Source organism: Plecotus auritus (genome assembly GCF_963455305.1).
Source record: "Plecotus auritus genome assembly, chromosome: 7".
Lineage (NCBI taxonomy): Eukaryota > Metazoa > Chordata > Mammalia > Chiroptera > Vespertilionidae > Plecotus > Plecotus auritus.
In genome coordinates, this window is record NC_137774.1 from 160,042,633 (window position 1) to 160,330,990 (window position 288,358).

The window sequence follows — 288,358 nt, forward strand, 5'->3', positions numbered from 1 at the left end:
TCTTTTACTTCCTTAGTTAAGTTTATTCCTAGGTATCTTAATTTTTTTGGTGCAATGGTAAATGGGATTGCTTTTTTAGTCTCTCTTTCTGTAAGTTCATTATTGGTATATAGAAATGCCAGAGATTTCTTGGCATTAATTTTGTATCCTGCTACATTGCTGAATTCACTTATTAAGTCTAGTAATTTTTTGATGGAGTCTTTAGGGTTTTCTATGTACAGTATCATGTCATCTGTGAATAAGGACAGTTTTACTTCTTCTTTTCCAATTTGGATGCCTTTTATTTCTTCTTCTTGTCTGATCACAATGGCTAATACTTCCAGCACTATATTGAACAGCAGTGGTGAGAGTGGGCACCCCTGTCTTATTCCTGTTCTTAGGGGAAATGGTTTTAGTTTTTGCCCATTGAGTATGATGTTGGCTGTGGGTTTGTCATATATGGCTTTTATCATGTTCAGGTATGATCCTTCTATTCCCACCTTGTTGAGAGTTTTTATCAAGAAAGGGTGTTGGATTTTGTCAAATGCTTTTTCTGCATCAATAGATATGACTATATGGTTTTTATCTCTCAATTTGTTTATGTGATGTATCACGTTTATTGATTTGTGAATATTGTACCATCCTTGCATCCCCGGGATAAATCCTACTTGGTCATGGTGTATGATCTTTCTGATGTACTGCTGGATTCGATTTGCTAGAATTTTTTTGAGGATTTTGGCATCTATATTCATGAGGGATATTGGCCTTTAATTCTCTTTCATTGTGTTATCTTTATCTGGTTTTGGTATTAGGGTGATGCTGGCTTCATAGAAGGAGCTTGGAAGTGTTCCTTCCTCTTGAATTTTCTGGAATAGTCTGAGGAGGATAGGTTTTAGTTCTTCCTTGAATGTTTGGTAAAACTCCCCTGTGAAGTCATCTTGCCCCGGGCTTTTGTTTGCTGGAAGGTTTTTGATGACTGCTTCAATTTCCTCCATAGTTATAGGCCAGATTCTTCCTGATTGAGTTTTGGAAGGTTATACTTTTCTAGGAATATGTCCATTTCCTCCAGGTTGTCCAGTTTGTTGGAATAGAGTTGTAGTTGTTCATACTATTTTTAAACAATCCTTTGTATTTCAGTGGGGTCTGTTGTTATTTCACCTCTTTCATTTCTGATTTTGTTTATTTGGGTCCTCTCTCTTTGCTTCTTGGTGAGCCTGGCTAGAGGTTCATCAATCTTGTTTATCCTTTCAAAGAACCAGCTCTCGGTTTTGTTGATCTTTTGTATTGTGTTTTTTTTTTTTTTTTTTTTTTTTTTTTGTCTCTATGTCATTCATTTCTGCTCTGATCTTTATTATGTCCTTCCTTCTGCTCATTGTGGGCTTTTCTTGTTGCTCTCTTTCTAATTCTTTGAGTTGTTGAGTTAGATGATTTATTAGCATTTTTTCTTGTTTTTTGAGGTAGGCCTGTAGAGCTATAAACTTCCCTCTAAGGACTGCTTTCATTGTGTCCCATAGCAATTGCATTGTTGTGTTTTTATTGTCATTAGTCTCCAGGATGTTTTTGATTTCTTCTTTGATCTAATTGATCGCCCAATCATTGTTTAATAGCATGCTATTCAACTTCCAAGTGTTTGAATTTTTTGGAATGTTTTTATTATAGTTTATTTCTAATATTATGCCATTGTGGTCTGAGAAAATGCTTGATATGATTTCAATCTTTTTGAATTTGGGGAGACTTTGCTTGTGACCCAGTATGTGGTCTATTTTTGAAAATGTCCCATGTGCACTTGAGAAGAACTTATATTCCGTGGCTTTGGGGTGAAATGCTCTGAAGATATCAATTAGGTCCATTTGATCTAGTGCATCATTTAGAATTGCTGTTTCTTTGCTGATTTTTTGTCTAGAGGATTTATCCAGTGATGTCAGTGGTGTATTAAAGTCTCCTACTATGATTGTATTGTTGTGGATCTCTCCCTTGATATCTTCCAGGAGTTTTTTTTTATGTATTTGGGTGCTCCTGCATTGGATGCATATATGTTTGCCAGAGTTATATCTTCTTGTTGAATTGCTCCCTTTAGTATTATGTAGTGGCCTTCCTTATCTCTTGTTATGGCCTTTACTTTGAGGTCTATTTTATCAGAGATAAGTATCGCAACCCCAGCTTTTTCTCATTTCCATTTGCCTGAAAAATGTTTTTCCACCCCTTCACTCTCAGTCTGTGTGAATCCTTTGCTCTGAGGTGGGTCTCTTGTAGACAGCAAATATATGGGTCATGTTTTCTTATCCATTCAGCTACCCTATGTCTTTTGATTGGTGCATTTAATCCATTTACATTTAATGTTATTATGGACAAGTACATGTTTGTTGTCATATTTTTCCTTAGTGTTTGTGTTTCTTTTTGCCTTTCTCTTTCTTCTTTTTACAGTAGTCCCTTTAGTATTTCTTGCATTGCTGGCTTGGTAGTAATAAACTCTCTTAGCCCTTTTTTTGTCTGTGAAGCTCCTGATTCCACCTTCAATTTTGAATGATAGCCTTGCTGGGTATAGTATTCTTGGATTCAGACCCTTGCTTTGCATCACTTTGTATATTTCATTCCACTCCCTTCTGGCCTGGTGTGTTTCTGTTGAGAAATCAGTTGATATTCTAATAGGAGATCCCTTGTAGGTAACTTTCTGTCTCTCTCTGGCAGCCTTTAAGATTCTTACTTTGTCGTTAGTGTTCACCAATTTAATTATGATGTGTCTTGGTGTCGGTCTTTTGGGGTTCAACTTGTTTGGGACTCTATGTACTTCTTGCACTTGCATATTTTTTTTCTTGCCAATATCAGGGAAGTTTTCTGTCATTATTTCTTCAAACAGGTTTTCTATTCCTTGCTTCTCTTCCTCTCCTTCTGGTATCCCTATTATTCTAATATTGTTTCGTTTTGTGTTGTCCCAAAGCTCCCTTAGGCTCTCCTCTTGCTTTTTAAGTCTTCTTTCCAGTTGCTGCTGTGTTTGTGTGTTTTTTTCCTACCTTGTCTTCTAATTCGCTGATGCGGTCCTCAGCCTCTTCTAGTCTACTGTTTAAGCCTTCCAATGTGTTCTTTATTGCAGCTATGTCATTCTTCATCTCTTCTTGGTTTCTTTTCATGTTGATGACATTCTCATTCAGCTCCTTATAGTTCTCATTGGGTTGTGTGTATTTGTCATCCATCCGTTTAAACATCCTTATAACCATTACTCTGAATTCTTTCTCTGTTAAGCTGCTAGCCTCAATTTCATTTAACTTCCTTTCTGGTGATTCCTCTTTTTCTTTCCTTTGGGAGTTGCTTTTTTGTCTCCCCATGTTTTCCTTTAATGTTTTCATTGTAGATCCAATTGCTTTGCTACCCAGGTTCTTTTGGTGATGGTGCTACTGGTGTAATCTCTCAGTTCTCCTGGGCTTGGTTATCTAGTGTAGCTCCCTACTTGAGCTATTTGGGTTCTCTTGATGTAGGCCTGCTAGCTTGAAAGGCACAACTGCAGTGTCTAGAAGTCAGCAGTTGTGGAGGGGAGCATCCCAATTTTTGCTGTCTTGCACCCTTAATAGAAATCACACGTGCCCAGTGGGGACTCACAGTGGCACCAAGGAACTGTCTGTCAGGGTGATGTGGCTCAGGGGGCCTGCACTCTGGACAGGTGTGACTGTGATGCCCAGAGTTCTGTAGTTATGGGGTGGGCAGACTCGGCTTTCGCTGCTGTACCTGTGGTAGATAGGCGCTTACTCCCAGTGGCGGCTCACAGGAGCACCCGCAGTAAGTTTGCCAGCGAGGTACACTGAAGCACTCTGAAGGGCCCTGGCAGTGTAGCTGTGTAACTGAGGCACCAAACTTCTAAAGATTTCTCTTTAGGGCAGATCTTATGGCCTCAGGGAGTATTCAGATTCCATGGTGTTATTCAGTGTGGGATCTGGGTGTGGCTATATTGGTTGCCTGGAGACTGGAGGGAGGGGCTATCTCTCAGGAGAAAGTGGCGACCGGGGCTTAGATATGATTCAGCACCAGACTGGCTTCCACCTCTCCTGGACCGTCTGCTGCCTACTCTCCCCAGATTCCACAACCCCACCCCTTCTTCTGCACCTCAGCCATAGGTAAGTGTCTGTATCCTAAAGGTCCTATGAACTAGGTTCAGTGGAGAAAGGTGCAGGCCCCAGCGAGAGGAGGGACCGCGTCTCTGCAAGTTCCTCTCTTGCCAGCACTGCGTGGTCCGGCAGCTCTTCAGGGCTGCCTTTGAGCTCAGATCCCAAATCCAGACTCAAGGTCTAAAATCCCCTACCTCCTGCAGTCCTGTGGACCCTTTTTTTTTTTTTTTCTTCAGTCAGACACTTTGCCTGTCCTCAGGGACGCGGCTGACATTCTGGGCACAGAGGTCCGGCAGATTCTACTGCCTAGATCTTTGATTTTACCTTTATCGGGGGGATCTCTGCCCTTCTCGGCTACAAACTGTCTCACCAGCTGTGCCTCTTTCACCAATTCAGGCTGGATTCCTCTCATTTCAGCTGCTCCCTCTATTTGTTCCAGGTCAAGGCTCAGGACACGTCCATCTATTCCGCCGCCATTTTGTCTCCTCTCTGATGTCTTCTTGCACGCTTGCAATACTCTTCAGTCTCAAAACTTTAAAGTTATGCATTGCATAATTAGAGAAAAACATGGAATGAGAAGTGTGCATAATAAAATTGAAACCATCTACTTAAAATATGTGTGTTCTATAACAATGACATCAAAGCTTACTCTATGCAATTTCTTTATAAAACTAAATTATTTTGCTTTTAGCAGAGTACTAAAAACTAACAACATCCTTTAAAATACAATGGAAGCAAGAAATCAATTTGTTAATTAAATAAACATCTATTCGGCATTTATTATTGCTTCCAATAAGAAGGCAGAAACCACACAGAATTCTGAGAGAGCTATTAACTGTAAGAGAGGATTGGCATAACAAGTGATTAGTAGTAAGAAGTAAAGAAAACTCTCACATTATAGGGACAGCGGATAGAAGAAGCACCGATTCTAGGCCTGAGGAAGAGGTGTCCTAGGCTTGCATCCAGACAGAGATGTGGTCGTGGTGCATGATGGCAGAACCTCCTGGAAATTTACCCTCCGTGGTACCAGAGAAGGCTATTTAAAGGTTGGTTTCACTCCACTTCAAAATCACCAGAGGGCATCAGGAGCAGCTGCTGTCCAGGTTGCAGCCACTGCAGCAAACCTCAAAGTCAAGAGCTAGAGAAGCTGTGTGTGCTGCAGAAACATGGCGAGAGCAGCACCACAAACAAGAAAGAGAGAAAAGGCAAGTCAGAAATTTAGAAGGGCCTGAGCTCTGAGTCATTTGAATATATTAGAAAAGAGCATTGGGAAGGGGAAGGGGAAGGGGAAGGGGAAGGGGAAGGGGAAGGGGAAGGGGAAGGGGAAGGGGAAGGGGAAGGGGAAGGGGAAGGGGAAGGGGAAGGGGGAGGAGCATGTTGGGGGTTGAGTAATAACAGTTACAAGAATTGTCTTTTAGGAGTATATTGGCCACGAGGTGAATAAGCACATTTGTCAGATATGGTTATAGCAGGGTGGATGACCAGGAGATTGGTGGCCAGAGAAGGAATGGGGTTTAGCCTTGTTAAGCTTAACAACTTCTTTGGTTTTCATTCTGTGTGAGATGAGGAGCAATTTGACGATTTAAGCAAATGAGTGTCATGTTATTTAAAGGTGTCACACTGGACATTCTTAGGACTGAGTGTCGGGGGAAATGAGGTAGAAATTTTGCAAACAACAAAATTAGAAAATTTTAGTGCCATAGCTTGACACTGATTTTGTGGCAGATATTTCTAGGGCTCACCAATATTTGTGTTCCCCCTTTTTTTCTGATCCCAGATATACTACATTTTCTGGCCTCCCTTTTTGTTAGCATAGCCATATTACTGATTTTGGAGGGGAAAGAATGTGAGATTTGAAGGATTTTTGTTTTGATACAGATATTCTTGAAATGATTCACTGCCTAAACTGAAACTAGATGAGCAACTTACAGATACACAACAATAAACTCAAAATGCATAAAAGAGTTACATGTAAGTTGTAAAACCATATCACTCCTAGAAGAAGACATAGGCAGTAAAATCTCAGACATCTCACCTGGCTGTGGTGGCTCAGTACCTATGAACCAGAGGTCATTGTTCGATTCCTGGTCAGGGCACATGCTTGGGTTGTAGGCTCGATCCCCAGTATGGACGTGCAAAAGGCACCCAATCAATGATTCTCTTTCATCATTGGTGTTTCTATCTCACTCTCACTCTCCCTTTCTCTCTAAAATCAATAAAAATAATTTTTTAAAAATCTCAGACATCTCCTGTAGCAATGTTTTTGCCAATATGTCTCCTTGGGCAAGGGAAATGAAAGAAAAAATAAACAAATGGAACTACATCAAATTAAAAAGCTTCTGCACAACAAAACAAACCACCAAGAAAATGAAAAGGAAACCCACTGCATGGGAGAACATAATTGTCAAATCTATAAATAATTTATACAACTCAACACCAGGAAGACAAATAATTCAATAAAGATCGACAAACAACCTAAATAGACATTTCTCCAAAGAGGTCATACAGAAGACCAAGAGACATATGAAAACATGCTCCAGATCACTAATCATCAGAGAGATGCAAGTTAAAGCTACAATGAGATATCACCTCACACATGTCACAATGGTTACCATCAATAAACAAATGACAAGTGCTGGCAATAATTTGGAGAAAAGAAAACCATCGTGCACTGTTGGTGGGAATGCAGACTGGTGCAGCCACTGTGGAAAATAGCATGGAGTTTCTTCAAAAAATGAGAAATGGAACTGCTGTTTAGCCCAGTGATTCCCACTTCTGGTAATGCATCCTAAGAATACTGAAACACTAATTAGAGATAATACATGTGCCTTATGTTCATTGCAGCATTATTTATAATAGCCGAGATATGGAAACTGTCCAAGTGCCCATCAGTAATGAATGGATAAAAAGCTGTGGTGCCTTGGCCAGGTGGCTCAGTTTACTGCAGCATTGTCCCATACACAAAAGGTTGTGGGTTCAGTTCCTGGTCAGGGTACATACCTAAATTGTGGGTTCGATCCCTGGGAGGCAATGTGTCGATGTTTCTCTCTCACATCTATGTCTCTCTCTCTCTCTCTCTCTCTCTCTCTCTCTCTCTCTCTCTCAGAAATCAGTAAAACCCTATATCCTCAGGTGAGGATTTAAAAAAAAAAGCTGTGGTACATTTACACAATGGAATACTACATGGCTACACAGCTATAAGAAAGAAGGAAGTCTTATCCTTTGCAACAGCATGGATTGACCTGGAGATTATGCTAACTGAAATAAGCCAATCTGAGAAAGACAAATGCCATATGATCTCACTAATATGTCGAATCTAATAAACAAAATAAACTGAAGAACAAAGTAGAACCAGAGGCATGGAGGCATGAAACAGACTGACAAATATCAGAGGGGAGAGGATGTGGGAGGGACTGGATAAAAGGAGGTGAAGAGGCTATCCAAAGAACATATATGTATAGCTTATGAACACAGGCAACAGTGTGGTGAAGGCCAGGGAGGGGGGTGCGCAGGCTGAGTGAGGCAGGCAAGGGGGAGGGGGAAGGGGGGGGCATGACATCTGTAATAATGTCAACAATTACATATATATATATGAATGTGATAATTTTTTAATGGCCAGATGGAAAATCTAAACATCTGTTATGAGGGGAGATCGCTTAGAAAACAGACCTAATGCATTTAAGCCTGTATCTCTGAGTGAAGTGACTGGAAAAAATCAGAATAATGTGTGTTGTCTTGCTTCAGCCAGCTAGTATGAAAAAGGAATGAGGGTGGGTAAGAACAAGCTGGTCTTCAAACAGTGATCAAATGAAATAGAGCCTCAATATTCAAAGGCCTGGCAACTGGAAAGGATGAGAGCTACTCGACCCCAATAACAAGCAATGAGACTAAAATGATTTTGAGCAACAAATGCTAGTAAAACTAAGTTGAATGAAGTATTTCATGTATGAGTCAAAATGAGATAAAGTGTTTCAAAATAGTTGCCATTTGAAAAAAAAAAGGCAAGGGAGTAATAGGAACTTTGTGAATCGGATCTAGGAAACACCTTTGAATATGGAAGCTCACCTGCAAAACTGTGTAGAAGCAGACACTGGAAGCTTAGGAACACATTTAGGAAATGGTATTGCCAATGAAATCTCCAACCTAGGACGAAAAATAACCTTAGGTCAGTGATTTTCAACCTTTTATATCTCATGGCTCACATAAACTAATTGCTAAAATTACGTTGCACACCAAAAAGCATTTTTGTCAATCTGTCAAAAAAAAAAAAAAGGTATAGCCTGGCTAGTGTGGCTCAGTGGTTGAGTGTCAACCGCTGGTTAGATTTCTGGTCAGGGCACATGCCTAGGTTGTCAGCTCGATCCCCAGTAGGGGGGCACACAGGATGCAGCCGATTGATGATTCTCATCCTTTGATTTCTCTCTCCCTCTCCTTTCCTCTCTGAAATCAATAAAACCATATTCTTTTTTTAAAAAAATGTATAATTTTTATTCATTTGCATCAGAAGGCTCTTGTGTTGACTGTGGTCATTTTTTTTTTATTTGACAATCTAAAAAAAAAGAGAGGTCAACATGTCCCTGACTAAATAGTCAGGTATTGCCTCTTATAAAAATTCTGGCAGCACACTGGTTGAAAATTTCTGCCTTAGACAATTCAAGCATGAAAAAAACACCTGGCCACGCCAAACTTGCATGTGTAGGAAGCAGGCTGAAAACTCTAGAACTGTAGAAAACTATAGCACACCAAGGAGGAAATGCTCCCAAATATCCACTTTCCATGTGGCTAAGGGAGATAAAGGAAACAGAAGAGTTTCCCACGGTCAAATTAGGGTTTAATCAGGGACTCTCTCTTAGAGAAAGGAACCTCACAAGGGGGAACAGCTACATTCAAGTAGAAAGCTATAAATTATATGAAATTGTTTTGATATTCTTCCTCCACTTTTAAAAATATTTTAATAAAATATGACATACAGGGCATTTTGTTGTATGCCATTGTTTTGTAGAGAGACAAAATAGCATAGCATAAATTTATCTATCTATCCCCTCATCATCATCTATTTATTTTGCAAAGAAAAGGATAAATGTTTTAAGGTAATTATACATAGAAATATCAGGGTTAATCGACACACAGAATTGTATGGTTTAAATGTTTTTATTTTATTTTAGTTCAATATAGAAATATTTGTCCATTCTAAAAATAAACTCCAGGCCTAGTATTTCTACTTTGGTATGTTTCTGTTTTATTATAAATAAAGGAGAGTTCATCTGTCCTTAGATAATAGCTCAGAAGCCATAGAAACTGCCTGTTTATATTATCTCTTCTCTCCTTCTTCTTCATAAACCTTTCCAACAGAGTGAAGGTACATTTTGGTTTTATTAGGCCATAAAACTTGGTGCAATACATCTCTCCCTTTTAAGAATTGTCTTGAGAACAATTTTAATTGCATTTCATTGTGCCTTGTTGTCAGATCTGCTCTTTTATGACCGACTCTTCAAACCTTTCTCATTACTCTTCTCAGTTCCTCTACTAATAAGCAGTATTGTATTTCTTAACATCTTTTGTCAGTTCCAAAGCTGTTAACTTCTCTGAAAAAAAGTATTTTTGCTTGTGTTTGCTCATGTTTAACCACAGACTTCAATAGCACTTCGGATTCTTTTCCTAATTCTTTTCTGCATCTCCATTTTTCACTGTGACAAATTTCTCTTGTTTATTTTCTCTTGCCTGAAAAACTCATCTACAGTCATTTTGAAAAGTTGTGCTCAATAAAATAATCTATATTAATTTGTGTTCAATTAAAGATTTACACAAATTAATTGTGCCAATTAAGATGTTACAATTCCTTGATGGTTAACATTGTGGAAATGTTGTTATTCCTGACAGAATGCAGCTGGTAGTTGTATACAATATGGAAGTAGTGCTATTAGGGATGGGGGTGCAGTTTGAAGGTGTTTGGGAAAGAACTGAGGACAAAGAGACCATAACTAAGCTCTGAAAGGCAATGGCAATCTTTGTTTATGCCAAGTAGGATAACTTAGAGACAATAAAAAACTAAAGCTATGTTGTTTTGTTATTGGTGTTATTTCTGTTTGCTCTCCTCTGCGTAAAGCTTATGGAGGTTCCAGAAGATATTTTTTTATTTTAAAAATGTATATTTTTATTGATTTAAAGAAGAAGGGAGAGGGAGATAGAAACATCAATGATGAGAGAGAATCGTTGATCAGCTGCCTCCTGCACGCCCCACACTGGTGATGGAGCTCACAACCCGGGCATGTGCCCTGACCTAGAATCGAACTGTGACCTCCTGATTTGATGCTTAACCACTGAGCCATGCCCGCTGGGAAGATTTTTTTTTTTTATCTACAAAACTGTTTCTGTGAGGTGAAATCTGAGACTTCAGGAAGGGCAGTCTGGAGCAGTGACTGAAGGAATCACTCCCTTAAACCTCCAGATGAAATGCACAGCTTTAGAGGCAGTGAATGAGGAGTCTGAACAGTGCAGAACACTCTCTGATCCTCCAGGATGGAGATATGTGCAATCAACATATTTTAGAATTACGTGCAAAGGGAAGCCAAAGGCTGGGTTATTTGGAAGATAATAATTATATAGGTACTAGAGGCTTGGAGCACAAAATTTGTCCATGGGTAGGATCCCTAGGCCTGGCCAGCGATCAAGGACAATTGGGGCCTTCTGGCTGCCAGCCGGAGCCTTCCTTTCAGCTGCCGGCCAGGGCCTCCCTTCCCCGGTTACTGGCCTCTGGCTGCTGGCTGGGGCTTCCCTTCATCCCACTCCGCCCCCTGGTGGTCAGTGCACATCATAGCAAGTGATCAGTCTCCTGGTCAAACTCCCCCAGGGACAATTTGCATATTAGGCTTTTATATATATAGATAGCCTATTGACTGTGATGTCCACAACTGAGGATTCAAAGAGCAGAGAAGCCAGGACTGCATAAGAGCAAAAAATGGAAGGCAGAGAATTTGGCTTATCTTTGCCTCCACTGGAAGTGAAGGATTAAAACAGATAAAACAAAAATTGAGATTTGGTTCACTGCTTCATTTATTGTCTATATCTGTCCTATATATATCTTTCAATGTCTACATTTCTATATTTATACTAGAGGCCCAGCATGCGAAATTGCACAAGACCCAGACCTGCCACACTGGTGGGACCCCAGACCTGCCGCACCAGCAGGACCCCAGACCCGCAGCACTGCGAGACCCAGACCCGCCATGCCGTGAGACCCATCAATGCACCTCTTGCTGACTGGTCATTTGGTCGTTATGGTGTTATGGCCATGACCTTTCATAATATAGATTACCTTTCTTAAATATAGATATGTAGGGCAAACTATTCAGGGCAATGAGAGAATGATAGAAAATGCACAATTAAATGTAACTGATTTTGGGGAGATATACTTGAAAGTTGCACAGGCAGAGTTAAGCTACTTGACTTAGCACTGTTTTATTTGAAGTACACTTAAAATTTGGTTAAGTGTTATATCTTTTCTCTTTTAGATCTTTTGGGATATAAAATGGTTTGATTTAATCATTGTTCTTTTATTTTTCTTTTGTACTTTTTATTAATGAGGTTTCTATTAAATGCAAAAGGCTGTACTAAAGAGATGATGCTATTTATATTAAAATTTATTTCAGTTTCATTAATAATTATACCAAAGTAACTTCTTTTTAGAGGAAAATAATAAAAATTGAGAACTCACTTTTAGTTTTCTAGCATTTCTTTCGTAATAGAACTGCCATTATGCTGTTACAGGGAAAAGAGAACCCTGGTACACTGCTGGTGGGAATTCAGACTGGTGCAGCCATTGTGGAAAACAATATGGAATTTCCTCAAAAAATTAAAAATGGAACTGCTATTTGATCCAGTGATCCCACTTCTAGGAAAATATCCCAAGAATCCTAAAACAACCATCAGAAAGAATATATGCATTCCTATGTTCATAGCAGCATTATTTATGATAGCTAAGATCTGGAAATAGCCCAAGTGCCCATCAGTAGATAAATGGATAAAAAAGCTGTGTTACATTTACACGATAGAATACTATGCAGCTATTAAAAAGTTGGAGTTCTTACCCTTTGAGATAGCATGGATGGACCTGGAGATTATTATCCTAAGTGAAATAAGCCAGTCAAAGAAATATCACAAGATCTTACTTATATGTGTAATCTAATGAACAAAATTAAACGAAGAACAAAATAGATCCAGAAAAATGAAAGCATGGAACAAAATGACAGATTTCAGAGGGGTGTAAGAGTGGGGGAGCAATTAACCCAAGAACTTGCATGCATATATGCATAGCCCATGGACACAGGCAATAGTGTTATGAAGGCAGGAGCTGGGTGGAGGAGAGTGAAGGATATAGAAGGGGGACATCTGTAATACTCTCAACAATATAAATGAATTTTAAAAACTCATTCCATAGTTACTAGGAATTATTTTTTTAATTAAAGCAAACTAGCATAAACACCATTTAAGCTTTTAAAAAATTTAGACCTATTTCATAATATCTTGGTGATTTAATGTATCCCTTGAAATAAGTATACCTATGGTACTGTAGCTTTGCTCTTAAAACAGAATAAAAGTTCATTACGTTGTATATAATGTTTGTGTTTAGTTACCTATATATAATTTTTATAATGTTCAATAAAATATCTATAGTTACCTTTAAATTAATTTGGTTGAATGATTTACACATGTAGAGAATATCTTTCTTTAACAATTATTTATTATGTACCTACCATGGACAAGACACTGACTTCAATGCTGTGGATAGTTCTGGAAGAAGAAATCTAATTCCCTACTCTCTTGGAACTCCCATTCTAAGGGAGAGGAAGGAGATGATAACTATATAACACACTAGAGGCCCAGTGCACGAAATTCGTGCACGGGGTGGGGGGTGTCCCTCAGCCCGGCCTGAACCCTTTCCAATCCAGGACCTCTGCAGGATCTGGCCTAAATCGGCAGTCGGACATCCCTCTCACAATCCGGGACTGCTGGCTCCTAACCACTTGCCTGCCTGCCTGCCTGATTGCCCCTAACCGCTTCTGCCTGCCAGCCTGATCGCCTCCTAACCACTCCCCTGCCAGCCTGATTGATGCCTAACTGCTCCCCTGTCAGCCTAATCAAACACAACTGCCATCCCCTGCCAGCCTGATCACCCCCAACTTCCCTCCCCTGCTGGCCTGATTGCCCACAACTGCCCTCCCCTGCTGGCCATCTTGTGGTGGCTGTCTTGTGGTAGCCATCTTGTGGTGGCCATCTTGTGACAACATGAGGGCAGCCATCTTGTGATGACGTGAGGGCATCACGCAAGGGCACCTAGGCTTTTATTAGTATAGATGTCTTATGTATATGTGTATGTGTATGTACAGTATACATAAACTTAATATTCAAAATGATAAAATCAGATTATATTACATGAGAACTCTTTAACCTAGAGTGAAATTAATAGTTTTATTTTTTCTTAGTGTAAGTTTAAATAACTTATGAGGTAAATAGACTATCACTATCTTCTCACTGGATATGCCATGGAGGTGGCAGGTGGGGGTGGGGAGGGAGATGCATTGAAAATCTAGGCACATATACAACAATATTGCTTAAACTTCTGTAAAATTATTTTGCCAATCAAGCAAAATTACCCAACAATTTATAGTCACTGATGGGTAGTTAAATCAAATCAGAACAGATGCATCATTCTGAAAACTAATCATACATTGCCTCTTATCCAAAGGATGTACATAGTAATTGATAGTACTAATTTGCATAATGAGAAGATCTTTAAGATGTACAAGAAGAAATGATTATTTTTGATAACGTTGGTACCTTCAATTAAATTATAAACTATTTAATTTAGTAATATGCATCCATAAGTTTCTCAGAACATAATGTTTAAAATGAAATGAACTACCAATGAGTTTAAATTTACTATAAAACATTTGATCTATTATTTAAAGGTAATTCAATTTAGCATAACCAAAAAAGATTTATTAGGTGATTTAGAACTATTATTTATCTTTTCTGGTATTTCATGTTAGTTTTTTAAAATAAAATTTTTGTTGAGGTGTAACTTCAATGCAGGCAGTGATGTTATTGTAACACTCAACTTTTCTAAGGAAAAGGAATGCAAGTTATAAACAAAGTCAGGAAGAGTAATGAAATTTGTGGTTTACTTATAAATAGTGGAATTGTTAAAATAAAATTGTTCTCTATATAAATATGCACTAAAGAACATAAAAATCTTTCAGAGTATGTTCATTTCCTTTGAACGGATTCCTAAAATTCCTAGTTTAAGAAATATATAATTTTAAAAAATTGTTATATATATTTCCAAACTGCCTTCTAGAAAATATTAAGACTTTACACCTCTACCAGCACATGTTAGTTTCAACTTATCCACAATTTTACCAACACAGATTGGTCAGCCAATTGACAGGTAACAATTGCCTAGTGTTTTAACTGGCACTGGTTTCATAAACTGGTCTCATTATGGGTGAAGCCAAATACTTATCTACTGGAACTAAATCTTTGCTGATTTGCCTTTGTATATTTTTAGGCCATTTCTTATTTGCCTGTCATTCTTCTCATTGATTTATAAGAACTTTTCATACATTAAGAATATTAATCATTTATATGGTAATCATGTTGCCTGATTTCATTTGTTCTTCAATTAAGGCTAGTGTATCTTTTCTTCTATATAGCTTAATTTTGCATAGTGGAAGTCATCTACACTAATAAAATAGAAAGATGCAAATTGACCGTACCTCCGTGATGCCCACCAGCTAATCAGGAGTGATTATGCAAATTAACCCAACAAAGATGGTGGGTTGATTTGCATACGCAGGCACAGAGCGAAGACTGAAGACTGAAGACGACTAAAGACTGAAGAGGCTTGTCTTCTCTGCTGCAGCCGGAGTGGAGAAGCCTCGAGGCTTATCTTCTCTGCTGCAGCCAGAGTGAAGGCCTGGGTCCTGGATGCCAGCACCCAGGGGAAGAAAGGCCTATTGCACAAATCTTCCTGCAACTGGCCTCTGGTGCTTTTATGTTTGTCCAGCAATCTCTTTCCTGAAGTTGATCCCTGTTATCAGCTCTTCCTTAATGAAAAAGAACCATAATCATATGGTATAGAACTAGAAGTCTTCAGCATAAATTCAATGTCATGTAGAACCCCAAATATGTACACAGTTCTTTCAAAGCCATAGGAGAGGTAAATTTATAGTACAATAGGAAACAGCAAGCCATGATCTTCAATGAGGAAACAGCAAGCCATGATCTTCAATGCCAATATTTTTGTCCATTTTCAATAAAGACAATGAAAGGCATGTTCTAGAACACCTAGCCCTTGAGAAAGAGATGGTGTTTTCCAGACATTTAACTTTCCTGAAGGTCTGTCTCTTATACCTGCATCTCATTTCAATGAAATATTCCTTTATCTATTCATTAATTCTAATTTCAAATTAATAAATTCTGAAAATGCCTATATTTTGTAGCTACCATCACAGTCATCACATGTGTTAATAAAGTCTGTGCTCTGTCCATGCCTGTCCAAGGAAATGAGGACCTAAACCTGTACTCTGTGTAACAGAGCTCTGCACCACCACTGGAAAAGGTTGATACATGAAGCAAAGTTACAAAAAGGTGTGTATAAACTAGCTAGTGATGGATTTTATTAGAGGTACCCTGGTTAAAACAGAAATAAAAATCAGTAATGAATCCTAATGGAGTGAGAATAGTGAAAAATTCTCCAAACTGGTTTGTAAATAATTTATCCTGTTTTGTGCTGAGAAAAGAGCTTAATAATAAATTGTTTCCGTCACTTTATACTTCATGCCCAATTAAAGTGATAGATTGGTGAGATTTGTAGCCAAAAATAGGAATCTGTGATTGTGTGTATCATTTATATTGCAACTTTGCTTCATGTATCAACCTTTCCCAAAAGAGAAGAAAACTGCCCCTGAATTCCTGGCTACAAAAAAAAGAATAATTATGAAAAATTATAAAATCCCATTCGTCCAAATCTAGGACTACTAGATTTTAAATATGAAAAGTAATTTTTGACTGGCAGTGGTCAAAAATTTGTGTTGCCCCAGTTTTTGTGTGACTTAAATGCACTGATTTTTCTTTAAGACCTGGAATCTGGCAATTGGAAATGGAAGGTTAGGAAGTTATTAGAAATTCTGGCATCTTACAGGGTATTTCCCTCTACATCAGTGACTTCCAAGCTTTTTCAACTCATGGCACAATATAACTAATTACTAACATTTTGTGGCACACAGAAAATACATTTTTGCAGATCTGACAAAAAAACCTGTATAATTTTTATTCATTCACACCGAATGACTATCGTTGTGTTGGCTGTTGTCATTTTTTTTTTTTTTTTTTTTTACAATCTAAGGGAAAAGAGGTCCATGCCCCTGACTATATAGTCAGGTATTGCATGTTGTAAAAATTCTTGCAGTATACCGGTTGAAAATCGCTGCTCTACACCTAACTTTCCACTTCTTAGCACTTTCTGACCTAGTGACGTTAGTTCTCATTCTAAAGCCAGGGAAAGTTGGAGGATGGGGGCCATATGTATATGTTTCCTGCAGCTTGTCTCTGTCATTAGTCTCTAAATAGGAGCCTGACATGAGGACCATTAAGTGCATAACAATGCAGGAAGGTGGAGCCCTAGGCCATCTTGTTCCTAAGCAACAGAAGCCCACAGGCCATTTCCCTTCTGGGCTACAGGCAGCTGTTTAGAACAAGCATTCTAACTGTGCTGAGGATGCAGCAAGCAAATGGAAAATTGTAGGATCATACCTGCTTTGGGTTTTAATATCGGTTCCAGGTATGAATGCAACAGAAATCTCACTGATGTTTCAGGGAGGTCATATTGTCTGGAGACCCCAGGGTCTATTAAACAGGGCTATCTCTGCCTATTCAGACATTCACAGTATGAAAGCTCCTTTCAGAAATCTGCCTACAAACTAAGAAAGTCAGTAGTGCTTTACCTAAAATGTTTTTTCACCCACCGGTTCCATGTGAGTAAAGCCCTGATTTGTTGAGATTTTTGAGGAGGAATATCCACAAAGCAGTCACTAATTGTCATGGTAGGAATTTCAGAATAAGGAAATTAGTTCATTAATTGGTTAATATGTAAAAACTGATGTTCTAGTATAATAGTTCTAGTTCAATGTATCTGACAACCCAGCAGCAATTGTCCTCAAAGGATATATTGCACCTATAAGTTGCTAGTTCAGAAGAAGTGGTATCTCTCTGTTCTAGGAATAAAATATGGTTGCACTCCGGAGAATTCTGTGAATTCCACTTTGATTCATTTCACTTTTATTTTTCTTCTTCGTACTATAGTTCCATTTTTCATTACTGTTACACATAGAGCATGTTGACATCATTTAATCAATGGATAACAAGATGAGAATTGTGTATGCCTGATTCTCAATATAAGTATGTTTCTCCTGAGTACTTTTGAAAGCTGCAAGAAAGATCCCATGGCATAAAATCTGTATGCAGTAGTGTTTCCCCTCCAATTCAAGGAAGTCTAACTGCTCTCTCCACCTCTCTCCCTCCCTTCCACTCTTTCTAAAAATCAAGGGGGAAAATATCCTCAGGTCAGGATAAACAAAAAAAATTTTGTATCATATATTCTTAGGTAAAACATACATTAAAAATTTCAGTAAGATGATTCAAAAAGACATCAATATCTCTTAATACACCAACTTCTTTAAAAGCTACTATCTTATTCTACCACAGGCATAGACACAGGGAAGTATTTTTAAAATATGTTTTTTTGAGATTTGAAATGATCACCTTGGCAAAATTTTAATTCAAGTATGCACAACTTCCAGAGACTAAATAAACGTAGTCCAACAATTGTTCTGGTTATAATGCACATGCACTTGGGCATACACAATCACACACACAGAGGATTTGCAATGAAGATTGAGTTTTAAACTTGGGTTATGTTAGTTTGACATTAATTTAAAGGTATCAAAAGATTTTAAAATGATAAATCAAAACTTATTCATATGCATATTATTTAATTTTAAATGAAGCTATATAATTACATGCTAGTGATTTGAAATACCCAGCAAATTAATGCTATCTATAATGTCTCTAATTAAATGATTAGGTAATTGCACATTCTAAATAAGTAGTGATGTGGAAAGGCTCTATAGCAAGTTGGATTATCATCTAAGAAGAGACATGGTAGAAAATGTTGATCTGTTTAGCATACCTTTTTGAACATTATAGCAGAGTTACATTGCAAAAAAAAATATTTATTACCTTTTGCCTATAAGTGAAATATTTAACTGATCTAACACAAAAAGAGGGGATTTATTGAAGCTCTCTTGGGTGAAGCATTCTTTCCCTTTCTCAATCTCACTCATATACAGAATGTTTCCTTCTCACAGGTTACTTCTGCACTTACTTTTTCCATTTCTCTTTTACTATTGATTAACTTGACCAGTCTTCTGTTCTATATATCTTTCCTACATTATAGTATCTCCTTATTCATGATGTGCTTCCTTATAAATGCATCTTACCATGGGCTTTCATGAAATTGACTCTAACAGTTGCCTTTTTACCCTGTTTTTTCTTTCATGTCCAGCTCCTATTGTTAAATGTATCATTTGATTCATGTTTTGCAGTTCAAATTCAACTTACCGAGCTTAACTTTTATGCTCAGTTATCTATATACATAACAGCCTAAGTGACCAAATGACCAAACGACTGGTCAACCAGTCACTATGACACGCATTGCCCACCAGGGACAGATGCCCAATGCACAGGATCGGGGTTCCTCTTGTTTGGATCAGGCCTGTGGGGATCGGGCTCCCTCCTGTCTAGATCTGGCCTGTGGGGATCTGGCCAAAACCGGCTATCTGACATCCTCCAAGGGGTCCCAGATTGCGAGAGGGCACAGGCCAGGCCAAGGGACCCCACCAGTGCACGAATCCATGCACCAGACCTCTAGTATCATATATTTTGTTAATCTACATAATTTGCTTTTGAATCACAATCCAACTCTGGTCATATCAGCTATATTCACCATCATCATGACATTGATTTTCTGAGGTAAGAAAAATCAATTATGATGTGTTAGAATAAAATTTTATCAGAGGTGATAGAGCAAAGTAGAGGGGATTCCTTTGGTAATGATATAATACTGGCAAGGCTTGCTGTTAGCTTGAAAGTTTATATCAAAGATGGGTCAATGATGACTCATAGTTTTCTTCCTTCCTTTCTTTATTTCTCTCTTTCTTTCTTCCTCCCCCTCTTTCTTTCATTCCTCTTATAACCTAGCACATGAAAGTGCCTTTTACTAGAAACTCAGGCACAGGAACAGATTTGATTTAGAAAGTTGAAATGGTTTTGCTAGTTTGTAAATTTGTGAACCTATTGAATATCCAAATTGACCTGCCTAGCAGATTAATATCCCAGTGAAGATTTCAGATATATATTTGAAGTCAAGCACATGAAGTATTTCCTGGGTAAGGATAAACCAGGAAAGTTAGAAATCTTTTTTATAAAATGCAACAGCCAGCCATAGGGGACCCCTAAATTTATAGAGAAGAAACATCCTGAACAGGAGACTAAGACTAAATGCCCACTGAATTCCCAAGGAAACCAAGAATTCAAGGAGAGAGGATAGCCATCTGTGATTAAAGCTTCTAGAATTCACAATGTAATGAGAATAAAATATTCTTCATTAAATTTGGTAACATAGAGGTCATCGATGACCACGTAACATGTAGACTTTTGAAGTAGTGAGGAGGTAACCAGATTACAGTGTTTTAAAAAAGTGAACCAAAAGTAGGGAATTAGAGATAACACAAGAGTTCAATAAATTTGAAAAGTTTTGTTGTGAAGAGGAGCATAAAAAATGAGTTTATATTTGATGCTTTGGCTGATAATAAGAGAAAAATTAACTAAAAGAAGCTTAAATATAAAGAAAATTAAAAGAGATTTAAGTATTAAGAGAAACATGATTATGAAACAAAAATCCCATAAGGTGGGTGGGTGTCTATAGAGTGGTAAATTAGTGCATCAAACATCAGAGACTTGAGTCCTTTTCATCTCTGTCCAGATAATTTCAACAGGTAAGCTACTCTCTCTACATCAGATGTTATAAAGTATCTCTTAGGAGGTGACATAAACAATATATTTACAAATCAAAATAATTTAAATTTTAAAAGTTCTATGGAGGAAAACAAATCATTGTAATGTGATAGCTAACTCTTAGGATTAAAGACAGAGGTTGCTTTAGAAATAGTTTAGAAAGATCTCATTAATGAGGTAACATTGGAAGTAATATTTGATCCAAAATCAAGGAACTAGTGAGAGAACATTCAAAGAGAAAGAGCAAACAATAAAATAAAAGTCCTAAGATGGGTTATAGAAATGTGGCTGCATAACCAAAACAAAGAAAGAAAATTATTGAGCTGGAATATATAGAATACAATGAAGCGTAATAGTGGCAGATTACATGAGAGAGGTAGACTGTGGTCAGGACCTGTAGGATCTTTTAGAAGATAGAGAGAATTTTAAAAGTTATTCTAATTAAAATGAGAAACCATTAGCAGGTTTTAAGCATGGGGATGTTATACTGCCACTTATTGTTTTAAGAGACCACTCTTCTGTTTTATTGACATTAAATTGAGTGGTGAAGTGCAGTTAGGAGGCTGTAGATGTTCTCCAAGAGAGAGATGGTGATGTCTTGAACTAGATAGGTAGCAACAAAAGAGTGAGATCTTGACTGTATTCATTCTTTACAATGAATTTGAATGATTTTATAAAATTTACTGAGATTGTATTTGGGGTGTTGGAAAATACTTATAGTTATATATGATCCCTAGATTTTGGTGTTGGGTAAACAAAAGAGTTGATAATTCTATACAAGACAAGTGAATGCTTGGAGAAGTTTGGAAAGGGTGGTTAGAAATTATCTGGTAGAATAAGAAGTTGATAATGTTGATGGACAGGAAGACTATGGAAGGAATCAAAGTCTTTATAAGATCAGGAAGAATGTTTTCTAGATAGTAAATTGAATGATACTTCCACACAATTACTTGAGAGGAGTAGAAAGTTTGGAGAGAGAGGAGAAAACTCAAATTTGTTATGCCAGAAAATCAACAGAACTTACTAGGCCATTCAATTAAAAACTGCTGAGATGAGATACAGTATTTGAAGTTTTTCAGTCCAACTTAAGCAGATCCAGTATTGAACATTCTATTTTTTTAGCTCTCTTTCCTAAAATGGTAGATACTTATGATCAACTGGCATTGAAGTGTTCCCAGTTATTTAGGATGAAGAAATAGAGACAGGGATTGTATATATTTTGAAGGGAGAAATTTAAAGATGGATCCTGGGGACTAAGCTAGAAAGATGAGTTTAAACTAGAGGTGAGTTTAGAAGGAGTGTGTGCGAAGTGGGATCAGTGTAGTAAACTGACTGAGGTTCTATAATTATATCAGTGAATGTACAAGAGCTAGGAGGCTAGAAAAATAGGAGATGAGTTTGATGAATAAAGTATTTTAAATAAGTGTTTCAGAAATAATTGTTGTTAATCAAAATGTACAAAGTGATGACAAACAGGATGACAAAAACCTGAAGAGTTGTTTTGATTTGTTTTCATTTAGCAAATCTATAAGAAATTTTCATTTTAATTATTTTAGACTATTATCTTCTACTAGAGGCCTGGTGCACAAAATTCATGCACTCATGTCTCTCAGCCCCACCTGCACCCCTCTTGCAGTCCAGGAGCAGTCAGACATCCTTAGTGCTGCCACAGATTGGGGAGAGGCTCCCGCCACCACCGCTGCACTCACCAGCCGTGAACCAGCTTCTGGCTGAGCGGTGCTCCCCCTTTGGGAGCGCACTGACCACCAGGGGGCAGCTCCTGCATTGAGCGACTGCCCCCTGGTGGTCAGTGCACATCATAGCGACTAGTCATTCTGCCGTTTGGTCAATTTGCATATTAGCTTTTTATTATATAGGATTTGTCGCAGTTCCCACAAGCTCTTGTGGACTTACATGCATTTTATCTATATTATATCTTACCTGACATATCCCTGAAGTCACCCAGAAGTAAAGCTGTAGCCTAAGGCATGGCCATGGGAATAAATGAACAAAGTAAGTTTGTAAAAGAAAAAAACCCTGAGGTTCCAAGGTGTTAAATGGATCACACAATGGATTCAAAATCTTTGAGAGTTTTTACAGAAATAAGAGTAAATAGGAGGACAAATTAATATTCAGATTATCCATGAGTGAAAATATAGGGAATTCTGTAGGTGATAATTTTGAATTAGGGAGAGGATTGTATAGTTGAATAATAAAAGCTGCAAAACAGCAGGGGATTTTGCCCTCAGTTGCAACTTCTGCTCTTAAGATATATGGAATATGAGACACAGGCTCCACTTGAGTTGGCAGCAATATGTATGGGCTCTTTTAGGTAATATCAAGATATAACTTGCCCTAACCAATTTGGCTCAGTGAATAGAGCGTCGGCCTGCGGACTCAAGGGTCCCAGGTTCGATTTCGGTCAAGGGCATGCACCTTGGTTGCGGGCACACACCCAGTAGGGGGTGTGCAGAAGGCCGCTGATCGATGTTTCTCTTTCATCAATGTTTCTAACTCTCTATCCCTCTCCCTTCCTCTCTGTAAAAAATCAATAAAATATATTTAAAAAAAAAAGATATAACTTAGAAAAAGTAGCTGGAGGTGATATATTTTAAAAAAGGTTTGGGATGAAGTTTTGGTAAACAGAATTTGAGGTGGACAGCACACTGTTGGTGAAGGGTAGGGCAGTCAAGGTGAAAAATAATGGAATATACAAAACCTATGAGGAAAAGAGCCTAAATCATAAAGGATATGTAAGAAGTCTTGATTTTAAGGAAGTGACTAACGTATGTAGGCATTATATAGTGAGTTGTGATCATTACCTAGAAAAAGCTGGGCTAAGTAGTTTTTTATGATCACACTCAGCGGTAATATACCTTCGGTTACTGACTGCTACCTGGCCTACGCAGTGGAGATGAGACAAAGGAGGAGCTTAACCAGTCAGAACATAAAAAGAATGGAATAAAGCTCGACATAAAATTTGTATTGAATCTGCGTGGCAAATGACAAACTCTTAAATCAGCTATACATTTTACAATAAAAATGCATCAACTCAAAGGTAAAGCAAAGTGGAAAAGACATGGAAAGGGCGGACAAATATGTGTCCAATAAATGCAAATAAATTTGTGAGGATGGCAAAACCAATATCCAATAAAGTGGAAGAGGCAGCTGCCTTTAAAGACAATCCCGTGAGTGTTTTTAGTAACCAAACTTCCATGCTCTGAGAAAGCTAGATCATCTATAAATCTTTTTTTTTTCATTACTTCCTATTCAAACTCAGGACCATAAGGTTTTTTATTTAAAAAAAGATACATTTGTATCTTCTTCCTCATTTTCAACTACACCAACATAATCACACATTTGCTTTATAAACATAGCAGTTTTAGAATAAACTATACCAGCACTATTACAAACAACAGGCTTACTGAAAACAATTTAAGCTTTTTTAAAAGTTTTTTTTTCCTTTTCAGAGTTATTCTACTAAGGGATGATATTCTATTAATATCACTGAGGTTTTTTTATTTTTATTTATTTATTTTTTATTGTTTGAAGTATTACAAATAGTAGTACATATGTCTCCTTTATTCCCCCCCATTGACCTCCCCCCAGTACATGCCTTTACCTGCTCTTCCGCCCCCAGTGTTTTGTATCCATTGGTTATGCTTATATGCATGCGTACAAGTCCTTCAGTTGATCTCTTACAGCCTCCCCCCCCAACCTCCCCTACCTTCCCGCTGTAGTTTGACAGTCTGTTCAATGATCAGCTATAAATCTTAATGAACCAAATATAATAGTAGTGAAACACATAAAGCTAAACTCTTAAACTACAAATATAAGGTTATAAAATTTCAACATAATGGGTGATTTTGATGTACAGTTTCCAGAGGTGATTGATGATGGGAATCTAATTGAAAAATCATTTAGAAGCTTTAAATAGCATGACCAATAAGTTCTACTAATAACACTGTCTAGAACATTGGACTTTATATAGAAGCACTATACTTCCAGTGTTTGACAGACTTTAAAAAAAGAGGAATTTTATTATTCTCTTGGAAAATATAAATTACCACAGTATGTTTAGAATATAATCTGACAAGGAACAAAGCCACCTTTATGCTCTTAATTACATTTGAAAACTCTTACAGAAATTAAAGTGATATTACATATTAATTAAAGTACTATTGTAAATGCAATAAGAAATGGAAAATAATGTAATGGAGAGATAAGTTTAAAGTGTTGTTGAATACTATGTAGCCATTTGGAAATTAAAGGAATTTGTTGGGTTTTCATTTGAGGAAGACTGACTTGGAAGAATTTCAAAATATTTTCAGGAAAAACGAAACACATTTTACACATTTTACACTAATGTGAGTACTATGTTTTAATGTTTAATTTAAAAACCCTCTATGCATGGATGCAACAAGGGTGTACTTAGAGAAGCATAACATTTTGTTAAATGCATACCAAACTTATAAGTGTTTACCCCAGGGGGGAATTGAGTAAAAGACTTCGTAACTTCAGAAGTTGTAGACAGAATGAAGATAGACAGTAAAGCCACAGTTACTGCCTGTCTATTGATTCAATTGTTGTCGGATGTAGACTGGGACCAAGGTGGGTCAGCCTACCAATTTGGAAATAGGTTCTTGCAAAGTTACAAGAAAAGAATTTCAGGACTCATGCGTAGGAGGATTTGAGGTATAGTGGCAAGATTTAATGGAAGGGCACACAGGGCCTAGATGTGCCTGAAGAGGTTGCTGCACTGCCTCATCCACAACTGGGTGGCTCAACCAGAAGAAGTCCAACCTCCAGGGCTGCAGCCCATGCTTGTCCCCACCAAACCCAGGAGGAAGGCCAGTATCCAGAGCTGCCCTTGCATTAGCTCCGCATCCAAGGCTTCAGTAGTCCAGCACAGTGTCTGTTCCTATCTGGCCCACCTGGCCACTACAGAGAGAGAATGCACCTTTATTAAACTTGGATTATATCATCTTGTGCTTGGGAAGGGGTAAGATTTCTTTCAATCTAACCAATTTGCTTCCTAAGTTTTGATGGGCTTGGGCTGGGCCCTCCCCCTTTCCAATCTGTTTCCTGCATCTTTCTGGGTTTTGTACCCTTATTGATAGAATTGAAACCCAGAAAATATTATTTTAAAAGATCTACAAAATAGGTAAACCATAATTTTCAAAATAAAAAAATATATATCTTCAGCCCAGTGTTCCTCCTTACCTTGATTTATTTTTATAGCATTTTCATATTCCAACAATTATATACATTAAACATTTTTATGTTTGTGTTTGTTTTCATATTTCACCACTGAAATGTTAACTCCATAGGAACAAGTTTGTGTGTATGTATGTGTGTGTGTGTGTGTGCATGTATTTATGTGTTAACATTTACTGATGTATTCCATTGTCAAGAACAGTGCCTAGATGCAATGAGCATTCAACAAATAGCTTAGAAATAAATATTATACTTAAAGTATGATAGAATGTAAGAAACAAATGTTAAGGAAGAGATATTCATGCTCCACATATTTTTAAATTTATGTATAAGAGGAAAAAATGTCTGGAATAACAGTCACCTAACACAGATTATATCTGATGAAAATACTGAATTCTGAATGAATTAAAAAGATCTTTAATGTTTGCTTATATTCTTTTGAAGACATTGGATTGTGATACTCTTCAAAGGTGTCAAGATCAAGACAGATAATGGAAGACTGAGGAATGATCCTAGAGTAAGACTGTAGTATACTAAGAAAACATTACACCTAAACAAATGTGGTACCCTTGGTTGCATACTAGAAACAAAACAAAAAAGGATATTTGGGGAAAGCACATATAATCTGAGCAAAGTTTGTAGTATAGTTAATGGTAGTGCACTAAAGTTAATGTTCTAGTTTTGAGAATTGCATCATTGTTACGTAAGATGTTCACTTTAGGAGAGGTTGAGTGAGGGTCTATAGAAGCTCTCTATACTATCTCTGCAGCTGTTTAATTAGCATGAACTTATTTCAAGATACAAAGTTAAGAGAAAATTCCAAACAATAATTAAAAAAAAAATACTTCTGGCCCAAAAAACTTTATTGGTGAATTTTAACAAATGTTTGATGAATAAAGAATACAAATGTGTTAGACAATTAGATTAAGAAATTCGAAGAGAAAGCAACACTTAAACTCACTTTGTAAGGGAAATGTTCCCATAGAACCAAGATCAAACAAGACATTGCCAACAGAGAACACTAATCAGTAGCCTTAATAAATAAAGACAGATAAGGATATGACATATTTACCAAAATATTAGTAAATAAAGTTCAGCAATATATATCCATGAACAAATTGGTTTGATCTAAAAAAATGTTGGTTTATCATTCAAAAAAATCAATTGATGTTAGTTCACCCAATAAACAGACAAAATGAAAAACCACATGAACCTCAACACAGATGCAGAAAAATTGATACATTTAACATCCACTTATAATAAAATAAATAACAAAATTGGAATATAAGGAAATGGCCTTCATCTGAGAAAGGGAATCTACAAATAACCTACAGCTAAAATTATAGTTATATTTTGAACTATTTGCAATGTCTGTTTTTGTCCCTTATGACAATATCTTTGTTTTCTATTTCCGCTGACTCCCCGTTTTTATTATCGATATTCTCTATCAAGTAATACAGGTTTTATGACATAAAATCATATTTTCTAGCAAGTCTTAATTGCACTACTTGATTGTGCCTTATACAATAAATATATAATCACTAGAGGCCTGGCCCATGAAATTCATGCACGGGTACGGTTCCTAGGCCTGGCATGCAATCAGGGCCATCTTACCCAGCTACCTGCAGGTGGCCCCACCCCATGCTGCCACCCACCCCCAGTTACCTGTTCACCATCAGGCGATCGGAGCCTGCCAGCCGGGGAAAGGAACCAAGAGGAGGTCAGTGCACCTCATAGTGACTGGTCAAGTGGTCGTTCTGGTCATTCCACCATTAGGGTCAATTTGCATATTACCCTTTTATTATATGGGATAATATTGCAAGACTAGTTCTTGTTTTTCAATTATGGCATTAGCCACTAGTCAAAGCATTTAAGGAAAGAATTTAAGTGCAATAATTCTTAATAATTTAAAATGTATAAACATAGGAAAAATATAATTCACAGAGATGCTGCAAAGACCAGTGGGGGGGGGGGAAGTAAAGGGAAAATTTCTTCATCTTCCATAAATGCAACAAATGAGACATTGTTTAAAATTGATGGGTTCGTAAAAACAACTCTGCATGTAACATTTAATGTCATTGAGATAACTAATAAAACAGTTGAAAATAATGTCACTTACTGTTGTTGGCAATGAAGCAGAATATTCTACTTGGGAAGTATATTTTGAGATAAATTTTGTTATTTTTCACAAAAGGTCACTAATAGATAATGCTTAAAGTTGATAGCTGAAGAAGCAGAGGTGTTCATTCATTGAATCACAGATGACAAAAATGGTCTGAAATATCAGTGAAGCAGACTTTGACTTTTCATTTTCTGCTTTAATATTGGTTGAAATAATTTATGCACACAGACATGCATGGTCACACACAGTGAGTAAAGAGAAAGAAGAGTATAACTTCTGATAAATTAAATATAATTTAACTTTCTTTTGTAGAGTTTCAATTGTCTTTTATTCCATTGAAAATCCTTTTTTTTTTTTTGTCCAAAAGCTATGTGCATGCTGTATGTGTTTGTGCATATGAATTCAATTCTCTCTAAATCATAAAATCTTTGACAAGGCAAAGATGATTAATTCATGGGTATAAACAAGATTAAAACATTTAAATTATGTCCTCTTTGCTGGCTAAAAAGCAACCATTGCCAGTTGTATCTGGAATGACGTTGATCATCAATACAATAGAGTAGAGGTTCTGTCTTTAAATAAGATGAGATGCTCCACATTTTCAGCTAAAAACTTTAATTAAAACCATGTATAACTGTTCCCTATATGATTTTCTTTTGCTATAAGGCCTTATATATTACAATAGTTATCCTTGGTTAATAGTCTAGATATTCTCTGATTGGAGCAAAATAAAGTTTATGTGAAACTGTGTGCCTGGAGATACTCATTATTTCCTCAAATAGGTTAGAAAAAGATTTCTGACAACTATATTTCAATCTTAATATTAGTTCTGTTCTTTGACTTAGTAATTCTTTCTCCTAGTCTTTATTATAACACAAAATTTCCAACAAATATATATGCATCATTTTAGCTATTATATTTTTACCAGCTTTTGATCTCTTAGATCAGGTTTTCTTTAATTAAATTAATTGGGATGACATTGGTTAATAAAATTATATACATTTTAAGTATATAGTTCTATTATACATCATCTGTAGATTGCATTGCGTGTTCACCACCAAAATCAAGTTTATAGCATAATAGTTATTGCATTTTCTAGTCTTTTGTATTAAAAGAATCACAAATAAGATTCTGTTTTCTTTCCTAAGTATAACAAAGTCTGTTTAAATTTATTTCATGAAATGTTGTTCTTAAAGATTACAAAACACTGTAGAAATATATGACATCCAGGGACCAGGGTGGCAGACACATAAACAAAATCACTCTCAGCTATAACAGTAGTGATAATCACACTTCAGTTTTGTAATAAGATATCCTGCAAAATCTAATAAACTGGGCAAACCCCATTTGTATTATACAATTGTATTTCAACATTAAGATATCTCAGGATGCCTTGGAAGAAACAGGCTCATACAAGGACATTTACAACACAGCTTCTCAAAGATCCTCAGCAATGGCAACGAGGGGGAGCAGAATAGCAGCTACCTGGTGGATTATATTTTACTGCACGACAGGGAAAAGGCACCAAATCAGAACATCATAATTATATTGTGTACCTAACTCAAACTTTCAAAACTAATCTTGCAAACTCAGGGAAAAAAGTGGTGTGGGGCGGAACAAAACTATAAGAGCACCCCTTGCATCCAAGAGGTTGGAGTGGAGGTACAGAGAGCAAGAGGAGAATTCAGGAAACAGTAGACATTAAAATTGAGAATAGGGAGCAGTATATTAAAATTACCTGACACCTTGAGAAAAATTTATCTCTGGGTGTGTACCTTCCACCTTTGAAAAGAAGGATTTTAGAGACTAATACCTTTTATGAGCTTCTATTGTGGGTACTTATTTTAATAATTTATTTGTGATTGTCTCTTAAATATATTCTCAAAATGTTCTTGTTTCATTTTGTACTACTTTTTCAAGTGTCTGTTATGTCTTGCCTTTTGTTTTTTGTTTCTTTATTCAAAATAATATATTTCATTACATGGGGATATTATTTGTGGAGTTGTCATGCTGCCCCTGTTCTCATTATACCTTCTTTACAAGGAATTTATGTTTAGTTTAGTTTTGTTTTGGAGGATCTGCTGTATTCTGATAAACTGGCTAAAGATCTAAGTTACAGTAAATGGTACATTGAACTTTGTTGTTTTCCTTCGAACCTTCCCACTAACACAATTATGCTCCCTGGGGCATGCCTTTCCCTCTCAAAGGCTCCACTTACCTTTAATAAAAAATTCCATAAATCCAAGGCAAATTTTGATGAAATATAGCTTCCAAATATAGGGACACTACCCAAATTGAGGAAGGGCTCACACCTCTATAGATCCTAGCTAAGGTGCAGAATGCCCCCTTCTACAATTCTCTAATTTTCATTAGGGTGTTACAGATTCAGATATAGGTACAGGTGGAGGAAAAACAATGTGTGCCAATGAGCTCTGTCAACTAAATAATAATAATAATAATAATAATAATAATAATAAGTCTTATAGAACTTTGGTAACAGACCATTAAACTCTGGCATGGTGAATTTTCTAAAATAGTGTTGCTAATGTTTCTTTTAAGTGAACTTTTTTAAAGAACAAAGAAACTTGCATAAATATATCTTGTACATTTCCAGTTTTTTTAAGTTATTTTATGTCTTAAAATGCTTAAATGGTACCAGTATCTGCCAAAAGTAAGAAAATTGCCTAGGTTATAGGAGTTGGATATGACATTGTCTTTGACACTATCCAGGAGTTTGTTGTCTTATTCCTCCTGAATACCGCCTTTACTCTTTTTTTAAATAATTTTAATGAACTGAAATTATAAATGCAGTGTGGAAACTGCCAGTTCAAGCATATAATTAATTTTATAATATAATATATTCAACCATGGATTAAGAAACTTATCTTCCCTGATCAGTAGGCTTATGACTGTTTAACAATGTGAAGTTAATCATATTCACTTTACCAACAACTTTTAATAAGTCAAATTCTAATTACTTTGAAAAAACAGTTTGCCCTGCACATCGCAGCAGTGTTCTCATTTTGCTTTGGAAATATTCAGGGGAGGCTACAGCCTTTTCCCCTTAATTGTAAATAAATTTTGATGACAACAAATTGTTTCACACTTTGTCACATAACTAAGGAAGAAATAAATGGAGACAAAGTACTAATATATTTTTGACACTGTGTTAGTCACTTTGGGTTGCTATAACAAATGCCATAGATTGTGTAGCTTAAACAACGGGAATTTATTTCTCATAGTTCTGGAAGCTGGGAAGTTCCAGATCAAGGTGTCATTGACTCTGTTCCTGGTTTGCAGAGGCATGGCTTCTTGCTGTCTTCTCATGAAGGTAAGAGGTTATCCCTATCATATCTCTTCTTAATAGGGCACTAATCTTACTCATGAGGGCTACATCCTCATGACCTAATAATTTCCTGAAGGCCCTACCTCTAAATACTGTCACATTGAGGTTAGGATTTCAATATATGGATTTTGGGGAGAAGCAAACATTGAGTTCATAGCACTTAGTAATCTCTATTGCAGCTTCAGAAAAGAATCAAAAAAGTATGAAATTCAAAATGTACTTTTTTAAATCAGGTAATACAGATTTTTTTCATGATTAAATATGTTTAACTATATAATATTCAATTAACACTTTAATGGTTCTAAGAGGAAGAAAATAAGATCTTATGTAATACAACTAGGGGCCTAGTGCATGAATTCGTGCAACTTGAAGGAACTGTGGGCCATGAGGCTGCGGTGGGCACAGGGGTGGGTCTCGGCCCATCTGCTGCACCCCTACCCAGCCCCTCCCACCGTGGTCCCAAGTCCCCTGTCTGCCAGCAGCCCTGCTCCCTAACCCTAACCCTAACCCTAACCCTAACCCTAACCCTAACCCTAACCCTGCCACTCCCATGCGCTGATGGTGCCAGCCCCTCTTGCACCCGCTGACAGTGTGGAGAGACTGGGGCCAGCGTCAGCAGCGGATGCAAGTGGGGCCATCGTTGTCAGTGAGTATGAGCAGTGGCTGTTGCCCCAATTGCCCCTCAGGAGCAAGGGGAGGTGGGCAACCCTGAGGGGCGATTGGGGCTCGGCAGCTGCCACTCGCACCCACTGACAGCGCCAAGTGATCGGGGCTGGGGCCGGGTGCCAGCAGTGGGTGCAAGTGGTGGCTCTGGGGCCAGCTGCGGGTGCGAGTGGGGCCGGTGCCAGCAACAGGTGTGAGCACTCAGCAGGTCCATGGTGTGCTGGAGCAAAGAATTTTCAGTAACCACCAGAGGCTCACCCTGATGACAGCGACGGGCACCCTACCTTGGTCTGATGCCCCGCTCACCTGCTTCACCATCCTGCCGCACTGATGCCTGCCATGTTCCCACACTCTGTCACCTGATGCCAACACCCACCATGTTCCGCACGTGGCCCTGGTGGTCAGCACACATCACAGCGACAGGTTGTTTGGTTGTTCAGTTGTTTCACCGTTCAGTCTATTTGCATATTAGGGTTTTATATAGAGAGATTTCTTGGACTCTTCTGTTTTTTTATAAGTAGAAGCACTTTAATTTTTTTAAAGAATTAAAAATAAATTCAGTATAAGTTCCCAAGAGGTCCTTTAAACTTTCTGTCTTTCAGATTCTTAAAGGCTTTTTAAAATAATTTCAATATCATATTTAAAGATAAAATATAGGCCAGTATTTCTTTACTTTGAAGAAAAAAAATTGGCAACTTCCTATTTAGAAATTAGTAGTATTACAGTGGGAGGGTAAGGGCATGGGCTGGGAGTGGGATCAACTAGATAGAGGTCAAAGGGGGAAAAAGGAGAGATATGTAATACTTTAAACAATAAATAACTTAAATTAAAAAAAGGAATTAGTAGTATTATTATAGCTTAAATCAGTTTAACTCCTTGGAAATTCAAATACATTTTATGAAAGGAAAATACTATTGAAGGTATTAATCTGAATGAAGAACAGACTTTTCTTACTGTGAATATGTCAATATTGGTTTGTTAATTATAACATAAGTGCCACAATAACGGAAAATGTTAATAACAGGCAAAACTGGGAAGGGGGTATGTGGGAACTCTTTGTACTGTCTTCATAATTTTTCAGTAAATCTAAACTACTGTCTATTTGGAGGTAATTGCACACTGAAGTCAACTAGTTAAAGACCTTTTTAAATATGCACTCCACATGTGGAGTTCAGCCATCGTGGTCTCTTGCCATCAAAGCCCCTCTCACACCACGGGAACACACTGTACTTGTCCCATGCTGAACTGGACAGTTCCTGGAAAACAGAGAGAACTTAAGTAGGTTTAGAGGTATGCGGACGCCTTCCAAGAATATTTGGGCTGGGGTTATGGGGAAGAAAACTAGAAGCCTCCCCCCAAAAAATGTAGCTAAGCCCTTTTAGGTGTCATTTTGTGAATTAACAACAGCTTGCCTTTTTAAAGGTTTAACTAAATCTTGGCATTTGACAATGACATCTAGATCCATGGAAAATATAATACACACAAAAAAAATTCGCTATACCTTTCAACCTGACAGTTTTGTTTACCCAAAACAATACTACAGCTTATCTTAACAATAAGTATCCTTAGGAAAGTTGTGGACAGAGTATCTTATTTAACCTACTTGTGAACATCAGCTAACAGGTGTTGCTATTAATATTTTTATGAATACTGTCATGAAGAGATTTTGAACATTTAATAGCTGCCTTTCACTAATCAACAAGCATCTTATGCCTGTTGGTCGTAACATTTGATTTTTTAAAAGTATATTAATTTATGAGTCCATTAAAAGGTGTAACAGAAAACTATATTATTCTAATTGATATCTGTGGGCATAAAATAATGTTCTTAATAAGACAAGTGCTTTTTGATCAAAATATACAGACTTCTTCAAGCATTCTACAAGTGGGAAATCTTTAAACAAAAAAATTAGTAGGAATTTGGTGCTTCCCCAAAAATGGGCTTCAAAGAACAGTTTCTGGCACAGAACCAGAGAGAAGAAGAACTTAGAGAAAGAGGGTTTGGTTAGAGAGAGAGGAACTAAGCAAGGTCATTATAGAAAATGAACATTATTCCAGCCCCCACGAGGGAGTGCCTATGTCAAGGAGCAGCAATGATATATCTAAGACAGAAATTCCAATTTCGAAGTGTCCTTTTCTGGGCTGTGCAGAACTGCCACAAACCTTCATAGAAACTGCTGTGTGTTAGGGATATGCTTTCTTAGGTGTCGGAGGTAAAGAGATAGTGGCTTTACCAGGGGAGTAGGACAGCAGCTGGAGCAGCAGAGAACAATTAGAATCCACAAGATAGTAGGCAAAGCTGTGGGATGGATTTTGATGGAAACAGATGTTAGCAAATTCTCTTCCAAGTGTTCCCAGATGGCTTGGAAAATTTACAAGCTGAAATACGAGTGCAAGAAATGTTGGAGATGGAAAAGGTGTTTGTTTGACTTCCCAGGTTTGTGAGTTGCTGGAACTTGTAATGTAGTTATTGACATAAAGGATGGCACAAGTAATTTGGAACTCATGGATATAATGTGAGAAATATAATATAGACAACTTCGAATTATATAGACCTTCATAGGACAAGTAATTTTGTATCATCCAGCATGCAATTTAATTCCTTAAGAAGTGTGTTTATATTCCACCACTATTTTGTTTTGAAATTTTAGTCTCAAAATATTTATTTTCTCACTCATGGTTCTTCGCAGTGTCTAGAAAGAGAAAGCAAGTACGTATAATGACTTAATATGAAGTTATAAGAACTAGGGGCACTGTTAGTCATTCTATATTTGTTATCTTTTTCAATTTTGGGCATAGACAGTCATTTATTGACTCTGAAATTCCCATATCCATATTTATCCTATGTCTTCAAATATAATCTTAGAAAAACTTAGAGTAAATTATAATTAAAGTAATATACATTCATAATGAAATATATAGGCAATTCATATGCAATAAGGCATTTATAGCTATTAAAAGAAACAGCTTTGAGACCAGATAATGTGATTTCATTGCATTTTGGGATGTGAATTTAAAATGCATGTAGCTTACATATTATAGAATTCTAAATTTAATTCATTTTCTGTTCTCAACTTCTATCCAGTTCATCTGAAGCATAGAAAATGGTTCTTAAAGCAACTCTGAAAATGAATAAATTGGAATTCTTCTCAGCATAAGCTCTGTGAACATATATTTAACAACATTCTCCTTTCAACATTGGCTTAATACATTTAACAACCTTATCAATCACTTCCAGAAATTTATATAAAATATAAATAACTCAACTTCCCACAGAAGGAGTTCTGTGTTTAAATATGTGCACTTTATCCATATAAGAAGGTCAAAAACCAATATGTAAAACAATTCATCAAAGTTATGAAAAAAAACAAACCTTTGTTTCCAAATGTGGAAATTGTATGAAAAAATGTATTATTGCACATTTGCTGGTGGCCCAGGATTAAAAAATTTTCTATTTGGGGGCTCACATTTTATTAAATAAGTATACTTTAGCCCATTTAACAACAAAATTTGTGACCTCCTTTGCAATAGGTAAAATCCAATTTCCTTTTCAGTCAACGAAGTATTATAACAAATGTTTTTCTTCCCACTCTGCTGCTCTCCTTTATGGCTTGGAGTTCATAAAGCTATTCCCCAGCCTGAGAAGAAAATAAACAAGCAAATGGCAGCACTTAAGGAGCCCTTGGCATAACACCTAGTCTGCAATATAACATTTATCAAGCAATAGTGAGTTACAAAACATTTGAGAAATTTGTTTCTGGAGGGAGTTGAAAGAACTCATTTGAATCCACTTTGTCTCATAAAGGAATCATTGTGTTCATAAAACCACAGGAACATTAGGAAAACAGCTGTTTTCTTTCAAAAATAGAGAAGCCACATTAGGTATAAATTTCACCAAAGGTATAGCTTAATCAAGTATACCATATTATGCAAAGTACAATCCAGTCTGTAATTTCCAGATAGAAAATATTACAACTTTACATTTTTCTTACCACAATAAAACATATACATTTCCACAAAGAAACATTTCCCACTTTTAAGTTACTAACTTTGAAAGTGAAGTCTCATTTTATCTAATTTAATAAAATTTACTTTTAGAAGCTCTTACTGAAATTCTTTTATTGTGTCATTGTTGTTGATGGTAGTACTAATAGGCAGCAAATGAAAAAAAAATCAATAAAAATAACTAACAATAGATATACTCTCTCAAAATGCTGCTATTCATTTATGTAAACTTTGAAATGAATAATAAGAAAAGTTGCTTATTTTACTATAGGTGTTCAATATAAAAAATTAAAAAACTAAGTCAATATATATTTTTAATTAAAAGCTTAAAGAAAATATAATGTTGAAATTGATTGCATGTACTATTTGCTATTATCATTTTGCAAATAAATAAGAAATAAATTATTTGGGAATGATTGTGATAAGGAACAGCAATTAACTTAATGTTGAACTAGGTTATTATTTGGAAAATCCACAGAACATTAGTATTGGTTCAATTGTTAATTTTTGAAGAAAGATGTTTGGTGAGATAAGTTACTCATATCTGAATATAGACAGAAATATCCTATATAATAAAAGCTCAGCAACCATAACGGCATAATGACCAGAACAACCACTTGACCAGCCGCTATGAGGTGCATTGACCACCTCTCAGTTCCTCCCCCTGGCCCGCAGGCTCCGATTGCCAGATGGCGAACAGGGAACCGGGGTGGGTGGCAGTGGGGTGAGAGTGGGGACTGGCGAGGGGGCAGAAGGCCAACCTCTTGGTCCCTCCCTCTGGCCCGCAGGCTCCGATCAATCTTCAGATGGCGAACAGGGAACTGGGGTGGGTGGCAGCGGCGGCGGGACCGGGGACCAATCGCAGGCTAGGCCTAGGGACCCTACCCATGTGCGATTTTGTGTGCTGGGCCTCTAGTAGTTGAATAAAATTGAAACCATTATTTGCATATATTTGTCTGGGTTAAATGAAAAATGAAAAGGCTGGTACAAGAAAGAGCAAAAGGAACATTTGTGTATGTATTATGCTGTTACTGGACATATCATTCGGAAACTGCAGCAAATCAACTGGTGGATTAATATGTTTTTAAAAGTCATTTAAAATATCTTTATAATTTAAGTTATTTTCAAAATTTGCTATTCTTACCTCAAAATCATATTCTAATGGGATAGAGTGATACCAATCTACATTTAATACAGGTTTGACATGTACCATATAAATGGAACATTCACTGGACAATTTGACAATTACACACTGTGATATTTAATATTAAATAATCAATTTACTATAAAGAAATGACATTATTTCACTTGGGTAATTTATTTTTTTATTTTAATTTATAAATTGTATAAATGATATTATTCACATGAATAATCTTTTTTTCCATAAATAATATATGTTGTTTGCATTTATAGTTTTATGATCTTGACTCTATCATAGGCTTTTAGATGTGTAATCATGCTTTCACTTTATTTGATGTGCTGTATTCTACAGAGAGAAATAAGAATGATTGCTCATCCTTCACTTACAACTCACTAAACAATATTTTTAGCAGTCAAAAATATTTATTTGGTATGCAATATGTGCTGTACCAAATATTAAGGGTAGATGGATATGAAGAATTATGCTGAGTCTAGGAGCTCACAATAATGTAGAACTCTAAGACTTTTTTCATCTCCAACATCATAAATCCTTTCAGTTCCTAAAAGCAAGCCAAGACTCTCCACCTACTTACTGAATGTGAATACATAGTATATATCAGGCATTTTGTTATGCGAGACAGAGAGAATGATAAAAAATCAGACACCTGATTTATCTACTTATATCAGTCAGAGAAACAGAACTGATAGGATATACCTGTCTTTCAAATAAATCTCTTTATAAATTTGGTCTGTGTTCTCGTAGGAGGAAAATGCTCAAATTCAATTAATGGGGATTTGGCCCAGGGAAGAGACATTTAAGTGGTCTTGTGGTGGAGCCAAAAGCATATTTAAAGAACGTTTGTTGTATATTTCCATAGCAAAAGGTGTAATTTACCCTGTGCCCTCCCCATCCATTAAGTGTAAGAAAGAATCCTCCCAGTTCAGAGCCAGCACCTGGAGTCCTGCAGAGAGCACACCCCTGCCTCCTCCAGACTGCTCCAGCAGAAATAACAGAGAATCTCCGGGGAGAAGGGGACAAGGAATCAGCTTTAAAGATGTCGTTGCTGCCATAATTCAGGGACGCTATTTCCCAGGAGAATATCGCCACCTGCCTGATGAAGCCCCAAGGACAAGGCTTAAAAAAGAAAAAAAAAAAAAAAAAAAAGGAGGCAGCTATTAACCTGCTTTATTGAGACTGAGCCCCTGACTCATTGGGCCCATTCAGCTGTGAGCTGACTCGGGTTCACCAACTAACAAGATAAGGGTCCAATCGTCCTCCGTGGGAAACACAGACAAGCTGGACCTAGCATCATCTCAGTTGTACATGAAAAAGGAACAGTTTCATTGGGGGGCGCGGTGGGGAGCTGTATCCCTCACTCTGCTTTCGAAAGCAAAACCACCAGCTCTCTGCAGCCCCTGATTCAGAGATTCTCCTAAATGCCCGGGCCTGGGTGACTGACGGCTTAGGTAAGATCAAAGCCGCTGATGTCCTGTGGGTGGCAGCAGCAATCCAGCCTCAATGAGAACTCTGCAAGGCCCATCACAGGAGCCACTCAGCACAAGGAGATGAATGAAGTCATTTCCCTTCCTTAAATAAGGCTCCTAAAGACCTGACAGGTTCTCTTACTAACACTAGGGCTGCAGTCAGATACCCCTCTTTGGGTCATGACTACAAGCGTAGGCCAAGCGGTCTGAGTCACACACTGATGTTCACATGTGGATGAGAGTGTGATCCATTAGAACCAACTTGCTGATCGAGCCTGGGCCGGCCATGGCTACCAATGTTCCCTGAATCTATCATCGCACTAGACATGGCAACGTGTCCCCTCACAGCCTGGAGGAAAGTAAAAGATCACTCTAACTCTCCCCTGTGGGTCATAATGAATACAGACTGGCTTCAGACTATCCTGATTGTCTAAAGAACTACCAGTACCACAGGAACTTACTACAGTGACCCAGACCCTGAGGGCTGGGGACTGGGTGTGTTTGAAATCCACATTGCTGTTTGCAATCCTGTTGACAGCAGCCCTAAATAACTTTGAAATGAGATGAATTGGTTCCAGCCATTGTGTGCTTCTCAAAACTGAGAAGTTAAGGCCTTATAATTACTCTTACTATGTTGCTAATATGTAAGCATGATTGTCTCTATAGATATTATTTTTACTTAGACACTTGCAGGGTTCTCTCTCTATTCCTAGATTTCAAAAATTCACAATATTTATTATATAGCTTCAGGATATATCAATGAATACTTTCATCTCCAAATTCAGGTATCTCTGGGTTTTTGTTGGGTGTGTGCTTTTTCTTTCGGTAAAATGTGTGATTATTTTTTAGTCCTGTCCGCTGGATCTCTTATTCCATTTCATGCACTTATAATTACGTATTATTTATTCCCTTTTCTGTCCTATTCTCCTTCTCCCTATAGGAGGAGAGCTCCAAGTTTGCATTCAATGCCACCGACTTATGTTGCGGCTGCAATATTATTTAGTCTCTTTAGTGCTTTTGGCACAGATTTAAATTTCAAGATTGCACTTTGACTCTCCTAACATATAACATACTCCATAGGGATTTTGAGATGGTTAACTAATTGATATATCTGAAAATGTGTTAATCTACACTAATAAAAGAGAAAATGCTAATTGACCGTACCTCCGCTATGCCCACAGCCAATCAGGAGTGATATGCAAATTAAGCCAACAAAGATGGAGGGTAAATTTGCATATGCAGGAGGGGCGGGCTGCACCTGACCCTGCCCCCGGGGTCCAGGCCGCCATCGGGGACCAGGCAGGCCAGGCAAATAGCACCTGACGCCACCTGCGGGGTCCAGTCAACCATGGGGGACCTAGCAGGCCGGGCAGGCAGTGCCTGACGCCACCTGCTGGGTCGAGGACGCAATAGGTAACCAGGCAGGGGGTCAGTGCCTGATGCCACCGCAGGGTCAAGGCAGCCATCGGGGTCGGGCAGGCCTGGCGGGGCCGCCATCGGGGACCTGGGTAGGCGGGGGTGGCCAGGGTCTCTGGGATCCCTGTCTGCCCCTGGGCCGCCTGTGCACACCGGTGGAGCAGTCCGGGGTTGAACATTTTAATGAAAATGGGATGCCTGTGCCCCGGCCCACCGCGCCCCGGCCCTGGCGAGGAGAGGGCAGTGGGCAGTTAGCAGGCACTGGGGCTTGGAAGGGACTGGGAGCAACCTGCAGGCATGCTACCAGGAAGAGGTGCTGAACCATGATGATGCAGAGGGCTGGCTGATGGAGGCTCGCAAAGGTGCAGATGAAGCGGCTCTCGCTGGCGCTGAGCTTGAAAAGCTCATCGACAGCCTGATGAACTAAACCGCCTTTCTGAAGAAGGTGCATGAAGAGGAGATCCCCGAGCTACAGGCGCAGATCCAGTACGCTCAGATCTCTGTGGAGATGGACATGTTGTCCAAGTCCGACCTCTCTGCCGCACTCAAGGACATCCGCACCCAGTACGAGAAGCTGGTTGCCAAGAAAATGCAGAATGCAGAAGAATGGTACAAGAGCTGCTTCACCATGCTGACCAAGAGCAATGCCAAGAACACCTATAGGGTGTGTGCCACCAAGGAGGAGGTGTCTGAAACCCGCCGCCTGCTCAAGGCCAAGACCCTGGAGATCAAAGCAAGCCGGGGCATGAACTAAGCTCTGGGAAAGCAGCTGCAAGAGCTGGAGGATAAGCAGAACTCTGATGTTAGTGCTATGCAGGACACAATCAACAAATTAGAAATGAGTTGAGAACTACAAAAAGTGAAATGGCATGATATTTAAAAGAATACCAGGACCTCCTCAATGTGGCTTTGAACATTGACATTGCAGCTTACAGGAAACTCTTGGAAGGTGAGGAGACCCAGCTCAGTTTCACCAGCGTGGGAAGCATCCAGAGTTCCCAGATCTTTGGTTGATCTGCCTAAGGTGGTTTACAGACCAGCTCCTACTTGATGTCCACTCGCTCCTTCCCTTCTTAATACACCAACCACGTCCAGGAGGAGCAGATCAAGGTGGAGGAGACCATTGAGGCTGCAAAAGCCGAGGAAGCTAAGGATGAACCCCCCTCTGAAGGAGAAGCTGAAGAGGAGGAGAAGGAGAAGGAAGTGGCTGACAAAGAGGAAGGAGAGGAAGAGGAAGAAGGTGCCAAGGAAGAATTTGAGGATGCAAAGGAGGAAGAAGAAGGAGGCAAAGGTGAAGGAGAAGATGTCCAAGAAGATGAGGATGAGAAGAAAGATGAAGGTGCTGGGGAGGAACAAGCAACCAAGAAAAGATTGAGGCCCCCTTTCCTTAACTATTTCAGGAATAATCCTCCTGAAACCAGGTCAACCCTGTCATCAACCAAGCAGTTCAGTTGCTGTTACTATATGAATTAAGAAGTCATTATATGTAACATTCTGAGGTGACTCAGGTTGGACATTAAATATTGTGCTATGACTTTTCTCCTTATGCAGAGTATCTGTTTGCTTGCAGAGTGGCTTCCTGGCTTGCTGCCAGCCTGTGCATAGTCCATGCTTATGAGTTCAGGATCTATGACAATGTGAATAATTCAGATGTTTACAATAAAAACACATGAATACATGAATTCACTGATGTTAATGTTAAACTTCATGGAAAAAATAGTCCTTTGAATCTTTGGTGGTTAGAAATTAAAGACCTCAACTCATGTGCAATAAACAGTAAGTAAAGTTACACTGAATGAAAAAAAAAAATACATTAGGGGCCAGGAAACATTCAAAGAACTGGGGAACCATTTCCAAATCAGGAAGGGAAGTCACAGGGTGTATATTATTACTATGAATACAGTATTTCCTACTACTTACAACATATACAATGTAATGTATTAGATGTTTTCCTATTACATGAAGTACGTATTCTCATAGAGTAATACTGGTACATATGTTATAGTTATGGATGTATATTATATCCCATCTATATTAATAAAAGGGTAATATGCTAATTAGACCATGAGACCTTCCAGAAGTCCTTCCAGACAAAGCCATGGTGGTGGGGCCGAGGCAGAGGCAGTTAGGGGTGATCAGGCCAGGAGGGAAAGGCAGTTGGGGGTGATAAAGCCAGGAGGGGAGGGCAGTTGGGGGTGATCAGGCTGGCATGGGGGGGGTGCAGTTGGGGGCAATCAGGCCAGCAGGCAGAGTGGTTAGGGGTGATCAAGCGGGCAGGCAGGTGAGCGGTTAGGAGCCAGCAGTCCCGGATTGCAAGGGTGTTATCCGACTGCCAGTTTAGGCCTGATCCCACAGGGGTCTCAGATTGGAGAGGATGCAGGCCGGGCTGAGAGACAACTCCCCCACCCCACCCAGTGCACGAATTTTGTGCACCGGGCCATTAGTCTATATATATAAAAGCTCAGCGACCTTTAAGGCAGAACAACCAGAATGACCGGTTGCTATGACACGCACTGACCACCAGGGGGCAGATGCTCAATGCAGGAGCTACCCCTTGGTGGTCAGTGCATTCCCATAGCAGGAGCACCGCTCAGCCAGAAGCCAGGCTCACAGCTGGCAAGCACAGTGGTGGTGGAGGGAGCCTCTCCTGACTCCGCAGCAGCGCTAAAGAGCAGCGAGCCAAGCAGTAAGGAGCGAGCAGGTGGGTGGTTAGGAGCGAGGGGTCCTGGATTGCGAGAGGGCGCAGCCCGGCTGAGGAACCCTCCCCCCAACATGCATTAATTTCATCATCAGGCCTCTAGTGTAGTTATAATTTTTATCATTAATAGCAACTTTTTATTTATACTTCACATAACAAATTCTCGTCATTTGTATATCTTTCATCTCAGCAAATGAATTCATATTTCTGATTTTCTTCTCTCTTATTTGTGCAATATACTTTTACTTGATTCTTATAAAAAGGTAAAAGCAAAGACTTCAAAATGTATCATCCTTTATAGTCTTTCTCTGCAATGAGAATCCTGACTTAATTTTAACTTACTCTTGTTATGCTGAATTTTTTTTTTTCAAGACTTGGAATCAATACATGTATCATTCGTTCTAGAAGGGGAAATAACCCAAGTATAGTACTTGTTCACGAACTACATTTATAGAGTCATGTTCGATAGTAGCAGAGTACAGATATTTATAATTTAGGTCTCAGATTTGACCCACTCTTTCTGGAAAAACCTCACTGACCCACTTAAATTGAGATATGTACCCTGAAAACATGCTTACTGTGCATTTGCACTATCACCACCTTCCTGACAGTTCATTGTAATTGTTTGATTACTATCACTCTATAAAATGAATTATGCTGCACGGATGGGAACTGTGTTTGTTTTGTTCCATATTCTATCCCCCATGCTTACTACATTGACTGGGCTATTGTCAGCTCTCCTTACACACAGTGAAAATGAAGGCAATGGCCTCGAATGCAGTGTGTTTGATGCGGTAGCTGAGGAAGTCTTAGGTAAGAGGAATCTGGGAAGAGATGTTCATCATCTTCTGTCAGGGGTCCTCAAACTTTTTAAACAGGGGGCCAGTTCACTGTCCCTCAGACCGTTGGAGGGCCGGACTATAGTTTAAAAAAAAAAAACTATGAACAAATTCCTATGCGCACTGCGGGCCCGGGACAAGTCGGCTGCTAAGCAGGACAGGCAGCGGCACCCGGCGGGCCAGATAAATGTCCTCGGCGGGCCGCATGTGGCCCACAGGCCGTAGTTTGAGGACGCCTGTATCTGTGTATTTGCTAAAGGTGCTTAAATGAGGACAGACTTCCTTCCGAAACTCTATTCAAACTGAGCCTTAGATAGGGAGAATGAAATAACTCTAAAATGTATTTTCCTACCTGCCTTTTTGATGTTCTCACTTTCAGACCCTTTTTTACTCCGGCAAATAATGGGTTACGGGGGTTGTGATGTGGCCTCTTCTATTGAGAACATTAGGGATATTGTTACTGTTATCTTATTTACCTCTTCCCCCTCCTCTTCCATCAAAGTAACCAACAGAATGGAAATCCTTTTATATCATGTACCTTTTCTCATTATTCATGTATATCCAATGGAACTAATTTCATGAATGCATAGATTTCTTGACATTTTCTATTTTATAAAAAATGTATAACAACTAGTTATATTATGTGTACATCTCCATATTTTGCTTTTTTAATTAAAAACACATTGCCTTTTTGGCTCTTACAAACTGGCTAATTCTTTTTTGGGCTCATTTTTCTTGATGAGGATTTGCCCCAATTACTTGCAGTTAATTCTGAATATAAAGGTATTGAAAACATTTTCAAGTAAGTGGCCTATCAGTTTTGTTATTAAGCATACTCCCTTTCATTGACTTTCCTGATGATTGTATTTTCAGGAATATTTCCTTTCTAGATTCAGGAGTTAAACACTATTTATGAAGATTTCCTTATATTGAACAAAGTAGTTCAAAATTGTATAACATATTTTTAAAATTTACATCCGAGTTTATTGAATTTATCACAATGGTGTAGCCTTTAAAATATATACTTTTAAAAAAACATTGAGACTTCCCTTAGAGCCAAGTATATGATTGATTTTGTAAATGTTCCTCAGATACCAATAAAAGACATATAAAATATATGTATTCAATATTCATAGAATGCAAAATCAGAGATTTATGTCTGAGTGAAGTTTATTACAGTATTCAGTTCCTATATGTTATCATTTATTTGTTCCTCCTAGACCTTTCTAATTCTGAAAAAGATATATTACATTCCTTACAATCTTATTTTTATCAAGTGTTCCCGGCACTTTAAAAAATATGTATTTTTATTTTTATTTTTTTTATTTTTTTTTAATATATTTTATTGATATTTTACAGAGAGGAAGGAAGAGGGATAGAGAGTTAGAAACATCGATGAGAGAGAAACATCGATCAGCTGCCTCTTGCACACCCCCTACTGGGGATGTGCCCGCAACCCAGGTACATGCCCTTGACCGGAATCGAACCTGGGACCTTTCAGTCCGCAGGCCGACGCTCTATCCACTGAGCCAAACCGGTTTTGGCTAAAAAATATGTATTTTTAATTGATTTCAGAGAGGAAGGAAGAGGGAGAGAGAGATAGAAACATCAATGATGAGAGAGAAACATTGATTGGTTGTCTCCTGCTCTTCCCACACTGAAAATCGAGCCCACAACCTGGGCATGTACCCTGACCGGAATCAAACCGTGACCTCCTGGTTCATAGGTCGACTTTCAACCACTGAACCATGCTGGCAGGCTGCTTCACCTACAGTTTTAAAAGCAAATCTATTAAAAAGAAAGTAATATGTTTTTATGTTAACATGAACCAATACAAATAAACTGATAAATATATTATTTTTTAAATCTCCATTTTATTTTCTAATACAGTAAACATAAATAGATATAAAGCACATAAACAAAGCTCTTTTGGATCATTAATGGTATTTAAGACTGTAAAAAGTTCCTGAAACCTTAACTACTAGTTTGCCAAACCTAGTATGTTTGAGAACTGCTTACTTAATCTTTACCAAAAATAACACAAACATTTTTCAGGGTATCTATATGTGTTCCATTTCTCATCAATAGTTAGAGAAGTTAGTGAGCCTGTCCAAAATTAAGACTGAAATCTATCAGGGACTTTCCCCCTCTCCCACCTGATTGATTATTGCCACTGTATATCATCTGTTCCATTTTCTCCTTGTGGAACTCATCTAACCCCTGGTTAATTCCATCTCTTTTGTTTTATTTTTTTTTATTTGACACATTTATTTTAACTGTATTGCACTGCAACACTTAATACCATGCTTTTCGTATATTTATTGATATATTTTAAAATTAGAAAACATGATTTGGGTTGCAGAGTGTCTATTCATGTTCTAAGGAAATCTCCTCGCATTCTCTTCTGGTTTGGTAGACTCCATTGAGTGTTCTAGGAATCAGCTCCCACTTCACTTGGCTCCTCCTGCTCTCCGCTGGTGCTTTGCCTTCCTCCCCTTGTTAGTAAATTTCTTAGATAAGATGGTACTTTGCCTACTCTCAGCTCAGTACGTCCCGGGAACTCAGTGCAACATCTTGGTATTCTATTACTAGGCAGCATTTCCTTGTGTTAAACGCTCAGCTCCTGGGACAGCATGTGCACAAACCTTGCCATTTGTCAATATTTGTTTAGGGCAACAAAATAATTCTTCTCCTCTCCCCGTGTTCTCATTTTTCACCGACTTTAGTTCTGCCCTCAGATGTTGTGAAAAATTCAGCCCATAGTATTTCCAGAGCTTAAAGACACACTGGGACTTCCTGAGACCATAATTCATATCAAGGGAAGGTGCTGCCCCCCCTTTTTTTTTTCCTCACAAGGGAGCCCAGCTCTCCCTGGGAACCGTGAAATCATGATCCTCACCTCAGGCCTCTCCACCTTGGCGGTCCTGGGATCAGGCAACTGTTGTGTCAGAAGAGATCAGATCCTTGGCTTATTCTTGCACCTCCCTGGGATTTCTGGAGAACCTAGGACTTTTCATTACAGGCTCTTCCTGTTTCCAAGTCTGAGCTACCACTTTTCTCGGGAGAAATCTATGTTCACATCTCTGATCTATAATGCTACACATCCCAGGAGTCTGAAAGTGAAAAGTCTTTAACAGCAAAACCTGACCTAATGAGCCCAGCCGGTGTGACTCTGGCTGAGCGTCAACCCATGAACCAGGAGATCACGGTTCCATCTCCAGTGAGGGCACATGCCTGGGCTGCAGCTCGATCCCCAGTCAGCCAATCGATGATTCTCTCTCAGTATTGATGTTTCTTTCTCTCTCCCTTTCCCTTCCTCTCTGAAGTCATTAAAAACATTAAAAGAAAGCCTGACCTAATGAGAATATGCCTAGGTCAGTGGTCGGCAAACTGCGGCTCGCGAGCCACATGCGGCTCTTTGGCCCCTTGAGTGTGGCTCTTCCACAAAACACCACGTGCGGGCGCGCACATACAGTGCGATGGAAACTTCGTGGCCCATGCGCAGAAGTGGGTTTTCGGCCTGGGCGAGTCTATTTCGAAGAAGTGGCATTAGAACACTCAAGGGGCCAAAGAGCCGCATGTTTGCCGACCACTGGCCTAGGTCTCAGTGTAGAACGATGTATGTGTCTGAGGATAGAGCAATGCTCCAAACTCCCACCCCATGGTTTTATGCAGTGGAAATTATATGCATTGTACTGCCTTTGTAAAATTTGAAATTTTCTAACAAACCGGACCCATTTGATATGTGTTTCTGTACTGAATGGTTCCAAATTTTGTTGGTCTTCATGGTGTTTGGCTCTGAGCTATAGCGACTTCTTCTTTTCAATTACCCTCCTCAACCGCAGGAGATGAAAGAGTATCTGCCACCCTTGCTGCAAGACTGACTTTTAATTGACCTTTGTTACTTAAAGCCTTCATTTGTAATTTTATGCTTACTGCTCAGAGTTTAGAAAGAGCTTTCAAATTATGAGGTCCCTCAATGCATGAACTTCTATTATGTTTAGTTCCTGCTCACAAACTAGTATGATTGCCTCCCGCCCCATAGCTACCTCCAAGTTCTGATAACGTTGCTTTTACCACCTTCCATTCAACCCCACGCCAGTGGCACATATTTGGGGTTTTTATTCATGGTTGCACTTTTCTTTCTGTACTAATTCTTACATCAGCACAGAGACACCTGCCTATTTCTCATTCCCATTCACACAATGTCTCCATCACAGGTTGACAGAGGAGCTGGGCTCATTGTTGACACTCAGGCTGAAGGAGCATCTACCATCGTGAAGATGGCTGGTGGCCATGCCAGGACAACAAGGGGACATTGTAAGGGCTCCCACCAGCGGGTGAATAAATTATCTAGGCAGTTCATAATGTATTAGCCTGGATTTGGAAGATAGCCCCACCAAAGCTCAAGGGAGGAAAGAAGTACAATGAAACATTTGCCCGGAAAGGGAGAAACCAGAAATATTAGATGAAAAGCATTAATGAGTACCTCAGAGTGCAAGCCAAATATATCCTACTGATTCTGAAAGACAGAAAACTGATAGGAAAGGAATATTACAAAATAAACTCACACTTTATTAGATAAGTGTTGTAAAATATGATAATAAAGATAATATGGTACAATATAATCCTTATTTTTAATTATTAGATAAAAGTTCTTGCAATAAAATCTGTGTAAGCACCAAGGTGAAATTCATGTAATTTCTGCTAATGGTGTGGCTGGATGCTGTGCAACATCTGTTGTTTACAAGTTTCAGCTACCCATTGGATCACTTGTAAATTCTCACACAGATTATAAACTTTATTAAGATTTAGGAGGATAAATAATTTAGCTGAATAAGTTAATAGTATTTTAATTAAAAATTTTATTATTCCAAGCAAAATAAGTCAGACAGAAAAAGTTAAGGACCATATGATTTCACTCATATGTGGAATATAAAACCGAAAGCAACCCATAAACAAACAAGAAAACAAACACTCACAGACACAGACAACAATATGGTGGGTACCAGAGGGAAGGGGGTGGGAGTAGTAAAGGGTAAAGCGGGTCAAATATATGTTGACGGAAGAAGATTTGACTTTGGGTGGTGGGCACACAATGCAATAAATAGTGTATCATAGAAATGTTCACTTGAAACCTACATAATCTTACTAATCAATGTTATCCCAATAAATTTAACTAAATTTTTTAAGAAGATTAATAGCTAGTAAAAAAAGGGAAAAATAGTCTTATTAAAATAAATTTGAAGTTATACTCATGACTGAATCTTAAGTCCAGACAATTATCACTTAAAAATGAAAAGTATCATAAATATTGAAATATGTGTAGAATGCATATATACATATATATGTATATATACATATATATACATATATTATACATATGTATACATATATATACTGGAGGCCCAGTGCATGAAATTTATGCACTGGGAGGAGGGGGTGTCCCTAAGCCCAGCCTGCACCCTCTCCAATCTGGGACCCCTCGGGGGATGTCTGACTGCCAGCAGTCACACCATCCCTCTCACAATCCAGGATTCTGGCTCCCAACTGCTGACCTGCCTGCCAGCCTGATTACCCCCAACTGCCTCCCCTGCTGGCCTGGTCACCCCCAACTGCTCCCCCTGCTGGCCTGATCCCCCCGCACAACTGCCCTCCTCTGCAGGCCTGGTTGCCCCCAACTGCCCTCTCCTGCCTGTCTGGTTGCCCCCAACTGCCCTTCCCTGCCAGCCCAGTCACCCCTAACTGCCCTCCCCTACTGGCCTGGTTACCCCTAACTGCCCTCCCCTGAAGGCCTGGTCCCCCCCAACTGCCCTCCCTCCCCTGCAGCTCCGGTCACTCCCAACTGCCCTCCTCTGCTGGCCTGATCGCCCACAACTACTCTCCCCTGCCGGCCATCTTGTGGCAGCCATCTTTGACCACATGGGGGCGGCCATCTTGTGTGAGGCATGAGGGTCAATTTGCATATTACCTCTTTATTATATAGGATATTATATACTTATATAATATATATATTATATATGTATATTAGAGGCCTGATGCAAGAATTTGTGCACTGGTGGGGTCCCTCAGCCTGGCCTGTGCCCTCTCACAATCTGGAACCCCAATCCGGGGATCAGGCCAAAACTGGCAGTCTGACATCCCCCAAGGGATGTAGCAGTGTGAAAAGCGGCAGGTGACCAGGGAGGAGCCTAGCCGGGGCTGGGTGCTGCTCCCGCTAATCCTGGCCCTGCTGTGCCTGTCACTGCTGCTGCTCAGTATCACTGCTGCTGAGGTGGGAGAGGCTTGCTTAGCGGCAGCTGCGCTTGCCAGCTGTTAGCCCCACTTCTGGCTGAGCGGTGGTCCTGCTATGGGAGCACACTGACCACCAGGGGGCAGCTCCTGCTGTGCATGTGGCCATCTTGTGACAGCCATCTTGTGACAGCCATCTTGTGACAACCTGTGGGCATGACACCACCTACCTATTATTAGTATAGATTTCCTCTGGAACCTATCCTTCTATTTATTCCATTATTTCAAATTCCTTTAGTGCCTTGTGTGTTTACTGTATGATGACTGGTGTGGAAAAAATATAACATTCTTTTAAAAATTATATTTTTCATTATTAAATTGTCTTAAATAAAGTCTTAAATAATTAACCTTCTCAGGAGAACTTGCATTGAAGCAAACTTTGAAGCTACTGCATTGTCTATCCAGTTAAATATTTAGACAAAAAAGTTTCAAACTTCAACCGGCAACACATTAAATGAATAAACTGAAGCATTTTTATTGTTCTTACCATGTAAATTTCCTCGTGAAAAGAAAAATCAAAAGTTTTTATTATTTTCTGAAAAATATTTCTATTGGTTCTTAGATTTTTTCCAGCTCTTCTCAGATCAGTTATAATTATCTTCCTCATGAATGCTTATGCATAATATAATCCACAATCCACCAATATCAACACTAGTTTCTAGAAATGGCATAATATATGAGAACAAATTCTCTCTATAGAATCAATAATGTTGTAAAGCATATTATTTTTCTTAATCAAAGATACATTTATAAAATACTTTTCTAAAAATCTGGGAGAGAAAGAATACAATCAACATTATAAACATATAATCATATTCCATTATTCTAGTTATGCAACAAGAACATTTCACTGATAACCATATTTAAAATTGATTGCATAGTAATTTAGAACTATTAATAGACATGCTACTTTTCTCTCAGTTGTTTTCCAAAGATTTATTTCCAAAAGTTAACACATTTATTTTCCAACAGAATGGCATACCCAATATGATGAACATGCCATACAACCTTCTGAAATCCTTCAATTACTTCCCAAGTCGTCTTCACCTGAGCTGCAAATCTTTACACAATTTGAGCCTTACTTCATTATCCAGGTTGCCTTGTACCTGTTATGTGCTCTCTTTCAGAGGCAATTTTACTAACTTTTATTCATTTCATACTCCTTTGCATGATTACCAAGTACAAGAGGGTTAGCATTTGCCCTTTTCTCTGCATAAAAGTGTCTCTGATCCTCTTTGCCTACTTACATTTCAGTAGACAATTTGCTGTTTTTGCATTTATTCATTACCAGTTCTTTGTGTGACATTATCTCAGAAGTCCACCAGGAATCAGCTGTCTAGCTATCTTCAGTCTATGTGGCTTCGAAGAGGCTGCACCCAACTCCACAGAAGAAGCATGTGTCCTCAAAGTGACTGGTCATGATTATTGCATCCCTAGCCCCACAAAAATTGTTACAGAGATGGAAGCATGACCCAACTTGGTCCATTTAGAATAATTTCCAGAAATTTTATCAATATGCCTAGGACTCATACAATGATAATTACACCCAAGATGCAGGGGGTCACCCTGGTCAGTTTGGCTCTACCAAAAGGTCCCAGGTTCGATTCCTATCAAGGGCACATACCTCAGTTGCAGGCTCCTCCCTGGTCCAGGACTTTGTCAGGGCTCATGCAAGAGGCAACCAATCAATGTGTTTCTCTCAGATCAATATTTCTCTTTGTCTTTGCCTCTCTATTCCATGCTCTCTCTAAAAAAAAAAAAAAAAAAAAAAAAAAAAAAACAATGGAAAAAATATTCTCCAATGAGAATTTAAAAAAGGAGAGAGAGATGCAAGGGGTCTGTGGGAGCAGAAGAGCTGCCTGGGAAGGAAGCCAACATGGAAAAAGGCAGATGGAAGCAATGGAAATTTTTAGACCCAATGGCCTTGATTAGGCCTCCAACCCATGCATTCTCACCCTGTCACATTGTTCTCATCACTTAACTCTAGTGCCACATGCTAGGGAATTAATATATTTGAGGTGATTTATCAAATGAGTATCAAAATTATTAAAATATTTATATATATACATATATACATATACACTGAGTGGCCAGATTATTACAATTTCTGAATACATAATAATCTGGCCACTCAGTAAATATCTTATCTAATAAAAGAGTAATATGCAAATTGACCATACCTCTGCTACACCCACAAGCCACGCCAACCAGCCAATCAGGAGCAGGTATGCAAATTAACCCAACCAAGATGGCTGTGGCCATGGAACGAGAAGGAGGCTTGGGTTTCCCCAGCAATGGAGGAAGCCAAGCTTTCCGCACACCCTGGCAGGCCCAGGCCTCCACTCAAGGCTACAAAGTTTCAATTATAGAAGATAAATAAATCTCAACAAAAATGGCTGTGGCCATGGAGCAAGCAGGAGGCTTGGCTCCACTCAAGGCTACAAAGTTTCAATTATAGAAGATAAATAAATCCCAGATACCAGGGCCTCCACTTGGGTCACCAGGGGGCGTGGCCAGCCTGCAAACCACCACAGACCTCTCGCGCAGGCTGTTCCATTCCCCAAGGGAACCCCCACCCTGATCCAGGACACCCTTCAGGGCAAACCAGCTGGCCCCAGCCATGTACCAGGCCTCTATCCTACCTAATAAAAGAGTAATATGCAAATTAACCATCACTCCAACACACAAGATGGCTGCACCCATGTGGTCAATGATGGCTGCCCCCATGTGGACACAAGATGACCAGCAGGGGAGGGCAGTTGGGAGGGACCAGGCCTGCAAGGGAGGGCAGTTGGGGGCAATCAAGCCTGCAGGGGAGGGCAGTTAGGGGTGACCAGGCCGGCAGAAGAGGGAATTTGGGGGCGACCAGGCCTGCAGGGTAGGTCAGTTGGGGGGGACCCAGGCCTGCAGGGGAGAGCAGTTGGGGGAGACCAGGCCTGCAGGGGAGGGAAGTTAGGGGCAAACAGGCTGGCAGGGGAGCAGTTAGGCATCAATCAGGCTGTCAGGGGAGTGGTTAGGGGGTGATCAGGCTGGCAGGCAGAAGCAGTTAGGAACAATGAAGAATGCAGGCATGCGAGCAGTTGGAAGCCAGCAGTCCTGGATTGTGAGAGGGATGTCCGACTGCCCGTTTAGGACCGATCCCTAAACGGGCAGTCGGACATCCCTCGAGGGGTCCCAGATTGGAGAGGGTGCAGGCTGGGCTGAGGGACACACTCCCCCATGCACAAATTTCATGCACCGGGCCTCTAATGTATATATGTATAAATATGTACATGTAAATATGTGTGTGTGTGTGTGTGTGTGTGTGTGTGTGTGTGTGTGTGTATATATATATATATAAATATGTAATAATGTATCCTATCTAATAAAGAAGGAATATGCTAATTAATCATCACTCCATCACAAAGATGGCTGCACTCACAGCTGAGGCCAAGTTCCCATAAGGAGCCTTAACAAGCAATCAGCAGGAACCTGAGGCTACGCCCTCCCGCGCCCCCATGGGGCTTGACAGGGGATCTCAGGCCTCGCCCCCCACCTGGCAGGGCTTGACAGGGGACCTCAAGGTGCACTTCCCGTCCTGGTGCTGGGCTAGGGGACCTCAGGCTGCTCCCCCTGCCCCAAGGTCAGGGAACCTCAGGACGCAACCCCCACCAGATGGGGCTTGACAGGGGCCCTCAGGTCGCACCCCCTGCCCCAGCACCGAGCCAGGGGACCTGAGGCTGTGCCCCCTGCCAATGGGGCTTAACAGGGGATCTGAGGCTGTTCCCCCCTCCCAGTGCCAGGCCGGGGGACCTGAGGTTGCACCCCCCTTCCCCCCCCCTGCCTGGCGGGGCTTGACAGGGGACCTCAGGTCATGCCCCCCACCCAGCTGGGCTTGACAGGGGATCTCAGGCCATGTTCCACACCTGGTGGGGCTTCACGGGGGACCTCAAGGCATGTGCCCCCCCTCCCCCGGTCTGGGCTGGGGGACCTCAGGCCACATCCCCCCATCCTAGTGTCAGGCCAGGGGACCTGAGGCTATGTTCCCTGCCTGGCGGGGCTTGATAAGGGTGGGACTAGCCAGGTCTGGATCTATCCCAATGAGGGGTGGGGGGGCCAGCCGGGTCTGGGTCTCATGCGATTTTGAGGCGCATGTGGGTGGGCAGGGACTTGACTCTGGGTCCCATGGTGTGCCGCAGACTCTGACAGGAGGAAGGTTTTCATATACATTTTACTAATTTTCTTTCATCTCTGACACTTCTATTATAGAGAAAGGGCAAATAGCAATATTAAATTATTTCCTCTAATTAATCCCCTTTTAATGTGCACAAATTTCGTGCACTGGGCCACTAGTATATGTATAAATACGTATATGTAAATATGTAAATATGTAAATATATACATATATATACATATATATATATATATATGTATATATATATATATATATATATGAATATTAGAGGCCCGGTGCATGAATTCGTGCATGGGTGGGGTCTGGCCAGCCTGGCCAGGGGGAGGGGACATGGGCGGTTGGCCAGCCTGCCTGCTAGTCGAACTCCTGGTCAAGGGGACAATTTGCATATTAGCCTTTTATTACATAGGATATACACTGAGTGGCCCGATTATTATGCGTTCAGAGATCATAATAATCTGGCCACTCAGTGTAATTGTACATACATATACACACACACACACACACACACACACACACACACACACACATATATATTCACCCCTCAGGAGCAGGGGGAGGTGGAGAAGCCCTGAGGGGCAATTGGGGCCAGCAGCTGCTGCTCGCACCCTCTGACAGTGCCGAGCAATTGGGCTGGTGCTGGGCACTGGCAGCGGGTGCGATCAGCAGCTCTGGCATTGGCAACGGGTTTGAGTAGGGTGGTGCCAGCAGCAGCTGCGAGCACCAGGCGGGATCACGGCACACGGGAGCAAAGAATTTTCGTAACCACCAGAGGCTTGCCCTTATGACAGCGACCAGTGCCCCGCCTTGGTCTGGCACACCCACTCACGTGCTTCACCATCCTGCTGTGGCCAACACCCGCCATGATCCGCGCACACCCCCTGGTGGTCAGTGCATGTCATAGCAACTGGTTGTTCGGTTGTTCAGTTGTTCCAGTTGTTCTGCCATTTGGTCTATTTGCATATTAGCCCTTTATTATATAGGATTATAACACTGAGTTTTTTATGGACAGTCACCACAGTCTGAATTATTTATCAGTTCACTCATTCATCAACAAAATTCACTAAGGGGCTACTGTGTGCTCAGCAATTAGCATGTCTTTGTGATGCAATGATGAGCCACACCAACACAATTTATTCTTCTCAAAATGGGCTTACAATGCAGTTAAAGACAGAAGGGCAAGCAATTGGAAGTGCTGTGAAGAAATACAGAATGAGTTGCCAGCGGGCCTCAGTGGTTGAGCATCGACCCATGAACCAAGAGGTCACTGGTTTGATTCCTGGTCAGAGCACATGTCGGGGTTGTGGGCTTGATTCCCAGTGGGAGGCATGTAGGAGGAGCTGATCAATTATGTTTCTTTCTTATGGACGTTTCTAACTCTCTCTTCCTTCCTCTTTCTCTAAAAATCAGCAAAAATTTGTAAAAAAGAAAGGAAGGAAGGAAGGAAGGAAGGAAGGAAGGAAGGAAGGAAGGAAGGAAGGAAGGAAGGAAAGAGAGAGAGAGAGAGAGAGAGAGAGAGAGAGAGAGAGAGAGAGAGAGAGAGAGAGAGAGAGAAAGAAAGAAAGAAAGAAAGAAAGAAAGAAAGAAAGAAAGAAAGAAAGGAAGGAAGGAAGAAAGGAAGAAAGGAAGAAAGAAAGACATGGAGGGAATATTGGTCTGGTCTGTGGACTAAAAAGACAGTGGAGGTAGGAAAATCTTCCCTGAAGAAGAGGCACTTCAAACTAAAATCTGAAGACGAAAGGATTGAGAAGGGGTAGGGTGGTCTTCCATGAGCTGCCTTAGTAAAGTCTGAGAGAAAAGATGGTTACAGAGGTAAAAAACAGAGACAGTGAAAGTGGCAGGTGTAAGATTTGCAGCAATTTTTCTGAACTTCAGCCTAAATGCAAAATATTTTTGTAAAGTAGTTCAAGTATGAAATTTTTAATGATGACTTTTGGGTGGAATGAACCAAGTGTACAATAGTGAGACATGTTATAAGAGTTCTGTCAGAAAATCATATTCAAGTTATTTGGATTGTACTGGTGGCCTATTGCAATGGTTTAGCACACAGATGACATTTCAGTAACGTTAAGATAATAAATGTTTCTGTGAAATTTATTTTACAAAGAGCATATTTAGTAATGGGATGTAAGACATATTTGGTATTTCATAAGCTATATGGAATTTAAAAAATAGAGAAATAAATATTCCCATATTTCAAAGCTGAACATCTAGTTTCCACTTATTACAAAAAGAGAGACTAACATAATTTGAGTGTAAGGAGTTATGAAGAGATGATAATTTGCCCTAGCTGGCTTGGCTCAGTGGATAGAGCATTGGCCTGTGGACTGAAAGGTCCCAGGTTCGATTCTGGTCAAGGGCATATGCCCAGGTTGCAGGCTTGATACCCAGTGTGGGGTGTGCAGGAGGCAGCCAATCAATGATTCTTTCTCATCATTGATGTTTCTATATCTCTCTCCTTCTCCCTTCCTCTCTGAAATCAATAAAAATATATTTTAAAAAAGAGATGATAATTTTACTATTATTCTTTAAAAATAAAAAATAAAAATAACTTCAGAAGTCATTTTAACTTTGGGAGCACCAGAAAAAAATGAATGGTTTAAGAGGTCCAAAAGCTTTGTTGAAGAGTTTATATTCATATTTTTGTAAATTTATAATTTTGATAATTTATCACTACCTTTAATTTTGTTGACAATGTACTAAATTGAAATTGTAAAATTTTATTCAATGCGTATTACTTAAACTCATTTAACTGATACAATGAACTATGTCACTTTGTTTGCAAACATTTGGTGTGCATTTCAAAGTCAGGTGGAAGGGCAAGCCAAACAAAATATGGTTAACGGAATAAATGATTATGGGATATCATAAGACAAATGCAAATTATAAAAGCAGATAAAATACTTTCATAAGATATGCCCCTGCCACAGTTCGTTTAGGAAATTCTCCATTTACCAAAAATGGAGATGTTCTTGAGGATAGCGTTTCTTTTCTCTCTTTTTTTTTTTTTTTTGAAGTATTACAAATAGTAGTACATATGTCTCTCTTTTTTTTCCCCATTGACCTCCCCGCCGGCCTCCCCTACCCCCCAGTACATGCCTTTACCTGCCCCCCCCCCCACCCCCAGTGTCTTGTATCCATTGGTTATGCTTATATGCATGCATACAAGTCCTTCGGTTGATCTCTTACAGCACCTCCCCCCCAACCTCCCCTGCCTTCCCGCTGTAGTTTGACAGTCTGTTCAATGCTTCTTTGCCTCTGTATCTATTTTTTCCCCATTTCTTTCCTTTAAAAAATCTTGCCTCTGCAGACTAGAAATAAACATATAATAACAAAACATGTTTGAGTCCCAATTTCCATGTCCAACAGTTCTGAGTCCCCATTTCAATGTCAAACAGTTCCTTATGTGTACATGTCAGCAATGATATCTGGATGGTGGGCACATGGTGGCAATGCAGGTCTGACCCTTTCTGGTTTGGTCCTAGGCAACCTGCTGTGATGCACAGCTGCTGACTGCTAACCCCATCTGAGGAAGGTCTCCTGCCCCCATGGCTGCTTTGCTTCCCATGCCCAGCTCATATTGGGACCCAGGTAACAGACAGAGACTTGGCCGACAGCAGCTGCCCTATATCTAAATTCAGCCTAGCACCAGGAATGCTCAGGGCCTACTAAAGAATGCAAATAATCCTTTCCACTAATATTTACAGGGTAAACTAAGATTGTTGGTAGAGTATTAAATTTGACAGTAAAATAATAATCAAGTTTTCAGATTAATTTAAATAGGCTAATTGAAATAAGTGAATATTCAAGAAAATTTAATTGTACTGGACAAAAAGCTGTTCCTAAAGTAGTAACTAAAATTTCTATTGGTAGTTCATCTCATGGTAAAATTCCTGAACATGCAATGAACCTAAAGCAGTCATATTTTTGTGCAAAAAATTAAAATTTAAAGTTATCAAGACTGCATTATAAAACTTACAAAAGCCTCCATTAAGGATAGCGTTTCTTTAAAAACGCACAGCATGCTAGTAACTCCGCAGAGATTCTGGTATGCTCACCTCCAACCACCTTTAAAGAACTGTGCTTATGAAACACTATTGCTAGAAATTATCTAAATGATATCTATAATAATAAAAGCATAATATGCTAATTAGACAAGATGTCCTGGACATCCTTCTGAACGACCTTCCTGATGAAGTCGGCAGCCAGAGGGAAGCCTGGGTCCTGGGTGCCAGAGGAAAGCCAGTGCCGGCAGCCAGGGGAAGGAAGGCCTACTCTTGCATGAATTTTGTGCATTGGGCCTCTAGTACTAAAATAAATAAGAATGCCAGAGAAGTGAGTATGAAGATATTTATTGCAGTATTCTAAAGAATTTAAAACAAAACTTAACAATAACCAGATTGTCAAAAATAGGAGTCTGATGAGTTGTTTGGGTCTGTAATGAAACATGCTTCCTTTAGAAGAAATCAACATGAATGGTAATTATATAGCTATTGTTTTACAGTTATTCTTAAAAATGTAAGTACACTTTTATACTTTTTTCTATATATACATGACATGTGTCACAAAATAAAATTTAATAAAATGCAAATCTTATGAATCAGGATAATATATTTTACCTGCATATCTGTGTGCTATTTTAAAACTGAGTCTATCTATGACTAAATTTTCTGCTCTCAAAATGTTAGTAGTGACATTTCTCTTGATTTTATTGTAAGTTAATTCATCACAAAATTTGCATCTGTGCTCCAAAAGATATAATTTCTATCATTGAAATACTGTTACATTTTATCCCTAAAATATGGCTCACTGTGAATATAATTATTAAAACATTTTTTAAAGGAAAGAAATGGGGAAAAAATAGATACAGAGGCAAAGAAGCATTGAACAGACTGTCAAACTACAGCAGGAGGCAGGGGAGGTTGGGGGGGGGGGAGGGTTCTGTAAGAGATCAACCGAAGGACTTGTACGCATGCATATAAGTATAACCAATGGATACAAGACACTGGGGGGGGGGGGAGCAGGTAAAGGCATGTACTGGGGGGTAGGGGAGGCCAGAGGAGGTCAATGGGGAAAAAAAAAGGAGACATATGTACTACTATTTGTAATACTTTAAACAATAAAAAAAATTGTAAAAAAAAGTTGATAAAACTCTTAAGATAAGCTTAAAATCTATGTACATATTTTACCTCTTCTATGTCATTCTCTCTGTACTTTGAGCCCTATTTACAAATATATAATTCATTAATATTTAAATTCCATTACTGGTTTAATGCTAAATATTTAGTTTACCTCTGGTTCTCACCACATTCAGAATTTTCAGGTTTTGTTCTGAACATTAGTCATTGCCTTCTCATTCAAGTTATCTGGGAACACTGTTATCAACTCCGCACTTTTAATTTCCTTCATCATCTGTTCCTGGCCTCAAGTTAAATTTTTCTGCATACCCTGGATTCTATTATAGCATTCAATCTTTTTTAAAAAATTGCTATTAAAGAAACTTTGAGCTGATTTGAGGAAAATGTTGTATTAAAATTACAAAGTATAAGTAAGAGAGAATATTTTGTGTTTGGAATCACATAAAAATATGGGTTCACTACATTATGACAAAGGTACTTACTAGCCCTATGTAGACATTATGTGTCCACCATGCTCTAGTCCCTTCCTGAACAGGAAGGAAAACTACATTGCCAAGCTTCCTTTACCATTTGATTTGAAGCCATGTTACTGAGGTCAATGGAGTGTGGCCCTTATAAAAAGAGGCAATCCTTTCTTTCCCAGGCCACGTAACCAAAGAAGCTCCATATTTATTATGGCAGGTAGGCACAGGTGCATATACAACAGAAGGAACTCAGATCTTGGAGTACTGCCTGGAGGAGAGGTGTGGGCAAGAACTGGCTTCCCTTCATCACACAATGAAGTGAGTGAAACATACAGCTTTATCCTATCTAATAAAAGAGTACTATGCAAATTAACCATCACTCTATTACCCCCACAAGCCACGCCTACCAGCCAATGAGGAGCGAGTATGAAAATTAACCCAACCAAGATGGCTGTGGCCACGGAGCAAGCAGGAGGCTTGGGTTTCCCCGGCAATGGAGGAAGCCAAGCTTTCTGCCTGCCCTGGTGGGCCCAGGCCTTCACTCAAGGCTACAAGGTTTCAATTATAGAAGATAAATAAATCCCAGATACCAGGGCCTCCACTTGGGTCACTGGGGGGCGTGGCCAGCCTGAAAACCACCACAGACCCCTCACCCAGGCCACCCCATGACCCAAGGGAAACCCCACCCTGATCCGGGACACCCTTCAGGGCAAACCAGCTGGCCCCCACCCATGCACCAGGCCTCTATCCTATCTAATAAAAGAGTAATATGCAGATTGACCATCACTCTAACACACAAGATGGCTGCCCCCATGTGCTCAAAGATCCTGCCCCCATGTGGACACAAGATGGCCACCACAAGATTGCCAGCAGGGGAGGGCATTTGGGAGGGACCAGGCCTGCAAGGGAGGGCAGTTGAGGGCAATCAGGCCAGCAGGGGAGGGCAGTTGGGAGGGACCAGGCCTGCAAGGGAGGGCAGTTGAGGGCAATCAAGCCTGCAGGGGAGGGCAGTTAGGGGTGACCAGGTCAGTAGAGGAGGGAAGTTGGGGGTGACTAGGTCTGCGGGGAAGGGCAGTTGGGGGTAAACAGGCTGGCAGGGGAGCAGTTAGGCATCAATCAGGCTGCCAGGGGAGTGGTTAGGGGGTGATCAGGCTGGCCGGCAGAAGCGGTTAGGGGCAATCAGGAAGGCAGGCAGGAGAGCAGTTGGGAGCCAGCATTCCTGGATTGTGAGGGGGATGTCCGACTGCCTGTTTAGGCCCCGATCCCTTGAGGGGTCCCAGATTGGAGAGGGTGCAGGCTTGGCTGAGGGACACACATCCCTGTGCACGAATTTCGTGCACTAGGCCTCTAGTTTTTTAATAAGCTACTACTCTTCCAGGTGTATCTTGTTACTTTCATAGAACAGACTTTCCTCTGTCCAGTACAGAAATAGGTATCTTGAAGAGAAATATTGTTATAAACAATATCTTGAAATGTAAGGACTAATTAGGAAGCTGATTTCAGATCCTTAAAACTTTGATGTGGTAGCAAATATTTGGTTAAAACTCTTTGTGCAGTAGCCTACACATACTGCAGAGCAAAGGAGCCAAAGAAATAATTGGCTGATTGGTAAGTGTCAATGAAAAGAAAGAAAATGTTCATAAATGTAAGGATTTGTAGGATAGAAAAAAAAAATAAAAGACTGATTTTGTGCCCTAAACAGTCAGAGATTGGATTTTTAAAAGACTTTGATAACAAAGGCCCAGTAAAAACAAAAAGAAGGTTAATAATGTGACAGGTTAAAGATCTCATTTACCCTGCCTCTTGTTTTTCAAATGCTTCCAGTTGTGTTCCGTTGAGATAAAGAAACATGAAAGTGAGTCCTACTCAGTTTGGTGCAGTGGATAGAGCTTCCACCTGAGGACTGAAGGGTCCTGAGTTCCATTTCGGTCAAGGGCACATGCCTGGGTTGTGGGCTCAAGCCTGTGTGGGGCGTGCAGGAGGCAGCCAATCAATGATTCTCTCTCATCATTGATGTTTCTATCTCTCTCCCTCTCTCTTCCTCTATGAAATCAATAAAAATATATTTAAAAAGAGAAGCATGAAAGTGAGACCCATTTCTTTCTTTAAGACTTGTACCTTTGTTTTCTTTCTCCTGAATTCCAAGGGCCTTGTTTTTGCCTCTGTAACTTGTTTCCTGAGCCCATGCAGCCCAGCTGGCTCACTTCTTCAACGGCTCACTTCTACCTCTGTAAGTTTGTTTGTATTTCCGGGGGCGGGGGTGGGGGGGGGTGGGGAACCACATTGTGAAGGACAGAAAACCTAGAAGCAAAATTAATAGAAAGTTCAAATACATGATGGGAAGTTCTAGAAGCAAAAAGAAAGGTCTCAGAAAATAGAGAGAAACATATATTTAGAAGAATCTTTGGAGACAGCAAAGTAGAGAGACTTAGAATCATGAAACTAGAAAATGTATCCTGGTCCATCCCCAATAACCTACATAAATAGGTAATTATGCAGAAAAGCCATCATGTTCAAACATGAGATTTGGGTAAGTTTCACACCCATAAATCAAAGAAGAAAAAAGAGATTAATTAGTTGAATGACATCCTAATAGATATGAAGACAATAGAAAGACATGGTCACACAACACAAAAACAAAAAATATATTATTTCAAAATAAGAAGACAATCAAATATGTGAAAGAGTAGTATAATCAGAATTAGAGAAACTTGGTTATGAATTATTAGGCAAAATATTAAAACACAAAGAAGAAACTGACAAAGGGAAAGAATTAGAATTTAGTAGAAAATATTTAGAAAGAGAAGAAAAAAATGGTTGTGGGGAAAATTTTAAACTGAGAGTAACACAAGAGATTAAAGAGATTTGAGAGAAAGCAAATGATATAGAAGATAACCACAGAAAAATTAAATGATGGGGGCAAAACAGAAGAAAGCTTAAGCAATTGAAAAAAGCAAATGCTAACATTTATAATTAAAATAACCTTTCTTAATTTAAAAATATAGTTGAACCTACATATTTAAAATGAATACTTACTATGTATTTAGGAAAATCATGCCATAATAGGAAGAATTTACCTATGTTCTTATAAAACTATGAAACTTAAAAAAAAATAAAATTAAAATACCATTGGTCATCCAGACAAAATTACTTGTGAGGGAAATACAATCATGTGGGTAATGAGGTGTTCCATGTGCAAGCACAGAAGGAGAAAGGTAAAGGTGGGTACATAAACCATGAAACACCTCCTACCATGTGCTTAAAGAGGATGCACTTAGAAATTACACTTATAGAGACATTCCTATCTTATTAATATATATTTTTCTGCAAGATTAATGCTATAATTTTAACCTAGATCAAAGTACACATACAATGATTTTTATTTTTTATGGATTAGAACTATACTAATTTTATATCTGAATCATTCAATATATCTCCCAGCTGTAATATTCTAGCAAAATAAAAACTTTTTTGTTTTAGATTATCTATCTCTAAAATACTCATAACATGTCATGATAGCATTGGGAGTTGTAATTATTATATCTTCAGTGCCCTGAAAGACACTCTAGAAATAATGGTGCTTAATTACAAGGCCTCATGATATTAATTTATGTGTAATTGATATGAAATTACCTTTTCTCTAAAGGATTTTAGGATGTGAAAAAAGAAATGGGGCTAAATGCCTTAATACTAATCTGTTTAATATTCTAAGGTTGTCAGTTCTGCATGAGGCAATAACAATGGCTGAAGTCCCCAAACATGTAGGGCCAGCCTCCTCCCATCTTTCACTTCCCATCAACTTTCAACAGTCAATATATCCATATTTCTTCTTTAAAACCAAAAGGTGAAAAACAGAAAGCTAATTATTTATTTATGAAAACATAAATAGCTAAGTTATTAGGAAAAAATTTTATTAGGGAAATTCTATAAATAAGATGGAATATTGCATTTTTATTCTGAAAAATGTCCATCCTAGGATGATGAGTTAGTCAATGAGACAAAATATTCCAAACGCATATAGTCAATGTTATTTTTTAAAGGTCAGGAAGAAATTAGTCTTCATTAAAATGGCTTTGGTGAGTACCATTATTATGAGGAATATCACAAGGCCAATAAAATGTGAGATAATTAACATGGGAGGCTTTTCAATAGAACTTCCACAATAAAAATAATGTTTGTTTCTATTCAATAAAAGAAGAACAAGCTTTTGTGGATGTCCAATATATATATATATATATATATATATATATATATATATATATATGGATTCAGCTTTAAGAAAACCCAACAGCAAATGAAATCATATATATGAAAATGATTTGTCATCTTCAGAATGTATACCCAATGTAGATATTTGAAGTAGCATAAAGATACTGGTTCTCCTTTCAAATGATACCTGTACCTCAAGCCTCCTCAGATAATAAAATATGTTAAATACTCTCCAACTTGATACCAATATAAACCTTACGTTTCTTGCTAAGTAGAAGAAAAAGAAAATGAAAAGAAAATAAACTAAATAAGAATATATAGATTTGTCAAAGTGGTTCAGGATCAGAATTTAATATATCTTATAGTTCTAAAATACAGGTTTGGCTGCTTTCCTGTCCATCATTAAGTGATACAAAACAAAGCACAAGAAATATTACAATAAAGTGAAAATAAAACATCAAGATAACTATCAAGCAGTCTCTACTATTACTTTGACCAAATGAAATATACTCGATATATATACACATAAACATATATATACTATATCATACATGTATACTGCATATATATCATATATATACATACATATATATCACAGTTGATATATATTTCATTCTTGAATCAACTTTGCCATTATTTTTATATAACATGAAGAACATTATATAAGTACATACACCTTACCAAGCAAGAGTGAAGCATAATTTATCAAAAAGCATAGTTTTCTAAATCATAGATCAACTTAAAGCTGAATGAAAGAACATTACAAAAATAATGTTTGTGGTACAGTTCATTCGAATAAATGCAGTATCTGAATCAAAAACATTTAAGAGCAAAAACATGCCACAATGCTTTATAAGTTTATAATAGAAATGTTCAGGAAAATTTTAAAAAATTTGAGTTCTGTCTAAATGCCTCTGATAAATTGCCTTTACAAGTTTGCCTTTCACTGCGTTCACTGGTTACATGCTATAATTTATATGGCAAGTAAAGGGTTATTCTCAGGGTTCCTCAATCCATGCTTAGAAATTTTCTTGAAATAAGAAAACCAGATAGGTGGAGAAATTAAAAGTGTTAATTTTCATTAACAGATGTGTAGCTTTTAGCCACTCTTTCCCACTTGTTAAATGTTAAATATTTAAAGGAAAAACATAAAAGGGAGCTCTATTTTTAGAGATTCTAAATGTAAGAGATAAGGATGGCAATGATAATGGGGTGGGAAGTCATTTTATAGAATTTGAGAAAAACAAAGACAAAAGGAGAGATAAAAATATATATTATATTTATTATATTGACCTTGCTAAAGGTAAAATTGTTTAATGGCTCCATACCCTAAACAAACAGACAAACAAACATGCTCTTGGCAATATCTTCATTTAGGGACTACCGTAAAAATACAGATTAGTTCATAGACTCTGTGATATATCAACTCAATTTAAAGGCTAGAGATGATTATGATATGATTCCATAGCATTACTATCTAATTATAACACTTTTGAGTGTTATAAACAACATGAAAGGCTATGTTTCAAAATACTGAAAATATAGTGAAGCAGGTTGAGAGAGGCCATATACCACAGTCCTTAACAACATTGTATATTTTATCTGCCTTCAATACTCTTTGTTTCCATTAAACTAATCTGATACCTGATTGTGGCCAAAATCCCAGCATATCCTATATAATAAAACCCTAATATGCAAATCAACTGAACAGTGGAACCACCGTCAGAACCACCAGTCGCTAGGATGTGGACTGACCACCAGGGGGCAGATGCTCAATGCAGGAGTTGCCTCTGACTGGTGCTGTGTCGAGCATCTGCTCCCGGAGAGGGAGGGCAGACACTCCTGCATTTAGCATCTGCCCCCCAAGAGGGAAGCGACTGTGGTGGCATTTGGGGGTGGAGAAGTGGGGGGTGGCATTTGGGGGTGGAGAGGTGTGTGTGGGTGTGTGTTGGTGAGAAAAAGGCTCTTGAGAGCTTGGTCTTCAAGAACAAAATCCGGAAGCTGTGATTGGATGTGGATAACCACTCTATGCTAAGACAGGGTTGTTCCAGCTCCTTTGAAGCTTTTGGAACTTGGAAACTTTGATCATGCAGGCAGCATCAAAGCCAGAGGAGCTGGAAGAGTGACTGCACAGCACTGGATACCAAAGCAGTGCCCTGCACAGGGCAATTTTATTCACGCTTTAATGGAAATCCTGGTTTGAGAATTATACTGGAGACATAATTTTTGTAAGTCACAATTTCAGAGAGGCAAATGTGAAGTCAAATCATTTAATTGGTTATTCACTCACATATATTAAAAAATCAAGCCACTTCCTAAGCAATGGGGATACCAGAAAGGAATGTTGTTGACCCCCTATCATCTGTAATAATATTATTTGAAATTTCAGTGGTTCTAAGGGAAATGAGTCTCTGTAGAATGAAGTCCCATTATCCCAGTGGTTGTGAGTGCCATCAGCCAAGAGCCCTTATTTATTTCTCCTCTTGGAGCTGCCTCCTTGGCAGTTGGTGTCCAGTGTCTGCCTAGCGATATGCTATATATAGTGGTCCCATGAAAGTATTAGTCTATTTTCCCAGATGACTAGTTTGCAGACCCTAGATCTGTCATAGGCCGTTAGAAAGGTCATTTAGGCTCATAGTGCCTGTGAGGTCAGCTGGGGTATGGTTGTCATTACTGGGCAGCCCAATCTCTCCCAGGATCCTCTCCGGTCCCCTTACTTTCTCAGACAATTCTCTGCCCACCTAATATCTATCTCAAGCACTGCTTCTCAGAGAACCCTACTCATCATAAACCCAGTTCATCCATAGCAGTAGATGCTCCTCATGACTAGCCTCCCTCCCTGTGTATTTGCCCTCACTACCTAGTTTGCTTCCTTTGATATACCTTTGTTAGACAAAGAGACTAGTGACAGTCCTGGTAGCTAACGCAAATGAGCATCATGACTCTCCCATGTATTCAGAACACAAACTCCAAGCAACTGCAAAGTCATGTGCAACCATGAGAAAGTGTGCAGATCCTAGATTCAAACTGTGTGGGTTGCAGTTTTCACAAAACCTGGACAGGGGTTATGAGAGTCTTCCATTAAATGTGAGGAAGCATGTTAAATACGTAGGACATGGGAAGTGCCAATTAGGGTGACCAGTTGTCCCAGCTTATAACATTTCCATTTTTAGCACTGGAAAGGTCCATGACTAGGAAACTTCTCAGTCACTGGAAAATTGGGACAATTGGTTATGCTATTGCCAACACACATTAGTCATCATTACTAAGTATATAAAATCCAGACCACTGACTGAAAATTCTGTTGCCTGTTGTAACTCCCACTAAAGGTAGCTTACAACATATTTTAAAAGCTCATGTGATAGTTCACATAAGACATTATTTTAAAAATATGAGTCTTCTCACAACCTCCTGTTTTCATTTATTATTCCTGAACTGGAGGCAAAACTTTTAAAATTGTGCACATTTTAAATGGTGATGATAAATTGTGCACATTTTAAATGGTGATGATGTGGGACAATACCCCAGACTCCCTGACTTTTGAGGCTCATCTCCACCACAGTCATCAACCCATTAGGAAAATTTTTCCACTACAGCTTTCTCCCATACTGGGCATATATCTCCTCAAAGACACCGAGGAAATGTGAAAACCCATATCCAGGGAGCAATTCATCTGTGTATGAAGTTTTATATATTTATAATACTGAATGCAAATGAAAAATCATCCCCCTCAGAGAAAATAAATCATAGTCTTCTCCCCAAAATTTCAGTATTTGAAGTGGTTTTATTTTACATACAAAGCCATTTTATAATTACTCTTAGGAATGTTTCTTACTTTATAGATTTATACCTTTGGCAAACTCATCATCTTTACTTCTATTCCCAACAGTTTACTCTAGCTTCTCTGAAGCATTTAAACCCACTGTCTCTCTCTTTTGAATTTTAAGTAATTCTAAAAATATTTGTGCTATCTTGTTGCATTTTTCTTGTTGTTGTCATTGTTGTAAGCTATGGCAGAACCTTTGTCTTGTGGGGATAAGATAAAATTAAGTTTTAGATGGCTCAAAAGATCTGCATTAATGATGAGGTTTTCCATTCTCTAAATAATAATGGGAAGTAGCAATTCTCAGGGCAGGTACCCAAAGTGTCACAGACTTAGATCTCAACTTTCTATTTTACCAGCTGTACGAAGTATTAATAACTATACTCATATGCCATAACCTATAATAATAAAAGCATAATATGCTAATTAGACAGGACAGCCAGATGTCCTTCTGGACAAAACCGCGTTGGCTGCAAAGGCTGAAGGCAGGGAACCACTGCGGCAGCGGCAGCAGCAGCAGGTTGATGGGGGCGGCACCTTCCCCTGATCGGCCCAGTTGCCTCCAGCACAGAGAGCGGGGAGTGGGCCTAAGCTGTCAGTAGGACATCCCCTGAGGATTCCCAGAATGTGAGAGGGGGCAGACGGGCTGAGGGACACCCCCATGCACAAATTTTTGTGCACTGGACCTCAAGTTTGTAATAAAATTAATGTTAAATAAGAATTTTATTAATGAAGTAAGCTACCTAAAGTGCAGTTAAACCAGCTTCTCAAGATTAACATCATCAAAGATATGGTGAGAATATGTACTGTTAATATGATGTGATAAAAATGTCACCCTCTGTGTCTTCTTCCCCAAAACTCATAACTTCATGAAAAGAAAAATCCTTAGAACTCAAGTGATGTGAAGTCCAAACTCGTTCACATAAAAAGACAGCATGGAGAAAACCAGGTGGAGAGGAACTGAGGTCCCCAGTTCATCGCTAGTCTCAACCACAATGCATGTGAATAAATGAGCTTCCAAATGAGTTCAGGTCCCTCCCTTTGTATCTTTTAACTGAGGCTACAGAGATCACAAACCAGAGGGAAGATATCTCCATCGTGCGCTTTAGAATTCCTGACATACAGAATTCACAGCATAATAATTGTTAAATATCAATGGAGTTTTGGGTTATTTCTTATTCACTTATAGTATGTGGGGATCTCAAAAATGTATTGAATGAAACTGTTATTGTGTTCTGTTGAGTCATCTCTGACTCCTGGAGACCCTATGAATGGGTGATGTCCACAATGTATTTTCCTCAACAGCCCTGCTCAGCTTCTGTAGACTCATGCCTATGGCTTATTTGATGTTGTCAATCCACATCATATTTGGTCTTCCTCTTTTTATGCTGCCTTCTTTTCTTACCCAGCATTATGGTCTTTTCCAAAGAATCCTTCCTTCTCATGAGGAAAATAAAACAGCTGTCTTCTCTTTAGAGTAAGTTCATTCCCTTTAATTTAATAACAAATTGGATCCACTTGTTTTCTTCTCCTTTCTGGCCATGGGGGCTTTTGACTTTTGCTTCCTTTAGCCCAGGCTTTCAATGTGCAGTGAGGAAACATCACAATGTGTATTATTTGGATACCAATACACATTCCTTGAACCCTAAGACACTAAAACACCAAGCCTTGTGTCTTTCATTAAAATTAGGAAGTGATTGTACTTCACTCTGCCAGCACTTAAAAAAAAAAAAAGTCCCTGGAACCAGGAAGTTTTAAGCTAAAAGGTGTCAAGATTTCAAGTTTCTAATTTTTTTTAAGGAGAGTCCTTAATGTCAGATTCTTCAAATTTTCATCTCATTTCACTATGGAATGGGAGGCATTAAAGTGTCATGAAAATAATATACCTGTGACATTTTTCTTATTAAAGCAATTTTCTCTTTGATTTCTCTGGGGCATAATATGCTTAATAAAATTAAGTATTCTAAAAAGGGTTTGTCCATTTGATTGTGCTTTTTCTTCAAAACTGTTCCCTGATTTAAAATAGTGAGAAGGGAAAAAAAGCTGTTAAGAATGGTCACTGTAAAATTATACCAGGGGCATTGCCTACTAGCAAACTGAGAAGGTCATCATGTTTGGGGGCAAATTGGTCTGATTCCATATGCCATGCCAGTGTATTTAAAGGTCCACTTGATGATGGCTTTTTAGTGAATACCTGATATGTTGTTGCATTCAACATTCATTCAATTGCATGTCCATGACATAATAAAGATTTCCAAAGGCCAGGAGAGAGGAGTGAGTAGGACAGGTCCCCTTCTCTTGATGGCCTCTGGTGAGTAGTTAAAACTTTAAGTCAATAGTTTTATTTTAAGCTATTAAGTATTTCACATTCTAACTTCTCACCTTTCAAGCTTTACTGTTGATACTGATGAAGTGTTTTACAGTGAACTTCACTACAATTTCTTCAAAGACAAGTCAAAAGCTACAATCCTTTGATAAACCTCAAAGCTAATGCTTTGAACTTAAAAGTCAGTGACTTAGAAATTAAGTTTCTTATATATACACTAGAGGCCCGGTGAATGAAATTCGGGCACGGGGAGTGGGGTGTCCCACAGCTCAGCCTGCACCCTCTCCAATCTGGGACCCCTCGAGGGATGTCCAACTGCCCGTTTAAGCCCGATCCTAAACAGGAAGTCGGACATCCCTCTCACAATCCAGGATTGCTGGCTCCTGACTGCTCGCCTGCCTGCCTTCCTGATTGCCCCTAACTGCTTCTGCCTGCCAGCCTGATCACTCCTAACCACTTCCCTGCCAGCCTGATTGATGCCTGACTGCTCCCCTGCCAGCCTGATTGCCCCTAACTGTCCTCCCCTTCAGGCCTGGTCACCACTAACTGCCCTCCCCTGCAGGCCTGGTCACCCCTAACTGCTCTTCCCTGCAGGCCTGGGTCCCCCCCAACTGCCCTTCCCTGCAGGCCTGGTCGCCCCCAAATTCCCTCCTCTGCTGGCCTGGTCACCCCTAACTGCCCTCCCCTGCAGGCTTGATCACCCCCAACTGCCCTCCCTTGCAGACCTGGTCTCTCCCAACTTCCCTCCCCTGCTGGCCATCTTGTGGCAGCCATCTTGTGTCCACATGGGGTCAGTCATCTTTGACCACATGGGGCAGCCATCTTGTGTGTTGGAGTGTTGGTCAATCTGCATATTACTCTTTTATTATATAGGATAGAGGCCTGGTGCATGGGTGGGGGCCAGCTGGTTTGCCCTGAAGGGTGTCCCAGATCAGGGTGGGGGTTCCCTTGGGGCGTGGGGTGGCCTGGGTGAGGGGCCTGTGGTGGTTTGCAGGCTGGCCACACCCCCTAGTGACCCAAGCTGAAGGCCCTGGTATCTGGGATTTATCTTCTATAATTGAAACTTTGTAGCCTTGAGCAAAGCCAAGCCTCCTGCTTGCTCCATGGCTGCAGCCATTTTTGTTGGGATTTCTTTATCTTCTATAATTGAAACTTTGTAGCCTAAAGTGGAGGCCAAGGCAGGCCAGGGCTGCAGAAACTTGGCTTTCTCCATCTCCAGGGGCAACTCAAGCCTCCTGCTCTCTCCAGCTCCGTGGCTGCTGCCATTTTTGTTGGGATTTATTTATCTTCTATAATTAAAACTTTGTAGCCTTAAGCAGAGGCCAAGGCAGGCCAGGGCAGACGGAAAGCTTGGCTTCCTCCATTGCCAGGGAAACCCAAGCCTCCTGCTCTCTCCGTGGCTGCAGCCATATTGATTGGGTTAATTTGCATACTTGCTCCTGATTGGCTGGTGGGCGTGGTTTGTGGGTGCAGTGGAGGTATGGTCAATTTGCATATTACTCTTTTATTAGATAGAATTTTAAATCCCCTAACTTTTTATTGCATATAGATTATTTTGAAATTTTATGTAACAAGATGCCAGGTGAAAAATAAATAAACCAAACTTTATTCTTCACCCCAGCCAAAAACGAAAATGTAGATGTCTCTTCCTGAGATTTCTATTTAAGTTTTAAAATTCCAATCAAACTTTAATATAAAAGCAAATAAATAAAATGAATGACTGTAGGCTGGAGAAAAATAGAAGTTTATGAAATCATGATAACTATAGTAAGTTACATTTTAAAACTCAAACTTTCATTCAAAAATAGCTCTACTCAAGCTATTAAGTGTTATATCTTCTTTGCCAATGTTTATCACAAATTCTAATTTTGCTTGTAGCGAAATTTGCATAACCATGGATACCAAGTTTAACAAATTCTGAGGGATAAAAATGTATATTTGGCCCTGGCCAGTGTGTCTCAGTTGGTTGGAGCCTCCTCCCATACACCAAAAGGGGGTGGGTTCGATTCCCTGGAGGCAGCCAGCTGATGTTTCTCCTCTCTCCCTCTCCCCCTTCCTTTCTCTAAAATCAGTAAAATAAACTTTTTAAAACTGTATATTTGGTGAGCAATTTTCTTTCATGTAAATATTGACTATTAGTATGTCAGAAAGTTCTATGCTCATAAGGACAGATTTAAAAAGCAGTTACATATAACTTGTTTATCTTTAAAATCTTACATCCATGTGAATATTTAGAGGGACATATTATCTTTATATTGAATTTTTACTATGACAATGGATGAAGAATACTTAGTGAAATTCAAGTACCACTGCCAAGAAAGAACAGTTACCATCAAATATAAATACACTAGCCACTCCTTAGAATACAGGAGTCTATACTTGTCTTGTGTAAGGACAAAGCTCAAAAGTGGCATGACAATCACATTATATCCCCTTATGGTTTTTGAACCTCATGCAGACACCTGGATGTTTTTTGAATAATTATATAAACACTAGAGGCCCGGTGCATGAAATTCATGCATGGGGGAAGGGGGCGGAGGGGGTTGGGGCAGTGTGTCCCTTAGTCCAGCCTGCACCCTCTCCAATCTGGGACCCCTAGAAGGATGTCTGACTGCCCATTTAGGCCTGATCCCAGTGAGTGGGATCGGGCTTAAATGGGCAGTCAGACATCCCTCTCACAATCCAGGACTACTGGCTCTCAACCACTCGCCTGTCTGCCTGCCTGATTACTCCTAATCGCTCCTGTCTGCCAGCCTGATCAACACCTAACTGCTCCCCTGCTGGCCTGGTTGCCCCTAATTGCCCTCCCCTGCTGGCCTGGTTGCCCCTAACTGCCCTCCCCTGCAGGCCTGGTCCCCCGCAACTGCTCTCCCCTGCTGGCCTGGGTCCCCCACAACTGCCCTCCTCTGCCAGCCTGATTGCCCACAACTGCCCTCCCCTGCTGGCCGTCTTGTGGTGGCCATCTTGTGTCCACATAGGGGTGGCCATCTTTGACCACATGGGGACGGCCATCTTGTGTGTTGGAGTGATGGTCAATTTTCATATTACCTCTTTATTATATAGAATGATTTCTGACAGGTTACAATTTAAAATCTTGTCATTCAATTAGTCACTCACTCACATAACAAAATTTCCAAGTTATTATAGGAGAACTCACATTTGTAGAAGAATAGTATTTTTCATTGCTCAGAAAGGTCATGAAAAGCAGGAGCTGCTTGACTATTCAGCTGTACCAAGTGTTCTTCCTGGGGCATGGGGCGGTGAGGGGGGAGTGTGTTAAGAGCTAAAATAAGGCAGTGTGGAGCACTATATACAGGTAGTAATTCTTCAAACTTTCCATTTTCTTTATGATTTCAAATGTTTACAGAATAAAAGCAGAAGAAAAATATTTTTACTCTATTTCCATTTAAATGGGACCTTTCAAGATTGAACTTCATTAAAGAAATTTTCAAGCAAAACTCCAGAATGAGGGACTCTAGGCTGTTTTTCTTCTTTGAAGTTTTAACTCATTTCAAACTGAACTTCATAGTTTCCTCAAATGCTGGAAAACTCATTTAACTATGTAGTATGTGAACCTGTCAACAGATTAGAGAAAAGCAATTTTAGATGACAGAATGAGAAAACACTAAGGGGAAAAAACAATATTTCAAAATGCAATCTCTGTGTTAAGATGCATTTATATTCCCTGTAATGTAACCCTTTGATGTACATATAATTTCTAAGGTAGTCAATTAAAAGATTAAGAGACCTTGCAGCCATGTTATGAATTATGATTATTTGAGCAATCTGGTGCTCAGGTAGATAAATATTTGTGTCTAAAAAATAGTTTGAAGATATTGATGCTTGTACAGAGGGAAGTCAAAGTATGTTCCTTATTGAACTCAGCATTGTGACCTACTTTCTAAAGCACTTTGTCTTTTGATGTCAGATCTTTGAGCCACAGGTGACTGACATTAATTAATTAATTTATTTATTTTTCAGAAAAATTCTGCAGATAAGTATATCTATTCTTATTCAAATTATACCATGAATAAGGACCCTACATTATAAAAACAGTCTGCCTATAAGTGCTTAACACACATTCCTTTAGAAAAGCACCAAAGCATTTTCTCCTGCTGTTAAAATCCACGATAACCTTGCCAATCCTACCCTTTTCAAATCTGATTGTATTTTCTGTATTTTCCTCCATTAGTAGGCACAGGGATCCAATTCAAAGTCAGTGGACACTCCTGTCTTTGAGTTTTACAAGCATCAGTTTAGTTATAAAAACTTTACCTGCAACAATAAAGATCTCATCCTTCTGGCAGATCCCAGCATTCCACCTAAGAACACTTCATTTGGAAGTTAAAAACATTTTCCCACTAAAACATGAAGCCATATAAATTTAAAAAATCGAGAAAGACAGAAAACTTAATATTCTCAATTACAGACTCAGTTCACAGCCTATACAAATTCAGTATGAGATGGTTAACAATAGCCTTCCTAGTAAAAACTACAATGATAGAAACAAACATTTCAATGAACAGTAAAAAAATTTACTGTGGAATAGTACAAAGCATCTGTAATTAAATTTTATTGAAATGCATGAAAATATTTTAGACTTAACATGTTTATAACACAAAATATAATGACCAGTTCTGTCTATTCATTTATTCAGTGTATTAAAACCTATTTCATAAAAATTAAATCATTCCTTGAAGTAGATACTAAGATAATTTTCAAATAATTCAAACCTGAAATATAGGACCCTGAAATTATTATTTAGCCTTATGTTGAATTAACTTTATAGTAATCAATAATTATTTTTGTAATGTTATATTTGAACCTAAAATTATGATTGTTATGATATATTAATTCAAATAATATTTATTGACTACTGATAAAAACTACCTATATGTGACATATATGTGAGATATGCTCTATATATTTAGATATATAAATTTTCCCACTATCTCACACAATATTTTGTAAACTTATTAAATAGACAGAATAATCTAGAGGTTCTTAAGCTTTAATGTTAATAAGAATTATATGGGACATGTTCTTTGAATTCTAATTTTAAGTCTCCATCCATGGAGTGTTAGATTGAACAGAATTGATTCTGAGAATAGAAATTTTCAATTTGAAAAATATTCCATGTGGTTTTCAGGAATAATTCAAGTTAGCACCACTTTAAGAAGCCACTGGATTAGGTGTCATCATTCGAATTTCACAGCCCTCAATCAAGATTAATCTATGAATAAAACCTACACCTCTCTGCTCAAAAGCCTTTAAGCCACTATATCACCCAATATTCAGCTGTTCTTTTTATGCTCTATCAAACTGACCTGTATAAACAATTTAAAATTTTTCAAATAGGCATTGTTGACCAATGTTTTAGGCTCCTCTTGGGAGAGGATACCAATGAAATAAGTTCTGGTATTTACAGTGTATATGTTTTACGGTGATGTATGATAGAGCCAGAATATTAATGTCTTTGGGTACTATAAAAACAGAAATAAAGGCCAGTTTCTCCTTTTGGAGGCCTCAGTTCGTTTGGTTACACCTGGTGACAGCAGGACCACTCTGCAAAAAAGCCTCCTTGGCAGAATATTCCTCCTCCTTGATCCCTGCCTCCCTGCCGAGGTTTCCTGTATTTCATAAGACAGTATTACTCTAGTCTCAGTGACTCCCTGGATTTCTGACATGTTTAGTGGCCTGAATGCTCTTCTGGAGATATGTACCAAAATCAGATAACTTGACCCGACATGCTTCTCAAATAACTAACATGATCAGTACCCTGGAGCGACAATTTAATTCACATTACATGAGAACAAGAAGCAAGAAAATGCCACAGAAAGTTCCCCTTTCCTTTTTATGCCTTCTGGGACTAATTCAAAGTGGATAAATGCAAGGATAGAGGACACATCCTGACCAAAAGTTTCATTCCCTGAGTCTACAGCTTCTGCTAACAATCTGAAAACTCAAAAGTAGCAGATGCTGTCACAACTAATCTATTACATATTAATTTCTATTGAATATTTTATCTTCAGATCTCTAAAATACTAATTAAATGGCTAAAAATAGTTACTCATTCAATTTAGTAATTATAATATATACTTGTATATGTATAGATATTAACAACAAACAGGCTGAAAAGGGATTATAATAGTTGGGTTATTTAATTGCATCTGTTTCACTCACTCACTTATTTATTTATTTATTTATTATTTAATAAATCTTTATTGTTCAGATTATTACAATTGTTCCTCTTCTTTCCCCCATAGCTCCCCTCTACCTGGTTCCCACCCCACCCTCTGCCCTTACCTCCCCCGCACTGTCCTCATCCATAGGTATACGATTTTTGTCCAGTCTCTTCCCACAACCCCCACACCCCTTCCCCCCAGAGAATTGTCAGTCCACTCCCTTTCTATGCCCCTGATTCTATTATATTCACCAGTTTATTCTGTTCATCAGATTTTTTATTCACTTGATTTTTAGATTCACTTGTTGATAGCTATGTATTTGTTGTTCATAATTTTTATCTTTACCTTTTTCTTCTTCTTCCTCTTCTTAAAGAATACCTTTCAGCATTTCATATAATACTGGTTTGGTGGTAATGAACTCCTTTAGCTTTTTCTTATCTGTGCTGAAGCTCTTTATCTGACCTTCAATTCTGAATGATAGCTGTGCTGGGTAGAGTAATCTTGGTTGTAGGTTCTTGCTATTCATCACTTTGAATATTTCTTGCCACTCCTGTCTGGCCTGCATAGTTTCTGCTGAGAAATCAGCTGACAGTCATATGGGGGCTCCCTTGTAGGTAACTAACTGTTTTTCTCTTGCTGCTTTTAATATTCTCTTTGTCTTTTGCTCTTGGCATTTTAATTATGATGTGTCTTGGTGTGATCCTCTTTGGATTCCTTTTGTTTGGGGTTCTCTGCACTTCCTGGAGTTGTAAGTCTATTTCTTTCACCAGGTGGGGGAAGTTTTCTGTCATTATTTCTTCAAATAGGTTTTCAATATCTTGCTCTCTCTCTTCTTCTGGCACCCCCATAATTTGGATGTTGGTACGCTTGAAGTTGTCCAGAGGCTCCTTACATTATCTTCATATTTTTGGGTTCTTTTTTCTCTTTGCTTTTCTGGTTGAGTGTTTTTTGCTTCTTTGTATTTCAAATCTTTGACTTGATTCTTGCGATCCTGTTGTCTGCTGTTAGATCTCTGTATATTATTTTTTATTTCAGTCAGTGTATGCTTACTTTCTAGTTGGTCCTTTTTCAATTCCTTGAGGGTCTCACTAAATTTATCAGCCTTTTCTAGAAAATTCTTGAAAAACCTTATAACCATGGTTTTGCACTCTATATCCAGTCATTTGCTTTCCTCCATTTCTTTCATTTGTGACTTGTTTCTTTGTCTCCGCATTTTGGTTGCTTCCCTGAGTTGATAGAGTGGCTTTGTGTGCTAGGTGTCCTATAGGACCCAGTGGCTCAGCCTCCCCAGATACCTGAGGTGGACACTCTTGGAGCACCCCTTTGTGTGCTGTGTGCACAGTCTTGTTGTAGGTAAGCCTTGATTGTTGTTGGTATCACTGGGAGGAATTGACCTCCAGGCCAATTGGCTGTGAGGATCAACTGTGTCTAAGCTGGGAGAACTTCTGTGTTGGAGACACCCTTATGAGACAAGACTTGCAAAAGCCTCTGAGCTCAGCTTGGATGGGGCAGAGTTTCAGGGCAGAGCAGACAGCATTGGCTTCCCGTCAGCCCTGCCCTAAGAGGCCCCTGGGTCTCAGTGTCCCATGGTATTCGCTGTAAGCACCTCTGAGAGAAAGCTGCCCTCAAGTTTTGCCTGCTGCCAGACAGTCTAGTTTTCCCCAAATGAGTCTGGGTCCCCAGAGTCTCGCCTGGCACTGGAGTTCAGAGCAGTTGGGAGCTTTTGTCTCCCTCCTACTTGAGAAAGCCAGCCACGTACTCAGTTGCCTGCCGTCTCCGTGTGCCTCGATACCTCTGCCTTCTGCAGCTCCTCTGAGTCTCAGTGTGCTTTCCTCTTTCCTTCTAGTTGTAGAATTTCCACTCATCCAGCCTTCCTGTGGTTCTGGATGATGTCTGTTTTGTCTTTTAGTTGTAGTTTTGAGTTGTGCGAGGCAGCAGTTTAGGTGTTTACCTATGCCACCATCTTGGTTTCTCCTACACTCATTTATTTTAATTACAACCCAGATTTTGGATGTGGTCCTTTCAAATATAAAAGAGATTTAGGTCTGCAAAGTCAAATGTTGTTACTAGCTTTGGGGATCTAAAACAATTTCTGCTGGGCAACACTATTATATTTTTGTTCTTTATAGATGTACTAGAGGCCTAGTGCAAGAATTCATGCACCAGTGGGGTCCCTCAGCCTGGCCTGTGGGATCGGGCTGAAACTGGTTCTCTGACATTCCCCGAGGGGTCCCGGATTGCGAGAGGGCAAAGGCCAGGCTAAGGGACCCCACCAGTGCACAGCCGGGGCCAGGGAGGGATGTGGATGGTTGGCCAGCTAGGGAGGGACCGTGGAAGGGCTCCAGGGCATGTCCAGCCTGTCTCACTCAGTCCCAATCAGCCGGACCCCAGCAGCAAGCTAACCTACCGGTCTGAGCATCTTCCCCCTGGTGGTCAGTACACGTCATAGCGAGCGGTTGAGTGGTCTGAGCATATCATTAGCATATTATGCTTTGATTGGTTGAACAGCCAACCAGATGACTGGACACTTAGTATATTAGGCTTTTATTATATAGGATTGCCTCTGGAAGAGGTAATTTCAGAAGTGACACTGGAGTGATACAACTTTTAAAGTTTATTCTTGTATTTTGTGTTAGAGGAAGGGATATAAGTAAAAACCAATGCTATCATCCAGTATCACCTTTGCCCTCTGGTAAGTAATTCATTGTGAATGGACATGCCTCCAGAAATGTAATCCTTTTCCTAAGTATGCCTAGCTCCTCACCATAGTTTTTCAATCTGTTCACAGCTTAGAAAGTAGCACCACTAAATCCCACTTAGCCTGAAAGAATAATACAGAGTCTATGGTGCCAAAGTTGCTGACCTGGGTTCAAATCCCACTTATGAGTTCTATAATCTTAGGAATCTGATATTTGGTCTTCTCATCATTTAACAGGCATAATTATGTTGCCCAACTCAGAAGGTGTTATAAAAAATAAATATGAAAATATACAAGGATGCACATCAATTTTAAATAATTCTTTTGCCATCAAATGTGTATCTGTATTATATATCTATTTACATCGGTTTCTGTGCAGATATGATGAAGGGATATGCCAAGAGTATTCTCTATATATGTTTGTGAATGAGGTCAAAATAGGTCATTTTCTTCACTCTGACTACACCTGCTTCAGAAGAATCAATATCTGCACCACAATCCCAAGCAAGTTCTCAAAAGAAATGAGCACTGTCTTAACAGCTGCATGGCAACCAATTCCAGAGAGCATGGTGACTGCAGATCCTTTGCCAGGACCAGGAGAGTATATTCGATATTTCTATTTGTCCTTAAATACAAAAGAACAAAAGGGAGTCCTGCACAAGAGAGAAAATCACATTTTTTTTTTTCCACTTTTCTTTTGTCTCCTGGAAAAAAATCTTGTAAAATTTTTGCTTTTTTTTTTTGGAGAGTATCCAGGTTAGAGCAGTTACAGAAAAGTGTCTTCTGTCCAACATCAGCAGCACAATATACACTTAAGCAAAAATCAGCTAAAAGCTTTACAGAGCAAACACTTCATTTTTTTCTCTTCATAGAGATAATAGTTTATAAACTGTTTTGTGTTTCTGAACTAGAGGAAAAACACTATGGCGCATAAAGTGCATTAAGCAATGCCCAAGTATGATTGCTGACTTTCTCTGAAAGTTAGTTAGAGTGTATATACTAACCAACCTAAGTTAGTTTGTTTCAAATAGGTGCATAGGACAGCATATTTTAAAATATATGTGGAGTAGAATAATTTTCATGAAGTTATATACAATATTATTTCCAGCATTTTTGGTTCTAGCTAGATAACATAGAGAAATTCAATATTACACAATTGACATAACATAACTATAAAATTAATAATTTATTTTAAATTATGCCAAGTGACATTTCATGTATATTGAGTTCTATTATAACAAACATTATCAATTTAACCTACTTTTTAATGTAGTATAATACTATAGTACCAAATAGTATTGTTATATATACCTGGCACTAATCTATAATAATAAAAGGGTAATATGCTAATTAGACTGGACATCATTCCGGATGACCTTCCAGACGAAGCTGTGGCAGCGGGGGCCAGGGCAGCTGCAGTGGCGGGCGGCAGAGGCTGAGCCCCTTGCATTAATTTTGTGCATCAGGCCTCTAGTAATATAATAAAAAGACAAAGGTATATAATCTCTAGAAGAGGCAACAATGAAATACTATTGGGCTCAGTATGCTCAATAGCTCGGTGTGCTACAGTAGGGCAAAATTATCTAATGCAAAGTCTATTTTAGATAAAGTGTTTAATATATCATGTAATGTTACTGTAAAGTTGAAAGACCATAAGTTGAACCACTGTCCATATATCTATATATATACGAGATAGATATAAGGAGATAGGTGTGTTTGTATGTGTATGTGTATATATATATATATATATATATATATATATATATATATATATATGGAGAGAGAGAGAGAGGTAAATAGGCAGATATTCATACTTGTGTGTATATATGTATTGTGCTATTGAGATTGTGCAAGTAACCTACCTAGATTAATACAGCATTTAAAGCAGTATGGAGAATACCTGGACTGTGGAAAGAGGCCAGCCCACAGTAAACATTCAATTAACAACTATTTTTATTATTAATGAACAATAACAATTTCTATTTGAACTCACATTATGGGAACTAGACAAAAGAGGGAGATATTAAAAAGGTAATAATAAGGGAAGAGCTCAGGAATTGAGAACATCTTGCCTGGGAGAGCATTCAAAGAACATTGTAAGGATCTTTCCAAAAGCGGATACGTGTTTCATATCATTGCAAATGAGAAGATTGGGATCACATAAGAGATATTTGTTGACTGAGAACTTTATGAAACCCAAGGTAGTGATGATTAAAGATACATAAAAGGATGTTTAATAGCAATATAAAAATTAAAGTCTAGAGGTAATTTTCTGAAGAAAAAGGACCATAGAGGGCACTTGCTGTTTCTATAAACTTCCTGTTTCTTAACAAAAAATTACAGTATAAAAAGCATGTTTCTTTCTCATGAGTTAAGAAATAGTAAATATATAAACAAGATTTTCTTTAATAACAAACCTTTTCAGAGATAATGACAGAACAAGCCACTAAGTTGTCTTTTCACCATTTATTAAGCTCTATTGACCAATGAGTTTATCTGATATTTTAATTGGAACCTGCATTATGTTAATAAGCATTTAGTGCCATAAAAATATACCACAATGAAAATGTATGAGTTGTATGTTTTTTCTTAAAATAATTATTTTTATCTAAGGGATATCTGTTTATTTACCTGTCAACTAAAGGCAAGACACTGAAATCTTTTGAAATTGGAGCAAGTGAAACTATCTCTATTTCAGCCTTGGTAGAATGAATATAAGAACATAAAGTGACATTACAACAGACTTAGACTGACATCTACTGAACAACCAAAACCTTCCTTTAGCAGTAAGTATAAAAGAACAAAGTATTTCTGTTGAAAAAACATAAGAAAACAAAATTTCTTCAGTTTCCAAAAATTTAAAATATGAGATTTAAAATCAGATAATCAGATATTTTTTTAAATTTAATGTGAGAATATAACTAGGTCAGCAAGAATTTTGACTCATAATGAAATGTTATTGCCAAAGCATGCTGATGGTTTTCTTTATTCATGATTTTCAATTCTACAAAAGTTTAATTTAAGGGAACACATTTTTAAGAATAAAAAAGGATTTCTTATGACTGGATCTGCTGGAAATGAGCAATGCTTATATTAAAAAACTCAAGAAATTTCAAGAAAAGAATGAGACATAGGAGTCATATTTATGGAGATTTTAGGACCTCTTATAAAAAAAAAGAACAGCCGAAACCGGTTTGGCTCAGTGGATAGAGCGAAAGGCCTGCGGACTGAAGGGTCCCGGGTTCGATTCCGGTCAAGGGCATGTACCTTGGTTGCGGGCACATCCTCAGTGGGAGGTGTGCAGGAGGCAGCTGATCGATGTTTCTCTCTCATCGATGTTTCTAGCTCTCTATCCCTCTCCCTTCCTCTCTGTGAAATATCAATAAAATATATTTAAAAAAAAAAAGAACAGTACAAGTTTTTAAAAGTTTATAAACCAATTTAAAAATTATTTTAAATATTCTACAGAAATTTTAAAATTATTCATAAAATATACATATTGGCTATTAATAAATTTCTACCAGATAAATATATGACATGGGTTAATGACTAGTTAGAAAAATATTACATATTTTAATGCTAGTGAAATATATTATTAATGAAAAGTGTTAAATAATATTGCATTAAATATTTTTTGACATATATTCTCATGTAATCAACCAAGTAATCCCAAGAGGTGGGTATATGTTAGTTTATCTGGAAAAGAAATCATGGTGACATGAGTATAAGGAGCCAGCCTCTTGACCCAAGGCAGGATGAGTTACTAGACTTGGACTTCAAAGGTCAATCCCAATGCCCTTCATACCACACAGCTCCCATTTAGGGAAAATATTACATTCTTTAAAGGCTGAATCCACTTAGAACATGTTTGGCATGTTTCAAAAATAGAGTTGTTAGAAGTCATCACTTAAAATAGTATGTCATAATGCTGGGGTAATTATCTATATTCTTAAATTGAAAAATAAAATTGCCAAGTTTTTTTTAATTTATTTATGTTTAATTGATTTTTCTTTATCTAATATTATATCCAATATTTAAAGCTATTTTAAAGTACTCTATTGGCACATATTGATTTTTGGCATGAGTTTATTATTGTAAATTATGGAAAGAATTATGTAAGGATCCAGCCAAATTCTGTTTATGATACTTTCATAACTCATCAATAAAGAACAGATGGTTTAAAGAAAAACTTTCTATCAATAATATCACAGTTTTAATGATACAGAATAGTTCCTTTTAAATTTGTGTGAAGGTAAATAGAAAAAGAATTGGACTTCACATAATGTTCTTAACCAATGTAAAACATCAGTGTAAACACTTGCTCTAATGCTCAGGATGCTGCTATAGCTGTGTGTTGATAAAATTTGAGCATGCTTTTTCAAATCCTGGCACCACTTAGTATTAATTTTAAACTTTGTTACTGCCTAGAAAAGCAACTACCATTATGATGTATTGATTAAAATTAAATTTGCCTTTTCTTTCCATCAGCAAACAAGTTTCCAAACAAGGTATCTGAATCAAATTTATATGTGAGGATTATTCTTCCTCTTGGCTTAGATTCCTTTTTCAAGTATCCTTATATATTTTCAAAAACATATTAAATGCAAGATAAATGTCTATGATGATGATATATGAAAACTGATGACTGCTATAAGAAATCATTGTACATACACTGAAAATAAAATGTAGAAAAGCAAGAAAGGGATATTTATAAAAAACCTCTTCCAAGTCATAAAAATATAACATTCTTCCAAGGTGTACACTGTGTGCTGTGTCATCTACCTTTGCTCTTTGTTATTCAACTTAGTTTTTTAAAAAAACAAACAGCCCTGGCCATTGTTTCCCAGTGGTTAGAGCTTTAGCCCGAGCACTGAAGGGTCATGGGTTGGATTCCTGGTCCAGGGTACGTACCTGAGTTGCAGGTTTGATCCCAGGCCCCAGTATTGGGGTGCATGCCAGAATGTGTCTCTCACATGGATGTTTCTCTATCCCTCTGTCCCTGTTGCCCCCTCACTCCCTTCCACTCTGTCTAAAAATCAGTGGAAAAAATATCCTGAGATGAGGATTAACAAAAAACAACACAAAACACAAAATCTTGTGGTTTTTAATACACTTTAAACTTTTTAATTTAAATAGTATAAATAATGTGAAGGTATTCGATCATCCCACTTGTACATGATATATCTTCATTTAGTGAGCCTAGTGTGTTTCATGAGAATATTGCACCTCCACTTACTCCAAGGAGATTTTGTTTAAAGTTTCTTCTTAAAATATATTTAATGCTAAATAATTTTCATTTCTAACATGCATTAATGAGTGAAATAAAAACTGACTAAATTAATCAATCAACTAGCAAATGTATATTTCTCAACACATTTTAAAATCAAAAGAAATAGAATGCAATATGATAAAAAAGAAATGATGTAATGTTGGTATGCTGAAGAGGCATAGGTACATTTCCTACATGCAGTAAACTTTCTGCTAACCTTGCTAGCAACTCAAGCTAGGAATACTGGAATACTCATTAATGTTGTATTTCTAAAACATTAGAATTTTATTTCTCCAGAAAACACAAAGAATAGTGATCTAAGTCCACTTTATGCCTTCAAGTAGTTGAGGTATTTTTTGCATAATTTATAAGGAGACAAGAGGAGGCCAGAAAATCTAAACAACAGACAAAATTGAGCAGCTGATAAAAGGAAAGTTTGGGACACAGGTAAACTAATAATGGAATAAGTATGAGTTTTCAAAACCACAAACTTATTTAAATGATGTGATTTATTTTTCTATAAGTCAATTTCATCTCTACAAAGAGAGACAATATTAGCCTAATTAACTTCAAAAACACAGTTTATTTGGGTCCATACCCATGGCCTCTTCCATTTCTCCTCCAGAGCAGTGTAGATTTCTGAGGGTATTTGCAATATCATAGCATGCATATGTGAGGGGACCTCTGGAGGTAACAGTGATCATCTATCCTAGATAGCCTGTCATGTTGAGTAAGTGTAATAATTAGTTATAATTTCTCAAGGCCCCACTCTATGCCATAGACTGTTCTAGGTGCTTCATTTATGTATTACTTTACTTAATCCTCCCTATATTTTATTTGTATTTTTCAACAATTTTTTAAATATATTTTTATTGATTTCAGAGAGGAAGGGAAAGGGAAAGAAAGATAGAAACATCAATGATGAGAGAGAATCATTGATTGGCTGCCTCCTGCATGGCCCCTACTGAGGATTGAGCCCACAATCTGGGTATAGCCATTGACAGGAATTGAACCCCTTTAGTCCACAGGACAATGCTCTATCCACTGAGCCAAACCGGCTAGGGGTCCTCTCTATATTTTATATCTAAGGGATCTGAAGTATAAACATTATTTGCCCACAGTTCCACAGGTGGAGTTGGGCATATGGCTTCCGGTACTGAATTCAGTCACTATACTGTATAGCCTCTGTGTGTTTCCAAGGTGCTAAGCTTTATCAAATCCTTGGGCATGGGTGTATATCTATGCATATTGGCATCACAGAGGTGTTTCTGCCCACCTCACCTCCATTCTATCTCTAACTCCATTATTTTTGAACTGCTGTCCATTAGGATGATCACAGGAGATTTTTAGCTCTCTCAATGCTGTATTGTGTGTGTGGGGGGGGGGGGCATGTGTGTATGCTCTATTGACACATGTAAGAATCTAGTAAGACACCCATGTGGCTCTATCCATGCTCCACTCCAATGCCATGTAAACGAAAAACTTTCTGTGGGAATTGCCTTCCAGCACAAGACAGGAAATAGGACATAGATCTCCTATAATCTCAGATTTTCGAACTAGATGGAGATCCCATTATCCCTATCCTTTGGAGCTAATGCCAGGAGTGAGCCCAAGTGCGGAGACCCTTTCCAAAGAACGATTTATCTTCCCACTCTTCTTAGAAAATTTTTCCCTCTGTGTGTGTGTGTGTGTGTCTGTGTGTGTGAGAGTATGTGTGTGAGTGTGTGTGTGTGAGAGTGTGTGTGTATGTATGTGTGTGTATGTCTGTGTGTGTGTGAGACAGAGAGAGAGAGAGAGAGAGAGAGAGAGAGAGAGAGAGAGAGAGAGGAGAGAGGAGAGAGGACTGGTGGCTGTGCTTCAACAGGCATTCTTCCTGGATCTGCTTTACAAATGTTCTTATCTTTATTAAAGCTTAACATCCAATAGTTTGTTTGTGTTCTCTAGTTGACATGACAAATTGCCATTGTGACCTGAGGTATTTACAGGCTTGGATTTTGGTTTGCTTATGTAGGCTGCCATGGAAGTAGAATCACCTCCTCTATGGCCTCCTTGTATAATTAACTTAACATGGCCATAATATCTAAATTCTGTGGTGGCAAAATAGCCCTGAGACACCCATACTTGCCTCATACCAAAATAATAATAATTCATACTTGGACACATACAGATTAATACATTTAATAGAATTTCAACTAATCTTTCAACTGCGACATCAGAAATAGCTAAAGAGAAAAATGTAAACTGAATGGCCTCAACCCACATCTGTGTTCTCTTTCCATGAACCCAGAGCAGACATATCAGGCCAGCAACACTTCCCTAACATCGGGGATGCTAGTAGTTGGGGATCGGGTGGAAGTGGGAAGAGGAGCACCAGTTACTTAGCACAATCCTAGTGGATCTTTTTCTCTCATAATGAGAAACAATTGCATGGTTTTTATAAACAAACTAGAGGCCCAATGCATGAAATTCGTGCAAGGGGCTTGGCCCCGGCCACTGCAGCGGCCGCCTCTGTCTAGGCCAGCCATGGGCAAACTACAGCCCAAGGGCCGGATCTGGCCTGTTCGGCTGTTCTATCTGGCCCGCGGAGCTGAAAGAGCGGAGGGTTCTCTTGCTCTCCCCTCCGCTCCTTTACTTTGAGTTTATATTAGTTCACACAAACACTCCATCCATGCTTTTGTTCCAGCCCTCCAATCCAGTTTAAGAACCCATTGGGGCCCTCGAGTCAAAAAGTTTGCCCACCCCTGGTCTAGGCCCTCGCAGCCCCAGCTTTGTCCGGAAGGTCCTCTGGTCTAATTAGCATATTACGCTGTTATTAATATAGATGGAACCAACTCATGTTTCACAGCACACGTGTAGTGTTAGTATAATTTTTCATATCAATTACATCAACATCTTTTTGCTTTAGGAAGTTCTGAGGGTAGAGACAGGCAGAATTTTCTTCTCCTGGACCTGAAGTTGTTTGGTTTCTGAATAGAAAACATTCTTGCTTGCCTATAGCAAGTCTTTCACGGACATTCGACAAATGCTCATTGCTTGTTACTGTGAGCAAGGATGTTTTGTTTGCCATAGTATTTCCTCAGGTTGTCAAAGCATGGTTCATTACGTTTTAAGCTTTAAGTAGCCTTGAACATTCATTTGAAACGATAAACAAGTCAGAAATGTAGGTGCGACTTTGCATTTTACAGACTGGAAATGCGAACTTCAGATGATCAAAGAGCAGAGCCCTGCAGAAGGTGGAAAGCAGCCAGGCTCTTGGATTTCAAGGCCAGCTCTTCTAGCCTTGAAAAGCCATCCAGTGTGAGGGTGAGACGTGTTTCTCATGGCTGGAGGCGGCAGGGAGCATGTTTTCCTCCTGTGGCCCAGGGTCAGGGTGGTTGCTGGTTTTCACAGGCTGAATTCAGATGAGGCCCTTGGTCTGCATTCCGCTTTGTTTCTAAGCGCTGAGCGATTTCATGCACTTACCCTTTCTTTTCCGCCTGCCTGGTTTCCATGGAAATGCAGGCCTCTTGGAAACGCAAAGGCTTGCACCTCATACACAGGCAGCGTGTGTTATTTTTGGAGTCAACTGAGCAGTGAATGCATCCCAAAATGTCAGCGCGAGCAGGTCCTGGTGCGGGCAGGCGGAGACGCAGACAGAAGGTTCAACATCCAATTGTCTTATTATGGAAAGAACTTCATGTCCAGCGCGGTCACAGGTCATCTCTCGCTCTATAAGAAATGCAAGATTTACCTTGGTAAACATTAATCTAGACAGAGAAAGGAAAAAATACATAAGCTAGGGAAAAATTCAGACAGGGTTTTGTGGTTTCACGACATGTTGATTTAATGTGGACTCAACAATTACAAAGATGAACTTTTTACTCAAGTCCGGGTCTAAATAAAATTATTTTAAACTTTATATTTATCAACATCTCCACTAGAATATGTAATTTCATGAAAATTTCCCCCCAGTACAGCTTAAAATCTGTTTCCCTACCACACACACCTCGTTTCAAAATAAAATAAAATTTAAATAATAATTTAAGGGAAAAATATTTTTTTTATAAAAAAAGAGATAATTTAAAAAAACTGTGGTATAAAACTGATTGTGGTATATAATGAAAAAATGTATTTTTCTAAATTATATGCTGATGAAGAAATTATTTTAGTACCTATTTTCAGTTTAATTCTTCACATGTTATAGCTCTATATTTCAACTGATTTTATTCCTATCATAACAGAATTTATTAAACCTCACATAAAATCATAGGCTTTTGAGAGCAGCTCAAATATAAAATGTTAATTATAAAAGGATTTGCTTATTGCATAGTTCAATTACTCCTCTCTCTGTGCAAGGTAAAATTCAAAGACTTGTCCAAGCCAGATTTTTTAGAAGTATTTTCTCTTTTCAATATGCACACCAGCAAATTAATTCACTACATCATAAGTGTTAGAAATAATAAACTATAAAAAGTACTGTGAGACAAACAAATCAGTGTACATTGGAGAAAAATATTTACTAAAGTCTGGCTTTTGTTCATGGAGGAGAGTGGGGAGCAAAATGATTTGTAAAAGAAAAACGTGTAATTTGGCCCAAACACAAAAGACAAAAATGTATATCCACACAAATCACTTTAAAACCTTTGCTTTGTATTTCCAGGGAAGGGAAGGCACATTTGCAAATGAAATAAGAGCCCCAGCAGGTTTGGCTCAGTGGATGGAGCGTCTGCCTGTGGACTGAAGGGTCCCAGGTTCGATTCAGTCAAGGGCATGTACCTTGGTTGTGGGCACATCCCCAGTAGGGGGTGTGCAGGAGGCAGCTGATGCATGTTTCTCTCTCATTGATGTTTCTGACTCACTCTTCCTCTCTGTAAAAAAAAAATCAATAAAATATATTTTTAAAAATGAAATAAGAAATGAATACATACCTTAGGCTCTGGGTGTAAATAAAATTATTTAATAAAATGAAATAAAATAATAAAAGAAAGCTTTTATTATAAACTGAGGCAAAACTTTTGATTTAACCATAGTGATGGAATGAGAAAATCAAATTGTGTCCACAAACCAATTTTAATACTTAATGTTTTAATAAACTTATAAAGGGATATGTAGCTGGTGAACAAATGGTGAACCAGAACCAGAATTCCATGCAATGAATCTGGGTTTATAAACTACATTAAACAGATCCCTCTTCCAACTTTATTGAGATATAATTGACCTATAATGTTGTATCCTATCTAATAAAAGAGTAATATGCAAACTGACCATCGCTCCAAGACACAAGATGGCTGCCCCCATGTGGTCAAAGATGGCCGCCCCCATGTGGTCAAAGATGGCTGCCCCCATGTGGACACAAGATGGCCGCCACAAGATGGCCAGCAGGGGAGGGCAGTTGTGGGCAGTTAGGGGTGACCAGGCCAGCAGAGGAGGGCAGTTGTGGGAGACCAGGTCAGCAGGGGAGGGCAGTTGGGGGGACCAGGACTGTAGGGGAGGGCAGTTGGGGGGGCAGGCCTGCAGTAGAGGACAGTTGGGGTGACCAGACTGGCAGGGGAGCAGTTAGGGACAAACAGGCCGGCAGGGGAGTGGTTAGGCATCGATCAGGCTGGCAGGGGAGTGGTTAGGGGGTGATCAGTCTGGCAGGCAGAAGCAGTTAGGGACAAACAGGCCGGCAGGGGAGTGGTTAGGCATCGATCAGGCTGGCAGGGGAGTGGTTAGGGGGTGATTAGGCTGGCAGGCAGAAGCGGTTAGGGGCAATCAGGCAGAGGCAGGCGAGCGGTTGGGAGCCAGCAGTCCTGGATTGTGAGAGGCGGTTGGACATCCCTCAAGGGGTCCCAGATTGGAGGGTGCAGGCTGGGCTGAGGGACACCCCCCCATCGTGCACGAATTTCGTGCACCAGGCCTCTAGTAAGTTATAACAAACATTTCTAATATAAGGTATAGATAGATAGTAATACATTTCAACTAAGAATAGCTCCTTGATATTAGTTTTAAATATTGTATCCTTCATAAGAAATTTGCATGCTTTTGATCTCATACATCACCAAAAGTGTGCTTGTTTCTTTAAAATAAAAAACTTTATCTCAAGTACCTAGGGATAGAAACAGAGACCTCTGGTGGGAATGTTGGTGGGGGTAGGGGAACTGAGCAAAAAGGAAAAAAAGAGAGAACTCATAGACAGGGCCAATAGTATGATGATTGTGGCAGGATAGAGTGGGTGAAGGGGGAAGAGACATAGATTGTATAACTGGTGATGGAAAAAATAAAATAAATTAATTAAAAAAAATCAGTGTTGCCCATTCCTAATCATGGCTCTTGCAATTCAGTATTACAGAGGTTATTTGGGACTGAGCCTGAATAACACATTATAAATGCAGCTGGTGATTCAAATTCCATCTCAGAAAAACTTACAGGTATATAAAATTTATAAAAACCAAACATTTAAATTATTTTTATGACTCACTGCCATTGTCTATTAAGTCCTCCAGTGGAATTTAATCATACATAAATAATAGGAAAATGCCCCATTGAATAACTATTGCTGTATTCAAATCTTAGAACTACTCCTGCAAGTTCCCATTTCCATTCTTATCTTAAACAGTACAAAATGTTTCTGCTTGTGCTTACATTATACCTTCACTGTTCACAATTTGTTTATCCCCTGTCTGTGTCTATACCTAAAAGAGAACTGACAACTGAGAGTGAGATATTTTGAAAATGCCCTGGCACAAATACATCTTTACCTTTTTCACCTTGTCTAACAGGATGTGAATTGAGTTTGGTAAGTCTTTATTTATTTATTTGCTTGAGAGAGATTGAGGAATAAAGAAACAGAGAGTGAGCAGAGAAATGTAGATTTTTGTTGTCTCACGTATTTATGCATTCATTCGTTGATTCTTGTTTGTGCCCTGACAGTGAACTGAACCTACAACCTTGGCATATAGGGAAGGCTCTCTAACCACTAAGCTACCCAACCAGGGCTTAGTGAATTTATGTTCGTTTCTCATGATCCCTGTTTCTCTTTGTAAGTGTTCCAATACTTCAAAATAATTTTTTTACTAATTGGCTTGGAGATTTTGCCCGAGAATGACATCATCATTTTCACAGCTAGCTAACATCTCTTCCAATCTGTACAAATCCAATATTACTGATCCCAGCTTAGTGATGGTAGCCAGGGTTCTTGGAAAGGGCACTCTGCTGTGTGATGTGCTCTAAATTTAGAGCAAGTTTGAAATGCAAGCCTGGAAAGTAAAAGCAAAAATATTATATCAATCAACTGACTATCTAATAACCAACAATATGCTGGAGTTAGGCCAAGGAATCACAGTCTGTTTTAAGACTTCTTAAAGGAGCCTGGCTTGTGCACAACAAGGGATTTGCAGAGACTCTAATATCTTGACATTGTCAAACAGACAAGCCAAGGGCACAACACATACTCTATTTACATTTTATACGTAACATTACCAGCATGTCTCCAAATTTGACATCCCCAACCATTGCCTCCTAGCTTCTTTTTGCACTAACAGCACTCTTAAAATTATTTTAAAAGGTGGAGCACAGGAGATTTTTAGGGTAGTGCAAGTACTGGTATGCCCTAATGGTGTAGCACAATTGAATAGCATATTAAGGAAAACAACTTGTGTTTTCAGCGTTTGTGGCTAGACTAGGTTCGGTCTTGTGAACTTCTGGGAGTGTCCATAAGACCCAAATAGCCCTATATTCTTTCTACTAGGGAAAAGCTCTTTCAGACGCAACTGGGACCTACTGAAAGAGAAAGCCAGTGATTGTGAGTAATCCCAGGACCAAAGCTATTCATCTCAGACCCCATTCGAACAAGATGAGGAAGTAGAGGGGCAGCCAGGGGCTTTAGTTTATTTCTCTTATTGTCATTCCTACCCTGTGTGCCTTTTGTGTGTGCCCCTTGATTCTTTCAGGATGTTTTCCTTTATCTTCTGATGGAACTCGTATTTAATGAGCAACTCACATGACTATTTCATAGGCAGGCCCTAATAGATCATACTTTGTGCTAAATTCTGGGCAGAGAGGAGAATAGATTCATTTTATCTTAATGTAAGGTACTGTCAAATTCTGTAAAGAATAGTTAGGAAAACAATGAACCAATATAGGCACACAGAGATGACTCTTTCAGTCATTTGTAATAGTCAGGACAGGCTACATTATAATAAGAATATACTCCCCAAATCTTAGTGGCTTAACCTAACAGGGGTTTATTATAGGTTGACTCAAAAAGTCCTCTTTAGCCCAGACAATGCATCCTGGCTTCAGATCTCCTAGTCTCAACACAATGATCCAAGGGATCAGAGCCCCCTACCTGTCGTAGCTACAACATCTGGATTAGGTGGCACAGCACGGCAGAGAAAACAAGTAGAGTCACCCCTCTTTCTGGAATGAAATGTTCAGACCACAGATGTGACAAGCCACCTATTTATTACCAATTGACCATTGCTAGTTATATGGTCTTGCTTAATCATAAGATAGTTTGGGAATAATAACCTTGCTTGTTGCTTGCCCAGAGCAAGAGAAAAACAAGATGTAAGTGAGCATCAGAAGTACCTGCCCATTCTTGTTTGAAATTAACAAGATTAAATATTCTCTATATTACAGCTTCCCTCCATTTAAACTTCAATAGCACAAATTGGAAAAATGCTGCAGGCCTTCACCACCCCATTGTCTGTGTCCATGGGTTATGCATATATGCATACAAGGTCTTTAGTTGATCTCTTCCCACCCACCAGCTTCTCCCGCCTTCCCTCTGAGATTCCGCAGTCTGTTCTTACACAGAAACATTTTTAAATATGTTCTTATTCCTCCTTGATTTTTAAGTGTACTCTTATCTATTTTTCAGGATAAAAATATATTTGCTTTTAATGAGTCCTAGTATGTGTGTAGGTAACCAGATCTCTATTTAGTAATTTATTTCTAATTTGTTTTAATGGCTCTCACAAAACTACAGGTAACTACAGCAATTCCTACCTAGTAAAGCAGAACCATCTACAACCATTGTGTTAACTATAATTAACAATGTTGTATGCTGTTTTTTCAAAATATATAGTTGTATTTAAGATGCATATTTGACTGCACTGAAAGCAGAAAGCTCTTTGCATGTTTTGAACAATATGATAAAACCATGCTCACTACTTCCAACAAATTCACTTATCTAGGCAGAGCCAGGAGTCCACCACAGCTGAACTGGCTTTGAGGCTGATTCTCCCACCCAGTGCTCCTTCATTGTAGGAGAAAGATGTGAAGTCCCAACCAATGATTGAATGGGGTGGGATGTGAATGAACAACCCTCCAGATTGAAAGCAGGTCAGCGTTGCCAGAATCTGAAGCGAGTCAGACAAAATCTTACTCTGTAGCAGCATCAGGCATGTGAGTCCAAGAGCCAACTCTGTGCTCCAAGTTCCTATCCACCCCGTGCCCTACTTCAGGGATGAAGGGCGAATGCTTTATACACATTAACAGTGGGCTTTAATGTGCAAGGTCTTGCCTTTACTATGAAAAAAAAAATAACAAAGGCCAAACTATGGTAACAGTAAAAAGATCAGTGGTTATTAGATTCTAGTCAAGAAAAGGATGAACAGGTGGAGTCCAGAGGATTTTTAGGGCAGTGAAAGTACTCTGTAAAGTACTCTGTAATGATGGATAAATGTCATTACATTGTCCAAATCCATGGAATGTGTAACACCAAGAGTGAACCTAATATAAATTACGGACTTCAGTTTATAATAAAGTGTCAGTATAGGTTCAGTGATTATAACAAATGTCCCACTCTAGTGAGGGGGTATTGATAATCAGGGAGGCTATGCTTGCATGGGGCAGGGGTTATATGGAAAATCACTGTCCCTTCCTCTCAATTTTGCTGTGAACCTAAAAGTTCTCTAAAAAAAATAAAGTTCTTTAAAAAATGAGAAAAGTTCAACCAGTATAAAAAAAAGCCTAATCTAATAAAAAGTAATAATTAAATTCTTTTCTAACTATTGGCTGTACAGACAGTTAAAAAATTTAACCAGATATTTCAATTACTCTGTAACCTGGAGCATTATTATGACAAATACCACATATCTTTAGCACTGGATACAATTTATTTTTTACCTTATATGTAAATTCTAAAAATGTGAAATGGCTTAACTTGTGAATATAAATAATTTCATAGAGACACATTATAGAATATACATCTTGAAATGTAATTGTATGAAGATAGTGTTTAAAAGTGTTTCCTTTTTTTTCCAGACAGATATTAATAAGTCAAAGTAAAAAAAATACATATCTGATAAATTAAAAATTTTAGATGTCACAAAGGCCTCTAATGGTTGTTTGTTGGTTTGTTTACTGATAAATAGTTAAGAAGGCAGAACTTACATTTGTAAATATTTTCCATGGTATTCAATATATTACAGAATGCTTTGGTGGTTATTCTGATATACAGGCCAGTGATATTAAAATACATACAGGGTGTTTAAAAATGTATATACACTTTAGCAACTAATAGCTCAATTTTGAAAATGAAATGTATTTTAATAAGCACTGCTTTTATAATTATTCAAAGTATGTGTATACTAGTACATTTTGGGGGGACACCATATATATAATGAAGTGGCCACAAGATGGCAGCATTACATAAAAGACAATGCAAATGAAAAAAATTTACTAGTAAATACTGTAAATGTATATGCCTTAATTTCATCTGATCAAAATTAAAAATTGCAAAAGAAATTACTTCTCTGTTAAATGCTTTATGAGAATAAGTCAGTAGATCATATATCATTGCACATTACACATTTTTAAGTGAAAAATAGCATATTACTTTACCATAATTTAGGAACATAGCTCCCAAAAGGAAATTTTGCAGAGGCCTAAGGAGTTTCCCTTCCTTAAATAAACGAGACACGTCAAAGTGAAAGCAAAGTGGATAGGTTACACATACTCAGACACATCATTCATATACACCCACAAATACAAAGTAATATACAGGGAACTACAAATGAAGTCTGGGAATTTCCGTATCTCCATACTCAAAGGATACCACTATTTATTGAAGCTCAAAACCACTTTGAAATTTAAATGTGGCTTTATTTGAACCAGTTTAAAAGTTATATAACAAAATATTAGAATAGTAGCAGTTCATTATGAATTCTGAATAATTTTGTGAATATAAAGCAAATTGCATTGAAATTTTAAATCCCAAAGTTGAGAAGAACATAATTTTACTATGAAGATATTCTAATATGTTTTATCCATAAAGTTGGAAATACTTGAAAATATTAGATGCCACTGATTCTCATGTAAGTATGAAATTGTGCATGCTTGTTCCTCTTTACATTTCGGCACTGTAAGTCCACAGATCAGCCCAGTTGAGCATTAGAGTTCATTCATTCTTATATAAGCTGAGGGTAGGTGTATAACAATAAGGAATTCTGACTCACTGGGAGGAAGGGAGGTCTGCCCTGAAGGATGGGGGCATCCTAGTGAGCTGGGGATAGAGGAAGGAAGGTCATATGTTCTCTCTTTATGCCTTTCTCTCCTGAATCCTCAGACTCTAGGACTGTGAAGTGCCTGCCTGAGTTGTAGATTGAAAGGGTCTTCTGCCTCAGATTGTAACCTATAGGTAGTCAGGAGGCTAGTAAGTAACAGAAAGGCAGAATCTGAGGGCTCTGCTGGGTCCCAAAGTTCTCTATTTTCCTGAGTCATTGACCAATTTGTATAAACAGAATAGCTGAACTCTCTGTTGCAGGGAATTGAAAAAAAGGGTAGAATAGGGATTGTTTCTACCTTGGACCTCAGCAGCCAAGGGGTGAATCAGACTTTGTCAGGCCACATTGGTAGTGGAAGAGGCAACTTGCGGGTGTTTCTAGGATGCCATTTCTCCAGAAAAAACTCATGGATGCTCCAGAGACAAGCACTGGTCTAGTCCAGGCAGCACCTTGAGTTGACTTAAGAAAATTGATGGGGGACTTAAAAATCTGGTAACATGTGCATATCTAGTTCATGACTGTTCTAAAATTGGTCCCAAGATCTTCTAATTCAATACATAATGAAATAAGTAAACAGCACATGAAACATTTTACCTTATAAGGAATAGATATGTAACTTGCAAAGTGATAAATAAAAGCACACCAACCATGCGCTATAGAAAAAATGATCTCCACACACTTTGAGGTGTCCTGTGGTCCCAGCCTGATTGCATCTGTTTTCTCCCCCTCTCCCTACCTCCAAGGAAAATAGTTTCAGTGGTCCATATCTGATCCCGGGAGAACATGAGAGTTCTCTTATTCTTTACTTTAACTATCAGTAATAATCAAAACATAGTTCATCTTATTTTTTTATTTTTTTTGTTACATATCAATGAGAATCCCCCTCTAAAACTTTGACATAAATCTAATTCAAGGGTAGAAAAAAAAAAAGATTAATATGGCCCATCCACAAAAGAGCACAGTCTTTTCTACTCTATCTTGTACTCACATGCCTTCAGAATTGTAAAAGTGAAATTTAATTTCAAATTTAAGTATGCTGATTAACTTTCCACAGTACTTATATTACTTGATTAAGGAAATCAGCACTAGTTCAATCCATAAGTAAATAAGTAAACAGTACATTTTTATTCTTCTTTTGCATTAGACCAGTGGTCAGCAAACTGCGGTTCATGAGCCACGGTTTGCCACTCTGTTGACTAATGAGTTTGCCAACCACTGGTAGGGGCTTAATCACAAGGAACAACAACAGCCTGTAATTATTGGAATTGAGAGTCTAGGACCATCAAGCTCCCAGTCCCTTTCAAAGGGTTCTCCATGAAATTTAGAAAATGGACTGAAATTGGCAGTTGAAGGACATGATTGTAGAGGAAGATGTCAGTGAGAGTAAGGAGTCAGCTAGCTGAATTTAAATAATCTCACCTCACGGTATTGATTTATTTATTCACCGAAGTTTAATAGATTTTTATCATGTGCCTGGAAATCCGTACATTGGTGGAAATTTGGGAAGCACAGTGCTGTCCCTTCACTAACTTCCCCCCAAAAAAGGGATGATGGAAAAGCTGTCTTATCTCAAAAACATGAAAGATGATTTAGAGTGATCTTTATTTATCCACCCCAAATCTAGAATTGAATAGTACTATGGGTTGAATTTTATCCCTCTAAAGTTCGTATCTTGAAATACCAACTTCCGGTGCCTTAGAATGTAACCATATTTGAAGATGGGGTCTTTAAAGAAGTGATTGTGTTAAAATGAGGTCCTTAGAGTGGGCTCTGACCCAATATGACTAGTGCCCTTATAAGAAGAGAAAGAGACACTAGGGATGTATGAACACAGAGAAAAGGTTAACCACAAGCTAAGTAGAGAGACTTCAATCTTGCTGACATCTTGATTTTAACTTTCTAGCCTCCAGAACTGTGGGATAATACATTTCTGCTGTGGAAGCCACCTAGTCTATGAAATTCTGCTGTGGCAACCCTACCAAACTGATTAAAAAAAAAATAACTAAAGTGACAGCTATTTCAGAAAATACTTTAAATAATTTGGATTATTGTTAGTGAATTAAAATGTGCTCTTATTACTCATTTTTCAAATGATTTTAACTACTGCCCATAGATTTAAAATGTTTTTTAATGTAGTTGTAATTGAGCTGTGTGCACAGCAGAGGGCAAACATGTTCTGAGCATCTGTTTCTCATTTGTAAAGGATGGACTGCTCTAAAACCAAATGGCCATAATGTGCTTACCCTCGTGTTCTATCAGACAAAGCAGAGAGGGGAAGCGGCTTAGATTGCTGACACAGTACTGTGGACGTGTACATCAAGAATGAGACTCTCGCTCACATGAATTTTCCCATTCAATGTCAGTCAAAACAGAATCCTTGGTCTCTTTGTTCTCTAAAGGATCCATTTACTCTATGCAAGTTGGCTTTTAAAAATAATTTGCAGCCACAACACTATCTAGTATTTGTCAATCTTGATATCTGAACACATCTTATGAAAAACAACCATAATGTATTTTTACAAATTAATATATAAAATTCATCATATTCATCCATATAATATTCAGTTAATATTTCAAGGGTTAGGTTTTTGTTTGTTTGTTTGTTTTGGTAATTGTTGTTGGAAATGGCAGCAGAACACCAAGAAATGTCCCCATCTTCTTGGTTTTGTCCCAGAATATTTCTTAAAAATTGTTCACACCCGGCTGGTGTGGCCCAGTGATTGAGCATCAACCTATGAACCAGGAGGTCATAGCTTGATTCCTGGTTGGGGCACATGCCCAGGTTTCAGGCTCAATCCCTAGTGGGGTTATGAAGGAGGCACCCGATTCACGATTCTCTCATCATTGATGTTTCTATATCTCACTCCCTCTCCTTTCCTCTCTGAAATCAATAAAAATATATATATTTTAAAAAGAAAGTGTACATTGGTGGAAACTTGGGAAGCACAGGTTTATATTTTATATTTTTTGTTAAATTTATTAGGGTGACATTGTTTAATAAAACCATATAGTTTTCAAGTATACAACTAAAAAAAAAAAAAAACCACACACACACACACACATCTGAATACTGCATTGTGCGCTCACCACCCAAAGTCTAGTCTCCTTTCCGTCCAAATATTGGCTTACTTTTATTTGGGTCACACTTCTATCCAATGTGTCATCCCTTTTGAAAAGTAATATATTGTAGGAACTCCTGGCTGCAGAGAAGTAGTATCAAATCTGTAGCAAATAAAAAACAGGGAGAGATTGACATCTCTGAGCATCAAGATTCATTTCAAGTTTCACCCTAGACATACCCTGTCTAGGGTGAAACTTTCCTTCCTTCAATACAAGCAATAAGAAGTATTTTATGATCTAGGAAACATACTTCTTAATAAAACCAACCAACCTGTTCAGATTAAGACTAGGTATAACCTGTCTATACCTGGGCAGACACAAGCATTTTCAGCTGGTGCTTAAGACACCAATTTGGGGATGCACATTCATAAGGACACAGACATTTTTATTTAAAAATCTAGAGTTGAAGTGAATAATCCATATTAAAGTTAGTAAATGCGTGCTCAGATGTAAACTCTTCCATTGGTGAGAAGATCTTGACAGTCAAAAGGATGATCTAATTCTCCATAGTTCAAAACAGAACCTTGAACAAAATAGATATTCATTATTTGAAAGTGTAATTCAACTCCTATTAGGTCATAAATAGAATATACTTCTTGGGAGGTAGCCTTGAATAGGCAGTTTTTGCAAAAATGTAGATCTTGTTAGAAGAGAAAACCAGATTCCAGAGGCTTAAGGGAGCTGCCATGATCTCTATGTAATCAAAAGCGGGAGCACTATTATAATACCAACATAATCTTAAACTTCAGTTTGGAAATTAGATACATATGTTTTCCGCATTCTTTTCAAGCATTTCAAGTCGCCACAGGCCATCAGGAATCACCTCACACCAAGCTGTTTGTAAATGCTACTCAAAAGTTTAGAACAGGCCACTAAAAGTAGACTTTGTTATATTATATCTGTATGATAATTCTACTCAAATCGAATACATAGTCATACAAACTGAAAATTGACCCATAATTGGAATAATGCTGGTCATTTATAATAGCAGCGCAGTTATCACTAGAGTGAATATACTGTGCTTTCCTGCCCACTAACTACCCAAAATGCCACACTGGAGTATTCACTCAAAGAGACAGCAGAATGGTGCCTCTGTGAGTTCCTCCAACTTCCCCAGGTGTTCTTTGAAGCCTCCTAAAATCTACTAATGACTGGACTGTAACGTGGAGCTTTCCGAATCTTCCATAGCTCTAGCCAATAGCGACAAAGCTCTGCATACCTTGTTATGGGGCTGCCTAAGAGAGTTGTTTGAAGCATACAAATTGCTGCCTACAAAAATAACTCATGTTACTTTCCTTTTGGCTGAATTTTTACAGTCTACATGATTAACTCCTACAGAAACAACTCTTTTTAGAGGCAAGAGAAAGAAAGGTAAGATTTTGGAGTCACGACACGAAGCAACAAGAAAAAGGAAGTCTTAGTATTACTTTGAAATCCAAGTAACGTTGCTTTCACTCAAGTGCATTGCCAGGAAGGAGGAGCAAGCTTCAGGCCTTGAGTGTTTGTATAGGTTCCTGCCAAGGCCCAGGGAGAGACCCTAGCAGTGTGTGATATGGCTATGAGCTTTTTGTGAGTTTATAAAGGCACAATATTTTATCCTGTCATTTAACTCTCCCACTTGCTTTCGTGCTTTTCCTCCTGTCCACCGCTGCTGGAATGACCACAGGTGTTACTGGAATCCAACAAAGGATTGGCTAGAATGGGGGTACACTTGGTCTGGGTTTAGTGGAGTATATTTACCTGGTTCACAGCTGTGTCTGGGAGAATTAATCCATTGCTCGCCTTCCCAGTGTGTCAGAGCTTCCACGCACGTGCGTGTACTCCTCAAGCCAACTCGCTTTGCACAGGGGCGTGCAGGTGCTGGCCCAGAGGACCCATGGTGAATCATGTCCCCCAGCCCCAGGCACCAGATGAGGGAGGGACCTCAGGGAGCAACAAAGCTTGGAACGGAGTCCAAAGGCAGCCTGTGGAGAATTCTTCCTGTCATCAGCAATGTAAACATGTAATGGTGAGTTAGTTTCTCAACAAAACCTAGTCAAAATGGAAGTATGCTTCTCTTAGAAATCTATTTTAAAAGGTTATTATGTTGTCCAGCCAGTGTTGCTCAGTGGTTGAGCATCGACCTATGAACCAGGAGGTCACGGTTTGATTCTAGGTCAGGGCACATGCTCAGGTTGCAGGTTTGATCCCCAGAGTGGGGTGTGCAGGGTACAGCCAATCAGTGATTCTCTCTCATCACTGATGTTTCTATCTCTCTTGCCCTCTCCCTTACTCTCTAAAATCAATAAAAATATATTTTTAAAATGGGATTATGCTAAGTGAAATAAGCCAGACAAATACCATATGATATCACTTAAATTTGGTATCTAAAGAACAAAATAAATGAACAAACAAAATAGAAACATATTTATAGATACAGAGATGTCACATGAAAGAAATAAGATAAGGCTACAACCAAAATTAATATAGGTCTTGTGTATGGATAGTCACATCATTTTACACTGGACTTATTGGTATCTTTTCAAACTTAATAAATGGTCTGAATAAGCGAATAAGAATAAAGAGAACTATCAGCTGGAAGATCCCAGCTGAGTAGTTTTCTAGAATGCTTTGCAAAAATGATAAAGAGTAGGGAGAGAAAAAGAACAGTTGAATTAGATCAATGATGCTCAGAAGTCCTAGCATGTGCCTTCCTGCAGAATTAAAGGAGAGGTAAGGAGGCAGGTATTTTAAAGGGAATCACAGGAGAGAATTCTGAAGCACTAACACCTGAGCACAAAGACTGAAAGGCTTCACTGAATCCCAGCCTGTGGATTGTCTTTTAATTCCCTTAACAATGCCTTTCAGATAGCAAAGATTTTAATGTTCATATTTACATCCACATTGCATCGCTTTAAAACAAAAGTGAGTAAAGTCTAGAGTTCTTGGTCTAAATTTCTTCCTAATAAACTTAAAAGAAAAAGACCACTTTTTTTTTTTTACTTTGACTAAAAGGAGCATTTTTGTTGAAAGGTTGATTGAAAGATACATATTAGATTAAAAATCTATAATCTGGGAAGATATAATTCATGCTTAAAGAGACATAAAAGAACATGTATATGGTGAGTAGTATTTACAAGTAGAAGTGACCTTTTATTTAACCATAGTAAATATGTTACCATAGTAAATATGTTGCTTTCTTTGTATCAAAAGGAGGTACAGGTTAAAAGATACATGGCTTCATGGGTAACTATTTTTTCATGATCACACAGCAAATCACACCTGAGATCATTTAAGGATATCCCTACTCAGTAACAGAATGACGGCTCTCTGTCATCTCATAGCATCTAGCTCCACAGCCACAAACAGAAAGCTGGGCTGTGGTCTGTGCTTCCAAATTTAAACAGCAAGGTGACATTTCTCAAAATTGCAGAGAATTGAAGGATGTCGCAGTACTCTGAATAGAAATCCAAATAGCCTACATTTCACAACTTTGGAGAAAATACTACATCTGGTATTTCAAAATGCATTTTTCTAATGAATCCAGTAGATGGCATAAATACCCCTATTTTCCAGGTGTTGAGTAGCATTAGTAATCATGAGCAGGATGCTGAAGCTCTCCAGACAGAAGGAGGAGGGATGGGGAGTGTCCTCAGACACTGCAGGAAAAGCTGGGCTAGGTCTTGATTTGGAACTAGGCCTGAGCTTTTGTAAACAGACATGACTGCCATGATCTGTTTGCTATTGGTGACTTCATGTTTTACAGAAATGGAATTAAGAGATATGGGTGTCCCTTATATATCTTAAACACAATTAATTATTTTTAAGCACACATATATTTTTGAAAACTAGAATTAAGAATATTACATAGTCTCACTAAACTCGTGGAAATTAATTGCTGAAGGCTTGTAAATAACCAGTAATTAAGTAATTTAGTTGACAAGGAAAAGAATCTCTATTTGGCCCAAATAGATTATTCAGGTTCATGGTAGTTTCTTGCATAAGAAATTCTAAATCAGATCACAAAATTTTAGCCAGCCTCATCTATTTAGGTTTTCCTTAGTCATGTAGCTCTAGTCACCTCTCATCATCTAAATATCTAAATCCCTTTTTAATATTTCTGTAATTCTAGCTTTCTCCCATATCATATTTTTATAGTCAGTAGGTAATAAGGTAATGGTCTGCATAAGGGACATGTTTTTCCATGTGTTCATAAAAATGTGCACACATACACAAACACACACACCATTGGAGCACTTCTGTATCCGTTTTAGACTACAAAGATTTGAATAAACAGAAATTTATTTTATAGCAAAAGTCCAAATTTTCTTCTTGGATTGATTCAGTGCCTGATTATGTCATCAAGACTGATGTTCTTTCTATCTGTGAGGTCTCGTAGAAGTAAGCCAAAACCTAGGAGCTGGAAAAAAGGGTTGAGATAGTCACCCTTAGCAGTGCAGAAGGGGACTATATGCAAGGCAACCACCTCCAGAAGGCATGTGGGAAGGCAGCGTGCAATGTGAAAAGTAATAGAAGTCTCATGAGAAAGGTATCAGAATTCAGCAGAGGAGATGAATCTGTAGGAGAAAAACATCCAAAGAGTTTATGAAGTGTCCATGTAGATAAAGGGAAAATCGGCAGATTAAATGGACTAAGACAAGATTTGTAAGATATATATGGAGTGTGACTGCAAGAAGGCAGCACATTTACTGAATACATGTAGGCAGGTAACTGCATTGTCTTGATTTGAAGTCCAAACACCACTGGGTAGTATCTAACGTGACCTTGGCAATGGGTCTCAATTTCTCTGCCTCTTGGGTCTTCATTGTACAAATCGGAGTCATCACTGTGTCTCTTATAGGGTCTTTGTGAGAATTTAATAAAGAGGTGTTCCTTTCAAAAGTCTTCCTTGAATGATTTGTCACATCCTTAAAAACGATTTTGTCCAGAAAATACCCACCATCAGTGGTTTTTGAAAAGCTGCCACTTTGGGATAATGGGTCTAGAGAGAGCAACTCTACCTCTTTTTGTCACCTCCCTGTCCCTATGCTTTTGAGAGGGGGGGTTAATGACACCTTCCAAGGATCACGGAGACAAGATTATTTTGACATGACCTGAGAAACCGGAAGGCTTTCTGCAGCACCCACAGGAGACATCAAAAGATTTTGAATTTTTTTGCATGAGTGAGGAAATATACCAATTTATATGTATGATTTTCCTGAATGAGTTGGGGATGGGCAGAGGGATAGTAGATATTCTTCAGAGTTATTATTATCATAAATCCTAAACGGGAAATATGGGGTTTCCATGTATTTTTTTTCTGATAAAAACTGGAAAGGAATGTAGGGACATGTGGCTAATGGTTTGTAGGTTTCACAGAACAAGATTTTGATATTCCAGACCATGGTATAAGACATCAGAGAGATAATCTCCTGACAAGGTACTGAGTGCTTCTTATAAAGATCAGGACAGAATGTTTAGAAGATTTGTTGATCTATCAAAAGTGCTGTCACAGGAGACTCGTCAGCTAAAAAGAAATGTACAATATTAGATTTGGAAAGCCAGGTACTATGACTGTGGAATAGAAGTTGCCAAGCCTCCTGAAGGCTTAAGCCAAAACTGGCCCATGTCTATGGGTTAAAGGAAGTCACAGGCCCAACTTAGACCCGATTCCCATTTGTAGGTGAAAAAAGTAAGGCTTTTGTTAAAGTTAATGTTGTCCTAAAGGTTATACTTATGGTAGGTGCTATGGCACAAATTTGGTTTTGAATCTGCTTTCATGTTAGCATTTCCTCTCTATGAGATTCATCAAAACATTCAATAAGGACATTTATTATATTATAGAAAATAAGATGAAAATGAAAGTTGGACAATTATAGTTAGATGTGGACAATTTAGAGGGATCATAACTCAGAAATTTAAAAACATTTTAATCCTGCTTTATTCAACCCTTTTATCAATTACCTTAATGTCATAATAATTACATCAAGTAATTAAAAGTCTTAATAAAATGAAGCTAAATTAGCAAATGTATTTTATGTCCAGCACATAAGGTATCTTTGAAATTGTTAGTTATGCTTTCAGACAAAGAGCTAAATAAAGGATTTAAATCAAGAACAAAATTAATAAAATTTTAATATATTTTTGTGAATATAGTATGCTCTAATGGAGCATACTTCAGAAGTTCCTTTTTTAGTGCTATATAATTTCTATTTTTCCCATTTCTGTAAATCTGAATTTTTTGAAACACAATCATTAGGGTTATATCATTTGTAATTGTTTATGTAGGATATTTTTTCCCCAGATATAATTGATGGGATTTTCCCCAGAGTTTATATTTTCCCAAAGTATATATCTTATAACTGTGGAGTTGAGAAATAGATCACACTGGCCTCTGGTTCATTGCCTTCAGTTTCTATCAGTAAACTTTATTGCATCATGATTAGATGTTGTTTTACAAATAGGATGCATCACACTTTGGCGTTTTTCTCTCCTTCCAAAAAAGCAACTGAGTAACTATGGTAGAGGAATAGGAGGGAATAAATACATGAGCACACTCAGAATGACAGAAGATAGCAGAGGGTGACAGAAAGTGGTTACGGTAGGAATGCAAGACAAACTACCTTTCGGGTGAGCACAGATGCAGGAAAAGATTGTGGAGGAAGAAGCTTTTCTCCAATGGTGAAGAGGCATCAAAGAATCTCCAGACAGGGAGAGAGCAGGAAGTGGGGAGCTAAAATACTGCTTCTAGATATATCCTCTATTCGTTCTCTTTCTCTCTCTATCAGGTGTGTGTTTTCTTTTGGGTTATTTTTTTTAAATATATTTTATTGATTTTTTACAGAGAGGAAGGAAGAGGGATAGATAGTCAGAAACATCGATGAGAGAGAAACATCGATCAGCCGCCTCTTGCACACCTCCTACTGGGGATGTGCCTGCAACCAAGTTACATGCCCTTGACCGGAATTGAACTTGGGACCTTTCAGTCCGCAGGCTGACGCTCTATCCACTGAGCCAAACCGGTTTTGGCTTGCGTTATTTTTTAATTCACTTTTTCTTTATTGACTTCTAGGCAAATTACTCAACTCTATTGTCATGATGATTAATCCTCCTACCATACCTATTCTAGTATTGAGCACTTCAATTTAGTAATTATAGTTATTGTTATTGTTAGTGTATAAATAATTTTTGATTTCTATAACTGTTTGTTATTTTAGCAACTTCTCATTTTAGAACCATGATATTGACTAGTTTCTTTTTTCTAGTATAAGGAATAGATTCTTAGAAGATTGTTTTCTTTTTCTTGCAGTAGCTCTTTTTATACTGCTACATGTTATTATTTCTTTTTTCAAATAGTTTTTTATTCTTTTTTAAAAATATTTTTCATTGATTTCAGAGAGGAAGGGTGAGAGAGATGGAAACATCAATGATGAGAGAGAAGCACTGATCAGCTGCCTCCTGCAAGCCTCACCCTGGGGATTGAGCCCACAACCTGTGCATGTGCCCTGACCAGGAATGGAACTGTGACCTCCTGGTTCGTAGGTCGACACTCAACCACTGGGCCACAGCGGCCGGGCTGATCCTTGATCTGTTAATACATATACGTGAAAATATAAGTCAGTTTGGCAACTGAGGTGGGTTTCTTCAGCTGCTGGGGTACTGAGTGTTACGTGGTGGTCCTGCTAGTTGGTGGCAGAGCCCTGGCTGCAGTGAGCGGCCCAGCCTGGAAGGCTGGTCAGGATCTGGGGCAGAGTTTGCAGGGATTTGGCTTTCAGTGAAGAGGTGCTCCTTGTTTATTGTGGCAGGAAATTGCCTGGGAAACTTTCTTTGTTTCTCTCTTTCTGACCTCAATTTCTCATGTTGGAAGTAGCAGGTGACCTACTTCATTTATAGACCTACTCTTACAGCTTTCCTTATGCAGCCATTAATGCATGGCCTCTGAGACTGGACTGGAAATTCAGATTTCCGCTCTGAAATCTCCTATCATAACCTTTCTCTTTGGCCTGTGGGACACTGTCCTAAGTCCTGCTACCTCTAATTTAAGGGTTTTCTGTATATGTACACATATCCCATACTGCTCTGCAGGTTATAGTCTCAGTAATTGAATTATTATCATATTTTTACCTTTTGGATATCTTTCTGTTTCAGATTTACTCCTGATATCTATATTGGTTTTGTAGTGATTATGGATTATTTCTTATTCTTATAGTGATTTCATTGTAATTGGGCAATAAAGAAAGATATACTCATTAGTTTTTCTTAACCTGAAGTCCAAATTCCATTTGCAAAATTTACACTACTCTAATGGAAATCAATCAAAGTAAAAAATGATAGGAAAAAAATTTCAAATCTATTATGAATATAAGAATAATAAAAAAACATTTTCTTGGTTTTTAACTAGAATACTGAACTATATGTTGAATGGAGATCATTGTGATGGGACAGCAGTAAACAGGAGGTGGATTGACAGGTGTTGAAAAAATAGTCATTTACTGGGATAAAAAAAATATTAGGCTACACTATTTTAGCTCAACACTACAGGGATTTAAGAGAAGTAAAAATAATAATATTGAATTACAACATCCCCCATCATCCAAAAAAGTCATATGAGGAGCCCTTTCCACTTTTTCTGTATAAATTAATTTACAAAGATTTAAAGCACCTTATTTTACAATTGATTATGGATTATAAAATTTCAAAAGAGAATAATAGGTTAATGCCTTATTTGTATCATTTCAAACTTAATTTATTTATAATATTCTTTTTTTAAGAATATGGTAACCTTAATGGTATCCTTTAATGATTTTATCTACTTTTTAATGCTGGTATCTTGGACTCTCTATTTCATTGCTTTTTGTTGTCAATGAAACTACTAGTATTTTACTTCAGAAAATTGATATGAATTGAAAATAGACTTTTAACTTATTTTTGATAAAGATATCTTTCATCAATCAAATTTATAAAAAACATTTTTCCAAATCTTTGTATCTTGTTTTAGAATGTCTTTGCTAGATTATTTTCACCTTGCACACTAACTCATTTTAAATGGAATTCTCAGAGTTGATACATTCTCAATATAATGCACATTATAACCACTCCTATTTCCAGCATTCAATATTTTATTCCTTCATTCTCCAACATAGTGAGAATTACAGTATATTTTTCAAATTTATAACCATATCCATGTTTTTGTTTGTATTCAATATTCTTAATGTTGCTATTTTATCTTCTCCACTGCTTCTTTCTCATGTGAATGAAAGAAACATCCAGAGGAAGAATAATGCTATTATCCAGTGCAAAAGATGCCATTCTACACCACAGGATTCTCACCCTTGAAACACTATGACTCTGCCCATTGAGCCAGATCTCTCAGGTTGTAAGTTCTTGGTGACCTTAATAGAAAAAAAATCTTTACACTTTCCTGCCTAATTCACTAGGGAGTCTTATGCTATATCACCACTTTGTTCCCAATTTAAACCAAAGCACAACATCTTTTCTTTACTAGCTCACAATAGACAGTGTGGTATTCCATAAAGCCTCATGCTATCTGACTCTGCACTCAAAGTAATTGCCTTTGCCAACAATTTCATTTTCTGCATTTTCCCTTGTGTAATGTCATAGCAATTGTGTGTGGCTGGCTGCTCTATCCAAATGGCTTTCAAGCTGAACACATGCCTCCAATACACTTAAGCATTCAGGCAGCCTGGGAATTATCTATTACTTAGGGTGCTCTCACAGACCTCATTTCTATTAGTGAGATAACTGCACCCTTCCCAATCAGAGAAAAAATATGGTGTAAGGTATGTGTATGAGTTCAGAACAAATAATACTTGAATTCTGCAAATATATCATTGTATCCTGAACTACATGTAAATCACTTAGTTTCTGCCAGTGTAGCAGGAGCTGTGAAGATTTAATTAAGTCTCTCTAATTTAGGTACACTTATTTCAATTTGATCATCATGCATCTCTCCTTTTCCCCTTCTTTGATTTACTTGTTTGTTGTTGGCAAGTGGTACATAATAAATAAAACATTATTTATTATTTTAAATAGATTTTAAAGTGTTCTATAATTACTATAATGTCCAAAATTGGGGATGGATTGCAAGTGATCAAGTAGAAAAGCTGTTGCATATGTAAAAATAGTCCCCAAAATTGACATGAAATATTCATATTTTACTACATCTGAGCCAAGGAATGAAAAAAAAAATAGGATGTTGAAAAAATGTTAAAATGTTTCCAACATTTTAATTAACATTAAAAATGTTCTGCCTAACAAATATTGGGGGAAAGTCAGAGGTATTCCTTTTAGAGAAGCATTTGTGTTCTTCAGCATAAAAACATTTTCATTCTCAAAAAAGAGAAGACTTAAAAATTATAGTTATTTAGAACCCCCTATCCAGATTTAACCTCCAATTACCCCCTCTCTCTCTTTCTCTCCAGAACTCTCATTGAGTTATTATTTTGCTGAATGCTTTATATGTTTCACTTATAAGAAAATGTGGAAATGCTGCTACATTTTCTTTATGTCTTGTCACGAAATATTTAGTGGTGCTCCCTGTTTTGAAAATTTTACCAGAGGAAAACAGAATCCTCATTCAGAGACCCCTCTCATCAGAAAGAAGCCTCTCATGTTTCTTAATTTCTGTGCCCTGTTACAGATTTGTCCGGAGAGGTCTGAAGAACAAAGACGCAACCCTGCCCCCTCTTGTTTTCCTGAAACTCTCTCTCCTCACTGACAGCACATTTAATACATGGCTGGGGGGAGCAGAATGAAGACGACAGATGTCAGGACTTTAGAATTACATACATTTCTAACCTTTTTTGAATCACATTTCATACAGTGTCTGTGACGTAGCATTTTAAAATATCACTCCCCACCCCCAACAGAAGTCCATTTGAGGGAGCAAAAACCGCCTTTTAATTTCTCAAGTTGTTAAACTGCCCCAAATTATTTCATCATGCCACATAGAAATAATTTGACTTGGCATATTTAAAAAGAAACAAAGAAAGGAGATAATTAACATGCAATGTTCCCACCATATCTCCAGCCACTGGATAAAGAAAAGTGGTTTTGCTTCATTTGTGTCCCCCCGCCCCATTTTCCTCTGTCTATCTCACCCCTCCCCCAACTATGGACCCCACCATCGAGTGTGTGCTCCCCTTTGGGGAAAGTCAGAGGAAATGCATATTCAGCAGATAGAGAGGAAGCATGAGTTAAAAAGGCTAGAGGGAGACAGAAAGAACTTGGTGAAAGAAGCTGCATTGATTTGCATAGTACAGATGATGGGAAGAAGGGGAAGGAAAAAGGAAAATGAAAAAGAGAATCTGCTTGAGCTGGGACTAGAGTAAGAGCATTTTGAGAGAAAAATTAGAAGCTACTAAGCATTGCAGATAGGACAACATTTGAGAGGCAATAAAAGAGGGTGTGAGAAGAGTTTCTTGGACAATTATTCATTCATCATTAAAATTTATTCTAAACGATGCTAGGTAAATATTATTATTATTAATGAGTGATTGAGGAGTATTTCTTCAAATGGAAATCAAAACAGAGACTGCAGCCTAGCCCTAGCCGGTGTGGCTCAGGAGTTGAGCACTGACACAGACACTAAGAGGCCTCTGGTTCATTCCCAGTCAGGGCACATGCCTGGCTTGTGGGCTTGATTCCCAGTAGGGGACGTGGAGGAGGCAGCCGGTGGATGATTCTTTTTCATCATTGATGTTTCTATCTCTCTCTCCCTTCCTCTCTCTCTGAAATCAATAAAATATGTTAAAAAACAACAACAGGGACTGGTAATTGTGAGTGTGGCATTTATTTGGTCTGCCTGGAGGAATTCCATTTGGGTCTAAGTATGAAGGTATGCATATCACACCTGTCAGAATGGCTATCATCAACAAATCAACAAAAGACAAGTGCTGGCGAGGATGTGGAAAAAAGGAACCCTCATGCACTGCTGGTGGGAATGCAGACTGGTGCAGCCACTGTGGAAGACAGCATGGAGTTTCCTCAAAAAATTAAAAATGGAACTCCCATTTGACCCAGTAATTCCACTTCTAAGACTATATCCCAAGAAACCAAAGATGCCAATCAGAAAGGACATATGCACCCCTATGTTGATAGCAGCACAATTTACCATAGCTAAGATTTGGAAACAGCCTAAGTGCCCATCAGCAGATGAGTGGATTAATAAACTGTGGTACATCTACACAATGGAATACTATGCTGCTGTAAAAAGGAAGGAACTCCTACCATTTGTCATAGCATGGACGGAGCTGGAGAGCATTATGCTAAGCAAAATAAGCCAGTTGGAGAAAGATAAATATCACATGATCTCACTCATATGTGGTATACAATGATCAACATAATTTGATGAACAGGAATAGATCCAGAGACAAATGGCAGGGGAGGGGGGGTTAGAGAGCAACCAAAGGACTTGTATGCATGCATATTAGCATAACCAATGGACACAGACACTGGGGCGGTGGGGGCTTGCCCGGGGTGGGAATGGCTGGTGGGGGGTGGGGGGGAGGTCAATAGGGGAAAAAGGAGACAGATGTAAAACTTTAGACAATAAATAAAATTTTTAAAAAAGTATGAAGGTATTCCTCTTAGCTCTGCTTTATCAGATCAAGATCACCATCTTAAATTTGACCTAGCTACCTTCAAAATATATCTAGCTTATTATAGCTTGTTACTATCTCTTCATTTTCCACCCTCACCCTTAATCAATTTTTCTCACCTGTTTCCTAGATTATTGCCATAGATTGACAATTGGTCTCCCTGTTCTACATCGCCTCTATCTTTGCTTTCCTAAGTTTCTTCTCCAAAGAACTAATAATCCTTTTTTAATACATAAACCAGGTCAAGTTATTACTCCGCACAAAGCTCTACAGTAGCTTCCCATGTCACTTTGAAAAAAAAATCCAATGATTCTTGCAATGACCTATAAGACCTTGCATGACTTACTCACTGACATTATGGCTTTTTCTCCTACACTCTGACCCTCACACACAACTCTCCTTCTATAGTGGGCTTTCTGCTGTTTTCCTGTTCCTCAAGAATGCATAGCCTCAGGGGCTTTGGGCTTGCTATTTCCTCTATCGGGAATTTTCATTGTGTACCCAGGGAGCTGTGGATCTTTTGCTCACATTTTTCAAGTCACTGTTCAAATATCAAACCATCAGGAAGATCTTTCATGACTAGACTATATAAAATAATAAGATCATTTTCTCTCTATACTCTTAATTCTGCATAACACTAAGTATACTTAGTGTTAATACTTAGTCTTATTCTTTTCTTCACAACACTTACCACTCTGACATGTTATATACTTACCTATTTTTGTTTGTTGTTTTTTTTTATCTCCCACAATTAGAATGTAAGCTTTATGAGTTTTGCTCTTTTATAAATATCCGTTGCCTTAAAAAAATGCCTGACACCCAATATATATTTGTTGAATGAGTAAATAAACAAATGCCACATTCAGAGAAAACAGTACAAAACAGCAACAGAGTGATTCAGTGTGAACCACTTAACTTTCAGAAGACGTTATAAAGTCTATGGATGAGTTCTGGGAAGGTGGTGGGTGGCAAAAGTAGCATAGTTTTGAAAATCCTTAATTCTCCAATAAAAAATAAGCAGAGCAGAGTGGATAGCAAGATCTACAAACCCAAAGATGACGTCTATAATAAAACTTGTGGCAACACATGGGTCAGTATGTGGCAAAGCAGGGCAGCTCTAAGAGCCACTTGTTGTGAGTACATGCCCATGAGCAGCAATCAGGGAAAAGCAGGGGTGTCTGATGGATGTGAGAAGAGAAGCCCTCTTGTAGTAAGCACTCAGACATTAGGCTAATCCAATTGGCAAATGGAATACAAGGTGATCATAGTAAGTTCTGAAAGCAGTCTGGGCTCCAGGCACTTTTGAAACCAACAATCTGAAGCTTTCTTCCAAAATAAAGACCAGCACTGAAGGAAAAATAATAAATAAAATATCCAGGAAAAAGAAAACAGATGATACAGATAACAGTGAGGGAGGAAGGAATCAGAGAAGGCACACTTCAGAAAGTAAGGGGTAGACATGGAAAAGTTGTCTTGCCTCTTCTCTCCTGTCTAAAGAAACAGAAATGCTTATTTTACTTAAAAGCTTTAAGGAAAGTAATTGCAACCCAATTCTATGTGCAAATATCAGGCATAGCTGAATCCTTTTAGATAATGAAAACAATTGAAGAAGACAAAGCCACAAAACAAAAATTGTGATCTAAATTTCAAAAAGAGTTAAAGGCATTGAAAATATAATGGCAACTATGAAAGAATAACATAGGTTAGATTTTTTTTTCTGCTCTGCGCCTGTTCATGAATAATGGCCAGAGCACTGTATTTTTTAAAATTTTATTCAATTTACTTAAACTAAAAAAAAGCTTAGATTTAAAAATAAACTCAAAATGTTGGTCTAAACAATGACTTGAAAAGAGGAGCTTGTCCCTTGATTGCAGGTTTGATCCCTGGCCCTGGTCATGATAGGAGGCAACTAATGGAACCAACCAATCGATGTGTCTGTCTCACACCAATGCTTCTCTCTGTCTCTCCTCCCTCCCTTCCATTTCTCTAAAAATCAATGGAAAAATATTCTTGGGTGAAGATTAACAACAACAAAATGGACAAAAGACATGAACAGATACTTTGTCAGAGATATACAGATGGAAAATAAGCATATTAAAAGATATTCAACATCATATGTTATTAGGAAATTTACAAAATAAAGCAGAATGAGATGTGCTATATACCTATTTGAATGGCTAGAATCCCAAGCACTGACATCACCCAATGCTTTGAAGATGTGGAGCAACAGGAACTGTTGTTCATTTCTGATGGGAATACAAAACAGTACAGACACGTTGGCAGACAACTTGGGGGTTTCTTACAAAACCAAACATAGTCTCATCATGTGATCCAGCAACCATGTTCTTTTTTTTTTCTCAAAGAATTTGAAAACTCATGCCAATACAATAACCTACACAGAAATGTTCATAGCAGCTTTACTCGTAATTAATAAACTGTAGTGCATTCAGACAATGGAATATTATTTAGCACTAACATGAACTGAGCCATCAAGCCATTAATAGACATGAATAAACCTTAAATGCATATTACCAAGTTAAAGAAGCCAGTCTGAAAAGGATACATGTATGACTCCTACTATATGACATTCTGGAGAAGGTGAAACTCTGTGGGCAATAAAAAGACCAGTGGTGATCAGAGATTGGAGTAGGGATGGGTCAGTAGCCAGAGCACAAATTTTTTTCAGCAGTGAAACTAGTCTGTATGACACTATGATGGTATTTACACTCATTAAAAATTTGTCAAAACCTATAGAATATACAGTATAACACCAAGAGTGAACCTTAATGTAAACTATGGACTCTGGGTAATCATGATGTGTCAGTGTAGGTTCATCAATGGCAATAAATGCACATAGTACTCTGGGGGATGATGCTGATAGTGAGGAAGGCATGCATATGGGGGGTCATGGGCTATACAGGAAAACTCTGTATCTTCTGCTCAGCTTTGCTGTAAACCTAAAGCTGTAATTAACATTTCCTGTTAGTGTGTTATAATTGTTATAATTGGTGAGTGAATATTGATTCAGCATTATTAAACTAAAGTCCATACCTTGCATTAGGCTTTACTCTTTGTGTTGTACATTATCTGAGTATTGATTGACAAATGTATAATGACATTGGCCCACCATCATAGCATGATACAGAATAGTTTTATTACCCTAACAATCCTCTTCACTCCATCTATCCATCCCTCCCTTCCTCTCCCACCACTAATCATTTTGCTGTCTCCATAGCTTTGTCTTTTCTTTGTCTTTTGTCCAATGGTATAGTTGGAGTCATATAGTAGGCAGCCTTTTCACATTGGCTTCCTTCACTTATCAATATGCATTTAAAGTTCCTCTATGTCTTTTCAAGCAAAAATAACTTGCAAGTAGAAAACACAACTGCCTCAGTGTTTTCCCACTAAGAAAATGGAGAAGAGCTGGTGACAAGGGATCTAATGTAGGTGAATAAGAAAATAAAGGTCATGGCCATTCATTTATCTTAGTTATTAATCTTTGAGCCTTGATGCATATAAAGTCCCATCCTAACTGAAGATTTATATACACAGTAATGAATGGTGGGGTATATATAAGAAAAGTAAGAAAAGTACTATCATTAAGTATTTCAATAAGCCAAGTCTTACCAGGGAATACCATATTTTAGTCCTTTCCCGCAAAACTACAGTTAACTAAAATCTGACTCCAGTTCTAGTAACTGAATGTAAGTTATATTTAATAGGCTAGCAACTGGGTTTCATGTTAATCACCATGGAAACAAGATGCATCCAATCACTGGGCAAAATTTATGGCACAGTTTTTGCTATATCTTTCAAATCCCATGCATAAAGACAAATTTAAGTTGAAATATGCCTTCAATGGGATACATGAATATGCTTTCAGAGGGGCTATATGAATATGTATATATGAAAAGAACACAAAGTAAAAAATTATTATAAGACTTAAAGTATGCTAGTTGCAGATATTTTTAACTATCTTTAATTAATGTTGCTTTTGTTTATGGCAATTAGAATTTACGTTAGTCAATCAATTATTCTGACATAGGGGCTTTGAAGCAGGAACACTAAAATATATTTTTCTTAGCCAGCCTGCTTTATGAAGTAATGTTCACAAGCTCCTCACAATAAATATCTTAAAATATTTCTGAAATAAAAATGAGACGTCTGAAATATTTGGCATTCAGTGGCCATCTATAGTGTAATAACTCAAATGGATGCAAATGTACAGTGGGAAACTTAAAAACAAAACAAGCAAAAAACTCACATAACTTTGCAGCAATACTTCATATTCCATCCAGAAATATGCCTAAGAAAAACACTGCAATAGAAGAAAGCAATGTGCAATGCTTGTGATTGAGGTAGAAGGACTTTTATCTTTGGACTTTGGATTTAGCAGTTAATTCAGTTCTGCAAATTGTTGGGCTTTTATGGCCACTTAATTCAGTGACTGGATACTTTTTCCAAACAGCATAGGATGTAAGGTCAAAGGTTGAAAAAGTCAATGAAAAGGCAATCATGAGTTCCAGTATTTTTGAGATTTGTTTGTTTTGTAGTAGAATCAAAACATAAATTTACAGGGTAATAAACAATTTTAAAGGGATGATTCTAATATGAACATGAATGTTTAAAGTCAGCATTTCCCCTTTTGTGCTTCTGAAAATTTAGGAAATATCAAAAGAAAAAAATGCAAATTTAAATGTTGCCAAGCCAGAAATAAATTCACTTATTTGCAGGACTGCAGGAGACACACAGGAGGAAGTAAAGAGAAGCTGAGGAAAAAGGCAATGCTAACAGATCTCTGAAGAATTAACAAAAATAGATTTACTGAAGGTGAAACAGCACAGCGTAAAAGCTATATGTTGTGGCAGCAAAGCTGGTGGAAGGTGGAGGATGGGAAGCACCCTTAGAGCCAGCATATTTTACAAACAGAATAGGTGGAGCCATGGAAGCCTGATTTTTCTAATACAGCCTATGTCTGTAAAGAAATTGGGAGGTAAAGATCCTTAACACCTCCTGCCCCTTACTCTGTCACAAGAACCTCCAACAAATCTCTAGCCTAGATACCTAGTCCATTCAATAATGAGTAATTAAAAGAAGTTAATAAAATCCTCTATAATAAAATCTAATATGCTAAGTGTCCAACCGTTCATTCGACCATTCGACCAGTCACTATGACATGCACTGACGACCAGGGGGCAGACACTCCAACTGGTAGGTTAGCTTGCTGCTGGGGTCCAGCCGATCACGACTGGGTGATACAAGCCAGACACGCCCTGGAGCCCTACGTGGTCCCTCTCAAGCCCTGATTGTGCACTGGTGGGGCCCCTCAGCCTGGCCTGCACCCTCTCACAATCTGGGACCCGTCAGGGGATGTCAGAGAGCTGGTTTGGGCCTGATCCCCACAGGCCAGGCCAAGGGACCCCACCGGTACATGAATCCGTGCACTGGGCCTCTAGTGTTTATAAAATAATATTTTAAAAATAAGGGAAAAGAAGAGCAGCGACTCAGTAACAGATAAAGAACTACACGCCAGATGCAGTTGACATATGGGAAAAAGACAATTAAAATACGTATTTTCCTCCCATGAAATACAAAGCAATCAATTTTAAAAAGTAGAAACACAAAGTGATCCATAGAAGACAGCAGAAGTGTATGAGGTTGAGCTGGCAGAACTCAGAAAAGTAGTATAAAGAGAGTAAAATTATCAGAGAAATATAGTGAGATCAAAGCAACCACTGATGAAAAACCATTATGAAAAAACCTTATAAGAAACATATAATCTAGAAAGGAGAAAAGTAAACAAAATGTGTTATAAATAAACATTTTTTAAATTCAAGAGGAAATTATAGATATAAAACATAAAGTTGATTCACTATATGTATAATTGAAATCCCTGAAATTAAATTCAATAATTATAAGCAACATATATTTACAATTCAGGAACATTTTCTAAAATAAAAGATACTTTGAAACTCCACAGAAGAGCATCCAGTATTTCAGGAAAACTTGACCCCCACCTGTGAATACGGGCTATGCATTATTTAAATTACTGAACTTCAAAATTAATTTTTAAACATTCTATGGGCAACCAGGCAAAATTATCAAGGCACATTTAAAAGGGGAAAACATCAGGCCCTGGAAACTCCATAGTAAAATTCAAGAGCAGATGACAAATGGGGTGAGAGTTATAAGAGTGTTAATAAAAAAAAAGTGTGAGCCAAGGACAAGTTTAATAATCCTCAAAAACAAATGCTATGGCCCTGACCACACAGTGGGAGGCAGCCAATCAATGTTCTGCTTTCACATCATTGAACATTCAAGCTTTTCTTTGGGAGAAACTACTTAAGAACAACTTTAGCCAATCTAAACATTTTTGGTGAAATTATAAGAAATTAGTGCCAACAGATCTGCACTATGGAAAATGTAAAAGGAAGTTCTTCATACAGTAGAAAAATAACACCAGATGGAATCTTGAAAATAAAATAGCTCCAGAAATAGCAAGTTTGTTTGAAAATTAAAATGAAACATTGAAAATTATGGGTTGTAGTACTTTGCAACAAAAGTTTAGCTTTAAATGTTTAAATTAGAAAAAGAAAAGTCTAAAGTAAATCATTTAAATTGCCATCGTAAAACACTAGAAATTAAATACCAATTTATAACTAATGTAAGTAGATGGGAGGAAAATAAAATATTAAAGTCAACAAAAAAGAAAATGAAAAAGAACAGAAAAGTCAATAAAGCCAAAAATGGTTCTTTGAAATGCATTGAAATATCAATAAACAGCTGCATAATGATCAAGATAAAAACAGAATACATACATTACTGATATCAGGAATAATAGAAGGAACACGGCTATAGACATTAAATTGATTATAAAGATCTACTATGGACAACTTTACACCAATAAATTAACCATGTTCATTGCTGCTCAACTTATAAGTAAATATGTGATGTGGCATTAGATGCTTAATTTCATAGCTCATACTTTTACTGATTTTAGAGAGACAGAGAGAGAAACATAGATTTATTGTTCCACTTATTCATGCCTTCATTGGTTACTGCATATGTCCTGACCAGGGGTTGAGCTCACAACCTTAATGTATTGAGACAATGCTCTAACCAACTGAGCCACCCAGTCAGGGCTCACAGCTCACACTTTTAAACATTATATTAATTGTTGCCAAGCTTATTGCTTCCTTTTTAACATTTTGGAATGATTTCTAATTCACAACTTAAGGAAACTTAGATATCTCCTTTCCAATTCCTAATTTTACTCATATATAAACACAGCTTTTATTTAATTATTAACATTACTTTTAAATAATAAAACAATTAAGAAATTATATAGGTCTACTAATATTTAATTATCATTCCCATGTTTATTGGTAGATCTTTCTGCTAAAGTAAAAAAGGCATGAATTCAGTGGGATGCAGAGACAAGCAAGCAGAGCCAAAGGGGCAAACGTGAGGATTGTCTAATATTAGAAATATTTTTTACCTGAGAAATTTATCATTAAATTAATGTTTACAACTTTCCAATTCGAAGAGGACACTGAAAATAGTCTGCATCCCACAACAATATCCAAAATGTAGTAACAAATTAATCTTCCTGCAGGCCTCATTTCAATGCACTGTTAAAATCATTGATTTTTAGGACCCATAAATGAAGAGCTTGTGCCCATTTAATCATGCCCTAAATTGACTAATTTATTGACTACCTCCCTCCTCTGGGCAGAAAAATTGTTTTCACTCTCCAATCTGTCTCTCAATAAGTTAACTAGAACCAGCAAGTACTTCTCACATCAGAAGATTTAATTAGTACAAGAATAGTAACTGAGAGAGGAGGTGCTAACACACAGAGAGAAGTCTAGGTGACTGAATCCTCTACCTTCCTTGCACAGCACAGTGCGTTAGTTCAAAATCCAATGGAGAATCTAGTAAGTGTTGTGATAGGTGCCATGATGTAAATACTGCATCAAATGAGCTTGTAGGCAAGATGTTTTACTAATTAACAGCCACACCATATGATTAGATACCAGGAGTGTTCTAAAATGCTGCATGTGTCGAAAGCAAGGTCACTTTTCAAGAGAGGAACCTGAATGTCTTCGTTTAGAGATTATTGTTTATATGGAGCCTCTAAAGAAGTCCATCCAACAAGGAGTCCTGGAGAAATGATGCACCAGATAACAAGCTGAAGTACTAATATTATATATAGTTATGTGTGTATAGTCAACAGTGTATATGCACATACATCTAAATTTAAGGAAGTGGACAACCCAATAGAAAAATAAGCCATTGTTATTGGTGGAAGTAGAATCCTTGGGATGCCCTGGCAAAAAGAATTTCCTGAGGCCCCCATGAGAGGATAGGATTTTGTGGAAAGCTTTGTTGATTATGTAAAGTTAAGGGGGTTCCCCTCTAAGATCCCATCTCTGTCCATTTCACAATGGATGAACTCCAATCTTGTCTTTAGCAGAGTCAGAATTAAGGCCACTGCCCAGAATTTCTGTTCCATGTTATAGTCCAGTCCAGTATCTGACCTGCTTAGCCTGTGCTCCCAGCTGCAGTCCATTGCATGTAGGGCCCACATGGCCATGGGCCATGCTGCTGCTTAAGGCCACATGTTAGGTGAGCACACGGGATAAGAGTGGGTCACAGAGCAAGAGAACAAGGCAAACGAGAGAGGGAACTCTTTACCTGGGGACTTTAACCTCCTAAGATTTTGCGTGCTTGCAGTGGCTCCACTCTTCTAACCAATAATCTTTTCCCAGGCTAGACCAACAGGCAAGCACTTCCTCTACATCACCCTAACTTTACTGTGCACATGCCCATCTTCCCTTTTGTTTGATCTTTTCCCCCAGTGATCTTCAGGGAATGGACCGGGGGTCCCTGTGGAGGGGGAAACTCTAGCTTCCTGTGAAGCTGCCCAGATGACCACGCTTACAACTCCCTTTGCTTCCTTTCTAGTATTAATATTAACAGCTAGCTAATTATGGCAATAATACCATGCCTTTAAATAGGCAATTACAGAAAAAGAAATACAATTGACATTTTAAAAAAAAATGCTCAACCTTACTAATAATGAATTGCAAAGGAAAAGGATATGTTATTATTTTTTAGTTTTTAATTGTTAAAACAAAATCCAATGTTGGTAAGGTCATGAGAAATCACACAATTTCACTGTGGAAAGGAGTTTAAAATAGCACTTTTTAGACCTATTTACAATTCGGTATTTATCAAAATTTTCTATCAGGTATATGATAAGATATGTGATAATCTGTTTAAATGAGCACTTTTTGAGAGTGAGATTAATGGCAAGCATCAGAGTATGAAATATTTTCACTTCCTGCACCATGTATATTTAACATTGAAAATATTAATAGTATGGTGCCTGAAATATGAAGATTTATAAGAAAATACATATTTGATCATTTAGATGACCAAAATATATTTATCATTCATTTGGTCTTTGTTCAAAATTCCCAGGAACAGCTCCCAAAACCCTTGTAATTTCCTAAATATTGAGAGTGACAAAGCTGTCTTTGTTGTTTATGAGGTGGCTTTTGGAAAGCACCTCAGGATGGGGGCTAGTTACTAGAGTAGCCAATCTTGTGATGGGGACTTTCATCCCCAGCCACTGACCTCCCTGGAGGGAGGAAAAGGCTGGGCATTGAGTTCAGTTAGCAATGGCCAATGATTTACTCAGTCATGTCTATGTATGAAGCCTCCAGAAAATGCCAAATGGATTAGGTTCACTGGTGAACACATGGAGATGTAGGGAGAGAGATGGGAGCTTGCCTTATGCATCTCTTCCACCTGGCTATTCCTGAGTTACATCCTTTTATAATAAATTGGTGACTTAGTAAATAAAATGTCTCTGAGTTGTGTGAACCACTCTAGCAAATTAAACAGACTCATCCTTGGAACTTCTAACAACCTCCACTTTTGACTGCATCTAAACTCAGAATCACCAGTTGGTCAGAAGCACAGGTGACAACCCAGGCTTTCAACTGATGTCCCAAGTAGGTCCAAGGGCAGTGTTGTAGGACTGAACCCTTAACCTGTGGAATCTGATGTCATTCTGGGTAGACAGTGTCAGAATTGAGTTGAACTGCAGGACATCCAACTGGTGTCAGCCAGAGCACTGCTTCTTGGAGGTATGGGGAACCCCACAGTTCTCTCTCTCTCTCTCTCTCTCTCTCTCTCTCTCTTTCACACACACACACACACACACACACACACACACACACACACATTGAAATTGAGTCCAAAAACCCAATTAGTGACCAAAAATAAAGACACATGTACTATGGGTGTGAATCTTTTCTAAGAATTATAATTTAAACAATCTTTCAAGATGAAAAAAAAATGTATTTTTTTCTATTTTGTAAATTTTAATAATCAAATACTGTGTTCTTACCAGTTACAGAACAGCACTCTCTAGAAAGTTGGCACCTTCTTAGAGACATGAACTAAGGCACTATATATTATGAAAGCATATTATAATATAACTAGAGGCCTGATAGACAAAAATTGTGCAAGAGTAGGCCTTCCTTCCCCCGGCTGCTAGCACCGGCTTCCCTCTGGCACCCGGGATCTGGGCTTTCCTCGTAGCCCCAGCTTCGTCCAGAAGGTCGTCGGGAAGGTTGTCTGGTCTAATTAGCATATTACACTTTTATTATTATAGATGTACTGTTTGCTATAACATAGTGTAACAATATATATTTAGCTATGTTTTTATTATAAATATATATTTATTATAATTTACATTCTATGTTTGAAAATGACTTAATATAATAATTTTCTGTTTGTATGCATTAGTACACAGGCTTCAAATTCCTTAAGGAGAGGATTAGAACCTTGGCCCTGTGCTTTACCAGCTGAGTCACTCTGGGTAATCCACTGGTAGGGGCTTTGCCCTTGCTATTTCCTCTATCTAAAGTGCTCTTAATCTAAGTCATGGCTCTCTATCTCTCATATGCGGGGGTGATAGCATATGAGAGTGGTCAACCCTAATCACCTGTTTCATACACAGCACCTTGTCTATTATTACCAAGCAAGCAATCCTTACTCTGCCTAAACTTTCCTCTTAATCTTTACCAAGATAAATATAGAAAATATATTTATTTTTATTGTCTATTTATCCTGCTAGATTGTGACTCATGACATTAGGGATTATGCATGTCCTTTTTCACTGAACAAGGTAGTCAACATAGCAGACCTCTAATAATTATTTGATGAATAAATGCATAAATGAGGGACAAGCAGTTCTAAATCTCATTTTTTTTTCATATATAAAATCAGGATAACAATAACTACTTCCTGTGGTTGTTTCTAAGATGTTTAACTACAATTAAATGTTCAGCACATTTTCTGGCATGTAGACATCACTCGACATGAATTTAAATTTTTATTTATTGTCTTAGTTTTCTACAATTTCACTGATTTTCCTTCTTGAAGAATCTAATGAATAAAAGTGATTTCAATTCTTTTCTTAAGGCTATTATGTTTTTCCTTTTTTCTCTAAATGTTTTGTGTCACTTTATTTATTTTGCATAGGCATTATTGCTTTAGTTAATCTACCAAATTTTAATGTGATCATGTAATTTGATGTTTATATGATTGTCAAGTTTTTAATTGCAGTAGGTCCTCCTCAGGAAATTACACTAAGAGGTGTTTGGGGGAATATAATAGTCTATAACAGAAAGCTCTCCTTGCCGTTGTTATAGGAATTAAAGATGGCTGTGACTAAAGGGTACTGACTGTTTCTATGAACAATACACACATTTCTTCAACAAAATCACTTCATATCAAATGACAGAAAATTATTCCAAAGTACATAGAACAGTGGGCTCACTTGTTCCAAAGTACATAAAAGAGTAGGTTTACAAAATTTAAAGTTTGGCAAAGATTGCTATGTCTGATCTTGATACTTTGCTGATATCTTCAATGTTCCTGATAATATTTTGTTGTTGTTGTTCGCTAAGTATTGCCATTATGGTTATAATTATCAACATACAAATACTTGTTGTTGCATTCCAGATGTTGGGAAGTATCCAAGGATAGCTATATCCTTCTGCAATTCATTTCAGTAAAAATCAGATAACAGTGAAGGAAATTTAAGAAGCATAATCTCATTCCTAGAGGATATTTGACTTTACATCACTCTGTGTTCCAGTAAATGGAACCTGAGAATTAGGTCACCCGAGAGAGACTTTATAACCTCAGACTGGCTCTAACTTTAAAAAGCCATTTCCTTTCAGTCTTAGTCTCCTCATCTATGAAATGCTGGCTGGTTAGATAAACATCACTTCTTATCTAGACCCGTGCATTTATAACTTGCTCTTAGGGCTCCATGAATGAAACACTCAGTTCTGCACAACTACCAGCAAACCCTAGCTAAAACTTTGGGAATTTCCTTGGGTGACTGATTAATGTATACAGTCAAGGAAAACAACTTATAAAAGCATTTTTTCTATTACTGAAAATTTTAAGTGGCATTTGAGAGAAATAATATTTTCCCTCTAAGGAACACTTGAAAATGTACTTCTTCTTTTATATTTGCACATTAGTCATAGCACATTAGTCAGAATGGCTCTCTCCTTCTGCTAATTCCTATAGTATTCAAATCAGCCTTATGGAGCAGTACAGACACAGCTCCTTTAATCTGTATGATTCCAATTATTACACCAATAAATCCTTGTTTATAAACAGATTTTACAAGAATATAAAATATCTGTGCAAAGTCACACTGGAAAGGCGATTTTTTGATGCTAATGTTGACACAATTTATAAATTAAATTTAATCACAATCTTAAATATAGATTTCTTAAAGCTTGGAATTAAAGGTTTATCTCATTGTTGAGAATCTAATACTCATTTTCAAAAACAGTGTGCTAAGAAGAAACATTTGCCTGAACATACTAATTATCCTATGAGCTCTTGGTAACTATATGGCAAAAAACAGAATCAGAAAATATTGTGAGTGAAATTCCTCCAGTTTCAATAATTTAAAAAATATTTTTAACCATGAGATTTTGGCACCCCAGAGCATATCTCATTACCACGAAGAGTGAATGACAACAAACTTTAACTCATTGGGACGGACCACTGCCTGCTAGATAAAAGGCTTTTTAGAAACACAACACAGATCTTGCTGTTTGGGGGAGAAATGGGTTTTCCACATTGGACAAGCACATTAACTGAGGTTTAGGTGAAGGTGCCCTTCTCTGGGGGCTTCCAGGTTAGGAAAAGCACAAAGTTCCCTAGAATGACATTGTTGGGCAGGGGATGATGAGAGAGTTCTCTTCTTAGCTCCCAGACATTTCCCACTACCTTTTCTACGTGGTTTGATTTTTTTTCTTTTTCCAGCAAGAAAAGGTCTCAAAGATGTGCTTTTGTAGTGGAGAGTGTTGACTTGTTTCTCCTAATTCCTGTGAAAGCTAAAGTTTTAGCATTCCAGGAGATTTTTATGGACTTCTTAGACTGATATGAAGCCATGAGCATTTGGTTTCTCTTCACATCTTAAGAATACTCTGGCTTTCTTTTTCATTAAAGGGAATTATCCATACCTTTTTTCAAATCTTGATTCTGACTAAAGGTACATGCATCAGCAAAAATAAGTAATTTGGAGGGGGGATTTAGTTGCTCTTCTAAGGTAATAGACAGAGAAGTATCAATGTGAACAGTCTCAAGTCAATTTCTGGCCTCTCTCCTATATTCTCAATGAATGGTTGTCTGACTACACAGAGTGAATTTTCCATGATCAGCTGGAATCAACCACACTTCTTCCCTTTGCCAGACATCACAGTGAAGATCATAAAATACTAGAATCCATAATTTTTACTGCTTGGCCTGTCTTGTGCTCCTTCCTACTTCCCACAATCACCAAGTGGGCAACCTTCTACCACATATCTCCTTTTTTCCTTGTTGTTTTGCATTAATGTGATATTGCATCTGGTTTGTAGTTCATGGGATATTGAGGGTGAGGTTTAATCATTACTATATATCAATCATAACAGAAAGGCTTCTTTTCTTTCTTTCTTTTTTATTTTTTTGTTCTACATATCCAGTTACTTGTATGATTGGAAGAAGAATTTTCCAAAATCTGTGACTTTTTAACAGCCATCAGAATCGTATCTTTCCAAAGCCTTAATGCACAAAGGCAAGAGCTCTAACTTTAAAGATTCTAACAGATGTTCTTATTTTTACATAATATGATATGCTTTTCTATTTTATTTTATATGTCTTAAATCAGTTTTCCAGCTGAGTGAGAGCATGATCAATATACTCAAGGGATGGGTTAAAGGGAACATTTTCAATTGTAACTCATTTTGTTTTTCTTTGATAATATTCCTGTTCCTTCTAATAAATCTTTTTCTTCTCACCTTTATAATAAACCCTATTTTTTACAGTCTCTTAGGTTTCTAGTTACTTATTGAGTATTTAAGAATATGTTTTAATTATTATAGGTATATTATCTCTTGATTAGTCATCGTAAGAGAAAATTTGTTGAACATATACACTGAGTGGCCAGATTATTATGATCTCTGAACACATTATAATCTGGCCACTCAGTATATATATATATATATATATATATATATATATATATATATATATATATATATATATTATAGGCCTGGTGCATGAATTCATGCATGGGTGGGGTCTGGGGTCTGGCTAGCCTGGCCAGGGGGAAAGCACATGGGCAGTTGGCTAGCCTGCCTGCTGGTCGAACTCCTGGTCAAGGGGACAATTTGCATATTAGCCTTTTATTATATAGGATATACACTGAGTGGCCAGATTATTATGCATTCAGAGATCATAATAATCTGGCCACTCAGTGTATATTTGGAAAGAAAATAAGGATTTATTTTTCTCTATTGAAGTGACATAAGATTTTGTTTTCTTATATAAAATTAACATAATGCAATACTTTTCAACTCTTGTTCATCTAGTCATAATGCCTTACATCCAGCAGCACAGTGATTTATTTGAAGAGATAGTTCCTGAATTTAATTTTTTTAAATTGATTTCAGGAGAGAAAGGGAGAAGGAGAGAGGTATAGAAAAAATCAATGATGAGAGAGAATCATTGATTGACTGCCTCCTGCATACCCCCACTAGGGATGCAGCCTGCAAACAAGGCATGTGCATGTTCCCTGACCTAGAACGGAACCTGTGACATCTGGTTAATGGGTGGATGCTCAACCACCGAGCCAAACCAGCTGGGGTTTTGGTTCCTGGACTTAAGCAGCTCACAGTATAATAAAAGGAAAAGTAAACCTATGATTCCAATTCAGATAAATAAATCTGATTCAGAACTATCCAATATGCTCTTTCAGCCCTAAACACACGACATAAAGGCTCTGCAGGCAAAAGCACATCCGCTGAAGAGGGTTAAACCCAAGATGCTGGGAGCCTGGCAAACTGTTCCTTAGGTCTCCCTGAGTCCTAGCATTATCGTGTCACCCCAATGTCCTATATATTCACTTCTATTTTGGATTTTATTGCTGAGCCATTTTTTCCTCACACATGAAAAATGGTTTTGCTCTTCCTTCTCCATTTTCATGTAATCAACACTGACAAAAATGTTTTATTCACTTGAAGTCAGGACTTACGGAATTTGCTGTCTATAAATCAAAATGGATTCATCGTGTATTTGTCTTGAAAGAATTTCATGAAATATTCCAATTAACTTGGCATTTAAATCCTTGGCGCCAGAAAACCAAACACTCTAATATTTTATCATTGGCAGTTCTTATCTTCTCTCTATGCCTTTTCTCCAGGGGAGAGGAGAGGAGAGGAAGAAGAGATTTGGTTTTGTCAGCCCCTGAAATACAAAGTGGCTACAGGTTCATATGACTCTAGTTGTCTCTTTGTGGTTTCCCACTTTCTTATCCACAGAGGCAGACAGAAAGAGGTTAAAATTTAGCTTGACAGATAAGGATGCTTAATATTAGCATTTTTAAATGACTTAAGTAAAATGCTTTTACACTTCTAGTCATCTCTGTTCACATATTTTCTCTTGGCCTTTATCAACTTAGTAGATATTGAGTAACTGTGAACTTCAAATCTACAAGCAATGCCAAGCTGTCATTACTGCATCAAAAACCAGCTAAAGATGGTACTTTGATGAAATTCTTTTTCTGCTTTTCTATCTGTTTGAGAAGAAAATTAAGAGAAGCCATTCGTTTCAAAGCTAACAGTGTTCTAAGTGCATTAATATTTTGCAAATAGTGCCAAATAACTCTTCAAAACACGTTTGCCCTAGCTGGTTTGGCTCAATGGGTAGAGCATTGGCCTGCAGACAGAAGGGTCCCAAGTTCAATTCTGGTCAAGGGCACTTTCCTCTTTTTGCAGGCTCCTCCCTGGCCCTGGCCCTGGTCGGGGGTGTGTACAGGAGGCAACCAATCAATGTGTTTCTCTCACATCAATAGATATTTCTCTCTGTCTTTCCCTCTCTCTTCTACTCTCTCTGAAAATCAATGGAAAATTATCCTCAGGTGAATATTACAAACAAAACAAAACACTTTTGTTTTTATTTTGTTTTGTTAGTTTTTGTGTGTTTTCCCTAAAGTGATGTCTGATAATTATAAAGGTTTAAGGACATAAGTATAAGTGTTTTTGAAAGTGCCTAAGAATCTCTCCTAACTAAAATTACCATTATCTGATTTCTAAGTGAGGTTAGTATTTGAAATGAATCTATACATATAAAAGCCTAAACAACCGAACTACTAAACGACCAAACGACCAGTCGACCAGTTGCTATGACACGCACTGACCACCAGGGGCAGATGCTCAATGCAGGAGCTGCCCCCTTGTGGTTAGAGCACTCCCGTAGCAGTGAGAGAGCTGCTCAGCTGACTGATGGGTGCGAAATGCAGGACTCATGGCTGGCAAGTGCTGCTGTGGCGGCACGAGCCTCTCCTGATGGGGACTAACTGGGCGAGAGGCCGCAGCAGGCACAGTGGGCTGGGATGAGTGGGAGTGACAGGCAGGAGCAGCAGGCTGTGTTGGACTGCTGGTTTCGGCCGATCCCCGCAGGCAACACCAAGGGACCCCACCAGTGAACGAATCCGTGCACCAGGCCTCTAGTAGTACAATAAAAGCTTTAGAGATATTTTTTTTCTCTTTACTGTAAATATTCATGCATAAATGCAGAAAAAGACATTTATGCATGAATATTTATAAACTCATGCTTAAATTATTTCAGTAGACAAATTAAAAACTCTTTTTATCCACAATACACAGTGCAATAAATACAAGGAAATTAATTTTACCTTTTTTAAGTGAACTAATGCAATAAGTCATAAAATTCTCCCACAGTTAATAAGTAGGTTCATTTTTAATGTATTTTAATTCATTTGGGGGGATACTAAAATTAAATAGTTTATTATGAGACTTGTTCATGATATATATACATGACTTTGAGTGACCCTAAACTAACGTGTTGTGATTATATAAGTAGAAATGGGTCTTTTCGGATGTAATTGAAATTTCTGTCCATGGCTATTATTTTCTTATACTTTTCTATGTGTTTTGAGCTCTCACTGTTTATTTTAAGCCTGTCTTCTGTAGCTGGTCTTGGTTTTCTGCCTAGACTCCCTCCCATCTATTGAGAAATTAGCTCTTCTGCTTTGAGAAGCTATTTTTTTTCCTCATTACTCATTTTGCTTATGGTCTCGTAAGGAATTGTTATCTTCATGCAAAAATCTGACCTTTTCTGGAAAGATTGATTGGTCTAAGAGTAAGCATCCAAAAGAAGTCAGTCTATCAGGATGGTTTCCTGGAATTTTTGACATGAAGAAACTTATTTTCCAGAAGATGAAGTTGGAAATAGGCAAATGCCAAGTTTCTGACAACTAGTGTTCTGACACTTTGGAGAAAACAGATTTGATATTGCAATAATCAGTGTAGGAAGGTTCCCTATAGAAAGGGGAAATTGATCATAAGTCCTCTGAGGACATTTCTCCAGACATATGAACATATTAATTTTTGTGTCTTTTCTATGCTTTATCTACAAGGACCTGCTAAAGGGGATGTGGCTGGTGAGTGACTTCTCAGACTTTCTGAGCTAACCAGGTCTCCTCAATGACTACCAACCAGTCAAGGGTCCTGAGATCTTACCCAAATCCCCTGGCCACTATTTCCTCAGGGAAAAGAGGGTCCAGAGTTTCTGTACAAAGCTTAATTTCTGTATCTTGTTCATAAAACTAGGTCAACCATTTGTCTACCTATTCAAATATGTCTGTGGAGCTGATCAATTTGCATCCAAAATCACAACTTTCTGTTACAGAGAATAAAGCCAATATCAAGGAGAGACAAACAGGAAGGATGAAAGGAGTCGTGACCAAGCTCATGTCACTGTTTACAGAGCCTACAGCTGCTAGAGTTGTTTTGTCCCTGTCTTCCCTATACTTGAGTGCCCTAGTTATCCCTTTAATGAATAGCACTAGCAACTTCCTAGTTAGTTTCCTTTTATGCTTGGTTTGAGTGGTGTATCTTTAAAAATCAAAAGAGACCTGATCAACAGAGAAACTATCAATAGAACTGGGACATCATAAGTGACAGACTCTGGAATGTGAAAATGGGACATAAAGTAAGGTTCTAAGGTATCAGATATTCAGGATTGGTAAAAGAGCATAAAAGAGCAACACTCTCATATATTTGTCAGCATTCTGTGCCACTGTTTTTCTAACCACCACCCCCTCCCAATATCTTATCTTGACTTAAGTTGAACATAAACTCAAAATATATACACATTAGCCGAAACCGGTTTGGCTCAGTGGATAGAGCGTCGGCCTGCGGACTGAAGGGTCCCGGGTTCGATTCTGGTCAAGGGCATGTACCGTGGTTGCGGGCACATCCCCAGTGGGAGGTGTGCAGGAGGCAGCTGATCGATGTTTCTCTCTCATCGATGTTTCTAGCTCTCTATCCCTCTCCCTTCCTCTCTGTGAAATATCAATAAAATATATTTAAAAAAAAATATATATATATATATATATATATATATATATATATATATATATACACATTAGTTGTGTTTTGTAACATAGCAGGTAATAAACACTAATTTTTTTCAAGTGTATAGCAATACCAACATGAACAAAACACATCTTCTAGAGTCTTGTTGGATGATTCCAAAGTCTGGAAAGATTTCCAGATGCATTTCAAGAAGGTTAGTTTCTCAATGCTGCTGCTAAAGATTCTTTTCCCCTGAATGAATGCCATTAACTACTGGCAATTTAATACTCAGTTTATGATAATAAACTACATACATAGAAAGTAATCATTCAAATCAGGAATTTTGGTTACCTTAATGCTAATAAATTGTTCTTCTATCAAAAGAGTTTCTAATCGCATACTATTTTCAGCTACTTCAAACATAAATTTCATCAACCTGAGATATCATGGAAAATAGAAAGAATTCCTGAAATATCATAAGACAGCATATTATTTTATAGATAAAAAATCAAGATGAGTTAACTGATCTATCCAACTTTAACAGTATAATTCATGAATGTATTTCAAATTCCCTAATTTAATTATGTACTGATGTTACATTTTAAAATATTATATGTACATATATATACTTTCAGAATGTATTTATGTGTATATATGTACATGTTTGTATAAGTACATATACATGTATATGTATATATGTACTTATTTGAAAATACAACATAAATCATAAAATGAGTATCTTTGAAATTGCCAGGTAGGCACCAGAATTAACAGGCTGGAGAATCCTATATAATAAAAGAGTAATATGCAAATTGACTGAATGGTGGAATGACCAGTTGGTGGGAGGTGGGGCTGGTGAGCAGGTGGCGCCAGTCCAGCCAAGGCATGTGCCAGTGGGCAGAGGGAGGGGACAGCAATGGGGGAGAGGGGAGGCGGCAGCCACCAGCTGCGGTGGAGGGGTGATGGGGGGGCGGGGCCTCGCTAGCTGGTGCCATTCCCTAATTGGCCACCCGGTAGCCTCCCACAGAGGGAGGCCAGCAGTGGCAGCAGTGGCAGAGCGATGGGGGCGGCACCTTCCCCTGATCACCCAGTCTCCTCCCACAGAAGGAGGCCAGACTGCGGCTTAGGCCTGCTCCCAGTGAGGAGCGGGCCTGAGCCATCAGTAGGACATCTCCTGAGGGCTCCTAGACTGTGAGAGGGCGTAGGCTGGGCTGAGGGACCCCCTCCCCAAGTTTACAAATTTTTGTGCACCGTGCCTCTAGTAAGAGTAATAAAAGGAAAAGAACCCAGGAAGGTTGTCTGACCATAAGCATAAGCTCTGCGCAGTCTTGATGGCAATGCATCATTGAGTGCCAGAGCTGGAAATGCAATGCTTTTATGATGGTAATGAGTTAACAACAAAATATTGCTCGTTTGTGTCACTTAGATTAGATTAAACCTCTCAGGTGGAATTATCCAATTGGTCAAGATCGGGTAAGTGATTATCTTATAATGTTCTGTTGCCCTTGTTCATAGAAAGCAGATGTCTAGCATCTTTAGATTCCTAATGGGAAATGAGGACTGATTGGCATGAAAATTCAAACAATGTTGTGGTCCCTAAATATAAAAAGTGGGTACAGTATCTGCTAAGATTAAATATACCTCAAGGATATGAGAATAGCCTTTGATTATTCCACTCACATATACCCACTTCTCACATTTCTGCTTCTCAAAAGAAATGTCCTGCCTATCATAATTCAACTAACCCTTATGTAACCAAAAACACAGTTTCACTTGGAGCAGACAATTCAAGTCTCATCAGTGACTAAATTCACTTCCAAAGCTTAAATCTCGTTTTATTGATATTTTTCTTGAACTCTTCATTCTCTCTCTGCATTCTGTCATCTCTGAGCTCGATTATAAAGTTAACTTTATGGATATAGTCTGTGCAACTGTAGCTGGGTTGAGGGCTGTAGACAGTATCTATGCTTTTGCTCCTGCATGACCCACTTGGTGAACCTTTTGCCTATTGTAAGAAACACAGCTACAGGACTTTTGCCATTTACTGTTGTTTTGTTACTTTGCTTGTGCCCCAGTTGCATTTCAGAAGATTCACTTACATGTAGTTCCTTTCAGCACATGTTTGCATAAACTCTATTTTGCATCAGCAATTCTACTTCCCTTTGATGGGCAGAACCGTCCACCAAATCTTCATAATAACACACTTTTTTTTCTTTGTTTAGATGAATTAGGGGCTTAAATTTGTCAGGTTGCAATGTTAACTCAATTTAACAAAACCACTATTGTGAAAGTAGATAGAAACATTTCCCCCCCCCACCATTTGGGGTTGAAATCTCCAATTAAGAAGTACCTAGGGTATTGAGAAGAAGAAAAAACATATTTTGAAGTGGATCAATAGATGGATTCATGAGAAATAGTGTTCACTGATTCCAAGGATACACTACACCCTATATGATGGCAACCCAATTTTATAAAGGTCATCCACCTGGCCTGGCCAGTGTTGTTCAGTGGTTGGTGGTCGACCTATGAACCAGAAAGTCACAGTTCGATTCCCAGTCAGGACACATGCCTGGGTTGTGGGCTCAATCACCAGTGTGGGGCATGCAGGAGGCAGCTGATCAATGATTCTCACTCATCATTGATGTTTCTATCTCTCTCTTTCTCTCTGAACTCAATAAAATTATATTAAACAAAAAAAAGATCATCCAGCCGGATCTGTACCTAAATCTTTTTGAGGCATCTCACTATTTTGGGTAAGGGGAATTACTTCCCTTTATAGGATCAATGGGTAATGCCATGAGTATGAGAATTTTTCTTATTATTTTGTTAGAAAGTGAGTTTCTTGGCTCATAGAAAGATTGTGTGGTAAGTTCTGAGGATATATATTTGACTGAGGTTGATGAAAAGAAAAAGATATTGTGCAGATATTGTGAGAAAGTTTTAAATATATATATGTATCAAGGAATTATTCAGATAGAAGGTAATGTATGAGTTTCAGAAAGGAATATTTAGAGTTGGATATAATGTTATTGGCTTACCATATGTGTTCACATGTAAATAAAAATGATGGAAACACAAAAGCCATCTCACTCAGACAGTTGGTGCTAGCCATGGTTCCTTACTCCCATAAATCTGTTGCCAGCAATTGAGTAGGTCCTCTTTGATCTAACCTGAAATGCAAACCACTAGCTTATATCAGAGGTCATGTTTTTTTTGCAAACAATAAAATATTCACAATTTTGAAATTAAAAATTGATATGAAAATGAATGAAATTTGTATTTATCTTAAGGCAATAGATTTAATGTATTTAACAACAAAGTTTCTCTTTATCTCACAAATATAGAAATATTATGAGAAGTGATGCTAGCTTTTATCCTATCTATATAATAAAGAGCTAATATGCTAATTAGACCGGATGGTAGAATGACCTTCCGGATGACCTTCTAGAACGACCAGTGGGTAGGGCCACGGCGCCATGAGGGCAGAGGCAGCCGGGCCTGCGAGGGCCAAGCCCCTTGCACGAATTTCGTGCATCAAGCCTCTAGTCATAAATAACAGTGGTTTCCTAAGTCTTCTAATGGTTACATTTAGAAATATACAAAGAAATTGGATAATATTAGAAGACTATAGGATAATGTTACTTCCATTTAGGAAAAGGGTGTGGGTGGGTAGTGTTTCAAATTATGGCTATTTCCTGGAAACAATATTTTTCTGCCAAGTACTTTTAGGAGATAAGAACATTTCATAATTAATTCCAAGTTGTTTCTTGTTGTTCTTCTAGTAACAGATTTCTGTACTCTAATGGGTTGGAGATAGTATTGCAAAATAAATGTCATCCACATTTTCTATTTGTCAAAGCTCTCTTTTCTTTGGAAACATAAAATGTTTTGAGTTTGAAATTGGAAGTTATGTAAATTACATTAAATAAATAATTATTATTTGGTAAGTTTTATGTCTTTTACTCTGTGCTAGTTTCTCTGGTCAGAAATTAACTCTTGTTTATATCAAGTAGCCCATGTAAAATTGGTTTGGTTATACTTCAAACCTTTCCACTCAGTTTGTGATCATTTGTTACAATAGCCCTTGAAAAGTAATATACTTGGCCTCCAGAAATTCACAGGTATGCTAGCTGATATTTTCTCCCACACCACAATGGTGAACATCTCTTTCCCTGTACTCTGCTATAGTATACTGTATCTCTTCCAAGGAGCTTGCCACAGGTGAAATTCTCATTACTTGGTTGACGAGTAATAGCAGCTTCTTTGACAGATTAAAGAAAAATTATGATGTTGTAGTTTTTCTGCAATTTTCTCTTTGTTTGAATGAAAATGTCCTTCTCTTTCTGCTCTCTAGATCCTAAAAGCCATTTTTTTAAATGAAATCCCCATGCACACTGAGTGACCAGATTATTATGATCTCTGAATGCATAATAATCTGGCTACTCAGTGTATATAATAAAAGGCTAATATGCAAATTGTTCCCTCGTCCAGGAGTTCAACCAGCAGGCAGGCCGGCCAACCACCCATGTCCCCTCCCCCTAGCTATGCTGGCCGGACCCCACCCATGCACGAATTCATGCACCGGGCCTCTAATATATATATATATATATATATATATATATATATATATATATATATATATATATTGAGTGTCCAGCTTATTATGCATTCAGAAATCATAATAATCTGGCCACTCAGTGTATATATATCTCTAATATATTTTTTAGTAAAAAAAAATACCCATGATAGATTGTAGGTTTGAATGAAAATTAATAAAATGCTAGAGTGTTTTCTTTTCCCTCCTACACTATAAATGCAAAAAAGTCCTAAAATACTAATCTTAGGGAGGGGGGTAAGTTAATACTGAATAGTGTTTATAAGCAAGTCTTTATCTTAAATATGGAAGTGCCTTCACTTGAGCATTGGAAACAATAGATTTATTACTTTATATTCTTTTTATCCTATGGCATGTTGCCTTTCATTAAATGGTGTTTTCTTATCTGTATATATAAAAGCCTAAGTGACCATCGCAACTGAACGGACGACCAAACAGGCTGTGTGGGGCGACCGGGCCCACAGTGGGGGAAGTTGGGGCAACCAGGCTGGCAGAGGGGGGCAGTGAGGGGGCAGTTGGAGGTGACCATGCCAGCAGGGGGGTCAGTTAGGGGTGATCAGGCAGGCAGGCAGGCAGGCAGGCAGGTGAGCATTTAGGAGCCAGTGGTCCCGGATTGTGAGAGGGATTTCTGACTGCCAGTTTATGCCCGATACCCAGGATCGGGCATAAACCGGCAGTCAGACATCCCCCAAGGGGTCCCGGATTGGAGAGGGTGCAGGCTGGGCTAAGGGGACGCCCCCCCCACCATGCATGAATTTTGTGCACCAGGCCTCTAGTAAAAGATAAAAATCTAGTATGCTCTAAAATCAAAACAGTTCAAGCATGCAGTAGGTAACATTTCCACCAAGTGCATTTAATTCCCAGTGTCCACACTGTAACTGAGAAAACTAAGAAAGCTTCGGGCTGTGTGAATGGCCTTCAGGGTGTGGAAGCTGGAGAGTCTGAGGGCTCAGGAGCCACACTGCTAACTACTTAAGAAGCTGAGATATATATATATATATATATATATATATATATATATATATATATATGTATAAAATTGATTTCAGAGAGAAAGGGAGAGGGAGATAGATATAGAAACATCAATGATGAGAGAGAATCATTGATCAGCTGCCACCTGCATGCCCCCCTACTGGGGATTGAGTCTACAATCTAGGCATGTGCCCTTTACCGGACTCGAACCTGGGACCCTTCAGTCCACAGGCTGATGCCCTATCTTCTGAGCTAAACCAGTTAGGGCCAGGAGCTTCTTGTAAAGTCAAAGTATCAGACTCAGAGAGCCTGTGGCAATGACTCGGAAAGCACCATGCTAAGAATGGATTTTACTTTCTCTTCACAAAAGTAGAAAAGAACTGAACTAATTTGACATTTCACACGGAGGCTTTAATATTATTTTAAAGTGTTAAGTGAACAGTGCTGAAATCAAGCAGATAAAGCCATATATTGTGACCTTCTGCTCCTTGTTCAGAATTATCTTTATCTGTGGCTAACAGAGTAATTTACATCTGTATGTGGACTTCTACTACATCGATACACTTGTATGAAAAATCAATAGATATATCACAAACTGCCTGCAGATGCATTCACTTTGTTTTAAAATAGGTTCATTTTGACTCTAATCAACTTAAGAAGTCAGATTTTTAGAAAGAGGAAGAAATATGAACTTAATGATTTAAAATTATTATGATGTACTGGTTGCATCCAAAAGAGGGTAACCAAGTTTAATACATTTGTGGTAAAAATAGGTATGTGTTTATAGTCACTTGGGAACAACAAATGGCAAATTCATTTCATTATTAAAAAATTTTAACTACTCCAATAAAAGGAACTCATTGTAGCAAAATTTGTATAAAAGCACAATCAATCCTATCTAATAAAGATGGAATATGCAAATTGACCATTACTCTGTCACAAAAATGGCAGCACCCATAGCCACAAGATGGCGGCACCCAGTCCTCTCAGCCCTGCCGGAGTCCCCCAGTCCTGCGGGGGGGCGGCTGCTGAGAGCAGGCAGCATGAGCGGCCTGGCAGAATGCTTGCTTCGTCGCCATGGCGATGAGGCAAGCATTCCACCCTGGCCGTGATGGGCCTCTGGCCAGGGAGGGCAGTTGGGGGCCATGAGGACAGCCAGGGAGGGCAATTGGGGGCCATGAGGCTGGCAGGGGAGGGCATTTGGGGGTGATCAGGCCAATGGGAGGTGCAGTTGGGGGCAAGCAGGCTGGCAGACAGAGTGGTTAGGGGCGATCGGGCAGTCAGGCAGGTAAGCGGTTAGGAGCCAGCAGTCCCGGATTGCGAGAGGGATGTCCGACTGCCGGTTTAGGCCCAATCCCACAGGGACATCCCCTATCAGTCAGACATCCCCTGTGGGGTCCCAGATTGGAGAGGGTGTAGGCGGGCTGAGAGACACTGCCCCCATGCACGAATTTTGTGCACTGGGCCACTAGTTTTATATAACCAGAGAATATGAAACACTTCTCTTTTGGTTTGGAAGTTAAATAAGCAAAGTACAAACAATTTCTGAGACAACCTAACACACATACAGAGCATTAAATACTGGGTTAATGAGCTTTTTTAGGAATATACAAACTATAACACAGTGTATTTATGTACATTGCATGCAACACTATATTACTTTCATCCTATATTTCCTTATAAGCTTTTTCTCACTTTCTTCCCTATTTTTTTTTAATTTCCCTTGAATAATACCCATAGGCAGTGCTTATATTATTATTCAAATTAAAGTTCATAGAATTCATAACCATGTTTTGTCCCATAGAAATTATAGGTGATGCCATAGCAACAAGAGCCACCCTCTTGTTCTTAACACTTTTGACTAGTGCTGGTCTAGGTTGAATCATGATGTTTATTTTCGTTAACCAAGACTATCCTTTTAATATGTGGTGCTTGTTTTTTTCCCCTGTCTCACTTGGGCTCCCTGATGTTAAACATCTCATATTTAAGTACTTTTTTTTTGCAGTTTTTATTAATATCTCGTTACTCTCAATAAAGCAGATTGAAAAAGGTACTCCATTCCTAAACTGTCTAAATAAATATTTGATTGCTAAGATTTCAGCATGAAATATTATTCTCATTTTAATATTGGAATACAAATTTAACTAATAAAATTGTAAGAGTTGAAGGTTTTGAAAATGAGAGCCATATAAATGTAATAGATTTAAGTTCTATGATATCACATAAATTTCTTCCTCTACTTAAGAAACCAATTTTGTTTCATCCTTTACAAAATATATTCTTACTCCACATATAATAAAATACCATCGGGCCCCAGATGCTCTTTTAGGAATTTGACATCAATGAAAATATGCCTTACTTGCTTATGTTTTAAGTCATATAATTCTGTTTTATAATAGAAAAATTCCAACTGAAAACATCTGTGTGAAGCTAAAGCTCCTTTCATATGACATTGAACACATAAACAATTTTAGAAAGATGCCAACAAACTCCCATCCATTCTTACTGTAAAACACAGTCACAGAGATTTTCTAGGTTTCTGGGATACAGTCATTTATCAAAAATAGAAATAGATTTGTTGACACTATAATTTTCTCCATAGTACACTTCAGAGAAATGGTTGATAACTAGGCACTCAGCTCTGCTAGAGTGACCTGAAGGACAAAGAGATGTCAGATTGAAGCTGTGGAACGCTGGCTGAGAAAGTGAGGTGTGGCTGTGTGTACTTTGAGAGTAAACTTTAAATAACAGAAAAGGTTGGCAAGCTGGTATATAGTGGCTCTGTTTCAGGGAAATGGAAGGACCATCTGCAAGGCTAAACTGAAGTGACAAGCTTTTGAGGCAGCGAGAGTAAATGTTCAATCCATTTGGCAGATAAATCAGGTCATGGATTGGTTTATTTAGCTCCAGTGTCACATAAACAATACACAAGCAGAAGCAGTGAACCATTGCTAAATCCAACAGGAAATTCCATTTGAGCTTAAATATATGCTCAAGCTTCAGATAGTCTCCATTCTCCCACTCCATCTCTTTGTCATGTTTCTCTCTGCCATGGCTGCCACAGTTCAGGGAGCAGAATCTGTTTGAATAACACATAAACTCTAGTCAGAGAATAATCTGAACCATCACCATTCCAAAACTGACCTAATTATAGTTACATAATAGAACCATATGTATAAAGATAAAAAGATAAAGAATGCTTTACATAGTTATGGAAAAGATAGTTGATTTATTTATCTAACCACGGGAGAAATGTACTTTCTTAGCATTTCATGGCCATGTGCCCATAGCAGTTTTAAGTAGACCTCAATGCCCTCAGCAACTAACCACCCACAGAGGCAGGTTAGCCATGCATGTCTTCTGCCTTTGATCCTAACTCGTAACTTTACTTTACATTGGTTAATGTAATAAAATACAAGGTTCCAGTTCTACTTGACATTTTGTATCTATTTTATATAATTTTGTGCTATTGTGGGGAGCAAAGGTATGTTTTCATTTTCAATTTTGATGAAAGAATCTGAACTGTATTTCACTTTCATTCTCTTTGTGAAGGTCAAAGTTCAAATGGGATAAAGCATTAAGATCCAAGATCTCTTTCCAGTCTCATATGATCTAAAGCAATAAATTCAACTTAACAACTTAATTAAAATTGTTCTCTTTGTCTTTATAATATCAGAATATTTTATATTAGTTGGATTGTAAGAAAGTAATATCTTAATAGAGGCAGAAAGTCTTTACAAAAATCTTAAATAAAATGTGTTGCTTAGTTTCCCTTTTATTTTGACACGAGATTTTAAGTTTGCTTCTCTTTTCCCATAATTATTTATTAATTTTTTTCCAATAAATTATTATCAGTCAATAATAAAGTTCTTAATTTATTTACTTGTTCGCCAATTTGAGTATCAAGTAAGAAAATTATCCACATATCTTTAAAAGATAAGTAGTTATTTTAAATAGGTTTGCTTTCAAATTATAATGCATAAGATCTCAACTTAACTAGCAAATTGTGTTACTTTTAAGGAAGATTTTTAATTTTAAAGTTTCATTAATATTACATGAGTTTATCTTATCACAGTCATACCCAAGCAATTAAAATGTAGGTCGATGAAAAAAAACTAATATTTAAGAACCCAGGATCTTAAATACTATAATGATTTATTTATGAGCCAGCTGGTTATATAAACATGATAGTATGGTCAAATATTCTTTAAATGCATGGGAAGACAGAATTATTTAGAAAGAAATAATTAGATTTTGTGAGTGAAATCCCAAGGCAAGCTATAAAATTAGGGAAAAAGAATTTTCTTACAAATAAAAAAATTGTATAAGTCTATATTATAATATATGCAATAGAAAGTTATGTATATATAATAGAATACTATCATATAAAATATGCATACAGGCTTATATACATATATACACACTTATTGTATGACCTTGCCATAGCAAGAGACTTAGAACTACAACGTTTTACCTATGGGATTATGAATACAAACAGCAACAGTGACTATGACTCATTCTGGGTTCTAAAGGGAACCCAGGGGAGTACTGCCTTCCATGTCTGTTATTACCACCATTCATCACATTTTACCTCCCCAGCTGTCACACGTCTTTAGTGAACGAACATGCACAAATGTATGTACAGAGTTATATGTGAGATGGGGTAGGGTCTATGTGAAATCATTTCAATTTTTGTTTCATGAATTCCTAATTTAATTACTGCTTATATGTTGGTAAAATAAATTTTTATGTGTTTCCATCTAGGAATCAATTTAAAACTGTAATAATATGTGCTATTACATTATCTGTTAAAATAACATGCACAGATATAAGTAACTTTAACTTTTTTTTCCTTTTGGATTCACTTTTCATTTATTTACTTCCCATTTCGTGTTCATGTAGATAAGAAGGTAATGATAAAATAGCCAAGGTACACATTTTCATTATGTATAACCAAGGCACTCTAATTTTCTTCTTAACTATGTGTCAAATTCTTGCCAACACTTCCAAAACAAGTAGAAGGGACATAAATTATAACAAGTCCAAAGTCTTTTTCATAATAAAAAATGACACTTTAGACTACAGTCAAAATGAAAAGTGTTCAATTAACTGTAATCAATGATGCAAGCCAAAGCAACTAAAATTAAAAGCAAATTTGGAACAACTTCAGGACATCCTGGACACAAATTAAATAATAAGTTGGAAATATACCATATGATAACAAACTGTTACACATTTTGAACACTGCACAATTATGCCAATATTTATTATGATTTCATGGTGCTCCTTACCACCATCAAGTTCTATAACATGGCAACCTTATTCAATGATATGTTATGGACATCTATTATATTTATAGCAATGAAAGCAAAAACTTACAAAGGCCCATGGAAGTTTCAGAGTCTTGAGCATTATATGACAATAAATGCAAATACTATTTATTTTTCATTTTATTAACCTATATTTTTGTTATGCACATGAATAATTTATTGACAATTGAGCAATATAAACTTGAATAATTTGTATAATTAAAAATATACAGAAAATATATATTGATTCTCACTTAAGCAAAAAAAAAAAAATGTTTTATATACCCAAGAATTTGGAGTAAGAGGAAGCACTTATCTATTTGCAACTATTTATTATTTTCTCCAAACAACCTTATAATTTAAATAATCCATATTAGTATGCATATATACACTTTATATCTAGCAATAAATCCTGGAAGGTACAGTGTAGAAGTGATCAATAAGACCATATTCTGTGTTTATTTCCTGTAGAGTATGACAAAACCATAATAGCCCTCATACACACACACACACACACACACACACACACACACACACACACACACACACTAGAGGGGCTTGGTGCACGAAATTCCTGCATGGGGCGGGGGGTGTATGTGTCCGTAAGACCAGCCTGCACCCTCTCCAATCTGGGACCCCTTGAGGGATGTCCAACTGCCCGTTTAGGCCCGATCCCGGTGGGACATCCCTCTCACAATCCAAGACTGCTGGCTCCCAACCGCTCACCTGCCTGTCTGCCTGATTGCCCCTAACTGCTTCTGCCTGCCAGCCTGATCACCCCCTAACCACTCCCTGCCAGCCTGATCAATGCCTAACTGCTCCCCAGCCAGCCCAATTGCCCCTGAATGCCCTCCCCTGCCAGCCTGGTCACCCTTAACTGCTCTCCCCTGCCAGCCTGGTCACCCCTAACTGCCCTCCCTTCCCAGCCTGGTATCCCCTAATTGCCCTCCCCTGCAGGCCTGGTACCCCCAACTTCCCTCCCCTGCAGGCCTTGTTGCCCCTAACTGCCCTCCTCTGCTGGCCCGGTCACCCCTAACTGCCCTCCCCTGCAGGCCTGGTCCCTCCCAACTGCCCTCTCCTGCAGGCCTGGTCCCTCCAATTGCCCTCCCCTGCAGGCCTGATCACCCACAGCTGCCCTCCCCTTCTGGCCATCTTGTGGCCGCCATCTTGTGTCCACATAGGGGTGGCCATCTTGTGTGTTGTAGTGATGGTCAATTTGCATATTACCCTTTTATTAGATAGGATATATATACCTCTAACCAATAACTTGGCTTTCTACTCTATGAAACTAGAAAAAGAAGAGCAACCTAAACTTAAAGTAATCAAAAGGAAAGAAATAATACAGATTGGACAGGAAATAAATAAAATAGAAAATTAAAACAATAGAGAATATAAATATATCCCAAAAGTTGACTCTGTAAAGCTCAACAATGAACTTTGCATTTTAAACTTCATTTTAATTGAAGAATAAACTCTTTAATTTCCTGTTCAAAATTACATGTGTGAGCTAGCAGGTGGGAAAATATGTTCTTGAATTTGGAGCTAACTGGTACTCTTGAAAGCATATGGCAAAGTAAATTTATGGCAGTGCAAATATAGAAAATGAAAAAACATTTTGGGTGAACTGGATTTATTGATATGTTTAGGACCAAAGTCACAAGAACAAATTTATTCTAAATATGTAAAACAATTCCTAAGGGAAGGAATTAGTTTTTGGTACAGTTCTATGTGTTCCTTCTTCTAGCTAGAGGCAGTAATGTGGTATGGGCTATGCAAATGGACATTGCTGGATTGCACAGAAGCTAAGAGGTAAAAAATATTAAAATTTCCAAAATTTACCATAGGTGCCTGGCTAACAAATCTGAACAAGAGTTATTTTTCCTGAAATATTGGTTATTTTTCCATTAAACAAGCATATTATTACAGCTATTCTTTTTTTTTTTAACTAGACCACCAACTTACACCATACACAAAAATAAACTCAAAATGGATAAGGGACTTAAACATAAAACAGGAAACCATAAAAATATTAGAGGAACCCATAAGAAGCAAAATCTCAGACATATGCCGAAGCAATATCTTCACCGATACAGCTCCAAGGACAATGGAAACTAAAGAGAAAATAAACAAATGGGACTACATCAAAATGAAAGCTTCTGTACAGCAAAAGAAACCATCAACAAAACAACAAGAAAGCCCACTGCATGGGAGAACATACTTGCTAATGTTATCACCAATAAGGGTTTAATCTCCAACATTTACAGGGAACTTACACAACTTAACAAAAGAAAGATAAACAATCGAATCAAAAAATGGGCAATGGACCTTAATAGATATTTTTTGAAAGAGGACATAAGGAAGGCCAGGAGACATATGAAAACATGTTCAAAGTCACTAATCATCCGAGAGATGCAAATCAAAACGACAATGAGGTACCATCTCACACCTGTCAGAATGGCAATCATCAACAAATCAACAAAAGACAAGTGCTGGCGAGGATGCACAGAAAAAAGAACCCTCGTGCACTGCTGGTGGGAATGCAGACTGGTGCAGCCACTGTGGAGAACACTAAAAATGGAACTCCCATTTGACCCAGTGATCCCACTTCTAGAAATATATCCCAAGAAACTAGAAACACCAATCAGAAAGGATATATGTACCCCTATGTTCATAGCAGCACAATTTACGATAGCTAAGATTTGGAAACAGCCTAAGTGCCCATCAGCAGATGAGTGGATTAAAAACCTGTGGTACATCTACACAATGGAATACTATGCTGTTATAAAAAAGGAATTCTTACCATTTGCAACAGCATGGACGGAACTGGAGAGCATTATGCTAAGCGAAATAAGCCAGTCAGAGAAAGATAAATATCACATGATCTCACTCATTTGTGGAATATAATGAACAACATACACTGATGAACAAAAACAGATCCAGAGACAGAGGAACATCGATCAGACCATCAAACCTCAAAAGGAAGGTAGAGGAGGGTGAGGGTAACAGGGAGAGAACCAAAGGACTTGTATGCATGCATATAAGCCTAACCAATGGACACAGACACCAGGGGGGTGAGGGCATGAGTGGGGTCAGGGGCAATGGGGGGATAAGGACACATTTGTAATACCTTAAACAATAAAGAAAAAAAAAAAACAGCTATTCTTTTACTACCATTTTCTATAAATGGGATTTTTATCAATTGAATGGTGGGGGAAAAATACATGTTTCCTGGGTCATATTATTCTATTCATAGTAAATTAGGACAATAGGCAGGCCTTTAATTGTCAAATATTTATCAACATTACTAACAATATGCTAAATGAATTAGTTCAATTACTAGTATATAAACAATATGGGCCAAAAATGTCTTGTTATGCTATATCATCAACACCTGGGAGAGTGCTTAGCATACAGTTTGTACTCAATGAATACTGGTTGAATAAACTGATGGATTTATCATGTCAGTTTAATAAATATATTTGGCACAGTGAGGATGTGACATTGAAATAAATTGTCTACTAAATTATGCAGATTATCGCCCAAAAGGCATAAAATACTTCAATGAGATGCAAATACACCAAAATTTATAAGGCATTGCTGGCCTGTAATTACAATTTTTTTCTGTTTTCATGAGGTGCATTTTATTCATTATATCTAGCTATATAACCTTATCACCACAAACTTAATGGCTTAAAGTGACACACATTTACTAGTATTCCTTATGTGTGTCCTCTGCCAGTGGGCTCAGGAGGCTGCAGTTATGGGGCCAACTGGGACTGGATTCTCTATCTGGAGGTTCCTCTGGGTTTGGGTATTCTTCCTTGCTCACATAGTTGTTGGAGGCATTTCATTTTTTGAATGTTGGACTAAGAGCTACTTTGCTGGATGTTGCACACACTCAGCTCCTAGAGTCCCTTGCCCTATGGGGTTCCACAACATGCTTATTTGCTTCTTTCCAGCTGCAAGAGAGAAACTACAGCAAGACCAGCACTACATCCTTATATTATACTAGAGGCCTGGTGCACAAAATTCGTGCATGGGGTGGGGTCCCCTCAGCCCAGCCTGCACCCTCTCCAATCTGGGACCCCTCAGGGGACATCCCTCTCACAATCCAGGTCATCCCTCTCACAATCCAGGACCACTAGCTCTTAACTGCTCACCTGCCTGCCTGCCTGATCACCCCTAACTGGCCTTTCTGCCAGCCTGATCACTCCTAACTGCCTCTGCCTGCCAACCTGATCACCCCTAACTGCCCCCCCCTGCCAGCCTGGTTGCCTCCAACTGCCCCCCCCTGCCAGCCTGGTTGCCCCATGCAGCCTGGTGTTCAGTCATTTGGTTATCCCTCACTAACCCCCCTGCCGGCCTTGTTGCCCCACTCAGCCTGTTCAGTCATCCGTTTGGTTGTTTCAAATGTGACAGCCCATGGGTCTTTATATATATAGATAATTACATACACATAATCCAAATATTCCATCATCTGTTCTATTCTATTAGAGGCCCGATGCACGAAATTTGTGCAAGGGGCTAGGCCCTCACAGCCCTGGCTTCGTCTGGAAGGTAGTCTGGAAGGACATCCAGAAGGTCGTTCAGCTGTCCAGTCCAATTAGCATATTACGCTTTTATTATTATAGATTGGTTAGAAGCAAGGTACAGTTCTTGCCTACCACCAAGGGAAATGGATTAAACAATAGTCTAGCAGTAGAAGGCAAACAACATAGCAGCCACCTTAAAAGTGTGTCCATCACATGTATCTAAAGGAAAACCTAGAGCTACAAACATATTTCTGTTATACTGAAATTTAAAATAAAAATAGTAAGAGAAACTGATCATATCCCTCTTGCAAGTTATAGCTTATCTTCAAGTATATATGAAAAAAAGTTTTAAAAGGAATATTATGTTTTGTAATGCCAGAATTATTAGCAAATTTGGAAAGAACTTTTAAAAGCCAAAAATATATATAATTAGCTCAGAAAATTAACAACTAATAGGTTAACTTGTTTACTTTTCTCAATCCCAATTAACCCATTAACTATGGTCATGAAGGGATTGCTTCCCTTGAAGATGCCCACTGAAAATACAGAAATTAGTAAAGAATAATGATGAGAAAAAGTACATTAAGTTGCAGAGTGAAGACTTAGCTAAGCCTTAAATTTTAAATTATAGGGAAAATATTCAAGAAACAGAGAGGGAACTTTGTCTGCATTAATAGAGAAAAAATACACTAAAAGCAAAACTAAAAACAAACAAAGGCAGATTAGAACCTTAGGTAAGGTAATCTCCCCAAATGTGGAAGACACAGAATATATAGTTAAGGGAACCTAATGACCTAATTAAAGAAATTAAGTCCCCTGTTGAGATGAGTCTTGATTGTATGAGGAATGATTTGGTCCATGGCTGCTATGCTTCTCTCTCCCAAGCTCATAAGGTTGCCAGCAGAATTCACTCACTTGAAGCACAGCTGTAGAACTCATGGTGGATTGCCTCTTCAAGGCCAGGAGGAAAAGGATGTTTCTGATCCTGGACCCAGAATAATCTCTCCTTTGATTAACTTTAAAATCTACTGATTAGGGACCTTAATTGCATCTTTTTAAAAATTTAGTTTTATTGTTGGGAATATTACAGATGTCCCCCATTTTTACCCCTTTATCCCCTCCACCATGCTCCTATCCCACCCCAAGCCTTCACTGCACTATTGTCTGTGTCCATGTATCCATATAAATTATTTGGTTAATCTCTTTCCATCACTCCCCTCTTCCCTCTGATATCTGTCAGTCTATTCCATGCTTCCGTATCTCTGGACCTATTTTGTTTGTCAGTTATTTTGTTCATTAGATTCCAAATGCAAGTGAAATCATGTGATACTTGTCTTTTTCTAACTGGCTTAAAGTCTTTACCTTTGCAATATTATGTTCCCCTTATAAAAGTGATTTCTATCATCTCCACAGTACCTGTCCACACTCAAATGGCAGGGAGAGAGTTAAACAGAGAGTTATATAGGACATATATCCCGGGGAAGGGAATCCTAGGAACCTTCTTAAAGTTCTGCCTGTCACATAAGACCTTCTTGTGAAAATTAACACATCACACGAGTAATATGAGTGAAAAATATTGACCCTATATATTCAGCAGTTTGCATAAGGGTTAAAAACTTGACGAATTGCTTTTATATGGTAATCTACTTCATCATGCTAAATGACCTAGAAAAACAAGAAAGTTTTCTTGGACTTCAATTTTTCCAAAATGATACATTTATTTACTGTAAACTTAAATGGAAAAAGTAAAAAAAAAAAAAAAAAAAAAGTTGATTGTTACTTGGTGTCTTCTGCATAACTGGTTTTTGGTGAGGGACATAAAAGCTTACATTTACTCAGAAAGCAGATTTTGCATCCTATCAGAGTTTTAAATGTTCCAGTTAATATATATAGTCCTTCTGTAATATAAGCCAAACAGTTTTTTAAAAAATATATTGGTAGGTCTTCTTTTAATAACCTTAGCTGAATTTCCTGGTAATGGCAAGAACTCATCTCTGACACTCCAGTAGCAGTTTGCATATGATTAGAAGCAATGTTTCTGCCTTTCATACTGAATACTCATTTTTAACTTGTTACATCCTGCTCTAACAGAGCGACCCTGCATACTATGTAGGATCAAGAGCAATGCTTGTCACAGCAAAGGAAATTGATTGGCCTGAATATAACCAAAGAATTATAAATCATGGGTCACAAAGGACTTTTCAATATATAGAATAAATAAGCATAAGAAAAAAAGTTAGAGAAGAGTTAGAAATGCCTAATTGATAGCATGCATGTAAAATAAAGTATTTAGAGGTAGCCTGATCCCTTCAAAAAAATAAAATAGACTTACTGCCAAATATAAGGTTTAGCAGACTTCATAATGAGAGCCATATCATTTTAGCTGTGTTAGACCATTTATTCACTTTCATTTTAAGTCATATTTCTTTACGTGATGCAGAATTTACACATGCCTCCTCATTCAAATGTGTCATTAAGATGCAGGCTATGTTACAGGGTTTGGAAACGATCTTCAGACATCTGTCTCTGAAACACTTAAGGAGCTAGCTACTCCAGAAAGACCCTGGGCACTTCCCATCAGAATATGTCCCTGGTGCTCAGCATTAGCATGCGGAAGAGCTTAAAAGCAGAATTGTGTCATTGTGTGGGCAAGGTCAACTCTGTCAAGTTTATGGGAGCAATGGAACACACATCCATCAATGCTAGGGAACAATTATCCTATTTTGCATTTTTGTAACTAACCAAGAAGCACACAGCACATTCTAGAAAAGAGGAAATTCCAATCTAAAAGCCTAAAGTGGCTAATACAGGAAGATTTCATTTGGGTTTATTTCATAGTAAGTATCCTTATTGGTCTGATCTAACTGGGTGTGGAAAGGGGAGCAATAGAGAACAGAAAGCAGGATTTAACATTTATGGTAGTCTTATTTCTAAAGTTATTTATAATATTAAATTTTTTAAATCACTTATGTATTATAGACACAAAGGAGTCTGTGAGTTTGTGTGCCTGAATTACTGATTATCAAAAATATGGAGAAAGCTGACACATTTACCTAAAGTAAATTCATGATTAATCACCCTGAACCTGATCTCTTGTATTAGTTTTCTATCACTACTATAGAAAATGATCACAAATTGAAGCTTAAAGCAACACAGATTTATCACAGCTCTGTAGGTCCGGAGTCTGGGTGGACCTGACTGGGTTCTTAGCTAAGGACCTCACAGTGCCAAATCACTCTCTTAGCTGGGTAGCTGGGCTGGGCTTGTTCCTGGAGGCTCTGAGGTGGGAGGTGAGGTGGAAGGACTCTGCTTCTAAGCTTGCAATATTGTTTTTATAATAGGAAATATATGTTTGGTCTTTGTCCCATTTCTGTCACAGAGCTCCCAAAACCATTGGCATTTCCTCAGTGAGGACAGTAATAAAGTTGTATTTTTAAGCTAATAAGGTGGTGAAGAAAGCCCCTTGGTAGCCTAAAGATAGGAGCTGATTGCCAGGGACCCAACCTTGTGATTAGAGGGTTGAAACTTTCATTTCTACCCCTGCACCTCTGGGAGGGGAATGGGGCTGGAAGGTGAAACATTCACCAATGGCCAATGCTTTCATTGATCACATCTGTACAATGAAGCCTCCATAAAAGCTCAACACAACGAGTTCTATTAAGAGAGCTTCCAGGTTGGTGAACACATGGAAATTTAGGGAGAGTGGCAAGCTGAGAGAGGGCATGGAAGGTCTAAGACCTTTCCCTACACCCTGCCCTAGGCACCTCTTACATCTGGCTATTCCTTAATAAAGACCAGTGATCTAGTGAGTAAAATGTTTCTCTGAGCTCTTGAGCCTCTCTTGCAAATTCATTGAACCCAAGGAGGAGGTTGTTGGAACCTACCATCTATTGTCAGTAGGTCAGAAGCACAGTGACAACCTGGATTTGCAATTGGCATATGGAGGTGGGAGTCTAGGGGGGAACAGTCTTGTGGGACTAAGTCCTTAATCAGTGGGATCTCACACTATCTCCAGGTAGATAGTTTCAGCATGGAGTTGAATTGTGGGACATCCAGTTGGTCCCAGAATAATAAAACCTATTTGGACCTTTGGCAGCATTCAGCTCCTTGCAGTTACAGAACAAAGGTTCTTATTTCCCTGCTGGCTGTCAGCCAGAGGCCTCTAAGCTCTGTAGACTGCTTACATTCTTTCCCATGTGGGCCCCTCCATATTCAATGCTGGTAATAGCACATCAAGTCCTTCTCAAACTTCAAATCCCCCTGACTCCTGCTATCAGCTGCTTTTAAGGGCTCATGTGATTAGATCAGGTCCATTCTGATAATCTCCCCATTTTACGGTCAACTGTGCCATATAACATAATGTAATTATGAAAGCAATATCTCTTTATATCCTTAGAGATATCTAGTGTTTACCATCAGGGATAGACTCCTCATTGCTGGTTGGATAGTGATTGTTTAAGCAATAAAATCCCATTTTATGGTCAGCTTCTTAGAACCATTGATGGTATCAACAGTCTTAGAAGGGCTTCAGTGGAAACAGATTGAGAAGGGGACTGAAGACAGATTTTGTTGGAGAGAGTTCTCAAGAGCTAAACCTATCAGGAACTAAGGAAGGTAGAACTAGGCAAAAGACAAGCTTCAATGCAGAAGCAAACAAGGTCACAAGTGAAGATAGAGGAAGTTCCAGGGCAGAGGTGGCCCTTCAAGGAATGATGCTTGGATCTTTGCATCCCCACATCATCCAGTCCTGAGAGGCAATTGCTCACAGAAGTGAGAGATTCCCAATGAGATGTCAGCTAGTAGCCAGCAGGGGCTGATAAGGCAGAACACTATAGTGTTTATACCTGGAGGCTCTGGAGGAAAAAAATCTACTTTACAAAACATTACAGTATTTACTAACACTACAGTATTTGCCAACACTACAGGATACTAACACTACTGTATCTACTAATACTATATTATCTACTAACACTGTAGTATTTATACCATTGAAAAGAAAAAGGTATCTTCATTGTTCACTAGAAGGTTTTTAATTCTATTCAAAATTAGACAAAATATTATTGATTTTAAAATGTTTACTTTATATAAAAAAAGAATCACAGTTGGTTACCATCAGAATAGTCAAAGTACAAATAACAATAGGTATCACAATTTTTAAAACTTTTATTCTTACCGATAAGAATCTTGGAATGTAAATATTCTTCTATTTAAGCATTTTTTAAATCACAAATATTTTGTTCCCTCTAATTCCACCTACTAAATTAAATAACTATCACTTTTTTTTTATTTAATAAATCTTTATTGTTCAGATTATTATAATTGTTCCTCTTTTTTCTCCCATAGCTCTCCTCCACCTGGTTCCCAGCCCACCCTCTGCCCTTACCCCCGCCACACACTGTCCTCATCCATAGGTGTATGATTTTTGTCCAGTCTCTTCCCGCACCCCCCACACCCCTTTCCCCCCAAGAATTGCTATCACTTTCTAACAGAGTCGGCAGTGCTAGAGATCCAAGCTGTAGCTCTTCCTATTCAGTGTGACCCTGAAGAGGTCATCTAACTTCATCCTTTCTTTCACATTTCTAAAATGAAAATACTGAGATAATCTTTAATGTTCTTTCTAAGCCAGAAAACAAGAAACTGGATAATTGATTTATTCTTCTTATAAAAAAAGTCCTCTCCCTTGAGCTTAAATTTCACAATCTGTTTTCCCCATTTGTCATCTCCACCACTTGAGCAGCCTTGACTCGAAATATAAGGCCACCCCCAGACAAGCTGTTCTGATCTGCCATGCGCCCACTCTCTACCCTACCACTGAGTGTGAGAGTGTGTGATTGTGCGTGTGGTATTTACATATCCTGGCAATAGAAATTCACCACATTCTTTCAATTGAAAGATTAAAAAGTCATGGAGGATTTAGGAGCTCCAAAAGGAGAAAGCTGTCAGTGAATACAAAGTTAATATAAATAATATATTTGTGTTTGAAGGACATTTTCACATTAAGTAAGGCAAAAAGGTGTTTTCTAAAGTTGTTCATTGAGGTCCTAAAAATTTAATGCACTCCTGACTGTGGCTAATTTGGGGGAATTAACTGGCCCCCTAGGGAAAGTCTTGCCCTGGTGCTGCTGCCAAAGTTGTAACATTAGGCCTGGTCAAACATGGCCTTACTTCCTTTCCACTTGCTGCCCTTTCAGTCATTTGTTGCTTTCTTTATGATTGGAGACATACACTTATAAAGAAGAAATAATATCATCACCTAGAAACAGGTACTGTTTCAGTGTGCTTTTAAAATTATGATGCATTATCATATGCTCAGTTTTTAGCTTTTGTGTCATCAAATATCTGACCTTTTTTGAAATTCTTTTAATTTCGAATTATTTCTATTGTTTCAAGAAAAAAATAGTTCTGTGATAAAATCACATTGATGAATGCAATACCCAAGATATGGCTAGAATGTGAATATATATACACTTGTATACCTGAGGGGACTTGATAGATTTAAGCCACACTATATTAATTTACTTCAGAGGCAGAATATCATAATTGTTAAGGCACAGACTTTGGAATCAAAGAATATTGGCTTCAAATTCTGGCTTTGCCAGTTAGAGTATTCTGACTTTTGGCAAATTGCTTAACTTTACTAATTTCCACATTGATGAGAAGAAAATGTATATTTCTTCTAATTTTTATCATAGTACTTATAAATTTTATATTATAAATCCCAAGACTAAAAATGTACTCAGTATATATTTTTATCAGAGCAATAAATCATAAGAAAACCAAATACTGACTTAGCACTTGCCAGTTGACAGTACTGTTCTAAGCACTTTACACACTGTATTACCTCTATTAATTCTCACATTTCTATGATGCAGGTACTCTTAGAAATAAGTCCCTTTTTTAAGTTAGGGAAGTGAAGAACAGAGATGTTAAGTAACTTGCCCAAGATCACACAGCTAATAAGTGATAAAGTCAGGATTTGGAAACAGTCTGTACCTTTAACCACTAGTCAAATTTTAAAAACTGCTTAATCAATTTTATTAGCTTAATATTTGAATAAAGCTTCATATATTAAGCACAACTAATTTAAGGTAAAAAATATTACCTGGTAAACATGGTTTATGTTCATCAGTTTGATGACTAAATAAGAGATACATAGATCTATTTGTGATTAGCTAATCAATTTTATCATCTGCTTTGAGAATGTTTAAGATAATGTAAATGTTTATGTGTTATATATCTTAATCTAAAAGTATTGTTATGAGATTAACATATACTTTTGTGAACAATAGGCCTATATTATCATCAATTCTGCATTATTAAAGCCCACATTAGTAAATGTTAAAAGAAAATTCTAACTTCAGAGTAATCAAGGCAGAAGGCCTGGCCAGCATGGCTCAGTGGTTGAGCATTGACCTATGAACCAAGAGTTTACAGTTCAATTCCTGGTCAGGGCACATGCTTGGGTTGCTAGCTCAGTCTCCAGTGTGGGGTGTGCAGGAGGCAGCCAATCACTGATTCCTTCTCATCATTGATGTTTCTATCTCTCTCTCCCTCTCCCTTCATCTCTGAAATCAATATATATATTTAAAGGCAGAGGACATCTATGAGTTTGGATAATGGTCCAAGATTTACCACTTCCTTCTGATAGCAGCATCTTGACTTTTCTTTAGGGAACAACTAGCCCTTCACTCTGAGCACATGTGATTTACAGTAGTTGAGGTTGAGCCTATCCTTCTACACATAGAAGTGGACCTGTGACCCACACAGGAGACAGGAGATCCCATCCTCTGCTCCTTATTGTCATAAACCTACTCCACTGACACATTAATAGACCAAGGAAGGGGTGGGCCCAGGACCTAAGCCAGGCAGTGAGTCGCAATGCCATACATGTTGAAATTGTTGAGATGCATTTTTTTTCTATCTGCTTTTGCCAAACTGAAAAGATGTGAGCTGTAGCTTTGGGAGACCACTATTAGGAGAAGAAATCAGAGGTAAAAAAAAAAAAATGAAAGAGGGACTGAATCCAGGCAATCTACCATGCACATAATAAATACTTTTTAAATGAATATATGAGAAAATAAATAAAAATAGAAAATCCTGAGCCCCCAGGTTCTATACTTAGAACTGGGTAGAGTAATTTCAGGCAGGACCAGAGGACTTGATATCAGATGCATTGGTACCTAATATAAAGAAATCCTGTTTTCATACTTGCAATGAAGCACACAGTCTTGTGAGCTTAATTTGTTGTATACCAGACACAAAATGGTATAATCCAATATCTCTCATAATTGTTATTTGGAGAGAAATTGTTTTATTTATTTGTTGTCATTGAGACACATACTGATAAACATATTCTTTAAGATTAGCTTACCTTTAAGAAAATACTATTTTAATACATTTTCTTATACTTTATAAATATAATTAATATTATAACCCAAATCATAGTGTTATGATGTTCCTACTGTGACAACAGGTTTATAATGAGGAGCAAAAGAAAGATAATTTTGCTCATTTCCCAATAAAATGAAAGACAATAAAAATGAAACTAAAATCATTACAAATCTTTTATTACTTTAGCCTATCTGACAATTTTAGAGAAAGAGAAAAGGAACATCTAAAATCAAATAACATTTTCATATAACTATGGATATGTAGGACTGCAACAACTTTTATATTAAAGTAATATTTCAAATGAAACCTTGCTGTGTATGCAGTTTGTGGGAAAATACCAGTACTAAATTAGAATGCACTTCTATTTCAAAGGAAAAAGAATCACTCTTTCATCAATGGCTTGCTTTACTTACTTACCCTATACACCCCTCACAGGTTAGTTGCTTAACCTACCAGCAGACTTTCACGTCTGTCGGGAGCTTTTGGTCATTCCTGCCTATGAACAGGAAGAATTAGAATGGTGATTTGTTGCTGCTGTGTCTCCAATGTCAGATACGGTATATCTTCTTATATACTAACTTCCTCTTTGAATCATCAACCACACCACTTCCAGTCACTTGGCTCTACCTTCCTGTCTGTTAACACTTCTCTGACCTAATAAGCTACTCAATAACCCAGTACCCTAAAGACCAGTTCCCTGCTTTTCTTTTGCTGACACATCCAGGATTGAAGACATAAACCATTACATGATCTGGGTCTTGCGCCCTACTGTTTAACTTCATTAATACTCATTGACACCCTGCTAATTTATTTCAGTGCTTTGTAGGAAGCAATTCCTGTGCCAAATAGTAGGGATGGAAATTAAAATAAAGGTAGATTATTTCTGATCTCAAGAAACTATCTAATGGGGAATAAAAACATGACAAAATGAGAGGTCAATGAGAAGCACTGACTAAGAAGTGGCTGATATGCATTGTCTTCTATGCTTAGGCCATAAGTAGATTCAATAAATCAGCCACAGAAGGCTCTAACTGTAGAACAGAGTATTGTGAAGCTTGAGAATGCAGAGATGATGCAGAAGACAGAGCTGGAAAAAGAGAAAAGTAGGTGACACGGAAATGCTTCATATAAAATAGGAGTAAGTCATGACATATAGTCTAAAGTTGATGAGTAAAGGAGATCAAGGATCAAATTCATTAAGCAGATCAATAAATTTAACTAAGAGAAGAACTAAAAGTAAAAATGTTAACTAGCAGAGAGACAAGAATGTGGCAGAAATCAGCTTAGGTTGAGTGGGAGTCCTCATATTTCATGGATGAAGGCAACAGATATTGTTGAAAGTTTATAAATCATGAAATAGAGACATAAGCATATTACTTATACTTAAGAAGAGAACCACTGGGACAAATACGACAGAAATGTTTAAAATGGAAACCCTTGGAAAACTGGTATTGGGACTTGGTTTTAGCAAAGGCAAGGAGATTTTTACTCTGCATTTAATATCCTCCTTTACTACTTTTTATTATCAAGTTATATATTACTTCAAAGTATAACTTATTAAATTGTTACATAATAATTATGAAATTAAATTATGAAAATAATTTATGAGTGCACCTCTCTCAATTTGAAGCAATCTGCCTTGAGAAGAAAGTATATACAAATCTCTAAAGGAGATATTATCAATGGTGGGATCAGGTTCTAGATGCTGCAGCCCTGACCACTCTTCCCAAAGGGAGCCAGATCTTCCAAGAGCTCAGAAGTTCTGCTGCTGGTGGGGGAGCCCCAGCTCCTGAGGCTCCACATCCCAGGCTCATCAATCAGGAGTCTGGCTCACACCATCTATCACACACATCCCTTGCTCATGGACACCGTGAGCCTTCAAATATTGAATCATCACGCTGTACACTTGAAACTAATAAGAGGCTATATGTCAATTATACCTCAATTAAAATGACTTTGGAAGTCAAATGAATGACATATGTCCATCACACGTAGATTCTGCACTCATCCTCATTTTTCAAATGAAAATCTGAGTCTTGAAGAAATTTACCCAGTTTCACACAGTTACTGAGATATAGAGCAAGTGGTTCTCTTCTGAAGTATAAATCCAAGTTTATACTTTTAACCAGCATTTTATTCTCCATGTGCTCTTTGCTTAATCACTTGGCAAGCAGTACTCAAACCCTTGAAGTTTCTCAAGACACATTTATGGGGTCTGTAAAGTCTAGCTATTTTTTTAAAATATATTTTTTATTGATTTCAGAGAGGAAGGGAAAGGGAGAGAGATAGAAACATCAATGATGAGAGAGAATCACCAATCAGCTGCCTCCTGCACGTCCCACACTGGGGATTAAGCCCACAACTGGAATGGAACCGTGATCTCCTCGTTCATAGGTCAATGCTCAACCACTGAGCAATGCCAGCTGGGCAGTCAACTTATTTTTATAGTAACATTAATGTGTCATTTCCTTGCGTCATTGCACTGACATTTGCACTGATGATGAAAAAGCAATGGCAGATAAAACTTATGGCACCTTAATCACAAATCAAAACAGAAGAAGCAATCTGAACTTAGTCATTGTATTCTCCACTGCTGCAAATTCATAAGAAAATAAAAACTTAAACTTCTGTATTCCCTCATTGAGGTAGTAAAGTTTAATTAAATCTCTACACCTTAGTACACATAATTCTAATATTCTGTGTGAAGAAATGGGAAGTATGCCTAAAGCTCTCTGCAGCGTGCTGATGATATACATGGTTGGCTCAAGGCAAAGCACTTGGACAACTGAGTTGTGAACTGAACTGGCTGCTTTTTTCATGACACATGATTTTCCTTCAAAGAACAAAAGTTAAATTATGGTTATTCGTACTTGGGAATTTTCAAAGCAGCTATTTTCTGAAAAATTAATGAAATGAGCTGTCGCTTCAAGGAAAACATTTTTTGTTGCCTTATTATAACATTCAAGTTTTCAAGTGAAAATTAGTTTCTAAAAACTTGTGTCCACCATATAAGCTTGAAGCTTCCAAATGCTTGCTTAAGGGTCCACTCTGATGAGATATTTTGGTATTGTATAATGAAATATGACATTTGGAATATTTATATATCTCAGTGAATCAATATTTTCAAAATGGTCATGATAGTACAAAATCACACATGGGTAGATTGATTCAAAGTACATGACAAAACAATCAATTTTAATTTAATAAGGGAAACAAAAAGTTATTTGATGTGACTTTAGATTTCATATTTCAAGCAAACTTCAAGAATTGACCATCATGAAGTTTTGATGTCTTATCAAAACAAGAATACCAACAATCACCTAAAAAGGATATGAAATACTCAACAATCACCTAAAAAGGCTATGAAATACTCATCTTTTTTATAACTACAAATTTATATAAAGTGAGGTTTTACTAAACAGCAACAACAATATGTTATAGTAAGTTGAATGGCAGGGCATATGCGAATCTGTCTTATATTAAGCCAGGTATTGAAGAGATTTGCAAAAGTAAAATAGTGCCAGACTTCTCCTTGTGTTTGTTTGAATAATCTAGTTATTTTAGTATATTACTTATGCCAACAGTATTGGGTTTGTTATTTTAAATTATTTAATAAATATAAAAGTTTCTGTTTTAATTTCTAATGTGGTAAATATAGATGTGCATAGACCATATAAGAAAAGATGTTTTGGGTTCTCAATAATCTTTAAGAGTGTAAGTTTCCTGAGAACAAGATGTTTAAGAACTACTACCCTGAGCCATTGCCTTCCGTATGAAGTATTCCCTTACTGTCTTCAATGACCTCTGCTCGATCTCTTCCTAGCTCTTTGAATGGTTTCCTTCAAAATCCCTATCTGCAGTTCAGATTGATATCTAATGAACGTCTCAAGGTGAACATTCTCAAATTTGGAGTACTTGCTTTATTCTCACTAAATGATCCCCTCCCCCCCACCCCCCCACCCCCAATGTTTCTTACCCTGCTTTAATGACGCCACCAATTATCCAGACAAGACAACTAAGTCATTTTCTATTCTATTTGTGTCCCCATATAATGTCACTAAATCCATTTTATTGGTATTAACTTTCTCTTCTTCTGTCTTTCTATGATGAAACTACCCCAATTCAGCTACTCATGATTTATTTTCTTAACACTTTTATCCTACAACAGGTTTTCATTCTTTTTTCTTTAATTCCCTTCAGGCTGTTCACAATATTACAACTAAATTTAATTAAACTGTGGTTTCATCACTTATAAGATCTATAACCTTAGGTAAGTAACTTAGCCTCTCTGTGCTTCATTTTTATCATATATTAAATGTGGATGACAAGACACCTACCTATCTCATAAGATTTGTAGAAAGATTTTATATATATTCACTTGGAACAATACTGGCACTTAGAAATGGCTATGTAAGGGTTTGCTAATTTTTTTTAAACTATCATTATTAATATTTACTTTTTAAATAAAGAGCACTTATTTACACAAATATGGCAAAGTATTAAAAAAATCAAGTTGGCATTTGCATATATTTTCACTATCTATATTTGACATAAGATTGGGATTGTGCCAATGAGTTATTTTGTGAAGTGGATTTTTATTCATCCATCCAATAAACATTTCTTAAGCCCCCAATTTGAGCTAGACATTCCCCTAGACATTGAGGAGACAAAGATTTATAAGAAAATTCCCACCACTAAGTTTTTCAATCTAGTAAAGGGGGCATAAGAAGAAATTGGACAAGTTCTAACAAAAAGAAATTGGAACAAGTATAAACATGGGTACATAAAATGCAAAGGTAACACATATATGAGGAGGTGAAGCAAAGGTTATATTTTTCTTTTCCCTTAATACCTAAATTTAAAACAAAGACCTTGATCCTCATATTGCTAATTTAGTTTTTATGATAAGGACCTAATCTTAAATGGAGTCAATATTTACCTAATATAGAAAAATAATTTTACAGTCAAGATTTGGCATTACAAGTAGGTATTATAGCTTTGTTAAATGAAATCCACAGATAATGCAAATGCTACTTTATCCATTAATTTCAATATTCTTCACAATCAGTGCTATTTACCCTAGCTCTCTACACTGCAAAAATTATAAAATTGAGTTTTATTATCCTGTCTGCTATTTACACTGAATTGGAGGTGTCAATACCCACAAGGCAGACAAAAGAGGGGAAGTTAAAAAATAAATGAAGTTGATAATTAAAACATTAAAAATTTAAAGATCTTAGAGATAATTTAGTACAAATCTTTAATGTTAGCAATGTAGGCACTGAGGTCCCAGGCGGGCTTGGATCAATGTCACTCAGCTAGTTGGTGACAGAGCAAAAACCATAACCCAGGTGTCTAAACAGCAATGCCCATTAATTTATCCTAAAGAAATTGACAGCTGTGTAACATTTCAGACACATAAGCTTTTCTCTCATTCTCTAATGCATTCCACAGTTCAAGGTCAGTAATTAAAGGAAAGCTTTTCCACCAATTCATTCACTCCTGGAGAAAAGAACATAAAAGACTGGTGGTGAGGGAAGAATGGTAAAAACCCAAGGGGTTAAGAATTGGTTGTATAATATGTGGAGGACTAATAAGCACAGATTTTAAATTAGGCTAAGTCAACAGAAATGGTATAATATTTTAAAGAAAGAACTATGGGATGGGATTGCTTCAAATAATGGATTTATCTTCAGAGCTGATATATGAACGAATTTTCATTAAAATAAATACAGAGCTTACTAGTGAAAAATGTTAGATGCCTAGAAAGATTATTGTATAACATTATGTAAATACTAGAATCTACAAGTTAGTAAATTTTTCTCTTATCTCCAAATGGACAAATATTAATTTTCAGGCAAGTAAAATAATTTGTCTCTGATGCTCACATTCAGAAAGTTACTCTTAAAACACACACACACACTACAAAACCTAATATATTCTGTTTAAACTCATAAAAATATATGTTATGCTAAGTGAAATAAGACAGGCAGAGAAAGATAAATATCACATGATCTCACTCATTTGTGGAATATAATGAACAACATAAACTGATGAACAAAAATAGATCCAGAGACATAGAAGCATCAAGCAGAGCGTCCAACCTCAGAGGAAATGTAGGGAAGGGTGGGAGGGGGGCAACCAAAAGACTTGTATGCATGCATACGAGCATAACCAATGGACGGGCGGGAAGAGGTCAATGGGGGGAAAAGAAGAGATATGTAATACTTTCAACAATAAAGGATTTAAAAATATATATATGAGTTGAATAAATAATTATTTTACCATTTTCTTGCCTCTTATTGGGTTACTTCACATTTACATTTTACAAACTTTAAAAATTAGTAGGAATTTATAAGATCCTATGCATTTGAAAGTCCTATGTAGTTGTAGGGATAATGAAATACCACCCAGCTTCTTTAGTTAAAGGCACTCCCCTAAATCTACCTTTATGATGGCTATATTCTTTTCTTTTTAATATATTTTTATTGACTTCAGATAGAAAGGGAGAGGAAGAGAGAGATAGGAACATCAATGATGAAAGAGAATCATTGACTGGCTGCCTCCTGCAAGCCCCTCCAACCTGGGCATGCAACCCGCGCATGTGCCCTGACCTCCTGGTTCATAGGTCGACACTCAACCATTGATCCACACCAGCCAGGCACAATGGCTACATTCTTCATAAAAATTTCACATGACTCCTTTTTATTTTATCACTAGTTAGTTGCTGGGTAGTTCTTTATTAAATTTGTTTTTTATGCTACAAGTAGAATTAAGCTCTTTTAAAAGTTACTAGCAACCAATAAAAGTGATCAAAAATAAAGACAAAGTTGGGCTTATCCAGGAATTTAAGGTAAGTTTTGCTTCCTAAACAATTCAAAACATTAACTATATTAAAGAGAAAAAAAAAACATGATTAGCTGATAAATGCACATGCCCTCCAATTATATTTAACAATAATTTATGTACCACTTTTACAAGTCATTTGCAATTTAGAAATATTTCATCAAACATATGGTAAACTATGTTTAATTTCTTAGTAAATCTAACAATAGATTACTTTGTTCTCAAGAAGATACTTGGTCTCTGTTCTTGTCAGCCTACATCACTTAAAAAGCATACTAAACTTTCAGAAGCAATGGTTACCAGTAAGGACTTATCAATGAATTACATTCCAGATTTTTACATACCCCAAAATTTCTACCATGATATTATTCTTCCATTTAACCAAGTGATTCAAAGTATATGCTATTGCTTTATTTTCTTTCCAGCTTGATTAATTCCTTTAAGCTGTCAAAATTCTATGTAAAATTCCTGGATTCTGTGGAAGAGAAGTGCCCTAATGTTTATTAAAAATTATGTAAATTTAAGAGGAAAGATGTGTTTTTGGCTTCTGTTGTTTTATCCTTTTGTTTTTAAGAAAAGAAAAAATGGGTTTGAGGTTGAATATAAAATAGAGAAGAACATCCAAAATTTTGATAATGAGCATTAATATTTTTACTTACACTAATCTAATTGCTCATTTGCTGCTTTCCATAAATCCATTTTTCAGATGAGGCAACTAGATCCCAAAGAAGTAATGTGTCCAAATGTTAGCTCATCAGTGTTAGAACCAGGACTTGAACCCAGACATTCTGTCTAGAAGTGATTATGTTCTCATTCAATTTATCATCCACAGATCAATATCTCAAGTAAGGCTTAGGAAGTCAGAGCTGATGAATGCATAAAAAAGAAGCATAATTGGCCCTAGCCAGTTTTGTTGGCCTGCAGACCAAAGGGTCCATGGTTCGATTCTGGTCAAGGACACTTACCTTGGTTGCAGGCTCCTCTCTGTCCCAGGACCTGATCAGGGTGCCTGAACGAGGTAACTAACTGATGTGTTTCTCTCACATTGATATTTCTCTCTGTTTTTCCCTGTCTCTTCCACTCTTTCTAAAAATCAATGGAAAAAAAATACCCTTATGTGAAGATTACACAAAAAGAAAAAAAAGGAAAATTGTGTAAAATAAGACAGGGAAATTGTTCTTAACAGTGGCTAATTTACAGCTGAAAATCAGACTCATGGATGCAAACACTGAGGATCCTTGACCAGTAGGTTTTGAGTAGAAACTGACATTGCTATTTAAAAGAAGACCCTCAAGTGATTCTGATCCACAGGCAGGGTGAGAATCAAAAATGTAGGAAGGGAAATGGAGAGGGGAGAAGTATAAACCTTGATAATCACTCACAGGCTTTAGAAACACTGTTTAAATTATGTCATTAATTCTGTACACCCTCCCTACACCCCAAGTTTACCAAAGAGTAATCGAGTTTGAGCTACATCTATTGACACACAACTTCTAAATGTTCAGACAGGATTCAAATGAAAATTTTACTTTAAAGTTTATATTTTTCCAACTAGACCAGTGTTTCACTAAGGTTGTGTTTTTAGAGCCCTTGAGGTCATCTTAACAGAGGGAAGCAGTGTAGATTAAAAAGATGCAGTCAAGGACTGCTTGGAGGATTCATCCACTAACTTCTTATATTTCAATCATGGCATCTCTGCCATTGTATGATAGGGCTTTTGATGTAAAAGGAAGTTCAATGACTAAAAAGAGTGTAAAAGGTACTGAACTAAACCAAACAACCCAAGTAGGAGTAATGATAGCAGGTAGAGGTGATCAGAAGATATTAGCACCATAACTATATGTGAAGACTCTATTTTACCAACCTAGGGAAGTCACAAAAAATTGAAAAAATTACAAATCCTATCAACTATGAGAGTAATTGAAACATTCGATAGATTATTTCTAATGAAGCAATGTTATTGGTACTATTTCTCTTTATCAAATAAATCATATTTCTCACATTAACTAAAATTTGTTTACTACATGTTTACATTTTAGAATGAGAATTTAACTAATCTGTCATTGTTCATCACACTTTTTGAGGAAACCTTAGTACCAGGGTTTCATGGCACCCAGATAAAAATGGATTTCTCTGCTATGTTGAATTTGCAGGGGACCTTGTGATCTATTACCTAAAAAAAGACACCTTGTGAGTGATGACAGGCATGAAACATGACTGTCACAGGCATGCAGGAACGTATAGTTATACGACTGATTTAGCCTTTATGAAGTTTATGAAGTTGAAAAACATCAACCTGAATACTTTCATTTGAATCAGGCCCCCTAGGTCACCAAAGTTCTTACCACTCCTAGTGTTCACCCCTTTGTTACCTATCTAATCCCTGTATTATACATGGAAAAATACAAATATAAAAAATTTTTTAAGTTGTATGTATATGTGTGTGTATAATTTTTATGCTATTCACACATAATGGAAAATCTTCCCTCTGCCTCTCATTACAAGGATTCCCACTTTTTCTCCCCATCACTCTGACTCAAAATATATTTTCAGTCCCCAAAGAAGCAGAATTATAACTGACCACACATCAATGCCGTTACATTATGATTCCCATTACTCCTTTTTACTGGGCATAATAAAAACCAATAATATACCTATAGCTAGTGAACAATAAGAATCATGTACCAGTAGATTTTGTAATACTTAGCCAAGTTTCTTCAATCTGACCTAAATTATACATTTTAAGTGCAGTCTCATTAAATGCTAGGTTTGGTGGATATATTCATCATAAAATGGGCTAATATTAAGCAAAATCTTTAGTTTAGAACACTAGTGCTACACAGAACTGTTGAGGTTGCTATATTACCGAAACCAATTTTGTTTTTTTTGTTTTTAATATTTTGGATTACTTCAACATAAACACAAAGTCTCAAACATGAGGATGAGAATGATTATGGATATCAGAACTAGTTGTGATTTCAGGGTTTTTATGGATTATTATTTTTAAACAGGAGAGAAGAACTTGTGTTTTGTTTTTGCAATGCTGAGATAAATTACCCAGGACCTTATGTAAACTGAAAGCTTGTATTGACCTGTTAAAATGGGAACGCTTGTAACCATGGCAACGGAAGACAAGTAAAATAGATTTTTGCTGCAGTTATAAATAAGGTGGAAAAACCAGTGGACTTTTTCTCCCTCAGTTCCTCAATTTTTGATCAACACAATGCAGCAGATAAAAACCGTCATTTTCCTGTTTATGTTTTTTTCCAGTCATAGCATTCATATGATGCTTTGGGTGAAAATCTCCACAGAGGCCAACTGTGATATCAGGTGGGGAGGAAGGGAAGTTAGGGTGTGGAGACTGGGGAAATGAGGAAGAGTGAGAATGATGGAGAAGAGTTTAGGGTGGTGCATTCTAGAATACCACTGAAGCCAAGGCAAGAGAGAGAAAAAATTATCAAACTGTTTCAAATTGCTATGCCATATCTCTCTTTGAGCTAGAATAGAATGGGTATTAAGTTCAGTGTATTTGTAATTCTATATATTTTTACTATGTTCTAAAATCTATCTTCAAAAAATGAAATTATACAGGCTTAATTACCATTGTAGTTAATTCTGTTAATTCTTTAAATCAGAATTTTAAGCAAATGTTTTTCAAAAATTGGAACCTCTTTCACCCAACACTTGGTGGCACTACTACTACAAAAGGCAAGTCCCTGCAAAAGATTCCCAAATTTTCTCCAAGGCTTTGAAAACACCTTGTCTGCTATTGTACAGTTTAAACCCTCCAGCTATGATGGCTTGAATAAGCAACCCAAGACACTGATAATGTTTCTCTGGTCCTCTCACAGCAGCACTGCTGTGGCAATTAAAAAGAATCCTATCTAATAAAAGAGTAATATGCAAATTAACCATCACTCCAACACACAAGATGGCTGCCCATGTGGTCAAAGATGGCTGCCCCCATGTGGACACAAGATGGCCACCACAAGATGGCCAGCAGGGGAGGGCAGTTGGGAGGGACCAGGCCTGCAAGGGAGGGCAGTTGGGGTGATCAAGCCTGTAGGAGTGGGCAGTTAGGGGTGACCAGGCCAGCAGAGGAGGGAAGTTGGGGGCGACTGGGCCTGCAGGGAAGGGCAGTTGGGGGGTGACCAGGCCTGCAGGGGAGGGCAGTTACGGGCAAACAGGCTGGCAGGGGAGCAGTTAGGCATCAATCAGGCTGTCAGGGGAGTGGTTAGGGGGTGATCAGGCTGGCAGGCAGAAGCAGTCAGGGGCAATCAGGAAGGCAGGCAGGCGAGCAGTTGGGAGCCAGCAGTCCTGGATTGTGAGAGGGATGTCTGACTGCCCGTTTAGGCCCTATCCTCTAGTCTATAATAATAAAAGCATAATATGCTAATTAGACCGGACAGCCAAATGACCTTTTGGAAGTCCTTCCAGAAGTCCTTCAAGATGACCTTCCAGATGAAGCCGCAGCTGTGAGGGCCAAGGCAAGCCACCATGGCTGTGAGGGCCAAGCCCCCGTGCATGAATTTCATGCATCAGGCCTTTAGTCTATAATAATAAAAGCATTATATATGCAAATTGACTGAACGGCTAAACAGCAGAATGTCCAGATGGGACAACCATGCTATGACACACACTGGCGCCAGACCAACCAAGGCGAGGGCAATTCGATTGGTCAGAGGGAGGGCCCCGCCATTGCCCCATGATTACCCCACAGAGGGAGGCCCAGGCCGCTGACTGGAGGGCTGCGGTGGGTGGTGGGGCCTCCCTCCGTGGGGCGATTGATCTGAGGCCCCACCATTGATCACCTCCCAGAGGGAGGCCCAGGCCACTGGCCAGCGACACTGAGGCGGGTGGGCAGGGCTGGCCAGCAATCACCCCACAGAGTGAGGCCCAGGCCAGCCAAGCAATTGCACCCCACACATGTTGCCCACAGAGGGAGGCGACCAGTGGTGGGGGGGGGAGGGGTGTGAAGGTGTGAGGAGGCAGAGCCACACAGATGGCAATCCGTAGCAGCAGCAGGGGTGGGGCCAGCTGTCAGCAGCCAGGGGAAGGAAAGCCCTGATATGCCCTGATCGCTGACCAGGCCTAGGGACCCTACCTGTGCACTGCAGAGTTCAACCAGCTGGATCCGGCCCATAGGCGCCCCCAACCTCCGGCAGCCCCTCCCCCTGGCTGGCCTCTCCCCCCAGTTGTCATTCTGCCCACTCCCAACCCTGAAAGGAGGGATGAGGGAGCCCGATTCCTCACATAATCAGCCATTGGTTAGCTTTCTGCCAGCGCCCTGACAGCCCCGAATCCTATTCACCTGCAACCCAGACCCTGACAGGAAGGAGAAGGGAGCCCGATTCCTCACGGTCCCTCCCCCCCAGCTGGCATAGGCAACAGAATATGTCTGAAAACCAACTATTTCTTCTAATTAATTATCTTTCAATGTGCATGAATCCATGCACTGGGCCACTAGTAATAATAATTTGTTACAAGCACTAATTTTAATCACCCTACATTCATAGGGATGAAAAGTGGAGGAAAGGAATTTGTGTAAAATAGCAATTGGGTTGATGCTTTAGAATCTACACTGTCTAATGGAATCATCTGAGATTATGAAAGTCTGTTGTCTAACATGTAGCCACCAGCCATACTTGACTGTTAGTTACTACAATAGAAAAACTGACATTTCAAAAAACTGTATTAAATTCAACCTAAATTTTTAATCATCATAACTGGCCAGAGGCTACCATATTGGACCACACATGGACCTTCCTATGCATGGAACTAAGCTGCTTGGCTCAAGAAAATTGACTCAAGAAAGAGGGCAGGAAGAGATGCAGAGTATGATTTAAAAAAAAAAAAAAAGTGATGATAGCACCCGCTCCTCAATCAGTGGGGAAAAATAAAACAAAATTAAACACATCAGTTTCTGGTATAATAAAATTAGCTCATTATCCTTTCCCTTCCCGTGAGTGATGTTTTTTCCTCACTGTTGTATATGAACTGATTAGATTTTCCTTCTAAAATTTCTCCTTTGCAGAGATTTTTTTTTACCAGTATAAATAGTTAAGGGAGAAGAAACATTTAGTGACAGTCACTTTGAACTATGCAGCTCTACAGATGGTCCCATGGAGCTCTGTATCACTCAGCCCATCCCCAGTGACCTGGACCGATGGGCAGAGTGAGGCTTTCCCAATTAGTTCCCTCTTATCCTGCTGAAAGCTAAATAATTGGAAGAGATAGACGGTTCACAATCAGTTGCAGCAGTGAGAGACATGATTCAAAGATGCACTTTGTCTCGGCATATTTGGGAAGAGAATAAGAATAATGATGCACAGTGCTGCCATTAGTGAGCCCTAGACTGAACATCCTTAGTTCTAGCACTATTTTTTTCCTTTACTTCCTTAGGGACTTGTTCATGTTTCATTAAATTGGATTCTGTCTTTCTTAATAGGAGTTGGACTATCAGAGGAAAAGGCTAGTCTTTCAGTTTTCACTGGTTTTGGAAACACGGGCCCCTAACCCTATCCCTCTATGGTGATTCTTTTCCTACTGGCAGAGAAAGTGAAGGGTTCGGGGAACTGAGATGTCACAAATGGGAATTCCTCTCCTATAAAAGCAATGTGCCAATAACAACCTCCTAATAGTGACAATGCAATTACTCTACTGACAGTTATGGAAGTACAGGAATTACTGCCAGAATCTAGCAGGAAATCGATTCAGGGTTCTAAATTTAAGCAACTGTATTGCTGTGATAAGAAATACTGTGGCATATCAAGATCGACTTTATAGGTGACTGGTTATTTTAAAAATTTTTATTCTGCAGCTCTATTACTTGCATTTATAACAAAATCTTTCTGAAAAGATGATTGTCACTCATCTGTTTCCTGTTGCCTTCAGCTGGTCAAAATCTGTACTCTATTCCTACAGACCATATGCCAAGGCTACTCCCCCGCTTTCATCACATAAAATTTTCTTTTTACTCTTCCACTTCCCTATAAATGTTTATTATTCTGTTTATTATAATCCATTTATGGTTCAAAATTGGTACAGAATGGACAATAATTACTTTACATCTTCACATTTATGTCTCACATTCTCATTGATAGGTTCATTGATCATTTTTCTCTTTCTTATGTCTCTAATCATATAGCTCCAAGAATCACCAATCTTTAGACCATACATAGATTTATATACACATTGGACAAACACTTCTTAACCTAGGATCATTTAACCTTATGAAAATTAAAGAAAAAATTGTGTTTGTGTGAGAGTATTTGTCAGAGCCTATTTCACTGAAACCATGCCAGCCACTCAAATGGAGAAAATTAATGTAAGGTACTGTTAGCTAAGTATAAAGAGTAAAAAGAAAATGCTGAGGTATCTATCATGGAGGTAGCCATTATAAGAGATAATCATCAAGCAGAGTGTGGGGAGTGTATTTGAAGCTAAGAGTCAATAGTTTAGTAATTGCCACACAGTGTGTGGCAATTTAAGTAAAGAGAATAAATAATTTTACTAGCTTCTTAAAGGAGTATGTGACTTTTAAATGATTAAGAATCATTTAGGAAATCAGAAATACCAATCAGAAAGGATATATGCACCCCTATGGTCACAGCAGCACAATTTACAATAGCTAAGATTTGGAAACAGCCTAAGTGCCCATCAGCAGATGAGTGGATTAAACAACTGTGGTACATCTACACAATGGAATACTACACTGCTATAAAAAAGAAGAAACATCTTGCAACAGCATGGATGGAGCTGGAGAGCATTATGCTAAACAAAATAAGCCAGTAGGAGAAAGATAAATATCACATGATCTCACTCATTTGTGGAATATAATGAACAATGTAAACTGATGAACAAAAATAGACCCAGAGACATAGAAGCATTGAACAGACCATCCGACCTCAGAGGGAAGGCAGGGGTGGGGGGTAAGCGATCAACCAAAGGACTTGTATATATGCATATGAGCATAACCAATGGACACAGACAGTAGGGGGTGTGAGGGCATGTGCTGGGGTGGGAATGGCTAGGGGGAGGTCAATGGGGGGAAAAGAAGACATATGTAATACTTTAAACAATAAGGAATTTTTTAAAAATAAATAAAAATAGGAGACAGGGTGTCAGGGAAGAGTCTTTTCTAGGTTACTGAAAACCAAAAGTGATAGAGGGGACTATATGGGTTATTAACACCAGGCAGGCCAAAGGTTCTCTGTTTACCTAACACTGCACTTGATGATCAGTAGTCTTACCTACCTACAACCTACATATGAGCAGCAAGATGCATGTCACCCACTGCCTAGGCCCTACCCCAAGAAGAATAATTAAGAGAGTAAACTTAAATATGGCTTCACATAGGCAGGTGAATGAATTAGAGGCTTTATTGCCTTTATTTCAATGCTTAAATCAAGGATTACAATGTCTATCTTCACTTCCAGTGTTCCAATCAACAGTTTGGAGACCTATCAATGTGCCTGGCATTTAGTGAATATTTAATAAATTGCTGAATAAATGAACAAAGCAGTTATGGGCCAAACACTGTGAAGTGCTATAGGATGTACAGAGGAATAGATTTAAGAACTAATCAGCAAACAAGGCAAGAGACATCAGTGAGTTAGTCAAAAGTGAGATCAGCATGAACTAGAGTAGATTTTAAAAAAAAATCATTGAGTGGTCTCCCAGCCAGTGTGGCTCAGTGGTTGAGTGTTGATTATAAACCAGGAGGTCATGGTTCCATTTCCAGTTAGGGCACATGCCTGGGATTGCAGGCTTGATCCCCAGTAGGGGCCATGCAGGGGGCAGCCAATTAATGATTCTCTCTCATCATTGATATTTATATCTCTTTCTCACTCAATATATTAAAAAAATAATAATCATTGAGTAGTCAATAAAACAAAAGGACCTCATGATAGCAGTGATAGCTGGTGCCATTTTTATTATTTTATACTGCTTTGTCTAGTCCTTGGGTAGTTATAATCTCACTAAGAAGAACCCATCTTCATGCAAATCTCAAGACATTATTAGTGCTCACAACACTTTAGTTTTAGAAGGTTATAAACAAACCAACAAACATTATTCACAACCTAATTGATTTCTATGTCCACAGAAGGTTTACAAATTTCCCAGAAGTCTAATCATTATTTTAATTAATAGCAAAGTCTACAACTTGTATTTTGTGTTTAAGCATTATTATTGCATTTGATAAACTACAAGTATATTAAACATGTGAGTCATTTAAAAACTTGATTTATTAGAATGAATTTTAAAACAGTAATTAACTAATACTCTGTTTTTTTCTACCTGATAGTGTCCAAAACAGTTCCTTTGGAATGTTTGTTGTTACTCATGTATACACAACTGCTTGGGTTTGTTGGAAACTCAGAAGCTGGTCATAGAAAAAAAAGAGAAAATAAAAAAAAGAGTCAAGGTTGGGGGCGTTCATCTGTTTGCATCATGAAGACCATACATCATATTGAAGTCCTAGGTAGTGTGGAACTCTTGAACTTGATAGCCACATGGGTCCAATAAATTGTGTGCAGGCAGGTTGTAGTTGACATTCAAATGAAACCAATATGATATTTTGAAGTGCTAAACAAATCTTTCTAGAAATAGGTATCGTATGGGTAAATTGGAAGTGTTGTTTTATTTTGGAGTGATCCCATAATTTGAGGAATAAGGAAGTTGTGGAGAGTCCTGTGAATAGGGTTTTTGTTAAGGAAGGAGCTGGCAAGAGTTAGAAAGTCTATTTAGACTCAAGAAAATGGATGCCTCATAATAACACGTCTCTAGTTCCAAGGTAGGAACTGTAGAAGGAAGTGAAAATGTTGTCACATGGATCAAAATAATTCAGGGCAGATTAAAATGAATGACTATGTCTTGGCTTACACTCAGATGTCCAGGGTACTGTATTGTCATAGCAAGGTTAACCTATTCACCATTGGTAAAGAAGGTTTACAATAAACCATTGGGCTTTGTTTATTAATTAGATTGAGCCTACAGGTGACATTGAACAGAACTAGAGAAGGAAGGGCCTCATGGTCATAACGTTGGGTCATTTGAAAAACAATAGCTAGAGTGATAGATAGATCTGAATGCAAAATGGAGCATCTCATTAACTGAATTGAGAAGTAAAACACCAATTACTTATCAGCTACTTATAAATTACAATTAGGATATTACTTAGGTTTGCTCCATTCAGTAAACTTCTTTGAGAACATTTCTCTAGGTCACAGGCAGAGTAATTCCCCAGGGACATCTTTTCATGTATTATGTTACAAGATTATGAAAAGCCCCCAAGGTAGGGCATATGTTTCCTTCACCTTGGAATCCTCGTTACCTGGCTCTAAGCCTGGCATGCAGCAGGCATCCATACAGTTGAGTGGGTTTGTTGAATTTCAATATGTTTTCAAAACAGATTCAATTGAATCAAGTGAAAGTGCCCACTTGGTCTCAGTGATTTATTGTCACTCTTAGACAATAGATCTAATCCATTAAATTCTGAATTTCAAGGCTGGAAAGAACATGAAAAGTCATCTATTTTACTAGCCTTTGAAATACTGAATCTTATTTCTTCATCTACCTGTATATGTACATACAGTTACAAATAAACACTAAATATATCTGTACACATATACATTATACATATATATGTATATATTATTTTAATTTGTATTTTGTTGAGTGTTTTTTTCTATGTTTCAATAATTTGTTTTCTTCATTGTTTAACACAGAAGGGTTGTGCTCAAGTTCATATTCAATAAATAATAAAAAGCCAAAAGAAGCATAAATACTTATTAGGTTTAAGTGTAAATATTACAAATACCTAACTGCTTTTAAAGAAAGGGCAATGGTTAATGCATAATATTTTATTACATTATCAACCTATTATACAATATATCTTTTAATACTTTATACTCATCTGTAAATACTGTTGACAACAGTATTACTGTGGATCCAATAAAGAAATGAGTTAATCTGACAGAAAAACATATTAATGAAAATGATACTTCGAAAGTAAAATGCCAAAACACTGAAAACAAAAATAAAAATTAGGTAAGTATAGTAATAAGTTTGGCATTTACTTTAATTTTTTAAAAAGAAAAATTGGAAATGTATACTGCAAATTGATTATTCTTTTTAAAAATGCTATCTCAAACAGTCTATATTATGAGCCATTACCTGGACAGCAAATATTCATTCATTCAAGAACTATTGATTGACCCATCTACTAAACTCTTTGACATTCAAATAGGACCAATATAATGCTGTGGAATGTTAAACAGACCTTTCTAGAAATAGAGATGTTCGGGTTAAGTTGGAAGTGCTGTTATTTTGGAACTAGAGGCCCGGTGCACGAAATTCGTGCACAGGGGTGTGTGTCCCTCAGCCCAGCCTGCACCCTCTCCAATCTGGGACCCTTAGAGGGATGTCCGACTGCCCGTTTAGGCCCGAGAATCGGGCCTAAACGGGCAGTCGGACATCCCTCTCACAATCCAGGATTGCTGGCTCCCAACCACTCGCCTGCCTGACTTCCTGATTGCCCCTAACTGCTTCTGCCTGCCAGCCTGATCACCCCCTAACCACTCCCCTGCCAGTCTGATTGATGCCTAATTGCTCCCCTGCCAGCCTGTTTGCCCCTAACTGCCCTCCCCTGCAGGCCTGGTCCCCCCTCAACTGCTCTCCCCTGCAGGCCTGGGTCCCTCCCCAACTGCTCTTCCCTGCAGGCCCCTTTGCCCCCAACTTCCCTCCTCTGCTGGCCTGGTCACCCCTAACTGCCCTCCCCTGCAGGCCTGATCACCCACAACTGCCCTCCCTTGCAGGCCTGGTCCCTCCCAACTGCCCTCCCCTGCTGGCCTGATCACCCACAACTGCCCTCCCTTGCAGGCCTGGTCCCTCCCAACTGCCCTCCCCTGCTGGCCTGATCACCCACAACTGCCCTCCCTTGCAGGCCTGGTCCTTCCCAACTGCCCTCCCCTGCTGGCCATCTTGTGGTGGCCATCTTGTGTCCACATGGGGGCAGCCATCTTTGACCACATGGGGCAGCCATCTTGTGTGTTGGAGTGATGGTCAATTTGCATATTACTCTTTTATTAGATAGGATGATCCAATAATTTAGGAATAAGGCAGATGCTGAGAGTTCTGGGAATAGGAAGAAAGAAAATAGCTGGCAGGAGTTAGAGAGTCTATTTGGACTCAAGAAAATGGATGCCTCATAATAGTATTTGTCCCTTCCTCTTCCAATACTATTCAGTATCATCTGCAGGCTCAATCTAATTCATGACCAAAGTCCACTGGTGTATTGGAAGCCCCTTTTTTGCCAGTGATGGGTGGGTTAATCTTGCTGTGCCACAATCCATATCAAGCTCTAAGGAAAAAGTGGTAAGGAAGACTAATGAGGTTCCTAAACTTATTTAACTTACAGTTTAGGTTCTGCTCCCATAATTATAACTCACATACTTTTATCACCAAAATATCTTTACGTGAAATATCCAATTTTTATACTCTTATCTTTGTACCTCACTTGTTCTTATATCTACACTAGAGGCCCGATGCACAAAAAAACATACAAGGGGCTCGGCCCCCGCCCTGCTGTGTTGTCTGGGGAAGGTCGTCCATCTAATTAGCACATTACACTTTTAAAGTTATAGATACCAATGATTTTTGTCTCATCAAGACACCCAATTCATCAATTTCTTACTATCAATAAACTCATCTTATTTTCATGTCTCTCCTTGCCAGAATTATACTTTATGATCAATTATTATAATTGCTACTTAATTCCCTTAGCTCCTTTTTTGTTTTATACCCCGGGGGGCAGGTGGAGGAGTACAACCCTAAATGAGACCAAATACCATTCTTTCCTTTATTGCAGGAGAATATTTCAAAGAAATGTTAAAGAATATTTCAAAGAAAATCATACAGCTAGCTGAGCAGTTTCAATTTAAATGCTTGATCAAACACATCAAAAGTGTTTCAACATTCCCTAGAAATGCTTTGTTGTTTCTTTAGTAGTGTCTCTTCCTTCTTCTCCTTAAAAATTCATCTTGTTCCTCTTTCCCTTATTCTAACATCTCATTTATTCTCATTTATCAGCAAGCTCTATTAATTCTTTCTATAAAATATATCTGGACTCTCTCCACTTTTTCATAGCTCCACTGCCATCTTGTACTCACAACTTTATCTTTCCTTGGTCCTGGAATAGCCTCCTTATTAGTGGCTATGGTTCCATTCTCACTCACTTTCTAACCCATTTTCCTCCCAATATCAAAGTGATGTTTTGAATGTATACTGGATATTCTAATATTTAAAAGATTCCTTTAGCTTATTTGTCCCCTAGGGTAAAATAAAAACTGTTTATAAGACATTGCTTAAACAGGGCCAGCTTACATTCCCACCTATCTGGTGATACTATCCACCCGCTCATTTCACTCCGGATGCACTGGCTTTTTATTAGCTTTATATCAATGATCAATTATTTTCTAATGTAGAACTTCCACTTAAACTCCTAATCCTCTCTCCTCCTTCAGGTCTCAGTTTAGATTTACTACTTTAGAGAAAACCAGGCTAATGAATTGGCATGTGTTGCTAGACATCTATGCAATGATCTATTTGGAGTGATTGGTTCCACAACATAAACAGGGAACAGATTGCTTAACCAAGATTCTTTCTTTCTTCAGCATATTTCTCAATTGTTTGCCTTAAGACTCAACTATGTTTCCTGGTAGAAACTATACATAACCTCTATAAGGCCATCTCTTGGTAATATAATTTGAAACCCCATTGTCAACATTAGCACTGGCAAGATTCAGATATAAGGCAGTTCTAGGTGTGATTATGTAATAGAAACCTGGATCATATAGATGACTGGTTTTTAATTCAATGCATGGAATTTGCAGACCTCTCAAAATATATGCCAATATTTTGCATTGTTAGCTACCTGGTATACCAGTGAAAGAATGGGAGAATAGCATGTAGCCAATAAGCTTTTGCCAGATCATGGTAGATAAGATCTCCCTCGACATTTGGATCTTACAAAATCAAGAATAATTAATGTTCTCTTATATACACTAACCCAAAAGCCATTATTTAGGAAATAAATAAAATGCTACATTCTTACACAGGATTTCAAATCTGAGGAGGTGTTTACAAGGTGAGAGAATACCCTTGCCAATATAAAGCATAATTTCAATATACCAGATTTTTTAAAAACAAGTGAGAACCATAGTGAGGAAAGATGTTTATTTGAGTGAGGTTTTGTTCTATCTTTTAATTTCTGGTGGTTAACCTCAAAAGCTAGTGTCAGATTATGAGAACAATGTATGCTGCAGAAGGAAAGCAGTGCTTGTCATTAAAGCATTTAATTCAGTAGTAAAGGAAGGGTTAGGATCTAGTGATTTGCTAATTTTGACAGACTATTCAAGGCATGTCAATAACAACTCATGGCATGAAAGGGATGGAGGTGGGAAGAGAAAGTGATGATGTCATAGAAACACCAGACAGGCTGTCTTTCCAATGTTCCTGGCAAGGGAGACAGTCCGTTTGATTATAATGTTTTAGAGAAACTGTCCAGAAAAACAGAAGGATATGAAACTTGACGGAGCTTTATAAGTTACTACCTAAATTGCATGGAATTGGTAAGAGGTTGAATAGGAAAAAAAATAATGTATCTATTTAAATGATTGCTAAGGTTCCAAAGAAGTTAATCTTTAACCTGCCATTATCAGATTCTACCCACTAACCTTGCTTCATCCTCTGGTTAGCTCCAGTAGCAGACTGTATTTTTATAATCTCATAAATGTGACATCAATTGATTTCTGAAGTGGTAACGTGACAAATAAAATGTCATTAAAAAAAAACAAATATTTCAGATAACAAACAGTGTGACAAAAAGGGCGAGTCAAGGGAACAGGTGGATGAGAGAAGTCACAGTTGAACAAAAATGGATGAATTCAGCAGGAGATTTTGTTTACATATTTTATATGAAATAGGGTCACATAGATAAGCTAGAAATCAGAATGAAGACATTCTGCTGCTACTTCATGATGAACCATGATAACCAGCTGCTGTTTACAACATATTTGATTCTATTAAAATCAATTTTTCATTACCTCTAACATTCATCTTAGACTTTGCCTGGGGAACCTGGCACAGGAAGACCCATCAAATCTAGTCTCATTTATTCTGTGATTTGGAATCATTAAGCATAGATGATAGTTACAGAATTGTGCAGTTCATTGTAAATGAATTTGGAAAGGGGAACTGTTTTATAACCATAGCTTCCTAAAATGGCATCTGTAATAAATAAAAAATTCTCCTGAATTGTAGCTAAGTACACAAGTATCCAGTATAGCAAGATGCTAAAATGTTCAAATGAAAAACATTAGCAAGACTTAGTTCTAGAATCCATTTGGTATTCGTTTTTTATGTTTTTATTGAATATTCCATTAAACAGTTATTTTTTAAAAGCAATTATGCCTAAAAGTATGAGCCTGCAGTATAGCTTCAGACTCCTTTTGGTTACCAAGGAAACTATTTCATAGACATTTACATAAATAAACTGTAGACAGTGGGAGGAAACACCATAAATATAGGAACAGGTTCACTTGATTTTTAATTTCTATGAAAAACACTTTCCCTATAGCAATACATGCACTAAAAAAGGGAAAAAAAATCCAGAAACATGAGAGTAATAACTTGTACCTGTCAGATGTTAAGTAGAATAATATTTCATTTACTCAGAACATGAGAATTAAGAGTGAGAAGTTTGCTAAAATTGCTAAGTTTTCAAAGTTTTAGAGATCAGCATCAGGAAAAATTATTTCCATTGGGATATTAATAAGACCTCACACATTCACAAAAATGGGTGCTTATATTTTACTTCTTTTCTACACCTATCTCTTGTGGGGGGGGGGCGGGGAAACAACAAGTTGAAATCATGTTTTTTCCTGCAAAAAAGCTTGGGAATATGGGGAAGTTATATCCTCAAATTTTTGTTTGTTGGCTATGAGTGAACTGAGGCTCTATTAGACCTTGAGTCCATATATTAAGTGAAATATTTACAAATTTTAAAAACTATTAGGCATCTAAATATAAACCAAGCTAAACAAAACAAAAATTTAAAAACCCTGCTTTTTAGACGTGACAATACCAATTCTAAGAATTGATATTTTATTCCCCTTTTCAATGATTTTTTTTGTGTTAGTTCTTAGCTTACCCTATTTAATCAACTGGTAGTGGACTCTTGTTTTATCTGACTGCCACACTTCCTCTGTTTTCCTTTGTAGCATTAGCAACTCCCTCATTCCAGGGCATTAGGCAGAGCTGATCAATCACATTTATCCAAGGTATATACCTGAGCCTCAACCCAATCCAGTCTAATTCTCTGTTAGAGTAACACAGAATTTAGTTGAAACCCAGTCCTGCTGAGAAATTTCTGATGTTGCCTTATTATTGTCTCAGCCATGGTTTCCATTAACCCTATAAGCACCTCATTATTCTTCTAATATATTCACCTTTTTTCTTAAGTTAGCTAGAATAGTCTTCATTTGAGTTGAGCCAAAGAACTCCAAAGAATAATCAGTGTTCTGCTTCTGATTATTGCAGAAAAAAAATTTTTGTTGTAATAACAATTACCCTGGCTTCCCCATAATAATCAATGTCGAAAATGTTCTATATTCATTAAGCTACCTTAAGATACTTCATTCTATGTATTATTTATATTAAGCATCTTATGCAGAACTAATTAAAAACCTTTAAGTTTTAAAGGATAAAACCTCATTGTAGAAGCCTGGCTTTGAAATAAAAAAGTATACACTCAGTATCTTTTTGTCCTTTATTATACTAAAAGCTAAAATTTACTCATCCTCAATAGTGAACAGCATATCTGGCACATTGCAGACTTCAGTTGAGCCCCAAATGGATGTCAATGAATGGAACATAATATCTATATTTAGAAAATATTTATAAATCTAGAGGAAAGTATAAATTTGTAAGGTAGTGTAGCTATATGATATATTTAGAGATAATTTAAAACAAGATAATGCTTATTTTCTTAAAGTCACATATAATTTTGACAAAAGTGTTGACATTTTATAAATATTACTTTATGATCTTAGTCATTCATTCATAAAGTATGTATTGGGCCAGATATTGCTTTAGTGCTGAAGATAGAGCAGTGAACAAAAGGGACCAATGTCTTTACCCTCATGAAGATTACATTCTGATTAGAAATTAGAAGGTAACACTTAATAATATTGTAAGGAAAGCAATAGTATGTTTGATCATGATAAGTCCTAAGGGATCAAAAACAAGAAAGGATATGCATGGCACAAAGAGGCCAAAGAAGACCTCAGTGAAAGGAACTTTTCTTTTTTCCCCCTTTAACTCTTTATTGTTTAAAGTATCACATATGTCTCCTTTTTCCGCCGTGGAACTTTTAATTTTTAAAGTTCTGAATTAAGGGGGGAGAGAGCCATCATATTTGGCAGAATGAAGACCATGCATTTATCCCTGCCTTTGTTAAATTCCTCAAAACGGCCATTTAAAAGATGATGTATAGTTGAATTGTACACTTGAAACCTATAGAATTATATGAACTAATGTCACCCCAATAAATTTAATTTAAAAAAGAGCACTTGAACAAAAGAGAAACTAGCAAGTTCAAAGGCCCTAAAGTCACAAAGAGTTTGATATATTTAGGGAAAATGGGGATCCAGAGGGGACCTTGTAAGGGTGGCATTTAGTGGAACAAAAGGAAGAGATGGTGAAATTAAATTGGGGGGAAAAGGGACCAAGGATCACATAGCAAAAGGCTTTGGAGGTCTTGCTGGACTATGGTATTGCATTCTAAATAAGAAGTCATGCAAAGATTTTAAAGCAGGGAAGTGATATAATCCCAGCTAAGATTTTCAAAAGATTACTCTTGATCTTTCAGAAAGTGGAAATAGGTAGATGAAGAAGCAACACAACCAGTGAGATACTGTTCTGTTTAAGCCAGATTTTCTCAAACTCATGTTGAATATGTAGCTTTAAGGAAAATTCAAGGACATAAACTTTTTTTTCTCTGAAAGAGGTGATCTTAGTCCAATCTGAATATACCGAGAGGCCTTCTTTAACCAGCACCAACCCATCATTGATCAAGATAGAGTACATACTTTTCTTAACATCATAGCATTTATCACCATTATACATCTTTTTTATTCATCATTTACCTCCCTTCACCATAATTCAAATTCCATGAGGGTGGGAACTGATCCATCATATTCACTGTTTTCTTATCAGATGTTTTTCTTTTAGAACAGTTTTAAGTTTACAGAAAAATTGGGCATAAAGTACAGAAAGTTTCCACATATCCCCCTGAACACACTCTACTAATGTAAGATATCTAGTGTCTGTTTGGTACATTTGTTGTAATGATGAGCCAATATTGAATCATTACACTGAGTGGCCAGGTTATTATGCTCTCTGAATGCATAATAATCTGGCCACTCAGTGTGTGTGTGTGTGTGTGTGTGCGCGCGCTATTATTAGAGGCCCGGTGCATGAATTTGTGCATGGGTGGGGTCCAGCCAGCCTGGCCAGGGGGAAGGGATATGGGTGGTTGGCCGGCCTGCCTGCTGGTCTAACTCCTGGTCAAGGGGACAATTTGATTATTAGCCTTTTATTATAAAGGATATACACTGAGTTGCCAGATTATTATGCATTCAGAGATCATAATAATCTGGCCTCTCAGTGTATTATTTTTTAATGGGTCTCACTGTTTTATTTTAAATATCCTTTGTCCTCAATTATACTTGTATTAGACTTTTTTTAATTTTTTATTGATTAAGGTATTACAAATGTGTGGTTATCCCCCCATTGCTTCCCCACCCCCCCAATCCTGCCCTCACCCTCACCCTCTGTTGTCTGTGTCCATTGGTTATGCTTATATGCATGCATACAAGTCTCTTGGTTGATCTCTCTCCTTACCCCCACCCTCCCTTACCTTCCCTCTGAGGTTTGAGCATCGGATTGATGTTTCTCTGTCTCTGGATCTGTTTTTGTTCATCGGTTTATGTTGTTCATTAAAATCCACAAATGAGTGAGATCGTGTGATATTTATCTTTCTTTGACTGATTTATTTCACTTAGCATAATGCTCTCCAGGTCCATCTATGCTGCTGCAAATGGTAGGAGTCCCTTCCTTTTTACAGCAGCATAGTATTCCATTGTGTAGATGTACCACAGTTTTTTAATCCACTCATCTGCTGATGGGCACTTAGGCTGTTTCCAAATCTTAGCTATGGTGAATTGTGCTGCTATGAACATAGGGGTGCATATAAGCTTTCTGATTGGTGTTTCTAGTTTCTTGGGATATATTCCTAGAAGTGGGATTGCTGGGTCAAATAGGGGTTCCATTTTTAGTTTTTTTAGGAAACTCCAGACTGTTCTCCACAGTGGCTGCACCAGTCTGCATTCCCACCAGCATGCAGGAGGGTTCCTTTTTCTCCGCATCCTTGCCAGCACTTTTCATTTGTTGATTTGTTGATGATAGTCATTCTGACAGGTGTGAGATGGTACCTCATTGTGGTTTTGATTTGCATTTCTTGGATAATTAGCGACTTTGAGCATGTTTTCATATGTCTCCTGGCCTTCCTTATGTCTTCTTTCAAAAAGTATCTATTTAGGTTCATTGCCCATTTTTTGGTTGGGTTGTTTATCTTCCTTTTGTTAAGTTGTATGAGTTCCCCCTAAATGTTGGAGATTAAACCCTTATCGGTGATAACATTGGCAAATATGTTCTCCCTGAATCATTATTATTAACCAAATTCTAAAGTTTACATTATGGTGACTCATGGTGCTGTACATTCAGGTTTTGACATATGTATGTATAATGGCATGCTTTCACCATTACAGTATCATACAGAATCATTATACTACACTATGTTCCATGTACTCATCTCTCCTTTCCTCCCCACAGCCCCCTGGAAACCATTGATTTCTTTTCAGTTTTCATAGCTTAGCCTTTTCCAGAATGTCATGTAGTTGAAATCATATAAGTATACAGCCTTTTTCAGATCAGTTTCTTTCACTTATCAATACGAATTTCAGATTCCCTCCTGTCTTTTGGTGAATTGATACCTCATCTATTTTATCATTGAAAAAATATTACATTGTATGGATGTACCACAGTTTTTTTAGCCCTTCATCTACTGAAGGACATTTTAGTTGTTTCCACATTTTGGTAATTGTGAATAAAACTGTGATAAACATCTGAATGCAGTTTTTGTGTGAACATAAGTTTTCAACTTACTTTTGTAAATACCAAGGAGTAAAATTGCTGGAAAATATGGTAAGAATACATTTAGTTTTGAAAAAAACTACCATCTTTCAGAGTTGTTTTGCATTTTCACAAGCAATGAATGAAAGTTCCTGTTGTTACACATCCTTGCCAGTTTTTGGTGTATTCACTTTTAAATTCTCAGTATCTAGAATAATACTGGTAAAGTAAAGAGAGAGAGAGAGAGAGAGATTTTTTTAAAAAAGGAATCAACCTAAAAAGTATTAGAACTAATGAGGAGAAGTTTCAGATATGTTGCACACAAATCAACAAATTTAGTATACACTGCAGAATTACCAGAAATTTGGATACAAAGTACATTAACTGTACTGAGAAGGATAAAATAATACTTGAGTATATGAATGAGCATATAGAGCTTTTAGATATGACATCTAAAAGTTTTAGGTAATTCTCAAAATAAATTTAAAAAATAAAGTTTATTTAAATAAAAATAAAAATGTTTTTTTACATTGACATAGAAACTAGAACCAACTGAAAGACTATATAAAGAAAAGAATGTGCTAATGATACTATAAACCAGTTGCTCCTTGTCAAGCAATATTGCCTTCCTTGAAGGAAAAATATCATAATCTCATCTCTCTAATTGCTTCTTCCTCTAAGATTCAATGATATTCTCATTTGCCTTTTCCACAGCATCTCACTACAATCTCAATTTCTACCCAATTTTGAAGCATCTTGTTGGCATTAAAATCATTTTCCCCCAAATATTTTTATCAAAGTTAAAATTATATACCTGCATTGTGTTATATTATAAATCAGTGAGTCGACATGAGACGCTTTAATAAGCCAAATTTTAGAGTCCTTTATTACACCAGCGTGCTTAGAGGAATATTGTATCCAAAGTCTAAGCAAAACATGGAGGAAGCTCTCTCTATTTATACTTTTTTTAGTCCTTTGTCTTCCAAATTTGGAATGAGACTTCTGAACTTTCTGAGAAAGAAGCCCTGTATGCTGGGAAGGGGCCATGAGACCATATCTCAAGGCCTGGCCTGCCGCCAGCACCGACAACTCCATCTGGGACATAGTTTATGGCCTCTCTGGAATGGGAGTAGTCTTATTTTCCCTATTATTTAAGCAAGCAAGTTTTTATAGAAGCCAAAATAGCAGGGTTAAAATTTCAAAAAGCAGTTTTTACACAAGATGGAGGTTACTATGCTTCAATTGGTTCTACTTTTAAATAGTTTTCTTTTATAAGTAACACTCCTAGTCCAAGAAATGTATCAAAGAACTTGCACTTATGAATGAGTCTCTTCCCTACAGCATGGGAAGAGAAACCCACTAGTAATAGAGATAAGATTCTGAACTTTCTTTGTGCCAGATACAAAGCTAAATCTCTTGCCTCCATTATCTGATTAAATCTTCAAGATAGTAACATTGAGCTTCTTCTCATATGTCTATTGGCCACCTGTATGTCCTCTTTGGAGAAGGGTTTATTCAGGTCCTTTGCCTGTTTTTCTAAATTGAATTGTTTGCATTTTTTTGGGTGAGTCTTACAAGTCCTTTATAAATTTTGGATGTTAATCCTTTATCAGAAAAAGGTTAAACAACTAAGAGAAAAAAACCCTCATAGACACAGACAACAGTTTGGTGATTATCAGAGGGGAAAGGGAGTGAGGGGAGGTAGAAGAGGGCAAAGGGGGAATAAATGGTGATGGAAGATTTGACTTAAGTGGTGAACACACAATGCAATATACAGACGATGTACACCTGAAACCTATATAATTTTAACCAATGTTAACTCAATAAATTCAATAAAGAAAGCTTGTTTAAAGAATATCTTCACAATGGTCCATTATCTCAATTAATCTCGTCAAGAATCCTAGTTGCATTTGGACATGAGCCTTATTTTCACAAACTTCCCAAATGCTGCCCCATGTACAGCCTGCTCTCTTAATCAAGGACAGAAAAGTCATTTGTAGAAATCATCTATAAAGACATTACATATTAGGATTATTTGCCTTCTATGAATCCTTTCATACAATTCCAACAAAAGGAAAATGTCACCCTGCCAAAGCCTTGACTGGGCCAGGCAAACTCAAGAGCAGCTGCTTCTACTTTCTTGTTCACATCTGTGTCTAATAACTCATGCTTGACTTTGATGTAGTCCTTGGCAAGTTAACATTTCTCAAAATCTGGGGTTTAACCCAAGACTAATGTTTCATGCTTTGTATTTCTAAGAACTTAACCCTTTCCCCCCACTTAAATCCACTTATTTCTCTTAATGGAATTACACATGGCTAAAATGACTAAGCATATCCCCAATGCCAATGTATATCATTTGTGCAGGTCATTCACATGCCCTCTGTCCTATATTGGCTCCATTTGATCTTGAACATTTCTAGACACTCATAAATTCCTACAACAGTTTACTCTGTTGGTGCTACCCTACTAGGTATTATATTATTACTAGGTTCTTTTATTCAAACTGTCTACTCTTCTCTAAACTTCATATCATTTTTAATTGGATATCATCACATTCATTTATTCACTCAGAAATGTATTAAAAGCCCCAAATTTTTTAAACACTGAAAGGCACTAGAGATAAAAAATGACTTCTGTCCATAAATACATATTGAGAAGAAAATGTTAAAGTTAATAATAATGATAACACCCCTAAGTAAATTAGTATAATAACTAATATTTATTGCATCTAACATATCTGAGATATGTAGTAGAGGATAGAATGTCAACCTTGATTCAAAGGTGGTTCCTCAGTTCCTCTAGGCTTTGCTTATCATTCTGTAAGCAGTGGGAAAGTGGGAGTTGGCTGTGTATAGCACACCTGGAAGGGGAAAGATGGAAGCCCTCATAGGAAGGTTCTGATATGTGCATACCTATTTTTAAACCATTTTTTCTAAGGGATTTCTTCACATTCATATTAATCTATTTTTATATTTATACTTTATGCCATTTCACTTTTATTTCCTTTTTCAATGTAAAATACATTAAAAATTGCTATAAAATATTGATTAAAACAGGTCTTTAAAATGTCACTAAAAATCTCTCTATGACTGCTATTCAGAAATTATTTTCTTTAATTGCAATTGTTGAATATCATCCCAACTATACGACATTTTAGTCTTTTATTTCTCTGCTTTCTATACAAGACATGTATAAAAAGCCTTGTCAAATACTTGCTTTCTACTTTGATATTCCCTTGGTCTGTTGGTTTAATAAAAGAAAATTTGACTTCTCAGTGATTACCGTCCTTTTATTTTACTTCCAAAAAATATTTCATCACTAATGCTTAGGATCCAAGCTCTACGGGGTATTTTGTGTTTGAATCAAAGCTGAAACACCATAATTAGAAGAGTGTCTAGCAAAAAAAGTAGGTGCTCACCCAATGTCGGTTGAAATCAATGAAGTAAATGATGCCTGCAGTAAATTTATTCCAGATCACAAAATACCAGCTGATCTAATGTTATGAAATCCACCTTTCTGCTCATTTTGAAAATCAGAGTTACTTGTTCTTGAAGGTTCTGATTCAGAAGAATACGAGAAGTGATCCAAGTTCTTGAATTGCAGATGATATAAATGCAGGGTGGGCAATACAAGCCCTGTTGAGGATGACTAAGGACTAGTAGACAAGCTAGGGAAATCCAGAACTTGCTATAATGCCAATCACAGCAGCGATTATTGACCTCTTTCCTCCCTAATTTATCCACAGGGGCATATAAAATTTGTACGACATTTAAAGCAAAACTCTTTTGTGGGGTGAAGTCAAAAAGCAACAGTGGGCCAAAACCGGTTTGGCTCAGTGGATAGAGCGTCAGCCTGAGGACTGAAAGGTCCCGGGTTCGATTCCGGTCAAGGGCATGTACCTTGGTTGCGGGCACATCCTCAGTGGGAGGTGTGCAGGAGGCAGCTGATCGATGTTTCTCTCTCATCAATGTTTCTAGCTCTCTGTCCCTCTCCCTTCCTCTCTGTGAAATATCAATAAAATATATTTAAAAAAAAAAAAAAAAAAAAAGCAACAGTGGAACCAAGAACCTCACCTCTAACTTTTCCCTGAGTTTTTGATGCAGGTTACTGGGTGGTCAGTCACATTGTTTGTGGCCGATGCAAGACAACAGATCATGGCTTCTCTTAGATCTTGCCTCCTTAGCTTTTTCAAGGAAAATCAGAGTGTCCAGTTTTGTTAAATCATTTCCATAAGGAATATGTGTATTTTAACCGCCCTGATCTATAACAAGGGCTCAACCTTTTATTACACCATCAGAAGTAGGGGTTTATTTCTAACTCACCCACTGCCCTAAAGGCTGATGAAAGAGAGGTGAATTCTCTCTCTGGCAACATCGAATACTAACACATTTTGCAGGTAATAATTATTGACAAAAATAAGGTTTTGTTTAGTTTTCTAAGAGAATATGTAAAGAAATTGTATTTTCCCTCTCTAGCTTATTTCTAAAGGAAAAATATAATCTTATAAAGGAAGCTCTTATATATCTGCATTTTCCAGTGTCCTTGTAATATAATCTTGAAGAGCACTGATACTGGTTGGAATTCATATTTTTGGGTCTCAGTAAAAAGGGTATGTTCATCTTGGTGAGCAGAACAGACCAGTTTCTCACACAATCTTCTCAAGGTTTGCAGACTTCTGAATCACAGTGACCAATATTAATCCTCCCCTTTTAAATATGAAAATATGTTTCCTTCAGAATGAAGATGTAAGATAGCAGGAACTGAAGAGGACTTCCTCACCCCTCCAGCATGTTATAGCATTAGTTGGGAATGTCCATTTTTTAATTCCTTAAAATGACTTTTTTTTCAGCAATCCTTAAAGCAATTTTTAAAACATCAACTCACTTTAAAATGTAGTGTACCTGATACACTTTTTGTAGACACAGACCACAATATTATCTTTTCTTAACTTGGAGTCCAACTTCTCCTGTTATAGATGGAAGCATCTAATGAACTGGTTTACCTCAGTCTCTATAAACTTTCTGGAGACTCTGCTGCCATCTTAGTGAACTCTTCATTCCTAATTGTCACCAGAAACTACAATGATACATTCTAATCCCTTCTAGGAAACAAATCCTGACAGTCTGCCTCAAGCTCTGAGATTGTAAACATCATTTGTAAATATTATGTTAGAAATGTTTTGTTATAGACCTAACCGGTGTTGCTCAGTGGAGAGAGCATTGGCCATGGGACTGGAGGGTCCCAGGTTTGATTCTGGTCAAGTGTATGTACCTTGGCTGCAGGCTTGATCCCCGGCCCTGGTTGGGGTGCGTGTGAGAGCAAACCAATCAATGTGTCTCTCTCACATTGATATTTCTCGGTCTTTCCCTCTTCTTTCCACTCTCTCTAAAAATCAATGGGGAAAAACATCCTTGGGTGAGTATTAACAAAAAGAAAACACAAAGAAATGTTTTGTTATACTCTGCCTTCACCAAGGGGGAAAACAATCAATTGAAAAAAATAATGAAGTCAGAAAAAAGTAATAATGATTAAATTATATAACCAGAGTAGCTGTTTGAAAAGAATCATTATATGAAACTTTACATTTCATTTATTTTAATAGATACACTTAGACTCTTTGCATTGTTACAAGTGTAGTTTTGTAAATGATGATAAGGGATTTTTTGGACTGGAACACATGGTGTTCCCCGGGGCAGGATGGCTTCCCCGGATTCTTTGTCCGTCAGAGCGGAAGAATGAATCCACAGATGGAAGATGGTATAGCAAAGGTGAACATTTATCGAAGACCTACAGACTCCCACGTGGGGAGGGGGAAAGAGTCCCACCGAATTCCTTTTCCCCCCGGTTTATAAAGGGTACAGTTTTTGTGCTTCGATATCCCCTCTGGCTGGCCAATATTACACTTTGATTTAGTCAGTATAGCAACTCCTGAGCTCAAAGGTCAAACTTCACGTGGGACATGTGAGGCCCTCCTTTATTTTGCAAATATAGACCTTTTGCTATTCCGAGTTCCCTTGTCTTATGGAAATGTAACTGCTGCCTCTCCCAACTTGCTTATCTTATGGAAATATAACTTTGGTAGCTCTGTAGCCCTGTGTTTTTTACATGGACCCCCTTAATTTTAAAAATTCCCTAAACCTGTCTTTTTCACCCCTAAAAATTCCTATTTCAATGATACTGCAAACCCAGTATCATTGAAAGAATTGAGAGCTTTCATGTGGTTTAAGGAAACATTTTCATATTAGAATTTATGATTTAACTACCAGTCTTACTCTTATTTATGTGTCTCCTAGCAAAAATAGAGGCTATATGTGGGAATTAATTCATTTGGTTTCTTTGAATCACATGTGGTTCTGTATCCAAGGTCACATTCAACTCTTCGTAATTAATTAAAATGTTTAGTTGAATTCTTATCAGTACCTGATCACATCTGCCCATGTAAGAAATTATCACTTCCAGTCTCTCCTTCAAGGTGACTGTCTTTCCTTAGATTGTGGATTAGTTGGCGCCTCTACATCCTCAATTCCCTGAGGGGTTCAAGAAAAGTTGTAAATCTGCTGATTGTGCATATTGGGCTGGCAGTTGTTGGCTGTTGTTTGAGCGGGAGCAATGTTTCCTCCAACTTTCTGTTTCCTGAACTAAAGCTAGAAGTCCCTGTGAACTGCAATTTTGCAATGTTTAAGCAAGTTCACTTTAAAACAAAACCAAATAAGCAAAGAAACAAAATAAACAGTGCTTTCTCAATTTCACATAATCCTTCAAGACACAGGTTCATATCTTTCCTCTCCTTTACAGCCAAATATCTTGACAGTTGACTATCCTCATTGTCTCTATTTCATGTCAAACACACACACACACACACACACACACACACACACACATCAATCCAATTCAGTCGGCTATCTGTTCAATTGTTTCACTACTAAATGAATTACATGCAATGGGCATTTTCATTCTCATCTTAATCTTTTAGCAACATATGATCCTTTTAATAACTTCCTTTATTACAAAATTCCCTTCCCTTAGCTCATGACCCTACTTTTCAAGTGTTCCACCTACTTTTCAAGTTTTGCACCCTGGTTGCAATTCTGAGCCCCTTTTGCAGGCTAATATTGTTCCTCCAAGACATTAAATACTAGAGTTCCTCAAAGCTGAAATGTTCTATTTCATTCTGTTTCATTTGCTTCTATGCTTTCAATTGCTTCCTTTATACCAAGGATTTTCAAGTTTATATACCCAATCCAGATTTCTACTTATAACTCACATTCTTTTTATCCAGTTTTATTGAGGTGAAATTGACAGAATTGTAAGATATTTAAAGTGAACACCATGATAATTCGATATACATACACATTGCAATTAACATATCCACCATGCATACTAACTTTTTTTCCCATTTGGTAAGAACACTTAATTTCTACTCTCAGAAAATTTCAATTATACAATAACAGTGTTATCAACTGTAGTCATCTTGTTATATATTAGATCCTCAGACTTATTCATCTTATAACTGGAAGTTATATTCTTTTATTATCCTCTCTCTTTTTCTCACCTCTCCGCCCTAGTCCCTGAAAACCACTTTCCTACTCTCTTTTTCCTTCATAGCTCTCATTCGAATAAACACTTTTATCTGGATGAATTTCAAGAATCTGAAATTTAAATGTTCTAAACTGAACTCATGGTTCCTTCATTCTTACTCACTAATGAGTTTCCACCGAGCTGTCTTCACAAGCTAGAATTCATGTAATTATTCTTTAATCATGGATGGATGGCCAGATGGAGTTCTGGCCCACCTGTTTGGTAGTTTACTCATTCCCTCTGGTCCTGCTCATGCTCAGTCCCAAATGTGCCACTTTCATTTATGATGATTTGTTGCTTGGGTTACACACCTTTAGAACTTAGTTGGTCTAACACAGTGGTCGGCAAACTCATTAGTCAACAGAGTGGCAAACTGCGGCTCGCGAGCTGCATGTGGCTCGCGAGCCGCAGTTTGCCGACCACTGGTCTAACAGAATCTATATTGGACCACAAAGTCATTTGATATCCCATAGTCAAATAAGCCAGATATCCGTATCAGCATGTGCTAGCATGCCAAGAGCTGATTCTCATACAGTGTACTCTTATAAGTTGCCAATTATATATGGCTCTGAGAATCCTAGGGGTTCTATGTTGTGATCTTCCTGTTGGGGTGGGGCCAACTGTAAAATTCACAGAAGCCTCTTTTTTCATCATGAATATCTCTAATACTAGAGAGCTGGCCTGATTTTATGGCTCAAACAGCAGTCATGACTGTCTCACAGCCTGGATTTGCTGCAGAATTCTTTCCCTATTGAGTCCAATTTGAAGTTGGCAGACCACATTGCCACTAAGTAAATGGGTGAAGAAATGCAGAATATGCTGCCTTCTGAACTGAAACATGCTTACCAAGCATCAAGTTTCTTTCTTGGTGGCAGAAGTGTCCAATGCAATAGTGTGTCCTTTATTAAGAGAGGATGTCCCAGCATACCTCAGCCACTGGATCCCAAAGTAGATATCTCTGAGCACCCATGCAATAATATATCAGAGATGTCCTAAAGTAGATGATGAATAGTGGGAAGATCAAATTTTAATATAGGAAAACTAATGATTTATTGTCATTCTAATTGCTATGCTATTCATATCATTTTATTATTATTATTTATTTCAGAGAGGAAGGAAGAGGGAGAGAGAAATAGAAACATCAATGATGAGAAAGAATCATTGATTGACTGCCTCCTGCATGCCCCCTACTGGGGATCAAGCCCGCAACTTGGGCATGTGCCCTTGACCAGAATCGAACCAGGGACCCTTAAGTCCACAGGCCAACGCTCTATCCACTGAGCCAAAGAGGCTAGGGCTGTATCATTTTTTACATGATTTGCATTTTTGAAAGTATTTTCTAGAAACTTAAAGTTTTGTACTTCAAACTTAAAATTAATTAAAGTTGCAGATGCATATTTAAATACCAGTCTGTGAGGAAAACAATAATAAAAAATTTCAATTTATGAAGTGCGCAATGGTAAACTAATCCTCACCCCAGGATATTTTTCCATTGATTTTTAGACAGAGTAGAAGGAGATGGAGAGACAGACACCAATGTGAGAGAGACACATCGACTGGTTGCCTCCCACATGCCCCCTACCAGGGCCGGGAGCCTGCAACTGAGGAACAGGCCCTTGACTATAATTGAACTAAAGACCATTCAGTCCATAGGCCGACGCTCTATCATACACTGAACCAAACCAGCCAAGGAATTATAAGTATATTTTTGACAGCATTAGTTAGTTAGAAAATTCCAAAGTTTATTGGAAAAAGTGTCAATATATTTGAGTACGAGATATGAGAATAAAACTATGAATCGTGGAGTTAGATTAAAATTAAATCATTTCAACTAATAAAATATTTATTTAAAGCTCACTTTAAAAAATAGGATATTTCATAATAAAAATAACTTGAAGGCTTCTTTATGAATGGAGTTAAACTAGTTTTAGCCAAATTTGCAGTGGAACATAGGAAATAAAAGATATCAGCAAAGACCAAATGTCCAAAAGCATGCATTGCTCTGGAGGGGGTCAGGATTTCAATATGGATTTCAGGAGACATGTTGTAGGAGGCTTACTGAATTAGAAAGATACAATTTTATTCCTCAAAATGAAACAGGGTAAATTGGACTAATAAATAGAACCTAACATAGGATATCTATCCTCTAAAAATGTTTCATCTTCAGCTGTGTACACAGTTGACTATTTATTAAACAATTTCATTACTAAATTAGAATTGCAAATGTGAAATATAGCCATGAAAGTAACAGGAACTCTCATTTATTGCTGGTGGGAATGAAAAATGGTGCAGCCATTTAGGAAGACATTTGGGCAGTTTCTTACAAAGCTAAATATATTCTTATCATACAATCCAGCAAACACATTTTCAGGTATTTATCCAAATTTAAACAAGTTCACACAATGAGTTGAAAACTTATGTTCACACAAAACCTTCACATGAATGCTTGCAACAGCTTTATTCATAATTGCCCCAAACTGAAAGCAACCAAGATATCCTTCAATAGGTGAACAAACTGTAGTAAATCCCAACCATGGAACATTCTTCAACTATAAAAAGAAATGAGCTGTTAACTCATGAAAAGATATGGAAAAACCTTAAATACATTCTATTAAATGAAAGAAGTTAGTCTCTAAGGCTACATACCGAATGATTCTCACTATATGAAATTCTAAAAAAGGCAAAACTATGAAGACAGTAAATTATCAGTGGTTACTAGGAATTTAGGGGATGGGAGAAAGATGAACTGGTGGAACACAGGAAATTTTTAGGGCAATGAATCATTTCTGTATAATATTATAATAATAAATACATGTCATCACACAGTTGTCAAAGCCCATAGAATGTACAACATAGAGTAAACCCTAACGTATACTATGCACTTCAGTTAATAATTATATATCAGTATAATTCATCAATTGTACCAAATGTGCCACTCTAATAGAACATGTTAGTAACAGAGAACATGTGTGTAACAGCAAGCAGGTATATTAAAAGTCTTCGTACTATCTACCCCATTTTTCTGTAAACCTAAAACTGCTCTGAAATATAAAGCCTAGAAAACATTCCATGACAGTTTGCTATTTTCCCTGTTAAAAAAAAAAACAAAACAACAAAGATAACCTTTCACATCTTCAGAAGATATTATCTTGTTCACATAGGATTCCTGTTTCTTAAATTCAAGTTGTAATAATTTCTTGCTTTCACATTTATAATAAATAAAACAAATATAGTAGGGCATCCAATTAGAAATGAATCTACTTTGCATCTCCACCAATAGCTGTTGGCTTCACTCTATAAAGATAAAGAAGGTCTCTTTTGTTGTTCTTGAATAGCTCCTCCATTATGCAGCTAAAGGTGTACAGTGTTCAGTCTGGGGAAGTGCAGCACAGCCAAGGTGTGAAGTACTTCCGGGAGGAAATGAACTATTTACATAAGGGGGACAGTTGGTGCAATAGGCATCAAGGTTCCAAATACTTTTTCTTAGAGGTTCACAGCTACAGAAACCTACTGAATTGGAATGTCGAGGCCCATGAAAAGGAGAGCAAGGAGACCTGTGACAAGACATCCACATGATGGCTCTAACCATGGCACTCGGAGATGGATCCTGGGATTGAGAAGGAGGTGGGAAAGGCAGACAGTGATCTAAGTTCATGATGTGCTTGATGCTGGAACTGGTCCTTTTTTTTTTTAACCTTGGAATTGGTTCTGTGTGATACTTGAAAAAGCTAACTAATGAGGCTATCACATTTGGTGCTCAAGCTGACAAGGGTATTCATTCCCCTAAACTAAAAATTACATGGGGGTTGCCTCACTTGATGGACTGCTGCAACTGGAAGAGATAACAGTCACACAGTGGTCTTTCTTGGCTAGAGCCAGAATCCCATTAGGAGACAGATGTCCAACACATGCGACCTTGATCTTGTACTACATATCTGTGGGTGGCTGAAATATAAGCATTGACCTTGATGGTATTCACCAATTTAGCAGAAAGCTCATTCTTCAGTGGAACATCAAATTGAAAATGTAATACCCATGCAAAAGTACTGTAAGCATTGCAATATTTTTCCTAGAATCCATGGTAGTATCTGGAAAATGGAATTCAACTAAAGCTTCAAGTCAAGATCCATTGAGAACCACTACTCGGCAATTAATATCCATCAGCAGTCAGTGAATGGAAGTCAGAACAAACTGGATTGGACTCTCCTCCTCTCCAGATGCTAAGAAGCCAGAGTCTGGGCATTTAAAGAGGAAGGACGGGGGACATGAAAGTGTCTTAAATGGACTTTCAAGTCCTACAGCTGCTGAAAACTCAAGGATTGCATATGAATTGGACCATCACTTATACTCCACATTAATAAAAGGCAACCCTTGATGCACAAGAATGGGAATATATTCAGAGTGTAATTGGCACAGATTATAAACAAACCCATATTTTGAACAGAGTTTCTACTTATAGTCACTAATTATGCAAAATACTAAATCAGGAACATGGTTTTTCAGGATTTTAGTTTAAAGGTTTCTATTGTCTCTCATTGACTTTTCTGCCCAATCCATATAAAAGACAAATATATCCTGATAGATCAAATAAGTTAAATGTCTAACATTTTTGATTCAGGTTTAAAAGTAAATATGCAAGTAAAAACAATAGAGATAAAATAAGTTTTGTGTGAACTAAAGTCTCAAAGGTAGGAAATAAGATTTGGAGAAATATGCCTGTGAATGAAGCCAGGGCAGACACCTGGGCTGAGAAGCGCTGGAACATGAAGTGAAAGAAAATTTTCAGTATTTCACTTTCATTCTAAATAAATTCACTCTAGCCCTAACTGGTTTGGCTCAGTGGATAGAGCATCGGCCTGCGGACTCAAGGGTCCCAGGTTCGATTCTTGTCAAGGGCATGTACCTTGGTTGCAGGCACATCCCCAGTAGGGGGTGTGCAGGAGGCAGCTGATCGATGTTTCTCTCTCATCGATGTTTCTAACTCTCTATCCTTCTCCCTTCCTCTCTGTAAAAATCAATAAAATATATTAAAATAAATAAATAAATTCACTCTAATTCATGGGATACAGAAACATATTTTTGAAATTCTCAACCTATTAGGTTCTTGTTTGTATGCTATTTAGAATAATCTAAGCAGATACAGGTTGGTATTCTACAGGGTGAAAGTTAAACATTTGTAAAAACCCGATTCCTCACTCATAGCCATACATTGTTCCCCTCTGAATAATACCTGCAGCTGCCAGTATGTCACATGCTGTGCTAATGCTGCAGATCTTCTTATGCTTCAAACAAGGACACTGACAGATATGGAGTGCTGGGGAAAACATGTGAACTGCCGAAAGGTATACTTTGGGGTCCTGCGGATGCAATAAAGCAGAGCTATGTCTGCCTCACTGGGAAGCCTTAAGCATGATATTAATTCTATTTGGGTTTCAGGTTCCTTATCTACTGCATGAAAGGACTGGATAATGATTTATAAGATCATTTCCAGTTTCAGTGTTCTATATATTTTGGGTATAATCCAAGCCTTTGAATCTGCTAAGAGGCATTTTTTATTTCAACTTTGAAATGAACCCAGATATGCCTTTCCTCTCTTTCCCACTACGTCCCAAAGTACTTTGCTTTGCTTTGCTTTGCTGGCCGAACTACTGAGGAGACACAGCAGATCATTATTAAACTTTTTTGGATATCATTATTCAACTTTTCCCAGAGAAATATCATATTTTAAAATTTCAAAAGCAAATTTCTGATGCCAATGGAAAGCTGGTAGACTAACTATGGATACAGAACTTAATAGATTGCAAAGGAAAAATTATTTAACCTATCTATAAAAAACTATTTTATATACTTAGATTCAAAGATGTAATATACCATCCCAAAATGTGAATCAATTATTCATAATTATTTAATGAACATAAGTAAAAACACAATTATTTTGAAGTTCAATGGTGGCTTTAATATATATGAACAAAAAGATAAATAACACCAGAAAAAAAGAGGAATGTTCATATTGTAATATTATTAACTATATATGTAACATCTTGGGTATAGTTTAGTCCCAAAAATATGCATACTTAATTTTTAGCAATTTATTTTTAAAGAATTAGAATGGGGTGTTCCTTCTGATACATTCAGTGATTAAGAAAACTAAACTCCTCTGATCTAGAGTCATGCCATGCAAAACATAATTTTGATTCTAATCGTCAATAAAAAAATCATATCACTTTTAACCTAGTTTCCATAAAGATTATGATACAATTTCCATTAAACTCCTTCCTCAAACTACCCAAACCATCTTTACTTTCTCTGGATTATATCTGACTTTGGTTTGGACAGATGTCAACTCATGGGTTAGGGTCTGTGACTTTTAATTTAGTGGTGAATTGTCAATTAAATCTTCATAATAATGTTTATAAAATATAATTATACCCCATAAACACATTAGACTATATACTACCTCTGTACTGGATTGAATAGTGTTCCCCAAAATTCATGTCACCAGAACCTTTGACTGTAACCCTCTTTGGAAATACTAGGTTCTTTGCAGATGTACTAAAGATGAGGTCATACTGGATTAGAAGGGACCCTACCTGCTTTATGACTGCTGTACTTATAAGAAGATGAAAATTTGGACCCGGAAATGTAGACACAGAGGGAAGACAGCCCTCTGGATTCAGGAAGAGACAGAAGTGATGCGGCCGCTAGCCAAGGAATGCTAAGACTGCCAAAGCTAGAAAGAGACAAGGAAAGATTCTCTCTCCCCCAGAACCTTCAGAAAGAGCATTTATACATAAGAATTGATCCTAAAAACTAGCTCACTGTTACAGTAAATTAAAATCAAATGTACTTTTCAAAAAGGCCCATCTTTGGTATTTATCTTAAAATGGTAACATATGGAGGGCATGTGACATAATTAAAGAATGCACAAGAAGTTTATAAATCTATTAATGTTGTAACATTAATTACTTGTACTTATTATATTATATGTCACTGCCTTAATAATTAAAGGCAAAGTGCAGGCTTCACAAAGGAAGTTAATCTGTCAAACATGCTTTGGGTTCCTTCGTTTCTCTAAAGACACTTCAAGGACAGCCGTGGGCAGGGCAAATGAGCCTGCCCAAAGGCGTTCAAATCTCACTCTAACAAGAACATTCTGTGTTTTTCATTTTATTCAATTGGGATTTTTCATTCAAATTTACTTGAAAGAATAATTGTCACAAATAAATATTTGAAAACCACTCGTCTTTAAAAAGAGATCAGATTCTCAAATATGCTGATGAAACAGCACTTGGGCTGAGATCTGAGCACTGAACTTCCTAAAATATATCCAGTGAGAGTTATCTCAGTTCATTCCACAGAAATCCAAACCACATAACATGAGACCATGTATCATGGATTCAGCAACTATTACGGGGCTTTGAATAACCCACTGGGCACTGCTGATGCAAGAGTGAGAAAAAGGAGGCATGGAGTCTTGGCTGACAAAGCTGACTTCCCAGTGGATGAGATAGAAAAACATGTAATATGTAATAATAAAAAATATGGAATAATGATAATAGTCCTGATGCAATAATCATTAATATTATTCAAACCGAGTTCACAAAATGTCCCAGGAAATGAGATAAAACTTCTAAACTATAAATACAATTTTTAATGTATCTGGATGTACTGAAAACTGAGCAGCCGTTTCCTACTTGAATAACAAGTACATACAATGTACTCAGGTAGTGATGCTTAAATTTGCAACTGAATCTGAAGTTAATATTCGTGACTGGTGATGGAAGTGGTTCTTCCCCTCTGCTTTCCTCCTTTAACTTCAAGTTCACACACCTTTTAAAATTTTACTTCGTTAACTTTTCTACTCTTAGCTTTTGTATGTTTATCTTTTTCTCTGATTAATGCCTTAAAGGCAAAAAAATAGTAATAACAACAGACAAGATAGTAAGTGTGAGGGTAGGGGGCACGCAGCTTATTAAAATAAAGCACTCTTTCTTTTCATTTTTCCATTTGCAAAGCATCAGAACAGCCTTTGTGAAATGTAACACTTCTGTCTCTTTTGATTGATTAGGTCTTGCCTCTGGACAGCAACAAAAGTAGACGACATTGGAGAAACCCTAAAAGACCTTTCCCCTGCCAAGTCAATGAAATCATGTGTGAGCTGGGAATAGCATGTCAGGGCAAGCTGGCGGTGCATCTGCTGCTGTATTGATTGTCAGGGTTTGTTCAAAAGCTCTGGCCAGCTGAATGGGTGTCTCCTTTCGCCTCACCTATCTACACGTGTTCCCCTAAGGCTACATTCCTACTGAGGACATGAGGGATCTGAAATAAAAGTACCGCCATTCTTCATTGCCAGGACATTACCAGCAACTTTCCTGCTATCCTAACACTAGCATGACCAGACCAAGGTCAGTTTAGGGAGGGTAGAAGGAACTAGGACATGAGGAAAAATATCAAATAATGAAATGCTATGCACTGAAGGAGCAGCCTGCTCCTTTTCAATTGATTTAAATTTGAGGGAGAGTTTGGGGTTTTCATTTCAATTTTTGATGAATAAATGAGTAGAAATGAATTATTTTACATTTTGATCCCTCTCATTCATTTTCTTGAACCATTCACCAATGGATGAACACCAATATTTGAATGACTTATGAGCAAAGACATTTCCTATGTATTATCATAAACCAAAAAAAAAAGACAAGAAAATAAGACACTTTTCAAGGAGGCAGGGTATGCCATTAAAGCAATCATACAAACTACTAAAATTCATTATACGTGCCATAAAGATATAAAACAATGTGTAAATGTCAAAATAACACACACACACACACACACACACACACACACACACACAGTTGTTTAGAATTGGCCAGAGATTCCTGGAGATCAGTAAGAAGCCTGGGAACAAGGAAGACAAAGGCAGCATTGGAGAAAAGAGTTACTGTGTGAAGGTCTTAAATCGGAAACTAAGGTGTTGTACATCTTTTTAAAAGGTATTATAGAGTTTTGGGCTACTAGAATTTAAACTGCATAATTTTTAACCAAAAGCTGGTGTGTTTAAAGGGATTTTTAATTTTTTTTTCTTATTGTGTGCTAAGTCCCATCAGAGCAATTTATAAAGCAGTTCACTGATTTTGTGAAGACACAAATTGAAATAGACACTATCCTCTCCTAAGGCCCCAAAATGTATTGAAACCAGGGAAATGAAAGGGCAAAGAGTTATCTTTTCACTCAACTAATTCCAATTAAGAGCTCAATTTCTATTGGTTAAGCCACACAAAACTGTCAATTTTTTTCGTTTTTTGACATATCAAACCAAATCTCATATGGTTCAACTTAATAAATAAAATTCCATTTATAAATTATAGCTCTGTTTTCCAAAATACTGCATTTAGAATATATTGTAAGTTTTATATGCAGTTAACTTTGTAAATCATCCAAGTCAATGACAGAGTAATAACAACTTCAAAGCAAAGTCTCATGATTCAAATATGTTGAGGTTAAAGTCATCTGGAAGATAATGTGCTATACATCTAATGCAGAATAACACTGACTCGAGTATTTGCTGTATTTTGAAGGACAGAATATGCTACTATAGAGAAAAATGTGAGAAAAACTAAACTTTGGATAATTCATAGACAGGTCCAAAATTTTTATAGAAATAACTTTCAATCTCTGCCATCCTTTGTCATATTTTTATCCAGCTTATGTAATAACTGACCACAACTCAATAAAAATAACAAACATGGCAGCCAAAGTGCATTAGTGTTTTGATGTTATAATACCAGTCTCTTTCCTGGGTGCACATTAGACTTTTAGGATCATGCAGCTGGCAAAGAATGAGGTGCTATGAAACAGCTATTTAAATGTGAATTGCTCTCCAAGCTGCCACTGGTAATAGTGGACTTAAAAGAAATTTTCTTCGTTTCAGAAAATTAATCTCTGGAGAGAAACATTTTCCGAGAGTCACTTAAGATGTAAGGCACTCCCCTTTAGTCCATAAAACTACCACACCTCCCAGAGCACACCAAGCTTAAGATGTACCCTTTTAAAAAGCTGTGGTACATTTATGCAGTTGTAAAAAAAGAAAGAACTCTTACCATTCGCAACAGCATGGATGGACCTGGAGAGCATTATGCTAAGCGAAATAAGCCAGACAGAAAAAGATAAGTATCACATAATCTCAGTCTTATGTGGAATCTAACGAACAAAATAAGCTGATGAACAAAATAGATCCAGACACATGGAAGCATGGAACTGACTGAGGAATCTCAGAGGGAAGGCAGGGGTAGGGAGGTGGAAGGAAGTGATTAACTGGAGAACTCATATGCATATATGCATGGCCCATGGACACAGGCAATAGTGTGGTGAAGGCCTGGGAGGGGCGTGCAGGATGGAGAGGGTTAGTGGGATGGGGGGGAGGGGGGCGGCAGGGACAAAGGGGACATCTGTAATACTTTCAACAATAAAGATAATTTTTTTAAAAAGATGTATCCTTGACCCTTTAGATCCTCATAAACTTTATAAAACTCGCTGACTTCAAAATCTATTCAAACTTTCAACCTTAAAAAAAAGAAAGTGATTTGTTTTTTCTTTTCCTTTCTTTACCTACTTAATCCCAGATATAGAAATATTACTAGATATAATAACTCTGAAAGTTGTTGTCAATTTTACCCTCTCCCTTTCACAGCCTACAGAATAGTTCATTGTTCAAGCAGGTCAAATTCAATTACATGTTTTCAAACCCGAAGATGTGACTTAAAATAACACAATATTCTTTGAATGTCTCTGATTAAATTACCATAGAAAGAGATAAACGTATGTATAGAGAGAATGCCCTAAATAATAACTCATTTATATTAATTTTTAAATTACTTATAGTAGGTGTATTATCGTTTCACTTTACTCATCTTTAATTGGAAGTTATGTGGTTCTCTGTAACCATGAAAATTGCTATCTTATTTAAAAGGAGAAAACTATTATGATTAATAATGTGTCTTATTTGAATCATTTTCATGTTAAAACTGGGCAGCATTTTTTAAAATTTTATAACCCTTTAGTGGTCACTTTGGAAGACTGTTCAATATATGTATGTTAAAGAAATCCCCTCCCTTTATTAGTCTGGGCAATAGATAGAAAATGCCTCTCCTATAAATATTGAAAATTCTAGATACTTGGTTTCCAGTTTTCTCTGGACTTAATATGTGGGCATGTGACTTAAACTTCTTGAAGATAAAATCTAATTCAGAATGAAATCATTTATTTAAAAAAGTCATCCCATCAGGTAGGAGAGGTCAGGGTGGAAAAGGTGAAGTTTGAGCTGAGTTGTGAATAATAGAAAGTTTTTCAGTAGTAGTGAGAAACTGAGATAATATTTCAGGTATTATAACAAAAATCAAAATGGTTCAGATTATGATATATAATTTTGGGTCTATAAGTTTAGTACCTATGCTTTCTTCTATGTAACTTATTGTTTCAGGTCTTATATTAAAGTTGTTGATCCTTTTTGAATTAATTTTTGTACATGGGGACAAACTGTAGTCTAGTTTCATTCTTTTGTATGTGTCTTTCCCATTTTCCCAGCACCATGTATTGAAGAGGCTGTATTTTCTCCATTGTATGTTTTTGGCTACCTTGTCAAAAATTATTTGTCCATATACATGTAGTTTTATTTCTAGGCTGTCAATTCTATTTTATTGGTCTGTGTGCCTTTTGCAACAACCTAGGGGGACCTTGAGAATGTTATGCTAAGCAAAGTAAGTCACAAAAAGCTAAGAACCATATGATTTCACTCCCATGTGGAATATAAAACTGAAACTCATAGGCCCAGACAACAGTATGATGGTTACCAGAGGGAAAGGAGGTGGGAGTAGTAAAGGGTAAAAGGCGTGAAATATATGGTGAGGGAAGATGATTGGACTTTGGGTGGTGGACATACAATGCAATGTACACATCATGTATCATGGAAATGTATACTTAGAACCTATATAATCTTATTAACCAATGTCACTCTAATAAATTTAATTAAATTGTTTAAAATAACATTTTTAAAAGTCTGAATCTCTTTTATTTAAAGTCCTACCTGGGCCAGTGCTGGTGTGGTGTTCTCCTCTATAATATCCTTAGGAAGTCTTGCTCCTTCCAGCTCACCATGCCACCATCCACAAGTTTGGTCCATCTCCTGATGCTTTAATTTGGCATCTACAACAGTCCAAGCAGCCAAAGAAGAATGAAGAATGATAAAGAAAGGGAGCAAAAAGTTGCCTAGTCAGCCATATGGCATTTCCTCTGAAATCCCACTAGCCATTCAGTCACATGGAAACCTCTAGATGCCAGGAAGATTGAGAAATGTAATTTTAGTTCCTGTTGTCTGTCTGCTTAGAAAATTTGTATTAGGGGAAATTATCACCCTGTTTCATTGACCCATTTCTACTTTTAAGACTTAAATGCTAGTCAACTGACTTATTTAGCCTGTATTATGTCACCATGTCTCATTTATTTCAATTTGATGTGGTCTGATATTATTGCCTGTGTACTAGAACCTTCTAGGTGTATTATTATTATTATTATTATTATTATTATTATTCATCTTCTTAAATCCCATCCCAAATCTGTTGAATCGGGATTTCTTGGGATGGGCTTCATTTTGCATTGTTTGTGGTAATCAAAATGATTCTTAGGGGACCTGCCTGGCACTTGTGTATATAATAAATAAAAAATCACCATCAATATGTCATAATAGTAAAGAAAATAAAAACTCACATTACTTTACATCTCTAAATCATACCTACATTGGGCCAAAACATACCTCCTACTTCCCTTGTTTCATTTCCTCTATCTCTATGAACTTCTCATTATTCTACTTTGAACTAAATCAAAACTTAAACCCAAGATATGTTCTTGTGTCTATAAGAATTACTTCTCTAAGGATTTTAGCTTTCTAGGCTTCTCTCTACTTAGCCCACTTGGCCTCTCTGTGAGGGCCAGAACATGTAGAAGCACTGACATGTGAGCCATCCTGAGGCCCCTAGAGTCTATCAGAAACGCTGCCTCCAGTCATGTTGATATGGAAGATATTTAAAGACTTTTTTTTCAAAGCCCACTATCTCAGCTCCCAACATAAAGAAATATCATTAGGTGAAAGTCAATTATTTATTATAAAGCAAGACTGAGTCCTACAGAGTAGACCTAAATCATCCCCTTGCAAATTTCTGATAAAATTATTCACCATGAATAATTTAACCTGAGAATAAATAAATGTACATGAAAAGCACATATCCTCTGCTATCGTGCCACTAAAGAACTAATTTAGTGTGTTCTTTATGTGGTCTTTTATGTTGAACTGGATCCACCTTGCTCTTCTCAAGTCCAATTGAGAAACGGCTCTAGTTTAAACAAAACTGGTACTAAATTTTACCAAACTTCTGCTCCCACCGAGTTCTACCAGCTTATTGATTGATGAAGCAGTAGGAATAAAGAAAGGGTTGAAAATACATGTTTTAAATAGGTCAAGGAAGATATTTTCTTCATGTTATTCAAACCCCATACTGCGGTTCATTCAAAACCCTCTGTAGTCCTCTTGCTATTTTATGATTTTTAGACTAAAACAGCATGATTCATTTAAGACTATTTCTGTTTATTTGACTTTTAAAATGATTTTCTCCAGTGAATTGCTTCAGGGCCCCAATATTTAACTACACAACAAACTATAAATAAATAATTTTTAAATAATAATGCTTAATAACAGTTATAAGAGCTCACTTTGATTTATAGTGCCACCCAAACTCATTATTGATATTCTAGCCTCCACCCAACACAATGTTTCTTTTTTTATATCTAATTATCCCATGTCCTACCTTCCTGTTTTCTTTGTTCCATACCATGCTTCCCTCTCATTTTGAAGAAAACAACCAAAACCCCCAAACTATCAAAAACAAACAAAGAAGGCTTAATAATATAGCTCTAATATTGTTATAATTAGCTAGTTATTAAAAACTAGAGGCTCGGTGCACGAAAATTCATGCACTCGGGGGGATCCCTCAGCCTGGCCTGCACCCTCTCACAGTCCGGGAGCCCTTAGGGTATGTCCACCGATGGCTTAGGCCCACTCCCCATGGAGTCTGGCCTCCCTCTGAGGGAGGCAACCGGTGGGCTGATCGAGGGACAGCACCAGCTGGTGAGCCGCTGGCCTTGCCCTCTGATCGCCCCTCTGCCACCGCTGGTCACCACCGCCCCCCAATCACCATCCCCTCCCTCTGCCTGCTGGCATCCACCTTGGCCGGCCTGGTGCTGCCCGCTCGCTGGCCTCACCCCCTGCCAACCGGTTGTTCTGCCATTTGGTCAATTTGCATACTAGGCTTTTATTATATAGGATAAGAAAGGACCAAAGGGAAGGCCAGATATTATAGACATGTCATTTGGGCAACTTTATCAGGAAGTTGAAATTTCACACTTCCCAGGGAACCACATAAGGAAGATAGATGGATGCCCAGTAAATTTGGGGTGACATAGGGAAGGTACTTGCCTGTCAATCACACCTAGGGGAAGAGATGGTTAGCTAGAATGGGTGTGGCCACTGCAAGTGCATGAACATTTGGGAGTACATAATCCCCTAAACAAAGGAGTTTGCTCTTTTGGAACCCTTCTTGCTGTATGCCCCTGGCTTGCTCTTGGCTTCCTGGTGTTTGACCATATGGCCTAAGGCCATGTGGACCCCACACACAATGGACTAATGGACTGCAGCTAGCCTGATGCTATATTATACAATGAAAATATGGAACAGAAACTCAGGACACTGGCTCTGATTTTAACTCTGCTGAAACCCCAGATATACTTCTTCTATGACCGGACTAAGGGAAATGAGACTTTGGAAACCCAGGAATGCAATTCCACAGAAATAAAGCTTCCTACTATATCTCATCCTCCCATGGGGGGCTCTGGAAATGCTAATTCCAGAGGAACCCCAAGAAACCCACCCCCAGCAGCAACCAGGGGAGACAAGCCTCTTTCCTGCCCTGTAACAGCTGAAGGTTGTAGGTAAGGCAATAAAAATTGAATACTTACAAAATGGATTATGCAACAGAAAAGGACTCTGAGATTCTTTGGAAAAACTATATAAAGTCTGAGATCCAATAAATTTAGAAAGCATAATACACTATAGTTTATTATTGGAGACACCAGTTGGCATTGGCTGAGGAAAAGTGATACATTATCCGGTAGTTCAGAATTAAGACTTCCACTTTGGTCTGCTTTGGCTCATACAACTTCTTTAGCAGTTAATCCCAGTAAACTCAGGAAAATTGTATAATCTTGCTAGGTCTAAATTTTTTAGCCCTAAAATGGGGTTACTAATAATAATACCCACCTCATAAGATGATCCTATGCATAGTGGCCTGGCCGAGCAAGCACTCAATAATGTGAGCTGCTATTTATTATATTAAAAGCACGGAGAAATCTCACAATTTAAGAAAAAAGTCTTTGCTTAACCTAATATTTTCCAATTTTACATTCTCTTTTTATTTCTCACGGTTCATCTAATAGCAACTTTAGAATAAAATGGATTTATTCCCCTGCACATTTTGGAATGTCATTTAATATAATTGTCAAAATATATTTTCCCAAAAGAAAATAATTTCTATCCTTCACTCTTACCAGTTCTAGAAGGTTTGTATATATTCTCCTCTAAATATCATGTATTAGAAGTATGTTGTTGTCAGGAGAAAAAATCCCATTTATAACTTCTAATCTATATTTGGCACTTGCACATCCACACTATCTAGACAGCAGCATATGCAAACTTGATTGAATCCCAGATATTTTTTCTCTTTCCTTTTTTAAATCAAATGTCACATAGTTGAGTTATAAATTTTTACTAACGCAGCATGCATCTTCAGAAATACATACAGTAGGTCCTCAGGTTATGTCAGAGATCCGTTCCCACCGCGCTCTGCCACGTGACTAACGGGATTGTTGCCGGAAGTGGGAACCCACCTCCATAGCACCTGTCACTCACATGGACACATGCACAGCCATGGTGAAGTGACACAGTAAAAAAAATTAAAAGATAACAATTCCTGACCTTTACTTGTGGTAAATATAGTAAATAATAAAAAACATAAAGCACATATGTACATACGTCGAAATGACGGAACTTTTCTTTTTTTAATAAATAAATGGGAGATGGCGACTGTCAAGTCCGATGTAACCGGAGGACTGCCAGTATTTCCTTATCTGAAAAAAAATTTAGTCCTTAATTAGCGCTGGTATACTTCCAAAAAGTTACCTTACAACATGTAAAGGTTATTTCTCTTTGCCACAAAACTGATACATGCAAATTATTTCTTTTGTTTGGCTGTTTGTTTGTTTTAAAACCTCCGACCTTTAGTCATCCCTGTTCTATTCGGAGAAGACTTTTTTTTTTTTTAATATATTTTATTGATTTTTTACAGAGAGGAAGGAAGAGGGATAGAGAGTTAGAAACATCGATCAGCTGCCTCCTGCACACCTCCCACTGGGGATGTGCCCAAAACCAAGTTACGTGCCCTTGACCGGAATCGAACCCAGGACCCTTCAGTCCGCAGGCCGACGCTCTATCCACTGAGCCAAACCGGTTCTGGCTCGGAGAAGACTTTTTGAAAGTCTTTAAAATGCCTCCCGTTTTTCATTAAGGCCATCCCGAGAACATTTCCTTGGTTTTCATAGTGCCCTTGTAGGTTCGATTTAATTCTTTCTCCTCAGCCCACATTAAAACCCAGAACACAGGTGGAGTGCAGTTTGGGACTCTCCCACTGAGGACAGGGTGAGCTCTGCCGTTTCCGAGCTGCAGCAAACGGGCTGGACGGCCGGACCTGTGTTCCCTCCAGTCGGAGCGAAGGCACAGGTAGGATTGTGCGAACCACAGGCTTTCCAAAGCAAAGAGCAGCACTTCCTTGGAGTGTCCTCAAGCCACAGGCTTTGAGCACAAGCCAGAGGACGGGGACCAGCAGCCTCATGGATCACGTGGAGACTGGAACTGAGAGCTGCTTGGAACTCAAGGCAGTTCCAGGGGTCTCAGCAGCAAACCCCTGGGACCTGCTCTCTAGAGTTCTGCCGTCAGCTTGATTCTCTGGACCCTTTGCTCCTCCTCTGCCCCTGGATGCTTGTACACCCTTCACTGCATGCATCCTAGCAGTTCAGTCCTGACTCTCCAGGCCCCTTGAGACGTTTCTGCTCCCACTTCTAACTGCCTCATTCTCCTGACATTTCCCCCATTGAAGTTACACACACACAAACAGAAAGAGAGAGGCTCTGACTATATTTGACCCTCCCCCACTGATCTTTTCCCATCCAACCATCCAGCCAAGTCACAAGTTGTCCTTGAGTTCCAGATTCTGTCCTGGGCTAGGAGGGGGCCCAGCATGATGGGTTAGGGAGCAAGCTCCAAATGTTAGTAGAAATCCAGGCCTCAGTTTCTACATTTGTAAAACAGGGATAATAATAGTACTTACCCAATAGGGTGGTTGTGAGAATGAAATAGGCCATCACATACAAAGTCTCAAGAACAGTATCAGGCAATAGCTAGTAGTACTGTTATTAATATTCACAGGGAACAGTTGCAACAGCAGTTGTTGAAAACAGCAGAATTAGAAATTTCTTTAGCTACAGCAACCAAGTGGGTGAGCATACCCCATGTGTTCTAATATACATGAATTCACCTTATTTTACTTAACTTATTCACAGAACATAAATCATGTTTTCACAGAAATTTTGAAGAAGCAAGAAAATATCTATATATCCATAAATGCTCAATTGGCAGAAGGATAGAAAATTACTTTAAATATTTTGTTCCATTAAACAAACAGCATTTAATTTTTTATATACTTTTCAGTCCTTATTATGCAAAGGTGTATGTAGGAAGATTATGTGTATTAAGATTATACACACATATTTGTGTGAGTGTAACAGTGGGGAATTGTAACCCACCCCACCATTATGTAGCTTGTAGATAAAGACCGTGTTTGCGTTAGAATCCTAGGAACTCATTTCAGAAGATGCAGACTCTGACCTTCAGTCATCCCAGTTCTGGGAGATTTGCTGACCTTCAGCTATAGAAGCAGGATGATGCAAAACCAGGATGATGCTCGCCAGACCATTACTTGACCAGTTTAACAATCCTTGTCAGAATAGACTGTGCTGGGCTGCACATAGAGAACTTTTCATCCTCTCCCCTTGATTTCTTTGTTCTGCTTTTCCTCTTCCTCCTTATAAAAACCTTTTTATTACTGTAGCTTAGTCTCTACCCTGAATAGTACAAAACAACACATAAAATTGAAAATGACAAGAAGTTTGGCAAGCAGAATATGGGCTAACTGGTACCATACAAGACTTAAAATATAACTATTTCCTTGTAATCAGGTAATCTATATATATAAAATTATATATATATGTATATATATAAGCCTATGCGATTATTATGACCAAATAACCAGAACAACTGGTTGACCAGTCACTATGATGCACACTGACCACCAGGGGGCAGACGCTCAATGCAGGAGCTGCCCCATAGTGGTCAGTGCACTCCCACAGCCAACCTCCCACGGTCCCTCCCCCTGGCCAGCCAACTTCCTGCGGTCCCTCCCCTCCACCCCCGGCCGACCGGCCCCCCAATAGGCCTCGATCGCTGGGCAAGCCAAGGGACCCCACTCATGCACCAGTCCTCTAGTAGATCATAAATGTCTAGACCATGTTTCTTAAAAACCAATCATATGTTACAAGTCTTATCAATGTTAAGAATTATTCACATGTAAAAATACTCAGATTGAATATATTCAAACTTAGCAGGAATATATTGAGAAAACTTAGCAAAATGAAACTTTTATTCTCATGTAATGGGTTTCACTGCTGCAAAATTCAATGCAGATCCATCTGTGAGTGCCATTAAATGCTGCATAATAGCTATGTGACTAAGTGAAATTCATTATTTTCTCCCTGGGCTACAGTCACATGAGATAGGGGGAGAAAAGGTCAACCTCTCATAGTGAGTATAGTCATAGCAAACTTTTTCAATAAAATTTTGAATAATTTGCAAGTCCCTAAACTAGTTTTATGTTAATACTAGAGGCCTGGTACATAATATTCGTGCATGGCGGGGGGGGGGGGGGGGTCCCTCAGCCCGGCCTGCACCCTCTTGCAATCCAGGACCCTTTGGGGAATGTCCAACTGCTTGTATAATTGGGCCTAAACTGGCAGTCGGATATCCTTCTCGCAATCTGAGACCATTGGCTCCTAACTGCTCACCTGCCTGCCTGCCTGCCTGATCACCCCTAACCACTTGCCTGCCTGCCTGATCGCCCCTAACTGCCTCTGCCTGCCTGCCTGTTTGCCCTTAACTGCCTCTGCCTGCCTGCCTGATCACTCCTAACCACTCGCTTGCCTGCCTGATTGCCCCTAACCACGCGCCTGCCTGCCTGATCACCCCTAATTGCTCACCTGCCTCCCTGATCGCTCATAACCACCTCTGCCTTGGCTGCCACCCATTGCTGCGGCCACCTCTGCCTCAACCCCTGCCACCGCGGCTTTGTCTGGAAGGTCATCCGGAAGGACGTCTGGAATGACGTCCAGAAGGTCGTTCAGTTGTCCTGTCTAATTAGCATATTATACTTTTATTATTATAGATGACTGGCAAAAAGGTACACCATAGAAAGTGTAAGAATCTTTTCTTAGTCTTTTTTCTTAGTTTTACCATATATGTGGGAAAACTAGACATACTCACATTGCCTATATGTTGAGATGTACTCTGTTTTAAAGCCACTCATTTGCAGGAAATGTATTATGATAAAATTAGAAAGACATTTAAACAATTCAACATGAGCTCCCAGAAGTCTAACATTCTAACTAATGCATTCAGTTAAACAATTAGTTTCATTTTGTAAAATACATAGAGACTAATCAATGTTTGCCAATGTATTATTTTGGATGTATCATCAAATATATATAACTGACAACTCCATGGAATGTTTTAAATCATACAATTTACATAAGTGATAAACAGAATGTGTGTGGAGAGCGGATATAATAAATGTCAGCTCTTAAGGAGTGAGGTTACCTAAAGTATAGAAAATAAGAAATGGTTGGTTTCATATCCTGGTTTCAACTTTCTCACTGGGGCTTTTAATTATATTGTAAGCCCATTAAAAAAATAAATTAAGGATGTTAAGGAATGCATCTGCATAAAATTAAAAGCTAGTAAGGTATGAAAATGTGTGCTTCTGTTTATTAGTGGGACAACGGATATATGTGTGTAGCTCACATAAAATTGGGCATAAATTGCTTAAATAGTAATACTGTTGAGCTATTGCAGCCCAGAGTGTCATTCCAAGTGTCATCTTGCCAATGTTTCTGCTCACTTTGACAGGGGTTGTTGTCTGTCCTAGCTACCAAAGAATTAACAAAACAAAACTGTCCCATTGCACAGCTTGGTAGGTATCTAAAATGTGCCTAAGCTGTCATTCCAAAAAACAGGACGGGTATAATCTATTTCTGGGTTTTAAGTCTCTGGAGTAGGTTATTAAGTAACACTTTGGAGAATTTCCTTGAGAATTTTTTTTTAAACTCGGTATTTATAAAAATGCTGTTTAAAAAAATAAAAAAGACAACAGCTCCAAATTGAGTCACTGATGCTAAACCTAAGGTCACCAAACCAAGACTTAATTACAGTTTCTCTTCCAGAAATAGAATCTTAAACTAGTCTATGAGGAATCCATAGGCCCATTCATTCCCTAAAGGAGAAAATGGGAGAACATATTTGCCATGTTGTATACCCAATAAGGGTCTAATCTCCAAAATTTATAAGGAACTCATACATCTTAAAAAAGGAAGATAAACAATCCAATCAAAAATAGGCAAAGGACCTAAATACTAGTAGACACTTTTGAAAGAGGACATATAGAAGGCCAAGAGACATATGAAAACATGCTCAAAGTCACTAATCATCCGAGAGATGCAAATTAAAATGACAATGAGGTACCATCTCACCCCTGTCAAAATGGCTATCATCAACAAATCAACAATCGACAAGTGCTGGCCAGGATGTGGAGAAAAAGGAACCCTCTTGCACTATTGGTGGGAATGCAGACTGGTGCAGCCACTGTGGAAAACAGAACCGAGTTTCCACAAAAATTAAAAAGGGAACTCCCATTTGACCCAGAAATCCCACTTCTAGGAATATATCCCAAGAAATCAGAAACACCCATCAGAAAGGATGTATGCACCCCTATATTCATAGCAGCACAATTTACAATAGCTAAGATTTGGAAACAACCTAAGTGCCCATCAGCAGATGAGTGGATTAAAAACCTGTGGTACATCTACACAATGGAATACTACACTGCTGTAAAAAAGAAAGAACTCTTACTATTTGCAACAGCATGGATGATCCTGGAGAGCATTATGCTAAGCAAAATAAGCCAGTCGGAGAAAGATAAATATCACATGATCTCACTCACTTATGGAATATAATGAACAACATAAACTGATGACCAAAAATAGAACAGGGACAGAGAAGCATTGAACAGACTGTCAAACTTCAGAGGGAAGGCAGGAGGGGGGTGGGGGCGAGGTAAGAGACCAACCAAAGGACTTGTATGCATGCATATAAGCATAACCAATGGACACAGACACTGGAGGCGGGGTGGGGGTAGCCAGGGAGAGGTCAATGGGGGAAAAGGAGACATATGTAATACTTTTAAAAAATAAAGAATTTTTTTAAAAAAAGAAAAAGAAAAAGTTACCTTGCAAAAACCAGGCTGCTTTGTTGCCTAGTATAACTTCCTTGTTCCTATTCCCTTTGGACTATAAAAGTCATTTTGCACAGTTCCTCAGTGCTCCTTTCTATCTTCTAGATTTTGGATGCTGCCAGTCTAGAAGATAGAATAAAATCTAACTGATTTTAGCTCAATTCAATTCTTAAATTTTGCATAAACTAAAGTTAAGCTGTTAATGGCTCATATTGAACAACGGCAAAAAAATATCTAAAAATTGGTGTAAGAGCCTTAGTAAGAGGCGTGTATTCTTCTCTCAAGCATGTTAGATTTGGGGCTGGGGGGGTGGGGGCATGGGATATCAAAAAAAACCCTTTTATCTAGACTGGGAGCCAGAGTTAATTGCATTTATAGTTTGTGCACTCTGTGAAAGATAACCAAAAGCACAAAAGACATATCATTCAAATGAAAGTAGACCAGAAAGTAAAAACCATTTCTAGAGGATGGGACAAAAATTACTGAGCTCTTAGTTTAAGGAGAATTGAGAGAAGAAAAGGCTTAAAGGTGTCCCCAGAGGTCCACTGCATGAAGAGGGCACTTTCTTCTTTGCTCTTAACAAAAGGAAGACAAACAATCCAATCAAAAAGTGGGCAAAGGACCTAAATACTAGGTCATTCAAATTCTGTCCCTGGATTTGAGATTCACAATCCAGAGGTTGGATTCTCCAACCACACTCTGGAGGTCATCCCTTGTTCTCTTCCACCATCTGTTTGCAGGACTCCAACTCTTCATCTAACGAAGGTTAAATCATGAACTGACATGTGCACCATTGGTATTTGTTCACTAAAAATGAAGCATGCCTTACTCTTGTACAGTAAAATGTAAACCTGGCCTCTCAGATATCTGCCTCTATTCTGAGGGTTAGGGATGCAGTAAAGACTATAGATTCTGGAACCAGAGAATCTTTGGTCAATTAGATCTACCAATTACTGCCTGTGTGATCTTGCCTTCTTAACTTCTCTGTGACTCAGCTTCCTCATCTGTAAAATGGGTTATAGAATTGTACCCATCTCATAATAGTTAGTAAGAATTAAATTTATTAATTCAAGGGCAATACTTAGAGGAGTGCCTGACACATTGCCAGTGTTAGTTATTATTATTGCATTAACTCTCTTTAACAGGCTCCCCTTATTCCAAAAGGCATACTCCTGCTGGACCTCACATTCTTAGCTCATTCTTATTTTTCAATCAATTATTTTCATCCAATTGTTGAAGATTTTCCTCATTCCTCAATTTCTCTGTGAATCTGTCTTTCCATTTCTATATACTTCCAGAAAAAAATAGTCACAATTTCAAAGGACCGAGAACACACAGAAGAAATGAGAACTTTAATTTCCACCTCAAGAAGATCAGTGTCATTCCCTAATAGCTATCTTGTAACAGAACTCATATAATCATTTTTTTTTTTGCCTTACCTCCATTCTCACTTTCTGTCCAAACCAGTATTGCTAGAAAAGGAAGGCAAACAATTAGTAGATAATCATTTATCTCACCTTGTCACTTCCTTCTAACCCCTACAGGCTCACATTGCTCCCTGGACCCCGCTGTCTCTATGCTCTAATGGCAAAAGATTGCAACAGAGCTTGAAAGTGAACATTAAAGTAGGCAGAATTAATAAACACACTGGAAGAGTACATGAGGACAAGGATTGTCCAGGACACACCAAGGTATGTAATCATTCAAGGTACAGTGGGATAGCCCTAGCTGGTTTGGCTCAGTGGATAGTCAGCCTGCGGACTGAAGGGTCCCAAGTTTGATTCCAGTCAAGGGCACATATCCGTGTTGTGGGCTAGATCCCCAATAGGGGGCGTGCAGGAGGCAGGCAATCAATGATTCTCTCTCATCATTGATGTTTCTATCTCTCTCTCCCTCTCCCTTCCTCTCTGAAATCAATAAAAATAAAAATTTTAAAAAGGTACAGTGAAATATATGGAGATGGTTTGCAGTGACTTCTTTGTATGCCTAATTGCTAGTCATCCAAAGGGAGTGTGACTTCTAGTAATACTCCTGCTGTTCACTGTGCCAACTCGCCAGAATCATGACCTGAAAGTGCAGGGCTGGAATTCATAATGCATTGTGACAGAGCTAATTCAGTGCTTTTAATTTTGTGGTCTCTTTCCTTCGTAGGTGGCCTCAAAGTTCTCTCAGCTTCAGGTTTTACCAAACCTGGAGCTGCCCTTAAGTGTGGCCTACTTATTTTGAGTTCAGTCTTAATTCCAAATCCAACTCTGTAGTGTATTTCCTGCAAAAGCCTGAGCAAGGTAATTTATCTAAGTTTCAATTTTCTCATCTTTAAAATGAGAGTTGAATTATCTCATTTTGAATTATCTCAAGATGGAGTTTTTATGTGGCTTAAAGATTTTTTAAATGCCCAGATAATGCCTTGAAATATCAGGCAACTTAAAAATTGGAGTTTAACTATGGATTGCTAAGCAAAGACAATACTTGTACATGTGGTGACTGATTCCAAGCTTGTGTTTTTTCACTAGTTTGTCTGCCTGCAGCTGAGAAGGTCATATCAGGAATGAGAAGACATCAGATACTTACAGACTAGTTAAATCATCAACTATTATATTGCATCCTTGATACTTTTTAGGATTTCCCACTACGCCATGATTTCGACAAAAGTCTAAAAAGAATCATCCATTTTCCTGTGCACTAAGTTTAATCATTTCTGCTCAGAGCTAGACTACGTGAGTGATATTATCAGAAAAATACTTTAGAGTCCCTCCTAATGCAGAGCCAGGAAAAACCTATTATCCTGGAAATGTAAAAAGTGTCATCTGTTCCAACTAATATCCTAAAAATATTGTTCTACTCTAGTTAGTCTAAAAGGAAATGCGTTTTATTAATAAAATTGGCTATAGAAATAGATTTGCTCATTCATTTTTCCTGGCTGAGGTGAGGTCAAAGGTGAAAAGATTTTGAAAAATATTTCTTATACTTTTGTGCCATTTATTGTCTCTTCAGTGTTTGTGTTTTTACATAACAAACAAGCAAACAAAAAAAAAACCCTACCATTTGTAGACATCTGTTAATCTATTAAAGGCTTTGAAATTCCAACTATAAAATAAATCATTTGTTGGTTACATGTACAATGTTTGTTTACTACCCCTTTTAACAGGACCAATTTGAATTTTAGCAATTATGTAAGAATATACATGCTGGAACCTGGAAGAGAGCTAGTTGAAAACATTTGTTGAATGAATGAATAATTTAATGACTAGCTGGATAAATAAATGGAGTAAATTATTTCAGATATAGTTTCCATAAAATTGAATAAAATGAAAATGTAATTTAAACTGCTCCATGAAATATTTGATTCAGATGTGCTTTTCTGCATCCATTTTACATAATATTTTAGACCTATTTTTACTAAAAGGAAATTATGCAAATCACACTTAATCACTCTAGAAAACAGTTCTGAATGAAGCATTTTCAGTTATTCACAATTAGTTTGTTAGCTACAGTTATTAAACCAGTTTTCATGCTCATTTCATCTTGCTAATTTATTCATTCATTTGCAATTTTTAAGGCTTTTATAGTAATTATAGGGGAGAAAAATATTTATAATATTTTTAAATACTCATAGATAAAATACTTCCTTACTGCTGCCCATATTTCTCTCAAAACCAGACATACAGATAAAACCTCTCTGGATAATTTAAACTTGAATCATTTCAGGCATGCACAAATATCTAATTCAAAGAGGTTTTGGCAAAAAAAAAATATTCTAATAATTATTCTAAAATTATTCTAATAATTATTTTGTTAACCTTATTAATCTTTAGCACCTGGATTCCTCTATTATGATTGTCCTATACTTTATGCAAGTTGAGATTTCCCATAATATTTATAGAGAAAATAAAAATAAATAATTTTTACTGTTGGCAAGTAATGTTCCTAAGTAGTCTAATGCAAATTTACTCTTTCTTTCCCATCACCATCCTCCCACATCAGCACACACACACAAACACACACGCTCACTTAGGCTAAGAAACTCCCTGTCCATGTAACAGTCCTTTGCTTTTATTTAGTGTTTTCAGTGTCATATTTAAGAAATACTATTGTACTTAACTTTTATCTCAAGGTCATTTTGAACATTCAGATTTATTAATTCAGCTAGGATCATCTTTAATGTATAGTATGAGACTTTAATGTATAGAAGTCAAAGTTCATTTTTATCCATATGGTTATCCAACTGGCAAATCATTTATTTAAAAAATTATCCTTTGAGGTACCACCACTTAAATAAATGAAGTATTAAAATGTTCAAGGGTTGTAAAGAAATCAATTCTGTAAAAATTCCATCTTATTGATTAGAGCAATCTGAATAAATATTCCAGCAGGTTGTTTGTAGAAACTGGCAATCTAAACCTAAAATTTGTATGAACTGAAAAGAGCCAAGATAGTCTGGGCAATCTTAAAAACAAAGAGACAATTTAAAAAACTGACACTTCGGCATAGAAAGACCCATAAAATATTTATATAATAAATGCAGGATGGTATTGCTGAAATGACAAATAGTCCATTAGGACCAAATAGAGAGTACGGAAACAAACCCATACATACATGGTTATTCGATTTATGACAAAGATGACACTACAATGCAATGGAGAACCTCCTGAATTTTTTACCAAACCACTTACCCTGCCCTAAATCAATTCCAGATGAATTGTAGATCTAAGTGTGAAAGGTTAAAACAATATATCTTTTAGAAAAAAAACAGGGTGGTTTTCTTAAGTAATGTTAAAGATTTCTTAAATAGAAAAATTTTACAGTGATAACCATAAATAAAAAGACAACATTATGAAAGTAAAAAGGCAGAATTTCTAGTGGAAAGAAACATTAATAAAACATATATCAGAAAGAAAATGAGATGATAAAAATAATACCTACAAAACAGTAAGACAAAGGCAATTGAGTCAATAGAAAAATATTTCACACACTTCAAAACAAAACCTGACTGGCCAACACACAAATGAAAAATTCCTTTATTTTATTAGTGATCAGGAAAGTTAAAATTAAAGCTACAATAAGATACACTGCATATCCATTCAAATGGCTAATATTAAAGTACAGTCAAAATCACATTTTGACAAGATGTGAAGCAATTGCATTCTTGTACACCACTGATGAGAGTGCAAATTTGTCCAATCTCTTTGGAAAACAATTCAGCAATATCTGTTAAAGCCAATCCATTAGGTATGTACCAACAAATATGTAAATATGTTCACCAGAAGACATGTACTAGAATGTCTATTGCATTCCAAAACTGGAAATAGCAACAGCCATCTACAGAAGAATGATTAAATAAATTGGGATATACTCACATCTGTACAGCAATAAAAATGAACAAATTACAACTAATCGCAAAAACATAGATAAATCTCACCAACGTAGCACTGAGTGGAAAAAAAAACTAAACACAATAGATATGCACTGTATGGCTCCATTTATACAAAGCTCAAAATTTGGCAAATCTATGTTGCTAGAAGATAGCGCTCAAAATTTGGCAAATCTATGTTGCTAGAAGATAGCACATTGGCTAAGTTTGGGGTTAATAGTGATAGGAATGTGTCTCTAGGATAGCTTATGGAGTAACAGAAATATTTTATGTTGTTCATGGTACTGGTCACACAGGTTGTTCATTTTATAAAATTAACTGAACTGTACACTTACGATTTGTATACTTTTCTGTAAACATTTTACACTATTAAAATCTCACTATAAAAAAATGAGTACAACCTACTTAGATTCCTATGTTGGCTTCCATGATTTGTGGTAAAAGAAAAACTTGACAACAACAACAAGAAAACAAAAACAAAAAAATGCATGTAGTACTTCCCAAGTGCTAATTTCAGTGGGGGATATTATGAAGGCATTGATTACACAGTGAACAGCATAATTTTTATGTGGCCAAAGCATAAAGTACCTATCTCCTTTAAGAAAGGTTCTGTGTTCGGTCAGATGGAGCCAGCACTCTCCAGATGGGTTTTGGCGAGGCAGCATGTTAGCAGCATGGAACCAGCCTCACCGTGCTGTGAACATATTCCTAGCAGCCTCATGCAAGTCCCAGGACTGCTGGGCTAACAGCTGCTCACTATCAATGACACTCCTGTTATTATGGAGCACTCTCTTCCTGGTCTCCACACAATCCTTTTATAGAATGGGGCTCTATTGCCACAAGGACTCATTGCCAGTAAGGGATTGATTGAACCCACAACTACTGAACGTAAATAACACTAGTTAATGAGACACATCATATATGCAAAAATATTAATCTTGGATATCAATTTAGTAGCAGTAGCTCCATTACATACAAGTTAAATCATGGTCACTATGCCTGAACAATGTGAATTGACCAGAAAAACTCATTTTTAAACCTGTAAAAAAATAAATATATGTGTTAAGATGCTTATGAACACAAAATCTTAATTTTTAAAGCACACTTCATCGCACACTTTCTGTAACTGAAGATCATTTAAATTGTATCCCTAAATATTTGATGATACCTTCCTCAGTAAGTCATGAGAAAATAGGAGGTTTTGTACATTTAGTTGGAGATTAAATATAATTCTAGAAATGGAAAGATCATAGTTCTGGAAATCAGGAGACCTTGATTCCTAGGTGTGTCTATGATTACCTGGGTGACTTTAGGCAAGTAACTTCCATGTAAAATTGAGATAATAGTTGTTTTGTTACCTCAGAGTGTTGAAAGAACCCTGAAATATGTTCTTTTATAGCTCTTTTAAAGAGCTATAAAAAGGTAATGTTTTAATACATGAGTGTAACTAAGGTGATCACCTTTGAATATCTATATATTTCTGGAACAAATTATATATACATAAGACTAAGTCAACATTTTCAAAATTGTGTTCAATTTTAGAAACTTTGATTAATATAGCCTGCTTTTAGCTTTTATATTGTAAAATCCTCATATGTTGGCTACCTCATATGACTATATTTTTATTTTTGTAATGTCTATACTTCAGAACCCTGAGCGATAGCAATCTCTTATTTTTCTCAAAAGATTCCTTTTAAAAATCTGCACAATTAATGTCTTTTTGTCTCAGCATCATACTTAACATTCTTGATTCATGACCTACAAATAAATTCAAACATATATTCTTATAATCTTGTATACATTTACCAAGATTTTTTAGGTGGAATTGACATTTTTGTAATGAACTTCTATGAAAGGGATCATTACAACTCTCTTTCTCTCTTATACACACACACACACACACACACACACACACAGCAGTAAGCAGTAAGAAGGTGGTCCTTTTCTCTTTCCCAAATACATGTCCAGTCAGCCCTGCAGGTAGCAATGCTCTCTCTCTCTTAAGCTTATTGCACAAAAAGGACTATCCAGAAAATGTAATTTAATTTTTTAATTAAACCTTCATTTCTATTTAATTGCACACTGCACCTTCTTCAGTACTGAAACATAATAAGAAGGAAGCAATTTCAAATGTGCTTAAAAGTCTTGCACTGCTCCAAAGTAGAACTAGTTTCCATAGCAACTGGCATACCACCCTCTATTTATTCCAAATACTAAATGACAAATCAAAAGTGCAGCTGTATTATCGAGGGATTCTATTTCTCCTAACACAATACAAAGCTACATATACCTCTACTAGCATGGCTATTGCTTATGATAGCCTAATAAATGAAAAAAAGCAGGCTTTCAAAATGTAGTCTATGGCTGCAATTTTCTGTAGTGTGACGACTGTCACAATAACCTTGACTTCTATTCTATAAAATGCCCTTGGGTGAGAAAGCAAAACAGAAGGCATTATTTTCATGATGTTAGATATTTTACACTGCAAATGAGATTTGTCTTAATCTAAGAAGCAAATCAAATTCCCAATTACATCATCTAATAGCTACTGCTGGGAGATGCCGTCAACAGGATTATTGATTTGGAAAACCAACATCTGCAAAATGTGAACTTGTCTATTAGGCTAAACAAAGGCTTTAAGGCTCAGCTGGTCCCTTTTTGCTGTCTTCATCATGCTTTAGGTTAAATGAGCTCAGGAGATGCAAATAGAGGCTGGTGGGAGTCCATCAAGGTAGGTAGTGGCCAGATGGGTGAACATCAATCCTACCTAGTACAAAATCTACACATCCTCACATTCACATGAAATCCTTTTCTTCCCTGTCCAAACAGACACACACACACACACACACACACACACACACACACACACACACACGTATATGCATGGACACACACTCCTTCCTTGGTGAATAAGAGAGGTATAGTGCCTGAGAAACAAATATCTGTACCTTTCACATTTCTACTTGTTTGTAAGTACTCTCATGAAATGTGAATATTATAGAAAATTAAATGGACTGTCACATAGAGATGGAGAATAGAATCCTATACCATTTTATCTTAAAAGCTGATGTTTATAGTTAGAAATACTAGCATCTTTATTCATCATTTTATTTACAATATGCTTAAAGGTTTAGGTGTAAGACACCAGCATAACTCTAATGAGATTGTGATAGGTAATTAACATAATAAAAATATTGTTTATTTATCAACTGGAAAGTTAAAATTACTAATTAAAATACACACACACACACACAGGCATTTTGTTGTATTTCTTATCCTCTACAGTAAAGACTGGGGCCCTGAGACCCCTTCCTGGAAAGCCACAAGCCACGGTCTATTATCTTCTGCCTGCTCATACGCTGTGAGCACAAGGCGGTGCTGTGTCCGCTCTACAGAACCACAATCATTTCACCCACTGTGTGTCTGCAAGGCTGCTCCTTATGTGTATGAACAGACTAATGAATAGAACTATTTCACCAGTGAGCTGTTAACCCCTTTATGACTTCAACGTCACCATTCTTCTTTGACACTTCTACCTGCTTTTGTCACAGCAATAAACATAGACAGAAATGCATTTTGAGATTCTTAAAAACAGCTCACCCAAAGTCCTATATATACCAAAGTAAACATATTCCTTAATAAACACTAGTTTGAACAAAACCTTTCTTCTTAGAAATGGATATACTACACCAAAGCCAGCACTAGATCTATTTAAACTCATAATTAGCAAGGCCTGACACAAAGATTTAGCACAATATCAATTACATGCTAATCAGTCTATTAACTATTAATTTATTGCTAAAATCACGTGCTAAGATTTAATCAAATAACAACAGATAAATCAGGTTGTCTTATAATTAGCTAAAAATTACATAAGAATTGGATACTTTGTAATTTTTTAAAAAATTAACCACCTACTCTCATTCAATAAAATACTGTTGTACTATTTAAATATATCAAATTTAATGAAAATAGATATAAAATTCTGGCCTTGAACATTTTACAAGAACAAAATTGAAATTTACCTTTGAGTTGTTTATTTTTAAATGAATAAATGTAAACGAAATTGTATGGTAATGTAAACAAGATTGGCATACTTAATTAGCACAATGAAGGAGGTTTTCAATTAATAAGTGAATCCAATTTGGGATGCAAAGGATCATTGCTAAGCAGGGCTCCCTTTTAGAGCCGTTAAGCTGAGGGATTTTGAGTCAGAGAAAACTGATTCTAATTCTTGCTCTGGCCCAGAGGCTTGGTTTGCTTGAGCAAGTGATTGAACTCATCATTGGTCCCCTCCTCTGTGATACAGGGTAAACAATATCTGTTTTGCAGTGTTACTGTGAGGAGTAAGTGAAGAAATATAAATACAGGCAGTCCTCAGGTTATGTCAGACTCGACATATGTCGTTTCGTGATTACATTGCCATCTCCCATTTATTTATAAAAAAAATTCCGTCATTTCAATGTATGTACATATGTGCTTTATGTTTTTTATTATTTATTTACCACAAGTAAAAGTCAGGAATTGTTATCTTTCTTTTAAAATTTTTTTACTGTTTCACTTCATTACTGCTGTGTATGTGCTCTATGTGAGTGACGTAGGTGCTTATGTAGGTGGGTTCCTACTCATGGCGAAAATTGTGCACAGTAGGAACAGATCTCTGAAGTAACCCAAGGACCTACTATAACTAATCTCTGTAGTGCCAATGAGAAAAGTCTAAAATCAATTATCTAGGATTCCACTATTAGAAATTAAAAAGGGTAGATCATATAAACCCTAAGTAAGCAGAGAAAAAAAAAAACCTAATAGAGATAAGAGCAAAAGATCAGTGAATTAGAAAGTGATCAAATGAAAAAAATTAATGAAATTTAAAGCTGCCTCTTTGAAAAGATCAATAAAATATGAAAATCTCTAGTTATCTGTTAATAAAAAAAGATGCTAATTACTAATATGAGAAATAAAAGAGGGGACATCATTATGGACAATCACTATGTAAGGCAATTGACATTTTCTAATAATGAAATGAGAAACCACTTCAAATCTCATTTTCATTTGTATCAATCAGCATTTTGTGCCATGGTGCTAAAGAAAGTTGAAGCAATAACTAAATTGTAAGTGTGGTTTTAATATAAATTTAAACCTATTCATTATTCAAGATAAAATCTATACTAATAATAGAGGAATATGCAAATTGTTCGGGACACCATCACAGTAACAGTAACGACTGAATAGCAGGCTACGTGGGGCGCCCAGGCTGGCAGGGGGGTTAGTAAGGGACAACCAAACGACTGAACAGTGGGCTGCGTGGGGTGACCAGGCCAGCAGGCAGAGGTGGTTAGGGGTGATCAGACAGGCAGGCCAGTGAGCAGTTAGGAGCCAGTGGTCCCAAATTGTGAGAGGAATGTCCCAGATTGGAGAGGGTTCAGGCTGGGCTGAGGGGAACCCCCATGCATGAATTTCATGCATCGGGCCTCTAGTATAATAATAATAATGATAATAATAATGATAATAATAATAATAATAATAGCAAATATTGTATAGTGATACCATCTACCAGACAATGTTCTGGGAGCTTCAAACATATTATCCCATCTACCTTTCACAATAATCTTAGGAACTAGGCTCCATAATCATTCCCTTTAGCAGATGAAGACATGAGCATTTAAGTGGCTTGCGAAGACCACACAGTTAGCAAGTGTTACCACAGTAGCTTTGAAACCAGGATTCAAACTTAGCTGGTCTTGCTCTACAAGCTTCCTCAAACCACCACACTTAGTTTCAACACCCATATGCTTTGAAAATTGACATCTAATTTATAAATCAATTTGGTCATTAGAATGCAATATACTTGGATTAATGTTGTAATAGCTGTTATCACTTGTACTGACAAGCATTTTCAGCTTCAGTAATCAACTTTGATTTTGAAGAATTTCACTATATATTTACATTGATTTTTAAATATACCTCCTGTTAGGAAAAATGAAATGGTATTATTCTTTATGTTTTGCATTATAGCATAGCCATACAATAATCTGGATAGCCATACTGTGATCTTTTATTGTATGTAATAATTTATACATTTGAAACTAAGATAATGGCTATATAGGTTCATTTATAGCTTTTAGTCTTCATGAGATTAATGTATTTTTTATTTGTTCTCTAAGAGCCAAATTATTTAATTTCCTTTATATAGTTTGGATAATGGCCATATCCTTGAATTGATAATATATATATTTTTAGGATAATATAGCTGTCTTATAGCTGCAAGTCCCATTATATGCAACTAGAGGTCCAGTGCACAAAATTCGTGAGGGGGCGGGGGGTCCCTCAGGCCGGCCTGCACCTTCTCACAATCCAGGATCCCTCTCACAATCCGGGACCACTGGCTCTTAACCGCTGGCCTGCCTTCCTGCCTGATTGTCCCTAAGCATTCTGCCTGCCTGCCTGATCGCCCCTAACCACTCGCCTGCCTGCCTGATCACCCCTAACAACCTCTGCCTGTCCACCTGATCACTTCTAACCATTCGCCTGTCTGCCTGATAGCTCCTAACCACTTGCCTACCTTCCTGATCACCCCTAACTGCCTCTGCCTCAGCCCCCGCCACCACGACTTCGTCCAGAAGGACACCCAGAATGACATCCAGAAGGTCATTTGGCTGTCCGTTCTAATTAGCGTATTACACTTTTATTATTATAGATGAGCACAACTTTGGGTAATAGCTGACTTTCTAGGGCTGAGTATACTCTTACAGTAGAAGCTGAAAAATTCTTTCTCCTTGTCAAAATTGTTTCATATGTTAAATATCTAGTTATATGATGGTAATATAGTATGTAACTAAGAATTATTTTCTGGTTCCTAAATGAATATGCTGCAAGTTTCAATAAAAAACTTCAAGGAGTTTTGCTTTAAATTTTTATTATCTGAAATATGAGACAATATTTTGAGGATTTCCTTGTGTCTGAAACATCATAAAGAGCAATTCTTTATGACTAGTACAACACCAGTATTTTAAAGAGCTTGAATGTAGAGATCATTTGGAATTAGTCCTCAAATTCCATTTCAGTTCATTGAGTTCATTAATTGAAGGTACATTTATGTAATTTATTCAAAAAGTAAGAAAATTACAAAATGTTTAAAAATACTCATACAATCTAAAATCTTCAAAATTGTGGTGCTCTAATTTATAAAACTATATAAATTAAAAAAATGAGAAGAGACTTTTTAGATTTTTCTCAAATAGACCAGAGTCTGGAAATGAATGCTATATTTGGGTGTATAATTCTAACAAGATAGTGTCCCATTTTCAAATGGAAACAACATACTGCACACATATATACATTTTGTGTATTTTTTAAAGAACCACTGGCCTACCTGGTTCAATACTTTTGTTGTATAGATAAGAGCACTGGTCCAGAGAAGTTAAATAAATCTGATGAACGAAAAAGAACTATAATCAAATTTGTGGGTGCGTTTTTTTGTGTGTTTTTTTTTCAAATTCCCAGTTCCTTATGTATAATTTTAACTACAGGTTTACATAATTTCTCATTGGTATATTTTTAATATCTAAATATATTACTTGGACTTATACTTTCTGCCAAATTCAGCATTTTGTTATGCTTCACCCCACAAGTAATCTTTTTTTTTTAATATATTTTTATTGACTTCTTACAGAGAGGAAAGGAGATGATGGATAGAGAGCCAGAAACATGGATCAGAGAGAAACATTGATCAGCTGCCTACTGCACACTCCCACTGGGTATGTGCCCGCAACCAAGGTACATGCCCTTGACCGGAATGGAACCTGGGACCCTTGAGTCCGCAGGCCGATGCTCTATCCACTGAGCCAAACTGGTCAGGGCCCCACAAGTAATCTTAATCATCATCTTGTATAGTGAATGTGTGACTTCTTTAAATATTTTTACTGTGGAGAAAATATTATAACTATATTAATTTCATGAAGCATATTCATTTAGTTTTCCCTGGATGTGATACTTTGAGAAGTGACAGGAGGAAATTTTATTTAGCACAGAATAAAATTGCCAATTGGAAGGAAAAAAAAAAACACATTGAAATTCTTTGACTTCTAACAAGTTTGAGTCAATGCTGAAAATCAAAATTGTTTCCCACAGTCTCAGCCAATACCAAGAAGCTTCCTCGATAGTGTGATAAAGTAACTGTGTAATCTGGTCTCATCTGCTTACATCTCACTATTGCTATAAACTTTAGCTGCAGAAAATGCTCTTGTTCTTTTAAATTTTATTCCATATCACAGTATATGAAAACTTTAAGCAGATTTCTATATATTTTTAAAATATATTTTTATTGATTTCAGATAGAAAGGAAGAGGGAGAGAAAAATAGAAACATCAATGATGAAAGAGAATCATTGATAGGCTGCCTCCTGGAGGCCCCATGTGCCCTAACCGGGAATTGAACTGTGACCTCCTGGTTCACAGGTCAACGCTTAACCACCGAGCCATGCCATCCAGGCTGATGTATTTTTTAAAGTAAGCCTAGTTAAGAATTAAATCCAGTGGAGAATCCGTCACATAAGAATACTGTTCTCAAAGTAATAAGGGAGAAATTGCTTTACAAATTAGTAAGGGAGAATTTGTAATCATGGTAAGATGTGTAGGGGAGTGTTTGGAAAACATATCCAACTCTAAATGATGGCACATGTAGCACATCAGTAACTTGAAACTGACCCCTCTCTCTTCTCAACTTCTGCACCTCCAACTTTCTCCCTTTTCCAGTCTATATTTCAGTCTCTAATTGTTTGCCAAAGTACCCATAGTTTCTGGCATTTCTTACTATTGGCATCCTATTGCATCTACCACACTGCGTGTTAGCCTTTTATTTGTTTGTCATTCTTCTCGTTAGATCTAAATCATCTTAAATTCAGATATCAAAATTGTATTTTCTTCCCCCTGCAGGCACCTTGGGTTGCAAGAAAATGGCAACCATAGTGTAGGTGCCTATTATTTAAAAGCAAAAAAAGTGTCATAAGTCTACAGATAAAAAAATTTACCAGAATTTACAGTATGAAAAGATAACTTGGGTGAGGGGGTGGAAGAGAACAAGAGTTGGAAAATAAGAAAAAGCTTTGATATAGGAAGTGACATTTGAGTTATGCTTCAACTTATAGGAAATCAATGAGATTAAACAACAGGAAATGCACTTAAGAGAAAAGATTGGACCAAGATAAGCAATCAGGAAAATAACAAAGAATTACTCCTGTCTGACTACACTAGCAGAAAGAAAGCAAGAGGAAAAAAAGGTTAATATCAAACTCAGAATACTCTGGAGTTTTAAGGATTAGGATTTATTCTGAACAATAAATGAATTAATGAATTGTATTTCAGGGAAATTAGTGTTTCAGAATTTTTTAAAATGTGGCATAAGAAAGAAAGTTAGAACTGTTAACAACTCCAAGCTGGAATTCCATCTCCGTCCTAAGGAAGCCAATAGCTGAATGGATTGCACATTGTCAGTGATCACGAGTCATTCTGAAAAGAAGATAGAATTAAATTTGGAAGTCTTGTTTTTATTAACTTTTTGAACTTCAGTGGTAATTATACCTCTCTAAGTTTTAGTCTTTTTAAGTTAACAAATATTTTGTCTACACTATGTATTGTTGAGGGAATCACATGAAAAAAAAAATGAAATATTATAAAAATTACAATTTGAAATAGTACTATTTGGTTTTGCAATTCTGACTTATTGAATCACAAAGGCCATTTGAACATATGGAGTCCAGATTATAATATTCTAAAACAAGGACTAGTTCTTATGCAAATGTATAACATTATGTAAAAATATATAGTTAATAAACCAAGCTTTATATCACACACATGGAAACAAATGATAGGGAACTCTATAGCTAACACATTTTTTTTTAAATATTTTAGGTCTTATGAAGTTATCAGTTCAAACAATGATTAACTATTACTTTAACATTGAGCCTGATTTAATTTTATTATAAAAATGCATGTTGATCTCCCCAAATGAACTAAATACTTTGAAGCAATCTGGTAAATGCATCAGAAAATAACCTGGAATGCATAAGTTTAATTTGTTCTTCAATGAACTAATTTCCAATGAAAATAATGTGAATGAGACATGACCTGGAAGTGAGAGTGTCATAAATTAAAAGCAAATATTTAAGAAAGCCAAATCTATTCTCCAACCAGACATTCTGTGACTGTAGAAATCCAAACCCAGAGCCTGGAAAGTGTAGCAGAGTCTATAGCACTGCTAATCTCCTGTAACCAGAAATCATGACCATTTATTACTCCAGAGTGAGTTGTAAAACTTTCAATGCACTAGCAGCCAAATTAAGTACAAAAATAAGAAATACCTCAAAGTAACTTTTGGAGTTCATGACCTTAAAATTAATTTTAAAGTCCCTCTTAAAATTAATTTTAAAGTATAATTTCTTTGTCAGTGTAATTTGTATCTCAAATTGAAAAATTATTTTACCATTAATAAAATAATCTCTAATAAATGATAAATATTATACATAGTTAATTACAAATAGCTCCATAGTAATTTAAATATAATTTCTATTTACCATAGCAATTTTGTTACTTTTCTGATGTAATATTTACCTATTTGTCCACTCCATAACGTGTGGTATACACTTGGTGTCAACTGTTGTGCTGGGTGATAGTAATACATGCCATTGCCCTGGGAAATTTATGTTCAAATGGAGAAGACTATATACTACAAGTGCAATGTTATAACAAGATATTTAATTTTGGCATTCTCAAATGCTATAACATATTTTCCCGTCCTTGGAACAGTATTCTTCAAAAGCCCTTGTTTGTCTCCTATTTTGCATGCTCAAAATTGTTTTGTAGTTTTTATCTTCTATCATCATCACTGCCACATGACATTAATAAAAAATAGGGAGTGAAATGGTTAAAAGGCTAATTCCAGACATGACTAAGGATGTATTTTAAGATTTTCCAAAGGAATTGTCATGCACCCAGAACATTTAACAAACAAAATAATAAGCAAGCTTATGATTATAAACTATCTATATATATAAAAAGAGGTAATATGTAAATTAGCTGGGACACCATAACAGTCATGACCGGCTCAAAAGGAGACTATGTGCACAGATGGGCGAGAAGGGACTGTGTGTGTGGTGAGGCAAGCCACAGATGGCGCAGGCCCGGAGCAGACACACACACAAGGAGGGGCCTGCCCCAACCGCCGTGGCACGGCTGGAGCAGGCCGAAGCAGACACACACACAGGGGGGCCTGTCCCGGCTGCTGCGCAGCTGGAGCAGGCCCAGAGCGGACACACCGTAGCACACCAGCAGTCCCGCCTCTGTGCATGAGATGCAGAGGAAACACCTTTTCTGACAGCTCATTGGCTAAGCTCCCGGTACACCACTAGCAGTGTTCTTGGTAACTTGCATAATAAGAATCCAAGAAGGTGGTCTAGGGTTTTTCCACCTCACTCCTGGAGGAAAAAACAAAGGTCTGCTGCTGGAGGGGCTAAGAAATGTCATATCCTGCCTTAGCCGATTTGGCTCAGTGGATAGAGCAGCCGTGGGCAAACTACAGCCTGTGGGCCAGATCTGGCCCATTCGGCTGTTATATCCGGCCCGCAGAGCCGAAAGAGCGGAGGGTTCTCTTGCTCTCCCCTCCGCTCCTTTACTTTGAATTTATATTAGTTCACACAAACACTCCATCCATGCTTTTGTTCCGGCCCTCCGGTCCAGTTTAAGAACCCATTGTGGCCCTCGAGTCAAAAAGTTTGCCAACCCCTGGGATAGAGCCTCAGCCTACCAACCACAGGTTCCAGGTTCAATTCTGGTCAAGGGCATGTACCTAGGTTACAGCTCCTCCCTGGCCAGGGCCCAGTTGAGGGCTCATGCAAGAGGCAACCAATCGAAGTGTCCCTCTCACACTGATGTTTCTCTCTGTCTTTCCCTCTCTCTTCCATGCTCTCTAAAAATCAATGGAAAAATATCCTCAGGTGAAGATAAAAAAAAGAAAGAAATGTCATATCCTATGAAAGAGACATCTTGAAAATGCTTAAAGAAAATTGTCATTGTTTTTGTGGTGAAGGGACTGGAATCTGTGTTGATGAAAAAACCTTGGCAGCTGCAGTGGCCGGTAGTGGCAGCAGCAGCAGGGTGATGGGGACGGCGACTTCCGCTGATCAGCGCCGTAGCCTCCTGCAAAGGGAGGCCAGACTGCTGGGATCAGGCCTAAGCTGTCAGCAGGACATCCCCTGAGGGATCCCAGATTAGAAAGGGTGCAGGTTGGGCTGAGGGGACCACTCCCCTGCTGCACAAATGTTGTGCAATGGGCCTCTAGTTTTTCTATATTAATTTTTTTCATATTTGAAAAAAACATATTCACTCTAAACACAGCTACATAGCTGTGGAGAAAGAAAATTTATCCAAATCCATGTAATATTTATTTCATAAAAAAAGAAATAATCCATCCTGGACGGCATGGCTCAGTGGTAGAATGTTGTCCCATGCACCAAAGGGTCATGGATTTGATTCCTGATCAAGGTCCCTTCCTTGGTTACAGGTTTGCTTCCGGACCCCTGTCAGGAGCACATGCAGAAGGCAACCAATGGATGTGTCTCTCTCATATAGATGTTTGTCCTCTCTCTCTCTCCCCTTCCCTGCCTCCCTTTCACTGTCTCTGGAAATCAGTGGGAAAAAATTTGCTGGGGTAAGGATTAAAACAAAACAAACAAACAAAAAAGAAATATTCCATATAACGTCCAGGTACTATAAATTCTCAAGATAAAGCTATATACAGGGTGGGGCAAAAGCAGGTTTACAGTTGTTTGTATGGAAAATAATACAATAATTAACAAATAAAAAAATAAGAATAAGCTCACTGTTTTGTGTATTCACAACTATAAATCTACTTTTGCCCCACCCTGTAAAAGTATAAATTCCATTCTGTATGCTAAATATCCATAAAAGATTTTCTCCCCAAATATTGTATATAATTGCCAAATTAAATGGTATTGTGATATTCCATAGTAATTAAAGAGAAATGAGTAATTCCAGAATTCACTTGAACTCTTCAATTAGCATAACAATGTAAAATAATCTTAAACCACAATAGTTTAAGGAACTAAAATCACAAGGATTAGAACCAAATTGTCTTCTATTTTGAAAGTTTGGAAACTTTATATGTTGTTTTCCCATGACCTTCCGGTGTCTTAGGTTTCTTTAAACACTGGAACTCTCTTTCTAACCAATTCTACATCCAAATAATTATGTAGAATTTGTTATGCATTAAGAGGCAGATGAGAATGGAGTGTCAAGATGAAGATTGTGTTTGTGATGTGGCCAAATGAAGGGGGGAAAAAGAAGAAACAAAAACTGCATTCCATTATTAATATGGAATATAATTATAATAAAGATCAGTTCTCTGTGAATACCTTTAGGAAACCTAATTCTTTCTGTTTCCTCGGTACCAGAGGAATCTCAGCACATTTTATCAGGACAGAGGTACACAGCACAACTGTAATACCATGATTCAGCAATCAAACTGCTGGAGTTTGAATCCTGTCTAAGAACTTACCAGTTGTGTGACCATGGACAGGTTACTTAACCTAGTAGTGCCCGAACTTCCTCATAGATGAGAATTATTACATGATTGAGATACTAAGGATGGCATCAAAAATTAGTCTGAGAAATTCTGATTTCATCCTGATTGAAAGAAGGAGTCAACTGACAGTTTTAAGCAGTTGAGCCCAATGGCAAATAGTGCATTTAAGTATGATTGAACTGCTGGAGGTGCGCAGGGTGTAAGAAATCCAGGCAGGAGGTTACACCCAGGGGTGAGGAAGTGTGAGTTTAGATGATGATGGCTGCAATAGAAAAGGGGATTTAAAATGACAGAGACAGAGATTGGTTCAAACCAATAAATCAAAGAACAATGTGGACAGTGATAGACATAGGAAGAAGAAAAATTAAATTTAATGTGTAATAGGCTAAATTTCAGATAAAACTAGGCTACCTAAAATCTATCTTGAGAAATTGTACTAGGCTTTAACTCAGAGATTATAATGTCCAGATTAGATATTTGCTACTCAAAAAATAAAAATTTGTCTTATTCCTGAATAAAGTATATCATATATGTATATACATAGCATATGACATATTATATTGTGTATATTTATTATAGAAATAGTATACATATGTATAATATATATCATGTGTGTATATATTACTTATATTTTGTTATACTTGACTAAAGCATTTTAAAAACATCAGGCATCCATTTCAATTTTACTTGGTAAAATAAATAACCACTTTAACTGTATAGATTGGAGACTATTGTACAATCATGTATGTTCTTTAAAAATTGGCAATGTTATTTAAAAATTCAAGTGCTTTTTTAGCTAATTCAGAATTACTTTATGCTCAATGCCTTTAAAATTTTTCTTTCTGAAATACTAAAACAAATATTTTCTCCCCATCATTGTAAATAACTTCAATGTCTTAAAATCAGGTCTTTCATAGAGTGGTGACCAGCCTCAAACCACTATGGAAGAAAAAAAAAAAAAAAAAACAAATAAAACAAAACAAAAAAAAATACTGGGAATGGACTGCTTATACAAAAGGAGTAACTTTGTAAAAAAGATTAATGGAAAATCCTATTTTTACAAATTTATAATATGTTGTTTCAAAGAAATTAATCATTGCATTGTGAATTTTGCTTTTTCATTTCATTTCTCATAAAATGGTGCTGCTTATTCTTTTCTCACTACATATTTTCCATCTCTTATGGGTACAAGATGCCAAATATCTTTTTTTAAGAAAAACATGAATGGCAAAAACTTTCTAAACATTTTTCATTCTGTTTTAATTTTTAAAGCTATTTTTAAAACATGGAAATGAATGTGAGACTTTATATAGCCAAGAAATGTGATAGCCACTTAAGAATATAAAACAATTTATTTTCTTTGAAATCATCAAAATCATAGTTATTAACTACATTAACTACTGGATGTTTTATCAGGTTTACAGAAATGGTACTACTTAGTAAAGATATCCTAGGTAATGATATAATATATAAGGTAATTTTATATGTTCCTTAAAAATACTACTAGTACAAATTCCTAAGGTCTAGATTTCTCAGTAACAATCTGTAAGAAATATGTCCATATTAATAACCAAGCCATTTGGGACTAAAACCATTGGCCAGAATATTGGTGCCATATACATCCCAATGCTTCTTAGATAGAATTCAGAATTTTGAAAGAATATAGTAACAAGTAGCCACTTATTCCTCAGATATCAGAGAAATAGGCTATAGAAACTTTTTTTATGCTGGTAAATGGAAAGTCATGTATTGAGAAAAAGTAAGAAGAATCAAAATGTCCAGGTGTCTTTATGGACTTTGAGTCCAACATTTCAAATAAAGTCTTGCTAGGATAGTGCTTACTTTTACTCCTAATACTAATGTGTAACTTACTCTATTCCTCAAACCACTGATGCCCTCTATACACGAGTGCAGCAAACAAGGGATGCACATCAAGCTTGTCAGAGAGACATTCAGAATTTCAACTGGTATGGAATAGGGAGAGCATGTTTCTTATTACAACTGAACATGGTGTCACAGTAGCAGAATGAAAACTGTAGATATGAGCAAGGAGCTTGGGTCAGCATGCCAGAGGAAGGAATCTGGATGGTTTGCAAGTGAAGGAAATTCCAAATCAAAACCTGAGAGAAATAAGCTAAACCTGGGGAATTAGAGTCAAAGGGGCAAAAAACAGTGCCTGGTGAGTTAGACTAGTAATGATTGACAAAAAAACAGATTTTATTTGCCCACACAGCCACCATTTAGTAACTACTTTTTATCTCTCAATCAAGGAAAATAGTGGAGCCCCATGTATGGTTCTAGACCCAGCACCAAGATGGAACATCATCCATTCTTAAAATAAGCCACTACCAAAAAGCAGAAGCATTGGGCCAGAGTTGGTCTGGAGAAGTATTTTGGAAATACGCTGACCTCTTAGGAATGTATTAGGCTTTTAACAAGTCATAGTCTACCATTCCAGAAACAGAGTGTCTTTATTTTAAGGAGCAAGGGGATCATAGAGGAGAGAAAGGTTAATGACATTAATAAATTTAGACATTAACCAACAGTTAATTGCAATTTGTTAAAGTGGATTAACATTAAATTTTGGAGTTGTTTGTTTTAATAATCTATCTTCAATATTGTGAATAGATTAGTTAGACCCAAGTCTACAAATAGAGAATCTGGTTTAGAGCCTATTGTAGTAAGGATAGAAGAAAAATAAACATATGTGAGGATTTGAAAGTTGAATCAATATATGTGGGACTGAGTGGAGATGAGAAGTAAAAGTGGGAAAATAACATAGAATTTTATGCAGATTTCTAGCTCTTGGACTACATAGTAGGGACAGCTAGTGTCCCAGCATTCATTCTATGACTCTGGAGCCATATGTTCAGCTGGCTCATGGCTAACTAGAAAACTGGCTACATTAACCAGTTTTCTTTGAAACTTATTATGGGCATGTGACCAAGTTCTGGCCAGCGGGCTGTAGACAGAAATGGTGTGTGCAACACACTGGAAGCATCTTAAAGGAGCGGGTGTAGTCTTCTTTATTTTCCTTCTGTCTGGAGCCTGGTATCACAATGTGTTGTCAGGAACTTCACTGACTATCTGTCACAATGCTAACCGGAAAAATAACAAAAGAGTGGCAGAGAAATGAAATGAAAGAGAATTATTTCTAAAAATGTATGAACCTGTCACACAAGCCCAGAACTGCTGACTGGGCTTTGTATATGACAAAATTGAATCTAGGATGGGTAAACCAGCATCAGTTTAGGTTTTCTGCCATATTCATCATCTAAACTAATGCAGCCTTCTTTATTTTACGCTGACAACGTTCATTGTTGAGAAATACCAAAAGCAGTTTCTCAGGGAAAGAAAAGAAGTTCAGTTTTAATTGTGTGAGATTTAAGCCCAGCTAGTGTGGCTCAATGGTTGAGCGTCTACCTATGAACCAAGACTTCATGGTTCAATTCCAGGTCAAGGCACATGCTGAGTTGGGGGCTCAATCCCCATTGTGGGACATGCAAGGGGGCAGCCAATCAGTGATTATCTCTCATCATTAATGTTTCTATCTCTTCCTCTCCCTTCCTCTCTGAAATCAATAAAAACACAAAATATATTATTTTCCTCTTATTCATTTGTCCAACCTCATGCAGTCTTAAAAACTCAATCCAAGAAATCTCACTGGCCCTAATATCACAGGTTAGGTTCCTTGCTAAGATACCTCAGAACACCCTGGTTTTACTTTTATTACTATACCTACCACAATCTTCACCTTCAGTTGACTCTTTCTTTTCACAGCTGTAAGCTCTGAGGCGAGGGTCTATGTCTTCTTTTTCTATTGTGTTTAATTTTCCTGAATCCCAAGTGAGCATGAACTGTGCCATATATTCACACATAAGCAGTTTTTGTTCATTTGACTTGGGTTTACTCTACTGTGTAACACAATGGAAACTGTTAGGGATTTCATTTACACCTTGGTGCCTTGCAAATACATCATCTTTGGCTCTGTCTATATTGGTCATCTCATTTTTTCCCATCCGTTTATCTGCTCATCAGGAGAGAGAAAAGTAATGGAAATAACATATGCTATTCAGAGACTGGTTAATAACTGCTTCGGCTCAACAATGCAGTAGCAGCTTTCCAATTGGAACCAAGCTGCTTATTCATTGATTGATGACCCAAATGGAAATTGTTTCCTTTCCTCCCCTAGAAAGGTTTGCCACAGTTCTAAAAAAGATGTTTCAAGACCTCTGCCTGAACACTTTACATAAAGTTAATCAAGGACAATGGATGAAATGTGATTTCATGTCACTACTGAATGTCCTAAACAACTCATTTCCATTTTTGTTCAATTGAGTTTATGCTCAGTGGTGGGAAATTATAACAGTATCAAATGAGCTTGATACCAGAAGACATCATGCACTATGCTATTTTAAGGCTGGCAGGAAAACACACTATTTAGTTTTTTATTTAAAACTAAGGGCCCAGAAAATTTGACAAATTAGCTTTTTTTTTAAAATCTTCACCCAAGGATATTTTTCCATTGATTTTTTTAGGGAGAGTGGGAGAGGGAAAGTCAGAAAGAAATATCGATGTGAGAGAAACACATTGATTGGTTGCCACCTACACGAGCCCCAACCAAGGCCAGGGCAGGGAAGGAGCCTGCAACCAAGGTATGTGCCTTTGACCGGAATCGAACCTGGGACCCTTTGGTCTACAGGCCTGTGCTCTCTCCACATAGTCAAACTGACTAGGGCAAATTAGTATTTTTTAACAAAAACCTTGCAAAGTTAGAACAAATCTGGCCTCATATAATTAACACGATTAATGAATCTTACTGTTCTCATAAAAACATATAACATATACAAGGATTTTTGTCCGAGAGTTATCAGAACTTCATGAAATAATTTAACCATATTCCTAAAACAAATGTATTCTAAGTTGTTGTAGGTTTATCTAGTCCAACATTTTATGACTCTGCTTCATTGCTTACTTAATATGCTAGGAAAGGAAACACTGGGTACATAATGACAGAATCTTTATATCCAGACTAGCAATGTTGTCTCCTCTGTTCTACTTCTTCAAAACCAGAGAAATTTCTTTCAAGACAGATTTAGAGAATGCTTTACTTAGATAGCCATAGAGAGGAACTTATTAAAGGAGTCTTCACTCCACCTACCCATTATTTTCCTTTTTCCCTCTCCCTCCCTTGCACAATAATGACATCAGAGTCCAGGGATGCATGAACAAAGAGTAGATAGATTTTTAATACTCAGATAAATTTAGTCATTTTTTTCCAGAAGATGTGTTAACCCAATATGTTGTTTTAGCCATTGGTCTTAACCACAGACAAAATGTTACCTGGAATGCTTTAGACCAGCCTTGGGCAAACTACGGCCCGCGGGTCGGATCGGCTGTTCTATCCGGTTCTCTTGCTCTCCCCTCCACTCCTTTACTTTGAATTTATATTAGTTCACACAAACACTCCATCCATGCTTTTGTTCCGGCCCTCCGGTCCAGTTTAAGAACCCATTGTGGCCCTCGAGTCAAAAAGTTTGCCCACCCCTGCTTTAGACTGTTTAATAGACTATTTTTATTATGAATTTATTCTTTAGTAATTTGCTTGTTTATTCACATTGTACTTCTCCCAATATAATGTCCATTACACAATGACAGGTATTTTTTGTAGGATTGTGGGAACTGGTACTATATTCTGAAACTATGTTCTGAACCCATTTCTTCAAAAGATTAACACTGATATGTACATCAGCATGGGGTTCTATAGATATCATTTGCTCTACTCCACCTGACACACATAAATACAAACATCTGTAACCTGAGTGTCATGGCTAGGTAAGCAAAGCTGGGCCCAGAAAGGATCCTTACTCCCTTTGACAAGGGGGAAAGAAAGAGGGAGAGGTCTTACTACTAGTTTGGTTGCTTTGGCCGCTAATTATTTTTTTTTTTTATCTCTCCTGAAAAAGATTCGATTTGGCTGCTAATTATTTTTTTTTATCTCTCCTGGAAAAGATTTGATTATTTTAGAAATTTCTATTTTAAGATATAGACTTTAAAATCACTTCCTAGAGATCTTCTTGTTTAAGTGTTCTCAGAACTGTCACTTAGAAAATTGAAAATTGCCAGCTTTTATTCAGTCTCCCTTTTCTTGTGAAAAATCACCCTCTATCTTTTCAGGACACTCAAAACATTACATAGAACAACTTCAAAATTCTTCTCATTATGTAATCATGGAAATTCCAAGTTAGCCATGAATTCTGAGTCTCCCTCATCACTGACAACACTTCTCCCACAAAGTCATAGACATGATTTAAGATCCCTCTGCTTTCATTCTACTCTATTGTTGTTTATGAACTATAATAATTTGCAAACATAAAATGTATCCTTCCACAATACACATGTTTATGTTTTGTAGCACATTCTCAAGGTTGTTCAATCATCATGGATATCTAATTTTAGAATATTTCATCACCCCCAAAAAGAAATATAGTAGCCATCCTATATAATAAAAGAGTAATATGCAAATTAACCGTCACTCCCCTACACCCACAGGCCACGCCCACGAGCCACACCCACCAGCCAATCAGGAGAGAATATGCAAATAAACCCAACCAAGATGGCTACGGCCACAGAGAGCAGGAGGGAAGCTTGGGTTTCCCGGCGATGGAGGAAGCCAAGCTTTCTGCCTGCCCGTGCCGGCCTAGGCCTCCACTCAAGGCTACAAAGTTTCAATGATAGAAGATACATAAATCCAAACAGAAATGGCGGCAGCCACGGAGCTGGAAAGAGCAGGAGGCTAGGGTTGCCTGTGGCGATGGAGGAAGCCAAGCTTTCCGCACACCCTGGCTGGCCCAGGCCTCACTTAAAGCTACAAAGTTTCAATTATGGAAGATACATAAATCTCCCCAAAAATGGCTGCCGCCACGGAGCAAGCAGAAGGCTTGGCTCCACTCCAGGATACAAAGTTTCAATTGTAGAAGATAAATAAACCCCAGATACCAGGGTCTCCACTTGGGTCGCCAGGGGGCGTGGCTGGCCTGCAAACACCACAGGCCCCTCGCCCAGGCCACCCCACACCCCAAGGGAACCCCCACCCTGATCCGGGACACCCTTCAGGGCAAACCAGCTGGCCCCCACCCATGCACCAGGCCTCTATCCTATCTAATAAAAGAGTAATATGCAGATTGACCATCACTCCAACACACAAGATGGCTGCCCCCATGTGGTCAAAGATCCTGCCCCCATGTGGACACAAGATGGCTGCCACAAGATGGCCAGCAGGGGAGGGCAGTTGGGAGGGACCCAGGCCTGCAAGGGAGGGCAGTTGTGGGCAATCAGACCAGCAGGGGAGGGCAGTTAGGGGTGACCAAGCTGGCAAAGGAGGGAAGTTGGGGGCAACCAGGCCTGCAGGGGAGAGCAGTTGGGGGAGACCAGGCCTGCAGGGGAGGGAAGTTAGGGGCAAACAGGCTGGCAGGGGAGCAGTTAGGCATCCATCAGGCTGGCAGGGGAGTGGTTAGGGGGTGATCAGGCTGGCAGGCAGAAGCAGTTAGGGGCAATCAGGAAGGAAGGCAGGTGAGCATTTGGGAGCCAGCAGTCCTGGATTGTGAGAGGGATGTCCGACTGCCTGTTTAAGCCCGATCCCTCCTAAACGGGCAGTTGGACATCCCTTGGGGGGTCCCAGATTGGAGAGGGTACAGGCTAGGCTGAGGGACACTCCCCACCCCCTTGCACGAATTTCGTGCACGGGCCTCTAGTTAGTAATAAGTCTACATTCCTCCCTGTTCTTTGCCTTGGGAAATCACTAATCTATTTTCTGTTCTACAGATTTGCTTGTACTATTCATATTAATGGGATCATATGTGGTGTTTTGTGACCAGCTTCTTACTTGTAGCATAATGTTTTTTGATGTTCATCCATGTTGTAATATATATATCAGGACATCATTCCTTCTTATTGCTGAATAATATTTCATTGTATACCACATTTTGTTCATTTATTCATCAGTTAATGGATATTTTAGTTGCCCCCACCTTTTGGTCATTATGAGTAATACCACTAGGATCATTAATGCCCAAGTTTTTATGAACACATATTTTCATTGTTCTTGGGAATGTACCTAGGAGTAGAATTGCTGGGTCATATGGTGACTCCATGCTAAATTTAAACATTTTAGAGAACTGTTAAAATGCTTTCTAAAGTGGTGCATCATTTTAAAATTTCATCAGCATTTATGAGGATTCCAACTTTTTCACATTCTTGCTAACATTTGTTATTTTTCTGTCTTTTTCATTTAAGTCACCCCAGTGGATGTCAAATGGCATCACATTGTGGTTTTAATTCACATTTCCCTTGTGACTAATGATGTTGAGCATCTTCTGTGGAGAAAGGTCATTCACACCCTTTGCCCATTTTTTAATTGGGTTGTTTGTCTTTTTCTTGTTGAGTTATAACCAAAGACAGAATTTCTGTAGTGATTTAAAAGGACAGTTTATCTTTAGCCCATCAGATAGCATGGAAATATCAGAACACCTAAATGAACCCCACATATTACTTGGATTACCATAGTAAGGCCCAGTGTTTTATTAGAAAATTTTCAATGTGGATAAAGCAATTTGAGAAGAGTAACTGTACTATTTCATTTCATAATGTATTTCCCAAAAATAAAAATTCAAGCATTTTAACTGAAGAGGATGATTTTGTCTTTTTGCAGAAGACACTGCAAAATGGAAATTATTGATGAAATGGAAATAAATAAATGTTGTCTTAAAATAGATATCAACAACAATGCTGGCTTAATGAAAGTTGTCCTCTCATTTATGAGGCAATGGCCACATCTGAATGGAATTTGAAAGAATACAGTTTGAAAAGTTTTGTGTTCAACCCTAATTTTTTTTTATAAATAATGATAGATAGCACTAGAATTTGTTTCACCATTTGCTTCTAATACATGCTGGTAACATAAAATTTTCATCACTTTTACACATATAACAAAAGCCAGAAATCACTTTGAAATACAAGTGTTGGCATGCATGTAGCTATTAAAAGTTTCTCTTTGCTTAAACATCCTTGAAGAAAAGCTACAGGAGAAGAATTACTATGTACATTTAACATTGTTGTGAAACTAAAATGAAGTCAATTTTATAATTTTAGACTGCATCTTAATGTAAATGACTACGTATACTTTTAAAATGAGAGCAATAGACCAAATTTTCAGAGGTAGAAACTAAAGGCATGATGACGACATAATCTCTCAAGGTGATGGCATGAATTATTGGCAGAGGAAGAAACAAATTCCAGATGTTTCTGACTGGCTCCAAGTGCAGTACTGCTTCCATCATAAAATAATGGTTATTCAAACATCTGTGATAAATGAAGAATGGTATCCACAGTATGAATTAAATAGCAATAAAAGTACTAACATGCTCATGGAATTTCTTTATTGGATGAAAGTTCTGGTAATACAAATAAATTATTTTTCCCTAAAAAGTAGTCAGACCCAGGTCTGCAACTGGCCCCTCAAAGAAACTACGGCAATCAAAGTGTAATTGTTTTCTACTTTCAAATTTACCCCCAAACCAACAGATTTCCCAAATAATGATGATTCTAACCAGGCATGCTCCTACATTACGGAAGGTATAATGATAATTTAATACGTAGAAAAACTCAAGAAAATAGCCTAATTTTTGAAAATATGGAATATTATAGGCCCGTAAGTTATCTTCTAAAAACAGTTACATTTTCGCCGAAACCGGTTTGGCTCAGTGGATAGAGCGTTGGCCTGCGGACTGAAAGGTCCCAGGTTCGATTCTGGTCAAGGGCATGTGCCTTGGTTGCGGGCACATCCCCGGTGGGGAGTGTGCAGGAGGCAGCTGATCGATGTTTCTCTCTCATCGATGTTTCTAACTCTCTATCCCTCTCCTTTCCTCTCTGTAAAAAATCAATAAAAATATATTAAAAAAAAAAAACAGTTACATTTTCATAGCACCAAATAACTGTGTTGATTATAAAGTATCATAAATGCTTAATGTTATTGCTTCTAGCATTCATACTTTATCCTTATATAGACCTGGGTATTGTAAAGTATTGCCAATGCTTTAATTCTGTCTTGTTTTCATGAGAAATTTGGACACAAAATGTGCTTAACATAAGAACATGCCATGATTTCTCTATATCACCACCCCCCACGCAGGTACAGTTAATGTCCTGAGAGGTATGTTGGAAGGAAGGCCACCACTCACCGTTGGTCATACTTGCCGTCAGAGTAATTTGAGAAGCAGCACGTTATGGCTATTGTCCAAAGAACAGAAGACTGTCCAAATAGGTAATCAATCTGTTGGCCCCGGCAGAGAGAAAGCTTCCAAGTAATGATGCCAGTGGCAGAGGAATCCGGGAGACCAGACTGGAGAGAGTATTCAAAGCAGATGGTGAGAGTTGTAGCCACCTGGAATAAATCTCTGAGTCAATTAACCAGGACCAATGCTGGATTTTCAGATAATTCTTCAGGCTATGGAAGGGAAAAATACCCACCTTCAAAACACAGTTTGGATTTAAATGTGAGGGAGAGAGATTTTAAATTTATTCTTCCTTTTTATCTCTTCTACCATTTCCCTTCTGCCATCACCTCATTCCTCATGCAGCTTAGACCCCATTGATGATTACCTTGATTTCTTCCTACAAGGAATCTCATCAAACTTGCAGGTGTTTTAATTTTTGTTTGTTTGTGTTATAACCATTAGCAGGCAATACTGACTCTACTTCTGAATTTACGCTACCAAGTACTCTACAGAAAAAGAGAAAAGCAAAGATGTTAGGATAGATTTTAACACATTGTGGATGGATCACGAGAATGCTCGCTTCATATTATACAATGTTTTACAAAGTACTATACTTAAAAAAAATATATTAGCTTGTAAGAACGTGTAATAAATAACTTCAAAATGCAATGTGTATTTAATTTTAAAGAGTGCCTTTAACATTTATGTAAAACATTTTTTGTATTCGTTCAATAGAAACTTATCTGGCCACTAGGTAAAGCTAGCAATAAAACTACTGGTCCACAATGTGTTAATATTTCTAATCTAACCCTTTACTGTAATTTATTAATTGTTTTCTTGTCTTTAACCAATTCCCTCTACTAAGTAATAATTTTTAAAACTTTGCCACTCTATGAATTCTACTACTACCCATCATCTATGCAAATGACCACAGGACTTGTGGGGAAGAGAAGGAAAAAGTTTCTTGAATATTTTTGTTATGTTATAGGGTCCTTCCAAATTGTTTTCTTCCTCCTTCTCTGAACACACTGAGGCTTCATCTGATACTGTGAGAGGACTAAATAATCTAAATCATGCTTACTCAAGCCAATCTCTATTCAAGAGTGTTGAAATTCTTGTATTAAAACATCTGATGAGCCCTGCCTTCATGGCTCAGTAGTTGAGAATCAACACATGAACCAGGAGGTCACAGTTCAATTCCCGGTCAGGGTACATGCCTGCATTGCAGGCTTGATCCCCAGTGGGAAGTGTGCAGGAGGCAGCCAATCAATGTTTCTCATCATTGATGTTTCTATCTCTCTCTCCCTCTCCCTTCCTCCCTGAAATAAATAAAAAATATATATTTAAAACATCTGATGAAAGAGCATCATGAGTTGACCATCAGTATCACTTCTAGATAGCCTACCATCAATTAGCCAATTTGAAAGAACTCAGCAGATAATACAAATCTCAGAGATACGTTTATAATGTCAGTCCCACCTTCTCTTATGAAAATCACATTCACTTAGCCTTTGATGGCAAATGTGCTCCTACACATCTCTGCCTCAGTGTGACTGTCCCATCCTCATTGACTACAGGGTGCCTGTGTCAGAGTCCACAGATTCTTCTCAATTTCAGCTGTCTCTAGGGATGTTGACCACAACCACCTCCAGCAGGCCACAACAGAAGTGACCCAGTCAGTATGAGCTCTGACTAACTTCATGTAAGTATAACCTAACAGTGCATTACCTCATACCAACATCCCACTTCCTGCCCAAGGTCTTCCCTGTGGTTTGCAGATGTAAAAGCATCCATAGAGTCTTGACTTCAAATGCAAAATGAAAAACTGCAAGGGAGACAGTAGTTACTGAATAAATTCTTCCCCCTTGACCTCTAGGTGGACTGACCTGAGAAGTGGTTCCTGAGATACTTCCACAGGATCCAGTTGTCAGGGATTTTTTCAGTTGTTGTTTTTCATCCTCACCTGATGATATTTTTCCCATTGATTTTTAGAGAGAGTGGAAGAGAGAAGGAAAGACAGAGAGAAATATAGATGTGAGAGAAACACATCCATTGGTTGCCTCCTGCACAAGCCCCAATCAGGGCCCAGGCTAGGGAGAAGCCTACAACCAAGATACATGCCCTTGACCAGAATCAAACCCGGGACCCTTCAGTCCACAGGCCAACGCTCTATCCACTGAGCCAAACTAGATAGTGCATCCAGTTGTCAGTTTTACTTAATACCAAACAATGGCCAGTTTGTTGTCAGACCCTGATATTTGTTCTTCCCCCTTGTCTGCCTTCCCCTTGCTTTCTTGGTTTTGCATTCCCTAATTTCAGCATTTGCCATAGGCTCTTCTCTCTTGGATGAGATACATGTGATAGATTTAATCCAGACTTTGAATAATTCTTTCTATATTTGTCAAGGTCTTTCTGAATTCTCAGTGTCTGTAGTATAGATCAAACTTTCTATTGTAAATGACTGCCACTCAGTTCTTATGAACTCTAAATGAAATATCGTTCCTCACTCTGTTCTTCCAGGAGCTTCCCATTGTCTTTAAGACAAAAATCAAAGTAATTTTTAGCTTATACCCAGGATTCTCCTCATCTAGCATCTGTGCATCTCTCTAGCTTTAACTTCTGCCACTCACAACCCTGTACTTTACCAATTATTTACAGTTTTCCATACACATCTGCTAATGTAATTTTGTTCATGTGTTCCTTATTTTAGGAACTTCAGCTGTACATTTGTTCTACTTGTAAAGTTTTCATTCATAAATTCTGAGCATAACCTCACTTCCCTCTAGGAAACATTTTCTGACTCCCTCCCCCAATCATTGTCACCCTAAGAAATTATGTCATTATGGTAAGATTACTTGTTGCCTTGATGTCTCTTCTATCGGGTAAACTTCTTTAAGATCAAGAACCAAGTTTTATTTGTGTGTGTATTCCTAGGACTCTGAAGAATGTTGATTATTCAGAAGGTGTCAAATAAATATTTGCAAAATGGTTGTTAAAATGCCCAACAGGGGAGATTGAATAGAAGTCCATTAGATGAAAGCAAAATTGACCAAGGATAGACTTCAAGAAAAAGTGTTTATATTTAGCTTCAAGAAAAAAGACACAAGGAGTGGTCTGAACGGCAGGCAATAGAGAACTCAAAGAAACCAAAGAAGATGACAGTCACCAAAGTTCTCCTTAATTGTTGGCACTTTCCTAGCAAACTCTGTCTCCCTCAACATTTCTCTATGACCAACTCCTCAGCTTCATTATATACACTGACTCCCAAAGTGATCCCACTTCAATTCACCCTCTAGCCTATCACATAGACTGAAAACATCTTTATTTATTGCCCCATGAATTCTCCAATGTGATTAGGATTCTGTTATTGGAAAACATTTTGTTTTGTAAAACTTTGGACACTTTAACTTTATTTATTTATTTTTAATATATTTTATTGATTTTGTAGAGAGAGGAAGGGAGAGGGATAGAGAGCTAGAAACATCAATGAGAGAGAAACATCGATCAGCTGCCTCCTGCACACCTCCCACTGGGGATGTGCCTGCAACCAATGTACATGCCCTTGACCGGAATCGAACCCGGGACCCTTCAGTCCGCAGGCCGACGCTCTATCCACTGAGCCAAACCGGTTTCGGCTGGACACTTTAACTTTAAAACTGTGTTTAAAAGCATGTTACAAACAACAAATACCTCAAAGATGAAAACAAATGATTATGCTAATTATCAGGGTTGCTGCCATGTATTTAGCGCCTAGCTGCTAGTCCCTAGCACATAGGAAAGGTTCAGCGTAAGATACTCTATCTTTAATTCTCATACATAAAATATAAGGTGTGGTTTTTTCCACTTTACATCTAAGGGAAAAATATCTCAGGAAATTAAAGTATTTGATCTGAGCTCAGGTCTGTTTGAGGTGAAACTTGTGCTATTAAGAGAACAAATAAACATATTACAATGGAACTAAATTTAATATCAATGGAGAGCTTCATAATTATAAAATTTTTTAAATGAAAATAAAAATTAAACTTTCAACATTCAGTCTCATGACACAGGATTTCTGAAGAACCCACTGAATTGTGTTTCTTCTTGCAATTTACTGCTGGCACTCACTGCCGTTTCATTTGCTTTAAGTCTTATATTTCATTTCAAATGATTTCCACTGTTACTAAAAATGAATTTAGAGCATAAAGAAGAAAAAAATATTGACAAGTTATTTCCAGTTTCTTAGCTGAGATTTCCAGGGCTTCTGTTATTTTAAAACAGAATCTTTTCCTTTTCTACCCTTAGAAAATTGTATCACTAATGATTAAAGTGATCATGGCTTTCCTTATATCCCAGGAAATTGCCCCTCATGATCTTCTATCCCTGTCACCACCACCACCCCATCTCTCAAAATCTTCTTAATGGAATCCAAGAGATAAAAATAGCTAAGAGTTACATCTTTAATTTATGCTTAAAAATTAGACTTAGAAATGGAAAATTCGGTTTTTGCAAAGAGCTGAGGGTTTTGTTATGGCTCCTGAATGAAGGCCAAGATTTAATAACATATCATTCAAAATGAGAACTCCTTCTGATAGATTGAGATTTCCCCATCCACGATGGCAGAAAGGGACATCAAAGTTCCCCCAAAGGGAACTTTGGCGTGAGGGAGGAGAGGTCAGGGCTGGTGACTCAAGTCCCATGCCAAGGCTGTCTGGGAACAGGAGCAGCTGTGGTTGGGAGCGCAGGCTGCATGGGCCATCCTGGCTAAGAAACCATGCTGTGAGAAAATGTCTGAACATGTGAGTATTAACCAATAAATAGCCCTGAGAATCCCAAGCATGAGCCTCTCCACCTTCCAGGCAGGCAGGGTCTGTGCCAGCCTGAGCATGTTGTCCCAATCCTGGATGGCATGGGGACAGCCTGCAGAAGAGACAGGTCATGGCAGCAATAAAAGCACAGACAGGCAAACACCTGGTCTCCCTTGTGCACTGAGGGAACTCTCCAGTTTGACTTTAAATGGAATTGAGAAGCTGGAATGGTACCGAATAAGTCTCTGTGGTACCCTAACAATCCAGCCAGTGAGAGAATTTATCTAGAAAGATGCCAGGCTGCCTCCTAATCTGAAAAATGACCTCTTTTAATTTTGAAAACACAGAGGTATGTTCATACTTGCACTGTGATGTGGTAATGTATGTCATACCAATTGCATACATATTTCTGATAATCAAGTACGTTGAATACAGCATTTCTATTGGATTATATGTAAGCAATTTAAATTCATCCTGCTCCTGTATTGCTTTAGAATGGGTAGAACCTCACTAACCATTGAAATCAAGATTACAGTGTCCAGAATGAGGAAAAAATCAAGCACAAGTCCCCTTACAGAATGCGGTTTTATCAAAACTTATTTTAGTCTGATTGTGTTACCCATTACAAAACCATGATTTGCATGCCACTGAGAAGTTCTTATTTTAAGCTGCCCACATGTTGATGATCCTAAACAACATATTCTTTCCCTGGTTAACTGTGATGAAATCCTAACATCAGTACTGCCATATTATTATAAACCACATGATTCTGACATATCATATTCCCGATTTATAATGTAATTGTTTATAAGAACATGGCTTCAAGACCTTGTGCTTTGGTAACTGTCATACTCTTTTGTAATGCCCAACTGTAGAGATTTTTCAGGAATGCATAGCAGTGTAACTGTATTTCAAATGTAAAAATTCTAACTAGGGATTTAATTTTAGTATCTAAATTTTATGGAGGATTGTACTGACTCCTTAATTGCACTTAATATTTATATGCCTCATTACATATTTGCAAGCCACACCTCTCATTCATAAACTCATTAAATATTATCATTGGTTACCTTCAAAAAAGGTGAGCTTTCTACCTAAGTGTAGGGATGACAAAACAGAGAACAGTTTCCCCAGAGTCATCTAGATATAGGAGTCCATATCTCTATGCCTTTGGAAGCTGCTGCTGAGCTAGGAAGACTAGCCTTTATGATTGTTCTGGCTTGGCATTTACCCTTACATAAAGCTCCAGAAATTCAGACTGAGATATTCATCACAATAACCAATTCATCATCCAACATGCCACCAAAGTTCTCCTGGAATCAGTCCTTTGGCAAAAATGCATACCAACTTCATTGCTATTAGAAAAGAAGCATCAGATGGGTTAGCATGCATCAGCCCTTCTCTTGATAGAACCAGAATACTGTATTGCTTAGCAGAACTGCAAACTTGTCCTCAAAGAAGCCAAAAATCTAGCTTTGTTCCTAAACAACAGGTTTCAAACATTGAGAAAGACCAAAACCCTTTGCTCAACAGCCCACATTTTAAACAAAGAACACATCTTGACCTTTTGTTCCTAAAGTATTAATTCTGAGTTTTCATATAGCTATCTATCAGTAAATGAAGTTAGGCATTTGTAAAAATTCTCAAGAATCTTTAAGGCAAAAAGTACCAATATGAGCAGGTTTTCTGTCAGATGTGTTGGGGAACTCTACAATCAATAGCACTTTCCTAAACTTTGCCAATAGACATGTGACTGCTATCTGCTAGACACATGAGTTTCTAACTTCCATATCAGTGTTGAAGATACAGAGCATGGCTGTCACGTCATCTCAAGCCTTCTGGACAGAGGAAGAATATTTCATCAAAGAAGCACACCCAACAGTGGCTTGACTTAACCTGAGATTGATTTCAGGAGATACAGTGGTAAAAAAAAGTATGATTTTGTACCCAGTAGTGCAGTGTTTGTTAATTTTGAGGAATTCCATTCCTCTGAAGAACACCTCTCCAAATATCTATGTCCCGATTTATGTCTAAGTCCACCAGTTTGTTTCTGTAGAAGATGTCTTATAAGGCCAAGGACTTTAACTGCAACAGAGGCTCGTTTACCCAGTAAATGGTCTACAAACTATCTCCTAACTCTTCGCAGCTGTGTGTACAGTCACATGCAAGAAGAGTAAGTAAAGAGGAGAAGAGAAAACATACCCAAGATATTACCATTTTTTCACAAACAATTCAAAACGCATACCTCATTCTACCTGTAATACTAAGAAAGAACACTGTTCAAAAGAAAATCCACTAGACTAGCATTAATGAATTAGTATTAGTGTATAAGTTTTGATTTCTGTAAAATTCAAATATCCCTAGGAGAAATGAAACTGGTTATAATTATCAACACTGACAATGAGCCCTAACCGGTTTGGCTCAGGAGATAGAGCATTGGCCTGTGGACTGAAGGATCCCGGGTTCAATTCTGGTCAAGGGCACATGCCTGGGTTGTAAGCTTGATCCCCAGTAGGGGACATGCAGGAGGCAGCCAATCAATGATTCTATCTCATCTTTGATGTTTCTATCTCTCTCCCCTTCTCCCTTCCTATCTGTAATAAATAAAAATATATTTTTTAAAAACTGATGATAATAAGTTAATTTCAGATTATTACTTAAGATTATTTGGGAGGGAAAGGATCAAGGGAAAATAATATTACAATAGGTACTGAAATTGTTGACCAACTATAATTTCAAATGGATGAAGTGAAACACAAGTTCATTATTCAGCAGCATTGCTTTAAAGAGAGGTATATCTGACAGAAGCTGTGCCAAAGAGGTTATTTTCTTATAACCTCTGAAGACTTTTAAAGAGCCAAAGCTTTCAAATTAATGAAATACTGGTGTTTGCTTCCTGGACAAAGACCCTCCCCTTTTCCGGTCTACATTTTATTTGTTCATCTCAATATCCACCTTTGATTTTCATGTTTTCACATGCTTGGCTAATCATACCCACTCCTTAGGGTAATGGCAAACCAGACTCCCCAGAACAGTTACTCACACTGAGCAAACAACTCAAATATGGAACAGATGTAAGCAAGTTTTCTACAAAGAAAGTGAATGCTGTGAATTAGAAAAAAATACAAAATAGATATATGTATTTATTTACTGATATGCTGTTAAGACATTTCTTTGCCTCTATTTAGTATTTATTATTGTTTAGAATCAATTTTGCCTAATAGTTTTATTGAGAGAACCAACATTTCATCATGAGGTCAATGACTATGCATTATCAATTTAGCCATCATGAGGAGTTGACAAATTTTTATAAATCTAAATGCTAATTATGTAATGACTAGCCATGAAAATATTTTTGCTGCATATATTTTTTCAGTGTGATCTGTCTAACATTCTAAATTTCATATGTAAAAAGGAAAGCTTATTAAAAATTCCTCATATTTTAATGTAAACTTAATACATTTTTATAAGTGTATGCATCAGATAAAAATCATGATTGTTAATCATACTTCTTGTTTAGTATTGATAAGGAACATTTTTAAAATAAAAGAATTTCGTTTACCTTCTTCTCAAAGGGAAATAAAGAACCATTTCAGGACATAGTAAGTTTTAGAACATTGAGAAATTGCTGGTATAAAATTGAGAGATAAATATCTGAAGGCTATAAATGAAATTTAAACTATTACAAACCAAATCCCAGTATGAAGATATCAAAATTCCAAAGTGTTCATTTAATACTAGAGAGAGTATATTTTATTTATACTTTTGCAAAGTTGAATAACTTCAAATGGTTAAAATCTTATGTTACACTTATATTAAATATTCATCTAATGACATGATTGTTCCATTCCTGCCCTTCTCAATTCTAACCTATTCTCTCTTGTTTTACATGAATAACTTGCTTCTGATATATTAAAAATTAAACATCTTTTTTTATTGTTAACCAATAGCTCCTATAATAAGCATTGTAGCTAAAGAAAAATCCCCTGCTCCAGTAGCTAACTTGTGCTGAGTGGCAGTTTCTCCTGGCATATCTAAATAATTCTTCAACTGCCCAGAGTGGGCTGACCAGTTTCTCATTGAAAAAGAATGGAAAGGACTCCTTGTAATCTAGCCAGGCTCCAGAGGATAAGCTCTTTTGAGTATCCCACATGCAGGAAGGTATGGAGGACAACTTCTGGGAGCCATCTCTAAGAGAAGAAAGAACCAGTCCATAGCAGAGACCGGACATGGAGGAGCGCAACGAGGCAACTGGACTGAGCTCCCAGTGTTATCACAACTGTGACTACCTGCTGTTTCAATTCTCACATAAGACAGTTTCCCAGGCGCAAATCATTCCCAGCAGGACTTGATCAGAAACACTCCTTCCTTCTCTCTCCTTATATTCTTACCTAATCTAACACACTGGATGCCTCTTTCTCTTAAACATACTGATAATTTTACGTCAGGGCCTCCATTCACTTCCTTGCCTCCATGCCTTGCTTGGATCCACCTAAATCCATTTCAAAAATATTTTCAAAAGTATAAATCTTGGGAATAGCTGTTTAGAGACTATTGGTTTTGTCCTCTCTATAAATGGTAGGCACTTGGGCAAAGTGACACGATCTGCTATGGGCTTAGGAGAAGCCAGGTAGATGAATAGATGGTTCCAAAGGGTCCCAGTACATTCTTTCCTACCTAAAGGGGTGGGCAAAAGCAGGTTTACAGTTGTGAGTGCATGAAACACAGAGTTTATTCTCATATTATTTATTTACTAATTATTGTAGTTTTTCCATTAATTTGATATAATTTTTCCCTTAAAAGCCATTAATTTGATATAATTTGGTACCGTGAGTTTTATGGCATATGATTATACTGTATAATCAACAGATTCAGTATAAAAAATATAGAAAAGTTCAATTTTATTTACCATTTCTGAGGCTTTTCCATGAAACCTGGCGCCATAATTCTGAATTTTCAACTTAAAGTGGTCAAGGTTAACTGGAAGACGATCAGAGAGCAATCTGGTTTCATTTGGTTTGCATGTTTTCTTTGTTTTGATGATCAACATCAGTAATGCTCATTTCATTGGTACTATTAGTCTCTGGCCCTAAAATGATACAAATAAAAGATGGACTGTTTGGTGTTATAAAGAAGACATTTCACTTTATTTGTTACTTTTCCCTGGTAGTTTTATATGTTAAGCCCATAAAATGTGTAACCTGATTATCTAAGTAATTGTGCATCTTTCTAATATTCATCTTTTTAAAATTAGAGGATAACATTTTTGAACATAATGGTTTATTTTTCTATACTAACTCTTAAAATAATAGAAAATACTTAGTAATACTTAAGAGTGTAAATGTGTTGTCTTTTAAAGATTTTTCATCTTTCAGCACCTCCTATTAATACTTAACCCATTACTTAGAAGTAGAGAAAATTTAACTTCTTGGTTAGTTTTATGTGTACTTAAGATATATATTATTATGCAAGGTTTTATGAGGTTCAAAAAAAACTTTGAGTGGTTAAGTTTGTTTTAAATTATTCTTAGAGGATTAGATATTATTTTAATTTTCATAAACTGATATCCCTAAATAATTGTTCTGTAAACTCAAAAATTTTAGTTAACTTACACTGATCAAAATTAGCTTCCAAAGCATTATGATTTGATTCAATGATTTCATGAGATCTGATGTGTGTGTATGTGTATGTGTATGTGTTAGTGAGTGTGTATGTGTGTACTTATTAAAACTACTTTCTCATTCTTTTTCTAAATGTATAAAATTTAATTTATTTGCATTCCCCATATTTGAAATAACATAGTAATGGAAAATTAAAATATATTATTATAGACATTGCTTAAATGTGTTTTTACCAAATGATGTCATAATAACACAGATGTGGTGGGGTGATGAGGGAAGAATTGCACTTATTTAACACAGAAATCTGGAAAATATATGTGAACTACACTCATGAATAAAATATTGTTTCAAAAAACTATAACATGTATTTAGAAAAAAAATTTTATAATCAAATTTATTTTATCTATTTAATGTTAGTGGCACCAAACATTGACAGCTATTGGGTTGTAGGGTGGAGAAATTGAGCAAAGAGGAAAAAAGAGAGAGAAAACTCATGGACAAGGACAACATTGTGGTGATTGCCTGGGGACAGGGTGTGGAGGGAAGTGGAGGAGGATATAGGGGGCGTAAATGATGATGGAAGGAGACTTGACTTGGGGTGGTGAACATAATACAGGGTACAAATTATGTGTTGTGGGTTTGTGCACCTGAAACCTGTATAATTTTTTTAACCAGTGTCACCCCCATAAATTCAATTTAAAAAAAGGGGGGAAAAATGAGATATATTCCTCGGAACTCTGACTTGCCTGACTCCTTATGCTAATTCAGATGTTTCAATTTATATAAATTAATCTATGACCCAAACTCTATTACATCATTATTTAAATATATCTATATAAGATTAAAATAGCTAACAAAGAGTATCCTTAAAATAAACTCAACAATAAGACAATTACTCAAAATGAATACTTTGAAATTTGAGACAAATGGAACAGATCCCTCACATGTTAAATGACAATGTATATTCATCATACAGATTAGTTGAATGAGAGGGTTGAAATATTGTTTTATGTGAAAGAATTATTTATAAATATAGAATAATGGGTAATCACACAACTAGAATTTTTTATTATCATACAGTTCTATTCCATATTTATCCCTTTAGCTCTATTTTTTTAATCTTCTACTCTTACTGTTGAAATCAGAACTTCTTAAATTAAACATTAAAATACAGCAATTCATCTAGATACCACGCATTTCCCATATGGTGCTGTCATCACATTCCACACACTACTATCTCAGACTTTTGCACATATTCTGTTGCTATGGCTAAAAATGAATAAATTTAGCCTATGTGAAAGTAAAGGACCTCTATCATCACATGTATCCATCCCACTCAACTAAGAGTCTTCCTTCCTTTCTGCATCTCAAGGACCATATTATGAACAAGACCCCCTCTCAACCAGAAAACAAAAACACAATTTGGTGTCACAAAGTTTAGAAACCATCCTCCCATGGGAACACATAAAATCCCAAGAACTGACTGACCACCCCAGTCATGAGTTCGCCATGTTCACTGGGACATGTACTTTCACATCTTTCACAGCTGCATTCTGTGGGACTTGCAACCAGGGGGGCATCAGGCAGTGGCAGTTTGTCCAAGCTCACCCCCTGATCATGTGTCCAGTAATCTGTGTCCTGGCATCTTTTTCTCTACTTAAATAAAACTTGATTTCACTCTCACTCTTGAATTCTTCTCTGCACCTAGTCAAGAACCTGGCACTCCCAGAGCACAGTGAGAAACCCAGCCTGTTCCACCTCCAAGGATACTCTGAAATTTGCAACCAGAAAATTTTATGGATAAATGATATATAAAATTCTGCCAATCATTATAGTAGTAAATCTTTTTTAAAGAATGGAATTTTTATTCAAATAATCACTTTTTATTGATTTTAGAGAGAAGGAAGGGAAGAGAGAGAGAGAAACATCAATGTTAGAGAGGCACATCCATTGATTGCCTCCCTCATAGGCCCTGACTGGGAATTGAACCCACGACCTTCTGGTACATGGGAGGATGCTCAACCAACTGAGACATACTGGCCAAGGCTCAATTAATCACTTTTTATTGTGTGTCTATTATATGTCATGCACTGTGGTAAGCACAAGGAATATGATTGTGAATAAAACAGATATAACTTCTGTTCTCAAAATAATTTTGTATATGCAGAATAAGTATTAAATAATCACAGGGGTGAATTTATAATCATCCTATATAATAAAAGAGAAACATGTAAATTAACCATACCTCTGCTACACTCACCAGCCAATCAGGAGTGGGTATGCAATTTAACCCAACAAATATGGTGAGTTAATTTGCATACACAGGTGCCAGGTGGAGAGCAGAGAGGGAGAGCTGGTGGTCTGGAGGACTTGGCAGAGAGGAAGACTGTGGGACAGAGACAGAGCAGGAAGGGAAAACCCAGAGTGCGGGGAGCACCAGGAATTCTGAGAGTAGTAGTTCTGGTGGCAGCCCCAGGACCGGAAGAGGAAGCCCAGAGCGAAGAGCACCAGGAATGCTGGGAATTGTAGTTCTGGTGGCAGACGGATTTCCTAGACCAGTGGTTGGCAAACTGTGGCTCGCGAGCCACATGTGGCTCACGAGCCGCGATTTGCCGCTCTGTTGACTAATGAGTTTGCCGACCACTGACCTAGACTCTCGATTCCAATAATTACAGGCTGTTGTTGTTAAGCCCCTATCCCAGTGGTCGGCAAACTCATTAGTCAACAGAGCAGCAAACCACGGCTCGCGAGCCGCATGTGGCTCGCGAGCCACAGTTTGCCGATCACTGTCCTAGACACTAGAGCAAAGTGAGCCTGGAGCAAGTTACTGTTGCGGTGGGGGATGGAGGAAAAGCAAAGGTGAGAGGCATAAGTAAAATCACAGTGTCTAGGAAAAATTAAAGGGAAGATATCCTAAAACTTCCAGGAAATCTCCACCAATGAAGCAAAGAAAAAAAAATGCCTCTATTATTCTGTGAGCAACAAACCAAACTGGGTTGGGGTCTCAGACAATTCGCTCATATGATTGCAAAGACAGACAGAAACTCCTGGATTAGAGAGGGCTCCCCTGCGGGGTCTCAGATTGGAGAGGGTGCAGGTGAGACTGAGGAAACCCCCCACCCCATGCACGAACCTTCGTGCACTGGGCCCCTAGTATCATTTATAATGATATATTAATTTGCTCACTGCCATTTTAAAAACACTACAAATTAGATGGCTTAAAAATAGAAATGTATTGTCTCACAGTTCTAGAGGCTAGAAGTCTGAAATCAAGGTATTGGCAGGATTGCTTTCTGCTTTTAAATGTAAGAAAAAGATCTGTTCCGTGATTCCTAGATTCTTGTGGGTTTCTAGGAATCTTATTTTTTGGCTTATAGCCATATCATCCTCATTCCTAACTTTATGTTCATCTAGTGACACATGTGCGTGTGTGTCTGTCTGTCTATGTGTATGTCTATGTGTGCACATGTGAAAATTTCTCCTTTTTATAAGGACACCACTCAATTTGGTTTAGGGTCTCACCCAATTCAGTATGATCTCGTGTTAACAAATCACATTTGCAATGACCCTATTTCCATGTCACAATATGAATGAGGTACTGCGAGTTAGAACTCTAACATAGGAATGGGGCAGGGGCAAGAATACAATGTAACCCATAACAAAGGATTAGTGCTTTTAAATATAGGAGCACATTCCATAAGAGTATAGCAACTTGGGCAAAAGATTCTACCACTCTAATTAGTGCCAATACACAAACCCTGGACATTTTAGAATGAAGGGATCACAATAAAAGTAAAAACTGAGAGCTGTTGCCTTAAAATAAGAATAATATTTGGTTATTAAAAGTGTAATACAAAAATAGGGCCAGGAGAGAGAAATGTAGAAAAGTTTGAGTCTCCAAAGAAAATACCCAGACTGAGTGTGGATGAAAACAGTTAACACATTGTCAGTAAAACCCTAAGAAAAGCAATGTGATAGCCATCCTTCAAAAACTAATACTTTATTGGATTTTGAGAACAACTGATTCCAGATGGCAAAGCTGACATCCAAAATTCTACTCTTTTTATTGTCACCAGTGACCTTGAAATTACCAAATATAGTTGACAATTTAAGTCTTTAACTGACTTGACATGTCATCAGTATTTGACATCAATGTCTAGTTCCTTCTTCTTGATGCATCCCATCTCCAGTCTTTCACAGTGCCATTTTTGTTGTTGTTCTATTTCTGCCTGCCTATCACTTCTCCTATGCACCTCACTGATACATTTTTATGCCAATGTTTCCTAGAAATCCACTATCAACTTTCTTCTCTTCTCACTTTACATAGTCCTGTGGTTCTCAACTGGGCAAATTTATTTTACTCCCAAGGGGCATTTGACAATATCTGAAGACATTTTTTTGCTGTAACAACTTGGGCTTTGCTACTGATTCCTAGTTGTTTGATGCCAGGGATGTAGCTAATCATCCTACAATGTATAGGTCAACCTCTCACCCCAACCCACAAAGAACTACCCAGCCCAAATGTCATCTTTCGCCTACCATTGACAACTTTAAAATGTGTGTCTGCTGGCCAGAATTGAGCTGGAAATCTCCCCTTTTCCATTGCATTTTTCAGTTTTGATTCCTACAAGCTTCTCATGGAACATGTTTAAGACAAAATGTACCATCTCTTTCCAAAATCTCCTTTGCCCCATGCAGTCTCTAATTTTGCCACTGACAGCAAAAATAACCCTGACATTTATCTTAGTCTGCTCCATTTCTCTTAGCCTTCATATCTAATCAGCCCCTAAGTCATATAGTTTCTGCTTTTCTCAAAGGAACATTCTTGTCCTAAGTGCTAATATTTATCATATCATATTAAGAATCTCTTAACTGATTACCCCTTTTCTAGCTAGCCCTATTAAAGCCAGACTCTTAAACTGCATTCACAGATGCCTTTCTAAGTTGAAAATCTGAGTGTTTTCTTCCTTTATGATGATCTTTAATGATTTACAACCTTTTAAAATGTAGTCACCTTTATATGGATACAAACAGTTTATAATGCCCAACCTCACGTTGACCCTCAACTCCATGCTAAAACTCCGGCTTTTCTGAAAAAAATAAATAAATAAATAAATAAATAAATAAATAAATAAATAATAAATTATATATATATATATATATATATATATATATATATATATAACATTTCCTGAGAACAGTATTTTCTCTGTGCTTCCATACATTTGCCCATGATTTCATCTAACCCATTCCCCACCCCCCTGCCCTCCAGCTGCATGGCTAACATTTATTCATCTATGATGACATAATAGAAATACCACCTGTTTTTTAATAGAATGGCAATCTTTATTTTAAAATAAAAATAATATCCAGTTGGTAAAAGTATGATTAAAAAATATTTTATATACTATTGTTAGATTTGTAAATTTGAACAACCATTTGAAGAATAGTTTGACATTTAAAATGTAAATATTCTTACTTTTGGCAATTTTAAACATTCATTTTATAGACAAGGTTTGCATACAAGAATATATTTGAAAAGATGACCTTTGCAGCATTATTTGTTAAGATAAAAAGATGGAGTTAACTCAATAAAATAACTTTAAAATATGTAAGTCAGCATTATGAAATGACTTGTAGGCATTTTTAAAATGAAGTAGATTCATGTGTATTGATCTGAAAGTCTACCCAATATTGTTGGAGGGAAGGAGGGTAATATGTTAGTATGATCATACTATCAGCAAAAGAAAAGAGGGGTTTTTCACTTTTTTAAAAATAAATGTTTTGGTTTGGAATAATTTTAAATTTTTAGAAAATTTATAAATGTAATACAGAGAGTTTCTGGACACCCCTCACCCATTTCCCCCATTGTTAACATCTTAAATTTTTCTAATACGTTTCTCAGAACTAAAATAACCAACATTGTTATATAACTATTAACTAAACTCCAAAGTTTATATAAATTTCATCTTTTTTTGTTAATAGTCCTTTCTTCTCTAAGATCCAATCCAGGGAACCACATCACATTTAATTCTTTCCTTTCTGACTTTATATGACTCTGCATTATTAGTATTTCTTTTTCAAAGTCCATCAATAACTTCAGCAGTGTTAACAAAGGCTCAAATGGTACTATCTAGAAATCTCTTAGTCCTTAGCCCTCTTCAGTTCCCCAGCAATCTTGAGTGCCCCAACAAGGTCACAAACATTACATCCTGTTGTAATCACTAATTTCCTTTTCTGTATTCAAAATTGGTTTTAATTAGGCAACTCTGAAATAAGATAGTTCTCAGAATTACTAGCTTATTTTGTTTCTTCACATCATATCCCTGGAGCCAATATGCAAGCACATTAATAAAAAATACAATCGACTAAATAAATAATAAATATTGGCCATTGCAATAATAGAACCAAGGGATACAGCTACATAAAATATTTATACCTACATCTTTATACATGGTAATGAAATCACTGAGTGCTGAGAGAAAAGGTACAAACCTCACCAGCGGAGTTTCAGAATCAACTAACAAAATTTCCCCTTAAAATTAATTGTGTAATGAACTGATTTCATAACCATATTTCACTGTCATTTAAGGTACTGATGAAACCTGATTATAGGATGTGATAGGTAACATGTGCATAGCAGAGTAAACATGCTTATCATTTTCAATGAGTGACAAATATTAACATATATTATAAAGAGGTCTTAGTTGAGAATTCTAAAATGTTCATTCAAAGAATGACCCAGGAACCATTTTATTGATTAGGGATTTTAGAAAATCTTTCCAGAACATTATGCACCTGATCACTCAAGGAATTTTAAATATTTCAAAGAATACTATGACCTCTGTTTTTAGAATCCTGATGAGTTTTGTAAAATTCATTTCAATTAGACCTTTTGTTTTAGCACAAAATGTTACTAATCTATTGCAAACAGTGCTTGTAATAATTAGATGAGTAGTGAAAAGGAGGTAAGAGAGTTGGATAAAAAGTTGGTGGACTATGATGGGAGCAAAGAATTTAAATAATAACAACAAAAGTATTAAAATTTTAAAGTGGCTAGTATTTCATTTAAAATTAAAGTAAATATTTTATATCAAGGGAGTATGTATAAAAAGCTACTCTTCCTTAAACAATAGATTATGAATTCAACCAATACTTTTCAAAGTGTGGTGTGTGTCATGAGTCATGTAATTAAAGAAAATTACTGAGAGTCAAACTCTTGGAAGAAGGAAGTTGATAGAATATAATGGGGTCAGAAGAATTAAGCATAGACTCCACCTTGTAAGTAAATCATTTTTGGAACTTAAATAATGAAACCCAGTCCAAATAATTCCACTTCATTGTAAATAGTATAATTGCTCCAAAGTCTATGGAGACTCACTGACCAATCCAAAACAGGATGGATAGAATAAAGATTGTATGGAAGAAATCAATTATTGAAGGTCAATTAAGCCAAACTTGAAAGGACAAATAAACAAAATACACTACATAACTTTACAGGAGACTATATCAAATGCACCGCTGATTACTATATAAAGATAAATTGGTGACAAAGCTATATTTGCCTCTCCATTTAAAAAGAGGGCTAATAATAGAATATGGGCAAGGAGTTTATTAAACAAAAGCCCACATCTCTTTCCATTAGGAATTTTCATGTTTAGCATTCTCTCTATGCTTGGGAGTTGTCCCACCCTAGGAAAACCTTCTGAACCTATACAAATACTCTCTGTTTTTTATTTGCCTAGATCTTCTTTAGACCAAATTTTCTTGGCCATTTAAAAAACAGGAAGTAGAAAAATAAGTGATTGGGTATTGGATTACAAAGACACTGACTAAGGAGACTTTGTCATAGGCTCCTTAAACTTTTTTTTCCCTGATATAATGCCACATTCTGTGGTCCTGTTTATTCCATCAAAAGTCTGTCAAGAACTGTGAAGGGCCTGAGATTTACTCTACCTGCATTACAACAAGTTAGCAGCTACAGTGTCATGGAAGCTGACCAAAGGCAGGAAGGAAACGGCTGGGACCAAAATCAAGGACTTTATTACTCACTAGTGGCCTGGTGCACGAAATTCATGCACATTAAAAGGGGATTAATTGGAGTAAATATTTTAATATTGCTATTTGCCCTTTCTCTGTAATAGAAGTGTCAGAGATGAAAGAAAATTAGTAAAATGTATATGAAAATCTTCCTCCTGTCAGAGTCTGGGGCACACCATGAGACCCAGAGTCAAGTCCCCACCCATCCATGTATGCCTCAAAATCACACGAGACCCAGACCCGACTGCCCCCCCCCCCCCGCCCCATTGGGCTAGATCCAGACCTGGTCAGTCCCACACTTGTCAAGCCCCACTGGTCGCAGTCTCAGGTACCCTGGCCCGGCGCCAGGGTGGGGGGCATGGCTTGAGGTCCCCCAGCCTGGGCCGGAGCAGGGAGCACACCTTGAGGTCCCCTATCAAGCCCTGCCGGATGGGGGACATGGCCTGAGATCCTCTGTCAAGCCCCACCGGGCGGGGAGCACAGCCTCAGGTCCCTCATCAAGCCCCATTGGGAGGGGGGCACAGCCTCAGGTTCCCCATCAAGCCCTGTTGGGCAGGGGGCACAGCCTGAGGTCCCCCAGCCCAGCACTGGGGCAGGGGGGGGGGGGCGCACCTTGAGGTCCCCAGTCAAGCCCTGCCGGGTGGGGGGCACAGCCTGAGATGCCCTGTCAAGACCCACGGCGGTGGGGGGGCGCAGCCTCAGGTCCCTGCTGATTGCTCATTAAGGCTTGTTACGAGAACTTGGCCTCCACTGTGGGCACAGCCATCTTGTGTTACGGAAACCGTTCCCCTTCGCTCTGGGCACCACTATCTTTGTGGTGGAGTGATGGTCAATTTGCATATTCCCTCTTTATTATATAGGATAGCATGTAGGAAGCATGAGGCTCATGGCTCTCTTGGTCTCTCTTGTTCTCCAAGTTCCATTTACCTCTGACAGCATGTTCTTTCTTGGCCATTCTAACAGTTTTTAGCCCCATAATATCTTAATTCTCTGTGTAAATAGAAAAGCCACTCAGAACTTAGCCATTACCTACAGGACTCTGTACTTAAACATTTACTGGTTATTCTTCAAAAGTCTATGTGTGAAATAAGAAAGTAGATACCTCCCTTGTACCTATTAAACTGTAAAAAAAAAGGAAGACCATGAAATGTTACCTTGTAAATGATTAAAGTTTAATAAAAACTTAGACTGGAATATTTAAAGCTGAATAAATTATTTATAGCTCAAATATTCTGTATTTAAGAAATTCAAGATATAAAAGTTTTCCCATGAACAAAACACACATTGTATGTGTGTGTGTGAGTTTGTGAAAGTACCTAAAGTCAATGAAAGTAAAATCATGGTATTAAGTAAAGTCTAATGATTATTTTATTTTCTACAGGATTCCTAAATAATAAAAACATCACCTTACCTCAGAGTCTCCTATATACAAATTAATACACTAGAAAGAATTTGGTTAGCCATTAGAAAAAAAAAAACACAAGAAAATGCTTATTTGGTTTTAGTATCTTCAAGCAAGCATGTTGCTATATTTCAATCACTCCAAAAATACTTTGTGGAGCTTCAAACTGCTAAAAAGAAGAACAAGACATGCCTCTAGTATGGATTATATGAGTTCCTTGATTTGGCAAAGTCTAGGTATTTGGGTGATTGACAGGTGGGAGAATTCGTGTGATTGGTAGGAGACAGAAATGCCCTCCAGGTGGATAGTTTACATGCTGGCACTGAAAATGATGCCAGCCTCTCTTTCCTACTTCTTTTCCAAATAATTTTTTGAAATATATTTTTATTGATTTCAGAGATGAAGAGAGAGAGAGAGAAACGTCAATGATGAGAGAATCATTGATCGGCTACCTCCTGCACACCCCCCACTGGGGATAGAGCCCGAAACCTAGGCATATGCCCTGACTGCGAATCTAACCATAACCTCCTAGTTCATAAGTTAATGCTCAACCAGTCCAACACAGGCTGGACTTTTTTCCAAATTCTTATTAGTAAACTTCTCCTGCTGTTGTACCTGAGCCATTAAACACATTATAGGCTTGCTTTCCCAGAAAGGAGAAAATAATGTATTAGCTGAAGTATAGGTTTCAACAGTGGCACCTCAAACACTGAACCATAGTGACATGTCAGAAAGGCAGGTCAAATTCTGCAGGTGAAGAAAATTTAAAGATTTTCACTTATTCCTTATTTCTGAAAAGGTGCAAAATAATCTAAATCTCCCCCATAATTATTATCTTCTTTCTTCAGGCTTCCCTGATATGAGATGGGTCTTGGTCATGGTTGGTGATCAAGAGAAGAAAGATTGTAAAACATCCTTCTAATCCCAATTCTTTTTCAAAATAAGAATTAAAAAAAATTGAATATGAGCCATGTTAGCTCCTGTTCTTTGGAGAACATTTTGTTTGCAACCTTGGTACAAAGTGAGCCCTATTACCAAAAACATTTAAAGACAAATGGAAGAAGTAATAATGATGTGTTAGTCTGTTTGATAAAGTCTGCATTTTAAGATTTATCGGGTCATTGTATTCAATATGAAATGGAAGAGCTGGTGCCTAAGGACTGGAAAAGCAATTGAAAGCCAAATGCATTGTTCCAAGATGAATAGTATGAAAACCTAGGCTAGGGCAATGAGAGGACGGGGAAAAGAAAGAACTCAAATTAATTCAATGACCACAGAGGCAGCAATAATTACACAGATAACTTGTTAGGAATACATAAAAAGGCTAACAGGTATCTGATTTTTCTAGGCTGAGACACTGACAAAAACACTTTTTAATATGAATGTAGAAAACTCCTGTAATAACCTATTAACACCTCAATGAGAGCCAGGAATTGATGGCTGGGTTCTATCACCTCCTGGGGAAAACTAGTTTATTCATAGTCAAAAAAAAAGGGGGGGGGGAGAAGGGATTCATAAACAGACTCAAAATCTTTCATTTGAGAATAATTATGTATAAGTTTGAACCATGAAAGAAATTTTACTTTCTCAGGTTTTTCCAAGTATAATTTTCATTTACTAAAGTTCACTTTTTTAGATATGCAGCTCAAAGGGTTTTGAACAACATAGTCACATAACCACTGACAAAATTAAAATAGAGGTCATTTCCATGTCTCCAAAAATTTCTTTTTTTTTAAAATATATTTTATTGATTTTTTACAGAGAGGAAGAGAGAGGGATAGAGAGTTAGAAACATCGATGAGAGAGAGACATCGATCAGCTGCCTCCTGCACGCCCCCTACTGGGGATGTGCCTGCAACCCAGGTACATGCCCTTGACCGGAATCGAACCCGGGACCCTTCAGTCCGCAGGCCTACGCTCTATCCACTGAGCCAAACCGGTTAGGGCCAAAAATTTCTTTTATACCACTTTGTAATCAAACCCTTTCCCCCTTCCTTAGGCCTTGGTTTCTGATGATATAATTATGGTCCCTATAGTTTTTGCATTTTCTACAATGTCATGTAAATAGAATGATAAACCAGGTAGCTTCTGTGCCCCTTTCCCTTAACATAGTGCTTTTGACCTACCTCCTGTCATTGCAGGCATTAGTAGTTTTCCCTTTTATTGCCTTATATAAGTACGCCATAATTCATCTCTTCATCAATTGATGGGTATTGGGACTGTTTCCAATTTTTGGCAATTATGAAAAAAGCTGCTATAAACATTCATGCATTGGGCTTTTTACAGACACGTGTTTTCATTTCTTTTGAGTAAATGCCTAGGAGTGAAACTGCTTGATCACATGGTAAAGATATGTTTGACTTATCAGAAACTGCAAGATTGTTTTCTGAAGTGATTGAAATATTTTATAAACCTAATTCTAAAATTATAAAACATCTAAAAGAGAACATGGAAGAAAAGCCACATAACTTTAGGTTAAGCAATGGTTTTTTTATATCTGAAAAGCAAAGCACCAATCATTAAAAATATATATATAAATTGGAGTCACTCAAAACTTGCTCTTTGAATGATACTACTAAGAAATGAAAAGACAAGGCAAAAACTGGGGGGAAATATTTGTAAAACAAATATCTGATTATATAAAGAATTTAGGCCAAAGATTTGAATAAACACCAGAGAAAAAAATAGAGATGGCAAATAACATGAAAAAAATATTCAACTAATTAGTCATTAACGTTTTCTTATTTGGTCATTACAAAAATGCAAATTAAAACCATAATTAAATACTAGTATTCACCTTTTAGAATGTACTTTTTTTAAAAAAAGTGCAGGTGATTGTAAAGAGCAACAGGAACCTTTATAAGGTTTCTTGACTTCTTTATATTTTGTTTCTCATGGCAACTGATACTTGTGATAGAATAGTCTTCATTTCAGAGACAGGATCTTTTTCTCCATAATATTGCTCAAGAACCATCTTTGAGAAATCAGTATTTGAGTCTTTTGGGTAGAAAACATTTATTCGAAAACATTTATTTGCAAAGATATATGCACCCCTATGTTCATTGCACCATTATTCATGGTGGCCATGGAGACAACCGAAGCGTCCTTTGGTAGAGGATCATATAAAGAAGATGTGGTACATCTACACAATGGAATACTACTCCCATAAAAAAGGATGAAGTACTGCCATTTCTGACAACATGGGTAGACCTTGGGAATATTATGCTAAGTGAACTAAGTCAGAAAAAAAAAACTGAAAAGCATATGATTTCACTCACAGATGGGATACAAAACTCAAACTCAGACACAGACAATAGTAGGGTGTAGGGTGGTTACCAAGGGAAGGGGGTGGGGGTAGTGGGGAAAAAAGAAATTAGTAGACAAAATCCTCCCATTTTGGCAACCCTGTTTTACATAAGACGCTTCTCTGAAGACATTCATCATAGGTAGCCATTGTAAATCAAGTTCCTCCTAACAACTGTCTACAATAAATATGCTCAGCTTAAAAGAGAAACAGAGACAGAGAAACAGAAAGAGAGGAAAGGAAGGAGGAAGAGAGGAAAGGATGGAGAAAAGTAGAAAGAGAGGCAGAGAGAGAGAAAAAACAAATCTTACTCTAACCCAGAGGCTTGAATAACATGGAGCTAAATGTGTCCACTGGAATTTTGAATCTGTGTCCCAGAACCATCTAAATAAAACAGGGAAATTTTAAAATTTTGAAACTACATCACTGTTGTAGATTGCCTTATGTCCAGAATGATACTAATTGAAACTTACTCTTTTTCAGCTCTTTCATGGATATTTTGGTTTCAGATTATATTTTAATTGTCTCTACTCAGTGCATTAGTCAATAATCTCATGCTCCAAATGGCAGGGGAGGGGGTGGGGGTTAGAGAGCAACCAAAGGACTTGTATGCATGCATATTAGCATAACCACTGGACACAGACACTGGGGCAGTGGGGGCTTGTCCAGGTGGGAATGGCTGGGGGGAGGGGAGGAAGGAGACATGTAAAATTTTAGACAGAAAAAGAAAGAAAGAGAAAGAAAGGAAGAAAGAAAGAAAGAAAGAAAGAAAGAAAGAAAGAAAGAAAGAAAGAAAGAAAGAAAGAAAGAAAATTGAGATAACAATAAAAAATAATAATAATTGCATGCTCAAAAAGGCAAAACTAGGACCCCTTTATTGCATGGCATATCAAACCTTGAAAGTATTAAAGTAAGAGCTCTGATCAAAAGATTCATTTTTATGTACCTCACCCAAAACAAAATGAATATTTCTGCCTGAACTGAATTTGACCAGAATTGTTTGGGTAGTTATGTAACCCTCCATTTGCTTTGCCTAAATATGTCCCCACTGACACCTATCGCCAGGTTAAGCGGAATTTAGACCAGGAATTTGCAGAGTCAGTACTAAAAAGCAGAAAGTAAGCAGCAGCCTCAGTTTCTGGTAAAGACCCAGTTCACTGGGTGAGGCAGGAGCAGCCAGAGGTCAAGGAAATCCAGAGCCAAGGAGGGCAGATGCCAAATGCCATCGGCAAGAACAGGAGCCAAGGAGCCATCAGGAGCCCAGGAAGCATCCATAAGGACACAGACAAGAAATAATTCCTAGAGATTGAATTCTGCAGGATGCTCCAAGACATCTTTGTAGGTTATCATGCCTGAGCCAACTTCTATTCTATAACATAGGAAAGATAATACCTTAACTGTAAAACCTTGGTCTTGCTGTGGATATTTCTGTTGTTGTTTTGGTTGTTTATAATAATTATTATCTCTATCAATGAATTCAATGATATAGATAATTTATATCTTCATTGCTTCTTTTTTCAACCCTATAATCGTATACATTTCAGGTGCATGACATGTTTACTTTTGCAAGTCTCTCTGGTCCAATTGGTGTATTGCAAGATTAGATAGTCATTAAAATTTTGGTTAAAATTGTTTCATTCATACTTAAACAGGTAATTATATGTGGAAGAAGCATGACTATATCAGAGAAAGACTCTTTGGATTCTAGTATTTTCTCACTATGTATCTTAAGAATTCCTTAAATATTATGAGCCTCAATTTCCACATTCTGCAAACTACAGCTAAGTAAAACTTCAGCTACCCAAACATAGACGATAAGACCAAGATATCAACTGATAATCAAAAAGATGGAACAGACTTTTTGAAACAATAAAAGAGAAATACATTAGTTTTTGGATAAATTGGAATCTTCCAGTATGGAGCTGTGTAACTGTAGAAAATATAGAATACATTTACATATAATTCCATTTACAGAGACTAAACAACAACAACAAGGCCTCAGAACAATAGGACCACTAATCCCACCCATTTCGGTGAGATGCCTAACAAATCATTGCTCTCTGTCACTGTGAACCCACAGATTTTAGACATACTTTACCTTAACTCTATACTTACATGAAAATTGGCAAACTGCATTGATGATCTTTGAGAGCTTAGAATGTCCTGGAAAGAAGTTGTTGGAATAAGGAGCACATAAAAAAAAAAAAATCAACTTATTTGCTAAAGGAACACAATTTTACAATTCAGTTTCTTTCTTGATGACATGTGGTATAGATACTTTTTTCTTTTATAATTTTAGATTTCCACAAATGATTACATGGAATAAAAAAGGACATTGTACAGAGACAGATACTAACAATGGACAAGAAATTAAAGAATTACTTGATGATATCAAGTGGATATTACTCATTACTGCACTCAAGTGGAACAAAATTATCCTAAAGATTGAGTGTAATATGTCTTTCAACAAAATAACCCAAAATCAAGGGCTGGCAAAGGAGGTGACAGGGATGCCATGTGGAAGACTACAGAGTTAAGTTCAAGAACTGTCTCAATTCTAGACATCCTGACTATAGCATTCACACCATGTCTGAATTTTGGTTGGGCTGATCACTAAAGAAATGTGGGAATTTTGCCAAAGCAGACTTTAATTATTGGTATTAGGAGAGAGAGAAAAAAAATAAATAGCTCTCCAGCTAACCTCCAGCCACACTACACATGCAGGATAAAATGACTCAACACAGCTGTAAAATCTCCAGAAACTTTAATTTATGCAGTAAATCCTTCCCTACAACTCTTACCACTGACAACTAAAACTTAGGCCAGAAACAGACAGATCTCCTCACCCTCAGAAGATGGATGTTTGGTTGGTGTAGAAAGAAGACACTGGGGAGCGAGCTGAAGAACTTTGACAATGCTCTCACAGCCAGGAAGAGAATGGCTTCTCAATGTATTATGTCTGGTTTTCCCATAGTGAAGAAAACCAAAACGAATGGCAATCACAAAGTATTGGTAGAGCTAAAAGATATGCTTGTAGCAATGCAAGTTGTATTTGTAATAGAGAGAAAATACACATATTTACCTGTTGACACAGCTACACATACTTTTAGATCAGTGCTGTATAGAAGAAGTCCACACCAGCTGCAACATATGGATTTATGTCAGGGATTTCAAAAATTGGTAAGATTGTCAGATATAAGACAACACTCAATATCCTGAAAAGAAGCTCAAACAAAGACAATAAATTATTCTAATGAAATAGGGTTAATGCAGGAAAGTAGAGAGATGTTAGTATTCTCAGAGGAAGTTGAGAACAAATTGTATCCATAAATCAAGAGCAAGATATTCTGACAAAGGGATCAAAAAAGTTCAAAGAATTTAAAAATGTAAATGCTGAAGTATTAAAACATTCCATTTAAGCAGCAAAATACATAATAAATGCATATACTTCTTTCTTTCTTCTTCAACATATTATTAGTCTCTTATTGAATTAAAAAAAAATATTCAAGCACATGTAGTCAGTCTTCTCCCAAAGAAAGTTGAATGGCAGCAATAATAAAAGTAAAATATAAATTAATATCCTATATAATAAAAGCCTAATATGTTAAGTGTCCAGTCATCCAGTAGTCCATTCAACCAATCAAAGCATAATATGCTAATGATATGCTAAGGTTGCTCAACCACTCGCTATGACATGCACTGACCACCAGGGGGTAGATGCTCCAACCGGTAGGTTAGCTTGCTGCTGATGTCTGGCCGATGGGGACTGAGAAAGATGGTCTGGACACTCCCTGGAGCCCTCCCGCAGTCACTCCCCAGCTGGCCAACCTCCCGCATCCCTCCCCGCCCCCAATCAGGCACCGGTGGGGTCCCTTAGCCTGGCCTGCACCCTCTTGCAATCTGGGCTTAGGGACAAACCCCCCTTCCCCACCCCCCCCCAAGTTCAAGAATTTCGTGAACCAGGCCTCTAGTTTTATATAAGTATTCAAAGATGAAAACAAATGGATGTTTAGGTGTCACCATTATTTTTATTCTAAAATGGTAATAGTATTTATAAAACCTTTATTATTTTTATTTTTTAAGTATTTTAACCCTCACCCAAAAGTATTTTAATTGATTTTGTGGAGAGAGAGGAAGGGAGAAAGAGAGAAACATTGATGTGAGAAACATCAATTGTTATCTCCCTTAGGCACCCTGACCATGGATGAAACCTGACCTAGTTATATGCCCTACCTGGAATTGAATCTGCAGCCTTTTGGTGTATAAGATGATGCTCCAACCAAGCCACCTGGCCAGGGCTTCCTTTTTTTTTAATGCAATTTATTGGAGTGACATTGGTTAATAAAACCATACAGGTTTCAAGTGTACAACACAATAAAACATCATCTGCATACTGTAGATTGTGCTCATCACCAAAGTCAGTCCTCTTTCTGTTCCCATTTACCCACTTCCAACTCCCTCACCCCCTTTCCCTATGGCTATCACCATACTGTGGTTAGTATCTATGTGTTACATCTATTTTTCTTTTCTTAATCCCTTCACTTTATTCACCAGCTTCTCAATTCCCATCTCCTCTGAGAGCTTTCAGTCTGTTCTATGTATCTATGCTTCTGTTTCTATTTTTGTGTTAAATTATTTGTTGATTAGCTCACATATAAGTGAGCTCATATGGTATTTGTCTTTCTCTGACTGGATTATTTCACTTAGCATAATACTTTCCAGGTCCATCTATGTGTCACAAAGTGTAAGAGATCCTTCTTTTTTATAGCTGCATAGTATTCCCTTGTGTAAATGTACCATAGCTTTTGTATCCACTCATTTACTGATGGGTACTTGGACTGTTTACAGATCTTGGCCATTATAAATAATGCTTCAATGAACATAGGGGTACATGTATTCTTTTGAATCAGTGTTTCAGGTTTCTTTGGGTATAATTCCCAGAGGTGAGATTGCTGGGTCAAAAGGTAGTCCCAGGGAGGAACCAAGATGGCGGCATAAATAAACACCTGAACTTGCTGCCTCGCACAACCACATCAAAATTACAACTAAAAGACAAAACAGATATCATCCAGAACCACGGGAAGGCTGGCTGAGTAGAAGTTATACAACTAAAAGGAAAGACAAAAGCGCACTGAGACTGGGAGGAGGTGCGGAAGTGTGGAGATACAGAGGTGTACACAGAAACGGACTGGCAACTGGGTACGCTGTTGTCTTTTTCAATCGGGAGGGAGATACAAGCTCCCTACTGCTCTGAACTCCAGCTCCAGGCAAGACTCTGGGGACCCAGACTCATACGGGGAGAAACTGGACTGTCTGACATTGGGCCAGAACACAAGGGTGGCTTTCTCTCAGAGGTGCTTGCAGCGACATTGTTCCTGCATGGTGCTGTGGGACACAGAGACCCAGGAACCTCTTCAGGGCAGGGCTGATGGGCAGCCATTGCTGTTTGCTACATCCTGGTGATTCCCTGAGACCCCACCCCACCCAATTTACAACTCCACCCAAGCTGTGCACAAATGCTTTTGCATATGAATGGCCTGGTCTTTTGCAATCTAAAACCTAACAAACTGCAGCTGGGTCAAAGAGCCCCAGAGCTTCCAAAAGAAGGCCCAAGGCTTGCATTGCTTCACAGCTGGGCCTCATCTGGGCACCTCCAAACCCCAAACAAAGAAGAGGAATCTGCAGATCTCTCTGTAGCTCCTGCTGAGTGACCTCAGGCAGTGGCTGACTTTGCACCTCCTTGGAGATCCAAGAGCCAGTGTACCCAGTGGTCAGAGTGAGACCATCCAGATTACAACTCTTCACATCCATAAGAGACACACTCAGGAGGCAGACTCAGTGAGCACCAAAGCCCCACTGAAGCAAGTCCTGTTTCATAGTGGTGTCTCCTGCACAGAAGTTTTCCCATTGTAGACACAACTGGTCCTCACAGCCAATTGGCCTGGAGGTCAATTAGCCCCAGTGTTACCAACAGCAATCAAGGATTAACTACAACAAGACTGTGCACACAGCCCAAAAAGGGGTGCACCAAGAGTGTCCACCTTGGGTAATTAGGGAGGCTGAGCCACTGGGCCTTAGAGGACACCTAGCACACAAAGCCACTCTATCAACACAGGGAAGCAGCCCAAAATGTGGAGACAAAGAAACAGGTCTCAAATGAAAGAAATGGAGGACAGCAAACTACTGGATATAGAGTTCAAAACAACGGTTATAAGGTTACTCAAGAATCTTCTAGAAACCTCTGAGAAATTTAGTGAGACCGTCAAGGATTATGAAAAAGGACCAATTAAAAATTAAGCATACACTGACTGAAATAAAGAATAATATACAGAGATCCAATAGCAGACTAGAGGATCCTAAGAATCAAGTCAAAGATTTGAAATATGAAGAAGCAAAAAACACCCAACTGGAAAAGAAAAAAGAATCCAAAAATATGAAGATAGTGTAAGGAACCTCTGGGACAACTTCAAGGGTACCAGTATCTGAATTATGGGGGTGCCAGAAGAAGAGAGAGAGCAAGATATTGAAAACCTATTTGAAGAAATAATGACAGAAAACTACCCCAAACAAAAGGAACCCAAAGAGGACCACACCAAGACACATCATAATTAAAATGCCAAGGGCAAAAGACAAGAGAGAATATTAAAAGCAGCAATAGAAAAACACTTAGTTACCTACAAGGGAGTACCCATAGAACTGTCAGCTGATTTCTCAACAGAAACTATGCAGGCCAGAAGGGAGTGGCAAGAAATATTCAAAGTGATGAATAGCAAGAACCTACAATCAAGATGACTCTACCCAGCAAAGCTATCATTTAGAATTGAAGGTCAGATAAAGAGCTTCACAGATCAGAAAAAGCTAAAGGAGTTCATTACCACCAATCCAGTATTATATGAAATGCTGAACGGTATTCTTTAAGAAGAGGAAGAAGAAAAAAAGGGTAAAGATAAAAATTATGAACAACAAAGTGACAACAAATACATATCTATCAACAAGTGAATCTAAAAATCAAGGAAATAAAAAATTTGACAAACAGAATAAACTGGTGAGAGGAAAACCAAGATGGCGGCATAGGTAAACACCTAAACTGCTGCCTCGCACAACAATTTCAAAACTACAACTAAAAGACAGAACGGACACCATCCAGAACAGCAGGAAAGCTGACTGAGTGAAAATTCTACAATTAGAAGGATAGAGAAAAGCTCACAGAGAATTGGAGGTACGGCAAAGGGGCTTTGTGCACGCAGAGAGGAAGGGCGGCTGAGAGCCTGGCTGACTTTCTCTGGTGGAAGGGGGAAGGGAGCCCCCGACCGAACTGAACCCCGGTTCTGACTGCACTGAAACCCTGTTCCGGGCGAGCCCCTGGGGACCCACGCTCTTGTGGGGGGAGTCTGGACTCTCAGGCGGAGACTCAGGAGCCGGGGAAGGCGGAGGACTGAAAGTCTGCTCGCGCCAGTGCGCACAAAGGCTGCGGAGGCTGCCACAGGCATTCACTAGCGGAAGGGAGTGAGAGGCTCCTGACGGCACTGAACCTCAGTTCTGACTGAAGTGAGCCCCAGTTCTGACTGCAGTGAACCCCAGTTCCAGGCGAGCCCCTGGGGACCCACACTCTTGTGGGGGGAGTCTGGACTCTCAGGCGGAGACTCAGGAGCCGGGGAAGGCGGAGGACTGAAAGTCCGCGCGCGCGCCAGTGCGCACAAAGGCTGCGGAGGCTGCCACAGGCTTTCCCTAGCGGAAGGGAGTGAGAGGCTCCTGACGGCACTGAACCTCAGTTCTGACTGTAGTGAGCCCCAGTTCTGACTGCAGTGAACCCCAGTTCCAGGCGAGCCCCTGGGGACCCACGCTCTTGTGGGGGGAGTCTGGACTCTCGGGCGGAGAATCGGGAGCCGGGAAGGCAGAGGACTGAAGGCACACACGTGCGCGCAAGGGCAAGGCTGACGGGAAGCCAAGACTGAGACTCCACCCCATCCAAGCTGAGCACAGAGGCTATTGCAATTTGGCAAGTCTAATCCTATAAGGCTGTCTCCAGCACCGGACTTCTCCCAGCATAGACACAGCTGATCCTTACAGCCAACTGGCCTGGAGGTCAATTCTTCCCAGTTACACCAACAACAATCAAGACTTAATTACAACAAGGCTGTACACACAGTCCACAAAGGGGTGCACCAAGAGTGTCCACCTCAGGTTAACTGGGGAGGCAGACCCACTAGGCCAAATTGGAAACCTAGCACACAAATCTACCAACCCAGGGAAGCAGTGAAAATGCGGCGTCTAAGAATCAGATCACAAACAAAAGAAATGGAGGAAAACAAACGACTGGACATAGAATTCAAAACCACAGTTATAAGGCTTTTTAAGAATATCCTAGAAAAGGCCGATAAATATAAAGAGACCCTCGAAGAGATGAAAAAGGACCAACTAGAAATTAAACATACACTGACTGAAATAAAAAATATTATACAGAGACCCAAAAACAGACAAGAGGAACACAAAAATCAAGTCAAAGAATTGAAATACAAAGAAGCAAAAAACACTCAACCGAAAAAGCAAAAAGCAAAAAAAAAAATCCAAAAAGTTGAAGATAATCTAAGAAGACTCTGGGACAACTTCAAGCGTACCAACATCAGAATTATGGGGGTGCCAGAAGAAGAGAGAGAGCAAGATACTGAAAACCTATTTGAAGAAATAATGACTGAAAACTTCCCCCACCTGGTGAAAGAAATAGACTTACAAGTCCAGGAAGCCCACAGAACCCCAAACAAAAGGAATCCAAAGAGGACTACACCAAGACACATCATAATTAAAATGCCAAGAGCAAAAGACAAAGAGAGAATATTAAAAGCAGCAAGAGAAAAACAGTTAATTACCTACAAGGGAGCACCCATAGGACTGTCAGCTGACTTTTCAACAGAAACTATGCAGGCCAGACGGGAGTGGCAAGAAATTTTCAATGTGATGAATAGCAAGAACCTACAACCAAGATTACTCTACCCAGCAAAGCTATCATTCAGAATTGAAGGGCAGATAAAGAGTTTCACAGACAAGAAAAAGCTAAAGGAGTTCATCACCACCAAACCAGTATTATATGAAATGCTGAAAGGTATTCTTAAAGAAGAGGAAGAAGAAAAAAGGAAAGATAAAAATTATGAACAACAAATACATATCTATCAACAAGTGAACCTAAAAATCAAGTAAATTAAAAACCTGAGGAACAGAATAATCTGGTGAATATAATAGAATCAGGGGCATAGAAAGGGAGTGGACTGATAATTCTCAGGGGGAAAGGGGTATGGGGGGGTTCATAAAGAGACTGGACAAAAATCATACACCTATGGATGAGGACAGTGGGGGGTAGGTAAGGGCAGAAGGTGGGGTGGGAAATGGGTGGAGGGGAGCTATGGGGGAAAAAAGGAGAAATAATTGTAATAATCTGAATAAAGATTTATTTAATAAAAAAAAATAAAAAAATAATTTAAAAAAAAAAAAAAAAAAAAAAACAGAATAAACTGGTGAATATAATAGAATCAGGGGCATAGATACCAAGAACCAATTCCAGGATGTTATAATTACAAGAGCTCCATCAAAAGGTTGATGGGACTTGGTGGGCTCAACAAGGGTGAGCCACACATGTAGTTTACCTGTTGGAAATGGCTAAACGGCACTTCCCCCAAACCTGAATAGGATAATTGTTAGCTGCCAGACACCTCAGGGCATTTTATTGCCTCCTGTTGGCCAAACACCTGAACAGCTGTAGGCTATTCCCCAAACTGATAATGTTTCTGTACCCTTTGATACCTTACCCTTTGAAGTGTATATTTCCACCTTGCCTTGGGACAAATTGTACTAATAAAAGCAGGGTCCTTGGTCAAGGGAGAGTCTTCAGTTCCCTTTATTTTTTTTTTAATTTCTTTATTGATTAAGGTATCACATATTTGTCCTCATCTCCCCATTCCCATCCCAAACCCCTCCCCACGCATGCCCCAACCCCTTTTTGTCTGTGACCACTGGTTAGGCTTATATGCAACTTGTGTCCTTTGGTTGATCTCTCCCCCTTACCTCCACCCTCCCCTACCTTCCCTCTGAGGTTTGACAGTCTGATCAATGCTTCCCTGTCTCCGGGTCTGTTTTTGTTCATCAGTTTATGTTGTTCATTATTTCCCCTAGATGAGTGAGATCATGTGGTACTAGAAATACACTTATAAGAACCGAAAATGAGACAAGCAATATTGGTTATGCTGAGAGGCAAATGAATCAGTCTATAGTGAGTTTCTTTCTGGGCCAACAGTTCTTTTGAGATCCAATTTCAATGTCAAACAGTTCTTTATGTGTACGTGTCAGCAATGATATTTCAGTTCTGGATGGTGGACAAATGGTGGTAATGTAGGTCCAACCCTCTCTGGTTTGGTCCTGGGCAACCTGTAGTGACGTACAGCTTCTGACTGCTACTATGGCAAGGCGTCGTCAGTGTCTTCCATCTCTGGACTGTTTCTCTTCTGTCTTCATGGCTGGAACAGTCCTGTCAATTCCTCTCTGTTGCAGGAATCCACGTGGTCTTGGAGTTGTTTTCTGAAATATACAAACATATTCTCGACCAAAAGTTAATAAGGAATCTTTTCTATAAATTTGACTTGGGATCCTTTTTCATTTTTTTTGCCCAAATGATTTTCCTTTGGCTTGTTTTGACACCATGTGTGTTTTTCATGGATGTCTTGCTGTTAGCATTACAAATGAGTTAATTTTCTAAAGTGAAAATTTTCTAGATGTAATTTACTTACAAGATATTTTTCCTTACATGATATTCTTCTACTTTCCCCCCTTTTTTTATTTAAATATTAGGAGGCTTTTGGAAATTTTATAATGTAGTCTTGATAGCTTTTAAATTTTAATTTTTTGCACTAAAATATGACTGTTTTAGGTTCATTACATGTTATGCAATTTTACCATGAGATGAACTACCAATAAAAATTTTAGTTAACACTTTAGGAACAGCTTTTTGTCCGGTACCATTAATTTTTCTAGAATATTCGCTTATTTCAATTAGCCAATTTAAATTAGTCTGAGAACTTGACTACTATTTTTCTGTCAAATTTAATACTCTAACAACAATCTTATTTTACCCTGTAAATATTAGTGGAAAGGATTATTTGCCTTCTTGAGTAGGCCCTGAGCATTCCTGGTGCTAGGTTGGATTTAGATATCAAAAACCCACTTCCCCACAGCATGGGTACAAGACAACTCAAACGAGTCTTGTTGCAGTGAGAGGGCAGCTGCTGTCAGCCAAGTCTCTGTCTGTTACCAGGGTCTCGATTTGAGCTGGGCATGGGAAGCGAAGCTGCCATGGGGGCAGGAGACCTCCCTCAGAAGGGGTGAGGGTTCAGGCCCCTGCAAAGTTGGGGGGGGTGAGTGTCTGTGCCCCACTTCTGTTGACCCCCAAGTTCTCTCCTGATGGCCCTTTGTGACTGTGCCTGTCTTAGGTTGTTCCTTCCGTGAGGAATCTTACCCGTCTCTGGCTAACCAGCCATCCTCCAGGGCCAAGCAGGGTGACGTGAGGTTCAGTTCTGTCTCCTTGGTAGCCTATGCCCCCGTGGCCTCCACGCCCAGCACCTGCCTTGGGATCCCCTAGCCTGCTGGCGGGGCCCCTGCACTGATTGCATATCTTGGGGAACGCAGGTTTCTTCTCTGGGGAGGGCCCAGCTCACCCCACTGGGCAAGGGACAGATCCATGGTTCCAGCCACCATGAGGCTTCAACCTCAGCATGAACAGAAAGCTCAGACAACAGCTGTGGGCAATTGGATTGTGAGAAGAAGGTCCCTCTTGGCCAAAAGGGCAAGAGGGGCCAATATAGAATGCTCAAGTGCCTTCCCAGGGGGCCCTCTACACAGTGGAAGGGATTAAATCCTTTCATGTCCCTTTAGCTGAAGCTCCTCTGACCCCCAATGCCTTTCAAAACTATCTTTCGTCTTTGGACTCCTTAATCATCTACATGCAGCCTCTTTCTCCAGAAAGCTGAACCCTTTGTAAGGCTGGGAAAAGAACCCCGGCATTATGGTGCCCTAATGAGGGACACCAACAATTACGACGCCCGAATGAGGGACACCAACACAAAGAAAGGGAGTGGACTGACAATTCTTGGGGGGAAGGGGGTGTGGGAGGTGTGGGAAGAGACTGGACAAAAATTGTACACCTATGGATGAGGACTGTGGTGGGGTGCTGGTAAGGGCAGGGGGTGGGGTGGGAACCGAGTAGAGGGGAGCAATGGGGGGGGGGGAGGAACAACTGTAATAATCTGAACAATAAAGATTTATTTTTAAAAAAAGGTAGTCCCATTTTTAATTTTTTGAGGACACTCTATATTGTTTTCCACAGTGGCTGTATCGGTCTGCATTCCCACCAACAGTGCACATCCTTGTCAATATTTGTTGTTTGTTGATTGATTAATAATAGCCGTTTTGACAGGCATGAGGTGATATCTCATTGTGGTTTTAATTTGCATTTCTCTGATTAGTGACATTGAGCATCTTTTCATATGTCTATTGGCCATCTGAATGTCCTCTTTGGAGAAATGTCTATTCAGATCCTTTGCACCTTTTTCATTTGGGTTGTTTGTCTTCTTGGTATTCAGTTGTATAAGTTCTTCATTAATTTTGGATATTAACCCCTTACCAAATACAAACAAATTTTTAAAAATACTAATAAAATAAAGACTTTCTTGCAAACTTTCTCAAGAATAAAGAAATGAAATTGGTGAATAATAAATTATTAAATTCAAGAACATAAGAACGGTCTAGGACTTCTGAAAATAACAAAGGAGAATGATCACCAAAGTTCCTTTAAGACACTCTACAGACAACACTTCCACCAAAATGCTTTACAACTTTACATCTATTATTCAGGAAACTAAGGAACCTACAGAAAGTCCCCAAACTAAAGTTGGCTCCTAGACAAATCTCCCTAAAGTCAGGAATGGCTTTGTTCAGTGGTTGGGAGCAGCCTGGCAGAAGGATGATCTCTCATTGGTGCCCCAGTGGATATGAAGGTTCAGTGACTCGCATCTATCAACCAGGTAGGCTCTCCCAGCAGGTCTTTGGAAGGCACACCTCCATGGCCCCTACACTTAGGGAGGCATAATAGCTACCTTTAGTCTTACTAAAGAGCTATAATATAAACAGTGGTGTAGATTTCTCCTACATGACTTCAAAGTACAGAAGTAGAACAAAGAGATTGGATATTGCCCTCAGACAATGAAAATATGAAGAATGTATACTAATTGGAATTCAAAATGGAATGAACAGTTTCATAAATAATGAGAAGTATCGTCACAAATTAATCCAGAAGACCTGTGAACCCCTTCTCAATCTTGAAGTCTGACACTTAGAAATAAAGGCAGAAAGGAGCTCTGGCCCATGTGGCTTGGTTGGTTGAGTGTCATCCCATACACCAAAAGGTCCCCAGTTCGATTCCCTGTCAAGGCACATGCCTAGGTTGTGGGCTTCTCATCCACAATAGGGGGCCTACATGAGGCAACCAACTGATGTTTCTCTATCTCTTCCTCTCCTTCTCCCTTCCTCTCTAAAATCAATAAAAACATTTTTTTAAATGGCAGAAAGGATAGGAGGAATTCAAACTATTAAGAAATATGTTTTGTTCAAATGATTATAAGGAAACTGGGTTTGGAAGCTTTTATTTTTTTTCCTTTTGTAATAATGGTACATTTTGCATTTCAGTAGAAAACAGTAAAGAATACAGTATCTAAAAAGCTATTGCCTCTTATTAGTGTGAACTGATTTTTCCCCTGCATTGGATTAGAATCAAGGACTATAAACTAAACTAAAAGCATAGCCATTCTGAAGCCTAATGTTCTGAAAAACATCAATAATGTTTGTCTCCCTTTTAATTATTTTTTTTAAAAAATCAATCATATTTATTTGCCTTGTGGACACAGCATATGTCCCAGAGAAAGAATAATTTTAGATTTTAGCCATGTGATAGTTTTTGCTTCCTTTGGGGGATAAAAAAAAGAAAAAGCTTTTACACTCTATCTTTTTTCAGGCCATGGAAAGGGTTAAGTACGTTACAGAAGAGTCCTGAATTTGAGCATTGAAAATCTGGCAACCAGCCCAGAGTCCGTTTCCAAAAAGAAGCAGCTATCCTGGGCCTGTACAAAGGAGGTGGTTGCCCTAGCAACAGTATCTGATAAAAGAAAGCATGGCCGACAGGTACACACACAGATTGTTCCAGAGAGAGGAAAGCCATTCGGCTGCTGCTGCTCTGGGTTGAGGAGTCATTTAGCAAATCTCAAGTTTTAAAGCTGAATCCTCTAATTTCCAATTGCAGAGATTTTCTTTGTGATATTTATTCAGGTCAGGATCAATGTATTTCACAATTTGGCATTTTTGTAGTGATAGCTGAGAATGGGTATGCCTTTTAACTTAAACACAACCACCACAGATGATTGTTGAGATACATCAGCTAACTCAAAGTAGAAAGAGTTGCTCAAATTATGCACTGATTTTTCCCAAGGTTTTGAATTCAATTCTTTAATATGTCCCAGTTCCCATTTTTATCCTTATGCGGAGCTATGACTTTCATATGAAACATTCAAACTGCTCAGAGCCTTCATTATTTTCTTTTACATGATTATTTGACATTTGTGCTGTCATCTTTTTAATAAGAGACTACACATTTTTTTCAGTGTCCTGTGTGTTCTGATTTTAAGTGAATATTTTCTTGATGAAATATTTTGTGAAAATAACTTTCGAGATTTTTATAAGAAGCTCTAAAGTATGTATAGTCGCTAATGCTGCTTGCATGATTATAAAGAACAGATACTTTCTTTAAATATATTTTTATTGATTTCAGAGAGGAAGGGAGAGAGAAAAAGAGACATCAATGATGAGAAAGAATCATTGATTGGCCACCTCCGGCACAAGCCCACAACGGGCATGTGCCCTCGACTGCAATTGAACCCAGGACCCTTCAGTCCGCAGGCCTATGCTCCATCCACTGAGCCAAACCAGCCAGGGCAAGAATGGATGCAATTTTTTCTGAAAAGCTTGCTTACTAAAGTATCAGTTTCCCTAAAAGTGCACTTCAGATGGATTTATTTATAGTTTTTAGCACAATTTATTCATGTTGTGTTGAGTTCTTCCGTCATACTGTCATCAGCACCTGAGCTTAGTAAACCAGTTTGTAAAAACATACACTTTTATTCCCTACTCCCATCCCTGACTAGCCAATTCCACTTTCAAAAACCTATATAACACAAGGGAAAACATTTAATAATCTTGTAGGACATCCAGGTCCTAATCCTCATGTGTCTTGGGCAATATCCTTAGCCTCTTGAGGTCCTAGAGACAGAATGCACTTTATGTCAGTGAACTCCAAGGTTCTTACCTATGCTGTTCCATGAAAATGCACCATAGCCTACTGTGAGCACAAAGCACGGCTCTGTGTGAGCCTACCCATTCGATTTGGATTAGAGCTTCTTCAGTAAGTGCAAGTTTTCTCTGCACAAACACTCCTGATTTTCCCCAGCAAATTAAAAACTATCAGCTTTAAAATTGTCGGTAAACAGTTCATTAGGAACAAAAGACTCCAATAGATATTACTCAGGGATATTTTAATGCCTTCTGATCTGCCAGGTCCTTGGATTGGAGTACAAAATCCATGGAACAAACCTAAAAGCGTGCAGAAAGAGTGTATTGATTACTTCTTTAAAATGTGGAATAGCAAAGCAGAGGGTAGGTCAGAAATCAACATATCTAGTTTTCTTTGACATAGGAGCAGGCTAGGACAATTTCAGGGTTGTCCATGATTCATTTGAAGGACTCTCTAATCCAGTGTTTCTAAAATTTGAGCAGAACCTTTTCAAAGGAAAAATATATTCACCCCTATATCCACTGTTGATTCACATTGTTTTGACTATGCTTGTAAATTTTTATAAATATAAAACTAGGTATAAACATCTTATGCTCAGGGGACTTAGTCACTTCAGAGACAAATTTACAAATTTAATATGAACTAAACTCCAAAGCCAATAAAATTAAAATTAAATTTATGTTATTAATTTAATGTGGTGAGTCACCTTGATATGCTGAAACTTAGGCTGTTTGAAATGTGAACATTGTACTGACTGTAGTTTCAAAAGCATTTGGCATTCCTATGCTACTGGGTGCCACCTGTTTCCTCGATTTACTCACTGCTTTTCTCTGCCCACACTCATGTGAAACTTTGTGTCGTGTTTTATGACATCAGTTGGTCTTCACAACTGGGAAAGCATGGTGCACGTCCTTAATAACATCCTATTCTTTTCTTGGTAGATGCTGACTATCAGAGATGTACCATTCATGCCATTATGATCTAAACACAAAAAGAATATTAGGGGCAGTTCTAGTGAAGTCATCTATGTCATCCAACATATGATCGTATGATCATATGATGCAGCATTGATTTATTTTCTCTCTGTAGATTATAAAAATAACAACAGAAAAATCAAGAAATCACTGTTAGAAAATTTACAAAACCCTAATTGGAGAAACAAAACGAATTATGCTTTTCTTCATTTCTAAGGTAAGTTTTCTCAAAACCCAATTTCTTTGTGCATTTTCACTGTTGATTGAATAACCAAGGAGCATTCTCCTTTCTTTCTCCCTTTCTGGCCTGTTCATAGGATCTGAGAAAAGCCAAATTTTGACTTTTACAGATTCCCTTCCAGGTAGGGGTGGCAAGATGATTTTATTTTGGCCAATGAGACAGACATGGAGGATGGCTTTGATTTCTGGAACAGTTATTTGCTTTCCTGATAAAAGTGACAGGTACCAAATGTTAAATGGTTTGTACTTCTGTTGACGGAGGAATACACTAGTGGAATTACTCCATTGTTTGTGAGAGTGTGGTTCTTGAGGCATTGCTGAAATAAGAATTTTCAGAAGCTACAAATGGGGGGATGTGAGGTGGTAGAAGGTTTTATTGGCATGGAGTTACATTCCTCAGTTTCCAATGACCCATTTCCCCCAAGCTAGTCCTAAAAGAGTGGCAGCTGGGAGTTCAACAGAACCAGAAGTAAGGCCCGTGTCTAGAGCTTCCGTTCAATGTTGCGGCTGGGTGTGGCTCAGCATCCAAGCTAATTAAAGTCCATTAGTCCATGTGTGGAGTCCAACTTGGCCATGATCCATTTGGGCACTGGGGAGCTCATCCCCCTGTCACAGGAGAGCCATGAACCCTGGAAATGAGAGGGAGAAAAGAGACAGAGAGAACTCACTTCTTTGTTTGGAAGTTAAAATGTTTAGGTTTTGCACACTTGCAGTGCCCATGCCCATTCTGGCCACTAATTTGTTCCCAGGTATGACTAGCAGACAGGTAAGCACCTTTTCACTTCACTCACATCTTACTGGGCATGCATCTAAACTGCCTTTGTCTCCTTCCTTCCCCTATGGCTCAGCACGGAAGAGACTTAGAAAGTGTTAAATGCAGCTTTTTGGCAAAGCTGTATAAATGGCATGCCTATATTATTTGGTCTCTCCTTTCAATCCTTTCTGTTAAATAATAACCAGGTTATTACAATGGCACCACATTTCTCCCCTATTGTTTCTGCCTTGAACATAGACTTTGTTTTTGTTTTTGATTCCTGAAAATATGTCAGACATCTCATGAGAAATTAAGGCCATTAAGTGTGAAAGATAAGAAGATCCTGTATCTTTGATGATTTCTAGATTTCTTACTGGGTAAACAATATATGCTCCTATGGTTTCCAGTGTTAATCACAAGTCCTGCTTCTCACAGCAGGAAACATTTCTGATACAGAGATCCTATATCATCTTCCACCAGACCTTAGATATTAATTCTGTATTTTTACATGAATTACTGTATGCAAGTAGACATGCTAAGAGTCTGTGGCCCTTTATAACAATGTGATTTGGCTATAATTCACTGCTACAGATAAAATTACAGAAAAGATGAAGGCTATTGTTCCTGCTGTTAGGTCTGTATAGCATTCATGGTCCTCTGAAGTGTTTATTTAAATTGTCGTTCTTTGAACCTAAAGTTGAAAGGGTATCTTAGAGAGATTCTGTCATCTACCTCCCTCATTTTTATAGAACAGAGATGTCATGTGACCTTCCTGAAGACCCACAGGCCAAAGGTGACCGAGAAACAGATAGTGACTGGCTAGCACAAGAGTTAACTTACTTTGAAGAGTGTGGGGTTAGGAGGAACTCGTCTCAGTAGGGATTAATGTTGTTTCTAGCTGACTAAAAGCAGATCACTCAGTTGGCATCGTCTGCAACAACACAGTAGATATTTATTAGCAGATCAGTGATGGGTTCCACAGTGTCTACGGACCTTTGTACAAAGCTCTGATAAAACCAGAGAAGCCAACGAAATTACTGCATTCCTCACATACTTGAGAGATGGTCCTTCCACTTTGTGAAAACCCATTTGAAAGAAAATACATAGCACTGATAAAGTTCCTTCTTTATAGAAAGCATAGTTTTCTTATTTTAACATAAAGGATGTTTGAGAGATGCAACATCACAAGTGCTTTGGGCAGCTAAAAAAACTACAACAGAATTATTAAGGAAATGTCAAAGATAATATCAGAATATACTGTGGCCTTGCCACATAAACCAGTGGTTTTCAAACAGGTTCTTTAAATCACTTAAGTGTTTTAAAAATATCAATGTTCAGGTACAAACCCCAAAATTGAATCAGAATATCTTGGATGGTACTTTGCCTGTAATATTTATTTGTTTGTTTATTTGTTTATTATTAAAGCACCTCCTAGGTTTCTAATGGGCTGACAGGTTTGGGAACCACTTACATGAACCAAAGGCAAGCTTATACATTTAAAAATGCTGCATCCTATCCAGAAAAAAAACATTTTCTTCCATTTACCTTACTTCCTCTCATCATTACTAAAAATAGGCTTCCTTTATGTAAAATTTCATGAGTTGTTACTTTCAGTCCATGTCTAGAAGTTCAAGATGAAAGAGACTATATATCAATCCACAATCGTTATTTGACTCAAGACAAGGAAATTATTACAAACATAAATATTCCAATGGAGGCCATATCACCAGATGCATGAAGAGAAAAATAAACCCAGCCCTCAATTTTCTTCTGCTCATAGTCTTGGACTCCAATATGACATGTAGCCCTTCAAATGGACCTGGTTCAAAGGTGATGGCATATTATAAATCTAGACTTGACCTTCTTCTTTTGAAAATGGTTCTAAACTCAGATTATTTAAGTAGGTATTGGGTGTGTTTCATGACATCCTCAAACAATACCCCAAAGAACACTGCATCAAATAATGCCCTAACCTGGGTTGCCTCCAACTGGGGGAAGAGGCCAAACCTTTGAATCAAAGGAATAAATCAGCATCACAGCATGCTGCGATCATAGCCAAAGAATCAGAACACTCTCAAGTGATGAGAGAATTAGAGGTAGCTTGAGTAAATTTGGTGGCAATAAAATGGGGGAAAGCTTAGGAACTATTTTATATCTTCTATATGTCTGCATTCCTCCTTGGAAGCATGACTCATAATTGAAAGAATTCTTTTAGCATCTCTTAAATTCTGAATAAATCCTTTGAAAGTGTAGGGAATCTAAAGATCATTTAAAAATATTTTGTGACCCTAAATAGTTCACATTCTAGGGAAGAGATGAAAGAGTAATGATCACTAAATTATTTGTCTGATTAAAGCTCAGCTATAGAAGTGAGACCAGAGGTTTCCAGGTATCAGCCCCAGTGGAATGAGGAGGCATTGACCATGAAATAAAAGTCTTGAAATTGCCCCAATCATTTTTGTGATGTCATTTGCCCTTCAGTGATTCCAGTCAATATTACATAGTGAAGTTTCTATACCAAAAGCCAAAGATGGGGCAAAAATTTGCCTATATTGTGTGAGTACTCTCAACAAAATACTGGTCAGTGTGATAAGAAAAAAAAAAGCACTATGTTTAAGTTCATTTTTGGAGGCCGGAATTTGATCACATGCCTTGCCCAAGGAGTCTGCCTCGAGTTGATTTGCACTGTTATCATCATCATTTGGGAAGAGCTTTCTGCCATGGTTGTCCAGATTGGAAAATCTATTTTCTATTCAGTTCTAGCAAAACATGAATAAGTTATTGAAGACCAAAAAACACCAATACAAAGGTAAACATTATTGGTATATTTGAAAGAGGAGGAGTAGACTTAGGGCAAGAATGGAAGAGGTAGTAAAATTTTATAAAACGATATCCTCTAGGAGATGCTAGCAAAGTATTCTAGTAGTGGAGATATCACTAATGAAGGAGGTCCATTCAGCAGCTGTGAATGAGTGACTATTATTGAAACCTGGGCAATAAGAGCCCAACTTTTTAAAAATACTAAGAAAATTCCCTTTAGAAAAATGATGAGGCTGTAAAGTCTTCCTTATTATAACACCAGATTTATGGGAAGCCATGACCTGGAGGGCCAGGAAATGGTTAAAAGACTCTGATAACTTATCAGACTAGCAAACACTTGTCAAAAATTATCAAATCCATAGTTGGCAACAGTACAGAAGAAGAAGTAATTACCTCTTAAGCTATTGGCAGGAGTTTGGCAACATCTATCAGAATGTTAACATTATACCTTTGACCAGAAACTCTATTTCAGAGAATGCATCCTAAGTAAGTAATCAGCAAATGTGTAAAGATATTTGCAGAAATATATCCATCCCAATTTCTCTTACATCTGATATCAAAAATTAGAAATACCTCAATGTTCATCAGGAGGAAATTAGATACGTAGATTACAGGAGGAACAGAATCCCAGGTGACCATTAAAAAGCATAATGAAATTCTTTGGCTATTTTGTACATGAAAATATATAAAATTTTATAGTCAAGTCACAATGCTGATAAGGAATAGTATGAATGATAAAATTCCATTTTTATTTTAAAATGTATATCATAGAAAAATCTCTAAGAGTATGAATTTAAATGTTAAAGTATACACAATAAAGGATTAGCAATAATTGTCATTGGGCAGGACATTTTGTCTTGAGATATTTTATGTCCTTCATTATACATCTTTATATTGATTCTTCATATTTCTATAATTTCTGAAATTTTATAAAGATATAACCTTTATTATTAAAAAAATAAAACAATGACTCATGTCCTTGCTTTTTTTAACATTTAAGTTAACATACCTTAGAGCAGTGGTTCTCAACCTTTCTAATGCCACGACCCTATAATACAGTTCCTCATGTTGTGGTGACCCCCAACCATAAAATTATTTTCGTTGCTACTTCATAACTGTAATTTTGCTACTGTTATGAATCGTAATGTAAATATCTGTGTTTTCTGAGAACCGCTAGCAGGGTCACCTAAGACCATCAGAAAACACAGATATTTACATTATGATTCATAACAGTAGCAAAATTACAGTTATGAAGTAGCAACAAAAATAATTTTATGGTTGGGGGTCACCACAACATGAGGAACTGTATTATAGGGTCGTGGCATTAGAAAGGTTGAGAACCACTGCCTTAGAGGTTTGTGGTTATCAAAGGTCAGGAACAAGAAGAGGTTAGGAATCCTGAGTGCCACATCAGTTAGTATTCAGTGTTATGAGTGTCATAGGAAAACTAAAGCTGCCTGCCTTGGCCAGAGGTCACACACATTTGGGGGAGAAAGCTAACTATATAATTACTTTCCAAGAGAGAGGTATTCAGAGTCGTTTAGTAATCACCTGGGTTCACATGAATTGTGCCTTATTCTACTTGACCTGTCTGTAACTTTAATAATGTTAATTATACCCACCTTTCCAAAAATTCTTTCTCCTTAACTTTCAATTTATCACTCTCTCCTGTATGGTTAAAAGGTTCTGTGAATTTCTTTTTAAATGCTACCAATTCATTTCTTGTTCTCATCCTGTGAAAATGCATATTCCCTAGAGTTCTTTCATTAAGCTTCTGTTTTGTTTATACTAAGCTTCATCTGTTTTATTTGTTTATACTGTTTCTGAAAAATCTACTTTGTACTCAGTCTCACACATTCACCCCTGATTAGCTTGTTCACCAACATTATAACCCATACCTAAACTCGGATACACATCTGTTCTGTGGGCATTTCCAATTAAATGGCCCAAAGACCTCTTAAAGTCAATATAAACCGAAGTAAATGTATTGCATACACACACACACACACACTTCAACCACACATTATTTTTTTGTATTTTCTTTTTGATGAATGCTACTGTCAACAACTTCTCCAAATACCAGAGCCTGCAGAGTCGACCTCAACACTTTCTCCCTCACTATTCCACAAAGTCTTATAAACCCTGCCTCCTAAGCAGCTCACTTATTTACACTCCACTTTCCACTGCCACTGCCACTGCCTTGGTTTAGACCAAGCACATCAAACTCAAAGATTAACACAGGCCAAATAAACAAGGTTTAAGTTTATGTGGGCCGCAAAAAAACAAAAGCTTCAATTTTTATAGAAACATAGGTTTATTTTGATACAGACATGCTAAATACCAAGGGGTAAAATAAATGAGTAATAGTTGACATAAAATAATAGAACATTTTAATAAAAATTAATATTTTTTCTTAAACATTAACTTACCAGACACTGAATAACTGCACAAATTAATAAGTGTAATGCAAATAAACCTATTTTTATTGTTCTCTGAAGCGAAATATTTCCTATTGCGCACACCAAACAAGTCAGTGCAAGACTAATGATGTGGCAATTGGCTGCTAAAATATTCACTGCTAGTATTAGTGGAGAGAAATGGTGCGCCTGTGTGCAAGGTATGTAAGGGAAATTAATGCAACATGATTATAGTAATCAGTCATTAACGAACGCTGTAGTTCGTTATTAATAATTATGTATAACAGGATATTGTAAAAATTAAGTTATGAAATTTTTATTAAGATGTTTCTTACATGCTGTTATATTGGCTGGGCCACAAAAATATTCTTTGTGGGCTGCATGTGGCCCACAGGCCACGAGTTTGACATGCTTGGTTTAGACCCTCTTTATATTTCTTTAGATTATTTTAATAATCCTTAAATGGCCCATGAGCCTTACACAAATCTTACATCAAGCTTTCTCCTGATATGCATATCTAATCATGGCATTCCCCTATTAAATTCTTCATGGGATCACCATTGCCTTCAAATTCTCCATCATCTTTTCTTACCATTTCAGACTCAAATATTTTTGTATCCTCACATATACTGTACCTCTAAGTTCCCCTTAAAGTAGTAAACTTTCTTATGCCTCCAAACATTTCTTTATTCCCTCTACTTTCAAGATTCAATTTGTCAAAGACCCACTCCAGAGCCACTGGAAAGTTAACTAGGAGTACCCTAGTCAGGAGACAATGCCAAATCAAGAGAGTTATTATTTGGGGAACCTGAGATCACATAATCAGGGAGAGAACTAGAATCATTTTCAAGAAAAACCAAGATTGGTTAAGTAATGGAATTTTGTGGCAAAACAATTGCCCTTAAAGAAAAGAAGAAGAAAAAAGGGAAGGACAAAAACAGGAGAGGTTAATGTGTGGTCATGTTAGTTTAAAGAAAGAAGAAAGAAGGTTCAAAAAAGAGACCTTGGCTAGTAGTTCAGATTAAGGCAATAAATTTACAGTTGGTGCTGGCAAGCCACTTTAATTTAGAAACTGGGAAATGAAGGAAAGACAAGTATAATTGTTACCATTCCCCCAGTAATCAAGTCCACCAGTCTCTTTGGCCATTGTTGATCAAGTCAAATATGGAGACATGTGACCCAAACTAGACCATAATTCTCTCCCTTAGGAATTTATAAAGTGGAACAGGGACAACCAGAGAAAAAGGACAGTGAGAGATGAGTTATATCATGACAATGGCCTATTGATGGCTGTTTCTGACCTCCCCAGAACAACCACAGTTTCCTCCTTCTAGGAAGTTTGGTTTGGACTACCCAGAGTCTGTCACTAAATATCCTTTTGGCCTGGAGGGCAGGAAGCCACCGCTTGCTAATACTGTCAGTGCACCAAGGAACTCGGAAGGCTGATGAACCTTGGGCATTAGCAGGGCTGACACTAAGCACCTCCATCTGTTTAGATAGTAGTGGCTCAAGGCAATTCCCTAACCTGATAATCCTCTTACTATTTACCAAACTTTACTTTTGATATGCCTGTATGCATTGCTAAAGGGAAAATGTGTATTCAAGTAAATAAATAGCGGACCAGGCCAGAAGCCTGTGTGTTTCTTCAAGAAAGAGGCTCCCCATTTCCCCCAATGCCTTCTAAATTCATATTTCTTGTGTAGCATTTTCATCTGTGCATTGGCCCTTCCTTCAGATCCTGAACCCAGCCGTGAAAGTTGTGGCACTGGAGTATACCAAAAGGTCTTCAAATTATCTGAGAACAAAGCAAGTTGGAGGACAACATGTTCAATATGACTTCTTTTGTGTAAAAAAGAAGGTTGCTTACAATTTAGATTTAAAACAACAAAAATCTGGATGCCAGGAATGCATAGATTTCCAATGTTGGTGGAAGGTGCCTGCTGACTTGCAAGACTGTAAGCCAGCTGCTCTCCTGGTTGGTGTTGTGCCTCTAGTTAGCATCATGCAACCTGACTGTAGATATTGTGAAAATACTCAACAGAGATAAGCAGACACCAGTGTTGAGAGGTGTTTGTTGAGGGCATGGTGTGTCTTAGGTAAAGCTGTAATACAGCATTCTCTATGAGAGGATCCCTCTAGAAGAAATGTTTCCTACACACCCCTCCATGTGGACTTAATGGATAGGTCAAACTAAACGTCTGCTTTCCAGTAGATAAATAATTAAAATGCAATGTTGGAAGAAATGAGCCAGGATTATCCTGGTGAAGATGTAGCCACACAATCATAACAAAGCAAAATAATTTTAGGAAAGTCAATGTTCATATTGACCTATGTAGCACAGGCAAAGAAGGAAGCAAGAATTAAGATAAATTAAGGTTATAACTAAGGGAGATGAGCTCTGACACATCCAAAGACTTGGGCAAAAACAGGAAAACAAGTGGTAGGTACAGTAGTAAGCAGTGTAAGACACTGAGGATTTTCTCAGAATGAATATGTAGGTGCTGGAAGAATCTATTTGGGAACACTTTACAATATATCCCTCAACCCCCATGTTCATTATTTTATGGCAGCATTTACCCTACTGAGATCACTGACTATCTTGCAGATGTTCCCCAAGAAACTCAATTCATGAAGGAGAGGGACTGCAAGTTTACCTCTTGGTGCTCAGCATTTAATAGAGTATCCAGCACAGGGGAGACTATGAATTGTTGCTGAAAGCATGTTGAATGAATTAAGACATTAGCATATATTTGGAGCACAAAAGAAGCATTTTAATCTAACCTAGATAACTATGGAAGAGAATGACAGAAGCAAATATATTTAAATAAAAGTATTTCTAAATATGCAAATAAAATGCTTTCATATAACATTCTTTTCCAAATTGTAAATAATGGCCTTATTCTTTGGAGAAAGTTGGAAACATTAAACTGATGCTGGAGATAGGAGGAAAAAAAGCAAATTCATCTTGCTTGCAGCAAATTAAAGTATGAATTTTCTTCTTTTGCCAAATCTCCATATTCCAGGAGAATAATATCTTTGTGCTTTTCCTGCATATTTATGATCATCTGGTGCAGTGTTTGTTAATCTTAAACCTAGCTGGGATCAATCACAATATGCCTTCACACCAAGTAAAATATTTGCACTGCCTTATTGGACACTGAGAACTGTATTTAAAAACTGCCTGTTCATGGTGTGATCACATCTTAAAATGTCCCTGTATCTATCAAAGAAC